Source organism: Lissotriton vulgaris, chromosome 4_1 (genome assembly GCF_964263255.1).
Source record: "Lissotriton vulgaris chromosome 4_1, aLisVul1.2, whole genome shotgun sequence".
Lineage (NCBI taxonomy): Eukaryota > Metazoa > Chordata > Amphibia > Caudata > Salamandridae > Lissotriton > Lissotriton vulgaris.
Window position 1 is genome coordinate 1,695,050,006 of NC_141691.1, and position 288,358 is coordinate 1,695,338,363.

The 288,358-nt window shown below is 44.6% G+C and overlaps 1 protein-coding gene across 1 annotated transcript; it reads right to left on the bottom strand.

The window, feature by feature from the left end:
- Nucleotides 1-23,716: 23,716 nt before the first annotated feature.
- Nucleotides 23,717-184,023, bottom strand: CALB1 (calbindin 1). The gene is made up of 11 exons (XM_086965978.1): nucleotides 183,563-184,023; nucleotides 183,104-183,180; nucleotides 149,365-149,439; nucleotides 83,748-83,828; nucleotides 83,586-83,642; nucleotides 63,883-63,960; nucleotides 41,882-41,937; nucleotides 37,358-37,397; nucleotides 27,674-27,727; nucleotides 25,572-25,643; nucleotides 23,717-25,210 (listed from the first exon to the last, which is right to left on the bottom strand). The coding sequence occupies exons 1-11, from the start codon at nucleotides 183,639-183,641 to the stop codon at nucleotides 25,097-25,099; spliced, it is 783 nt and encodes a 260-aa protein (XP_086822104.1). The 5' UTR covers nucleotides 183,642-184,023; the 3' UTR covers nucleotides 23,717-25,096.
- Between the last annotated feature and the right edge of the window lie 104,335 nt (nucleotides 184,024-288,358).

Below are 288,358 nucleotides of genomic sequence, written 5' to 3' on the forward strand. Positions count from 1 at the left end.
CAATCAGACATGGCTGAGAGGGTGCTGCCATAATTTTAATTATTGCTAGCCCATGGCTAGCTTTGCCCGGTCTTCTGGCACCTGCTCACGCCTTCCAATGACGCTGCAGGCCAGGCCTCAGGTGAGTCTCAGAGGGTGGGTTGGGCTCTGGGCTGGCCAGCATACTGGACATCACATGTTTCATAGGGCAGGCCCTAAATCGTAATGTAGGCCCGCAGCCGCCGTGTTCCAGCCTCTCTGTAATGTGAGGGACCCCATCAGCTCAGTAATTGCACTACGCACAGGCACATGAGGTAATATGCAGGAGAGTTATGAGTTAACTTGTGCAACCAACGCCGGCATCGCTCACCGGCATTGGTTGCACCAGTTACCTCATAACAGTCCTGCCTCATAAATTAAATGGCGTGTGTGGTGGGTGCAGGTGGCCTGAGCTCACAGGCCCAGCAGCAAAGGGGTTGAACTGAGAGCACCTGCCTCGAGGCCCGAGATCTCTACTGAAAGAGGTCACTGAATTTGGCAAATTAAATGTGCACTCCTACTGGGTAACAAGAGGCAGGACTCAAGTCAGCGCAAACGTTTCAATCAGGCGCCATTTTTTTATATACAATAAAAAATTACAGAAATAAAAAAGAAAAATGGTAGCCATGTGTTGTTTAGAGAGCCTGGAAATACCTCCTCTTGACACTAAATAAGGTTATAAGGAGCGTGGCCAAGATGGCGGCGTGAGCGGACGTGTCTTCCCGAGTTCCCGCCTCCGGCATATATCAGCACGGGCTATTGCATTCTGTAGCCCTCCGTTAGCCTTTTCAGCGGTCTGCCTGGTGCCCCCTGTGGCCCCTGGCATTGGTGGGGGCCGGAGAAGAGTGTTTTGGGCTGCCCAGCTGCTGTGGACGGCACGGCCTAATTGCCGGGTCGGCATCGCGGAGGGGAAATGGGGGCTTGGCCGGAGTCAGGCCTGAAGCCTGCCTAGTCTGGTTGCGTTCGCCCCGGAGGAGCATTACGCGAGGTGCGGTGCAGTAGAGGTGGGTCCGGCCCGCGCGAGTGTTGCGCGAGGCTTAGGGGGCAGAATCGCCCGGAAGCTGCTGCGGACCACCGACGGCGGTGAGACCCGGCCAACACGAGTCCTCGCTAGAGGCCTAGCAGACGAGGAGACAGGAGCGGCCGTCGGCTGATCGCCATCTTTTTGGACCCCACTGTTGGCTGCTGAGAGGAGTGGTGCAGGGGTCTCGCGGTTCCTGCGGCAATGCGGGGGGTGGCGGCTAGCGACTGAGGCTCCTGAGGTCGGAGCAGAGGTGAGACGCGGCGCATCGGCCCGGCGGGCGGACTGTGGAGGAGGCAGCTCGAGGCACACGGAGAGCAGTACCGGTTCCGGCCAGCCGCGAGGGAGAGCGGTGCCAGTCCCACCTAGCGCCTGAGACAGTGGCCTGTGGGGCAGCTTGAGCTTATCAGTAGCAGGGAGGGGTCGCCATACACTCGCTTGCCCCCTGAACAGAGTGTGAGGGACCCTCATACTGGCTGGGTGACCGGAGCTGGGACTGGGCCTACGAGGTGTGTGGATTCCATTAGCAGAGAGCCTGGACCTGTGGGGGCTTGAAGTTGGTCGCTCTGGTGGACCTGGCACTTGGGGAACAGAGAGCAGCGGATGGCCCTGGGCTGGTGGTTCTAGGAGCGCAATGTAGGCGGTGTGCTCGGGCCTCTGGTGCCGGGGAGTGCGAGTTGGTGTGGAGAGTCCCATCCCACTGCTGGAAGTTGTATCCTGGGGATAGACGGCGCACACTGGAGACTACCCACTGGTCGCGGGGGGGTCTTGGTGGAGGACGGATGGAGGCGAGAGAGCTCGGGTCGGCCTGGTTGGGGGCGACCATATCGGGTGAGAACTTTCGAGCGGTCACCGAGTCAGGACAGACTGGCCCAGAGCGTGGGTCGGCGAGGGATCTCCTGGACTCATCGGGGAGTTCCGTAGACCACTTGCAGACCAGTATATTGAGTGCCAGCGAGGCGGTCCCGCTCAACGGAGTTACCCCTTGGTAGGGGTGTCTCTTCGGATGGGGACGGGTTGACGGGCTCTGCACGGGAACTACTGCCTCCTTGGCGTTGGGGTGGAGCCCTTGTGCTGCCCGGGACCCGGACGTGGGCTCCCGCAGGCTTTGTCCTCAACCAGGGGCCAGAAGGACAAAACCATCAAAGACCTGTTTTCTAAGGCACCGACGGACAAGCAGTCTGAATCTACGGCAATGGCGGCCGGTCCGCCCGCCCCGGGCCGGTCGGACGGCTCGGAGCCTATCACTAAGTCCTTTCTTGAATCCTTATTCAACACCCTACAGGATGACGTCCATACTTTGAAGCGAGAACTCAAGGAGGAGATCAAGGAGGTCCGGCGGGACACGGACGCTATAGGGGAATGTGTGGCAGACCTGGAGGGCAAGGGCGAGGACCAGGATGCAGAAATGGAGGCGCTACAGCAAGAAATCATTTGTATTCATGATCAGCAGGTGGATCTCCAGACACATGTAGAGGATTTAGAAAACTGTTCTCGACGCCATAACATTAGAATAAGGGGCATGAAAGTGTCCGAGGAGAATAAAGATCTCTTTTCTTTTGCTCAGAATCTGTTCAATCACATAATGTACCGCCCCGCTGATGCAGAATTGTGCATCGACAGGGCACACCAAGTGGGGCCGCCGCACTCGGCTTCCGCCCCACCTCCCGATATATTAGTCTGTTTCCACGACTTTCGTACAAAGGAGGAGATCCTTCAAAAGGCACGTCAGTTGAACGCCCTTGCTTTTGAAGACCACTCACCGCTCCTATTCCAAGACTTATCTGCCCTCACTCTGCCTGAGCGCAGGACCTTCAAGCCAGTTACAACACTGCTGCAGCAATGCAATATCCCATATAGCTGGGGTCACCCGTTCCGGCTGGTGTTCAGATGGGACAATAAGGTTTACCAGCTGAGATCCCTGACAGAGGCCTGTAGGCTTCTGGGCATTGAGGAACCGGCGGAAGACAGTGAGGCTCCTACCCGGGCGATTGCTGGGGATGACTCCAAGCCGCAATCGCATCAGCAGAGGAGGAGGCGACGTGCGAGGCGGCCTCCAGCGGCAGTGATTGAGGAGGGCCAGAGAGCTGCGGTAGAAACAGCGGTGACAGATTTGGCCACGACTAATTGTGGCTGAACTACAGTTTACATAGCCTTTAATGTTTAAATTATTTTTCTGGCAATGGCCGGCGGCGGCAGGGGGCGAGGTGAGATTGTTCGAATTACCCATATTGTTGTATTACCACGCATCTACGGATGATGGACACACTGTTTAGACACAATGTTTTTCCTTTTTTTTAGGGGTGGTTGGTGGATTGGGGTGGGAGGGAGGGGGTCCATTGGTCTTTAGTCCATCGGGAACATAGGCAGGCTGTTGACTACCCGGGCCTGCAGCAAGGATTACTTGTTTTGTTGGGGGGGAGCGGCCTCGCGGCGGTGCGTAAGCTTCACTAGCTACTCAAAACATAGTGATTAGATGCTAGTGACAGAATTAAAAATACTCACTCTTAATGTAAGAGGATTAAATAATCCAGTCAAGCGTAGGGCGTTGCTACTATCCCTGGAGCAGACTCACGCTGACATTTGCCTCCTACAGGAGACACATCTCTTACAACGGGACTGTCATCGACTACGGTCTAAAAGGTTTCCTCTACAGTTTTCTCCTCTAGTCCCACTAAGACCGCAGGGGTAGCCATCCTTGTGTCCCAGAGGTTCAAGGGGCAAGTTTTGGATAAGCTGGCAGAGATTAAGGGGCACCTACTCCTCTACAGATTTTCCTTAGGCTCTACCCTTTTCTATATTGGTTCGGTTTATGCGCCAAATGAGGGACAGGAAAGGTTTTTTCATAGGATCAGGGATCCTATTATCTCTCACATAATAGCAACACAGACACCACACTGGCGACTCAGTGGGCAGCCTTGAAGGTGGTCCTCAGAGGTGAGTTGATAGTTATTTCGGCCGCGGACAATGTAGAGAGACAGCGCAAGCGGGATGACCTCACACAGCAGACCAAGGAGCTGGATAAAATGCACCTAAGGACGGGGTCTCCCAGGATTTGGCGGCAGTTCGGCAGCATTGGACTAGGATAGGGCAGAGTTTGCAGCCCTCCGGTTGCACCATGCCTTCTATACGGGTGGAGATAGATATGGGAGATTTCTGGCCCATAAGTTGAGGGAGACGAGGCAGCGGCAGATGGTGCGTGAGATAGTTGGGAGGGATGGAAGGCTTCTTACTGAGGATCGTGACATAGCCGATGCATTTAGGGATTTTTATGCCAACCTTTACGCTGGTGAGTCTACAGAGGGAATGGATGAGGAGGATTTTTTAGATTCTGTCTCCATTCCCACGCTTTCGAGGGAGCAAGCGGAGCTTCTGGACAGTGCCATCAGGCCTGAAGAGATAATAGCGGCCATCTCCCGCCTGAAAGTGGCAAAAGCCATTTTGCGCACAGCTAGTTCCCCTACTGGTGCCTCTTTTTAATTCCTTCGCAGAGACGGGTGCGATCCCGAGAGACCTCCTGGAGGCCTCAATAGCGCTCATCCCGAAACCAGGAAAGGATAGGACACGTTGTGAGACATACCATCCCATTTTCCTTCTTAACATTGATCTGAAAATGTACACAGGGATATTAGCGGCACGACTCACAACACATATTGGCGGCTTGATTGATCCTGATCAAGCTGGCTTTATCCCTGACCGCCAGACCTCAGATAACACAAAGAAGGCTCTGCATCTCATCGAAAAGGCTGCTCCGACATCGGGAGAATACATGATGCTGGCTTTCGACGCCGAGAAGGCGTTTGATATGGTCCATTGGCCTTATCTGGCGAAGGTCCTGGAGATAGCTGGTTTTGGCCTGAAGTTTCGAACTCATGTATTGAATTGTTACAAAAACCCGACAGCGACAGTCCGAGTTAATGGCTTCACCTCCCCGAGATTCGCCATAGAGCGGGGAACGAGGCAGGGATGCCCATTATCGCCCCTCCTCTTCGCTCTCTATATGGAGCCGCCAGCACAAAAATTAAGGTGCAACCCAGAGGTCACAGGGATTAAATTTGGGGGCTATGTGCATACGATAAGCTTGTATGCTGTCGACATCCTGATATCGTTATTGCAGCCCGCGACAGCTTTACCGGCTTGTATAGCTGATCTGGATGCATTTGGCCGGATCTCCGGTTCCAAGGTCAACCTGGGCAAATCGGTAGCGCTTGATTTGTCTCTGGAGAAGGGCACCCGGGAACTACTTGCTACGGAGTCTCCCATTCAATGGGCGACTGAGGCGGTTCCTTACTTAGGGATCAAGCTTGCCCCCACTTTGAAAGATACGGTAGAAATCAATTATGCTCAACTACGAGCCAAAATTCGGAGAGAACTAAGCAAGTGGAAGCACTACCCTTTGTCATGGCTGGGTAGGGTTACACAATAAAAATGACGGTTGTGCCTCAGGTTTTATATCTATTTCGCACTATCCCCCTGCGTCCACTCAAAGACTGGATAAAGCAGACACAATCTGAACTAGCCCAATGTATTTGGAATGGGAAGAATCCACGCCTTAAACTTCGAATAGCAATGCTTCAGCCGGAAGCTGGGGGGATTGGCCTCCCAGACTTGTCTTTATATTTCCAGGCGGCGCAGCTCCGTCTCTTGGTGGAATGGCCCAGGTGGGAGTCAGAAAAGCACTGGCTTTTCCAAGACCAGGCAGTGGCAGGCAGACCTTTACAGGGAATTCCTTTTTTACGTAATCACCCCAGACCCCTCAAATTATATCATTAGGGTCCCGTTGGAAATATGGGATAGGACAAATGTTTACCACACATTTACTAACTTTCCGTCCCCTCTTACTCCGATTTTAGATAACCCGGACTTCACGCCAGGGTTGGATGCCGTGGCCTTCGGGAGATGGAGAAGGGTGGGATGTCTCTTCCTTTATCATCTTTATGCACCTGATGGGGTGGTTTCCTTCGCTCAATTTCGTCAAGACTATGGACTGACGGAGGGGGAACGATTACGTTACATGCAGGCACGTCACTGGGCCCTTAGTGAGCAAGTGCACTCAGGAGCGGATAGACTACTATGAATATTGGTTAATCACCCGTAAGACTGACAAGAATTTAATTTCTGACTTGTATAAGATGCTTTTGAATAAATACGCGTACGTCTACATTGCTGGTAGGGTGCGCTGGGAGAAGGAACTGGATAGGACCTTTACTCATACAGAATGGGAAGGCATTTATTATAGGGCGTGTCATTCCACTTACCATATGGGGCTGACAGATACTCTTACCAAAATTGTAACATATTGGTATTACACCCCTGAACGGCTTCATGAAATGGATCGCACCAAGGATGCACTTTGCTAGCGGGGTTGTGGACAGGTGGGGACTCTGGTGCATTTGCTCTGGGACTGCCCACATCTTCGGGGCTATTGGACACAGGTGTTGGATGAGGTGGATTCACATTTCGACACGGAGATTCCCCGCCTCCCATCATATGTCCTACTGGGGCTTCCAAACCCTCTAATGTATCCACTGCGCTCCCGCAGAGGTTGCCTGATTGCGATTGCGCTGGGATCCGCATTGCAGAACATTGCGGCTCATTGGCGGACAGCGACTGTGCCCTCGATGCATGGTTGGCTCCACCGCCTTTGGATGGTGGTAGGCATGGAAAAACTTTCTTTGACGACAGCGGGGGAGGGAGCAAAATATGCAGAATTATGGCAGCCCTTTTTGTCCCTGTTGTCTTCAGAGTTTCACAGGGTTACCTGCCCTCGGTATCTCAGACTGTTGCATCTCTCCGACACGGGCGATGGGAAATAGGATAGTACATGAAGGCATGGCTTAAACTCGATGGACTGGGACCGTGGGGAGGGGTGGGTTAGGGAGGGTCGGGTGGGGGGATAGGTTGGGGTTGGGGTTAGGGTGGGCATGCTTCTTTTCTATTCTTTGTTTTTGGTTCCCCCCTACCTTTGCATGGGTTTGCGGAGGGGTTATGCCCCTATACACATTGCATTGCTGTGACTGACGCTTGGATACGATTTATTTGGTGTATTAGGCTTTGGCCAAGCTATTTTCAGTAATGTCACTGATATATTCTTTGTGTATGCTTCTCCTGTACCGCTACTTCTATAAAAATGATTTAATACTAAATAAGGTCATAAATAACAAAATATGTATTCATTTGTAATGTGACTTTTCTGTCTTTGTTCCCTTTAATTATCAGTCATGGATCTTCCAGGCAGCCCTAGAACATAATTAAAATGCCGTTCCATTTATATTTGCAGTTCGAAGTATGCACTGAAAATAAGGCTTTAGGTGACTGCTTCTTTTTGTCCCGTCTGGGACATCAAAATAATGAGCTGGCAACCCTAATCATAAGACTGGAAGTTTGTTGCAGGATCATCACATTATTTCCTAAACCCTCGATCACTGATTATAGCAATAGTTTAACTTGTATCTGAAACCCTATGCCGCCATTAGTAACATGCTCAATTACTTCAATTGTCTGGGAATGCACCCTGCATTCAGAATACTCACTCCTCATACTTTACTTGCCCTTCCCTTTTATGCTCACCCTGCACTCACAGCAATCACAATGCACGCACACTGATCACCATTCACCCGCTCACCCTGGACTCACAGTGATCATTTGGCACTCACAATGCACTTGCACTCTTCACCCTGTACCTCCCCCTGCAGTCATACGAAGCACACTACTCACCCTTCACTCATGTGACACTTCAATCACCTGTCCCCCTCACTGCTCACTGCTCAATCTGCAATCTCACTCAAACAAGCTCATCTATAACCATTCATTCTTACATCCCACTCTGCACTTACAGCGCACCCCCATTCATATGGTCACCTCACACACCCTGAAGTCACTCCTCTTACCCAACTCTCACAATGTCTCATCGCTCACCGTGCACTCACATGGCACTCTTGCCACCCACAAAGCACAGACGGTTAATGTGCCTGCTACAAAGAACATGCAGATCACAACTGAGTGCGAGTAAACTATGAGTAGCGCTATAAAAAAATGAAATGTTTGTCAGAAAGGTGCAATAAAGAGAGGAGGTGCATTGTTGGAGAGTGGTAGTGAGGGAATTTGTGGAGGTGGAAATGGAGGAGGGGTGCCAAAAATAGACTTGCACTGTGTACGACCAGTGCTAGGGCTAGCCCTGGCTGGGAGTGGCAGCCCCCTCCCCCCGAAGTTCAGGTCTAGTTGAGCCCCTGGTTTCAATCCCCAGCCAACTCAGGACTTTCGTTCTCGTTTCTCTGATTTGTTATCTAAGACTTAGGTTGGTGATGGCCACTGGGGAAGCAATGGGCAAGGCCAATCCATTAACGGGGAGAGGTGTGCCACTCCCAGTTCCACACGCATATGATCTCCATAGTATAGATATGTGTCCATCTCTGGACATCATATGGTACTCCCGAGTTTTGAACCTTGAGTGAAAGCTCACAGAGTTGAGTATGAACTTTGATGTTTTTAAGCATACTGCTACGCTAGTACAGAATTGTCAAGCATGTTGAAAATAACAAGTTGCTCGAGTTGAAAATATATATTTTTCGTAGACAACAGTGTGTATATTGAGGGGGCCATAGATCTCTTACTCCTCTCAGTATTCATGTTAATTATTCACCGAATGTGCAATATTCATCTACATTTTGAAGATCAGGGATTCATCTTCACAATGACCTCTCTGTGGAAAAGAGGAAGGATGTGTCCATCACCCTGCCTAACCAACCCCTTAATATAGTTTGCTTTACTCCTTTCTAAAATCCTATTGAATTCATTGGCAAAAGAGAAAGGAAAGTGATCGGAATCTTACTTTTTTCTTTAACAACTAACCACGTTATCAATATCATCTCCAGCTTTACTCTGAACATCCTAAAACACTTCAATATAGACTTGCTCAGACGGAGACCTGTTATATAGAACAGGAGTGTATTGGAAAAAACATGTGTGCACATATTTTAAAAGCAAGCTTATAACTAGCTACTATTTGTAAGAAATCATGTGCCGCTTGAGCAGCTTTGGATGCTTCTTACTAAAATGTACATGCCTTTGGTTTTCTAAGTTGTGATCCAACGCAAGGAGCTGCAAGACATATTTTCAAATTATTTAGGTGCATGGGTTTTGGTGCCACTTTGCCTGCAGGACTGTCTCTGGTTACCCTTTTACTTGCATTTACATGCCCACCATTTCACGATGGGCTGCTATCTTCCCTCACACTTCCTTTCATGCACAGTAAATTCTCAGCTCCTGGTTCATACCAGGGCCAGGCCTGATTTTAAGTGCTCTGCCACGCATCATGTTTATCAACCCACATCCTTGGGCTCGCCTCTTGCAATAGCCTCCTTTACTTTTCCCAGGTCACGATTGCTGCCATTACTGGATGGGAGATTGTTGCATCCATTAAAGGCAGATGCCATCCAGAGACGTTTCCAGGCATGGGCAAAGTGGACTCCGGCCCAGGGCTCCTGACTTTCAGTGGGGCCCTGATAAAACCAGCTCTGTTCTGCAGATTCTTGCCCTGATGGCATTAAATGATTCTTGAACAGATTGTTTAAAAATACCACTTACCTTTGCTTTTTTTCAATAATGGTCATATGTGTGTCTATTACAGACATTTTGCAGAGGAATGTTTCATGCAACATCCACAAAATAATTTCTTTTGGATCAAATCAGGACCTCACACATATGAGACATGGGAGTGTGTCATAGAGATAATTTGCAATAATATTAGTGAGAAGCTGCTGTGTTATAATATTGAAAACACACATCACTATCCCTGAATATTACATGGTTCCATATTTACAATTTGGACTAGTGTGTCTGTGACATTGACTTTGACCCTCGACAGTCGCAAGTGTGTTGCATGCAGATAATTCACCAGTCTATTTCTCTTGAGTTCCGCAGGATACTGAATTATATCTTGTGTACTTCTCATGTATATTGTCAGTCGAGTCTATGGAATTGCAGATTTCGGTTTGTCTTTAAAAGTTTCATGTTATTGTCCAGTAATGCAATTCTAATTCAAACCCTTCATAGTTCTTTGTTCTTCTGCCAGAGGCAGTTCCTGAGACACTAGGACCGCTCCTTCGCATTGTTCTGATTGCTGCCTCAGTTAAATAATCTGCTCTTGACAGTACAGTTACAAATGGCAGAGCTTATATGTTAAGAGTTTTTCCAACCTTTCATTAGAACTTTGAGCAAGACAATATCGAGGCATTTCATTAAATGTTAGAGGGTTCAATTCATAATATACCAGATTTTTTGGCCGTGGGGAAAAGTGGTAGGTGGTGGACTGGGCCGCGGGGAGGCCCTCCATGGGCTTTGCAGGGGGGGCCCCCTCAAGTTTAGTTATGCCACTGTCCTCTTTACACAATGCCCATGGAATCTCTTGCAAATTTACTTTTTGCAATGTGACTGATGAGCACATCAGTTGCATAGTAGAATGCTGGGCAGGTTCAATAATACATTTGCCTGAAGTCTTATCTTTTGTATGATATGTATCTATAATGAAGCTGCTGTAAATTTTCATTTAACAGCAGAATTTTGCACAAAATGTGAGCTGATTTTATATCAAAGTTAGTTTAAGTTGTTGATATCGCAGCAACAGAAGACTTGAATCCAGAAACCTGGAGCACAGAGATCTTCGAAAGAATATAAAGACAGGTACACTGCTCGGTATACTGCTCCATTTCATATCTGATTGTGACTGAAAAGCCTATGCAAACATTCTCAGCAGCCACTTAAAGATGCCTTGTTCCATGAGAACTCCAACAAAAAAATGTGGAAAAAAGGAATGATTGATTTAATCTCTACAATTGGCTATCCCTTGGACCTCAATGTATTGTTTAAATTCCACTATGCCACTCTAGACATAGAACAGCCCTATGCAAATATGATCCTGTTCCAGAAGAAACATGGACCTGAACAATCACAAGTGTCTGAGATTAATTAGAGCATTCCTTCCGTCTCTTTGTTTTTTGTTGCAGTAGATAATCTAAGTGTGACAAGTATGACCAGACGTGGGTCCAGTGCTCAAGCAATACCTCAATGAACAGGCCTTAGTAGGACAAAGTTGGTTTGTGGTTACTTGTGTTCCCATCTGGAGGACGCCAGGTCTGACAGTTCGAGCTGGACTTGATCAGGGCAAAGACTAGTTTGCGCATGTCTGGTCCTTTCTATAGTGTGACATCATTGAAAAAAATCTGGAATTTGGCCCTGATGGATCACCAGTGTCTGGGTAATTCACGTACTCCTGCCGTCACTGTGTTGTTAGACAAAATGAGGAGTCAGGTCCTGGGACGTGCGGTCGGCTGGACCATAAGTTATATTTTGTAAAAAACAGAGTGCCAGCCACACAATTACTTTAAATCCTCTTCTTTTGAGGAAGAAACCAAGTGAAACTCCTGGGTTTATCTGGGTATCGTACTTTTACCCTTTTTCTTTTTATTGTTTTCAAATTTTCTATTTCATGTATGAAAAGGACACTTTTTCGTATTTTTTGTTCACATAAAAAGACAATTATTCACAACACAAAACACTTTGAGACATACAAACACCTAATTGTATATACACACTGATTCACTTTGATATATACACAAAAATATCTTACAAAAGACCAGAGTTGCGATCAATATGGGTTCGAAATTTCAAATAGACTATTATTGGAAGTCAGAAAAAATTAATAGAAACAACTTAATATGATTTGTAATTCATTTTACAACCATAGACCACAAATAAATTCCTTTAGTCTATCAACAAACAACTGTCTAATCTCTTTTACGCCAACGCCTTTCGAATCCGGTATGTCCACTCAACGGATTCTCCTCAGGGCTCTGCCTTTAAAGAACGTATCTGGAAAGTGTATAAAACAAAGCTAGTTTTAACTTCTTTATTTAGAGATCCTTTGCTTCCAACTAGGCAGTTTCAATGTCACTCTTCTTACCTGTTCGCCAGCAGTCGCCGGTCCGCAGGAAGAGTGTAGTTTTAGACTGGGGTCCTTAGCTGTATGTCTAAAAGTAGATAGGGGCATCATCACTTTTCTTGCTTGGCTAATAGGACAACATGGGGCACATATCTTTTGGACATACCTTGAGGGATCGAATCCTTGTCCCCTCCGGTACGTCAATATTCCTTTCCGGTATTGTAGGTTGATTACAGCCTGCAATCAGTAAAGGAATTTATGTAAACCTTTGCTTGCACAGAACAAAAAGAGAGAGCGTTCACTGCTCTTCGAGGCGTACCTGTTTCAATTTGCTTCCTGCTTCGGCTGTTTACTCTTCTCTTTAGCTGTAAGCACATACCATGCGCAATCCAATATCGGCTTGTCAGTCGGCACCCTACAGTGAATATAGGTATTCTGTGCAAACAAAGGTTTACATAAATTCCTTTACTGATTGCAGGCTGTAATCAACCCACAATACCGGAAAGGAATATTGACGTACCGGAGGGGACAAGGATTCGATCCCTCAAGGTATGTCCAAAAGATGTGTGCCCCATGTTGTCCTATTAGCCAAGCAAGAAAAGTGATGATGCCCCTATCTACTTTTAGACATACAGCTAAGGACCCCAGTCTAAAACTACACTCTTCCTGCGGACCGGCGACTGCTGGCGAACAGGTAAGAAGAGTGACATTGAAACTGCCTAGTTGGAAGCAAAGGATCTCTAAATAAAGAAGTTAAAACTAGCTTTGTTTTATACACTTTCCAGATACGTTCTTTAAAGGCAGAGCCCTGAGGAGAATCCGTTGAGTGGACATACCGGATTCGAAACGCGTTGGCGTAAAAGAGATTAGACAGTTGTTTGTTGATAGACTAAAGGAATTTATTTGTGGTCTATGGTTGTAAAATGACTTGCAAATCATATTAAGTTGTTTCTATTAATTTTTTCTGACTTCCAATAATAGTCTATTTGAAATCTCGAACCCATATCGATCGCAACTCTGGTCTTTTGTAAGATATTTTTGTGTATATATCAAAGTGAATCAGTGTGTATATACAATTAGGTGTTTGTATGTCTCAAAATGTTTTGTGTTGTGAATAATTGTCTTTTTATGTGAACAAAAAATACGAAAAAGTGTCCTTTTCATACATGAAATAGAAAATTTGAAAACAATAAAAAGAAAAAGGGTAAAAGTACGATACCCAGATAAACCCAGGAGTTTCACTTGGTTTCTTCCTCAAAAGAAGAGGATTTAAAGTAATTGTGTGGCTGGCACTCTGTTTTTTACAAAATGTCACTGTGTTGTTCAGCATGCCTTTATTCCTTCATAAACGTTCGTAACCACACAAATCGGCTGTAATGGTGATAGATAACACTCAGATTCAGTGCACTACAACAGAAGTCATTCTTATGTATTAGAAAAAACCCTTTGAGGGTGAGTTATCAATGCATCCAGCTCTTGGTATGTTTGATATTGCATCATCTTTCACTATTTGGATTCCAAATCATGAGCTGCTGTCTTTGCCAACTCATTTCCATTGGAGACATTTCCCATCAGTCGTGGGTTATAACAGGGGCCCTTTCACTCAAGTCCTTACTTCAGTCCAAGCCCCAAGGCTTTCCATACTACTGAAGAAAGAAGAGCAAACATATTGGTTTTGTTCCTATTAATGTAGCAGCTATACATCCAGTCCAGCTGAAGGCACTTTGGAGACTACTTACAAAGGTGTTTTGACATGCTCCTGGATATATACGGCATAATGTACCCCAGAGCATACACTGTAAGGATATTTCCAGTACACTAGGCAATTTGGTTACCATGAAGAAAAGCGAGATCTGTAACCAATATCCTTTATAAGGTCATAAAACGTATGGAAGTAGTATTTCATTTTATATAATTCATGGTCACGCACACACATATGCTTCGCCATAATCTTTTTAAAAATTCTTCTGGCCACATGGCAATAGATTGCCCGGCTTTATTACAGCTTTAATCTTTAGCTATATGTAAGGCAGTGCTTAGTGCAAAAAAATGTAATACTGCATTACGAAGGCAGATTTTTGGAGGTGATAATGTATGACAAGAAATATTTTTGCAAATGTAAGCAGACAGATTGCAGCTGATGTACAGCAACACCCTAAGAACACATACCTTATTACAATAAAAACCGACAATAACAGTACTGCAATGCAATGCAACACAGTGCCAACATGATAATGTAACAATAACACAGCAATGAGTATACAACACAATTCACCAACACAAAATAAGAGTGCCAACATAGTGGTAACACGAAAATACAACACAACAGCACAGTGGTCTGCTGTAGTTCTACATTTGTTCTGTTTTGTTGGTGTGTTGTGTTCCCATGGTTTATTTGTTGGTTTACTTTAATCTATTGTCTCACTGTTCTGCTGCTTAGATTTGTTGCAGTGATATTGTTTTGTTGTGGTGTTTTTGTGTTGCACTATGGTGTTATGTTTTAGGTTAAGCTAGTCTGTCGTAGAGCGCGCAACTCGGCAGCAAAGATGGCTGCAACTCCGTGAGCTCCGTAACCTCGGCGGCGCTCAAAGCACAAAGGTACCGCTTTAGGTCAGCGTTTCCTTCCTCAAAAGGCCGATTTGGACGTCGGAAGTCTTCCTGTGCCGAACGATACGCTTGTGGCTCTCAGAGCTCCTTCCTACATGGCACAATGAGGTAAAAACTGACTTTTTCGATAACAGCCGCCATTTTGTTTTTTTTCTTTTCACCTCTGCAATTCTACTGGCATTTTTAATCGAATCATCACAGCTTTAATGGCGTTTTTCTTCAGAAAAGTTTGCCTAAACTGCTGGCCACGTTACTGTGGGACTGTTGCTCTCTAAATTCTCTTTTTCACAGACTTACATGTGAAGGAGTAGATTTCTTCAACAATGGCTGCCATTTTGTCTTTTTGTCTTTATGCTGCTTAAAGCTTTTCCCAACTTATTGTGGTGTTCCTCCTCAATGGACTTGCAGTATAATATTTGAACCTGCTACTTCTACGGCTTTGTATGAGCCCCTGCTTGCTCTGCGCATTTACTGCCCTTTTTGGTTGTTTTTTCTGAACTTCCTCTGGTGGCCTCCTTGTATCTCTTTTTTGCTGGTGCATTCGTGTGAGCTGCCTGCTCACTCCCTTATATTGTGCCCCCTGCTCATACACAATGGAACCCACGCAGAATTTTAAGGCCTCCTCTGCGGCAGCTGCAGCGCGCAAAGACTCTACATCTTCTGGTAAACGCCTAAAAAAAGACCCTCCTTCACCTTCCAAGTCTCCACCTCCTGTGACACTTGAGGACATTATGGAGGAACTTCGTCATATTTGCCCCTTCATGGCGGATACCACCACAACTCTTCAGAGACTTGATGAGAAATGGTCTACTCTAGACAAAAGGGTAACTGATGTCGAACAACAGATAAGTGATGTTCGGGATGTTGCCGCCAAGGTTGTCAGTCTCACCAAAGAAGTTGAAATGCTCAAAAAAACCTCTGAGGATTTGGAAAATCATAATAGGCGCAACAACCTACGTGTTTATGGTGTTCCAGAAAATTCTAAGGGGCCGGATATCATCCACTTTCTGAAGTCTCAAGTACTGCCTATCACTGGTATCCCTAAGCATCTGGATGTTAATATTCAGAGGGCGCATCGTCTTGGCTCTAAAAAATCTTCTGCTTCCTCAAAACCCAGGGGCATTATTGCATACTTTCTCCTCTACTCTGACTTAATGACTATTCTTCATTCGGCCAAGCAGCATAAGCAGCTAGTGTGGTCTGGTCATAAGTTATTCTTCCCTCAGGGTGTATCGAAGTTGACTGCTGCTCGTCGTAAGGAATTTTTGGACTTGAGACCCACGCTTCGTGCCATGAATGCCAGATATGGGCTTATCCATCCGTGCTTCTTCAAGGTCACATACAAAGAAAGGTCTTTTAGCTTCGATGATCCAGCAGATCTGCGGAAGTTCATCCATACTCATAAGGAGGATACCATGGAACACAGTGGCTCTTAATGTTTAATTGTCTCTATCCTTTTGTTTTGTAAATTGTTGCTGCACCTTTTCATGTTCTGATATGTGTTGTTTTCTTCCTTTGTTTTTTAGAAATACATTTCAAGTGTTTGATCCTATTCCTCCTCCATTGTGTTGTCTCATTGTACGATTTTTCTGTCACACCCCACCACGCCGTCTTTCCTCATGGTTCTCTGGTAAGTCTCCTTCATTTGTATTACATTGTCAGGCCTAGTCTCCTTCTATTCGTTTTCTTTTTTCTTTTTCCTCTTATGTACTTTTTTTTATGAGGCTTTGCCTTTGACTTCTCTTTCTGTAGTGGGGCCGTCTTTCCCTGTTGCTCCCGCTCTCACTTCATTGTCTGTTTTGCTCCTGATGTGTAAGGCTAAAACCCTCGGTTTTTTGCCATCCTGTTTTTTTTCATCTTACCTTATGGGAGTTTCTGTCTCCCATTCCTCTTTCCTCTTTCCTTTTTCTCCTCTTTTGCCTTCCTTTTCATCCTCTTTTCTCTTTTGGCCTTTTTTGTACCCTCGCATTGCTCACTTTTCTTACCACTTTTTTGGTGCTTTTCTTCGTTGGAATGTTCTCTCCTTCTCTTTTTTATACTTACTCACTTTGGCTTTTCATGCATCTCTTTTTTATTTTCTGCTCTTTCTATCTTCTTTCTCTATTTTTCATCAGTTTTCTCTCATATTTCTCTCTATTCTTTCTATTTTGGTTGAATGAAAGGTCTCAGAATAATTTCCTGGAATGTTAAAGGACTTCGCAATCCGATTAAAAAACAACATGTCCTCTCTCACCTAGCGAGATTGAAATGTCAGATTGCTCTTTTGCAAGAAACGCATTTAACTTTGCAGGACTTATTTTATTTATTTATTTATTTTATTTTATATGCTTATAGAGCGCCAGACTAGACCCCCGAAGGGGTATCTCCGCGCTATGACTGCAGATGGGATTGAGAGTGAAAAATGTGTCCAGAGATAGAATGACAATTAATAGCTGGGAAACAGATAAGTTTTTAAGTTTTTTCTAAACATCATGTGGTTGGTGATTGACCTCAGTTCGGGCGGCAGTGAGTTCCATAGGGTAGGTCCGGTGTGGGCCAGTGCACGGCCACCTTGTCTGGTTTTCTTAATTCTGGGTATTTTGAGTAATTGCTGGTTGCTGGAGCGCAAAGAGCGTCCAGGGATGTAGGGCTGAAAGATGTCTATGAAATACTTAGGGCCCATCCCCATTCGGCTCTTGTGTATAATACACAGAATCTTGAACTGAACTCGCTTCTTCACAGGAAGCCAATGAAGCTGAGACAGTAGGGGGCAGGATGGTGTCCTAGGAGGAGCATTCATGACGATCCTTGCGGCAGTATTTTGAATGCCCTGCAATTTCTTGAATTGCTCCTCATTGGCTCCGTGGAGCAATCCATTGCAATAGTCGACCCTACTGATAACAAGAGCCTGCACCAGGGTTTTTCTGTGGTGATCCGGGAGATAGGGAAAGACACGTCTTAGCATCCCTATCGCCCGAAAACAGGTGCCGGCTACTTGATTGACGTGGTCCTTGAAAGTAAGTTGTTGGTCAAATAATACTCCCAAGTTCTTGACCTTACTTTTGGGGGTAGGAACAGGACCTAGCTCCAGAGGCCACCAGTCTGATGACCAGTGTGTCATCGCTTGACCGAACAACATAACTTCGGTTTTCCCGACATTGCACTGCAGACAGTTTGATGACATCCAGTCTGCAATGGCTCTCATGCCATCTGCAAAAGATTTTTTTATTGCAGGTGTGAGAGTTTTAAAGGGAAAAAGAAGTAGGGTGTCGTCAGCGTACGATACAGGGGTGAACCCGAAAGATCTTGCTAGGCTGGCAAGGGGGGCCACATATATGTTGAAAAGTGTGGGGCTCAGACAAGAGCCCTGCGGCACCCCCTTATTGAGCTCCCTGTGGGTGGATTTGTGGGAGCCTAGCCTAACCTCTTGGGAGCGCCCGGACAGGAAACTCTCCAACCATGCCAAAGCCTCTCCCTCTATTCCCACCTCCTTTAGGCGATGGAGAAGCACCTTGTGAGACACCGTATCAAAAGCGGCGGAAAGGTCCAACAGCACCAGAATCATAGAGCAACCATCATCCAGTGCCATTTTGATGTTATTGGTCACTGTTTGAAGTGCTGATTCTGTGCTGTGGTTCGGCCTGAACCCAGATTGAGAGTGGTCCAGGCCTTCCGTCGCTTCAAGATGTTGAGAGAGATAGGTGTTCACGTGCTTCTCGGTGATCTTGCCCAGGTAAGGTAGGAGAGAGATGGGACGAAGGTTGGATAGGTCTGTCCAGGGAGATGATGCCTTCTTTCTTATCGGGTTCACCACTGCCTTTTTCCAATCTGCCGGGATCTGGCCTGTTCTAAGGGAGATGTTTATCATTTCGAGTATATGGGGACCTAATAAAGGGATCAAAGGACCAACCATTTTGGCTGGTACAAGGTCATTGGGGGATCCTGTTTTTATATGGTTACAGAGAGTAAGAAGTTCTGTATGAGTGATGGAGGGGAAAGACGTCAAGGAAGGTTTATTGTCTGACACGGTGGTTGTGGTGGGGCAGATTTTAGTTTGATTTTTGCTGGAATTGTTGGCGGCTAATATTTTTTCATAGATGGTGTTGATTTTATCCTCGAAAAACAGCGAGACTTTGTCGCACAGATCCTGTGAGAAGTCATCTGAACTTTCACAAGCCGTAGGTTTTATAAAGTTTTGCAGGATATTAAAGAGTTCTTTAGGGCTGTTACCTGCTTCTGCTATTTGTTGTGTCAATTGTAGTTTCCTCGCTGACTTAATATTTTTGTAGTATTCTGATTGGGCCTTTAGGAAGATCAGTCGATTGTTTTCAGTTTTTGTTTTCCTCCAGGCTTTCTCAATACGTCTACATTTTTGTTTCTCTGCTCTCAACTCTTTTGAATACCATTTTTCTTGTTTTGACCCTGGATGTTGTTTATGTCTTTTTAGAGGAGCAATGGTGTCGATGGTTTTTTTGATAGATTCATTCAGCTTGGCTAAGGCAGTGTCTGCTTATCCTCATTGCGTAAGCAATGGGTTGGAGCAGCTTTCTGTTTCTGTTCCCCAGCGGTTCATCACAAAAATGGTGTTATTCTCTTGTTTCAAAAATCGTTAAATGTTCAAGTATTGCATGAATCTTAGGATTCTGATGGTAGATGATTGTTTTTAGAATGCATGGTTAACAATATTAAACTTTCCTTTTGCAATGTCTATGGTCCGACTGGTGTCGATAATGCATTTTGGAATGATTTCTCCTCCCTTCTTTCCTCGCATACCTCTGAAGACCTCATCTTGGGGGGGGATTGTAATCAGCTCATGACCCCTTTTTAGACAGGAAATCCAAAACTAGGTACATTCCCACTAAAATGCAAAAGTCTTTTTATAAGGCAATCACATCCAGAGGCCTTATTGACTCCTGGAGAATATCTCACCCTGACTCTCTCGAATTCTCCTTTTTCTCCCCAGTTCATGCCTCACACTCCCGTATTGACTACATATTTCTCACTCAACATGCAGTTCAGTTCATGACTAATTCAGAAATTGGTTCTATATATCCTTATCTCCGATCATGCTCCTATTATTCTGGATATGGACTTTCCCTCTCCTACTTCCACTTCCAAACGCTGGCGATTCAATAATTCTCTCCTTTTAGACCCTTTATTTGTAGAGCATCTTACTTCGTTCATGACAGAGTTTTTCCACACTAATCTTCACTCCGTTTCTGACTTTTACTTTGTATGGGACGCTTTTAAAGCCGCTGCTAGAGGTTGCATTATTGATTTTGTGTCTCGTAAGAAGAAGAAAGCCATTACCCAATCTACCCACATTCTTAAACAAATCAAACATTTGGAGCACTTATATTTCACTACTAATTCCCCTGATATGCTGTCTTCTCTTTCAAGCCAAAAAGCAGTTTAATAAACACTCATGGGACTCCGCATCTAATAATCTTCTTAAATTTAATGCAAAAATGTATGGCGGCCGCAATAAGGCGGGGAAAGCGCTTGCCAATTATCTTAAAATTAAAAAGCAGAAGACCAATATTATTTCCATCAAGGATTCTCAAGGTGTCTCTCATTCTTCGGATGCTAAAATTCTTGATTGTTTTGTTGATTATTATTCTAATCTTTATACTCCGGAATCCACTCCGTCTCCAACACAGATTGACTCCTTTTTCCAATCCATACCTAAATCCTCTTCAGATGCTGTAGATTTCTCCTCTTTAGATGCCCCTATATCTGATACGGAAATTCTTAAGGCCATTACTCTTTTACCCAAGGATAAAACGCCTGGTCCAGACGGTTTTACTGTGCGTTTCTATTTGCATTTTAAATCTATTCTCATACCACACCTACTTTCCTTAATTAGTTCCTTTCTTGCTAAAGGCGAATCACAAGGCTCATTTACTCAGGCCATGCTCTGTCTCCTTCCTAAAAAAGACAAAGACCCCACTTTATGTAAAAACTATCGGCCTATCTCCCTTATAAATACTGATTGTAAAATGTATGCAAAAGTCTTAGCCTTGCGAATCAATCAACTCATCCCTGATCTCACTAACATTTATCAGTCTGGCTTTGTTAAAGGACGCTCCATTACGGACAATTCAAGAACTCTTCTTAACATCATTAATCTCGCTTCTAAAATGAAAACCCCTATCGCGGCCATTACATTAGATGCCGAGAAGGCTTTTGATCGTGTTAACTGGGATTTTATGTTCGGAGCTTTAAGATGGCACGGCTTTAGTCCTCAAATCATCCGTTACATTCATTTACTTTATTCTGCCCCCTCTACTTCCATTTGGGTCAATGGCGCTCAATCCAATTACTTTTCTCTTCATAGAGGCACCCGGCAAGGTTGTCCTCTTTCACCCCTTTTATTTGTCCTTGCTTTAGAACCTTTTTTAGAAACAATTCGTCGATCCTCTTCCTACACAGGTTTTCTTTATAAGAATGTTGAGATCAAATATACAGCTTACGCAGACGATATTATGCTATATGTCTCCAATCCATCCACTTCTTTACCTGCTCTTTTTTCCATGTTACAGGCCTATTCCCTAGTCTCAGGTTATAAATTGAATGTCGATAAATCTGAAGTTCTACCTCTTAACAAATTTAATCTTTCTCATCATTTTCATGGCTCTGGTTTTGAATGGACCCCTACTCACATTAAATGTCTTGGTATTCTTTACGCTAACACCATCAGGGAAACCATCAGACTTAATCATAAAGATGTTCTTCATAAACTTACTTCCCTTATTAATGGTTGGTCTCCCCTCTTTTTATCTTGGTGGGGTCGTCTCGCAACAGTTAAAATGATGCTACTTCCTATTGTTAATTTCTGTCGTTCAATGCTCCCTATCTCTCTTCCACTTTATTTCTTTGAATCTATAAACCGTTTGCTAACCAAATTCTTATGGAATAATCGTAAGGCTCGCTTATCTCTCTCTCGCCTACAACAGCCCAAGAGCTTGGGAGGTGTAAATTTCCCCAATATATCCTGTTTTCACTCCGCTTTCACTCTTAAACAGATTTGGTATTTTTTTGATGATTCAATTTCTCTCCCCATAACTGCTTGGAGCTCATTGAAACTTGAGCAAATTGCTCCCTTCTCTTTCCTTAATGCCACTCGTCTCTCTCATCCGCCGACACGTTTTCTTGCCCCTACTCTCAAACATTCTAAGGCACTTTCTTTATCTCTTTTCCGCTCTTTCTTATCGCAAGCTGAATTACACTCCCTTACTCCTATTTGGTATAATAAATCCCTTAGACTCAATAACAAAGCGCTATTCTAGAAGGAATGGATTGATAAAGGTATTATGAATTACAATCACAAATTTAAAGACAATACACTTCTTACTTTCCCTCAGCTCTGTGATACTTTCCATATCTCTAATGCACATTCCCCTCAATATTCCGCTCACTGATTTCATCTCTCAGCAATCCTCATTACCTACATCTCCCCCTACTTATCTTTCTTTACCAAACTTTTCACTTCCCCTCAAAGCAGCTTTCATTTATAAGACACTCTTTTTTTCCAACGTTACGAGAACCAAAAGTAAATTGGAATTACTCTGGGAACGGGACGTAGCTCAGGAATTTTCATTTCAGGTATGGGACGCTATTTGGTCTAAAATACATATTGTATCCCGTTTCGCTAGTACTACACAGACATGTTACTTTTTCTATAATAGAATCTTTTTTACACCTCATGACCTATGCAGATTTAAATTACTTGAGACTCCAATTTGTTGGTCCTGTTCTCATAATATTGCTGACCTTATGCATATGTTTTTTCATTGTCCTCTTGTTCACTCTTTTTGGTTGAAAGTTTGGTCGCAATTGAACAAAATCCTTAATGCTACTTTTCCTTTTGAAATTGTACACATTTTCTTAGGTGGCTCTTCATCTATCTGGGATGTTCATTGTAATTTTCGTAAATGTATAGACCTTGCTTTGGCAATTGCCTTTCAAGTCATCACCACCAATTGGAAAGATGCTTCTAAAATCTCTTACATTGCTTGGTGGAACTTGCTCTGTCACCATCATAGACTTGATTGTGCCTTGGCTACCACGACTACTTTATTAATCAAAAGGGACTTAATATGGATGCCGTTAACTGATTTTGTTTCTAAACCTGTTTGAAGTTTTCTTGCCGTGTGATGCACCTTCTTCTCTTTTATTTATCTTCCTAATGTTTTTTTTATCATATTGTATTTTTATTCAAATGTATGAGCTATTTTGTTAGGCTATTCCCATCTCTTCCTCTCTTCTTCTTTTTCTCTTTCCCCTTCCTTTTCTTCTCTTTCTCTCCTCTTCTCCCTTTATTCTTCTTGTCTCATTCTCTTCCCCCGTAACAAAATCTTTAAAAGCTTTTTCCCTTAGTAATGTTTTTAAGTCCCTTCTGGGACATTTTTTTCATTGGCACCTTTTATTACTCTCATTTTAACCCAATTACTATGTTTTTATATTTTCTGTATTGGTGTTTACATTGCTTATTTACTTCAATAAAGCTTTCTAAACTTAAAAAAGCGAGTCTGTCGTTGAGGTGTGTTGTTGCATTGTACTATTGTGTACCATTTTGTTCTTTTGGTGAAGTTCTGTTATTTTTTGCGCAGTTTACCTTTTGTGTCAGATTACTGCCTGGTGCTGTTACTGTTTAACACCTTAGCAGCTATGGAACGTCCAGCTCCAGTGCTGAACGTTCCATTGCGCAGGTGAGGTTCGAACGTCCAACGGCCGACGGCAGCACTCCCGAGGTAGTGCTGCCGTCGACCGTTGGACTAGGCGCAGCACTTATGAGGTTAATACTGTCATTGTGTTGTGGTGTTGTTGTGATCAGCTATGTTTATTTTGTGTTGTAATATGTTTTGTGTAAAACACAGCACATTCCTTTAAAGTTTCAATGACAGACATCCATTTACTACTCTCTCGGTGAGCCACATACCACTGCCTCTCTCTTCTCTTAAGACACCAGTCAGCCCAAACCTGTGCCAGAAACCCTGCCTTAGAGCAGCTCTGTCAAAGCTCGCTTTAATTGATCCGGCCCCTGGTCTCCTGTTCCTCATTATGCAAGGCTTTATCTGCTGTAAGAATGAAGACGCAGCATGCAGGTTCGAATCTGTTACACCACAAACACGCAAATTTACATATATGAGTCTGTTTTTTGGATAACATGTTTATTGCTTTCATCACAATGAAATATCGGAAGTATATAAACTAGACAGCAGAACTGCTGGCTACATAGCGGATGGTGAGAAAACAGCAGTAACATGGGAAAGGAAGGCATGGGCTGTATAAAGTTGACGCACTCTGTTAGAGCGGTTATCACGATGCATGTATACAGGGTGCTGAATGGTAGCCACCTCATTAGTGTAACTTGCCCACCTGACCTGACCGTCTTTTATCAGTGGGTAAAGTCACAGAATGAGCTTAGGTGTCTGTGTAACTCTGGAAAAAATACTGGCAAAAGGCACTCATCACATCATATGTAGATGCCAGAAAGGTGAAGTCCTCAGTGGTCGCAGATATCACACTGGATGCAGACACCAGGCAGCTGATTTATGCCATTTATGTATGTTTTCTAAAGCTGAAACAGATATTTACTTCTTACACTAGTGCCAAAATGTAACACACCCAAAGAACAGTGATCCCACAAACCTAATGCAAGAAACACCTGCAAGTGTGGAGCAAAGGGTTGTCGTGAGACTCAGAATGCACTTTCCAAAGGGTTAGCCCCACCCCAGGCAGAGTGGCTTTCATTGGTGATACTGGGGCAATCTGTGTCCCGCCTGTCAGTGTTTGACACTGAGGTGGTAAGATGCTTGAATGGTCACAAAATGGAAGCTAGAAGCGACCCGCGTGCAGCCACTCCCTTGTGAAGCATTCCCACATTGCAAGGCTCGAGATTTAAACCTATGGATTTCACAAATCCTCTCTGTGGTATCTTAAGGAGTGTCCTATCCTTTGTAGGTGGAGCCACTACATGGTAATGTAAAACCATTTGGGATGCATAGCTCTTTAAATGCACCAGTGTGAAGTTACCTAACTATGTAACCTAAACGCCAAAAACATAGTTAACTTGTTGAACAATAGGAAGACTAACTCACAGTGTTGTGTTCATGTTCCACTAGTGAACTGTAGGGTAGAGGGTGGCTGTGAACTTCTTGCGTACCTTGACCATTTCAGATACAACCCTGGGAGACCATACCTGGGACTGGTGCAGCTCATGTGACATGTACTAGATTAACAATGTCGCTATTGTGTTTAAGAAAGCAAAAAAAGTAAAGTTTCTTTATTGAATATACAGAGTGGCCTATGTGCAGACATTCTTTTGTTTTCTCCTCATTGTTACAAAAACTGTACATTACAAACAGTATAGAAACAAACCCAAAAGAATTTTCCGCACACCCTGGCTATGTATCTCTATTTGCAATCAAATTTACAGATATAAAAAGAAAGCACAGCCCACTCCTCATAGTGCACAGTTGATGTGTAGCTACGTTGGGTCTTCTGTTGGCGGGCGTGAGTGCGCGTCTCTAGTCTTCCTCGGCGCAGAGGACCAGGGCCAGCTCTGTTCTGTACAGCTTCCCTTCGTCGGACAGGGCCATGATGCTCTTCTTGTATATAGGGATGCTGTTGCTGTCTAAATCCTATTTACAGAACAGATAATCCATTTAAATTATACAAATCAGTGTGTACTTTGCCATATATAAAAGAAGCTAGTTAACAGTAAAAGTCCCCTGAAATTGCAAACATATCACCACTCGTACATATTTGCCATTTTTGTATTATTCTGTGTCACTGTCTTAGTGCTTCCGAGCATCCCTGGTGTTATGTCGCCAATTAATGCAATTAGAGAATTACATCCACATAACTCCTGCTAAGACGTCTTAGTGCACTTCAGGAATTAGTACCGGCTGCTCTATCTTTAGCTCCTTGTATAAAAGGGTTAGGTGCTTTAAATCTCATTTAGGCTCCAAATGCCTCTCCAAAAATACCCTCATGCATTACCTTTTTGTTCTTCTCGCACAGATCTTTCAGCAGGGCGTCCAGCTCGTTTTCATCAATGTATCCACTGCCATCCTGAACAACGGAGAGAGACAGAGAGGGGAGGTTAGAAGCCTACGTAGAGCTTTATGTCTTTTAGTGCTCACATGGTCTTCTGCTGAGTTTCAGTAAAGCTCATATGGAATTTATCAATACAATCATTTGCACTTCTTCAACAGAGAACCTTTACCATGTCCCCCAATGCTGAAGAGACACAGTGGAGTGTGCGTCGGGTGTGTGACGTGCCCTACTTTTTCTACTTACTGCCACATCAACATTGTGTCTCCCCTCGTTTAATGGGGCAGATGTCAACATGCAGCCGCTTTGTGTGCAATATTTCCCTTAACTGTGGTAATACCGCATTACAGAATCCGAAGACCGTGCCCTACTCCTACTACAAACAAAATGTTGTACTTAATTGTGTACACGCAAATGCAGTAACACATGCACCTTATTACACCTTTGTGTGCAGAATTGCCTCAATGCAGCGGCAAAACTACACCTCAAAACTGCAGTAACATAGTCACAGTGAGCTATCCCCACTAGGCGAAGTGCTGACTTCTAAATCAGGGCTGGAGTGATGTTCTATTTAATAGAAATGGAAGTTGTATGGAACAAAACAGGAAATTTGTAAGGATGGAAGCAATAATACTTCTGTGACTAAGGATGGTGTGCAGTAATTGTCAAATCAGGTACTTTAGAACAGGCAGACCTTTCATGTAGGATGCGTGTCCTGAGCATATCACTAAGAACCCGTCTTGGCTTCCAATCCTGTTTGTATGTGATCAATGGCAGATTTTCTTTTCCACCCCTTCTTTTTCACGGCTGGTGGTACCCATCCAGCTTTTTGACACGTGACCTATTATTCAGCTCTAAACTTTTTGCTTGCTTCTCAGAATCTCCTTTAAAATTGAAATCTTCGGCTTTTCTGCGCTCACTGCTCTGCTGCCATCCTCCACTTCTCTTATGCCCACATTATGTTTCCTTTCTTGCAATTTCAGATACCGTCAACTATGGAGATGTCAAAGGAACATGTGCCACGTTTAGTAATTGACTTTGCTGTGGGGTGGGAGGCAATTTCCTGCCCATGCCATTTATGGGGCTGCTTGACAGAATCACTTTTGCAGACAGACAGCCATCTATGGACTTTCCTTCGCATCCCACGATTAAAATGACAAAGGCCATGATGTATAATCTAATCAGAAAAAAATGTGTAAAGGGCTGGTCCGTTGTCATCACTCCCAAAATCGATGTTATTTTTAAAAAGTTCGGAAATTGTGGGTACCAACCGGCAGGGAGAGATTTGTTCTAGTCGTTACTGCATATGTCCTCTGGCAGGAAATGCCTCTTGGTGATATGGCCGTCATTACTGCTGTAACTCCTAAAAATCACCACCAATTTCTGTATTTCTCTGGGGATTAAAAATGTCAGTGAAAACCAAGATTTAGACATGTCCTTATCTCTGGCTCAATGCCAGAAGGTTTAGAGTGGGATCCTTGTTGGCTGTGAGGGCTGATATCAGTCTTATGGAAACAGTTCTCGAGTGCCCTGGTGCATTAACTCTGTCCCCCAAATGAATCAATACTAAGAGAACTACAAACTTCAGAGAGGTTTGGGGTTTACGATGATTGCATGTGAGACCATGAAATTCTATTGAGAATCTTGGAAATAGCAGGGCAAATTAATCCAATTCTCCTGGTAGTTGCTTCTTTTCCCCGGCGTTTCGCCTGGAGAATTTGGCTGCTTCACACAGCCACTCTCCTGGTGAAACACAGCATATCTGCAGTATTTCGGAGGATCTCATAATTATGATGGGATTGATAACTCCTTTTACCGAGTCCATACAAATTAAAGGGCCACTTGTAATATGGCACACAATCGAGGCCCTTGTGATGTTTTCAAGTACATCTGACATTCTCTTTGATAACCATCTAATATTTTCCTGAATTTTATGCATTCATGTTCCTGCCACTTCAGGTTAACCAGTAATTTGTAAGTTTAAAAAGGCTAAATTCCAACTAAGAAACAAGATTCTATAAGACTGAAGAAATTCCAAATGCACTTACCTGGTCATATAGCTCAAAAGCTTTATTAAATTCTTTCCCACACATTTTGACTCCCTGCAGAAAAACACATATAGAAGTGGTGTTAGAAAAGCACTATTACATACTTTCTTGAACTGTCAATCGGTCAAATGTAGTGGCATGACATTTGTTGTTTTGAATTTTTGTTTTTTACAGACTACCAATCAAAAAGATCCTCAAAGAAAGTGCAGGAGAGTTACTAGATGGTGTGTATTCTAAAAGCAAATAAATATTTTGGAGCTCTGGAAAAAAAAAACACCTTGAACTGAAGCTTGTGCCAATGGATTTATGTGAATATGCAGGTAATAGGACAACAGTAAAACAATAAACTCAAAAGCAGCATAGGTCTTATTAACGCCCAATTACTTAATGGTTATCTTCACTACTCTGAGTCCTGGTCTTTGTCATCACAGTCCTAAGTTCCTTTCCACCCATATTAAATTAACAAAAGAGGGTCCTGGAATACTAGAATGCCGGGAGAGGAGGCAGGGAAACAGCAAGAACATGAACACAATACCTCTCCCTGGCAATAATTTAACACATGGGTGTTACCTCATTCATTAAATGAACATCAATATTGTCCCAAACCAGAATTATATAAACATAGTTTCCTTTTATTATATCATAGGTTTCATCACGCTATTTATAACATTTACAAATTTACTCTCTATACATCCTAAATATTTACATAAGGCCCGAGATTATTCATGTCCTAATAATTCCACACATACCCTCACGCATCAATCAAACCATACACAACAAAAGTATGTCAAATTAAAATACATAAAACATCACAATGTTCACAGAAAATACAAATGATACAAACACCAAAGACAATAACAGAAGAAAAAGCGCCAACGCGCGTTTCGGAGTAGGACAAGGGTCCAAATTTCCTTCGTCAGACGTCACGCATTATTTCAGTCGGTCTGCCTGACTCCATTAACCTTAAGGACCTCTACTGTTTCAGCCCACGAACCTCCACGTTAGGAAAACCATTCGTACCCCATTGACTGATATTGAGTTTGAGCCCCGTTTGGTGGTATCTCATATTATATTCAAATTTCTACTGAGGAAAACCGTATCTGGAAAATATTGCATCTACTGCGCCTTGACGAAGGAAATTTGGACCCTTTTGCTACTCCGAAACGCGTGACAGCGCTTTTTCTTCTGTTATTGTCTTTGGTGTTTGTATAATTTGTATTTTCTGTGAACATTGTCATGTTTTATGTATTTTAGTTTGACATACTTTTGTTGTGTATGGTTTGATTGATGCGTGAGGGTATGTATGGAACGATTAGGGCATGAATGATCTCCATGTATATACTTCTGTTTGGGGCCATATGTAAACACAGAGAGTACATTTGTAAATGTTATAAATAACGTGATGAAATCTATGATATAATAAAAGGCAACTATGTTTATATAATTCTGGTTTGGGACAATATTGATGTTCATTTAATTAATGAGGTAACACCCATGCGTTCAATTATTGCCAGGGAGAGGTATTGTGTTCATGTCCTTTCCAGCCATATGCAAGAGAAAACCACTGAATACTCAAAGAAAAGCTTAATACTCAGGCAGTGGTAGGGGTAGAATCCTGGTTTATGTCATACAGGAAGAGGAAGACAAGGTCTAGTGGTTCAGTGGACTAATGCATCAACTCTAGGAACTTATGTTTGACCTCATGGACACAGATTCAGATCCCAGCGGGTTCACTTAATCTTTCATTCTTCTGAGGTTGATAAAATGAGTATCATTCTTGTGGATAACATTAAATCGCTGTTATTCAGGCCAAGATGTCCCAAGGGATGAACGTGACCTACAAGTACATTCTATATGTTTTGAGATAGCTGCACAGAGGTCCTACCTGGTTATTAGAAGCCTAAGGATGCTCTGTTTAAATTTTTAGGTAAAATGAATAAAGTCTGCATATCAAGTAATACTTCATCACGCATGAACTAGAACAACATGATGGATGAGGAGGTACTGCTTATCGGAATACACATCAATAACCCAAAACTCACATGGCTTTTAGCCCATTCATGTGGGAGATGGATGGTGTGTCTGTGAAAGCCCATGTTTCTTTATTGTAATCCCATTTCAAACCCAGAGAGCATTTAGAGCTCTTGCTCTGTAGAAATGTCCTATTTGGTTTGTGCAAATGAAGAGCCTTAAAGCAAAGACCTGACAGGATTCAAGGCCGTTTCATTATTTAAACAAAGTGTTGGACCTGCCCCTTTTTGCAGGGTTAGCCCCAAATGTTATGACTTCCTCCTGTTTTTTTTTTACCCTTCTTATATTGGCTTTCGGACTCTCGGCACTTTACCACTGCTAATTAGTGCTAGAGTGCATGTGCTCTGTCCTTTAACCATGGTATGATTGGTTTACACTTGTTTGGCATATTTAATTTACTTGTAAGTCCCATATACCCAGAGCCTGTAAATGAAATGCTACTAATGGGCCTGCAGTGCTGCTTGTGCTACCCACAGAAATACCCTTTCAAACCTGTCTCAGGCCTGCCACCACAGGACCTGTGTGCACAGTTTACTACCACATTGACTGGGCATTTAAAGTTACTTGTGAAACCTTAAACTCCCCTGTCACTACATATAGATCACCCTTAAGGTAGGCATTAGGTAGCCTTTTGGGCAGGGTGCTGTGTAAGTAGAAGGTAGAACATATGCCTTTATTGTGTGGCATGCCCTGGTAGTGACAAACACCCATTTTTGTTTCTCACTACTGTGAGGCCTACTCCTCTCATAGACTAGCAGTGGTAATTCCCTTATATATGTTTATGTGGTAATTCCTGATCTGAATAGAGTAGGGCTGTCATGTTTGTAATAGTATTTTAGAAAACAAGAGCAACCCATACGTCCGTGTAAGCGGGGTAAGTACGCTAGTACAAAAAACATAGTTCACAAGGAAGTCATTTATCTAAGTCAGTCTAGAATCTGCAACTGAAGTAGTTGCTCCGATTAAATCATAGCTAGAGGTGTTTATATACAATCAGGGCTCCTTAAAAAAAGTGTACGGCCTTTTCAATTAGTTTGTATGAAGACAATATTAATGCAAATGACACTTGGACTCAATAGGGAGTCCTGATTGTATATAAAAACCTCTATTTGATATGATTTAATCTGAGCAACTACTTCAGTTGCAGATTCTAGACTGACTTAGATAAATGAGTTCCTTGTGAACTATGTTTTTTGTACTCATGTTTGGAATTGTGGTGATAATAAATCCTGCTTATTGGTGTAGGTGGTTTTTCATTAGTGTTGTAGAAATGCCATTTTTAGAAAGTGGGAATTTTTCTGTGTTTATGACTCTATGTGCTTTGCAACCTGACTCTTATCCACCTCTGGGCCTTGTTGACAGCTACACTTTGTGCATACTTTCCAGATAGCCATAACACAAGGAGTGTTGGGTGTAACAGGGTTGCATCTGCATTCATCTACATACTGAATGGCCTTCCTGGGCTGGGGGAGAGAGAAGCGGGGCTCACTTACATTTGTAAAGGCTGTATCCTGACCGGACACCAAGGGCTGATTTACCCCCTGCTGTACGTCTGGAGCCAGGGCTGAGTTGAAAGGAGGTGTTGCACACCTCTAAGGTTTCTTTTGAAGTTCTCCAGATAAAAGATATTTTGAGTATAAGTACAGGGGCTCTGACCTCATGTTTTTAGACAATGCGTGGGACGTGTAACCAGACACTGCTGGCTCTACATACTGCACCAGAGGACTGCTGTGCTGCGTGGAAAACTACCACTTGAACTTTGCTTTGTTGTGATGACTTGCTTGCATGCTTGGCTGCTAGAGAGACTGACACTTTGCCGAGGAAACCAGTGAGCTAGCCTACTGCCTGTCTCTCTGCTTTTTTTGCCCCCCAGTACTTCTTTTAGGACCTATGACTGCCCAGAACTGCCTGTGAAACTCTGAGTCTGGCCCCCCAGTCATCTGCAATTTCAGTGTGGAGCTGGCTTCATTGGGATTTGATCTTTGCCCCAAAGAGAAGCGCATGGTGAGAGTTACCTTTCTCTCCCTTCCCCTTGTGCCAGCAAGCAGCATGTGTCAAGCGCTGTTGCCCAGGGAAGCCAGGATCTTTCAAGAAAAAGGGAACTTCACCCAGGCATGCTCACCGCTCGACAGAGAGGTCGCTCCGTACTGGGCACACCAATGATTCTGCCCCGCAGCACTGAGCAGTCTATCTCCTAGATGGGGACACCTTCTGGGTTTCCCTGGAGGCGAAAAGCAGTAGTCTTGTTGCCACCTGGGCCCAGCTGATTGCCAAGGCACATCCTGCAGGTGTTGTGGCCTTCTCGCGTCTGTATACAAACCTCTAGTTATGATTTAATTTGAGCAACTATTTCAGTTGCAGATTCTAGACTGACTTAGATAAATGAGTTCCTTGTGAACTATGTTTTTGTACTCATGTTTATAATAGTGGTGATAATAAATCCTGCTTTTTGGTGTAGGTGGTTTTTCATTAGTATTGTAGAAATGCCACTTTTAGAAAGTGGGAATTTTTCTGTGTTTATGACTCTATGTGCTTTGCACCCTGACTCTTATCCACCTCTGAGCCTTGTTGACAGCTCCACAGCAGCGGTTTGAGAAGTCTAGGAGGGTTCTCAGAGCAGTTCTTCCAGGACAGGGCAAAGCTGCTGGGATTTTGCTTGGTGTGCGAGGGCACCTGCGAGATCTCCCCACTGAACCTTACAGTGTGGTGCCTTCCCTTCTGTTGAACATACTTCGGAGCCTCTGACTCTTGGTGGTAGGTGAGGGTGAGTCTTCAAGGCGGCCCCGATCTAGGTTTTCCCTAAACACAGTTTTGTAAACATTTTTTACTGTGTTACGTGTAATGGGCATGTAGGTGTCTCTGAGCCCTTCAATTGTTGTTGGGTTACCATATCCCTAGTAGTAGTATTGCTGGTGTGCCTGTGAGTTATGTTGGGAATCTACGTTACTGCATAGCCTGTATGAGAAGTGCAGGTGCGCTGTATCTAGGTGTCGACAGCATTTATGGTAAAGTGGTGAGTCACCTGTGGTCTTGAGCTAACCAAAAACTACAGCATTTTTGTGCCATGATGTATTGATGTGTTTTACCTTGAACTGACCGGACAAAGAGTACCATTTCAGGGAGTGAATAATATGCCCAGTAATAATTCTCATAAGGTTTACAACATATCAGTTGTTCTCTTATAACATGCATTGTGATGTTTTGACAATTGCCTAGTTGGCAAAGTAATCACTGATTTATGTCATTTGTTCTATGGTTTACGTATTATATAATTTTATATATATTTTGTGGAGTCTCTTTTGTAGTGAATTTATTGTGTTGGTGGTGTGAGTGGGTTGCGGGAATGCTTTACTCAATGCCTCTGGGATAAGCCTGACTGCTCTTGCCAAGCTACCAAGGGGGTGACCACGGGTTATCTTTTATGTGTAACTTACTTGCCCTGACTAGAGAGGTGGGTTCTGCCTGGCTGAAGTGCTAACCCTAGCCAACCAAATTCTGCACTTAGACCATTACATGTTTTTTTTCCTGATTCTCTCATTGGTCATTTTATTGTTTACTCCTGCCTTATTTTCTTGCACTTGTTGTTTATACCAGTGTTTTTACCCGGCCAAAATGGAATCTAGCTTTGATATGAACAACTTGTTGTCTTACCTGGTGGAGGAGTTGTCGGGGTTCTGTAGGGAGAGGGGTCTAACTGTGAGTGAGGAAGCTGAAATGGGGGACCTTCAGCAAACCCTGTACTAATATGAGTGGGCGCACTGGCAAACATCCCTAACAGGGAACCAGATGGGTAGTAGTTTTGAGGAAAATTACAAGGAGGGTTGTAGTTCTGGGGAGGACTCCAAAGAGGAGGACCCGTTTGGTATTCTTAAGTATCCTAAGCTGTGGAACCTCCTAAAAGGTTCCACAGAACCCCCAGAGGGCAGTGACCCTAAAGAGACTGACCAGGAGGGAGAAAATAACCGGGCAGGGACGCCTGTAGAAGTAGAGAACCTCATAGATAGTGAGTCCTTGCTAGGTCTAGTGCCAGGAGCAGTGTCACCTCCCAATCTCTGTTCCCTGAGGAGCTCACAGCTAGCTGGAAGGTAAGGGATCTGAGGTTGCAACTGGCGCAGCTGGCTATGGAGGAGTGAAAGGCTGAGGTGGAAAGAGCTTTAGTCCAGGAGAGGATGGCGGAGGCCAGAAAGGACCTTCGCCAGAGAGAAACTAGTTCTTGAAGAAAGGTTAGCCCATCAGCGTAGTTTGAGAGTTCTGTACACACCAGTGCTGCCGGTGGGGTCCAGTGGAGGCAGCAATTGTGAATCAAGTGTTAGGAACACCACCCACATACCTACAGATTTGGTGCCTAGCTTCAAGGAGGGGGACGACATATATCAATGGTTTCAGGAATATGAGGAAGCTCTGGTAGTGCGCAGGGTCCTGAGAAGGATTGGGAGTATGGCCTGGGAGTTATATTATGAGAAAGGAGGGATGCCCTACTGGCCCTAGAAGGGAGTGACAGACAGTGGTCCCCCCTCCCATGATAGAAACATTGATAACGAGGTATGGCTTCACTTCTGGAGAGTATAGGTTGAGGTTAAGGGGCAGTAGGAAACTGCCTCACCAACCTTGGTGCAAACCACAAGAGGGATGGGTGAAGGGTAGCACAGCAAACAATTTTTAAGTGCTTTTCAATGGGATTGACAGAGAGCACATGTTCCTTTGCTGTTTTCCAGGTCTATGCCGACACCTGTGTGTAAGTTCTCTGACCCCATGGAACTTGCAAAGGAGGCAGGCCTCTGGGTGAGTGCCAGAGGGTCTGCAAATGCATTTGGGAGTTATTCTAAAGAGAGTTGCTCAGGCTTCCCCCAACCGAAGGAGGAGGGGGAGGTGTGCAGTAGCCCAGATAGGTCTTGGTGTACTGGGATGAGTAGAGAGTCCCATGTCCCTTCTCAGAGTAGGAGGAGAGGTGGGGGTGGGCAGAGGCCCAGGATGCCCAAAACCCAGTCACAGAACCTGGATGGTTCCCAGATGGAGCACCAGGAGAGGGGTCTAGTCTTTTCTGGGAAACCATCTGCTGAGGGGGACCCCATAGTGCAAAGAGAACTTGGGGGCGGCTATCACAAGCGTCCCACCATTTCTGCTGTTTAGCAGTACCAACCCCATTTCAAATACAAAGATTTGCATTTATCTGTGATAATGTCTGAAGAGCAGAAACTAAGATCTGATTATAAATAATAATAAATATGACCCTGTGGTTCACAAAGTCATTTGCTCGTATTCTCTATATATAAGCTTCCAGACTGGAACTGCCTATTCCCAAAATACAGCATGAGCAGTGTGATACTCTGCAGCAATGGTTGGAGCCATCTGCCTGCTGGACCTCTATGCCTTGAAGCATTGAGGATCAGTGCCTAGTGACTGGGCTTGGGAGCCCAACTCCTTCGAAGCTTGAGAAGTAATTTATTGAACACCACTTCTTGTAGAAAAACATGCAAATAGGCACACCGTAATAGTGTGAGTGGACACATCCAAAGACAAATAGATGATTGGTGAACGAAACCTGAACAGTGGCAACAGTAACACAAAGCATATAGTGATATTTTCATATTTATATTAAGCGGATTCCAAGGACAAATGAACTTGGTATCAAGGGAGAGCTCAGTCAGCAATAGGACATTCATTTAAAAATAGGACTTAAAGTTTATAGTGGGAGAGAAGTTGTGGCCTGCAGGAAGGAGACCAGAGTGCTCCAATGAAGTGCGTAGGCAGGCTGGTCAACATCTGGAAAGTTTACAAAATGGTTTTAGAGAAGCATAAGGGTTTAGACTTTGCGAACAAGGTTCTGAATAGCATTGCACATAGTTAGTACATGTGTGAGCTATATAGACTTGAGTTATAGAATACCTTGATTAACAAAATTAGAAGCTAGTTGACGGCTCGATCCTCCATGGAGAAGCAGCCAGGTTCCTGACGATAATGGGTGGTAGATGAAGATGGTAGACGTGGTGGCATTTATGCTCTTGACCAAGAAATATCATTTCTACAAAGGTGGACTCGTAGCACTACTGTTACAGTCATTGATATTTCTCTTTACAAGGCTGTTTTTTGGAAATGGGCTGTGTAGAAAGGAATGTGGAGCATATTTTGCAAATATTCAGTACTTGCATCCTCACTATAGTGGCTGATAGAAGAGAACCAAGCAGCATGCTAGGGAAATTGGAAATTTCAGGGCTGACCTTTAAGGGGCTCAAATCACTAGCAGCAGGAAGTGAGGAACACCAAATGACCAGAGTAAAGGTTTGAGAGGCAGAATAAGAGACGCTCTAGGGCATATTATGTCACCCTGAGGTTAGCATACTTGCTATACTCAAGGAGTGATCAACAGTATCAAACAGTGCACTTACAAGTAAGAAAATGAGACGATACACAAGTGATTAACTGAAAAGCATGAATGACAGCTGACTCAATGTCATGACAAACTCAGCTACCAGAGTGAAGGGTGCTGAGAGCAGAGGTGTGCTACTTTTGGAGAGCACAAGAAGCTATAATAATAGCTGTAAGAGAGTTAGGAGTGATCAGTGGTAGGTTTATTTTAGCAATGGTAGGACTAGAAGCTTTGCAGGTATGATTTAGATAGAGGGTATTGAGTAAGGGGTTAGGCCTGCATGACAGGGGCTTTCTGGGTCAAACTTGTCACTGGAAGGTTTTGTTGTCTGCAGTATGCGTATACGGTCTGTGGCGGGCATGTGGAAGAAAGAGGTGCATTAAGCAACATTTGATCTGTAGGATTTGTAGTAAACAATAGATCGAACAGTCAGAAGGTGTATAATATTAAATAGAATTGTTTTAGAGGAAGGAAGGGCATAAATATAGTCACTGGTGAGGCTGGAGTGGTCAGTGAGTCAGGACTGGGCTGTGTTCAATTGAGGAGGATATATTAATGATAAAGAGGCGAAGACTCAGAGATCTGAATGTTCAGTGCTTACAAATGTAGTGATCTGAAGGCTGTGAAATCAAATCTATGCAAGTAATACTCAGCTTTACATCCTTCCAGCCTCACTCATATTAGCCACAAACAGTGAAACACCAATTGAAACACAATAAATAACAATACATTATACAGAAAATTCAGTGAACTTTTTTAGTATTGAATAGAATTGAGTGTACATGGATTGGTATATGGGAACCAATCCTTCAATCGCAATGTTGTGAATCTTTCTAACTTCAAACTGGAGACCCATTCCTAGATTGCAGCTAGTTTGATGTCATTAGCAATCAGGATATATTCCACCTTTTTTGGGTTTAGATACCCACCAGACACCTCCACTCCTCCAGAAAGTGCTATACAAACCCCTGATTGATTGATTGATTGATTGATTGATTGAATTCTGGATGATTCAAAGGTATGCAGGTGTGTGGTAGCGGAGTAGAGGTTTGACAAAGTCTATTTCCCTCAACTGGTCTCCTGATCCAATAGATGATGGCTGCAGGTGACATAGGCTGCACAACACATGACGGTGCCATCACACACATATCATCGCATTTGATATGTGTACCCACATTACTGATGCTTGGTGTTTCAGTTTGAACAGTCAAGTGCACTAATGTATCATAAACAAAATACTCATTTACTAGACTTAACATTTTCAGTGACAATATAACGACACATACCTGAAATTTAAGAAGGAAGTTTTCTTGCACTGGAAGTAACCTTGAGAGTGAACATTAACAAATAAATATATTAACAGCCATGAATCTTTAAAAAAACAGTGTGCCAAAACAAATGTACAAGCCTGCTTGACCAAGATGATTTTCCCTTTTTGGTCACAGATACAAAACAATGCTTCTTAACTACATTTCCTTATTGGTGGGGGGTTCGCACGTGAATGCCCAGGCATGCCGGTTGATATACAGATAGTAATGTCTTCCCTGCAAATGGTTTTTAATCCACTTTAATTTGAGTGCGTTACTTTGTCTAGTGGGTTTGTTTTAAAATAAAGTAAGCATGTTAGTACCTTTTTATAAAAGGTGGTTCACTTTGTAGTGAATTCAGAAATCTGTACATATCGATCTGCTAATCTAGTGTTGCTTGATTGCAGGAAATAATTCACTTTATCCTTTGTGATGCGCTAAGTATTCACCTAAGCATGTCAGTTTTCTGCTACTCGTCACAAATGTTGGTGTTTTTATCAACTGTAGGAGACTCTGTAGTTTCTGATTCTGCTGACTGGAATCAATGGTACTGCAATGCTGCTTAACATTTTTTTTTTTTAAAGCACCCATACCACTCTTTCGCTTTGCCTGCTGCCATGCACCTTTCTTTAGATGAGCGACGTCTAAAGAAAGGGGTGTGGCCAACATTAAAGTGAATAGATGGCATGGGGCGCTTTTACAGAAAAAACATGTTTGTAAACTTAACAAACAAATGCTTTTTTTTGGTAAAAGCGCCACATACCGCGATTTACAAACAAGCATTTGCAATGCAATAGGTCTCACATTTGCAAGAGATTAAGCTATTGGCATTGTAAATGCCAATGCCTTTTATTTATGTTTTAAAAACCAACACATAAATAAAAGGCATTGTCATTTACAATGCCAATAGGTCAAACTTTTGCAAATGCGAGACCTATTGCATTGCAAATGCTAGTTTTTTTAACTTTAATTTACTGTTTACAGAAATGAACAGCCTGTTAAAAAATTGGAGTTGCTGGGTCCTCTGAAAAAAGCATAATAACTTCAAAAAACAGAAAAAGTTGGGAAGGAGAGAGGAGCAACCAAAGGGGTAAAGAAGGCTAGCACATGAAGTGGGTGGGTAGCAGAGTAGGTGGGATCGAAGAAAAGCGGAAAAAATACACCAGGGCGTTACAGGATGGGGCATGAGAAGCAACAGACAAGCTGGGGTGGACTAACATGAAGAGTGGGCAGGGGAGGGAATAGTCAAGCACAAAAAAGTAAGGGCCTGGAAGAACCCACTTGTAAAAAGAAAAATAAGGAAGGTAACGTGAGTAGTGCTGTTTAGTTACTGTGTGGGAGAAAAAAACAAGGTCACAGAAACAAGAAGAGGTTGCATGGGATTATGGAGGGAACCCCCCTGTAAAGAGAAAATGGATTGTTTAGGGAGGGCCAAAACGAAGAAAGGACTCGAGGTAAGGGTGAGAGGACAAAACTGGGCTTGGACTTGCTGTTGATAAGAGCATTCACCAGGCTGGTTTCAATAATACAAAGAATGCCATTCGTTTGTGGTAAACGGTTCAATGCAAACGTTCTGTCAGACCAGGTTTAACTGTTTGTTCTAATTCAATTAGACCAAGCAGCATACTTGAAAATCACAAAGAAAACATTCTTCAAGTGTGCTGCTTGGTCTAATTGAATATTTATCTTCATATAATAATAAAAACAGTAGATTCAGTTTTACATCACTTCACACCGCATGACTGCTCTTTTTCTAAGTGCTGTAGATAATAACTTTTATCATTATTATAAGGAAGGCGCTCAGTTAACAGATCACAGAAGGGTACATTTTCAGTCGGCTCTGCATGAATTTGATCTTTTGACTTCGAGATCGCTGCTCATGCAAGCATCCAGTGTTATATCAATAAGCCATCTAGCCAGATTTACACATTGGTTAGTTAGTCCAAAACTACTGCACTGCAGAGTAAGATGTCTAGTAATCATCTTCCCCAGAGAAAGCCTACTTCCAGGGCCACCAGTTTTGAGGTCAAGCATTTACCCAGTTCTGGGCAATGGTTGAGCGAGGAGTGCTTTAGTTTGTTTGCTGCCTAAATAGACAGATGTAGGAAGCTTGGCACAAATACCTACGTATTTTATATTGGCTTGAATGATAGGATACCCTAGAAATTAATAGAACTCTATTTGATATGCACCACACTTTGAACTACACTCTGCAATATCTTCATTGCGTAGGTCAATGCACCATTCCCAGCGCATTGACCTACGGTTTGAATGAAGATATTTCAAGAGTAAGCAAGGGTTCAGGAGGTTTATTAGTGAGTTTGGATTATTTAAGAACCATACGAGTGTTGATGATTCAGACACAGTATTAAAAAATAAGGATACCATTCTTTAAAGAGAAATGGTTGAAAAATATTTAACTAAAGGGAAAGAAATAAGAACAGTAGCCAAGTGTCCCAGGAAAAATCACAGTGAAAAAAATTAGAAGAAACAGAAGCAGATGAAAAAAAGGAAGAGAAAATGAGCAATTAAGGAGAAAATGATCAAAGGAGGGAGGATCTGTTAGAGGATGAGAAAATAGAAGCAAAGAAATCAATTTCAAGAGTTCAGGCAGGAGGATTTGCAGGGCAAGGCAAGCCTAAAGTTCAATTTTTCAGCATGCTGTGTAATGTGAACAGGGGAATGCAGGTTGCTGCAAAAGCATTGGCTCCCAGCTTACACAATATTACACATGATTGTTCTGGAGTTTATGAAATGTTAAGTGTGTAAATTAATGGGCAGAGTAACTGAAAGGAGCAGTTTGATCATTGAAAGCTGGAGTACCAGTCTCAAACACGAAGCCCAAAAGCCATTTCAAAAAGAGGCGTTGTCCATGCCACCCGTTTATGCCAGAAGGGTTCATCATCTTGACAAGAACAAACCAATGATCATCATCATCAATGTGGACTAAATAGTTTCAGGGAAATTATTTCAGAATGTAGAAAGTATGTAGAAAGAAATGCTCAGCATTACCTTTGATGCCAGATGGATCTACAAAAGGCCTGTCTGATTAGTAATAGCCAATATGCTGACCCTCCTCCCTATAGAACTGACACCTAGACCCTTTCCGGGAGTCAAAGAAGAAGCTTGTGCAGTCCTGAAATGCTGCAACCTGAAATCCCTGTTTTTTTAGAACACCTCGCATTCATCCCTTCTCGTCCAATGCCGCAGCCTGTGGCACTGCCCTCTGCTCCCACTAGACCTTCACTTGACTCCATCAAACCTGACATTTATAAAGGACTCAAATAGGTACTGATCACCCATCAACTCTCTTGTGATTGTCATTGGCACTGGACCTGCAATGAACATACCTCATGCTCTCTGTGGCTCTTTTGTAAAGTCCCTCCTTTCCCTGGTCTTTCCCTCTCCTCACTCTTTATTGCACTCTCAGTTTCTTCTCTGTTGTGCTCTGTTGCATCAGAGTCTCCATCTTTGTTGCACTTCAATGTTTTTCTCTGAAGATTGATATTTTAGCTCTGGCAGGCCCTTGTTCTGGTCTGCACAGTGTTTATAGCACCTCCTTCATTGCTGATAATTCACCCCTCTGGCCTCGACCCTGTTGCTCTGCGTGCCTGAGCTCTCACTGAAACACGCCCTGTTGTTTAGGGTGTACTATAACACCTATACTTTCTCCCCTCTCTACCTTAAAAGCTCTTAGTAAATCTCTAAATACAAAATATCCATGTCCAGGTTTAGTCAATGAAAATAATCCAAAAACCATGGAGCAGATTTACAATTACTAGCGCATCCCTGCAAATTAGCAGGGATGCACCAGTAATTGTGTGCCGCAGCTCTGCCACCCATGATGCGCCGTATTTACAATGCGGCGCACCATGGGGCAGAAACGGCACAGAAACGCCCTTCCCTGCGCAGGAACGCCTATACGTGGCGCAGGGTTTTACAACATGACGCATCTCCCAGATGCGTCAAGTTGTAAGTACCCCGCACCATGGCGCAGGATTTGCGCCGCCGCTGCGTCACAAAAGTGATGCAACGGCAGCGCAAAATCGGCGCAAGGGGCTTGTAAATCTGCCCCCACGTGCGCAAGGTTAAATAACACAATTAAAGATTGTCACGTCTTAAATGTATTCCATTATACAGCGTTAATAATATATATGATCTCATCTATGGAGGTAGAACGTCATTCTTTCCTGAACTCTAACATTTGGTTTCTTCGCTTGTAATGCACAGGCTTCGAGACACTAACTCCAGGCTTGCCACCTGCTCACTCCTACACAGTTGTATTGGATTACGGTAATAACCCAGCGAGGACGAACCAGGATTTACCGTTTCTTGTGTCAGGGTCAGTTTAGAGCCTTGCGAAATCCTTAAATCTGTAGCAGCAAACATGAAGTCGATATCATATGACCAGGGCCAGACAGCAGCCACAGAGCAAGGGAAAGGAGGGGATTAGAGGGACTTTAAACTGGCCGCAAGCCAGGGTGTCACAAGAGAGACGCCTACCTGGCCAGTTCTGTCAATCCCAGCTTCCCGTCGTTATTGGAATCGAACATTCTGAGCTGGAAGGAAAATAGAATGGATTCAGGTTCATGCATCAGAAAGTTAAATTCCATTTGTATTAAATTGACTATAAAGACAGCTTTGGGCCCTTAAAATATGGAGGTCACAGCACTCCAGACTATGTGTTCTAATGTCATGTTATGTTGTGACAGATCATGGGCCTGAATGTTGGACTTTAGTATAAGTTTATGTTTTATTGTTAGTATTCACAAACAATAAGTTAATAGTAAGTTTAAGACTCCGCAATTCTAGTGGAAAACTCGGCCTTTTAAAAGATAGACATATCCTCTCTTATAATGTGCAGAGTTCTCCGCCTCAGCTGCGGACTCTGCGTAGTCTTCAACTTACTATTAAGTCATAGTTTGTGAATACCAATAAACGTAAACTTACCCAAAACTATAATTTTACATTTATCAATCAGGTCCCATATGTCCAGTCACAAACTATTCACCTACATATCAGGGATTCAGGGTGTGTAAGTTTAATTGGTTGAATGGCAAAAAGACACAACACTCTGAATGCATTAAGCTATCACACAAATGTCCAGCACTGGAAACGGTGCCATTAATGGCCTTAAGTTAGGCGGTCATCCTAACCAATCTGCATAAAATTTGCATTAACACGTCAAACCAAAAAAAGCCCTTCAAAGGCCAAATCCATGCCATATTTTAGAAATATCCATTGACTATGTATATGCCTTCCATTTACATTCACTATATAGAAATGTATCTTTTATGGATTTGCTGCAGATCTGGCATAAATGCAAACCTTGTGGGCCTACGCTGGACACCCCTACATCACTGTACATTTATTGCAAGGAGGAGTTAAAAGCTTAATTTGCACTTGGGGTTGTGCAGTTCTCCAAGAGATATTACAAAGGTTAAACTTTCCCATCTTCACCAGTTGGTGCCACACTTAAGAAATGATGAGTTACACTAATTATTTGTTCCAAAGTATTTATATATCATAGCGGTGCAGGGATTTGCTCCTCGTGTGTGTGTGCATGAGGAAGGGCTGTGATTAAGGAAAATGCTGAGTTTCAATGACAAACTCCTTTCATCAGATGTTTGTGACAAATTCGGTGAGAATGGTTCAGCTATCTTGCATAGAAGCGGTGCAGTATAACGTGTGCACACTTGTATGACACATGTAGCTTCATCAAGTTTCAGATTGAGCCACACTTCTGTTCACGTTACCTTCAGCGTGACAACCTTGAAGGTCTTTGCGGAGGTCCGGCCATTTACAAGATTAGTGTGCAAAATGTGTCAAGATTGGAATGTGTGAAGTGGCCGAAAAGGTGCCCCGGACAAACAATAGCAATGCGTCTCCTGCCACCCACCTACCGTAACTGTGGCGCGGGGGGCCTTACACTCCTGAACCCCGGAACCACTGCACCTGCTGCACTAATTGTAGCTACCCCCCTGAATATTTCCAAAATAAACCATCTCTTTCCCCTCTGTCTACCGTCTGGAAACACTAAAAAAATTTAACAGATTGTTATTAGTTTAACATGTTCATATGTTTTACTTACTTTAATGAGATTTTAGAGGCTGCTTATAGTAGGACAAAATAAAACTATGAAGGTCAACGGACTCCAGTCCAAAAAGGGTGGGAACCATACTGTGGCCAACACATGTCAAATACAGATGGAGGTAATTATCACTTTCCTCTGCTCGCAAGCAGGTCGCGCCCCACGCTGCTGCACGGCTCTGCCTGCATTGTTTTTGCCTAATCTTGTATTTTTCCCCTGTGCCTAACTTGCTTTCTTGCCCAGACTTGTTTTTATTCTCCTGTGCCTGTAGTTGCTTTCTTGCCAAGACTTGTTTTCATTCCCCCTGTGCCTGTACTTGCTTTCTTGCCCAGACTTGTTTCTATTCCCCTGTGCCTAACTTGCTTTCTTGCCCAGACTTGTTTTTATTCCTCTGTGCCTGTACTTGTTTTCTTGCCTAAACTTGTTTTTCCTTCCTGTGCCCAGTTCTCCTACGGCCCGCTCATTTTCCCGCCTCTGCATCCCTGCCGCCTGCCACCCCCTCCAATCCCATTCACCGCCCAGCTCCCACCTCCCAGCTGCTCCTCCCTCCCACATCCCCGGACCAGGACCCCGCGAACGCCACAACGCCCGACACCGCTAGGATGCCAGAACCCTCCACGCAATAACACGAGACGATCACACACCTGCTTCCTGGCTGCCCGAAGCGCACCCACAGAGCTTTCACCTGCCAGAACTGCAGCTTTCCAAGCATCCGCCTCACCATGCTGCCGACCAGGAAAGAACCCAACCACCTCAGATGCATCCTTCTCAACACCCTCTCTGCCCGCAAACATGCCGTTGAACACTGGGACCTACTCGACTCAACCTCCCCAGACGTCGCATTCCTGACGGAGACCTGGCTGAACCCCGCCTCGGCACCCAACATAGCCATAGCCATCCCCGAAGGCTACAAGATCACCCGCAGTGACCGCACCAACCGAGCGGGGGGATGAATCACCATCGTCCACAGGAACACTCTGAGTCTCGACCAACACAGACGACACCCTCAGCACTGCCCAACACCTACACTTCCAGATCCACAACAACCCCAACACCACCCTCAGAGGAACCCTCATCTACAGACCCCCTGGACCCCGACCACAGGTCAGCGACTCCATCGCCGACTTCGTCAGCACACACGACCCTTGCCTCCATGGACTTCCTCCTCCTCTGGGATCTGAACTTCCACCTCCACCACAATGACACCAACTCCACCTCCCTGATCGACAACCTAGCCAACCTCGGACTCAGACAACTCGTCACAACATCCACCCACTCTGCCGGTCACATGATTGACCCCATCATCTCCGCAAGCCTCCACGTCTCCTTCAACCACACCACCGAACTCCACTGGACCGACCATTACTGCATCCACTTCACCTTCAAGAAACCCAACACGCACCACCGCACCCAACAGATGCCTCGCCACTGCTGGAGCAAAGTCACTGAAGACCGGCTAACCACCACCCTGGCCCAGAGCCCACCCGCCGACTCTAACACTGCCGCCCGCAACCTCAGACAGTGGATCAACGACTGCATGAACACCCTCGCCCCGATCAAGAAAGCCTCCAACAGTCACACCAACAAGAAAGCCAGCTGGTTCACTGAAGACCTCCAGGCTTCCAAGCAAACCTGCCAAAAGCTGGAGAAGATCTTGCTCCGTAAACGAACTCCGGACAGCGACACAGCCCACAAGAACGCCACCCGCAGATACCATCACCTCATCAGATCTGCCAAAAGGGCCTCCTTCAAAGACTGCCTAGACAACAACGCGCACAACAGCAAAGAGCTCATCAACATTGTGAAGGAATTCTCCAACCCCAGCTCCAACACCAACAACGTCCCACCCTCGCAAGACCTGTGTGACTCGCTGGCCACCTTCTTCCACTGCAAGATTGCAGACATCCATGACAGCTTCAAAGGCAAACCGCCCAGACAACCACTGAGACCTCCGCCCCATGACCACCATCCGCACCAAATGACTGCTCTCCCGGACCAACGTCAACGACGACGACAACATCAAGATCATGAATACCATCCACTCAGGATCTCCGTCAGACCCATGCCCACACCACATCCTCAACAAAGCCAGCACATCCATCGCACCCCATCTCCGGAAAGTCATCAACACCTCCTTCGAGGCAGCAACCTCTCGCCGAGATCAACGCCTTACTCAAGAAACCCAAGGCGGACCCCAAGGACCTCAAGAACTTCCGGCCCATCTCCCTGCTTCCGTTCCCGGCAAAGGTCATCGAGAAGATTGTCAACGAACAACTGATCCACTACCTCAAGGAGAACAACATCCTGGACCCTACCCAGTCCAGGTTCCGCAGCAACCACAGCATCGAGACTGCCCTCATTGCCACCACCGATAAATTCAAGTCCCTGCTGGATAACGGAGAAACGGCGGCCCTCATCCTTCTGGACCTGTTAGCCGCCTTCGACACGGTCTGCCACCACACTATACAAACACGCCTCCACAACGCCGGGTTCCTAGAGAAGGCCCTGGAATGGACACCATCCTTCCTCTCTGGCAGAACACAGAGTGTCTGCCTTCCCCCCTTCCGCTCGGAAGCCACCGAGATCATCTGCGGCGTACCCCAGGGCTCATGCCTCAGCCCGACTCTGTTTAACATCTACATGGTAGCGCTCGCCGACGTCGCCCACTGGCATGACCTCAACATCATCTCCTATGCCAATGACACCCAGCTGATCCTCTCCATCACTAAGGACCCCCACACAGCTAAAACCAACCTTCACAAAGGAATGAAGGCCGTCGCTGAATGGATGAGGAACAGCCGACTGAAGTTGAACTCGGACAAGACAGAGGTCCTCATCCTCTGATCCACCCCTTTGGCCTGGGATGACTGCTGGTGGCCGACTACACTGGGAACCGCTCCAACACCAACCGACCACGCACGCAACCTAGGGGTCATCCTCGACTCCACCCTCTCCATGACTAAACAAGTCAACGCTGTCTCCTCCTCCTGCTTCAACACCCTCCGCATGCTCCACAGGATCTACAAGTGGATCCCCAATGAAACGAGAAGAACGGTCACCCAGGCCCTCGTCAGCAGCAGGTTGGACTTCAGAAATGCCCTCTACGCAGGAGCCTCGGCCAAACTCCTGCGACTGCTCCAACACATCCAGAACCCCACAGCCATATCACACCCCACCTGAGAGACCTGCGCTGGCTCCCGGTCAACAAGAGGTTAAGCTCCTCACCCACGCACACAAGACACTCCACAACACTGGACCAACGTACCTCAACAGACGACTCAGTTTCTACACCCCTACCCACCAGATCTGCTCCGCTGACCTCTCCCTCGCCACAGTCCCCCGCTTCCGAAGAGCGACCTCCAGCGACAGATCGTTCTCCCACCTCGTCACCAAGACCTGGAACACTGTCCCTATCCACCTATGGCAGACCCAAGACCTGCTGACCTTCAGAAAACTCCTCAAGACTCGGCTTTTCGAGCAGTAATAGCATTCCCTACTCCAGCGCCTTGAGACCCTCACGGGTGAGTAGCGCGCTTTACAAATGATATGATTGATTGATAGATTGACTGATTGATTTCCGAGGAAACATAGGCCCAGTACAATGTGACCTAAAGGACAGTGGTGGATAATGCCACTCCACCTAGCTACAGTCAAAGAATGATAATGGTGATCTGTACCAATGATGTTTGCTATTACCGCTCAGAAAAAGGAATACTTATGTTTTTCTTGTTTCGAAAAAAGTACTAGCAATAAAAGTGATAAAAAAGACAAAAAGAAAACACACTCAGAGCTGTCCTCCAAAAGTCACAATTGTGTAAATCTGATATAACTTCGGCAGAAGTCGGTCTGGGTGGAATTAAACACTCATCACACATCCACAAAGCACACAAACAAGAATACACTAATAACAATCTAGCAGTGAGCTACTAAAATGTACTACCTGTCCCGAGTAGGCATGGGCGGAAAATCCGTTCCGCTCGCGGATTTTGCGGATTTTCGGGAAATCCGCAATCCGCGAGATTTGCGAATTTCCTGCAAAATCCGCAAATCCGCGAGCAGCGGATTTTGCTCGCACTGCTCGCACTGTTCGCGTGAGTTCGCGCCCCGCGAATAAGTGCGAAATTGCAGAAATACGATTTAAGCAAAACTGAAAGTAACTACTTACCAGGTTCAAAAGTTCAGGCACATCATTAGTAGCCATTTCCTGTAGTGCTTCCTGAGGGGCCCCTCCAGAGTTCAGTTGCCAGTTGAAACTATTATGTGACCCTGCTCTGAACCTCAGAATAGTTACACATATGCCACAAAGGTCATGAATTACAGCTAAGGGAGACAAGCAGGAGCCAGGCTGGAAGTTAAAATCCATTAATCAGCCCCTAATTCATTATTGTCAGTTGGGGCAGGGCAGGTGTTGTAACTAATTTTGCAACAATGAAAGCACTTAGCAAGTGCAAAAGATCACTAATCAGGGCGCACTAAGGAAGCAGGTGCCAGCTAAAAAAATATTCTGTGACACATTAATCAGCCCCAAATTAATTCAGGTCACTTGAGGCAGGGAAGGTGTGCTTTGCTTTGCCGAAAATAATGTACACTGGACAACCAGAGGGTGTGGTGATGAAACAGAGGGTGGCATGGGTGGGCCAGAGGGTGGCATGAGTAGTCAGAGAGTGGCAGTGGTGACAGAGAGTGGCAGTGATGAAGAAGAGTGTCCCAAACAGGTTGGACACGTAGAAACAACAAGTTCGCAAAACTTGCGACCCGACAGGTAAGTTCGCAAATTGCGAAATTGTAAAAACCCTCGCGAACTGGCAGAAACACGGGCGAACACAAAAAAAAAAAAAATCCGCAAATTCGCGGGAATTCGCGGATTTTGCGGATTGCGAGTTCGCAAATCCGCAAATTCGCGGATTGCCAATCCGCAAAATCCGCTCATGCTTAGTCCCGAGGAGATAAAACCCTGCAGAAGTACACCCTGGTGCTGGGAACAATTAATCCAGTGAAGTAGGTGTAACTTATGCACCAGGTGTAAATCTGGCAGATCATGTTTGGAAGCTGTGACTAAATGTGTGCATGCATATTAGCTTACTGCAAAGGTGGAGTAAGTTTCCCAACGTGGAAAAACACTTTTTTGGTAGTAAGGTAGTAAAGGTTGATCAAGGGTTAACTTTATACACTGTTTACTGGCATATAATACTAAACATTTTCCCAAGCTGGATAACAGCGTTATCATCCCCAAACATTGGAGCGAGGCCATCCTACCTCTAATAGGATTTACAAACACCCTTCATATATTGGAGCAATTCAGAAACATGAAAACATAGAAACATAGAGATACTGGAAAGATACAGACATGAGATGAAGAAGACACAGAGCTACTCAGAGACAAGAACTTGGGGAAAGACAGAAAAACACTTGGAAGGGAGAGATGTTGAGAGGCAAGAACACAGGGTGATAGAGAAATATATTAAAAAACGCAGACACAAGGGACATTCACACAGGTAGCCATTTACACTGGTTGACACAGAGATTCTGCGAGAAACATGTACAGCAACGCATGATTGATATGGGTGCCATGCATACCTCTGCACACCTCTCCCACAGGATGGTGAATGGTATTCTATATACTGACCATCCTCCAGCCCTATTTGGAAACTGCCATAACAAAGTCAATCACTGTATATAAAAGTTGAGGAAAGATATGGCTGCCTTATCAGATTTTGCTTCCCAGGTTGCAATATGATGAAGGTCTTCTTCTCTAAGAAATATAGACTTTGTTGTTTGAATGTAGGGCACATAACAGAAATGTGCTGGGCGTTGAGGAAAGACAGGAATCAATGCATTTTCCCCTCAAATCTTGTATTCAGGATGAATCAGAGAGGTTAGAATAGTATTCTTTGAAAGCATTGGCTCACTACCAAGTCAAGTCAAGTCAATGATACTTTTATTTGATTTCGTTAAAAAAAAATCATAAAAGGTTGTAAAAACACTTTGTACACAATGATTAAAAGCAAAGACTTGAATGATGCAAACAATAAAAAACACTGGGTTGTTGTTATTCAATCTTCGTTAACAATTAAAATAGGAAATGTTACATTTATAATCAATGTGGTTTTAAAGTGCTAGGATATTTCATTGAAGAAAGATAAAAAAAATAGTATGTATGGGCGAATTATGCGGATTTTCGTTCCGCGAAATCTCGCAAAATGGCAAAACAATCCGCAAGTTCGCTGGAAAATCCGCGAACTTGCGGATTTGCACAAATATATACTAGAGTTCTGTTTCTACTGGCTAATCAGTAAGGGCTAGCTTGTTGGGTAAATCTATAGTGATTTTCCTACACTGCAGCTGCGTAAAGGGCCACGTGTGTCTGTAACTTTGCCACTGCGCCGAAAGGCGCCGAGGTCCCTCGAGTGAGATGTCCATCAGAGTGAGGAAAGGGCGCAAAGACGTTGCATACCCTAGTGTGTGTGGGGCGGGGCCAAACGGGCGGGCTTCTATGTGAGTTCACATGCCTCTTGTTTATAAAGGGTCAGAGACCGATCAGAGCAGCAGATGAGAAGGAAGCAGCCTCCTGGTCACAGGAAGTACACGGTGATTGGGCTCGAGAAACTCTTGGATGCAAAGACCTCCATCAAGGATTACATCTAATTGTAGACGGTAGACATAGGGAGGAAGCACACCTGCCTAGCCTCGACCGTGCTCACTAGTTGTTTGGGTTGATTATAATGTGTTACTGAATTTGAGCTTCAACTCAGGCACCTGCTTTATTTATATCTGTAAGTGCTTCCTGTTGAGGTTTAATTTTTGTGACAGGAGCATCGTGCCAGAATGAATCCTGCCTGCATATTTATCCACGAAGATGCCACCGTTTTGGGCTATACCTCTACTCAACTGGAGTACTTTCTACTGGCTAATCAGTAAGTGCTACCTCGTTTGGTAAATGTATAGTGCTTTTGCTACACTACAGCTGCGTAAAGGGCCTGAAGATTTGTCTCCAGTGACCATGTGTGCCTGTAACTTTGCCACAGCGACAAAAGGCGCCTAGGTCCCCTGAGTGAGCTGTCCATCATAGTTGGGAAAGAGCGAGAAGACGTTAAATCCACCCGTGAGCGACTTTGCGGCAATTTCGCGAGATTCGCGGATTGCGAAATTGCCGAAAATCTGCTATTTCCGCAAGCTGAACGGATTTTGCGCCCATACTTAAAAAATAGTGCATAAAAAGGTGGGGTCAGGAGGCCAGTCTGTATTGTGAGAGCCACTCAAGTTGATTCTTGTGTTTTGTCTAGTTCTTTGGCTGCCATTTCCCAGAACGTAATAGCTTTGCAGGATAGTTGCACTGACAGGCCTCCCAGACATTCTGTGACAGCTGCTCTGCATGTCCTTAATTGTTTTTCCTGAAAATCTCAGGAAGGACCATTTTCCGGGTTTTTAAAAGCGAGGGGCAGATGTATAGAAGGTGTAGTAATGTCTCATCTCCCTGTCCACACAGTCTGCATTCATTCGTCGGCCATGTGCATTTCCATTTCTGGGTCAGGTCCTTTGTGGGGAAGTGCCCCAAACGAAGCATCGTCAGATAAGGGCTTTTTATGATTTGAGAAGTGTTCTGACATGTATTGTTGTGGTTTCAGCGTCTGATAAGATTGAATCACTGCCCATGCATGTTTTTTTGTTGCAAATGAAGTTTTGTCCATTAACAGAGACATCCGTTTGGTTGCCATGTTCGCCACTTTTTTGAACACGGAATAGGAGGTGATTGTATGCCAGGCCTCTTCAAGATGTAGGTCTGCAAGTGATTCTTTTAGTATGCTGACGATGGAATTATTTTGTCTCGCTTGCTGTTCAATTTCTGCTCAGCAAAAATGGGCTAAGGTTTTTTCTTCTGCTTGCCTCACCCGCCAGAAATATTTGACCACCGCTTCTTGTCGGGCTGGTTTCTGGTTTTTGAGCCCATATTCCAATCGAATCTGTGGCTGAGAGATGTATTGTGGAATTGCAAACAGATTCTTAAAGAGACTCGACTGGGCTTGGTTTAAAGCGGCTGCATCCTTTGTATTCATCAGTTCTGACTCGTAAGATATAGTTGGAATGAATTTTGCTGCAATTACCTTTAACAGATTACCCAATGAGCAGCCTATTAACTTCCTCTCTAGAGTTTTAAAGGCGTAGTGGAGTTGTTTTGCTTTCATTTTTCCTTGGTTCAGCTGGTTTTTAAAGTTGAGGTTGTGATCAAGTTGAAACCCAAGGTATTTGTATGAATTCACCTGGGATATTTTACCTTTTGACCCTGCTTTCCGATGTTTAGAAAAGCATGGCACCTTAGTTTTCTTGAGATTTATTGTTAATTGGGCTGTGGTCATGTAAGCTCCTAGTTGGGCCATTGATCGCTGCAGGCCTATCGGTGTTTGAGATAGAAGAACAATGTTGTCTGTATATTGGATGCTAGTGACTGGCGTGTTACCCAATTTAGGGGGGTCAGTTTGAACTTGTTTTAATACGTTTTTTGTTGGAATCTTGCTAGTTATACTGCGCCCGTCTCCTTTCTTTACTTGTACCCACGTGTTGAGTAAAGGTTCATTGTCACCTCCAGAAGTTTGGTTAGTAATCCCCAATTTTGCATTTTGGCCCATAACCTTGCTCTTGGTACTTTATCGAACGCTGCTTTAAGGTCGATAAAGCACGCGTGCCGAACCCTTGATTTTGCATATGCTTGTTTCGCTAGAAGAGTAAACGCTGAGATGTTTGTGAGGGTGCCAATTCCAGCCCGAAATCCGGTTTGCGTATTTGGCAACCGATTCGTACGGTTCACCCATTCTTCTAGATCTGCCAGCAGGTTCGAAGCATAAATCTTAGCCTCAATGTCAATTAGTGCAATCATTCTATAGTTGCCGGGGTCCGAGCGTGAACCTGATTTATATATAGGGTTTAAGATGCTACCTCGCCAGGAGTCAGGGATTGTGCCTGATGTTAGCATGTGTGTGAAGAGCGGAGTAAGAATACCTGAGCAGAATGAGGGATCATGCTGAATAAAGCGTTTGGCAAACCGTTGGGCCCTGGAGCTCCTTCAGGCCTTAGGTTTTTTGATGTTTAGGACCTGCTCTTGTGAGATCTCCAGGGTGAAATCAGGACGTTCTGACTTTGCTATGTCATGGGCTATTCCTGCATTAAAGACTCCGTAATTTGCAATGTCAATAGGTGGAATGGCGTTGTATGTATGTTCAATATGTGCTCTCCAGGCATCCATCCTCCATTTGAAATCTGGTTAACAACATCCCAGAAACGCTTGGAGTCTCTTTGTTTGCTGGCATGATGGAGTTTTGCCCATTGCAGTTCACTATAGTTTTTCTTAGCCACCTTGATGTCCCTTTTTAGATTTTTCCTTAATTTTGATATTAGGGAGACAATGCCCTGTGAAGGTTCTGAACCTCGAGTTCATAGTTGTCTTAAATGTTTATTTAGTTGTTTTTTTGTTTCCTTAAGTTATTATTAAACCACGTTCCCCCCACTGACCTTCCCACTTTGCGGCCATTGCCTTTTCTTGTGAATTCCTTATTTAAATCATGTGTGAAAGATACCCAGGCCGTTATACATGATGGTTCGACTTTAACGCTTTCCAGACGAGCAGTGCATGTGGCCATGATATTACTTATATTATCCTTTTTCCAAGTAAGTCGTTTCAGATTGTAACATTGTGTTTGTTGGGACATTGCTTTATATGGTATTAAGTTTGCCATGCTTATATGCAAGGAGAAGGTTTGAGGATAGTGGTCACTCTCTGTCCTTTCTTTTATTTGGAAATTTGAGATGTGGTGGAGAATGTCATGATCTGTTAGTGTATAATCAATGGTAGTTCCTGTTTTTTGCGTGACCCTGGTGTATGCTGGGAGACACTCCGGCGAGACTTGTCCATTTAATATGCACATTGACTGTTCCTCCAGCAGGATTGCGCATCTTCTACCATGTATATCACCTCGTTTGCTAGGTCGAGTATGACCTGTTGGTCTTTCTTTGCAGCCTTGTAATAGATTCATGTTGAAATCTCCTGACAGTATGATGTCGGCACGAGGGTGAGCGAGTTTGAGGGTAGCCAGTGTTGATGATAAGGTCTCGATACATAATCTCTTTTGTTTCAGTGATGGGTGGATGTAGACATTCAATATTAGCAGGCTAAAAGAGGGTGCGGCCTCTAGTTTGAGACATAACATCCAAGCTGAGTCGAGGTCTACTTCGGAAACTTGCCATGAGATATATGTCGAGACAAAGATGGAAAGACCCCCTTTTTTTCTTCCGTGTTTCGATTCTCTTTTTGCCGGAATTAAATATTCTTTATATTCCACCATTGGTGGAGGGTTTGTCTGCCACATATCTTGAAAAAGAAGAAGGTCAAACTGTTGAATGAATTCCATGAAGTCAGGATCTTCTAGTTTTGTGCTTAGGCCATTGACGTTCCAGGAGCAGATGTTAAGGTTGTTGTCTGGTTTTGTTCTTCTGCCTAAATTTAATCATGGCATTCTGTCGACGGTTCCGGTTATGTTTGTCTGCCTATGACCTATATGCTTGTTTGCTTCAGGGTGAGCAAACGTAATGGGGATTTTCCTTCCATTTTGGACTGTGCTCTTTGTTGTACTGTGTTCATCCGGGCCTTTCGCGCCTCTCAGCATACTCTCTGGCGGGTTTGATTGTTGTAGCGGACTTGGGTAACGGGGGGAGACTACTTTTTTATTTCTATGCTCCATTTTGCAAATGACTCCTGCTGCTGCCAGATCTGCTCAATGGTAGAATTATCAAAGAAAGTTGCTATAGTAATTTCGTGACCGGTTGGGTCGGGATTAAGCTTAAACTCTATACTTTCTAGGTTACTGGTATTGATATGACTCAAGGAAGGGAGTGCTTTAAATAGCTTTAGTAATACGCTTCTGTTGAGAATATCGTGGGTTCCCCTTGAGACGTAGTGGGGGATGAAATCCAACTTTTTGTAGTCAATTGTGAGGTCAGGCGAGACTGGCCTCTTCGATTTCCTCGCTCCTTCCGATTTGTTGCTCCTCCGTTATTTGTCCCAGAGTGATCAGGCCATGATTATGAACATTTTGATCATTAGATGTACTGTTTTGGATGTATGTGTCATACTTTGCAGTTGTTGATGCGCCACTTCTCCTACGGTGATTGTTTGTTATTTTATGGTTGGTCCTGACCTCGTCGTCGCCCTCCTTCTGCTGGATGGTATCCTTTGCGCTGGTTGTGGTGACTTCTGACGTGTTGAGACCCATTGTGGTTGTGGTTTTAGTGGTTTGGGTGGCCTGGGTTGATGGGTACCGTTTCTTTTCTTTTTTAGTGGGCTTGAATATGCTGTATATGTTTGATGACTGTGAGTGTCCTGTTATGGGTTTGATTTGACTTATTAGGGTAGAAATCTTATTAGTGGATGGGGTAGTTTCAGCCTCCGGGCTGACATCCTCATCGTTTGTGGATGTTGTCTCATCTTCACTTTGAGTCGCATCTTGCTCCTTCATGGCGCTGGTTACATTCTGTGCCTGTCTTTGTTTTTTCCCATTTCTGGCCTTTCTAAAGCATTTTCTTTCCCGCTTGGATAGTGGGGCTATTATTTTTGGTGACTTGGTGCTATGATCAGATGATAGAGTGGCAAGGGGGCTTGTGTTGCCTAAGACTTCTGTTGGTGGTGATTTATTACTGTTTCCCGGTGTTTGGGCTAGGTTGACTCCAGTGCTTTTGCATTTTGCTCCTTGAGAGGGCTGGGACAAACAGGATCCTCTTCCCTCAGTGTTTCTTTCGCTTTGTTGACCGGTGGGTTGGTCTTGAATACGGTGTACCAGGAGACCCCCAATAATTAAGACATTAAACCTGGGACTACAGCTAATTGGTCTATTATTTGAGTGCAGTGGCAATGACATATTTGAAAAGTTGTTTATCGGTCTTGCTGCACCCTCGTGATCATGTCGCTAAAGTTTTGCAACTTTTGTTCAACTCCCTGTACGTGGCTAGCTAAGATGTTTAAGAGATCCACTTGGGTGTCTAACTTGTCTGCGTGGTAAATCATAGCTTTACCGATGGTGTCCAGAGACTTTAACAAGTGCGACCACACTGTTGTCGGTGGTGATCTGGCTTTCTCCTCCTGTAGTAATTGGAGATCCGGAGACTGTAAATTCAGTGAGTCCGGAATCTCACTTGTTTTTTCCCTTTTTGTGAATACGGCACAGTGGGAGAATTTTCAACGTTTTTAAAATTGAAGGACTTGTCCTCATCTTGGTTAGAGAATGAGCGATCCTGGCCACTTTGATACACTGTTGCCAATAGGTGGTGTGGTGTAGTGTGTTGGTCTTGCTTCTTGTTGTTTATTTCGACAGGATCCAAGTCGTCTATAGGCGTGGGTATATATTTGTTTCCAAATGGACTGAGGATGTTTAGACTCGTCTCATGTGTTGGAACTGCCTCATTGCTGCAGTGGCGGCTGAGTGCAGATTGTTTTTCCTGCTACAAATGAGATTCTGAAATGGGTGGTTGATCATGCTAGTGTATTAGTGCCTCAGTGGCTTTAGTTTTGTGTCTTTTTCCCCTTTCTAGAGGAGTTTTGGTTGTCTGGGATTGCGAGTCTTGGGCTTCACTGTTTGTCGCATTTTGGTGGACCGATCCCGTTTCCTGAAATTCTTCCATTTCGTAATTTTGGCTCTTACTTTTGCTTCTCTCCCGGAGGGACTTTGTGGCGACTTCACTTTGAGTGTTGGTGGTATCTTTGCTGATTTTGTAATATTCAGGGCGTTCGAGTTCAGTCTGATCCTGTTTAGTCTTGTCGCCACTTTTAAGAAATCGGTGATCAGCACCCGTTTACTGCTATTCGGGCATGAATGATGTCTGGATGATACCAGTGGAGTATTTTTCTTGCTACCTTCAAGAGCCACATGTGGAGCCATGTAGCTTACTAGATCTAGATATCAGGTTGGAGTAGGCGTCTTATGCTGGGATCTAAAGGAAAAGAGCTCAAATAGCACCTCAGCTCCTCCACAAACTCATTTGGCTCTCATTGCCAAATACCACTGTAAACTGAAACCACATGGTCATAACATAGTAACCATCTTTCACAGAGGAAGAAATGCCCACTGAAGGCCAGTATATTCCCTATATGAAACAAAAGGAATCATATTCGGACCTGTGAATAAGGCCCTGCTAATCTTTTTGCAAATCTACTAGTTTTACTCTATGGTCATCCTTCTGTTTTTTGCTGACAAATTATCGAATGGTCTTACTTTGTCCTCATGATGTTGTCTGGTCTGCTTAAGAATCTGGGGCTTATTTACAAAGGCACATTGGAGTACATAAAGTAGTACTCTTTTACATACGCTTACATGCCTTTGTCAATAGGGGGAATTCCATGGAATATACATATACATTTAGTACAAGTAAACTGACTGTGTCCTCTTTGCATATTCATTAATAAGGAGGTGGATGTTTTGATGGAGATTCACGGCGACAGGTAAGAGTAGATAAAAGTGTGCCCTTGAAGTACTACTTCCCGTACTCATAAATCGTTTTGTGGTTCATAACGACTGGGCATTGAAGGTCCAAGGATTCCAGGACTATATCTGTTCTCACAGAGGTTTTTGTGGAGGAAACATACTCAAAAACTCTGGACCTTTTAGAGTTTTAGAAGAGAACAGTTTTGTAAAAGGTAGAGTATGTGTTCCAGGTATTTCTACGTGATGTTTTTAGGTTGAATCCTTTAATCATTGATTCAAATTATCATTCAACGAATAAGGTCGATCCAAGGTTTAGAAAGAGTATCAAATTTTTATTGGTACAAAATTGAACGAAGACAGCCGACACGTGTTTCGCCCTCTTTGGCGAATTGCGCCAGGGCTTTCTCAAGGATAAATTCAGTTTCTCAGTAATAATCAATTGCATTCTCAAGAGTTCATCATGATCGATATATACAAAGGCAAATTTCTTAAAAGTTTCAATTTGGAGTTGAATCTCCCACCAAGTCTCCACGTTGTCTCGATAAGTCGTTTTGTGGATCAGCCCCTCTGTTTTCGTAGGCTATGCTCTTGTCTGGTGGCTTCCATTAACCTTGTTAGTGCTAAGGACTAATGTGAGCTCTAGAAATACAGTTAATATAACCAGAAGAACCCTATGTAGTCAGCAAAGACTCAATGGAGCTCAGCAAGCAAAGAATGAGAGAATACAGACAGATGCCAAGAAAACTGTTGCAAAGAAGCACACCCATGCTTGTATAAAAGGAGTATAAAGTGCAACGTAAAGCACTTGTTAAGATCTAAAGCATCAGCCACAAAGTACCAAGAGTTATCTTAGTGGGGCTGGGAGCAGGGAACCAGGCACACTTTTAGATCAACTCATTTAACAAAGGTTTGGGAAGAAGAATCAGCTTCAGTCACTGCTGTGTTGCAGCTGCTGTTCATGGCTCCTTCATTAGGGATCCTGTATCCAGACTGATGGAAGACAATATATCCCACATGTTTAGAGAACATTTCATGGCTTCCAGGAGCCACCTGTCTCTGACACGTCCCTCATTAGGCTAAGCCTCATCAGAGAGAGCGAGATTGAGGCGTCTGTCAGTAAGGGACCGATTATACCGTTCTGTGTCCTGCTGCTTAGCTGGACATAATGAGACATTTCGCATTTGGCCGTCCAAGTTGATCAGTGAAAGCGTTTTCAGAAGCCCAGAAGCGCTGTGTTGTTTCTTTGTACGCGACGGCTTCAAAAGCACTTAACTAGTTTCTATTTATTTATTTTGGACATTTGGTATCGCGCATGACTCACTCCCAGAGGAGTATCTCGGCGCTGTGCTGCTCAAAAGAACATTCTAAAACAGTCAAATCTTTCTTACACCTCAAAAGCCGCGCCCCAAGCATGGCTCCACTGGGTCACGTTCTTAAGGGAGGCAGACAACATCACAGCGAAACACTCACCAAAAACACATAGGCAAGCGAACATGTGGGGACCCCTAGACCATTATCTAACATCCCACAAACCCCCATAGGCGCAGAATCCAGACACTACAGAAGGGACACACGTTCCTGCGTACCATGCACTCTCTCTATCGACCTCGACCTCTATTCCCCCCTCCTCACTGTTTTTCCACTCATGTATATCCCATGCTCCATGTAAATATATACTTTTTTTACTCAATAAAAAATTACAGAATTAAAAGGAGGTGAAAGTCCATTTTAATTGTAAGATTCCTAATAAAGTAGCAGAACAGAAAGTCTAACTTTACAAATGTATGAATAATGACCTCTTTGTTTCCGTTTACTATAGATAGTAGCGCATTACGAGCATTACTTTAAGAACTACAATGTAAACTATGGATCATCTTTATTGCCTCATTTTCACTTACCTTCTAGCGTCCTATTTCAGCTGCCAAGCACTAAAACCATCTCGGGAACATGAGTGCATTCAGATTCCTTAGACTTCCTTCCTCCAAATAGTTCTCATGCTGGTCTGACAATCGTGACGAACATCGCGCCATCTCTAACATTTCTATAACCTTCCAAGCTCACCTTCAGGGAATGAGGCGCCTCGGAATACCAATCTTCCTTCTTAAGGGTCTATTGGTAACACCACTCTGTGCAATGCTCTACACATTACCCACGTGTTCCAATATGCTTCCAGAGGCATCTGAATGTGCTACTCGAATATTTTCTCCAAACTTTTAATTGAAGATACTAAACAGCCAAGTTGTGTTTTATTTGACAACATCTAATCTCCAAAGATATTTTATTAACGTTAGCTTTTAAAGATTATTTAGCTATTTCCACTATGTTTCACATGTTTATATGTTCCAGAACAGTACAATCCTGCAGCTTTTCATCGTCATGTGGCCTTGTTGTTACGGAGATCTGATTTTGATGGTAACAGAAAATCTCAGACGTATAAGGCCGGGTGCTAAAGCTGGCAAGGGTATCTTGGAATCAGATACACCCTCACTTAAACCTTCTCACTTGAACCTTCAGTGTTGGGGCCAAAAGATCCCATAGGGACAGATTTAGTAGCCGCTGAGGTCACTTTGCAGCTGGGATGAATTCTTCACCTCAGCCTAGTGCCAAGTCCAAGTTATGGACTAAGTTACTTTTCTGGTTCTTGGATCGATTTCTGTCCTCGGGACAAGAAAGGAGGTTGTAGCAGACATAATAAAATAGTTCTTCTCTGTAGTCTCACAGTGCTCTTGATTGGCAGGTTCAAAAGCTCCCAGTAGAACCACGCGTCCTATAGTTGCCTTAAGTCGTGTTTTTCTGGGCAAGTTTTGGACCAGGCCGTAGAAGTTAGAAAATTACTAAGGATCAATATTTCTTGATGGCGGGACAATCCCTCTTGGTGTCTCCTATAGCTTTGAGGAGCTCAGGCCATGATTCTGTGGTTTTGGTATCGCTTCAATCGCTACAATTGTTATGAATGCCTACATATTCCTTCTCTTAAATATCCAATATGTCATTGATGGGTGCAGACTCCTCCACGTAACTTGAACAGTTTAGTAAAAAGCGCCTTATCATTGATGTACGGGTTTAGATCTAAAACGTGTACAGATCGGTGAAATAGTTATCAATATATCCCAATGTGGTGCATATTATGTTATCTATGTGATATTGATTTATGATAAAGGAACTAAAGACCATGGGCCTTATTTATGAAGGCCTTGCGCCACCGGTGCGTCACTTTTTCCCATGTTAAAAGTGACGCACCGGCGGCGCAAGGCCTTCATAAATAAGGCCCCATGTCTGTAGATTGTTTGGATAGGTATATAAACCTCCCACCTGTCACTCTCCCGCTCACTGAACATCAACTATAAAATCACTTAGAAATCTAACACTGAAAACGTGTGCTTTTAGAGATATATATGAAATAATACATAGTTTTATCAAATATGAAAAAGCAGTTATGATTTTTGTTGTTCACTGCCTCACACTAGACTCGCCTTAAGCCCTACAGGAAGGACGCTAGTGTGGCTTAAGTAGAACTATGTGATGTGTTTGTATTGTGTATTAAGGGACGTGATTCAGTATATAATGCCAATGTACATTACAGTCATCCTTGTAAACTTCTCCATTACCCTATGGCGGTTTTATGCAAGAGGCTGGCGTTTTGCCTAATGCGCCTTGTTTGTTTCAATATTGCTACTTCGGATTCTAAAGAGCCACTATCGTACACGTATGTTTGCATTTGCCTCGGGCATGGAAGCTGTGCAGAACGGCTTAGTTACCTTCATGTTGGGGAAATGTGAATACGTTAATAAACCGACGACTGACCTTTGAAACTTTGAAACCAAAATTAATATGTGCCGTCCATCTGTGTCACGGAGAAGGCTGCATTCATCACAAGCTTAAACTGATATAAACATTGTATTTAAGGGTTTTTACTTTGCATCAACTATTTTTCATTTTTTCCCTGTCTAACTTTTGTTTGATTCATTGACTGCTGAATCGATACGCCCTTTACATGGCATAAACTCCAGTTGGAAGCCTGCTCTTGAAGTAGAAAAAGAAACGTATATGTTGGTGGTCGTTTACTGCTTCTCGTGACTCCACCCCTCCTGACCCTACCCTTTTCCGCTGCTTCACCCTGTTCCAAATTTTTGGGATCCAAGAGCAATTTTTTTTCCAATTCGAGCACTGGATATATCACTGTCATTTTTCAACTTTGTGTTTCCCAGTTGCCTTCTTTGAGTGTTTTAGAAACCTAAAATAGGGCTCTGCATGTTCCGAATGTAGCAGTTACCAATCAAATGCCAGTCACGGACACCTCTCCAAGAGCTCGTTTTAGTTTATCACCAGTTGAAAGCTAGAGGCAAAACTGAACAATAACACTTGCAAAAATATATATTTTTTTTAAACGTCAGTTGCACATGTTAGTTCCTTTAGTAACGAAATATTGTGAAACACAGCATAAACGATATTTGTGCTGTGGGCTTATACTGCCCAATTTAGCCAAAACATTAAATGAGTCTATAATTCAGAACTGAGTCACAGATTGGTGATCACAATAACACAAGGTTTCAGATGATGTTTCTTCGCACCCTGTATTTTACGTTTCTCCCTGATATAGATTTCATTCACCCAGTGACTTGTTCACACAAAATTTAGAGGAACATAGCAGGGTTACATTAACAAAACATGTTTGTGGCCAAAATGCTCGGAGTCTGTGTTTGAAGCCTCAAAAATGCTTTTTTGTAATGCAGTAACGCCATCTTAGGAGGACCTAACTCCCCCCCCCCCCCCCAACTTCTAAAATGGGTTTAGAATGGGTTAAGGAATCACTATTTGGAAGGGGTGTTTTGTAGGCCCAACAGGGATTCCTATCCATGGTTTTGAACTGAAATAGCATTTCTAAGTCATTGAAAAGTTGCTGGCTCCAGGGATGGTAACCCCTTTGTAAAAGGGAGGGAGCCCTCTAGGCCTCTTCCTTTTTGTGAATGTTAAAATAAAGTTTGTTGGGAGTAGGCAGTTGTCCACAAGACCACTGGCAACTCTCACACCTTTTAAAAATAGTTAACTTCCTTTTTAAATGCCATCCCATTTCCTTTAAGGAAAATAGGCAAGAAATATAAATGGCACATCATACCTGGAGAGCCAGAACTTGTGCTCTAAAACAACACTGTGTGTTTGAAGATAAAGGAACCAATGGTGCAAGTCCATAGCTCAAAGAGTGGTAAAAAAAGGTGAAAGTGAGAAGACCAATAGGGGTGGGATACACCGGCGTGTGTGTCGGGGACGACTGCGGAACACGCCGGAATCACTAGTTTGTTTTCGAGCACCCCCGTACCTTCACCTGGCAAGATTTGTTACATTACTAGATATGGCTTATCTCGCCTTTCGAGGTTGTCGCCAATCCGTTGACACTGGTTTTGTTCAATTAGGGAAGTTAAATCTCCGATACATCGCTCTCTGAGCGCAACCTTGGCTTCGCTTTCAGCAGCACTGTACCGTTCCCGGCTAGATTCGTAAGCGAATTTCCTTTAACACATATATTTTTTTAGTACAAGTTTGGAGGTCTTGTTTCATGTAGGAAAAGCATGCAGTCTTGTTTTGGATAGACACACCAGCGTCCATCGTTTCACGTACTGCATGGCCTCTTCTTTCCTTCACACACTTGTTTGTATCCCACCCCTATTGGTCTTCTCACTTTCACCTTTTTTTAACACTCTTTGAGCTATGGACTTGCAACGTTGGTTCCTTTATCTTCAAACACACAGTGTTGTTTTAGAGCACAAGTTCTGGCTCTCCAGATATGTTGTGCCATATATATTTCTTGCCTGTAACGTATACTTACACATACATTATCCTTTTGTAGATTCCCCTGACAAAGGGCTGATTGCCAAGCCCGAAATGCATTGGGATACACCAACAAATAATGTTGCGAATTTTTTTTAATTTTGTGATGATACAACAATCTTACTTGAATATGAATTAAATAACCATCGAGCAACATTCCACCAACGGCATTCGTGAAGACTTATTGAATTGTCATTACTTTATGTCTGTATGTTTAATTGGAATCTTTTATGATTAATCTACTAGAATTGCTCATATAGTGACCACTTACACTCCACGGAGTGAACAGCGCAGTGCATTAGGCTCCTGAGAAGTTCTCAGGAAACTCTCTACTCTTTTAGAATAAAGGTTTAGCAGGACCTTCCACCTTTTGCACGCAAAGATAAGTTTTATTACAAGTGATTATTTTAATAGATAAGTTTAACCTTACTGAGTGCACCCGCTGCTGCATAACCCTTCTTGGGTCACTCATTGCAACCACTAAATAGTACATATAGCCCCTCGTTTCAAATTGTAGGCCCCAAAGAGCCCGAGAGCGACTTCTGTGTAGACGTCACAGCCTGCAGGGGGGTATCTTGGCCAGAAAGACCAGGGGAGTGTGAGCTTCAGATGTAAAATACAGTATTATGTAAAATAACCATGTTTAAGGCCTTCAATGCAGGGAAAAGAGAGAGAGAGAGAGAGAGGGAGAGATAAAATAACCATGTTTAAGACCTTCAATGCAGGGAAAAGAAAGAGAGAGAGAGAGAGAGAGAGAGAGAGTTTGTTATTGGCCAGGTGAATATATAAAAATTCCAGGTAAAATCCGACAGACACCTTACCACATCCGACGGCAAGCTCATGTACCCAGCTATTGATTAAATTAAATATATTTTAGGGGGTGAAACACCCCAAACACCCCCCCCTGAAGCTACGCCTATGATCGCAAAAGCTATAGATTTTTAAATTACACAGAGTGAAGCGGATGCTTTACTACCACGCAGCACGCTTAGCACTTGTTTAGGAGACGGGATTCTGGTTTCACAGTGACTGCGCAGTGTGTGTCCTCAAAGAAGAGCTGCTTGTGTTGAGGTGTTTACCTTTCACAGTGCATGTGCCACGCCTCAGATAGGAAAGAGACTTACCATTGTGTGGGTGTATTCTTCAAGCTTTTTGTCATCATACGACTTATTTGCTTTCTGCAGTAGGTCTTTTAAAAAGCTCTGCAAAACAAAAGTGTTTCATAGCTAAGCTTAGCTTGAATAAACATATATTTTAACACAGTCTTCCTTAATGCCAACAGTGGATTGGAATACTTTAGTGCTAATACACATTGAATATTATAAGAAATTACCATAGAGTCTCAAGTATGCAAACAACAAAGTACCCCTGCTCATTGATCGGCTCCACGTTTACAAACAAACATTTAACAGAAGGAAAAATTGCACATTACTTATAACAAGCAAGAACGAATGTTTAGGATTCCTTTAAGTGTAGTTTGATTCAGATCTGTAATTTTTGTATATTTTCCAAAAAATAAAAAAGAGATTTGTGTAATGACATAAATGGAAGTAGGAGTGACAACCTTGTAAGGCAGTCAGCAAGTAGATAAAATGGGAAATGGCACACCACCGTTTTTAGATTTCTGCAACACTCTTATGGAGAAATTGTTATTTTTCTTTTAAATCTGTTCCTGAGCTCTTTTCCTTTCCCAAATCCCCGTTTTAGGTCTGGCAGCAGCCAAAGGCCTCTTTTGCTGAACATGAACATAGAGGGTGTTATGTGAGCCCCCTTTAGTCATTGGTTGCTTCGAGTGGCTTCACTTCAGCCTTTGTTTTGAGACGATGTAATACATCCTAACTCAGGAGAGAAGGTCTATTTCACCATCATGCTATAGGTTACTGGATGCAATCTTCTGTCTCCTAGGGCGTGCGCCGTGCTGGCATTGCAACCATTAAGGTGTATTATTTTCAGGAGTACGAGCACCTGTCCTGAACTCTTAGCCAAACGGATATGCCATCTTGGAAAAAAGGCTTTATTTACATAGTATGCAAATACTCTAAAGGATTTGTCAAGCATTTTTTTTTCAAGAAAATCATTTGTTTTTTGTGTGCATAACGCCACTTCATGAACTATACATAACCACGTTTTTATTCACAAAAAGGCCTAAAAAGTATTTTATGATCTGTATCTTCTTCCCTAAATAATCCTTATGTAAGCTGTTTTTTTTACAGAGCTGTTGCCTGTACTGCTTTTGCCTATATTTACTCCCCTGAAAACCAAAAGCAGGTTTCCTACACTGCCTGTTCTTTCTAATCTTGAACATTTTTGTTTTGATTACTCTTCCTGGTCCCAGCGAGGGGCTGCTCGCTTGAGCCAGGAGCCCTTCCAAGTGAGCTCCTGAAGAGTGCCGCCCCCCAGTAAAAACAGGCTCCTCCCCTGCTAGCTCAGACTCACGTACAGCACTTGTGTCTCCTCTGACCATGCTGTTGGGTCCAGGATTTCTTGCAGCTTATGTTTCTTTTCGCACTCCCAGTGCAGTACCTGCCCATGCATCCCCGGCCTCGCGCCCTCACTTGAAGATGCACATGTTTTTGGTGCCTTCTATTTATTGATTCGAACCCTAAGCAGCTGTTCTGCCTCCTTAACAAACAAGAACATTGTAGATCGTGATGCTCGCAATAAAGGTACTCCCCCAATGTCCCAATAGTTATACCTGTACATATCGGGGTGCCTGTACCTGCTTCTTTCAGAATATACAGGAGATGCCCTCAGAGCCTCAATAACTGCTATTAACATTGAAACCCATGAGTGACATTTAAATTTAGCCAGTAGTAATGGAGGAAACTCATTATAGGAATAAATGGTAATATGGAAATGTAGGTGCTGAAGCACGCCCTCCCTAAGGTCTACGCGCAGCCACGTTTATTGCCATTGTTCTGTTCAGCATTTAACAAAAGGAGAAGTTTAAGTGGTAATGACATCACTTCCTGTACTGCACTTTCTGGCTGCAAGTGGATCCTTCGAACAGGAATTGCACCACTTTCATGTGCAACTAGCCATCACTGGATGAACAAGGATGCGGTAGCGCCAGCTGCAACAAGGCGGTGTTTTGAAGCCGGCACACATTTCACCCACCTGTGTCGTATGGCGCTATACCCTTGTAATTCACCCAAGTGGTTCAGACAGAACTCGACCTAAAACTGATGAATTAGCCAGGTAAGGCCCAATGTTGAATGCTTTACCTCAGGGTGCCTTGCACTCTTAAACAAGTATCTGTTAGTATCCAGCTTCTTTTTAAAATAAGAAGATCGTTGACAGGTGCACCCCAATATTTCACAGCAGGTTTGAAATGCAGGGTTGATAGTGATACATGCACTGTCTTCACAGTAAAGAGTGAACACTTTTTGGAGGAAGAATTATCTTCCTGGATTGAAAAACTCAAATTCATGTATGCTATGATGGTAGTTCAAACCCACACTCGAAGTACCCCATTGGCTGTCAGTGGATTACATTTATATTTTTTTGCAATGTCCATAAATGTTTCTATAGAAAAGGTCTTGGTTACTTGCAGAAACTGGCACCTCACTATGCCCTTACCAAAACCCTTTCCCCTGTACCCTTTCCCTGCCCAGAGGATGAAGCACTGACGCCTAACTGGCGGTGCTTAAAAGTAAATGCAACGCAGTGCAGCAAGCAAACTTGCTGAATAGCGTGAATGGTAGAGAGCTGAACAGCACCATCTCTAAAAGATACGATGCTCTCCAGCTTTCTGCCTGCACTGGCGCACTTGAGACTGCCCAGCGCCAAAGCAGGCACCTTTGCACCATGGTGCAAGGATGCCTGCCTAACAGACAGGACTGCTTCTGTACAGGAAGGGATTCCTCCACAAAAACTATCCTTAGAGGCCTATCCCACTTTCCATGTGTGCTCAAGTCTGCAGCACGTGTGGAAAGAGGAGGCAACAAGTAGAACAAAAGTGATGCAACCCTGACGCAAAATCTTAGTCAATCGGGGCCTAAGCGTTCAAGGACTTAGACTCTGTACTACACTCATCTTGAACTTTAGATCTGAACTAAACTACATTCAGTTCAGGAAAGCTGTCAAAACGATTATTCAGACTTGCCTTTAACTGTACTAATTTCACCGCAGGAGTCGCAATCGACACATTTCAGACAGTTTTGTGCATGTATCCCACTGAACGCTAACCTCCCCTTCCTAACACCTACTGCATTTCCTTTTCTCCAGTCGGTAAAGCACAGTGAAGTTAAAAGGCGAAAAGTAGTTCTTCAGAAAACGTCCTAATAAATACATACACTAAATAGTAGCAAAACATATGGTTATTATCACCATTATTTCTCAAAAAGAAGCATTTTTTAAACTTTTCACTAATTTATTTTCTACATAATAGTAATTTCATACTATGTTTTACATTGTCACGTAATATAATTGAAATTATGTTGATAGCACAGAGGTGAATGATCCCCAAGCTCCTGAAAATATGGCAGTGTAATACGTGTAATATTAGGTGTTCAAGATTGTGACCTTCACCCTTTGCGGAAAGAAGCTGTGGTCTGGCAACATAAGAGGGCAAAATATATCTCATATCAAGTGATGACCTGTTTGATTTGTTTGTCTAGAATCCCATAGATATTCATACACTGCAGGAAGAACAGATTTCAACACAAACACCACAAATGCTTTCATGGATTCCCTAATTTTAGATTATGTTAATTTGATTTAATTTAATTTCTCAAAGCAGATTCTTCATTTCTTTGCTAATTAGGTCATAACGTTTTTTCATTAACTATAAGACTAATTTCCCTGGTGTTCTGTGCCACAAACAGGGGTTGCTTTTCTAGAGAAAATATACAGGAAATCGAAGCCAGACTAGTGACAGGCAGAAACCCTTGAAATCTGGTTCTGATATTCCTGGCAGAGGTTATGAACCTACTCTCAGGAGGTGACCCGAATTCAGTGGGTTTGGCCATGTGCATCCACATTTTGTGTTGCTAGTTAATCATTTATTTTATTTTATTTTCTCTACTCAACTATATTTGCTCCTTGATGTATTTTCGAACAGTATATCAGTATCAGAATATATCTAGCATAAATATTGTGGCCTAATTATTGTCTACACAAACCTTACCCCATTGGAGCTAATGTTAGAAAAGCATTACCCGGTGGACATTGTTTATGTAAATGATATTAGAACATTGGAATTTTGGGAGCTCCATTGAAAACAATGGAGTAGCTCTGGGCTTATAATGGCTGGTATACGCCTGGAGCTCCAACATTCCAATGTTTCTTTCTTCCCAGCTCTGGCTGTGAACAAAGGCTTCAAGGAGCCTGAGGGGATTCCAATCCCCTCACGCTCCCATTTTGCTTTGTTCTTTTTTGTTAGAACATTGTGTCCTCTAGTGGCAGAATGTTCTAATAGCCTTATAGCCCATCGTAGCTGGGCTATACCGGCTATTAAAGTCCCTCTCCCTTGGTAAAGGCCCTCGCCTTTGGCGAGGGCCTTTAACGCTGGAGAGAACCTTTAATAGCCGGTATAGCCCTCCACGCTATATAACGCACACTATGGGGCACATGCATCAACCTATTTAGGAAGTGCAAACGGTGCGAATCGGTAAATTCGGACGTTTGCGCTTCCTAAATACGTTTTTGGGATGCATGAAACAATTTTTCAAAATTCGCTTTTTTTTGCATTGCCTAAAAATGCGAATGCATTTAAGGAATCACATTTGTGCCATTCCTTAAATGAAATGCATCAATTTTTTTAAAAATGCGAATTTTTAAATAAGAAGTGCAAATTAACACAAGGTTGACCCTCGTGTTAATTTGCGAAATTCTTTAAAAAAGCACAAAAATGCATTTTGGAAAGTGTCATGTTACACTAACACATGTCCTTAGGACATGTGTGTGTGAAACATGCACTTTAAAATACATTTCAGGGGTGCAAAGGGGGGGGTCTTTGGACCCCCCTCTGCACCCTTGCAATGCATCAACAAATTGCGAATTCCCAAAAAAAGAAATGCAAAACGGCATTGATTCCTATGGGCCTCTAGGCCCATAGGAATCAATGTAATGCCATTCCTTAATTGCAATTCGCAATTAGGGAATCGCAAATTCTGAAAATTAAGAAATCCTAAAAAAATTTAGGATTTCTTGATGCAAAGGATTTTGCTATTCCTAAATTGCGATTTCTTAATTTTCGCAATTTAGGAAATGCAAATTCCTACAATGATGCATGTGCCCCTATATTTATGCCAGACAATATTTAGATACAGAATCCTCTGACAGAAAATCTATTTGTGAATAAGAGTAGGTTCTCAGGGTCAAATGCCAAGAAAGGAAATGTTCTTCCTAAGAAATTGGGTTGTTGGTTGACTGTGGTGTGAGCCCTGGTCAAGCAGAAACCACACTCCTTGTAGGGGTGAGTCACAAGCCAACCCTAAATTAACCTGTGTTGAACCCCAGAGGGAGAACTTGCACATTGGCGCTCATCATCAATGGCAGAGTTCTCAAAGCATTTAAACAAGGTCCAGCACACAGCAAAAACACAGGAGGCAGAGGCAAAAATGCAGGGGAAACCATGCAAAGGATGCCAGGTCTAACAAATATTTTACTCTTTCCAGATAAACCAAAATAGGACTCTGAACATCCAGAGAATGAAGACTAACAACATCAGGAGACTGAGGCACTGGACAGACAGTGGGCAAAATAACTTGCTGCTGTAAATGCAAAGAGGAATTGACTTTGGAAACTAACCCCGCCCTGGCCTCAGAACCACCCTATCCTCAAAGATCCTTAAGAAAGGGCCTTGCCACCCGGAAACAAATAAAACGTTATTGTGCGTGATGAATAGGTAGGTGCAAGTAAGAGTCCTGCAAATCGATCGGTGCCAGGAAGTCCTGAACAGAAATCAGAGGAAGTATGACCTGCAGTGTTACCATGAGGAAATTAACAGTCTTAATCCATTGATTGAGTCTCTTTAAATCAAGTACAGGATGATGGTCCTCTGAGACTTTCTGCACCAAAAAGAGGATGAATACACCCTCTGACAATGCTCGTCCTGGGGAGCAGGGAGTATTGCCTTTTTGAGAAGCAAGGTTAAATCCCATCCCACAAGGCCCTCCTCTGGACAGGATCTCTGGGGACGGGAGTAGGGATGCACTCCGAGTCTGGAGGCAGAGAGTTGAACTCTTTGCAGTACCTGTTCTAAATGATGTTGAATACCCATTGATCCATGATAGAGATATTACACTTAGGTAAAAAACCTTGAGCCTTCCTCCCACCAAGACCAAGGCCAGAGGACTGGAATGGTCGGAGCCCTGTGTTGAGGAGCCTGCCTTATTGGATCCTTCTTGCAACCTCCCCGCTTTAAGGGGTTGGTATTTATAACGCTTTGCCGAATAAGACTTGGAGTCTTTCTTGGGATAATCCCTGGAATCCCTATCCCAGGGTCTGAAAGGCTTCCCAGCAGATGATTTGTGCGACTAGGAATTTTTTCACTGAAGTGATTCTTGCCCTCAAAAGGTCGTTTCAGAAAAGATGCCTTTTCCGTGAAGTCCGCTTTTTAATCCCGGAGCCACAGATTCCGAGGAGCCATCACCACTGAACTAGAAGCGACTGAAGATATCCGAGGAAATATCAGTTAACGGTATTGACGGCTGCTTCATTTGTACCAGGCTGACTGAAACACCTACACCCTCCTGAGTAGCCTCCACAAGAGTCAAAAGCCTTTACCATGGATTGCAAAGTTAGAGCCATATATGGCGCTGCACACAAGACCAAATAATCCGCCCTCAGTCCTGGAATTGATCTGACTCCTTCCAACCCATGAAAATAGATTCCTTAATCTTAGGGTGAAAAGGAAGAGTCACTGGAGTAGGTTTACTAATATTGAGGGAAGAGTCCTCCAGCAATGAACTTCCCTCCAGAGGTACTGGGTTTATCCAGCAAAGAGTCACTATCTGTATCAGATTGTACATCCAAAGGCTTTCTCTTTTTGGGATGAGAAGGTTTGGTAGCTACGCCCTTGCCACCGCCTCATCAATCATAGCTTGTACTTGTACCTCTGTTAAACCCTCCTGAGCCTCAGGAGGGAGACTGCCATGCTGCACAGATACTTCTTCCTCCTCACTATCAGGAGAGGGAGAAGAAGAGCTTTGTCGCTTCTCACATCGCTTTCCTCCCACTACAAGACGTGGAATACAATATAATCAGCCTTTTAGATGAGATCTTTATACCAGCCTAATTTGAAACCCCTCCAATAGAGCAACAGGACAGATTGGAGGACCAATCCACAAAACCATAGCATTGCTATAAAATAATAAGAATGCCTCTCTCAACTGGAATTTTGCCGTAGTAGCAATAGAAAAGCATCGCTGTGCCCAGCTACCTACCAGCAATCGCTTCCCTGGAGAGGTATCACTCTCTCCCCCAGGAAATCCACCTAAGTGCAGACGTCCTGAAGAAATCATTGTACTTCCTAACCAGGAAGCGCCCCAGAGTGGACAAACCGCTTCAAACTACTTGGGAGATCACTGCTCCCGCTTCGGTGGCTTACTGTAGAATGTTGTTTTCCCCCTTGGCCCCGACCAATGCAGAGTCTCCCTGGTGGGTGATCCTGTGCTGCACTGTGCTGGAGCGAGTGTGCTGCATCCAGCCATGAGAGACTTCAAGAAGAAACAGGCGGTAAGTATGGGCATTTTATACTGGGGAAAGGATGCAGAGGGAGGTGCAGGCCCTCATTATGTAATGGATCCATGCGAGAGAGACAAAAGGGGTAAGGGATAAAAACACTGGCCCAGTGCTTAATTTGAGCAGGTGGTTTCTGGGTTGAGCTCTGGCATTAAATTGTCAGCATCGGCTCTAGTGGCAGTCTGCCACTTGGTAGTGCTGTCTGAGATGTGCGCAACAGCCATGCTTAATAAGTCAAATTAGATTGAAAATGAATAATACCAGCCTCTCATGCCATTAATAAAGCTTTGTGTGGCTTGAAATTGTCTGAATTGTCACACTTGTAGGAGTGCGATGGTTAGGTGTTATGTTAGTACTGTCATACCCGATGATTGTCCTCGGTGTGGCAATGCTGAGGCGGATTGCCTCCATTCACCATGGGGGTGTACTGGGGTAAATCAATTCTGGGCTCAGGTAGTGGAGAGTGTGCAGAGGGGCACGGGCCTTCCTGTGGAGATGCCACCACTCCAGGTTTACTGGGACACATTAAGAAACCCAAAAAGGACAAGATAGCTTACAAACTCTTGCAACTACTTTCAGTGCTGGCAAGGAGTAGGGTTGCAAAAACGTGGATGGGAAGCGCGCCCCTGATGTGGATGCGTGGATCAGGGATGCGATTGAGTGGACACTGGTGGAAGAAGCCCATCTGAAAGCCAGCCGAAGGGATGAGAAACTGGGAGAGGACGCAGGACGTGGAGGGAGCTGGGTGGCGCGTGCTTGAACTCAGTATCAAATGCGAGGGATCAGTATGAGTCAGAGGTCAGTGGGGGCACGGCCGAGGGGGGGACGGAATGATATACTCAATAATATACAGACAGGCTCTTTGACATATGATCATTTGTTTTGCCATAAGTTGGTATGTCCTGCTCGTATCTCTGTACTCTGCTGTAAATTTCAACTGTCTGCTCCGGCCGAAACTGCACCCCTGCTGAGACTTTATTAAATAGATAAATAAAGGTTATAAAAATAGATGTTGGTACTGTCATTGGCAGTGCTGGCAGGAGCAATGCTTGGTGCAGACTGCAGTGGCCTTCCAAGAAAGCCCTGCACTTATTTTTTTTTTTACAAATTAAGCACTGCACTGGACCTGATAGCAGCTGGAAAGACCGAGCAACAAAGAAAGGAAAATGCAAAGGCAGAGAAAGAAACACTATTAGACGATGAATAAGATGCAAACCCTGCCAGGTGCAACTAGAAGTAGACAGACCATTGGATGGTTTCATGGTGACCCCCTGCACCGCGCCTTCCCCCACACACTGGAGAAAGGACAGGGACGCAAACAAGGTTTGGACAAATTGAGCAGCATACGGGAAAGGACGTAGTGTGAGATGCCCTGGGATGTGAAATGGGAGACACAAGAAGCAGTGAAAATTAGGGTCAAACGGCAGCAGGGCAGCAGGGAGTGAGACGAATAATGTCAGCTGGAAAGGAGGACATATTCAGAAAAGAACAGACAGGACAGGATTCCCTGAGCGTAAGTGAAACAGAGGTGTGGAGTGAATGATAGAAGCAGAGTAGGGGGAATAAACAGGGTCAGTGATTCGTGGACGCCCGCGCTCGGTGATTTAAAGATGGACATAACATGGACATCCGCAGAAATGTTTCCACGGGGGGGGGGGCACATTTTTAACTTCATCACTCGCCTTCCAGGGGGGGGGGACATTTTAACTTCCTCACTCGCCTTCAAGGAACGTTTAATGCAGACGGCCCATTGTCATTCTTTATGTGATGATCAGCAGCAGAGAGAATGACAATGGGCCCGTCCACAGTCTGCTCGAGGTCGGGGAGGGGCTGCTGCAGCCTCTAGAGTTCAAAGAGAAGTGCGAGAGGCCCCAAGTGAGAGAACATTTAAACTCCTGGGGCTTCTCGCAGGGGAACAACCTGCTGTAATCTTGAACATTACAGACCAAAAGGAATGGGACTGGCGATCCTGGAGGGGGCAAGCGCCCCCCCTTGCCCTCCCCTGCGGACGCCCATGGACATGACCACTTTTAATCAGACCTGGCTTTCAGTAGAGTCACAGGAGCACAATGTGTATTAAAGTGCTCGCACCACAGTACGGAAATAGCTTCCATTCCCATACCGTGCTCTCTCCTCTGTGCGAGGCCTCATAACATCCTGATTTCATTTCCCAGGTAACACAGAAACGTACTGATAAATATGGAGCAGTTTATAAATAAGTAATGTACCCGTCGCGGCACTAAACATGACTGCATTCCCCAGCGCACCTTAAACCCTACTAGCACGGCAAATTTAATTTAAAAAAAGCCCTTCCTTTGTTTACTAAGTGTCAGAAAAACATATTGAAAGTTGCAAATAAGCCCATAAAAGATTGATGCAGCAGTTAAAATATGCAAGTCACATTAACGCTGCTCTTCACAATGCAATCTGCGTGGAAGTGACACATTTCTGACAAATTGAATCTAAGAGTGCTTGAATAGATTTAGTTCATTAATTGCAATATGATGTAATCAGAAAGAAGCCGGTACTTCCATGTAGATTAAGTAAGTTACTTTATTTAGGTTAAGATTTTAGATAAGAAGATAAAACGATAACCCCATCAGGAGCAGCTGTCCTGCTGCTCAGCCCTCACCCAACTGACATTCCCCAACCTCTAACATTCCATTCACGCAACATTCCACATTACATGCATTCTAACTGAGCAGCAGGAAGACCTAAGATACAACACAATACTGTGTCACTTTCTCAAGTTTCAGTGGGAAGCACTGCTGGGTGTTTCTGTCCATCGCAGAATGAATGAGGCCTAAATAAAGAATTGCCTTTACCTGGTGCCATATGCCAAGGCGGAGTCATACTTTAAAAGGTGAATGCCAACCTACTAGCTGTGCCAATGCTTGTTTGCATTGGTGCTCCCACGTCATAATGCATGGCTGCACATATCGTGACGCATATGTTTGCAATGGTAAGAAAAACATTTCAAAGTAGCTGCTATGTGTGTTTATGTATGCATTGCAGCCCTTGTGAACGCATGTTGTGCCACACTGATGCCATTTTAGCTTTTTGTTTTACTTAAACGTTCCCCATGGCGCAGTAGCCCGCACTGCACACCCCCCAGTCGGTTGGTAACACTCTGCATCTCCCAGGCCCTTGAAAAAAAATCTGAAGGGAGATGGGCGAGAGCACATCGGGGTGGGACGTGGATGGGTGGGGAAGCACTGTGATGTCACAGAGGAGTGTGGGCGGGGCAGCCGTACACCGAGTGTGTGTCAGAATGACAGAGATGTTCACATCCAGCAATACCATTGGCTGCTTCCCAGGCTGATAGACAGCTCTGTGAATTGAAATAAGTTCCAGGACTCCGGGCAACTGACCAGCGTTGCCCAAAGCGCTAGAACAGAACGGAGGAGTGGAACAAGAACAAGAGAAGGCAATCCCTCGTGCTGGGCACAGCACGAGGGAAGGTATATACTACATGAATCCACGCATAAAGCCAGCTGAACGATAGTACCCAATAGCGGAATTGGGCTGCCTGTATTCCCCTTTTGTATATATGTATGTATATGTCTTTAACCATATGTTTTATGATGACAGTAGCTTTCACCACTGTAATCAATCAATCAATCATCGCATTTATATAGCGCGCTACTCACCCAGAGGGTCTCAAGGCGCTGGGGGAGGGGGGTCCGCTACTGCTCGAACAGCCAGGTCTTGAGTTGCTTCCTGAAGGCGAGGTGGTCCTGGGTCAGGCGGAGGTGGGTGGGGAGGGAGTTCCATGTCTTGGCGGCGAAGTAGGAGAAGGACAGTCCCCCTGTGGTGGCTCTTCGGATGCGGGGGACGGCGGCGAGGGCGTGGCCGGTCGATCGAAGCAGGCGTTTGGGAGCGTAGAAGTTGAGGCGGCTGTTGAGGTATCCTGGGCCTTGGTTGTGTAGGGCTTTGTGTGCGTGGGTGAGGAGAAGGAGGGTGATTCTCTTGTTGACCGGGAGCCAGTGCAGGTCTCTCAGGTGTCCGGAGATGTGGCTGCGACGGGGGATGTCCAGGATGAGACGTGCTGAGGCGTTCTGGATCAGCTGGAGTCTCTTCTGGAGTATGGCGGTGGTTCCGGCGTAGAGGGAGTTGCCGTAGTCCAGACGGCTGGTGATGAGGGCCTGGGTGACCGTCTTCCTGGTCTCGGTGGGGATCCACCGGAAGATCTTACGTAGCATGCGCAGGATGTTGAAGCACGACGAGGAGACGGCGTTGACTTGTCTGGTCATGGAGAAGGAGGAGTCCAGGATGAAGCCCAGGTTGCGTGCATGGTCTGTAGGTTCGGGTGCGCTGCCTAGGGCGGGGGGCCACCAGGAGTCGTCCCAGGCGGCGGGTGAGGATCCCAGGATGAGGACTTCCGTCTTGTCTGAGTTCAGTTTCAGGCGGCTGTTCTTCATCCATTCGGCTACCTCTTTCATCCCTTCGTGAAGGTTGGCTCTGGCGGTGGCGGGGTCGTTGGTGAGGGAGAGGATCAGTTGGGTGTCGTCGGCGTAGGAGATGATGTTGAGGTTGTGCTGGCGTGCGATGTCTGCGAGGGGGCTCATGTAGACGTTGAAGAGGGTTGGACTGAGCGAGGAGCCTTGAGGAACGCCGCAGATGACTTCGGTGGCTTCAGATCTGAACGGAGGGAGGCGGACTCTCTGTGTCCTTCCGGCGAGGAAGGAGGTGATCCACTCCAGTGCCTTCTCCTGGACTCCGACGTTGCTGAGGCGTTGTACTAGGGTACGGTGGCAGACAGTGTCGAAGGCCGCGGAGAGGTCGAGGAGGATGAGGGCCGCTGTTTCTCCGTTGTCGAGCAGCGCTCGGATGTCATTGGTGGCTGCAATCAGGGCGGTCTCGGTGCTGTGGTTGGCCCGGAAGCCAGACTGCAAGGGGTCGAGGGATCCGTTCGTCTCGAGGAAGGTGGCCAGCTGCTTGTTGACGGTCTTCTCGATGATCAATCGATGATCAATGTATACTTGTGTGTCATACACCGCGTGATGCTTCACGCGGCGTATGACCGGTCTCAGCTCGTGATTTCCGCGAGCCACTTCTCGTGATTAAAACTGTATAAACATGTTATTGTATGAATGTCCTGTCACCCGTGCATGGACGCCTGGTCTACGGTTTGCCATTGTAACCGTTGGCTTGCCGCTGACCGGACGCTCCGTGATCGGGTGGAGTTTGACTTATGGAATAAACTTCCCAATTTGATACTCAGAAGTCTTCCTGCTTCATTTACCACAACCACTCATCTCAAGCTGTCAGTTTGTGAGAGCTAAAAAGCCTAAGTAAAAAAACAGGAAAAGCCCCGTCCTCAGCCAATTCCAAAACCGGCTAACACCGGCATTTATGCTAAATAAAATATAGATGTAGAGTATACACATTGTGTAGATTGGCACTTCTTTTTTTGTCCTCTTCCTTTCAATGTTAATATTTTTGCATACCTTCAACTATGCAAATCTTTAGAACTTCAGTTCCTAGGTATTTCACCAAAGAGGCAACGACCAAGCATAATACTTGTGTTTTTAATTTAGAAAACACGAGGAAATGTGTTTTAGAAAGATGACTTGGAGGCAACGTTCCGACCTTCTCAGACTCTAATTGAAGTAGAGATCACACTTTCATATCCTGAGCCTCCGTTCAGAATCACCAAAGGCACCATAAAGATGTGCAATCCCCTCCCACCCTGCCCCTCCCCCCACACCCTAAACAGTGGACCCGATAAGCCTGCTGGTTCTTACGCTATTTAAGTCTCTGATTCTGCATGTCATATTCTCAGTACTGAATGATAACAAAGATGACAGTCAACACCTATAACAAGATGTGCTTCCATCTATCATGCACCCATTAAGGAGCTTTTGTTTGCACCTCCATCCACCGAAACACACAAGGAGCAGGTAAACAAAATCCACCACAAGTTAAAAACCCTTTGAGGTTACAATCAGTTCACACGAGCACAACTTGAAAGCGAATGGAAAGCATCAAAAGCACAGAAACAACCCTTAACTGAATGAAATTACATTTACCTATTTATCTATTGGTGGAGGTTACTGTTCCCGCAGAGTCTGTGTCAGATTGGCTCACAGCACACTTCAGCCAATGCATAGTCTATGGCAGATTGGCTCACAGCACACTTCAGCCAATGCATAGTCTATGGCAGATTGGCTCACAGCACACTTCAGCACATTGTGCTCAAAGCACTAAAGATTGGCCCCACAAAGCTCTTCTGTCCCCGCATCCGTGGTGATATATTGCGCCACCTTTGCTAACCGGATATGTATGTGACAGTAGAAGTGCAATCAGTTCCCTTTCAACCTATAAATGATGAGTGATGCTGGTTGCATCATGTAGGCTGCCCAAGTGTATCTGAGATGTTTGTTGGAGGGCACTTCCAATTGAGGTGCTTCTGGAAATGTAGCGCTTGATGTCGCTCATGTTTACCATCTTAGGTGGGTGGCTCCATGCAGGGGAGGTATGCCTCTCCTGGGTATCACTTCATGCCGACATTTATGATGATTGTTAGGAATAACTGAGTCACTGCATACTTGCCCCAACACTCATTTGAAGAGGGAATAAAGGCCAGGAGCAGCTTTGCTGTGAAATTCGAGCTGTTCACCTTTAATAAATTCTATTATGGTTCTCACTTTTACTAAAAAATAGTAGAAACCTAGTCAGGTCCAACTTCTGGGTTAACATTAAACTTCCAGTTTTGGGTTAGAAATGGGGAGTGAACGTGGTTGCATAGTATACGCTGCCGATCCCTCTGTAGCGTGCATGTTGGATCCCACAATGAATTTAGGTAATTATCAGATTTCTCATATTCATAATTACTGCCATTCAAAATGAGTGACTCCAACTAGGGTATTTAATCGTATTGTTATACTTGCCCTAGTGGTGCTTAAAGATGACAAGCGACAATTGTGAATAGTTTTGCGTCTTTGAATCAATATAGGCGTATTTTAAACATGGCGCACCACTTAGCGGAGGGCACAGGATGAAACAGGTTTACGTCATACTGTATGTCATCTGGCAGGGCAGGGAGTTTAAAGCTAACGCAGAGTGTTCGCGTTTCCTGATCACTATGTAACGCAGATTTTTCCAAGATGATTTAAAATATTTCCACACGTCATTGTATGATAACTCATGGCCTGAATATAATTTTTTGTTGGGAATCACACGATATGGAAAGATTATTTATGGCAGTCATTAGTTTTAACATACTTAATATTCGTAGATGTAATTCATTTACAACTTAAGGCAACAGGATACTTTTGAGTGATCCTGGGTGCTCCCTGTAGGTGATAGAGGATTTACATTGGGCCCTGCATGATTGTATGATGCATTGTCTTTTTTATGATTTGTATCTATGATAAAGAGAGATGGTGATTGGTAATCGCTTAACAGTGAGTTGAGACACTTTAATATGGCGCTCACATCCACCATAATAAGATACACACATTGGTCTTGCTAATTTGGATAAGGTGATGGCTTGGATGTATGAAACATATATTTTGTATAGATGCTGGTAAACTGAGAGTTCGTGACAAACCTTGATTACAGCTGAATATTTTATGTATGGGTAGATTTGACAATAAGTAGGGCGATAATACATACACATATGAATTAAAATGATGTAATAAAAGTACTAACGTGTGCCCTTTTATCTAGTGTAGATAATATAAAGCAGGAGCATTTAAAATACAAGGTTCAAGTGGGTGTGCACCTCGAAAGACTTGATTGAAGAAGCCATAAAAGTGATAAGGAACTGTGTCATACGAGATAATACGAGGGAATTAAATATGATCTTCAAAGAAAGCAAACAGGCACTAATTGACATATATAGCAAAAGAGTATGGGTTATTGCTTTAGATTTTTTTTTAAATCTAAAAAATTTGTATGTAGTCATTATATAGAACGAGCTATAGATTATAAAATTCATGATGCTTGTTACATGGTGTGTTAAGTCTCCCTTTATATACTAGGGACAGATCTGGCCTGCTCTTCTTGGTCAGTGTCCCGGCATGTAGGGCTAGGCACTCTCCTTCCATGTGGGAGCAGACAAATGTGTCCTAAGTTTGCAGATAGGCTTTTAGGCTCTTGGCAGATGCTCGGCTTCTCCAGAAGTGATGCAGAAACCAAGGGATGTCCCTTCACCTACAGGAAACTGGCTGAGAGACAGACACCAGCCCTGGTTGTATAGCAGCTCTTCGACTACTCTTTAGAGCACTCAGGGGCATATTATCAAGGGGGTTTATCTCCGCTTTTTTGGATTTAAAAGCCAAGAAAGCGGAGATAAAATTATCTCCCTATTACCTAGCTGTCGCCAACACCAGTTAGCGACAGCTAGTAGGAGATAGCGACCATCTTGGGCCCCGCTTTGCATGTCAGTGATATTTATCACTAGTGACATGGAAAGTGGGCGTGCCAAGATGTTAGCGACTGGAAACAGTCGCTAACATCGCTATCTCCTATTACCAACTTTTGGAGATATTCGCGCTAAGCGTGAATATCTCCAAAAGCTAACACCTGCCCTGAGCAGTTCTTAGCCATGTTATCCAATGGGAGGTGGATAACATGGCTAAGAGCATTAGCTCGGTAATGCATGAATATCGCTGACTTTTCAGCGATATTCATGCATTGCGGCTGATTTTTATCGCATTTGCGATAAACCTTGGTAATACCAAGGTGTATCTGCGATAAAAATCGCTGCAGCTCAGCGGTAAATTTTTGTCTCTAACCAAGCAATAGCGATAATTATCGCTATTGCTTGGTAATATGCCCCTCAATTCCTTGGTCAAGAAGAACTTTGAACTGGAGCAAAGTTTGGTAAATTGATTCCCACTTTTATACTCATTTTTCACAGCCAATATGTAAAATTATGGAACAGGTTTGAGGTGGTTCCCTTTCAAATTTAATTTTCTGGCATTAGTACAAACCGGTCCTCGGAAGCTTGTTTCCGGTCCAGGGAAGGCATGGCTTGGCAGTTCGGGCTGGACTGTTCCCATGAGGCACAGGGTCAGACGGATTTGCATATGGCCATGTCTGAACTGGGGTGGTGTGGAGTGCAAAAAAACGATGGATTTAGGCCCAGATCTCTGTACTGGGGTGAATGTATGATATTGTTCTGCATTCTGTCCATCAACTGTGGATTTTGCAAATTTGCAGCCTTTGTACAAGGGGGTGGCAATCACAACAGGTAGTGATGATGCAGGCTCTAAGCAGGAGTATCCAAAAGAAGAGCACAATGAGTGTAAGTTCTCCTGCACCTGGTTGTTATCAACCTTCCAAAAGTGTTATCAGGGAGTCATGAAAAGGCATAACACCTTTAGCAACAGAACCTGAGGACTTCGCCTCTCCCCAATCACCCACCAAGTGGCAGTGTTCAGGAAGGATTAATAAGCACCCCCTTGCTAAATGGACCTCATGGATTTTCTGAAGGTAGCCCTGTATCCATTCTTCCTCACTACAGTGCTTGAGTCTCCACCTTCCAGTCTCAAGAAATCAGGCAATACACTTCCACCGTCTAGAAGCTGCACCCACTCTCCATTTTGTGCCATGTTGAAACCAATGGACATTCAAAAAATGGATCCTACTGGGCAAATGTTTACATTTACACTACTAATGGGGACCCGCTATGACACATGTGCCATGCATCCACTGTGCACACATGCATTCGACATGACATGACAGTGTAAAGGTCCGATTATCACGTCCTAGTGAAGCTTTACACAAGTGATAAGATGGGCCGCTCTCTTCTCGGTAAGGCAGAAAGAGCTCTGTCCAGAACTGCAAATCCTCAAAAAGTGGTACACTGTCACCACCCCAATGTAACTTTAACCCAACATTGAGAGTAATCCTGTGTAGCTAAGGTGGGTATGCTTAGTCACTGAAAAGAGTATGGGACTTGTGTTTGCCATGGACAGGCCTAGGTCTCAGCCCACACAGTAGATTAGCATGCTGGCTGGGCCAATTAAAATATCAGGATACCAGATTCACGTGCAGTTGGGCGTTCCCGTATACCATGCCATGGTCATTCCTGTTAGAAAGGATTGTCATTTCACAAGCTGGCAAAGAGATACATTGAGAGTGAGATTACTCTCCTAAACTCTACATGTCACAATGATTTTTATTTAACTGACACCTGCGTTTACACCACACTTGACAGTCTTCCAAGAGTGTACTCAGAAAAGCTAGAACCATGTCAACCTCCTGTAAGCTTTGCAAATAAGTAGAGTATGTTTGTCCAAGTATGGAATTACACTAATAATGGCCATGTATATAACAGTCAATACTAACTGCATTTTTTAGTAACTTAATAATAAGTACAACATCCCAACTCTTACAAATCCATTTCAGAAACCTTAGAAGAATAAAATATTCAGTCAAAACCTTCATGGTTTCGAATGTATGTCTTGCAGCTTAGATGGCCCTGTTCGAAACTGGTGCATAGTGCTTGGAGTTGTTTGCCGGCTTTCGTGCGTGGGATTTACTAGTTACAGAAGCACCTCCACAACAAACACATTGTACCTTCTAAGCTTGTTTATCTAGAATACAAACCATAAATCTGTACATTGCCCGTAATGCTCTGCTGTGGTCACACTAACCTATTTTATGATGACTCTTCCCTGTGACCAATGATTGCACAGATCTCTGTCCACCTAGGACACTTTGAGAGTTGTACCCTGGCATCTGCCAGTCCCACATAGATGTCTATGGCAGGTGCCTTACCTTCCTCAGCTACCTTAAAACTTGTCTATTTGTGATAAGTACGGTAAGCCAGAACCACATTTTGCCTGATAATTTCTCTAGGAGTAGTCTGTAAAAATAAGGACTATGCACTGATAGATCATAGGCTGAGAGTAATTGCTTCTGTTCCTCATGATCTTGCTGAGTCAGTCTTCCTTCTGCCCCCAGCACCCCAGTTTTACAAATACCTACAGCACATCCTTTCCATTTCCAGCACTGCAATAGGTTGAGCCTCCAAATTAAAGCAACATTCAAAGGTACAGGGAAATGCACATCACTTCCCTCCTGTGATACTGGCCACTGAGGCGAATGACAGAGTTGTATAGGTTGCACAGATGCATTTTTAGCATAACACTGATGATGTCATGCTACACAGTGAAGATAAGCGATTCAAAGAAAGCAACCACTGGGCAGGTTTTTCATAGTCCAGGCACACTGATTTCACATTAAATTATATTTATTTGAAGACTATAAGTGGGCGTTGTCTAAAGACCTCGAAGTAACATTTTTAAATGAAATCAGTGAAAGAATGACTTTAAGGTGGTTTCATACTATGTTTAAATCTTTTGAGATCTCAAGGCATATGGTTTATTTGCCTTGATCGAAAACTCTATGCAATAAACACTCCTCTGGTCCAGCAGAGCTGAAGAGTCCATGCGTGTCACTAAAAGATTGTGCACTTAATGATCTACTCCATTAAGTGATTGATGACTACCAAAGAAGCCAGTAACTGACCTAAGAACATGATAGAATGGCGATCTCATTCCTATGAGGATGAAGAACTGACCATGTGAGACGCATATTACAAACAAGCATAGAGAACTTCAAAATTAAGGGCGCTATTTAGAGTTTGGTGGACAGGGTGCTCCATCAAAACATGGTTGATACCCCAACTCCATATTAAAAGTGCCAAAGGTTATAGTGCATTTGTAATTCCAAATTTGTGATGGAGTATGCGGTCTGCTAAACTCTAAGTAAGGCCCTATATGTCTTTGCGTAGGTTTCCTCTAAGGCTTTCTCGTCATGTTGTTAGCTTTCAGAGCCATTGGTTCCAGCGGCCACTTAATTATTTACTCCGGTAACCGCTGCTGAACCGTAGTCTGATTGTCTGTCTGTCTATCTATCTATCCATCCATGCTGCCAATTATTATTTGTCATCAGACTGACTGTACGAGTTGGTTAAGCCACCGTCACAGCTCTTTCATCAGACAAAGGCAATACTACTGTGGTGTGCTGCTGCCTCCAGCAGAGGTGACTTTATGCCTCTTCAGTTCTTCTTGTTAAACGCCCTAAAAAAGACTACTGTTTGCAAGCCGATTCCTTCCCAGCGGCCTGAGTGTACTGATTACAGGCTGTGTAATGCAGCGTGCTGTGCAGTGCGCATTACCTTCAGCTCGTCCGTCTCGATGAAGCCGCTGTGGTCGGTGTCATACCTCCGCCATGTCTACAAGAAACAAGTGAGAGAGGCGTCAGGCACACCACACTCCCGCACAGCTCCCCAGCCCCCCTTAGTCCAATGTGCCACATGAAATAAACTCGCAGCCTGTACCTGCATGAATTCTTCACTCGATTTCAGCTGCTGTCGGAAGAACAGCAGAAAGTTCTCTTCTGTGGGCAGGATCTGAGCGAGCTGAAACATAGAAAAGAAGCGACATTTTAGGAACACGCTTGTCATTTCCAAAGGAGGCAGCCTTACTTTCAGACACCAAAGGCAGGGTGGCACAGAGGGGCTTATTCACTAGTTTTTGATGCAGGGCAGCGCAGCAAGTAATGGAGGCATTCCATGGGCATTGTGGTGGGGTTTCCTTGGCAACACCAATGGATTTTAACGTTGCTCCAGATTTACAAGATCATGTAAGCCTGGGGAACCGCCAAATCCTTACACCTCCTGAGGTGAGGTGCAACGAGTAGAAATATCTATAATTCTCCTCGTTTTTCCTCTTTCTATGAGTGCAGCATTCTGACGCACACATAGAAAGAGGAAAATGCCTCTTAAGATTGTTTTTGAGCATGAGGACACCCCTTTCTGCACAAAAACAATCCTGCTGACAACACAGGCACCCTTAGTGCAAGGGTTTCTGGGGTGACGCTAGGCAATCGAAATGACGCCAGCGCAAAAAGAAAGGACAGGAATGCACCGTATTGCATAAAAATGTTGCTTTCCTGCCCTTTCACTTTGCCGTAGGCCTGCGCGGCGAGATGGCTTGCCGTGCTGCCCTATGCTAAATCCCCGTAAATAAGGGCCTTGGATTGCCTGACTGGTGCAAAATGTTAATACAATGTGCAAACATTGGTGCCACATTGTACCTGCACCTATGCAATCGAAGTAATCTGGGGGTGACGGGCAAATTGCATCTGATCGAATGCAATCTATGTAATCCTGCCACTAGATGGATTAGTAAGGAGGAAGCAAATGTCATGCATATACATTTTACACACTTGTATCTGGTTATGAGTATTTGTTTTCCGCAACATTTGACTGAAGGCATTTTTGCTATTTCTACCTATGTAATTACAATAATGGCATGTATTTTATGTTTGCATGTTCTATGGAACAATCTTTCAAAATGAACATATTGATTGATAGGACTGATGATGCGTCTTGTTTTTATGTCGGCTCCTTTTTGAGAGCCGCTGTGCAATCATGTAGCGCAATGCACTTTGAATAATGTTTTATTCTTTTATTCCCGGTATATATGGATATGCATGAGTTTTATCATATTTAGGGTTATTTTTTATGAGATCTGCTGTTATGTTGACTAAAATTGCACCTTGATAATATTCTTATGTTTTTACATTTTTTCTTTTTCATGCTTGGCTCTCTGCACTTTTATGGTTTCTTTTGCATCCGAAAAACTTAATATCATAAATTGAAATCAGTAGCAAAATAAATATAAAAAATACTGCACGAGTGTGGGTGGAATGTGGCAGCAGTATTTTATACAGACTTTACTCCTAATGTATTTTAACTCCAACATTTGAACATCCTGACAACCACAAAACAACATTTGCATCAAGTGACAATTGTAAAAACTATATTTTGCATTAATAAATCAGTTGAAAATTCCGTGCAAAGGTGCACTTTGCCACTGCGATCCATGTGATCTAGTTGAAGGTTTCATTTTTAAATATCTTTATTCCAACTAAAAATGTATTTTTGTAGGTAGAATACCTTTCTGGCCTCTGCTGTCATTCTTTTCTATCTATTTACATGTGCTCGGTTTTAGATTTGTCATTTTTTTTCTTTTAAGGGTCTTTTCTCCGAATGATGGCTGCCAAGGAACATCTACGCGGCTCTCATTTCTTTCGCGTAAACCCCTCGAGGAAGCCATTATAAACACTGTCAGCACAGTAAGTGAGCGAGACATCCACTCTGGCCTCTCTAATAGAATCCTTGATTGTACCTTCCCAGACAGGTCAGCGTACCAGCACTAAAGAGACAAATAACGCACGTCATCAGCTTCATACGATTGGTTCTGCAATAAAATCGGAACACCGAAAATGTGACTTGGTACTTCAGCCGCAGTGCTCGGACACTACAGGACATTCTCTCAGTAGATGTCGCATCTACTGACCCACGCGCCATTATAAAACTGTGGTGTTCATTTTCTAATTCTGCAGTCTTGTCAATCACTCAATCAATCAGCAGATTTGTATAGCGCGCTACTCACCCACGAGGGTCTCAAGGCGCTGGGGGGAGGGGGGAGTCGCTACTGCTCGAACAGCCAGGTCTTGAGTTGTTTCCTGAAGGAGAGATGGTCGTGGGTTAGCCGTAGGTGGGTGGGGAGGGAGTTCCAAGTCTTGGCCGCCAGGTAGGAGAAGGATCTTCCTCCGGCGGTGGTTCTGCGAAGGTACGGTGGCGAGGGCGAGGCTGGCGGATCGGAGCTGGCGGGTGGGTGTGTAGAATGTGAGGTGTCTGGTGAGGTATTTGGGGCCCATGTTGTGGAGAGCCTTGGGTGCGTGGATAAGGAGTCTGAACGTGATTCTCTTGCTGACGGGTAGACAGTGCAGGTCTCTCAGATGGGCAGAGATGTGGCTGTGACGGGGGATGTCCAGGATGAGTTGTGCAGAAGCGTTCTGTATGCGCTGGAGTCTTTTCTGGAGTTTGGCTGTGGTTCCTGCATAGAGGGTGTTCCCGTTGTCCAGTCGGCTGGTGACGAGGGCCTGGGTGACCGTCTTCCTGGTTTCGGTGGGGATCCACCTGAAGAGCTTTCGGAGCATGCGCAGGGTGTTGAAACAGGATGACGAGACGGCGTTGACTTGCTTGGTCATTGTGAGGGAGGAGTACAGGATGAAACCCAGGTTGCGTGCGTGGTCAGTTGGCTTGGGGGCGGTGCCCAGGGCCGAGGGCCACCAAGAGTCACCCCAGGCAGAGGGGGATGGTCCTAGGATGAGGACTTCCGCCTTGTCCGAGTTCAGTTTCAAACAACTGAGCTTCATCCATTCCAGGACGTCTTTCATTTCTTCGAGGAGGCTTGTTCTGGCGGTGGCGGGGTCATTGGAGAGGGAGAGGATTAGCTGGGTGTCGTCGGCAAAGGATTTTCATGTAAAGAACCGAATGATCTCTATGACGCGAATTATATCAGCAAGTTACGGGCTGGCACGCGCGCGTTGCTTTAATCTGTTGTGACTTGCACGTTGAAATGCAGGCCGGGTCAACTCAGCCTTGCATCCTTCTGATGTTACACTGAGGGGCAATAACGGGAGGCATTCGCTTATTTTACATGGTCTGATGTGTTTTATTTGTAGGGACTTAGATTGCTGGTATAGTTTGGGAGGCCTTAAGAACTCCTGGTGTGTGTGCTGTCGTCCCTAAATACGGAAAAAAATGGGTAAACTGGTATATCCGACCTTTCTGCACCACCAGTGTCAACGTGCACAGAAGGTGGAGCTGGGGGTGGTCAGATGCCCCTTGTGGGTTGCAGCGAAGACGTGTTCACCTGTGTGACCTCCACTGCAGTATATGCAGCTGCAGGTCCAAATCTGCAGCAATCACTTTGGACAAACCCATCTGATAGATCTAAAAGCCTGTTTCAAGTAGGAAAACTCATTTCAAACAAATGACTCATGAACGTGCTCAAAACGTCATCTTTTATGACAGTGTACTATACTCTTCATGACCAGGAAGAGATGATGGAAACTCCAGCTTCATTTCACAGAAAAAAGGTGTGCACCAGCCAACAATGTAACTGACTCTTTCCCAGCTCACATTGCCTTTGTGAGGCTGAGCAGCTAGTCAGTCACTTTTTTTCTTCTTTGTTGCATGAATGACCTCTAGGTTATGCTCTGGATACCTTTCATTGAAATACCATTTTTTTAAGTGGACATTTATTTAAAAAAAAAAAATGAAAATCACAACTCCTATTCCTCTGAATAGATTTTTTGTATGTTTGGTCTTTTTTATGTCTTTGATGTTTTCCATTTTTTAATACATTGTTTTAAATTACTTACATGATTGATTTATTGACAAATACAACAAGAACACCCCCCCCAGTTATTCCTATATAGGTCAACAAATCTATATGCCATGTCCTAAAGTTCTTCAGTACAGTTCAAAGGCAGTGCAAAGGTAGCATCTAGTACGAGCAGTTATGCAGTCCAGGCAGCCTAGTCTGCGAGACAACACAGTATAAATACAATTAGGTTACGACCCACACCCTCCGCCCCCCAGCCCCCAAGGAAAACGTCCCTATGAACATTCAACATCTCCAGAGCTGCCAGCTAACTCATGTACTGAAGTCACATCTCAGATGTTCCTCCTGGGGAGTGGGAGACTGGGTTCCCAGCACAGTAGCACTATATGTTATCGTAGCAGGTCCCCTATCTTCGCCCTCATCACCTTCCGCTTTCTCCAGCAGATATGAAATCAAGAACCCCAAATGTCTTTTGGACGTGATTTGATGTGTAACATGTCTGCATATTGATGCAAATGATCTTGCCAAGTAGTCATTGTATGAAGCCAGTCCTTAAACTTAGGAGCTCGACCTCTGCCCCATCGACCTGCCACCCCCCGTTTTGCCAATAACAACCCCATAACCAGGAATTTGTTATGTAGCGTGTTAATGTCTTGACTTAATCCCAAAAGGGCTAATAAAGGGCACGGCGTTAGTTGAACTCCTATCATGGTCGAATGCGCATCAAAGACCCGTGTCCAGAAGTCAACTACCAAAGGGCAGTTCCATGCCAAGTGTATAAAGTCTGCCCCCACCCGTCCACATCTTACACAGATTTATAAAGTTTAGAAGGGGTATGATATAACCGGTGCAAGAACTTAAAATGCACAAGGCGTAGCCTACTGTTACCAGTAACAGCCTGTGTCTGTGTACAGCTGAGTTCCCATTGGTCGTCAGTCAACGGGGCATCAAGATCCCTGTCCCATTCCAGTCTGGCTCGGGCTGGATGGGATAACGGAGCGTTTTGTGTGTACTTATACAGGAGGGATATAGCATGTCAAGGGGGCTCTGCCTGCAGGATGGCATGTAGTGGAGCAAATGTGTCCGGCTTTTTAGGGAATCCCGGAGTCGTGGCCCGCACACTTTGTCGAAGGCGCGGGTATTGGAATGTGTCCATAACGGATGGAGTGCGAGTTCCAAAAAACTGTTCCCTGGAGCGGCATCGCCCCTCTAAGTAACCGTGCTGCAAAAATATTTGAATCAATTTTTCTGTGAGTGAAATCCTGCTCTTTGAGCCCCATCTATAAGGTGTAAACACAGGATTCCTCAATGAAACCGGTTTTCACTTTTTAAGCACTGGAATGATTGGCTTTCTGACAGGTCCACCATAGAAGACTGAGTTGACCTCTCCACAAGTTAGCATTGCAGTTTCTTACACTTACTAATTTCTTATTGTTTTTCAATGTATATGTTTGGTCTGTCTTTATTTAGCTGGTTAAGTGAGAGGAAGAGAGGACTGCAACAATTTTTTTATTAACTTCATACATTTCTCTATCCTATCATATACTTCACGCTGGTAGGGGAGACCTCAACTAGTATGTGCAAATTAACTGAACGTCGTTGGAGGCTCCACCCTCACTTTTAAAGGCTTGGAGACATAACCCTACACCTAGGTGTAAATGATCATTTAGAAATGGTGAACAGCAAAAAAGGAGAGAGTTATACCTAGGTGAAGGAGTATATCTACACGTAAGTAGATCTCCACATGTAATTTTACCTGTGTGAATCAGGCCCAATATTTTCATTAACAATTTGTTAGAAGTACAGAAATGGAAACACTAAAAAAGTAGGAATGAGAGTCAAACGAAAGCTTCAACAGAGTAATTTGGAATAAAAGTAAGTCCAATGTTTCACATGGAATAAAATACCCTCGAATACAGATAACAAGGATACTGCAAGCCAAGCTAGCTTGAAACTTTGTGACCTTATAAAGGCAGTCATTCTAAAGCCTTTTGTGTCTGTATGTTCTTTGAAACCAATGGCATCACAAGGGTGCTACTAATGCAATCAAAGAAAATGGGCCTCCATTCCTTGGTTTGATAGTAAATATCAACTATAAGTGGGATGCAATAGACTTCTCAGACCTTTGCCCAATGGAGCCACTACATTGGCTGCGCTATTGATAACTACATCCCTGCTTAAATCCGCTACAACTTACATAATATTTATGAAAAATAAATTGCATTGTAAGTAGTTCAATGCCCTAAATATGCTTTTGGGGCATTCCAAGTTCCTTCCTTAGATACTAACCAACTGATACTCAAACAAATGAAGTTTATATCATCAGGAGAAGGGAGGGCAGGAGAGAGATGAGCGGTCATGGGCTGTCATACATGAAGAATATCACAATATCACTGACTAAATCAGGACTATTGGGAGACGTTATTGCAGCTATTTAATATGACCTGGTTTTGTCCTAGAATTTTGTTTTTCAGACAGTAGTTTTGATATTGTTAGAACACCTAATTATAACATCACTTTAACCTTTTTTTTCCCCCAGTGAATTTGTACTTTTTTCTAAAGGTAAGATGAAATCATATTACCATACCTAACTATAACATCACTTTAACCTTTGTTTACTTCATTATTATTTTTTTCTGCACAAAGAATTAGTCCTAGTTTTTGTGGAAGATCGCATTAGGCGCGCACCTCTTCTCTTGATTGCGGTTTGGGGTATAAGCATACCGAATTTAATAGGGAGATCATTTCTGAGTGTTTGGCATGTGATTTGGGCCATAAAATCCCTCGGCTAAATTATATTCCGAGCATTGCCAACAGTTTGGGAAAGCCTGAGTTGTTTTATCCCCACATCTGTTCAATAAAATGGAGGCCAGCTGGGCCAAGAAAGGGTTTCTGAGACTTGCATCTGCTTCTATAGAGGTGAAGGAACTTGAGAAACCATCCTTGGAGTTTATATTATGTATAAGAATGTCAGGGTACTGAACTACATCCCTCCCAAGTTAATAATGTTTGGGAAAGATTACTTTTGACCAAGTTCCATCTGGATCTATCAGGTGCAATCGCTTTTTCCCTTTGGGACAGTATGATTCTTAACGTATACTTGTGTGCCCTTGTGATGGTACCTCCCTTCAGACACTGATGCATTTTACACTTTTCTGTAGATACTATGAAACTTTTAAACACAGATTTTTATTACCTATTTTAAAAACTTTGGCCTATCCCCAATGTAGGCCTGCATTTCCTTATATGTGTATGGTAGCCAATACTGCTGTGTGTTTTTCTGTGGGAGCCTTTTTTGAAAATTCATTATGTTGGCATATTATTTTGAACATTAATTATTATGTGCAATTTTCTACTTATTTATCTGATGTTTACTGTGCATTTTACGTGATGATTGTTTTTTATGATTATTTTTAATAATCAAATAAAGAAAGAATTGAAAAAAAAGTATATATATATATATATATATATATATATATATATATATATATATATATATATATATATATATATATATATATATATATATATATATATATATATATATATATATATGCGCAAATGCAGCTCACTCCCCAAACCAGCGCAGCAGCCGCCACAGCAGTGATAGGAAGAAAGCCACGCCACTCCAACGTCCGTTATGGGCTAAAACGATTTATTGTGCGTTCAAGGCCACCAGATCTTACGCGTTTCGGGCATCTGCCCTTGTTCACAGATCATTAGTCAGTAAGTTCTACATGGCTTAAATACAAAAAGTTTTTCCCGGGCATTTTTTTTGCCACAACCACGTGATAAAGTGACATGAAAGACACACTACATAGCTTAGGCTCAGGCAGTCTTTCTTCTAAATCAGTGCCTTGATAAATGAATAAATAAATAGAATAACAGCATAAATGCGCTATTGGAATCACAATCAAAATACAATTCATTTTATAATTAAAAAAATAAATATTTGTGATCTATAAAAATATATATACATTTTTATAAAAAACATTTAAGTTGAGACTTTGTGCAAACATCGCAATTTTCCGTGGTGCTCACAATTAATCGTTGATGATTAGATGGCATAATGTATACAAAAAAGAAAGTAATGATGAATCATTAAACTCTAATGCCAATAATTTACACCAAAGTAGTCCCAAAGTAGTCAGACAATATGTCTGTTTGATATCATATCAGCATGAATGCTTGTTGTGTTGATTGTGATTACTCATTTATATCATGGCTAACAGATTACATCGTACAATACGAAGAGAATAAATGACTGCCTATAATCACGCCCCATAAGTCTGTGTCCAAAATTGGAGGTGCTAAAAAAAGGATTGGGAATGTGTGTGCCCCCCAGAAAGAAGGGATCAATAAGAGGGAAAAATTATATATAATATTATATTTTTTTGTAGTGATGATTTTGTTAGTTTTTTTCATTAAGTCTGCTTAAATATCCATCCGTGTATAGGGGAAAAAACCCCTAATCACTATTCAACATGGAAGCCATGATGAAAGGAAATTAATTCAGTGAATATAAGAATGCATACAGAAACTCAGAAGGAAACAGAAAAGTCAGGCACTGGCATATTGGCTGAAAGATCACTCTACCATAACCAACGAAAGGACGTCACAGGAATACATGCAGGTCTTCCGTGGTGTTAAGACCATTCGGAAAGCGACTATCCAGTTCCAGAATAAACTGTGATTCTAATCTCCTTAGCATGAGGTCCCTATCTCCACCCCTGATAGGTTTGGGTACTGACGCTATGACAAAATATGTCAAGCAGTCAAGGTTATTCTGATGGATGGCCTTAAAGTGGCGGGCAACAGGATATGAGCTGTCGTTGTTCACAATTGCTCGTAAGTGTTGGAGAATTCTGACATGCACCTGCTTGCCTGTACTGCCTACATATCTGAGGCCACAGGTGCATGTCAGAACGTATACTGCAAAATCTGTTTTGCAGTTGTGTTTCCCTTTGATCTCAACAGGATCAGGTCTAAAGGGTGTAGAGTATTTGGTGGTGTTAATTCCAAATTTACAAGCTCTACAACTAGAACAACGTGTGAAACCAGGCCTGGCCAGCCAGTTGTCTTGTTTAATTAATTCAGGAAAATCTCGACTCAGTTGGGTTCTCATGCTTAGTCCTTTCCTATAGGTGATGTTGGGTCTGTCCGTTATTCTGGGGGCCAGTATCAGATCGGTTTTTAATGCTGGCCATCTCTGGTTAATGATGGACCTTATTTTGCGTTCCTGTCTATTGAAAGTCAGAATCAATCTGGGTGGATCATTGGTTGATTCTGTGCTAGTTACAGAACTAGATTCTGAACTGAATAGAAGGGATTCCCTGGGTCTGCAATTAGCTTTCGCAATGGATTGCTTAAGCACTGATTCTTTATAACCCCTTTCCCTGAATCTGTCAAGAGCTTCAGTAGCACAAAGTTGATAATCCTCATCACTACTGCAAATTCGTTTGAGTCTTAACAGTTCTCCAAAGGGGATATTATCGATCACGTGGCGGGGGTGGGAGCTGGTAGCATGGAGAATGCTGTTTCCAGCAGTACTCTTGCGATGCAGTTTGGTACATAACTTCGAATTTCTCACAAAGACCTTCACATCAAGGAATTCCACCTCCAATTTATCAATGTGTGATGTGAAATGTAAATTTTCATTGTTGTTGTTAATCAATTGTATGAAGTTTTCCGCATCAATTCGATCCCCCCTCCAAATTATAAAAACATCATCGATAAAACGCAACCAATGCATAACATGATTGGACATAATATCTCTGAAAGCGACATTAAGTACCCGCTCCTCCCACCAGCCAACGTGCAAGCACGCATAGCTGGGGGAGAAGCAGGCGCCCATAGCCACTCCTCTCTGTTGTAAAAATATGTCTTTGCCAAACATAAAGAAGTTGTGGTGCAGACACCAATCTGTTAATTCTATTAACATCTTGTTATGGTTATAACAATTAATAGATCTGGTTCCTAAAAAATGTTCAAGGGCTCTCAGTCCAGCCTGATGGTTAATGCTGGTATAGAGTGACTCTATATCAAGGGTGATTAGTAGTAAGTCATCACTCCAGGGAACATTTTTGATTTTATTCAGGAAGTGTCCAGTGTCTTTAATGTATGATGGTAATGCTTGCACCAAATCTTGGAGAAAATAGTCAATATATTCACCAATATGTTCAGCTACACTGGAGATTGCAGAGATGATCGGCCTCCCAGGGACCGGGCTCACCATCTTGTGCACTTTAGGCAATAAGTACAGTGTTGGCAGTACAGGGTTGTCAACATTAAGAAAATTAAATTCCTCTTTCGATAGCATATTTTCCCTCCTCCATTTGAATAGCAATTTTTTGAGACTTTCTTTTGATTCAATATATGATTTCATGCTGGACATTTTATAACAGGTTCCATTATTTAATTGTCGCTGAGCTTCAGCTAGGTAGTCTTTCTGTGGCCAAATGACCACGTTGCCGCCTTTATCTGCCATGGTCACTATAATGCTCTGATCTTTACTAAGCGTATTGATTAGTGTGGCATATGCTTGCTCTTGGTTGCTTCTATATCTTCTCTTATGTTTTACCTTGTGATACAGTTCTTTAAGATCCTCAATGACCATATCATGAAACGTGTCTATTGAATCACGAGGCATAATTGGAATGAAGGTAGATTTGGGTTTGAATGGACTTAAATTCATTCCTACCTGAGAAATTTGTGCTGCTTGGAGTTCCTCTTGAGTTGACGTTACTTCAGCAGCCGGTGCGTCATTCCTAGCCAATTGATGCAATGTAAGAAAGGCTCTCGTTTCTTCAGCTGGAACATTGAGAGGATTTGTTGCAGGTCCAGACTGTTTGGAAGGGTTGTTTTTATTGCCATCCTTGATGTCAAAGAATTTCATGAGTTTTAACTTCCGAATGTAAAGAAAAATATCCACACGTGTTTTGGTGTAGCTGAAGTCTGACACCGGACAATAACTCAGTCCCAAACTCAAAAGCTGGTTTTCAGCCTCAGTCAATACAACGCTGGATAAGTTAATAATTGTATTCTTTACTGTTTTTTTTTTTCGCCAGTACTGCTTCTTTTGTTTTTTTGGAGATTTTTTGTTTTTGTTTTTTGCGGCGTTCTCTGCGGCGTTTGTTGCGTCTTGTTTTGTTGCCTTGTTCTGGGGCTGCTGTTTCCGATTCCTGGGCCTCAGTGTTTGTATTCGGTCCGAGCATAAAAAATCAACCTCTTCGCCCAGATTCAGAATAGCCATTTCCGTTGTGTCTGATTGCTCACTTCTGCTCTCCCAAGATGAGCCGCTGGTGAGAGATTCATTGTCGCTGCTTTCCAGCGTTGTGCCCATGCCTGCTGAAGTGGAAGCTGCTGCAGGAGTTTCCGCGGAGGATACAGGTTTCTTGGATGCTTGTTGTGCCAATCTCGTCTTCTTGGCATTTTCATACTTCTTTGTGAATGTAAATATTCGCCCCTGAGCGTAGTCCTCCTTGTCACGGGCAAACTTGTAGATTTTACGGTTTTTAATTTTCTCCTCTTGCTGCTTTAGACGCTCATCAATTTCTTTGCGCAATTTTTCGATTAAATCATTGGGTTCAAAAGTTGCAAGAAATTCATTGATTGATTCGATTTCTTTCATGATGGCATCTCTGTCAATTACGGCATATTTGACAAGTAATTGTATTAACTTGCTAGAAGAATCAAGGTTGATTTGCCCCCACTCCTTTAACATCTCCGGATTGGGATTTTCGTAACTCGGAGCCAAGAGAATACGAAGGCCACGGGGCACCCGCCCCTCCTCCAGATATTTGGAAAGTGATTTGTGTTCCCACCATTTGGTGAGTTCTTGCCGCATACATTTCTCCAAACGTTTCATGGCCGCCCGAATTTTCTCTTCGTCAGTGTTTTCAATATTAGTCGTCGTGGGTTTGTTGGCTCCCTTTTGTTTGTTAGTAATTGCAGGGAGATTAGAGTACAGCATATCTGCCGCCGCTTCTCTGTCCTTCAGAGTTTCCGCTGACATTGTAGCGGTGCCTTGAAATAACGCAGAACACAGTTGATGCAGTTCAGTGTCGAACGAAGTTGGTTACCGAACACTGACTGCCAAAGCCCAAGAACTCCTCCCCTCCGTCCGCTCGCTCGTAAACACTCACCGCCGAGGTCCGTTAGTCATGCGTTGAACGACAACCATGTAGGTCCGTTACCGCAGACGTTGGCGAAGTGAACTTCAGAGCCGGATCGGGGGCTGCAGCTTGAAAATTCCCTTGGAAGAAAACAGCACGTTGAGGTTGAACAGCTGCAGCCAATCTTGCAGGAAGTGAAGCGGCTTCGGAAGCAACCTCCTTCCGATGTAAAATGCGCAAATGCAGCTCACTCCCCAAACCAGCGCAGCAGCCGCCACAGCAGTGATAGGAAGAAAGCCACGCCACTCCAACGTCCGTTATGGGCTAAAACGATTTAATGTGCGTTCAAGGCCACCAGATCTTACGCGTTTCGGGCATCCGCCCTTGTTCACAGATCATTAGTCAGTAAGTTCTACATGGCTTAAATACAAAAAGTTTTTCCCGGGCATTTTTTTTTGCCACAACCACGTGATAAAGTGACATGAAAGACACACTACATAGCTTAGGCTCAGGCAGTCTTTCTTCTAAATCAGTGCCTTGATAAATGAATAAATAAATAGAATAACAGCATAAATGCGCTATTGGAATCACAATCAAAATACAATTCATTTTATAATTAAAAAAATAAATATTTGTGATCTATAAAAATATATATACATTTTTATAAAAAACATTTAAGTTGAGACTTTGTGCAAACATCGCAATTTTCCGTGGTGCTCACAATTAATCGTTGATGATTAGATGGCATAATGTATACAAAAAAGAAAGTAATGATGAATCATTAAACTCTAATGCCAATAATTTACACCAAAGTAGTCCCAAAGTAGTCAGACAATATGTCTGTTTGATATCATATCAGCATGAATGCTTGTTGTGTTGATTGTGATTACTCATTTATATCATGGCTAACAGATTACATCGTACAATACGAAGAGAATAAATGACTGCCTATAATCACGCCCCATAAGTCTGTGTCCAAAATTGGAGGTGCTAAAAAAAGGATTGGGAATGTGTGTGCCCCCCAGAAAGAAGGGATCAATAAGAGGGAAAAATTATATATAATATTATATTTTTTTGTAGTGATGATTTTGTTAGTTTTTTTCATTAAGTCTGCTTAAATATCCATCCGTGTATAGGGGAAAAAACCCCTAATCACTATTCAACATGGAAGCCATGATGAAAGGAAATTAATTCAGTGAATATAAGAATGCATACAGAAACTCAGAAGGAAACAGAAAAGTCAGGCACTGGCATATTGGCTGAAAGATCACTCTACCATAACCAACGAAAGGACGTCACAGGAATACATGCAGGTCTTCCGTGGTGTTAAGACCATTCGGAAAGCGACTATCCAGTTCCAGAATAAACTGTGATTCTAATCTCCTTAGCATGAGGTCCCTATCTCCACCCCTGATAGGTTTGGGTACTGACGCTATGACAAAATATGTCAAGCAGTCAAGGTTATTCTGATGGATGGCCTTAAAGTGGCGGGCAACAGGATATGAGCTGTCGTTGTTCACAATTGCTCGTAAGTGTTGGAGAATTCTGACATGCACCTGCTTGCCTGTACTGCCTACATATCTGAGGCCACAGGTGCATGTCAGAACGTATACTGCAAAATCTGTTTTGCAGTTGTGTTTCCCTTTGATCTCAACAGGATCAGGTCTAAAGGGTGTAGAGTATTTGGTGGTGTTAATTCCAAATTTACAAGCTCTACAACTAGAACAACGTGTGAAACCAGGCCTGGCCAGCCAGTTGTCTTGTTTAATTAATTCAGGAAAATCTCGACTCAGTTGGGTTCTCATGCTTAGTCCTTTCCTATAGGTGATGTTGGGTCTGTCCGTTATTCTGGGGGCCAGTATCAGATCGGTTTTTAATGCTGGCCATCTCTGGTTAATGATGGACCTTATTTTGCGTTCCTGTCTATTGAAAGTCAGAATCAATCTGGGTGGATCATTGGTTGATTCTGTGCTAGTTACAGAACTAGATTCTGAACTGAATAGAAGGGATTCCCTGGGTCTGCAATTAGCTTTCGCAATGGATTGCTTAAGCACTGATTCTTTATAACCCCTTTCCCTGAATCTGTCAAGAGCTTCAGTAGCACAAAGTTGATAATCCTCATCACTACTGCAAATTCGTTTGAGTCTTAACAGTTCTCCAAAGGGGATATTATCGATCACGTGGCGGGGGTGGGAGCTGGTAGCATGGAGAATGCTGTTTCCAGCAGTACTCTTGCGATGCAGTTTGGTACATAACTTCGAATTTCTCACAAAGACCTTCACATCAAGGAATTCCACCTCCAATTTATCAATGTGTGATGTGAAATGTAAATTTTCATTGTTGTTGTTAATCAATTGTATGAAGTTTTCCGCATCAATTCGATCCCCCCTCCAAATTATAAAAACATCATCGATAAAACGCAACCAATGCATAACATGATTGGACATAATATCTCTGAAAGCGACATTAAGTACCCGCTTCTCCCACCAGCCAACGTGCAAGCACGCATAGCTGGGGGAGAAGCAGGCGCCCATAGCCACTCCTCTCTGTTGTAAAAATATGTCTTTGCCAAACATAAAGAAGTTGTGGTGCAGACACCAATCTGTTAATTCTATTAACATCTTGTTATGGTTATAACAATTAATAGATCTGGTTCCTAAAAAATGTTCAAGGGCTCTCAGTCCAGCCTGATGGTTAATGCTGGTATAGAGTGACTCTATATCAAGGGTGATTAGTAGTAAGTCATCACTCCAGGGAACATTTTTGATTTTATTCAGGAAGTGTCCAGTGTCTTTAATGTATGATGGTAATGCTTGCACCAAATCTTGGAGAAAATAGTCAATATATTCACCAATATGTTCAGCTACACTGGAGATTGCAGAGATGATCGGCCTCCCAGGGACCGGGCTCACCATCTTGTGCACTTTAGGCAATAAGTACAGTGTTGGCAGTACAGGGTTGTCAACATTAAGAAAATTAAATTCCTCTTTCGATAGCATATTTTCCCTCCTCCATTTGAATAGCAATTTTTTGAGACTTTCTTTTGATTCAATATATGATTTCATGCTGGACATTTTATAACAGGTTCCATTATTTAATTGTCGCTGAGCTTCAGCTAGGTAGTCTTTCTGTGGCCAAATGACCACGTTGCCGCCTTTATCTGCCATGGTCACTATAATGCTCTGATCTTTACTAAGCTTATTGATTAGTGTGGCATATGCTTGCTCTTGGTTGCTTCTGTATCTTCTCTTATGTTTTACCTTGTGATACAGTTCTTTAAGATCCTCAATGACCATATCATGAAACGTGTCTATTGAATCACGAGGCATAATTGGAATGAAGGTAGATTTGGGTTTGAATGGACTTAAATTCATTCCTACCTGAGAAATTTGTGCTGCTTGGAGTTCCTCTTGAGTTGACGTTACTTCAGCAGCCGGTGCGTCATTCCTAGCCAATTGATGCAATGTAAGAAAGGCTCTCGTTTCTTCAGCTGGAACATTGAGAGGATTTGTTGCAGGTCCAGACTGTTTGGAAGGGTTGTTTTTATTGCCATCCTTGATGTCAAAGAATTTCATGAGTTTTAACTTCCGAATGTAAAGAAAAATATCCACACGTGTTTTGGTGTAGCTGAAGTCTGACACCGGACAATAACTCAGTCCCAAACTCAAAAGCTGGTTTTCAGCCTCAGTCAATACAACGCTGGATAAGTTAATAATTGTATTCTTTACTGTTTGTTTTTTCGCCAGTACTGCTTCTTTTGTTTTTTTGGAGATTTTTTGTTTTTGTTTTTTGCGGCGTTCTCTGCGGCGTTTGTTGCGTCTTGTTTTGTTGCCTTGTTCTGGGGCTGCTGTTTCCGATTCCTGGGCCTCAGTGTTTGTATTCGGTCCGAGCATAAAAAATCAACCTCTTCGCCCAGATTCAGAATAGCCATTTCCGTTGTGTCTGATTGCTCACTTCTGCTCTCCCAAGATGAGCAGCTGGTGAGAGATTCATTGTCGCTGCTTTCCAGCGTTGTGCCCATGCCTGCTGAAGTGGAAGCTGCTGCAGGAGTTTCCGCGGAGGATACAGGTTTCTTGGATGCTTGTTGTGCCAATCTCGTCTTCTTGGCATTTTCATACTTCTTTGTGAATGTAAATATTCGCCCCTGAGCGTAGTCCTCCTTGTCACGGGCAAACTTGTAGATTTTACGGTTTTTAATTTTCTCCTCTTGCTGCTTTAGACGCTCATCAATTTCTTTGCGCAATTTTTCGATTAAATCATTGGGTTCAAAAGTTGCAAGAAATTCATTGATTGATTCGATTTCTTTCATGATGGCATCTCTGTCAATTACGGCATATTTGACAAGTAATTGTATTAACTTGCTAGAAGAATCAAGGTTGATTTGCCCCCACTCCTTTAACATCTCCGGATTGGGATTTTCGTAACTCGGAGCCAAGAGAATACGAAGGCCACGGGGCACCCGCCCCTCCTCCAGATATTTGGAAAGTGATTTGTGTTCCCACCATTTGGTGAGTTCTTGCCGCATACATTTCTCCAAACGTTTCATGGCCGCCCGAATTTTCTCTTCGTCAGTGTTTTCAATATTAGTCGTCGTGGGTTTGTTGGCTCCCTTTTGTTTGTTAGTAATTGCAGGGAGATTAGAGTACAGCATATCTGCCGCCGCTTCTCTGTCCTTCAGAGTTTCCGCTGACATTGTAGCGGTGCCTTGAAATAACGCAGAACACAGTTGATGCAGTTCAGTGTCGAACGAAGTTGGTTACCGAACACTGACTGCCAAAGCCCAAGAACTCCTCCCCTCCGTCCGCTCGCTCGTAAACACTCACCGCCGAGGTCCGTTAGTCATGCGTTGAACGACAACCATGTAGGTCCGTTACCGCAGACGTTGGCGAAGTGAACTTCAGAGCCGGATCGGGGGCTGCAGCTTGAAAATTCCCTTGGAAGAAAACAGCACGTTGAGGTTGAACAGCTGCAGCCAATCTTGTGGGAAGTGAAGCGGCTTCGGAAGCAACCTCCTTCCGATGTAAAATGCGCAAATGCAGCTCACTCCCCAAACCAGCGCAGCAGCCGCCACAGCAGTGATAGGAAGAAAGCCACGCCACTCCAACGTCCGTTATGGGCTAAAACGATTTAATGTGCGTTCAAGGCCACCAGATCTTACGCGTTTCGGGCATCCGCCCTTGTTCACAGATCATTAGTCAGTAAGTTCTACATGGCTTAAATACAAAAAGTTTTTCCCGGGCATTTTTTTTTTGCCACAACCACGTGATAAAGTGACATGAAAGACACACTACATAGCTTAGGCTCAGGCAGTCTTTCTTCTAAATCAGTGCCTTGATAAATGAATAAATAAATAGAATAACAGCATAAATGCGCTATTGGAATCACAATCAAAATACAATTCATTTTATAATTAAAAAAATAAATATTTGTGATCTATAAAAATATATATACATTTTTATAAAAAACATTTAAGTTGAGACTTTGTGCAAACATCGCAATTTTCCGTGGTGCTCACAATTAATCGTTGATGATTAGATGGCATAATGTATACAAAAAAGAAAGTAATGATGAATCATTAAACTCTAATGCCAATAATTTACACCAAAGTAGTCCCAAAGTAGTCAGACAATATGTCTGTTTGATATCATATCAGCATGAATGCTTGTTGTGTTGATTGTGATTACTCATTTATATCATATATATATTTATTTATCGATGTGACATTCAGCTGCCTGTTCAAATAGCAAGGACCAGCGCTCTGGTTTTAAATCTAAATGCGGATGTATTCGTGCACAGAAAATAAATAACAAACCCGTTACAGCCTCAGCCTTCGTCAGTGTCGACGGGCGCCATAGAAACGGAAGTACATATAGATTAAAATTAACAAAACTATTGAAGAACAATTCATTTACAAATGGTCAGCGCCATATTGGAGTGTGCAAAGTGGTATGAGTTAATTTCATTAATAACCGTGTCATTTTTTTCGTTGTGTAGCGTCAAATTACAATTTTAATTCATTGCAATAAAAAAAACTTAAATCAGTATGGTTATTATACCCATAACATCTGTTCTGTTTTTTATGAAAACCAATTATACTTCCAATTCATTGTAGTGTACAAGCATAAATCGATTGGGTTTTTGCACAATATACGAAGGAGATAGTTCTCAACTTCACTCCGCCTCCATTGTTATATAGTGGATAATCAGTTCTACCACTATTCGCACACTGCATATCACGTCATTGAAACATTTTCAATTTGCGTTATTAAGCCCTGAATGGGCATATGCATTCTCCATATTTAAGATGTTCACACATTGCTACAACTCACTACCCCTAGATGGGCTTAAATAGATAAAGTGGGTCATCTCATGCATAATATCCACCTAGACATGAGATATGTGTTAATATTTACACCATTTTTCAGTCCTCCATTGCCAGAACTCTACTTGTGCTGCGCTCGATATTCATATCACAGATGTGTTACCAGCTCCTCCCCTCGATTCAGCCCACTGGGAAACTTCGTCTGGAGCTAGATAATATATCTCGACTCCAGACGTCAAAACCTCTTCTCCCTGTCTCCTCCCCTAATTTCATTAGGGATACAATCTAAACAGAAGAACTGTAGGAGTGCCCTGTTGCTGCTATGGTGGCTTTGGAAGTGACGTGCCAAAGGGTAACTGGCATAGTTGTTTGCAATCACTCGTTGGTTTTCAAACACTCTCATTTTTACAGAGTGTGTGGTGTTGCCCACGTAGCGGAGGCCACATGGGCATTTCAAGCAGTAAACCACATGGGTTGTGGTACAGGTCATAAATTTGGTAATCTTTCTCTTTTTCTGACACACCGGAGTCTGATATGTAGTGACTCTGTTGCTGGTAGTTCAAGCTTTGCATTTCCTGCATGAAAAAGAACCATGAAGCTTCTGAAGACTGGAGCCTGTTTTAAGCGTGGGAAGGTGACTCTCCACTAAATGATCTCTTATAGATCGAGATTTTCTAAACAAAATTTTAGGATAGTCTGGGAGTTCCCTGCCCACCACACTATCTGATTGTAGCGTTTTCCAGTTTCTACATAGGATAGCTCTTATTTTTCCTGCAGCGGTTGAGTAACTCGTACTGAGTCTTAGGCACCCTGGATCTTCTACCACTCTACTGCTCTCGATATGTGTGTGTTTCTTGCAACAATGTGTGCCTCTCTTTATCCCTGACGTATATCGATATATATATACATATATTCCTCAGGAATGCGAGCAGGACATAGGCGAGAAAACCGGATGGTGGGCAGTGCGCAGTGTTCCCTCTCAGAGCGCAGGGGCTCATTTGCTAAGCCACATTAATCTACACGGCTAACCTTGGCCGTGGGGAGGGGAACCACTTCTGCCTAAGACGAACAGAAGCTTGGGTGAGAAGAGCTTTGAAATGGAAACTTGTTCCAGCTTCCCGAGTGCGCACTGCCGTCAAGAATAAATGCACGCAAACCTGAACGTTACCTATTCAAGGATGAAAAAGAGAACAACCCCACAGAGGAATTGAGCCCACTTAGGGTATTACACTGGTTTCTCCGCACTCACGAACTACGAGAATCAGCATGCCTCGGCATGCCACGCCCTCTGGGTGTTTCCTGAAGCAATAAAAGGCAGTCAGGAGAACGTGGCGAATGTATCAGCTTCCTCCGTGTCATTTCCATGATTAAGGGGCGCTATTGCCGTGAAACGCGTCGGAATCACAATGAATTTAAAGAAGCTCAGGAATGCGAGCAGGAGATAGGCAAGAAAACCGGATGGTGGGCAGTGCGCAGTGTTCCCTCTCAGAGCGCAGGGGCTCATTTGCTAAACCATATATATATATATATATATATATATATATACATATATATATATATATATATATATATATATATCCCAAGACACAGTTCCACCAGGCAGCCGAACACAAAAGTGGGTACATCCTAGATGGCAGGTGAGTCCGTCATGTTCCACAACAACTCCAAAAAACGGAGCACACCGGGGTTTAAGAGAAACAGTTTATTATTGCAAATGCATTTCGGTTCAGTAACCTTCTTCAGTGCTAAAACAGTTATAAAAGATCGTTCAGCTTTCAATCCTTACTAATAAGCACTCCATTGTTGGGGCAAGAGCCAATCTGAAACAACCCATTCCGCATCGGCATGAATAACAGGTAATCGGGGCCTCAATGTCCCATAATTCACAATTTTTTGATTTACGTTATTCAAGTCTTGTATGGCCTTTGTCATTTGGTCCAATTCTGGTGTCGTCTCACATGGGTAGCCACTGTTTGTCATTTTGAAAGCTGAGCTACTCCCCTCGCCAGCCGCTGATATCCAAACGCACAGACATCTGTGGGTGTCCCTCATATGGTCGAGGCGCCCCTGACTCCATAGTCGGCAACCTTGCAGGAAGGCAGGTGCTGGCAGCGGCAGTTCAGGAACGCCAAAAAACATTACAAAACACAGTTCCACCAGGCAGCCGAACACAAAAGCGGGTGCATCCGTAGACGGCAGGTGAGTCCGTCATGTTCCACAACAAATTCCGAAAAACGGAACACACCGGGGGTTTAAGAGAAACGGTTTATTATTACAAATACATTTCGGTTCAGTTCCCTTCTTCAGTGCTAAAACCGTTATAAAATATCATTCAGCTTTCAATCCTTACTGATAAGCACTCCATTGGTGGGGCAAGAACCAATCCGAAACAACCCATTTCGCATCAGCATGAATAACAGGTAATCGGGCCTCAATGCCCCATAATTCATTCATATATATATATATATATATATATATATATATATATATATATATATATATATATATATATATATATATATATATATATATATATATATATTCACTGAAAAAACCATAGGTTTCACACCGGTTATAGTTAGGAATTAGCATTTAAAAAACCTATTAAATTCACTGAAAAAACCATAGGTTTCACACCAGTTATAGTTAGCTGGAAATTTTACTGATATAAAACCATTGAAATTCCCACGTTATAGTTAGTCGGACTCACTATAACTTGCGCGTGCAATGCACTGCTGATGACATCACATATTACATCACTCATGACATGGTGAGTGACATCACTCATGACATCACTGATGACACCATCCTTGTGACACAGTGACAGACCTCCTCTCAGTGTAAAGTAACCCTTGAGACACATATTCAAAAATAGAAACTGAAATTTTTAAAAAATGGACATACCTATATCAGTTACAACAAGCAATTCTGTACTTCCACTATCTATATACACATCCACTCATTCACCAACAGTTCTATATAGTCACTCATACATATACTCACTCATCATATGAAGAGATACACCTATACATCCTGTTACACACCGACATTCATCCAAAGGTTATTCACACACATATTCACACGTGCAAATAAACTATTGAACAACCATTTATTTGAATATAGAGTTATACACACACTTCCACCTTACTTCTATTGAAAATTACACATATTTATTCTCTTAAACAATCACTTATAGAAACACATACTTATTTAAACAGGAACTCTTACAATCTCTTACTCTCACATATACTCACTTATATACATCAATATTCATATATACTAGATTAAAACATATGTAGTTACTGATAAAGACACTAGTGAGACAGTCATTCACTCACTAACAAACACATATAGACACTCATCCACCCATACAGTCCTGTACATATGCTGTCTTCAAAACACATACAAACAAAGAGTCAGTCACTCATGCATCTATGTGCTAAGTAATACCCCCACCAAACCATATAGACACTCAAACTGATACTAATAAAAATATCAAATAACCCATATACATACGCATGTAGCTACTTATCAACACATGTAGCCACTTATACACAAAGTGAAACACTAATATATGTATTTAAATATTTAAACATAACTCACTAATATTTATTTTTCAGAAAGACACATATTCACTGGATGGTGTCATCAGTGATGTCATGAGTGATGTCACTCACCATGTCATGAGTGATGTAATATGTGATGTCATCAGCAGTGCATTGCACGCGCAAGTTATAGTGAGTCCGACTAACTATAACGTGGGAATTTCAATGGTTTTATATCAGTAAAATTTCCAGCTAACTATAACTGGTGTGAAACCTATGGTTTTTTCAGTGAATTTAATAGGTTTTTTAAATGCTAATTCCTAACTATAACCGGTGTGAAACCTATGGTTTTTTCAGTGAATTTCATAGGTTTTTTAAATGCTAATTCCTAACTATAACTGGTGTGAAACCTATGGTTTTTTCAGTGAATTTCATAGGTTTTGTTAATGCTAATTCCTAACTATAAGTTTCACTTTATAAATAAGACTGTTAGCACTCTAGTTGTTCTTTTTAACACTCTGGTACATTCTGTCATTGGGCTACAGTTGGGCTACATCTAGTTGAAATTTGGGCTACATTTACAATTTTTGGTCTCTGGTGGCCATCTTTGGGCTACATTGGGCTACTTTGGGCTACATTTGGGCTACATTTTGGCTCTAACATATATTAAGCCCAATGTAGCACAATACATATTTTTATAAAGTTAATTTTTTTACAAACCACTTCAGAATAGGGCTACCTGTCCCTACAATTATCCCATTTTTTTTTTTTTAATTTTTGGGTGGAGCGCTCCCAGAGCGCGCCCCGGAGTGCGCCCCGAAAAGCGTATTTCTGAAAAGCGCCCCCGGGCGCGCTCCGGGGAGCGTCTCGTGAGCGCCAATATCGCAAACGAAAACATGATCGTGACGTATCGCGTAGCCGCGACCGCGTGATACGCACGGCGTAAGCGCACCCGGAAGTACTCGAGCGAATACGATCGCACAACGTAAACTTCCGACGCGCTTACGCTGCGCGCCCCCGTGCGCGTAGCGTAAGCGCGTCGGGTCATGTGAGCAGAAAATAACACTTTTCATTGGTTCATAACAGTTTTAGTTTCATAATGATGAAGCCCCTGGTCTTGTGACCTGAAAATAACACTTCTCATTGGTTCAGGACAGTTTTTTTTTCTAAATGATGAAAGACCCCACCTTTTTTCCTTATTCTGACTTTGTCCTTTGACTGAGGAAGACCTGTTTGTTGCTCTCTCTACTTTTTTGCTCCAAATAATGGCTTCAGTAGTAGCATCAGCTGGTGCATCTGCCCCACCACCACCACCACAACCACCAAGAGGACCAGCTCCAAATTATATTGGTGGTCAAGAACAGGAGGAGGAGGAAGAGGAAGAGGAGGAGGGGAGAAGAAGATGGCTGCCAGAAGAAAATACACCTTACAAACCCAAACCACACATTGTATGGCAGTTTTTTTCAATCCCAGAGGGGCAAAAAAAGGTGAATGCGCCCAAGGTGACTTGCCTCATCTGCAATGATGAACTTTCACGGGGCAACCCAAACAAAAAATATTCTTTTGGTAACTATACCATGATTCGGCACATGACCAGAAAGCACCCAAACAACTACTCTCGAGCAGAGTTCAGGGAACTGGCCAGTAACCTCCCCCAGTCATCAAGGACCCCCTCCCAAAGAAACCAACCCACCTCATCAGAACCAGAAACATCCGAGGTGATGCCTTGCATTCAGCCGAGATTTGATGATTTTAAAATCACTTGTTCTGCATGTGGCAAGCTTATCGCCTATGGCGAAAAAAGCGTTAAGCTCATCGTCCTTGCAGGTGATAATCACAAGTGCCCCAAAAAGAAGTAATTTTTTGGGTTTTTTGTTTTTTTGCTCCAGTTGAGCCAGTTTCAATTCCCTTTTTTTGTTTCTCCCCCTAAAAAAATACAAAAAAAATATAAAACTGTTTTGAAAAGCCAAAAAAAGTTCAAAAAGTTCAAAAAACACAAAAAAATATAAAACAACAAAAAGAAGAAAAAAAAAAGTTCTTTTTAGAACTACCTCCAATTTCTAAATAAAAACGTCATTTTTTTAAAAACTCTGTCATCTTTTTCCCTCATTTTACGCTCCCCGGTGCGCTACCTGGTGCGCGCACCGGGCGCTTCCCCCACGCAAAACGGAAAAAAAAAAATATTTTAAATGCCCCGCGGGGCCCTTTTATAGCCCCCACATCAAACCTAGGGGGTCAAAGGGGTCTATCCCTGACGCCTTATGGTCAGTTCCCCCTTTGTTTTAGCCACCTCTTATGTCTCGATTTTACCGAGACACAAGATGGCGGCCGCTCTGGACTGTTTCGAATGTTTGCAGACACCCGAGAGCCAATCAGCTTTCCATGCGCACCTCGCGTCACGCGCCCGGAGCGCTCCCTGGTGCGCGCACCGCTGCGCTGCTATAGATATATATATTTTTTGTAACCTAAATTACTCAAAATCCACTGCAGCACATATCTTGAGACATAGCAAAGGCACATCAGGCTACCAATCCCTACAATTTTGCCAAATTTGGTGGAAATCCATTCAGCCGTTCGGGTTAAAAGTGAAATCGACCGCCCTATGGAAATTAACATGGGGAAAACGCGTTTTGGGACCCCCCTTTTATCTCGGCCCCCGCTTGACGTATCCCCCCCAAACTTTCAAGGAAGGACCGGAGCTCGACGAGGCCATTTTCAGGAAATTTTCAGGCAGATTCGTCAACCGGTGCCAAAGTTATTCCAAATAGAATTTTGAGATTTAACATTGAAAAAAATCCTAACTATAACTACCTACTGGCGACCGCCAGTAGGTAATATATATATATATATATATATATATATATATTGAGAGAGAAAAAGAGAGATAATGGGAAGTAGTGTAACAGTATAATATTTGCCAGTTTTGCAGTTGAAAACTTCTGGTGACATCATAAACAACAAAGCAGAAGTATAATTGCCAAAAAATGTTTAGGTTTTACATACCTTTCTTGAGTAAATTATTGATAAAACAATGGAAAGTGGCGAGGAACTATTAATTTGTGTGATTAAGTGGTCGCAGCATTTACTGCCTCATTATAGATTTAACATATTTGCAACAACACTTCCCACATATGTAGCATGGTTAGCAGATTTCAACTAACATAAATGTTTGTAACACAAGTGAGTCAAAACCCTGCCAGTGAATATTTGCTGCGTAGTACCGCATAAGTTACCTTTTCTTTCTGCATAATTTAGATAACCGTGTCACATTATGTGGTCCTTCACTGCTTCATAACAGTGGTAGCCCTGCGGATTGCAATGCTCTGCAGAGTGGCTTGGAGGCTCTCATTATGATGATGAAACCAATACCCCATGTGTGTGCATGTGTGTGCAAGAAGTCTGGTTTGATTAACTTAAATATTTTGAAAGATGGAGATGACAACCAGCATGGCGTTTGCCTCCTAGAAATTAATTTCATATCTCAAGTGGCCATCAGCCTATGATGCTACTAATTAGTTCACCTTACGTTATTAACCCGAGAAGGTGTAACATGATTTCCCAACTGTATAATTTTTATTAAGATAGCCTCAATTAGTGTTGCCTATGGCCAGCGACGGAAGAGGAACTATGAAATGAATACTTTTGCTCTATGTAAAATCAACCCAATATATTTAATATTTATTTTATGTACGGTTCTATGATGATTGCTAGCTATTAAAAGAGATAATGTCAACTCAGTAAGTTTAACTTTACAATACAAAGGCCTTTTTCCTTACACCTCAGAAGGAAAACAGTATATAGAAGTTTATTTTTTTGATTTTGCTGCATATCCCCTGTATGCCTGTATTCAATCATGCAGAGAAATGTTTTACTTGGGATCTACGAGGGATTGCGTTAGGGAGCAAAACATAAACATTTAAGCATTTAATCTAATGGTCCTAATGAACATTCACTACAGCACCAACGACCCACAGCACTTGGGCCATGGTCTTTAGGATATTCACTGCAACAAAAAACCTGTTGTAACATTTGGGCTGTTTTCTATGGAATTCACTGGTGTGATAGTGCCTGACATCAAGACGCCTATGGCGAGGTCCTATGTCACACAGTATATTTGTGTCCCTTCATAAAAATCTAGGCATCTGGTTTGATTCTAAAATTTGGGTTCCTTAAATCCCTGAAAAAAATCTGAGCATTCCTACCAGATGAACAGTGGTCCAGTCTCTTATTACGCCTAGACTGGACGACTGCAAAGTGTTACAACTGAGAGTCTCACAGGCACGTATTATGCGACTCCAACGGGTACAGAAGATGGCAGCACCTTTAGTGCTGAATTTGGCCAGTCGCCACCCTCAGCTCCTGCCATAGCCAAAGTGCACTGGCTTCTCTGAAAGAACGAGTCTCTTTCAAGGCATCTGCCACAGAATTCTTAATAGCAAAGGTGCTAGGTACCTCCCCCTTTGACCTCAGCCTACTCCCCCGAAAGATCTCTGAGGGCTGCTAACTCCTGGCTATTACTCATCCCTAGAAGAAAAATAACTCACATAAGAGGACGCTTCTTTAGCTTCCTAACAGCAAAACTGTGGAACTCGCTACCTCTTTTACTCAGACAGGAGAAGGCAGAAATCTCTTTTCAGAAAAAGCAGAAAACCTTTAGAGCCATCTCGCCTGGCCCTCCTGTTTTCATTGTTTGATACAGAGGATTGGGAACCGCAGCGCTGGGACGCGTCTTGTGACGTAACTGCGCGCTTTACAAAACACCTTATTGGGGCATATACCAAGCAATAGCGATAATCGCTATTGCTTGGTTAGAGACAAAAATTTACCGCTGAGCTGCGGCGATTTTTATCGCAGATAAACCTTGGTATTACCAAGGTTTATCGCAAATGCGATAAAAATCGGCCGCAATGCATGAATATCGCTGAAAAGTCCGCGATATTCATGCATTACCGAGCTAATGCTCTTAGCCATGTTATCCACCTCCCATTGGATAACATGGCTAAGAACTGCTCAGGGCAGGTGCTAGCTGTTGGAGTTATTTGCGCTTAGCGCGAATATCTCCATAAGTTGGTAATAGGAGATAGCGATGTTAGCGACTGTTTCTAGTCGCTAACATCTTGGCACGCCCACTTTGCATGTCATTAGTGATAAATATCACTGACATGCAAAGTGGGGCCCAAGATGGTCGCTATCTCCTACCAGCTGTCGCTAACTGGTGTTAGCGACTGCTACGTAATAGGGAGATAATTTTATCTCCGCTTTCTTGGCTTTTAAAGCCAAAAAAGCAGAGATAAACCCCCTTGATAATATGCCCCCTTATTATTATTAATAATGCCAGCGTGGCACCCCAGCCAGCGACAGAGCTCAGGCAGGCCCACGGTCTGGAGAACACAGACAAGAAGGGGGTGAGGTGTGTGGGGTTTTCAGACAATGAGAGTAATTAACATGGTTTACAATGATATGGGTTGTAGGCATTGGGGTAGCACTGGGGAATTTCTTAAGAATGTGATTTGTGCTCTGAAAGTAACCAATGCAATTCATATGCCTTTGGTTTCTTTATATAACTAGATCTAATAGCGGCTTTTAGTAATTTAAAATTACCCAGCATTAGATGCCACAGTGACATATTTGACTGGAGTCTGCTGCAATTCATTGCATTAAATGAGAAAAACGGCTGCCTAACATCTGAGAGTTTAGTAAGGCAGGGTCCAAATGACTAACAGCCATATTCATGAAGTGAAATTGCACCCGCAATCGCTGCGAGACAGCAATTGCGGGCGCAATTGACGTAATCGGCATTCAACATAAAAATAGCGATTTCGCTAACACATAATAGCGAATTCGCTATAAAAATCGCAGAATCCCGGTAGCCGATCATTAGCGAATCGGAAAATGCGACAAACCACGGATTCTGCGAAAAAAATTGCGAAATCGCTAAATATTCGCTATCGGCATTCATAAAAAATCGCTAATTGCGAAAACCCCAAAAATCGCTGTTTGCGCGGCGCAAATTAAGGAGAACTCAAACCAGGTGGTAACCATAAAAGCCAATAAAAAATCACATTTGAAAAACCGTTGGCCAATCTGCAACAGGTTCAGGCCTGACCAATCACACATAAGGACATTCAGCAACAGCATTTGGAGTGCCACAATGCCAGGAATGTACATGGTGGTGAGGCGTCGAAGGCTACAGCGAGCAGCACAGAGGAGACGCAGGATCCAGGACAGAATTTTCCTCCAGCGGATCACCTTGCTGGGCCAAACCAGAGAGCAGATATATGCAAAATATAGGCTGAATGGGGAAATGATAATGCAGCTAATACAGGACCTTGACCCCCTGATGCAGCACCCAACAAGCCGTACCAATGCTGTGCCTACACATGTGCAGGTATTGTGTAGCCTGCACCTCCTGGCCTCCGGGAGTTTCCAGGGGATAGTAGCGGCTGCTGGGGGGATATCCCAGCCCACCATGTCACGCTGCCTCCACACTTTCATTGACGCCATGCTCACCCAGCTACAGCGTCACATCAAATTTCCCACGAGCCAACAGGAATTGGACTTGACAAAGCTACAATTCTACAATGTTGCCCATTTTCCCCATGTACTTGGATGTATAGATTGTACCCACGTCGCCATCTGCCCACCAGCTGCCACAGAGTATATGTACCGCAATAGAAAGTCTTACCATTCCCTGAACATACAGATGGTGTGCAATGCTAAGTCATACATCACTGACATTGTGGCCCAGTACCCAGGGAGTACCCATGACATATTCCGGCACAGCGGCCTCCAATCACGACTGGTCAGGGGAGAGTTCGGTGAAGGACACCTACTTGGTAAGTGCACTTTGTCAACAATGTCACATTGCTATGTAGTAACTGCGCAGCACAGCCACTCACCATCTGCTCCTCTCATTCAGGTGACAGTGGCTACGCCCTCCGTGAATACCTCCTGACCCCTTACTTCAACCCTGCCACACCCCAGCAGCGCCGTTACAACGCTGCACACATACGGACAAGGAATTGCATAGAAAGGACATTTGGCCTGCTCAAGAGTAGGTTCCGCATACTGCACAAGACAGGTGGGGCCATGTATTACAGTCCAGCAGTGTGCTGCCGCATTGTGGCTGTCTGCGCAATACTACATAACATGGCAACCAAGCGCCGGATACCTGTCGACATCTCTGGCAGTGAATCTGAAGGGGACGACCGTCCACCTCAACATGTACGTCATGCCCGCGGAGAAGATCCTGCCGAAGGACACAGGCGCTGCAACCACATCACTACAAACTGTTTCTAGTGCACACATACCACTATCACAACACTGCACCCATGCATGACAGATAAAATAATGACATGAGTGTGTATGAAGTATGACCTTTCATCTTTAATGTTACGTCACATTAAATTGGCCTTCAAGAAAAATAATTGTCTGATGGGGAGTGTATTACTCCATACCTCCCCATGCTGGGGTAGGGGGTTTGCAGGACTTGACTGCATGGCCACCCTCATGTTCTTACAGTCCTCAACGATGTTGGCGACGAGACGCCCCAAGTCGTCTCTCCGCATTGTCAGGGACGTTGTTGGCCCTACTCCCTGATGTTGGGCGGCTGCTTCGGCGAAGTTGGGGCAACGGTGGTAAGGAGGCACTGCTATTTGTCGACGCAGCCTCACTTGCGTCGTCACCACCCTCTGCATCATCCCGGCCAGTGCCCTGTCTGCCAAGCACAGCTGCAGTGAGTAGGTCCAGGGACCTGGCCACATCCTGGCAACACTGCACCATTTGTGCCTGCATAGCGAGAGAGCGGCGTGCCAGCTGTGATGTGGCGTGGCCGACAACATGGTTAGACCTGGTGTAGGCCGATAGGCGGGCCAGTAGTTGTCGGTGGCGTCTACGGGTCATGTCCTGCTGTGAGACAAGCAGCTGGTTATTCTGTCTCACAGCTGCTGTCAACTGGCCAAGATGTTGGCCATTTGCCTGCATCTGCGCAAGCATTGCCGCCATGTGGCGTGCCTGCGTGCGATGCACCGCCAGCATGCGGCGTTCAATGACCAGGCCTGGGTCTGGTGTGTCTAGTGCCCTGCCGCTGCCTGCTGGGCCCTGGCGCTGCTGGCGCCTCTGTGCGATGGTCTGTGCCCTGCCAGCTGGTGTGTGCCTCGTTGGCCTCCCATGCGCTGGTGGTGGAGGCTGTACCACTGCTGTGGCGGCACGGGGTGTTGGTGCTGTCGCTGGTGCTGGCTGCACTGCAGTGGATGCAGGGGTGGCCCTGTCGGCACGGGGTGTTGTTGCTGTGAGTGGTGCTGGCTGCAATGCAGCTTGATTTGATGTTCCAGGTTGTTGGGAGGACTGTCCCTCACCCTCAGTGTGTCCGGGCTCTCTGCAATGTGTAGCGCATCCCTATCGGTGCTGCCTTGATCCCCTGCACCTGTAATGTGAAAGGGTGGATGATTAATGTTATGTGTATTGCACAGGAAAATGTCACACATGCACGCAGCCTTGCTTTCCCTGACGGGGTTTTGTTTAGACTTAGCAATGAGTGCTCTGGCACTGTTGGGCAGACTGCGGGCTCATGATTACACTACAAGTACCACAATGCAATGGGGCTTATTTTGCGTGCAAAGGGCTGCATATTTGGGGATGTCATGGTGCTAGTTCAGGACGTATGGGCATTGTTAGGGGACTGGGTCGCTGTCGCATGGCACTTACCTTGACTTTGTTGTTGGCCGGGTCGTGAGGAGTCCAGCTGAACGACCCCCACGCAGGCTGCTGGCGCTATGGTCTCCTCAATCATGTTCTCCAAGGGGGTGTTAGGTGTGGCTTGTGCTTCCCCTCCACTGGTGCCCAGTTGGTCCCCAAGCCGCAAAGCAATCCGCTCCTTCGAACGTCCTCGCAGGTCATACCAGCGCTTCTTAATGTCGTCGATGGAGCGCTGGGTGACACCGACGGAATTGACCTGGGCGCGGATGCGCTGCCAAATCCTGCGCTTCTCGGGCTCTGGCACCCTCCGAGAATCTTTGCCAAACAGCTTCCCATAGTCATTGCACACCCCCTCAATGACATACTCCAATTCAGCCTCTGAAAATTTCAATTTTCTTTTCCTCTCCTGCCCACTGCTCCCTGCTGCTGCTTCCTGGGACATCTTTCTGCACTTTCCTTCAGGCTGGGGTGCTGCAGGGTCTTGCTTTAGGAGCTCCAAACTTCAATGCTGCCACTCCCTGGCTTTGTGTTCGGTTTGTGGGTGTGGTGAGCCTACTTCCTGGTTGTGATGTCATCAGTGGGCTCGAAATGCGCCTTCCCGTTTTTGCGATCTTGCTGTTAGCGAGATCGCTAATTGCGATATCGCTATTTGCGATGTCGCTATTTCGGCATGGGAAATAGCTGAAACTGCGATTATTTGGCGATTGCGGCTACATCGCATTCGCCAATTGCGATCGAATGAGAATCGCAATTTTTTCGCGCTTTCTATCATGAATGCCATTTTGCGATTCTCAAATAGCGATACGCAATTTTTCGCTATTTGCTAATCGCAAAATGGTAGCTTCATGAATCTGGCAGTAAACGTATATTCCCACAGCAAGTACAACGCAAACAGAAGCTACAAACCACCGTATTACTGAGTAAAATCCAGTAAAGAAGCATTCAATCATGAGTTAACACATGGAAGCACAACGGCAACTATTAAGCAGAACTGATCTGATGTGAAGTGTAGAAGAAAACAGCATATGTAGATTGCAGGATTTCATGAGCTTATCAGCAAAGGCAAATCCATATGTATGTACATCAGGCCTGCAGTTGGTTACAGGAGCAGACAACAGATCATCAAGGAGCACAGGCTAAGCCAGAATGTGAAACCCATATTAAGGACAAATATGGGATATACTTTGTTTTTTAAATACTCAAGAACAGCAGCAGCCGAGGCAATAGGTAGCAATATATGGAAAACAAAGGGGCACATTTATCAAAGGGCTGTGTCTCTTTTGTGCCATGCAACAGGGTGCAAGAGTGACACAACTCTTAAGTTTGATTTATCAAGCCACGCAAGGCCACCTTGCCTGGCCTTGCGTAGCTTGATTACTCTAGACTCGAGTAACGCAACGCAGTGCCAATCCCTGCATCGCGTTACTCTGCCCGGGGAGCTGTTCCATGCATGTCCCACGCATCCACCCATGGGTTTGGTGCATTCTCAGTTTTACCATTACTGGTAAATCTGGGGATGCATTAAAATGCTAAGCCTCCCCAGGTGAGAAGTAACGAGGAGAAATATCCTTATTTCTCCTCATTGCTTCCTCTTTCTGTGGGTGCTGCATTCTGCCACACATGTGGAAAGTGGAATAGGCCTGAGGGGATTCTTTTTGTACAGGAAAAAACAATCCTGTTTACAACGTAGGCCACCTTGCACCATGCAAGGATGCCTGTGTTGGTGCCAGGCAGCACATTGTGCAGCAGCGCTGGGAAATCACAGGAATGCACCGTATACTGTTAAATATGACGCATTCCTGTCCTTTCCCTATCACACAGTGCAGTGCAGCAAGGTGACTTGTGCTGCATGATTATTTGATAAATATGACCCAAAGTGTTTAGTGCTGGTCATTTGCCACGTCAATGTTACCAGCTTAGTGTTGGCTGAGACGGCACAGACTTACCTCGCATTTAGTGTCAGCGCTTCTCTCCGTGCAGCTTAGTGGTTTCCTCTGTTCAATGACGTTGTGGGTGTGTGACCTCATTGAGGCAGTGGAGGCAGGGGCGGCGGGACTTTGGTTCACACTGGTTTTTCTCAGGGCTTGCGCAGTCTGCCAGTGCTCCCTATTGCTGGGGCATTTGGGGGCACTCAAGACGGCTAATGGTGTCCTGATGACCAATATGATCCAGTCCTGCTGTTGCCTACACCCCACGTGACCTGTCCAAAATGATTGCCAAAATATCTTTTGAAGCATTTTATCATACATTATAGCCAATTTCTTGAGACCAGCACCTTGAGACCCTCACAGGTGAGTAGTACGCTCTATAAATCCCTGATTTATTGATTGATAGGCCACCACAGTGTGTGGTGGAGTGTTATCAACATGCCCTGCCATTGGTTTGGCTGTCTGTAACTCTTAAGGGTAGTGAAATGAGCAGTGCTGCCTTCTTTAATATACACAGAATCTCTGAGATTTTCTTCACCTATTAGAGCTCCTTTGAGGGTGCTAGTGAGCTACAAGTAGCTCCCGAGCTACTGGTTGGAGACCCCTGCTCAAGACCATTTCCTGTTTCCTTATGTATTAGCTATATCAACACTCACATTTGTTCATCTATTGATTGGCTACTGGGAGGAGCTGCCTTTTCACTGAGGAATTAAGAAGGAAGCTCAACAGCCCCTCACAGTGTTCTTGACAGTTCTGCATGCAATTGAGGGAGTTGCATTTGCCCTTCCAATTCTTAAGATTTGACTGGGTCAGCTCATACCTCAGGGATACTTAGGGGCATATTTATGAGATTTGTCACTTAGTGTAGCGCAGCAAGTCATCTTACTGCCCTGCGTGACAGGGAAAGGGAAGGAATGTGCTGTGTTCAAAGGAATATGGCACATTCCTGCCTTTTCCTCCTGCACTGGTGCTGTTTTGGCGCCCTAGCACAACGCAGACACTGTTGCACCATAGTGCAAGGATGCTGTGCTGCATACGGGATTGTTTTTGTGCATGAAGGGGCACCTTCCTGCACAAAAACAATCCTGAGAGGCAGATTCCTCTATTTATGTGTGCTGCAGAATGCAGCAGGCATAAAAAAGGATGTAACAAGAATAAAGGTATTTCTCCTTGTTACGCCTCTCCTGGGAATGCTTATCTTTTTGGCGCATTCTCAGGTTTACCAGTTCAGGTAAGTCTGGGTATGAACCGGAAACCATGGAGTTATGTGGGAGCACCCATGCAATGCCCATGGAACACCTCCCTAGTGCAGAGTAAGGAAACACAGTGATTTGTGCTGCGTTGCTCTACTTGAAATTTATGAAGCACACTGATGGCCACGCAAGGTGGCCTTGCGTGGCTTCATAAATCGCATTTTTGAGTTGCTTTGAGCATGTACCATGTAGCATGGTGCAAGTGCAACGCAACTGGGGTCATGAACGTGGTCCTGAATGTTTTACACCCATGTGGCAGCAGAATGCCTTCTAAAATGATGAGGGATGCCAGAGACAGTGAGCACTTCGAGCAAGACAGTGTGCCCCTTGTTTCTGTGCTCACCACATGGTGAGACAACATGTCCCTGGACTCAATACTTAGTGCAAGTGTTAGCATCTGCTCTGCCCAGACAGCATTGGCATTTCCACAGTTACAGTCATCCAGAGGGATATTCCATGGCTTGCAAGGAACACCAACATTGAAGAGCCACATTTTGAGCATGGCAGATTGCAAGGGAATGGGGATGTCCCACTTGTGATTCTTGTTCTCTCACCAAAACAAGACCATACCACAGAAGAGGTAGGCATGACTAGATGTATGTAAGTCCCTTGTCAAGATGGTGACTTTTCTACAGATTGTTGCCTGAGGTTCCCAAACCAAGATGGAGTTAATCTTTTTCCTGTGATATAATTTCCTGTTTAAGCTATATAAAATGAGACGACAGTAAGAGATGCATGCATCCTAATACATTAGTTCATCAATCATTTGCTATTTGTTGTCCCAGATTTGTGTCCATTCTTTTGTAGGAAAATTCAATTTAATTTGAATTTCCTTGAAGACAAAGTTCATGTTGGTTTCTTCGCCCTAATTAAGGGAGGTGTTAGGTGGCTTGCTTATCTACATTCCATTACCACCTTCAATTAAGAACCATCAAGAATGCCAAGGAACTTTGTGACTTTCTTGACACATTTCAAGTGTACATTATGTGTTGCGTAGCACCTTTCAGTCTTTGGGCAAATAAGAAAATGGCCTTCAGAGTGTCCAGTCCATGACAATTCCTTGCGTAGGGCCTGCATTTGTCCTTGTAAAACAGAATAACTCACTGGTGCAGCTGACTCACTAGGGGTGTACTCGGTGTGTGTCACCCATGAGACAGCAACATGCCCTCCTGAAGGCCAATTATGAGTGGGCACAGAGGAGACTTGGAGAAGAAGAGACTTGGAGACCTAATCCTCACATTCTCACAAACTGTTGCGTTCCTGCTTCCAGAGGGTATTGGGGATGCACAAGCAAGCGGGCTTCTTTTAAGCACAGCCCTGCACTCTAAGCTTTAAGGGGAGGGCTGAAGTCTGCAAACATGGTGATTGCTGCCCGAGACTCTGATTATGCTCATTAACGTTTTCTGATTGCCATTAGCACCAGCTTTTTGCTGTACAAACTGTGACCACAAAGCATGTAGAATGGGGAAACGGCTCGTGTAAATTGGGCACTAATTACACTTGTGCATGCTATCCCTCAACATTAGCATGTGTGTAATTTGGGAAGAGTGTTTTAGTTTTCGTTTTTGCACACACACTATCAAGAAAAGTCAAGCTCTTCTAGAGTGTAGCAATTGATTCACTACAAAACAGCTCATTTTAGACCTTTTCATAAAAATGATGAGTTTGCACATTTTGTTGTGCGCGGAATATTGATTTACTTTAACATGCAGTTTACAACAAATTTTAAATTAAAGGTTATTGCTCCTGCCTGTTGATATTGATTGGAGACTTGCTGTGCCTCAAGGCCAGATGTATCTTTCCCATGTGCAAGCCAGGGATCTGCAATTTGCATACCAGCTGGTTTGGGAATGTGAACACAATTTGTGGTATGACCTATGTACTAATAGGTCACATTGCAGATTGTCCATTTGCAGGAGGTTGCAAAACGACCTGTCCAATGGATATTACTCAGGGAGGTCACAATTTGTGAGCCCAAGTAATTGGTTGCAATTATAGTGATGGAGGGCTGCAAGGCACAGCAGACTTCCATCCCTGTATTTTCTTTCTGAAATGGCAAAAATAATTGAAAGCAGCCCGTGTCCAATAGAAGCACAGTTTTTGTTTTAAAAAATGTTTCCCATTTGGGAAGACAATGGGGGAAGCAGGGATTGGTCCTATGGACTATTGGCTGCTTCCACCCAATAGGCTCCTGACATGATTGACAAATAGAAAGGTGCACCCTTTGCCAAGTCAGTTAGCACTCCAACTTGGAAGTCGGTAACTCATCAATGGTTTGCGACCACAGTTGCAGTCACAAGCCATTGATACATGCCTTTCTAAAGCATAAATATTTGCTTCAAATAAATATCTGGTTCTCTTAAAAAAACGAAGTTAAAGGTATGTTATTGATGTGATAGAAAACCTAAATAAACACAGAAGCGTGTCGTTTACGGCAAGCTATGTAGCTGGAATGTCACCAATGCACTGTTCTTGACCTCACACTTGACATCACAGGTGACATCACAAATGACAAAAACAATTGTTTAACTGGTGACATCACATGTGATGAAAGGCACAGTCAGAATACAAATGTCCTTAGAAATATTATAAAGATAATAATGGCTTCAATTCTACTCCAACAGGTGTCCTCTAGGGAATATATGAAGATGAAAGCTAGCAGAATCACTCTCAATAATTGGCCACTGTCCATATGATGATTTATCCACAGCTCCATTGTGTTTTTGACATAGGTATGGACAGCACAGACCGATATTATGAGCTTTTTGAACAATGAAGGTACATGTTCTGCATTTCTCTGCCAACAGTTACTGCATACACTGCAGAGAGAGCTACATAGACACACAAAGAGAGTCAGCTACTCCATGGGTTCTTGAAGGTTTGTCTTCAGATCCTAGTAAGAAGCATATTTTTAATAAAACCGTTGTGGACCAGTGAATTCAGGGAATTTCATACTTCACAAAAAAAATTGTCTCCCGCATTGGGCTAAGGGTGCTGTAATTAACCCCCCCCCATCACTTCACCTGGAAGTCCTGTCCAAATTAAATAACATATCAGGCTGCATAGCTTTGTGTTGACCTACAGTCCTCTGAATAGTGTTGGGGAAACAGAATGTTTCTCTGAGGGCCCCCCATCTCCTACCCAGGAGACATTATCTCCTCTCCCCAATTCCAGATGTTTTTCATTAGTACTTCTGGCAGAGGGAAAGGAGAAGTGCAGTACTGTCAACTAAAAAACGCAAGCAACAGGAAAGCAGCAGGCAGGTTCCCGTTACAGTAATTTTTGTAATTCTTTTTAGTTATATGCTTCACCAGCCTTAATCTAAGATAGCTACAATAGTGTTAGAAATTCCCACTTTTTGCTGGTTTTACAACTCTGCACACTGGGGCTCGCTGTCTAATGTGCTTGGAACCCCCTAAAACAGGTAGAAATTGACTAATTGTTGATAGGCGTATGTAAGGCCATAATATGTGGTGCAGGAAATACACCTATAGCATAGAAAGTTAAATTTCGCCTCTGGACGCCAGCACTTATTGTAATATTTACTAGTATGACAGAGAAAGCATGGCTTCAGTTCTGCCATTATTGCCTGCAGTTTATACATGCAGATCCACCTGTCAAAATAACTATGTATACAGCGGGACCTCCCTTTTAAGTATTAATGAGTCACCCCTATGTTTGCCTTGTAGCAGACAAGGTAGAACGCATAATATTTAAAAGTGGGACATGAAGAAATGTAATGCTAACATGTCCCTGCATTGACAAGTCCCAAAAGCTACTATGCAAGTCCCTGGTTGTCCTATGAGAATGTTGGAGTACAAATCAAAATATGAATTATATGTCTTGGATCTGGGACCAGCTCGAAAAATAATTCAGCCACTCTTTTAATATATATTAAAATCCAAATTCACTGATGAAGTTGAATTGTTAATAATTATTTAGGAAAGTAACTTTTAGAAAGTTACCTTTTTTCTGCCTGAAGCTCGTACAGGCTAACTTACATTACTTGTGATTCAAGTGTTTGGACTTACTGAGGTGTGAAAATTGATCCCAGAGCAGCAGAAATGGCTTGAGAGTGGGTAGGTGTTTTCTACCCATGGCAGGAAGACCAGTAGGGGTGGACCCAGGAACTTAATTAATTAATTAAAAGGATCCTGACCTTTCACAAGTAAATGTCAGTTAGCACCTGTGAAGGCCAAGCCTTTGTCCTGATAGGCCGGCATCAAGCCCAGCGGGAGGAAAAATATCCGCTGAACCAGTTTTGAGTAATCTCAGAGCATTGCAATGACCACACCTCTGGGTGGGCATACGGGCTCTGTACAAGAGGAGAAGGGTTTCCCCTTTTTTGATGATGGAAATAAGGCTCACCGTGGGATTGTTTGCAGTAGGGTAAACAGGAACTGGCGCAAAAAAAGGTAGAGGTGCTCATGGAAACCTTTATACCATTGGTTTGCCAAGAGTCAGGAGTCACCCCCACCCTGTAGCTAGTGTCAGGCATACATGTGACACCCAAGGCAGTATCCTCAGGACACTCTCTGGACCTGTGGAAAAATGGAAGGACTGCACCTGCTATTTGAGACCTGCGAGGAGACCTGAAGGGATAGGCTTGCTCCCACTTGTACCCAGGACAAAGAAGTAGACTAAAAGGATCAGTTGACTGACCTACTGTGTGGCAATTTGAGACATAACAAACTGCATGAGACCTTTTTTCCTGATGTGCCCGGCTAACCAGTTGTAACTGTACCTGGACTGAACCTTGCTGTTGGCCTCTGCCTGACACCATAAAAGCTTCTAAGTATCTTCCCCTGAGGTTCTAGGGGCCTTAGAAGTGTCCTCCTATAGTTATTTTAGCACTAGAAGAAAGTTTGAATGCTTTGGAAAACTTTCACCAGAGCTCTAAAAAGACCCACCAGAAAAAGTATCCGACTTGCAGTTCCTTGACGTTGATTGGATTTTAGCTTTATCCCACTCAGATGTCCATCACCTCTGAAAAAACACATAGGTGCCACTCTGTGTTGGGACTTTGTAATTTTTCTAGTGCAAAATCTACAAAGCTCCAGAGTGCCACAGGGACCAACCTGCTTCAGGAATCAGGCCTTCAGTTCCACAGCAATGGCTACAGTTTCAGTGATTTCCCATACAGGAATGATTTTCTTCTCAAAAAGTGATGATATCCCATTCTGTTTTGATTCTTAGAAGAAACGTCACAGTTTGTCTTCAAAAACTGTGACAAAGTCCATTCCTGCAGTGAAAAGTCAAAACTTTTTCAAATGTTTTAACTTCCAGGCATTCATCAGGACCACCCCCACTTGGTGTATTCGACGAGGGCTCCATCACTCATGGTCTGAAATTGCACATTGGTCCTGGTCTTCTCCAACCATTGACTTACATTGATGATTTCTTTTGGCGCTTTTCTGCTTAAATCTTTACAAATTCATGCTTGCAGTTCCTTTATTGGGTTTCTGTCATTTTTTTGTCCTTTTGCTAATTAATTTTTCTCTATTATCATAAATTGGAGTGTTCTTTTTATTGTGCTGTATCTTTGACTTTAACAGTTTTGGTAGTTCTAATGCGTTACACATTTTCTTTAATTTAAGTATGTCTACTCTGTGCCCTAGCTACCAGGGGCTACATCGTTTAGCACACATGCGATACAACGAATGCCATTGAAACGCGGTCATTACAACGACTGCTTTGTTACATTGCATACCATTACAACGCAAGTTGGAACAACGACTTACTGTAGGGTGCAGAAGGTGTTGGATTTAAAATGCAACCCCTACCCTACTGTTGCACAGACAGGAGTTGGAATAATAAATTATACTATTCCAAAATCCAGGCCCCCCCGCTACAGCAAGTCGTTGTTCGTAATGCAAAGTAACAACGCGGTTGTTGAAATGACCACGTTGTAATGGCATGCGTTGTAAACGCATGTGATGCAATGTGGCCTATTCAATTTAAATTACTGAAATATTTAAATGAGCATTACAGGTTAGTGAGAGAATTACTTGTGGTGCACTACCACCCTCCCCAATTAATAGTTTATTTTCTTACACCTAGTTAGCAAGACAGTTCAGGAACTGCAGAGAGTGTGATTCAATTCTAATAGGTGTACAAACCCATTTAGTGGCATTTCAACTGACAAAGACTGACATTTGAGCTCATTCTGACAAGGCCCTGTGTGTTTATTTAGACAACAATAAAATCCTGTGTGTTTGTCCTTTCATAAGCAAACGTCCTTCATAATCCCTCTTCACTACTATGCATGATAACATCGTTAGTTACTGTTACTTAGTGAATAATTCCGTTGAGCCTCCATGCTACACTGGTACATCATTTCCATGAAAAATCAGTATGCTCGTAATCACTCATATTTTCCATTGATTTATTGAGGATTAAACAATCCAGCATTTTGATAAGGCGTTCAGTCTCACTGATAAAAATGGGATGGAAAAGTTCGAAAAAAGACTTGTGAGTTTGGTAAATGAACTGCCAAAGTTACTTCCCGTCCAAAGGGAGGGTGGGGGCTGAGTATATTCTTCAACAAATACATTATGTGACTGCATATTAAAAAGTTTGTCCTGTCCTGATTATACAATCACCCTATGTATGTATATATTTATGGAGAGACGAAGATAATGCACTGCACATCTCATACAGATAAGGGAGTCCAGTGGCAGATATGTTGATGTCAGACGAGAAGAAAATGAAGGTAGTATATAAAAACGGTGTCCCTTTGCTAGGCTATTGGCAAGTCTGGTGTCAGACTAAGGTGGTCTTGGGGCCACTGATCGTCATGGGTAATGCTTTTGATTTAGTAAACACCACTACTATTAGGAATACATATATCAGTGATGGTTGTGGCCCACTTTGGAGGTGTCCATAAGCATCATCTTTCAGCATCACAACTACAACTGTGATGCCTGGGCAATGATCGACATATATTTACAGTTATATTTCTGTGTACCATTATAATTGCATTTTAATGCACTTACTACCGATGAGGAAGAATTTAATCAATGTAGGCTCTGGGGCCTAAAGTAGATGGTTAATCCAGTGACTAAAGGTTATTGTTAGTTTGCGGGATTAGGCTTGCGCTCTCAAGGAATCCTTTCCATGCATTTATTCCAGTTTCTTTGTGGTAGAATAAATCAGTAAGAGTTAGGTGTGGTTAATAATGGGAATATGCGAGTCCGTGCCACTGGTTAGTGGAATTAATAGATGAGTTTGAGGAGATTAGGTATAGTTTGGTTGCAGAGCATGTCTTTCAAAGCAGAAGAAGTCGTGATCTTCGAAACGGGGTGTGGGTAATTTACAAAAATGAGAAATGAAAGAAAACATGCATATGACTCAGATGGCTGTTCTCAGAGAGAGGGGTATTCCCCGTAAAAGGAGAGTTTTAAGTCAACGTCAGTTTTTCATGCAGTATTTTAGAAATAGAAAGGAAGCTGGTTGAGATAACATGCAATCTCATGATGCAAAACTGTGGAACAAAACAACATTATCTGCACGTGAGATTGTGCAGGGTACTGTATTAGGGGTTGGACAGATAGGTCTGATTACTAAATGTTTTGCACTCTTGAAATATTTTGCATACCCAAGTGTAGCTTAGATGTGCAAAATGTGGAAGTTGTAACCAATTATTCGCAACTCCTGATTCGTAGAATAAGGATTTGCACATTTTGATTTTTCTGACCTCAAATTCCAATTGCAACTAGGGAAAATCTGAATCTACAGGTCTTGCAGATTTCCAACATTGGTATCTTTAGTGGCAGATGTAGGAGCATTGGCGTTTCCTGATGAGAGACAGGAGTTAGGAAGGTAGTGAACGCCCCAGTGTTTGTTTTCCATTCCATTTTGTTTTCACATATCAATTTATTCCAAATGCTTCTGGATTGAGTGTGCAAAAGGGTTAGAAAAGTTCTCAACAATTCACCAATATTTCATAGTGGTATGGGGCACCTTGCTATGTGGGAAATGCGTGAAAAAAGAAAACAAAAAATTGAAGTTTGAATGTACTAATACGCATTCCTGAGTAAGCCCTGCCATGTGCAAATGAGTGCAGGGGAGGACATGCATGGAAATCCACAATTTGCATGGATTTTCATACACTTGACTTTACTCCAAGCTAGAAATGTACACAACTCATAATATGAAGCAAACAGTTCAAGGAAGTCTGACTTTCACAACCTTTCTCCAGGAAGTACATCCGCAATGAGCAGCTGTGCAGAAAAGTCCGTATAACCCCAGTTGCATCTTGGAATAGGGCACCGGTGCCAAGCGTTGTTTACTGTTCCATTTGATATTTTGGAAATATTTATTTAGTACCGTGATTTTTTCTTCACGGTACATAGACTCCAAAGATTCACAATTATTTAATCGGCTTCAGTCTCCAAAACATGTGATGCTGCGAGAAACTTTCTGAAGGAAGAAGTGTTCTGCCCTGGCCTAGAGTAGAGAATGTACCCTAATGGCGAGCCCACTCTCCATCACTTGTCGAATGACAAAAAAACACACGTGGACTTGCTTTCACCTGCTCATGTTATCTTCTGCCATGCTTTTGTTCTCGATTTCATGTGTGTGCATATATATTTTGTACTGATTATCAATTCTACCGGCGATTTAGATAAAGGCGCGATACAATATAGGGTAATAATGATCAATAACCGAAACCAATGTGTAGGTGAAAAACAGGCTTTTCAACCTGGACCTGGCTAATGCATTTTATTTTACGGTGAAGACATTTTGGCATCTGTAGGTGAGGCAAAGGACTAAAAACATCAACTGTTATTGACTAGAAGCCAATGCACTGTCCCCGTGGCCACAGAGGTAGAATCCCAAATCCCTTCCAAGATGCCAGCCTTGCTTCTGTACTTGAGCCAGTTGGATATAAACTATTTGGATCACTTCCCTTCTCTAGAATTAATTACATAGAATTGCGAGCCACTGAACAATTTAGTAATCAAATTAGAAACGTATTTTAAAGAACATGATGCAAATAAATTATAAAGGGGCACATACATCAAGGTAGGCAATTGCGATTCCCTAATTGCGATTATTAAGAAATTGCAATTATGGAATCGCAATTGCCTATGCATGTAGGTTTCGCTAAACTATTAGCGATTCCTACATATTCCTTAATTGCGAATTGCAAATTGCAATACGCAATTAAGGAATAGCTTCCCATTCTTTCGTGGGCCTCGAGTCCCATAGGATTAAATGGGAATTGTATGCGAAGTTTGCGAGTAACAAATAGGTACTCGCAAATTGCACATGCAATTTCAAGGGTGCAAGGGGGTCAAAAGGCCACCTTGATGCACCCCCGAAATTGGCATGTGTGCAAAAATGCGAAAATGCACATACAAGTTTTCCTCTTATAAGCACATCTCCTGGCAGCTAGCAGTTTGTAAAAAGAATTTGACGCATTGGTTATTAGGGGATAATTTTGTGTTGTGGGGGGGCGAAATTTCTACTGTTAGGGGCCTCTACAGGGTTTATCCGGCACTGTTGATAGCCTTCACTAATCATGAGATGGGTCACACCTTGATTGTCATTTAGTATATAATAAGAATACAAGTAGAGTGTTCTCAATCCACCAAGGCAGGAGAGAATTGTGGCTATAAAATATGACATGATGTTGGGTTGTAGGTGACCTATGAAAAACATAATGGAATGGAAACCTGAAGCATCCTTCCCCCTGGATCTTAGAATGGCCCACTGCTGTTGTTAAACAGACCAGCACTTCATTGATGGACATTGGTGATGAAATCCCACCTGCCAAGGCATGGAAGATCAGACCTGGCTAACTCTTTCATAGATGATATTCTTCTTAATGGAAGGTACTGAAAGCTAGATTGCAGAAGAAACAACACGCCTGTTAGAAGAAGCCCCCGAAATGCTCTATGTCCGAAGTGCGGAGACGGTAAGTGATGCAAACCTGTAATTCTTAAAGTAAAAAAAGAAAGACTGGTGCAGCCAAAGGAATGAGTCTGCCAAATTCTCACATCTCTTCCATATTTGGTCAACCCTGTTATCACAGTGGTCAACAATCACTCTTGGGAGGGTTGATGCGTTTGTAGTCAAGACACCTTGTCAACAAGGTCAGGTTGAATTGGGTAAACACATCTAGAGCTAATCTGCCAGTCAGGACACTGCGCTCAATCAGGAAAGCTACCCCAATAAGCAGCTCGGGGTCAAGGTCCTTATTTGACCTTCAGGAAGTATCTATACAAAATGTGCGTCTTGATAGCTGACTTGATCTTGACCCATTGTGCCGATGATCCTTGAACCTCTAACGTGTTTAAAGTGTGTTCGATCGACAATACTGCGTCGAGTAATAAGTGAACACACTCTGCTGACTTCCATCTCCACCGATTAAAGACATTGAAACACAGCAGCCTGCGCTCTCCTCATATTTAGGGTTTAGGCATTGCCATTTTAGCGGACTTCCCGGTTCGACACTGTCCAGTTTCAATGCTATTTTCCACTCCACAGCATGCGTCTGTGCAAAGAAAACAAGCATTAGCAATGCAATTGGTCTCTTATTTGTGAAAGTTAAAGCTATTGGCGCTGTAAATGACGTCTTTTTTCACAATGGGGGATGTGCATTAATTACTAGGGGCTAGATGTAGGTAATTCCCATTTACAGACTTTTAAATACCGAATTTTACCGAATCGGTATTTAAGAGTCTGTAAATGGGAAGGCGGCAGATTTAGGTAATTCCGAATTTAGGAATACCGAATCTGTAAGATTCGGTATTTACCGATTCGGTAAATACCGAATCGGTATTGCCCATTGATTCCTATGGGTCTTGAAGCCCATAGGAATCAATGGGAAATACAGATTCGGTATTTACCGAATCGGTAAATACTGAATCCTGCAAGGGTGCAGGGAGTGTCACTTTGACACCCTCTAGCACCCCAAGTACAGGCGTGTGTGACATGTGGCACACATACATGCCCTAAGGGCATGTCTGTGTGTCACATGGCATAGGTGTGCATGCACAGATGTGCATGCACACCTGAATTCGGTATTTTACCACTCAATAGGATTGTGTGGTAAAATACCGACTCTTAAGGTCCTGTGGCACTCTTAGGAGTGTCACCTACATATGGATTGACCGATTCGGTAAATATACCGATTCGGTATTTTACTGAATCGGTATATTTACCGAATCGGTAAAATTACTGATTCGGTAGGCCCCCTACATCTGAAAAGCCTAATACCGATCGGAAACGGACGAAATCTGCCGTTTCCGACCGGTATTAGGGCTCCTAATACTTGCACATGCACTCAAACTCTTTTTTAGAAAATATGAGTTGTTTCTGAATTGGCAGAACTAAAAATGCAAGGACATGCTGTTGGGGGAGCAAAGTGCATTTTTAAACTGAGCTCTGCATATCTCCAAGCAACAGTAACATGTCATCCTCGGACGTTTATGGAAAGCAGAAGGCTCAATACCCAGCTATTGGTGAACCAGTACAAGGCACCGTAGTAAAAAAAAATTACTACACAGCTATGGCAGTCCCTAAAAGGTCCTAAGGTAGCCAGTACCCCTCTCCGACTACAAGGCAGTGGGTGGGTACCCGCTGGCACCCGTGGAGAGTGCAGCGAGCACTTTGGACAGACAATGCCTACCAGAAATTGAGAACAAAAGCATGTGCCCCAAGTTGTATGGCCTTCTGCTGGATCTGCCACAGCGGGCAGTGAGAGCAGAATCTCAGTTAGCTGACAGGGTCCTCAAGAGTCGATGGCAGGGGTCACAAGGAATGCCAGTCAGCACTGGAGGTATTTGTATTTGTATTTGTATTTATTTTATTTGTAAAGCGCTAACATTCATCCTAAAAGGACATCACGGCGCTAAAGAAGAATTACAAGTGATTTAACGGCAGGAGGTGTGTGGTGCCTGCAGTGGAGCAGTACAACTTATCACTTGATGCTATGGAGATTCAAGTGGTTTGGACACAGATGACTACGTCACCAGAACGGTGTAGCCAAGCTGACTGGTGAGGCTTGGTAGAGGCAGTGCAATGCGAGGAATGAGGCTTCCTGGGGAGTCAACAAATTTTGGCAGCCACGGGCACAAGAATTCTCTGGCCACTACTGTGCAACTCTGCGTGAGCGCACAGGCCATCAGTGCACAAGCAAAACGATGGGGTTTTATAGCCAGTGCTCCCAGTCTGGCAGACTATGCCGACTACAGAGGGGGGAGGAGAGAAGGACATTTTTATAGAGATGGACAGCAGTCTTTATCCGTCCCTCGCATCAGAAGGCTGCGTTTGTTCTTGGAGAGTGGGGGTGGGGGGCTCATAATGCGAAGCGGGAGGGGAAAAAAAAATAACTCCGCTAATCCCACCCAAACACACTGACCAATGGCCAGCAATATTTGCAGCAAGGATGTGGCGTAACATCTAGAGCTGCTGACTTTGCCACTCTGGAATACGGTTCGAGTCTTGGCGTTGGTTCTCCCTGTGTCTAGTAAAAAAATATAATAAATACATATTTATTATTTGTTAACAAAATGAAACAATGGCTAAAGGGAAGACAAGTATAGAATGTGGAACAGCACCTGTTTGTGAGTCGCACACACAGAACGTGATCGGTTCGGCTTCTAAGATTCAGGGGGTTAGCTGTGGCAGCGTCGGCAGCCTTAAACACAGGGCAGCGTTAAAAATAGAAATGCAAGTAGTCCCACTGCTGTGCGGTGAATGGATGCCATGCATAATTTAAAAAAGGCACACACATAAAAGATGATCACATAGGTGAAGAGGTGTTCAGACTGCATAAAAAATAAGTTCCTGAACACATCAAAAAAGCAGAAGACGACATGTCCTGGGGCAGTAGTCTAGGGGAGTCAACAATTTGCAGAAAGGAGGGACAAGCAAGAGCCATTATCAAATTAGAAGCAACATTTTTTAAAGGACACTGACAAAAACCAAAAATTAAATGCTGGATGCGTGGTCTAAACCCACAGAGTGAATACAGCATGTCTTCCAGACAGATCATGCGCTGTCCAGGCTCCACCTAAAAAGATTCAACCACATTTCTCAATCTTGAGGAAGCTTCCTTGGCTGCCACTAGAGTCATGTATCAATTTAAACTTTGCTGTCTCACTTTCAAAGATGTACACTATGGCAGACCCAGCTACCTAGCATTTCTCCGAACCATATCAGGTGGATTGAAAAAATCCAGAAGTAAGAGGTCTCTTATCCTGGAAACACCGAAATTCACCAGTTTTCTAGCCTTGACAGTCCTTTACCGGTGCTGCTTCAACTTCTGGGAACTACCTTCCTCACCGCTTGAGAATAGTGCCTAACATCTTGTTGTTCCGTAAGGGCCTAAAAATTCTCTTTTCCAGGAACTACCTTGGAGGACTGGGTCCTTCTGACATATCTATCGAATTGGGACCTGGAATATTGGAACAGTCATTAATATAGGAAATGAGTCTTGATAAGGGCTCGGTATTAGTGTTTTGCCATCTGATGTAGTTCCATTTTATTCACTTTCCCTTTCCGTCTCCCCACCTATTTCCTGTCCTCTTCCCCCTTTCCCCACCTCATCCCAATGCCTCTTTCCATCCTCCTGAGGAATCCTTGGGTAACTCTTAATATTCATGTGTCCATTTGTGTTTCTATGTAAAGTGCTCTAAATCCTTTCTGGTGACACAGTGCTACATAAAACCTTTACATAAAATAAATACATGTGGCACCCGCTAATTACAACTCGCTAAAACCGTGGTAATTAGAAGATGCACAATTTGCATGGAAGAATTGTAATCATGACTTTGATGTCCTCTATATGTGAACAGTTCATTTGTTCAACTGCAGGCCTATGGGCCATTCATTTAATGTTATCTTAGGAAACTTCATAGCAATATAAAGCTATAAATCCAAACACAAAAGCAATGTTCCACATATGTGAACACATGAAAATATTATGCAAAAGGAAAATGTAAAATGCCTCTTATAATATGTGCGTCAAATGTACAAATGACTATGCTGTTGAGACAGTTTCTATTTCTGGATCAGCACCCTGTGTTTGCAGTTCTATTTGGAGTTTAGGGCTCTTTCGGTTCTCAGAAACGTTTGTCAAAGATGAAGATGTGCCCAGTTAAGCTCATTAAGTCTCTGCTGGCCTCTCACTTCAGCATCATATATTATAACCAAGCCAGCCTGTCTAGGACATCCACAGAAGTGCAGATATACTGCACTTGGGCATTCAGGATAAAAAACATTTATGAGCGACTTACAATTAAAGAGAACAAGCATTGGTAAAGTCAATTGGTCTCGCCCATGCAGGAGCTATTGGCCTTGCCAATGTGTTATAGCCATATTATACATCAGCATGGATAGTGTTCATAATAAAAAACAAGATAGGACATTCAGCGGAACACTGCGCCAGTATTATGTTGCCATTTTACCACATAAACAGCAGAGTCTGCAAAAGACACTCCGTATTTGTACCAGATTAGCACCCAAATACAGTGGGGGAGGGGGATGAGGAGCTCACGCACAAAAGCAACGAGGGGGGGAGGGAGAGGAGCTCACGCACACAAGCAATGAGGGGGGGGAGGGTGAGGAGCTCACGCACACAAGCCATTAGGGGGGGAGGGTGAGGAGCTCACGCACACAAGCCATTAGGGGGGGAGGGTGAGGAGCTCACGCACAAAAGCAACAAGGTGGGGGAGGGTGAGGAGCTCACACACACAAGCAACGAGGGGGGGAGGCAGCGTCTGGTTCTCGCGCTGCCCTCGGGCCACGAGTGTTTATCTCGGCCGTAGGCACAAACGTCAGCTCGCATACGGCCCAACCATCCTACACTCTGGGTGGTTGGCAGAAAAATCTTTCTAAGCCAGACACTATAGCTCATTCACCCAGAACAATTTACTGTAAGGCGAAGAAGCTGGCAAACAGTCTTATTCAAAAGAATAGACACAAGAAAAACAAATATAAAGGCCTGGTGCAGACATCCGACTGGCGCGTTCGTTCACGCTGGGCAGACTTGTTTTTCTGAGGAAAAGTCCATTCCTCCGGGACAGGGGTGTGATGCAGTGTTCTCCAGGCCGCCTCTCATTGGTTCCCTCAATCCCCCTCTCTCCTTTTTCTCAACACCCGTTCACCTCCCCCATCGCTCGCAGAAGCGACAGGACCAGTGGATTCCATCTCACTTATGCAGAATGCAGAATCAGGTTGAAAGTCAAACACAATAACAGCAAACTGAATTTTTCAACTTTTTTTTCCCTACAAGATAGTTTGATCACAGGCGCAAGCCACCATCGAGAAACGAACCCTACGCCAGCCGAGGGTGTCAGGCCCCTTAAGTCTTCGATCGAGCCAGGCCCCAGAGGTCGACTGCAGAGAAGGGCGCCTAAGGGATACACTTCTCACCTAATCTCTAGAAAACAACTCGCCTGTTTTTTCAACACCACAACAGATAAAGGGACGCTCGTTAGTACTTGCAAAAACACTGTTTAAAGAGCATGCAGTCAGAACACTTTACGAGGTAGGCGACTCCACGGCCACGTAGTGAAAGGGACGTTTTTCCGTGGCATCTCGAAAGACTAGGCGGCCTACAAGCTGCACTGTAAACTGGCAGCAGCAAGTGGAGCCTACAGAATGCTTCACAATGGGCACAGTACATGGCGTAGGGTTTGCACACTACAAGGGCACTGCCCGGTAGTAGTGGTACTTGTGAAAAAAAGTAAGAGTTCGTGCCAGGTAAAACTACGAAAAAAAGAGCTGAGTGACAGGGCGCCGCATGCCTTCGGGTAATATTCCCGCACAGACGCCGGCATAAAAGACCTTCCACCGTCTGCCGGTAGTGAGGCTGGCCCAGGGTTTGGGCTGCACTCTTGGCATCCAAGTTCACTTGCCGGCAGGAGGGGGCCCACCGAAAGAGAAAGTGAAACGCTGGCTCTGTCCGAGAGTCGAGACTGGGATGTTTGATTGCGTTGCCGACCTCGAGTGTACAACCAATGAGTCTCCCCCCAAGCGACTGAATTCGGCAGATTGCAAAGGAAGCCAGTGCCGGGAATTTTAACAGTTTGTCTTACCAGCTATGAGGTGACGCGCTGGTCTCAGACCCCTCAATTCATCCTGCGCCATCTGTTACGAAAGCGAAGAGTTACGCAAACGTGAGAAAAGAAACGTGGGGAAAGTGAAAGGGTGTACTCGGAATCGCCGAGGTTAGTGGTGGGGAAAGGAGAAATGCTTACCGGTCGTATGAAATCCTGGCAACAAAAAACGCCCAGAAAGGCATGAAGACGAAAGGGGCGGGATTTAAAAAAAGACCCAGAAATGCCCCCAAATCGCTTCTTGGCGGGGGAAAGAGTGATTGACAACCATGTCTTCCAATGGCTAGCCTCCATTTATGGAGCTAGCCAATGGAAGAAGGGGCGGGTTCAAGTCCCCAATACTGAGATAACATTAAATTTTGCCTGCGCGAGCACTGCTGTGCAGTGCTACGGCCAGGCGAAACCTAAATATTAGTGGCATAAAGGAGACTGAAGTGGAGTGGTGTGTAGTGGCATAGAATAGCGTAGAGTAGAGTGGATTGCCATGGAGGGTATAGATTGTCATAGAGTGGAAGGGAATAGAGTGAAGTAGAGTATCGTAGAGTTAAGTAGAATGTCAGAGTGGCATAGAGTGTCATAATGTGATGAGGCATAGAGTGGAGTAAAGTAACTTGGAGTGGAGGAGAGGGAGTTCTGTAGAGTGCAGTAGAGTGTTCTAGAGTAGTGTGGTGTAGAGTGAAGAAGATTTTTGTAGAGTGGATTGGCATAGAGTGGGGAAATGTAGTAGAGTAGAATGGCATGGAGTGTTGTATAGTGGAGTGGCATAGAGTTTGTGGAGTGGCATAGAGTGTTGTACAGTAGAATGGGATAGAGCAGAGTGGAGTGGCATAGAGTGGAGTAAAGTAATGTGGAGTGGCATAGAGGGAGTTGCATAGAGTGGAGTTGAGGGTCATAGAGTAGAGCATCGTAGAGCGGAGTAGATTGAGTGGTGTGGCATAAAGTGGTGTAGTGTTGTAGAGAGGAATGGCATAGAGTATCATAGAGTGGAGTGGTATAGAGTGCCATGGAGTGATGTTGAGTGGAGTAGAGTAGAGTAGCATAGAGTGGCATAGAGGGAGTTGAATAGAGCATTGCAGAGTGTTATAGAGTGGAAGGGCATATAGTGGCGTAAATTGGAGTGGTGCAGAATAGACTGTAATGGCGTAAAGTTCAGAGCATAGTGTAGAGTGGAGTGGCATAGACTGCAGTGGTGTAGAATGGAGTTGTGTAGAGTAGAGTGGCATAGTGTAGATTGTATCAGAGTAGAGTGAAATGGCATGGAGTGGTGTAGAGTTGAGTGGAGTGGTGCAGGATAGAGTGCAGTGGTGCAGAGTAGATTGAGTGGCATAGAGTGGATAGTGCAGTGGTGTAGAGTGTAGTGGCGAAGAGTGCATGGTGAAAAATGCAGGAGAGTGGCGTAGAGTATTGCAGAGTAGAGTATGGTGGCATAGATTGCAGTGGTGCCGAGTAGATTGGCATAGAGCACAGTAGCTCAGAGTGCATTGGTTTTGAGTAAAGTGGCATAGAGTGCATTGACGTAGAGTGCATTGATGTAGAGTGCAGTGGAGTAAAGTGCAGTGGTGCAGAGTAGAGTTGCAGAGAGTGGAGTGTAGTAGTGTAGCATAGATTTCAGAGGCACAGAGTAGAGTTGTGTAGAGTGGAGTAGGCAGAGTCCAGTAGCTTAGAGTAGAGTGGTGTAGAGGGCATGGCATAAAGTAGAGTGGTGTGGAGTAAAGTAGAGTAGAGTGGCATAGAGTGGAATGACACAGCGTAGATTGAGTGACGCAGGGTGTAGTGGTGTAAAGTGCAGTGGCGCAGAGTGGAGTAGCGTGGGATAGAGTGCAGTGTTGTAAAGTTTCAGAGTGCAGTGAAGTGGCATAGAGTGGAGTGGTGCAGGGTAGGATGGATGGGTGCAGGGTAGAGTGGAGTGGTGCAGGGTAGAGAACAGTGGTGTAGAGTTGAGGGGCATGGAGTGCAATGGCACAGAGTAGAGTGTCATAGGAAACAGTGGTGCAGAGTAAATTAGAGAGGCTTCAGAGTAGATTGGCCTAGAGTGCGGTGGTGTAGAAAGCTGTGGCGTAGAGTGCATTGGCATAGAGTGCAATAAAGTGGCATAGAGTAGACTGGTGCAGAGTAGAGTGCAATGGCATAGAAGTTCAGTGTTGTAGAGTGGAGTGCCGTAAAGTAGAGTAGCATAGAGTGCTTTGGCATAGAGTAGAGTAAAGAGCAGTGGCACAGAGAACAGTGGTGCTGAGTAGAATAGAGTGGTGTAGAGTGGAATGGTGTAGAGTAGAATGGTGTAAGGTGCATTGTCATAGAGTGTAGTGGCATAGAGTAGAGTGGTGCAGAGTAGAGTGGTGCAGAGTAGAGTAGAGTAGAGAGCAGTGGCGTAGAGTACAGTGGTGCAGAGGAGAATAGAGTGCCGTAGAGTGCAATGACATAGCGTGCAAAGATGTAGAGTGGCATTGAGTACAGTGAAGTAGAATAGAGTGTTGCCTTGTACAGTATAGTGGCGTAGAGTGCTGTGGTGCAGATTAGATTAGCGTAGAGTGCAGTGGCCTAGAGTGGTGCAGAGTAGAGTGGTATGGTGCACTGTAGTTTGGAGTGGCGGAGAGTGCAGAGGTGTAGATTAAGGTGCGGTAGAGTGGCGTAGAGTGCAGTGGCATAGAGTGCAGTGGCATAGAGTAGAATGTGACAGGGTAAAGGGCATTGGCATAGAGTGGAGTGGCGCAGAGTAGAGTGGAGTGTGACAGGGTAAAGGGCATTGGCGTACAGTGTCAGAGTGCAGTGGCATACAGCAGAATGTCGTAGTGTGCATTAGTACAGAGTAGGCAGACTGGCAGAGAGTGGATTAGCATAGAGTGTCTTGGTATAGAGAGGAGTGGTACAGAGTACAGAGGCATACAGTGGAGTGGTGTAGAGGAGAGAGGTGCAGAGTATAGTGCAGTGGCCTACACTGGAGTAGTGTAGAGTGCATTGGTAGATAGTAGAGTAGAGTGGCATAGAGTACAGTGGTGTAGATAGAGAGGCATAGAGTGCAGTGGCGTAGAGTGGAGTGATGCAAAGTAGAGTGCAGTGACGCAGAGTGGAGTGGCGTCAAGTGAAGTAGAGTAATTGGCCAGACCCTATATGCCTTATGTCTGGACTAGGGGTTGAGGAATGCAAAATGTTGATTATACCAGAAGAACTGACCCTAATTCATTATTATGAACTTCATGAAAATGCAAAATTATCATTTGTTTGCCCAGTTATATCTCTTGCAAAATCCCTCCTCAAAATAATTTATTCTTGAAAAGTTATGGGGCAGAAATTAAATATGCACAACACTTTTTTGCTCAAAATACACTCAAAGATTTGAAAGAAAGTTTTATTTACTGGGCTCAAAAGGAATGTACTAATAATCAATGTGCCTGTATACCCATTTTTGCAAGAGCAGCAGAGGATTACTAAATGGAATAGTAATTTTTAGTTCTCGGCTACGCAGCGTGCATGCGCTGCTAGGAGACCTTTAGCAGTCGTGCAGCTCTTTTACAAAACACATGCTCGTGCTTGTGGTGGCATACCCCCACACGCCACAAGCACGAGTATGTGCTTTGAAAAAGAGCAGACTGCTCTCCTCAGCGTGCGCACACCACTCGCGGGTTCACCCCTCCGCCTTTCTATCCCGCTGCAGCCTGCGCATTCAAGGCTTGTTAGTTTGATGCTCTATTGATGTATTCTATATACTTTACACTATACATCCGTTTTTAAATATATATATATATTATCTTACGCTACACCGAACTCAATAAACGCTTTTTTCTCTCTTCAAACAAAAGAATGCAACATCGCATAGTCCGTCAAAAGGAAAGTGGCTCTTAAAAAATGCTTTACAAGTTTTAACACATTAATGTACCATCCGTTGTCTACTTGTGAATGGAGTACAAAAAAATCTATTAACGTATCTCGAACTAGTGTGTCTCATCGTCGGTTATTTTTTCCTTCAAGGGGTCAGAAATTATATAGATAGATGAGCGTTGCATACAGCTAAAGAATATAAGGCTTGTGATGTGCTTTAACAGAGTTTTTTTTTAAACATGTGAGCTTGCTTAAGCACAGCCTATGAATTTGGGCAGTTAATCTGTGCCAACAATTCCATCTTGCGGCATCAGCTGTTGTTTTCCCTGAAACTTGTAAAAGGGAATGGAGTGCTTCCATATTAGCACATCGGTCCCTAGAGAGAAAGACAGCTGTTCTATTTTGCTCTCACTTCCGGTGAGGCCTCCTGCAGAAAGCCTCTCTGTAAGCAGTGTGTCAAATTGGTGGCGACGTAACACCCAGCATGCGAACTGTGACCAAACTGGATGCCTAACGGAAAATAAATGCAACTTTGGTTTTATGAGCAAAGTTCTCTACGGATGACACCCATACCACCAGTGCTTCATTTTTAAGCATAAACCAAGTGCCCGGGGTGAAAAGTGTTGTTCAGACGCCCCCAGGCAGTCGGGATGCCCAATACCAACACTACTGCATTGGTCGGAATCCACAACATGCCAATTTCAGCCACCAAAGTATACATGGGTTGGGCTATCCACATAGGAGCAGGGTTTGGCTGATTTGATTTGTATTTGACAATGCCTTTCTCAATTGGGGTGTTCTTGGATGGAAATATACCGTTTTTTTGGTCTGTGTTTAGTTTAGCTTCTTACAGCCTTCCAGTTCCAATGCATGCTCCTTTTCACCGAACAAGCCAGAAAGGTAAAATGTACGTACAGTTGAACACACACCTATAAACCATTGTTGGCTGTGCACATTGCATCGTGATTTGCGAAAAAAGTTGCTCCCACAACACAAGCAATGGAATGATAAGAGTACTTTGCCATTGCTTCAGGAGAGGGTCAAACACAAGAAGAGGGCGCAAGCTTGTACATGTCAGCAACAAATTAGAAGCAAGCACACAGGGTGACAATTAAGCCAACCAGTGATAGGCAATGGGCGGGCTCTGGCCCACTCTAAGCTAACCTGTGTTGAGCGACCACGCATGCGCGATCTCTGGCGACTTTTCAGAATAAGCTGGCATGTGGGGGCATTGATAAAACAAGCATTGGCATATCCAATAGGTCTCGCCTTTGGGACCTTATAAGTATTTAGTTATGCAGCACAATATCCTTGGTGCAACAACATCAACTGTTGCATGGCTAAACACTTAATAAGTTTCCAAAGGCGAGACCTATTAGCTATGCCAATGCTTGTTTATGTCTGTTTCAGCAGTCCGTTAAACACCCCTAGCACATTTTGGAAGGGCACCTACTGACTTCTAAAGAATCATAGAGTTGCAGCATTTGATACGTGTAGGAAACGAAGTTGTTAAGCCATGACAGAGAAAGAGATTGAGAGAGAGAAAGAGAGAGAGAGAGAGAGAGCGAGAGAGAGAGAGAGAGAGAGAGAGAGGGAGAGAGCAGTATTGATGTGAGTTGCCACTGAGCACCCAAAGCAAAAACTACCTACTAGGTCAACAGGTTTGTGAGAGGAATTCCTTACTCGCCCACAGTGACTTTACACAACAGCAAGACCTCTTGCGGGAATGTATGCGCATGTGTGCATGTAGCAGCGTAGCCCTGCACCTGCTTGCATCTCTGTGCATGCATGACCATGTGTGCCTGTAGTGTATCTGTGGAGCTCGAAGGCTCAGTGGGGTAATCACACGTGCATCGAGGTTAAAATTGCAGCCTTTGAGCCGATGCTTCATAGCAGCACTTGAGGGGGATTCGTGTGCAGCCCCTTCGCCCTTTACAAAGCAACTGAAAAAGGAATAAACATCACAAACGGCCCTGCTTTGCAGTCTGCTGCATGGTGTATGGCCTTTCCTTCTCCATCTCTGTGACTGCCTAATAATAATCACTAAAGCAAATTGACAAAAGGGAAGGCCTGGTAAAAAATAAACACACACACACACAAAAAGTACTGTAAGTCTTTTGAAGTGAAACACTGATGAATGGGCGCAGCTAATGGAAGAATTTCAGGCCCCCTGAAGCAAATAGCAAAACCTACAGCACACACCAAAAATATCCATATTTCTAAAGCTAATGTGCTTTTGCTGCAGTCCTAATGTGAACGAATTGAAAAGGGCATATTTAGCATGAAAAGGCCTCACATCCACTGCGGCGGTGAGGCATTACAAAGCCATTTGAATGCAGAGCAGCCGGGCCTCAGATTAAAATAGCTGAGATTTCAAGATCTCTGTGTCAGTGGAAGCAGTGACCTGAAAGGATATCAAATGAAAGTGTATTACATCGAGAGTAAGTGGCAACTCAAGCTCGCAGTGTAGAGCCACGGGCGACTCACTGAAACCCAAAGAGCCCTGCGCCTTGACGCGCCACTTAAAACCAGGGCGCTCCCTCAGTGCAAACCTCACCAGTGCCAGCGGTTACAAGGCTGCCTGTTTACACAGCTGTGCGAGAGTCTTCTCGGGATTACAGTTAACTCTTAAGGCGCGGGAGTGTCAACAGGGATGCTATGATACAGGCTCAGCCTGTCAGAGGGTCCTCGAGCCGTCTCAGCATCACTCTTCTCTTGCGTCTGCTCACAAAGACAGGCTTCGGATTAAACCTGTGAGATTTACAACAGAGGACGCCGACGCCGCAATAACTCAAAGTGAGATCATATAACGTTTGTAAAGACAAAACCTATATGAGTGCCAACAACAAGACCTGGGTCATCGGCGGAGGCAGTTAAAAAAAAAAGACTCAAGCTACAGAAAGACGATTTAAGTTAGTTGATTTAAGGAATACTACTTTAAATACCTCTCCAGCACAGGTCTCCTGTGTACCCTTCGGAGGTTTTCATGTTTGCCAGCAAGCTCAAGTCGGGCAGACACAAACAACATTTGCTAGCTGAAGCGGCATTAAGGGATTTGCGGTAAACTCACCCCTTAGGTTTGTCACAGGACGCTTTTCACCTGCTAAAAGCAGGCAGAAGATGCCTAAAAGTGCCCCGAATGAGGGGAAAACCTGCACAAATCGGTACACAAACTCCGATTGCTGCCTTTATTCTGTATGATAATGCTCGATACATATAATGGTGCCGCCAAACCAAACCTGGCAATGACCTCACTTCGTGGAGGTATCAGTAACTCTGCTGGCGGTATTACCACATTGGTATATGCACCAGATTCGTGATCAGCCCGTAAGTAGGAAATATCGATACATACAAGAATCATGTTAGCCATGTGCTGAGATGACCACTTCATGTCTAATGGATGTAGGAACTAGTAACATACCTTCGCCATGTATGTGTGCATATGCTTAGCACTGGAGTTGCATCAACAGCACCCTCTAATAATCCTAAACGCTTTTAAGGGTACTTCACACTGGAGTCTCACGATGGAAAGCCCCAGGGGCGGATGGTCATAGGTTCTTTCAGCTACATTCTCTTTAGGTTTTTGACAGGGTTACATTGGAACAGTTGCACCAAGCTATCCTCTCGTGTATGCATGTCCACCTGCTGTACTTCATAAGATCATAGACATTGTCAGGCCAGTAATTAACTACATAATAAATTCATTATTGGCCACAGCGACGGTCGCCGCAGAATGGAATCTGGCAGTTGTCAAACCACTCCAGATAAAAACAGGTTATGGATCCCTCTGCACTCTCTAAATATTGCCCCATCTCACTAAAACCCACTCTTGGTAAAATTGTAGAAAGACTGGTCAATAAGCAGCTTACAATCTTCATGGAAGAGGTAGGATACTACAACCCCGCCAATCAGGTTTCCATCCTAAGCACTCAACCGGATCTGCACTACTGGAAATGGTGGACACATTGAAACTAACTTTAGATAAAGGAAATAATGCGGTGCTGATCTTATTGGATCTGTCTGCCGAGTTCAATACCATTTCTCATGACATTCTTCTTTCTCGAATGAAAAGCTGCAGCATATCTCGAACCGGTTTAGCCTGGATAAAATCCTTTCTTAACAACCGCAGACAAGCAGTTGCCCTAGGATCATTTCTCTCAACTGAACACCCCATCACCTCGGGCATACCACAGGGCTCTTCTCTTAGCCCTCTTTTGTTCAACATCTACAGGGCCTGCTTATCTCGTTAATATCCTCATTTGACATCGAAACAACCTCCCATGCGGATGACACGCAACTGATCTTAGTCTTAGACAAAGACTCTAATGAATCAGAGCTCAACCTTAAGCAATGCTTAACAGAGGGCATCCGATGGATGCGACTTAATCATCTTAAATGCACTACAGATATGACTGAGATAATGTTAATAGGCACTGATAATCCCTTTAATCTGGTCCTATGGTGGCCAGAAGACGCTTCTTCCCCGCCGAATACAGTAGAAGCATATAAGGATCAATGGGTAAAATTTGATGCCTCTCTCTCGTTTCGGCCACAGGCCCTTGCGGAGGCAGGAATGTGCTTCAATTTAATCAAATCACATAAAACGTTTTTTGATCTCTCCCCTTACTCTGAAAGGAAGGCAGTAGCATTTGTTCTGTCCAGATTACACTACTGCAATAGCCTGTTTGCTGGGGTAAACAAACAAGTGCTAAAAACGTTACAGGTGGTGCAATATGCAGCTGCCTGTCTGATGTTGAAATTGCCCCACCGCTCCTCGCCCTCAGCAGCTCTTAAAACCCTTCATTGGCTGCCTGTTCAAAAAAGAATTATATTCAAACTTCTTTTTATCACTTTTTGAGCCTTTAGAGAATCAGGGTATAAATACTTAGCTGCTGGGTTCACACCGTATGTCACTGCCAGGACAATTAGATCCTCCTTAGCAAAATTACTAAAGTCCCCTACATTTAGATATAAAACCAAAGGAGGAAAATGCTTGGCAACCCTTAGAACCAGAACGTGGAACCTAATGCCTATACAGCTAAGACCGATGGAATCAGAAACTCAATTCAGGAAATCCTTGAAGACTTGGATTTTCGCATCCACCGACGCACTCTGTTCCTCACTTGTTTAAATTGCGATATAATCCATGCCTGTTTTGATTTCTCTTTTCACTTCCGCACAGTGCCAGGATGCTCCCTTCAGAGTGTCAGTTACGCTTCATAAATATATAAATCAAATCAAATCAAAATCAACCATTCACCTCTTTGGATCTCTCTTGATGGATCTCAATTAGGCGTCAGAGCAGTAATTAGCAAACAAGTGGCTAGTGCAATGCCTCTCATGTCAAAGCACCCAACACAGTTTTGGTTCAGTTACAAAAAGTACACATTGCAATTTCCAGCGTTGGGTAGAGCCACATGAGCAATGAAGGTCCTATTCACAACACAAACTTGTGATAATGCTTAATTTACACATTGAAGGTTTCATCTTTCCAGCTGCATAACTTCTGAAGTTCAGAGGAGTAGATCTGCTCAGATCATTAGTTCCCATGCCCACTCCTGCTACTCTATCATTTCTCCAATCAATTGGTTGGTCGATAGACAATCCGCAGGAGTGCACATGTGATTTAAATAGTGATTGGTTTCTTCCTCTGGAAAATACCATTCGAGACAGAGAAATCCTTTTCTCCAAGACACCCAGAATATTGGAGTGGTGTATTTTCCACACCAGATGAGAAACACGAATTTTTCCTGTAATAATTGTATTTAGCAGATAGTAAAATCTAAACAATGCGCATAAAATCCAACTTTTTGCCAACTTTGTGCAAAAGTGTTTTGAGAATCGTACCTCCATATGCTACAGTCACATGCACGTGCTGCATGTGGAGACTGAGATTCAGTTCAAACCTTAGATGCTGCTTCATAAAACGTACAACGGTGTCACTATCATCCCCTTAGACAATGATGTGATTGCCATTCAGCAATAGACCTGAGAACACTTCCAGACTACTAGCTCCTAAGTTAAACAGAGAAAATCATACCTGTTCTAACGCCCTCTCCTGATATCTGTGACTCGCCTCTATCGACAGCACTGCCATGCCTAGCTGTTTTAGTGATTCTTAAACATTCTAGACATGCATATACGTATCCAGATCACGCAATCGTATGCAAAAATAACCTAAACAAGCTTTGGAGGCTCTCATGTGAGGAAGCACTGAAAGTGCCACAGATGATGTAAAGATAGGCAGTGGACCGGGTGAAATAACCAATGGCAGGCTATATAGTACAGTTCTTGTGGTCCACAGTACAGATCAGTACGAGCCTGCTAACAATTAGAATTCGACCTTTGCCTTACTCCGAAACTAAAGGAAAAATCTGGTATTATAAGTAGAACGAAACTACGCAATAGAACTCTACTCACCGTTGGACTCAGCCACCTGGATCCTTATTCTGAATTGCCAAACTTCAGAGGATAACAGGAGTTACCGGCTGAGAGCCTCATTACCATAAGTACAGAGATCTTGATTTTATGGTAAATACGTGTGTAGGGTAGGCCTGGGTGACATTTTATTTGTGGTGGTACACTATTAGCAGTTCCGGAATTTGAATAATTTTGCAAAATTTGTCAAAATTTTGCCTTAGGAATTTATGGAATTTCACATATTTTGCATGCAGAAGAAAATGACTAAGGGCCCAAAGACAATGCCGGTCGAACGAGTGTCCGACCGGCATACTCGTCCGACCGGCATCATATCAGAAACAGGGCCGCCCCACAAGGAGTCAGATGTCCTGCATTACGAATTATGATGCGACTGCGTTCACTACTGTATGTAGTGGAGGCCACAGAGTAATGGGGGCCCAAAAAGTCAATTTCCATCTGCCTTTCTGTGGCGGTGGGACCACCATAGAAAGCCAGACCGAAAGGGACATTGTAATCCCTACGGCTGTGCCTGAGCTGTCACCACCCTTATTGTAGGGAATACATTCTGACCACTGTGCCAACAGGCTCCTAGAGCCCGTCGGAATAGCAGCGGTTGGTCCTTGCTCCTGCTGCCTCTGACTGCTGCATCATAATGCGGTGGTCGGACCGCAGAGGCAGATGTCGGTTGGACTGCAATCGGCAGCCGGTCAGTTGCAGTCCGACCAACATCGTAATGAGGCCCTAAGACATTTTGTGCTCAGACCAGTCTCCAGGCTATATCTTCTGAGATGGTTTTACTCAAAGTTTATGAAAACAAATCATGCAAGACACTGGCAAACCACATTTTGCAGTAAAAGTGTTATTTTGTGAAAGTTTTATGGAATTTTGTGAAATATCATGAAAACAGTTACACATTTTCACACACCCTTAAACTCTGCTCTGTGGTGGAAACCTGTGTTTCAAATTTCATGGAGAGTCCTAGTGAAATGCTTACTGAATTGGTAGAGCTGAGTGAGTGATTACTGAAGCTTGCTCGCGCCACTAGTAATGAGTGTCTGAATTCGGTGTTCTCAGTGCTGAATCTGTACCAGAATCAGTGCCATGCCAACAGATTTTTTGTTCAGAATCCCTCTGCTGGTGCTATTGCAGTTCTGGGCACCAAAATACTAACGGCCAGATTCATCAAGCCAAAAACGGCTCGCAAAGGGCCAGATTCTGAGAATCTGGCCCTATGCGAGCGTTTTTTTTGCTTTTGGGATTCATCATCCCAAATGCAAAAATCGCATTTTTAGAAATCGCATATTTGCGATTAATTGCATTTAAGGAATCTCAATTAGAGATTCCTTAAATGTAATTCAAGAAGCATTTAAAAATTTCGAAATCGCAATTTTTGGCCGCTATTTACCGCGAGGTCAAACCTCGTGGTAAATAGCGAAAACTTAGAAAAATGCATTTAAATGCATTTTTCTAAGTTGCATGTTACACACACACACATGTCCTTTGGACATGTGTGTGCGCAACACCAATGCAGATTACATTTCAATGGTGCTACAGGGTGTCCTTTCGACACCCCTGGCACCCTTGAAATCGCATCCTTATTTGCGATTAGCAAAGTGCTAATCGCAAATAAGGAATGTGTAGGAATCGCAATTTATTTAGCGATTCCTACAGGAATCCTGTTTTGCAAGTCCTTAATAGCGATTCCTTAATAATCTCTATTAAGGACTCGCAAAACGGCACTATGATGAATCTAGCTGTAAGACTGCTGTAGCTTGATTCCACTTTCACCAGACACTCCTGGTCTCTTTATTTCACTCTTAGATGTTTTTTTGAATCACTGCTTTCTTTGTGACTGTTTTTCCATCTTTCTCTTCCTTCTCCTTACCCTCTTTTTGCGTTTTTCTCCTTTTTGCTGTGGATCAAAGTTTGCTGAGGAAAAATACGTGCTGGTCTCTAAAACTGAGTGGTTGGTGGACCCCAACTACAACCAATTGTTTAAATTAAGCACTGGGAATTCCGAGATTTGCTTTAATTCTGTATGTGTTATTATCTCACCGTCAAGGTTTTCCTAGGACATATTTTCCAGGTAAAACCTAGCTGAGTATGTCTCTGGAAAACGACCCAGATTATGAGATTGCTCATTCCATAGTGAAACATATGTACAACTGATTTCAAGGTGACATGCATTAGATGTGGGTAGATCATTTGATCCTGTTTTTTCCTTTCCATTACGATGCATGTGACTTTGGATTTTGCTGGAAATGGCCCTTTTTTTATGGTCACCCCAAACTATTTGCCTTTACCCTCTACATTTTCTCAATTTGTTTTTGCTGGCCATAGGACTCTGAGCACGTTACCACTGCTAATCAGTGCTACAGTGTATGTACCCTCACCTCTAAACATGGTTATATTGACGTATACCCTGGGCCACTGGAATTAAGCGGCTCTGCAGCCACAGTGATTTTCACATAATTATAGATTTGCCACATTTGCTACATAATCCATCATCCACTGCAGAATCTGCAGATTTTAGCAACCCCAAAAAATTATTTCTATCTGAAATGGTTCAAAAGTTACCAAAAGCGCAGCAACATGTGTAGCCACGCTTTGGAAGGCCCTTTGCATAGGTGGAATGGCCACCTTTCCATTGCTTATTGCTTATATGCGGGTGCTAAACTGGTACTAAGGAGGTTCAACTAATGCCCAGGCAGTATTAACAAGTTTAAAATTGGCAAAATAATGAGTTAATACTATCACAAAATGTGCTGTATAATCCTGCATTATTTGCCTTTCATTGTTGCATAATTTACTTAACCCTGCTGCATAATTTGGCGCTCCGCTGCTGCATAATTCCAGTGGTCCTGTTTATACCTAATTGGCATATTTAATTTACTTACAAGTCCCTGGTACAGTGGTACTACATGTACCCATGGCCTGCAAATTAGATGCTACTAGTGGGTCTTCAGCTCTGGCTGTGCCACCCACTTAAGTTGCTCTTTGATGTCTCAGGCATGCCACTGCAGAGCCTATGTGTGTAGTATAAACTGTCATTACGACCTGGCAAGATAGCCTTTGGCCCAAACCTTCCTTTTTAGTACATATAATTCACCCCTAGGGTAGGCCCGGGACTGCCCAGAGAGCAGAGTGCCATGTATTTAAAAAGCATGACGTACTTTTATTTATTTATTTATTTGGCATACTTATATAGCGCTAATCTGTCACCCAAAGGGCATCCTGGCGCTTTGACTAGATAAGCCACAACTATCGATGCGGATTTAGGCTGCTCTAAAAACAGATGCAAAGTTAGGCTATTCTAGGAAACAGATGGGTTGCATTTTCAGATGGGCTTTTAAATGTTATATGTTCCTGTAGTGGAAAACTCTTAAATTACAAGTCTGAAAATGCCACTTTTAAAAAGTTGTCATTTTCTAGCCTTAGCCATTTGGTGCCTGCAGCCAGGCTCTGGTCACATGACTGGGTGTAGTTAGCAGTTGGACTTTGTGTATTACCCCTAGAGAGCCAAACAAAATGGGAGCTTAGGTGTGACTTGAACAGGCCATCACTGGCAGAATGGGAGCTAGGAGCTGGACCCAGCCCCACTTACACCCGCCCTGTCCCCACACAAAGGGCTGCATACCCCCTACAGTTAGTCTGGAGCCAGGGCAGGGAAGGCAGGACAACTGTGCACTTCAAAAGCATGCCTTTTGAAGTCTCCCCCATTTTAAAGGAACTATTAGGTATGAATCCCGGACATCAGGCACCACAACCTGAGTACACTTCTGGTCCTGTGGATACTCTGCCAGGAGGAAGGACTGCTGTGCTGCTGCAAGTGTGCCACTCTGCTGGACTGCTGCTCTGAAGGAGGGCTGCCTGCTCTGCTGACCTCCTGTCCATCTTGAACCTAAGACTCCAGAGTGACTCAAAGGGTACTCTGTTGGCCTACTGATCTGAGCCTCAGGGACATAACATGCTCTGACAGCTCCTGGACCCATCTTCAAAGAGTTCCTGACCCCAAGAGACACCGCTTAGGTCCTGGGCCCTTGGTGAGGATCTTGAGATCTTTATTTCAAACTTCTGAGCTCTTAGTGACTGAAAACATGCACTTTCACACCAGAACTGCACTGCTCTCACAGAAAATCAGCACGAACAACCACAAGTCTGTCTCTTCACACAGCAAGCGTTGTTAGCCTCCGTGGACCACCAACATGATGCCCAGCCTACCCATCTGCGACTGCCCCTCCTGCTCCTTGTGCAATGCCTACCACCGACAGTGTCACACTCCTTGCTCCTGGCGATCGTCTTCCACCCAAACGGGACATGTGACACAAAAATTGAGAAGTTAAATCTTCAGTGGGACTAAACTGGGGCTATATTCCACCCGTGCTCCATCTCGTCGGCATAAACTTTTCGATTTGACCCGTTCCAGCGTACCCAGATAGCCGTGGTTGGAGCTTTATGCTTATAGGTGCTGTATTGCAGTTCATTCTTTAAAAAAATCATAACGCCTGTTCTATTGATGATATTTTTGTTGTCTTGGTCTTGTTTTATTTACTAAATTCAGATCTATTTTTCTAACCTGGTGTGGAATTGTTTTTGTGAGGTGCTTTCTCTTTTTTAATGTTTGAAGTTTTGCACAAATACTTTAAACATTTCCTCTAAGTTAAGCCTGACTGCTCTGTGCTGCTAGGGAGTTGAGCACAGGCTAATTTGGGGTTTACTTGTGACTTAGCCTGACTAGGATTGTGGTTGCTGCTTGACCAGGGCTCACACCCTGGTCAACCAGTAACCCAATGTTTAACACATATGTTTGGTAAACGCATAAGTACAAAGACAAAAGCATGCATTACTGAGATGCTTGCACATGAAACGGGGTAAATTGAAGTATTTCTATGAATTTCTAACCAAAATGGCGTGGAGACGGGTCACTTTCGACCGTTTAATTGCCTCTGTGCTCCAGCACTCATTGGGAAGAAAAACAACCTATGCCTCCAGCTCAGAAACTATGCTTTCGGCTATCTTTGAAATGGTCTGGAAACAGCAAGTTGCCATCTTAGAACAGTTAATTACATAAACCCTTTGGAGCAATGAATTCTCTGTGCAACCATGCGGTGTACTGTTTATGGCGACCTCAGCTGCAATAGCCATTATAGCAGAAAGTTGGAAGGCGCTGGGCCTCCGGACCAATGGCCTAGATGAACATTAGTTCAGAGCACGGGGGAATGTACTGTAGTTGCCTGAAATATGGCCGTCAACGCGCCCAATTAATGTCTGACTTGAAGCTGCAATGCTCAGCGTGTGCGGGGAATGCCTCAAAGGAGCAGAGAGCAGAGAAAGCCTTTCTGTACAGTTCCATGCAGCACAGAGAGGCTGTGAGCAGCACAGACTGCCCGTCGCTCCACAGGATCTGGGAGTTAAAAAAAGGCCTTGTATTTTCGGATGCACGGACAGACAAGAAGAAATAGCGGCCCATGCTCTCCTCCCACGAGTAGCCAAGTGTCTTTCTGCTGATTAATACCGGTCTTAACAGGGACATTTGTTACAAACAGGCAAGTTTAACAACCCAATGTGCACAGCAGTAGCTTACCTCCACGATTCCAATTTTGGCATCGGTGTTGTCGCCGTACTGGTCCACGAAAGCCTTCATTTTGTCGGACAGGTCCTAAAATTTACAATCACACCTTAATTAGTTTTCCGACAGAGCGGCACGCTGTCTCATCAAATGTGATTGATAAACACTCAAGGGGGTGAACCACCCGCCCTCCACCCCTAGGCCGGGAGGAGGCTCGAGGGCGCTGCATTGTGAGGGGGTCCACTGGGTTTATTGGCACTTTTGAAGATGCTCAGGGGGTGAGAGGGACGAAGGCACACATTCAGAAGCATTTTTCGTATCACCACCATGAGATCCAACCCCAAAAAACTTACAGGAAGCATATTTCATAAGCACGCCATCATGTGATAATTCTAAGATATGGAATTCTAACAAAAATCTACCATAGCAGCTATTTAACAGATACAGGGCAATTGTGATATGTTTAAGCAATACAAATAGATTGAATTATCGCCTTGGTAGGTGAGTTCCAGCATTAGGTTTCCTGTTAACTTCCTCCATCTCACCTAGTGTCATCCAACTTTCAGCCACTGAATTTATGAACTTTTGTGTAGTGCTGATGCTAGACATTTTGGGTGCAGCATCTAAAAACTACAAGACAAGAACACTGAACTAACGTGGTGCTTAATGAATGCACTACCTAAATGTAAATAAATACTTCGGTAACGTGTGTGGTACAGTGGCAAGAATAGTGTAATAAATATCTTTACAGACTCAACAACTTTTTACTAGCCTGAGAAGCCGGGGAGGATACTGGTGGATTTAAATGTCCCTTTGAGTGAACTTCATGTCTGGGCCCAGCACTGAGTTACTCCTTCTTCTAGCGCGCTACATAACAGCAGGGGCACTTTTAGTCTCCTGTTTACAATCAGATTTCGAATAAAGCATGAAGTCAGAGGCACTCTTAAGCGTGCCATTCCTAAGCTTCCTGAGAGCTGTACAGTTCATTTTAAATGCCCACGGATTTCTCCTTCAACACCTCCCATCACACTGACAAAGTGTGCTCTGATGTGCTCTCATCTCTAGTTTCTGATACCGATGACAGCAATGGCTGCAGTTGTAGATGGTAAGAGCCTCTGCCACTAAATATTCTCTCTAAGATGCTGAGAAAAATTATATCGCACAGCAGCAATTTTTCTCTTCAATCCTCCACACTCCCTGTAAGGTAGTCATTCCCTTCTATAGCATGGTCACATCATTAGGTGGTGCCAGAGACATTGGGGAGCATGTGGTGCTGGTCAAATCACCTCTGCCAGGGTTGAGCTCTTTGGTTTCTATACTTGGAGGCACCTTTGTTGATAACGCTTATTCTTCTTAGAACCTTTCAGTTCTGTTTCAACCCTTGATGGGCTCTGTTCCTGTGAAACTGGCATCTGCACTTTGCATCAACCACAACTTTGTCAAGCTTTAGGTGGATTTTTCACTTCTTAACACTACTTCTCTCTCTCTTAAGAGAAGGTGCAGTCGTTGGCTCATGTTGTTTAGTGGTTGACCATGGGATTTAAATTGCTTTTCTGCAGTGGTGACACATACTATGACACTTTATTTACTTTTTAGGACTATACCATGAGAGACATTTTACTTAGATTGCTTTGTATACCTTTCTTCAAACGGCTCTCCATGGAGCTGACACTGAAGCTGGATATTTCATCCATAGGCATCGATGGTTTGCGTGAGCGATAGGAAGAATACGAGTAATGACTGTGGGAAAATTCCCTGGCTCCTTTTCCTTCCTGAGCTATATTCCACTGTGCTGACTCTCCTGTGATGTTAAAAGTCCTCGGCAAGATCTCAGAAGGAGATCACCCCTGCATACTGAAATTCCAAAATGAACTGGATCCAGGATATATGCTATACCATGGAGATTGGTGCGGCTCAGATAGTAACAGAGCCAAGAAGGAGAAACTAGTACTTGAAGGTGACCCTTCGTACAACTTAGCACTGGATAAGCTCTAAAAAGGCAAGTCAGAGAATCAGCCCATGATCATCCCTTTTAGGGATGCAGCATATTTTGATTGTAAAATCTACTCCACATTGACTTTATCAAGTTGCTCTGAGAGATCAGGCTGGGAGGATCTCCTAAATCATATAGACTAAGGACCTTATTATGAGTGTATGTGTGCAATGGCGGGCCCGCCCCGCTGCAGCACTGCCAAACCTGTGGTCGGCCACCCGTCAGATTACGAGAATTTCTCGTGTGTGGTGGGATTTTTTTTAATGTTCCCATGGCAATGCCCTGAAAATGGGCACAGCAATGGGAACGCCAAAGTCAGTTCTTGTGCTGCATGGACTGTAAAGTGCAGGAACTGGGGTACATACTCAGTGGGCACATGTTGTGCCCTCCTGCATGCACCCCATCGCACAGAAGCACAAGGGATATCTGTAGGGCTCCCTTTCTTTCCTCTCCACCACTGTTTTCATGGCGGAGGAACCAGCATGAAAACCATGGCAGATAGGAAACTCCTAATATAGTTTGAGGGACTGCGGCAGTCCCACCAAGCATATTGCAGCGGCCTGGCTGTTGCAACACCACCAGAGAACAGTGGTTCCCTAGTGGCTATGGCGGTGCAATGGTGATCCGACCACCCTAATTTTAATAAAGCAGTCGGAAGACCGCCATCGCCACACTCGAGGGTCTGGGCTCTGTGGACTGCCAGACTCGTAATTAGACGCTAAGCATTTGCGATAGTATAGTCAAGCTCTTCCCCTTACCAGGTGTCATGTGATGCCTCAAAGCCATGCACGTTTTTTAATATTGAATTAATTAATTCATAATACGAAGAGCAAACATTTTGATCCTAAAAATAGGAGCCAAGAACTGCTGTGTTTATATAGTGGGAAATCCACATTTGCCAAGTAATCTTCAATGTTCAGCCAAAGTAATCTTCCTAAATGCAGTTTGTGCCAAATAGTTTTGCAAATCTAGATATTGAAGATCTACAGGGAGCTTTGTTTATATGTGCCATTTGGAGCATTAACTCCTTGCTTGAACGAAAGACAGTATCATATTACAATCTAAATCAACATTTGACTTCACCCTAAATCGTTTTATGCAAAAGACCTAGGCCTAAGACCGTTCAGAAAGGTTGTTGGTGCTTCATTATTATAGTCAGTTTCCTGTCTCTTCTCCCACTCTGACGTGGTACTATCACAAAACAGTGGATACATTCCTCTGCTCTTTAATTTCTACAAGCCTGGCTCCATATATTTTATTTTATTGTTGTATACCTTTATTGGTTTTCCACCTCATCAATTAAGACAAGCCCTGTGCTTAGACTTACCATAAAACAAGGTGCTTAGTAACTTTTAAATAGCTACTGACTGATATGCTTAGATGAGCCTGACTTCATTTTGGGGTCTGACTGAAAAAGACTCATGTACTTCCAAGTACTCACCAACTGAGGAAGGGGAGCTGCTTACGATTTGTGGCACTTTATTCCCCCGGGAATAATTAGGAATTCTGCTGTCACTAAGTAGTGGCCTTTAAAGGATTTTTCTATTTTTAAAATTTAGTTCTAAGTACAGCACGATGGCAAGTGTAACAACCCTGCTTATATGTGTTTGTTCACACTCTGTAGCTTTGCTGGCTCATCCGGTATATTTTGTTGTCCTCCAGTCTGCCTTGCGCATTGCTACCTGGCCAATGAGAGACCTCGTTCCGGCCCCTCAGCTATTTCTCTGACCAAGCCAAGAAAGGTCCTGTGTGAAAATATACAGATACGCCTCATTTAGTTCTTAATTACCCTGACAATTTTTATATTAGTAAAAGGAATGCTTTTTAGGATGCCTTCTCTAAGCGCCTTACATCGCCAAGTGCTTTCTATTCCTTTTTCAACACCAACATGTGCCCTGTGAGCATGCGCTAATCAGATCGGAATGATAATGGCAACATGCAATGATCGAAAATCAGAAACACGTGGATTAGATCCTTCCAATCATGGCCACACCTTTTCAGCACTTATACATTCGAACATTTCAGAGCTTAACCTTGTCCTGAAGTCCTTTACAGGGACTCCTTTCGAACTACCAGGGAACAGCTACACATACCTGAGGTAAATTATAAAGCTCAAGCTAACAGGCAGGCAACATATTGTGTCACTGAAGGAGGGTGAGTCTGCAGGAGTCAACTTTGAAGTTAATTCCTTCATGTGGTGTAAATTGACAAGATACATCCTGTTGGTAGCCCAGACAGCCAGTCATTCATTGAGGCTTTGACGTGTGGGCTGATCATGTCTCTGAGACTAGGCATCAAACCATGCTTCTAGGATGGATAGTCTGAATTTCAATCAAATTGACAACCTCCCGCCCCCACCACATACCTCACTAATACCCAAAGGCACAAGATTCATCCGAAATCCATTCTTGTCCTATTTTCCTACAGAAGTATGGCTAGTGTCTCCCTCATATGCAGTTGTCTGAAGACTCAGCAAATCACTTAGGCCCCGATTATGAGTCTGTCTGTCCACAGACCAACAGACTCACGAGGACGCTGCGGTGGCGGTCTCCCGACGACCATATTAGGAGCCGGACTGCCATAACCCTGCCGCAGTTGCCAGGGAACCGCTGTTCCCGGTTGATGTTGTGGCAATGTAGAGGCATCCATATGCTTGGCAGGAACGCCGCGGTCCCACCAAGCATAGTAGGAGTTTCCTCTCTAGCAGGGTTTTCATGGAGGTTCATCCTCCTTGAAAACCCTGGTGGAGAGGAAACAAAGGGGGCCCTACATGGCCCCGCGGTACCTCTGCACCCCGTGGATGCACACATGTGCCCCCCTGTGTACATTGACACCAGTTCTTGCATAGCATGGGCTTTTTAGTCCATGCTGTGCATGAACTGTTTTTGGCAGTCCAATTGCGGTGCTCGTTTTTAGAGGCTCTGCTGTGGGAACCCCCCAAAAAAGCCCGCAAGACAGGAGACACTCCAAATCTGGTGGGCGGCCAGGCCACGGCTTTGGCGGTGCGGCAGTGGGTTGACCTGGCGCCACTCCAGCCAAAGTCATGATCAGTCCCTTCGTGGCATTCTGAGTCTTCACATGAAGAGCCGAGGTTAAACATCTGCAATCTTCATATTGTCGTAGGTATTCTAGCTAATTCTTTGTTTTATTTAGTTTTGTGCTTATTCTGGAACAAGGGATGTTTCACCCCACTGCTGTCAGTTTCCTAAGAGTTTGTAATATTAATATTGAACATTGTTATACCATTTTGTGGCTGACTGCATTGAGCATGGTTCTTATTTGGCCTACAACAATTGAAACACGCCAGCTTAGGTCCTGAAACATGTAAAACATTATACAAAGATGATGGCATTGCGTATCAGCATCTTATGTTTCGATATGTCGGTTGGTCAGCATAAATTATTGTCCTTGTAAACATACTACAAGTTGCCTTTTTTGCTCCCACAGCTAATACCTTTTCATCTAAACTTTGTGTAACATGTATGATTGGTTCACCATGTATTTCTTACTGACATTTCAGATTTTTTCTTTCTATTCTCTCAGTTATACTTTATTGCAGGTCAGGAATTTCGGGTCACAGAAACAAGAGGGGCCATGCACAAACTGCATTTTTTATAGTACATGAAGTAGTACTACAGAAATACTCCTCACCTAACTACAAAACGTTTTTCACTAACCTATGGGCGGAAGCCCCCACCACTGCTATCTTTTCTGTGCAGAGAACTCAAATGGACAGTGGAGATCTCAGTACTGGTGAGCCTACTTATTAATGGTAAATGTGAAAAGGACAAAGGCAGTGAGTAGAAATAGGGAAATATCTATTGCAAATTGATAGGGGGTAGTAAGTAAGGAGGCAATTAGTGAGGGCTATCACAAACACCCACCCACAAAAGAGTAAGTGCATTGTTATTTACCAACTACACTTCTAAAGTTACTACAGCTTAAAATGTGACAAAGCAGTAATAAAGGTACTCCAGTCAAGCCTAGGACTAAGTCAAGCACTACACATGGTCACTCACATGTACTGCAACACACTCCCATAGAAAATAATGGAGGCAGGGACTTAAAATAACACTCCATTAACTTTAAGTACTGTTAAATAATTAAAACAATTTAGACATTATATATATATCAATATATATATATATATATATATATATATATATATATATATATATATATATATATCAATATATCAATATATCAATATATATATATATATATATATATATATATATATATATGTATATATATATATATATATATATATATATATATATATATATATATATATATATATATATATATATATATATATATATATATATATATATATATATAGAGAGAGAGAGAGGGAGAGAGAGAAAAATATAGTCCCCAAACTTTAGTGCAGAAAAGGATGCCAGCACTCATAGACTTCAGATAAGACACTGTATTGAAGTTGCTACTCATTGAACAAAACAACACGCTTCGCTCTCTCCGGCCCTGAACACATCCAGGGGCTACCGTTTCTAAAACGTAATTTACGTGCTCACACAGTGACACAGTTGCATAGAAATGGTAAAAATACTCTTCCAAATTGAAAGTGAAATTCATTATGAATTCCTTTCGCAGGCAATCAAATTAAACATGTACCGTTTCTGGGCTACACAAAGTTATTTTTAAAATACAAAAAAATCATCATTTGTATTTGTTACATTTCTGAAGCACATTAGACCAGAAGGCATCAAAGCGCTGAAAATGGAATAGAACAGTGTGAACATTGGCAGCCCAAAGCAGAAAAACCCTCTAAAGACCACCTCTAACAAAAGATTAATTTCCAAAAAGCCTCAATTTAACTAGCTCATGGAACATCAGGTACAAGCTAACGCTCCAGCTATGTTCAGGAAAGGAGTTCCACAGATTGGCAGCCGCCACTGTGAAAGCATTTTACTCCCACCTAGCTTTCTTACAATGGACATTTCCAGCTAACCTCAGAGGCCTCCTGGGAACGTACCAATTCAGGGATGTCCTAAGATAACTCAACCACTGAGAATGGAGTGCCTTGTGTGTCAAGCAAAGAACTTAAAAGGAGATCAGGCTCATTACTGGTATCCAGCGAAGTGATCTCGATCCTTCCCTGACCGAGGAGTATTTGGGTACTCCCAGGACCAAGCGTGCAGCTGCATTCTGAATGATTCAGAGCTCATTTAAAAAGATTTGCTTAACGGTTAGCTACAAGGCATTACAGTAGACTAAGCGGGATGTGGTGAGTACCCGGACCACTGACACCCTGAGGTCTTTCGGAAGAAGAGGCAGTATTTTCTCACTGTTATATTAACCTGGGTGTCGAATGTTAGGGTGTTGTTGAAAATCATAGGTTTTTGGTTGCCGCAGCTGCAACAGATAAGGTGCCAAATGTTTCTGGCCACCAGTGGGTAGTCTCGATAGAGCTGTCCATTCCGAATACTGCAATCATGTTTTTCTCCCCATTCATTGGAAGCCAGTTCTCCCTCATGCACCTGCTAAACTCCCACATACAAGCCCTGAAACATGTCCGCCACCACTTCCCAATCATTGGAGAGGAAAACAATGTTCTGGGTGTCAACAACGGAGGATTATACCTGGAAACCAAAAGCGAGCACCAATTTTTCCAGAGAGGCGACATACAGGTTAAATAGGGTAGGGCTAAGGAAAGCTACTTGGGAAACCCCACAGGGGAGCTGAAAGGTTGCTTCCCTGATAAGTCTTCGCAACTAACAGTGATCGTTCTATCACACAGGAAAGACTCCATGGGCCGCGTTCTTCAGCCTAGCCTGCCACAGCCTATGCACCAGCAGCGATGGAGATATGGTGTCAAAGACTGCTGACAGGTCTAGTAACACCAGGATAGCCATGCCTCCCTGATCTACTTGCCTGCAAATAGAATCCATAGTCGCAATAGGCCCTGATTCAGTGCTATGATTCCTCCTGAACCCGTTCTGCGAAGGGTTCAAGGGTACTTAATCAAGGAGATAGTTGGCTAACTCCTGATTTATCTGCTACTCCAGGATCTTTGTAGGTGCAGGAAACAAAGATCGGGCACAATTTTTCAAAACGCTGGAGTCTACATCAGGCTTCTTCTTCAGAGGGATGACAACTGCTTCCTTCCAACCTTGTGAGTACACCCCGGACTCAGGACCTCAGAATAGATCTTCTTCTTAGCCTTAGGCATCTGGTCCGGAACTAACTGCAGGACCTCAAACGGTATGGGGTCTTCTAGAGAGCCCAGGATGGTAACACCTAACAGGGCTTGATCTTAGATGCAGGCAGCAGGTAGACCCTGGCTAAACAACTAGGGTTGAGTCATTCTGAAGCCATGCCTGAATCCCAGATTTGACGGGACCATTGGCAGGAGCTGGGAAGTCTGAAAGGAACTTCATGATTTTATCTTTAAAGAACTCTGCCACTTTATTGCAAATAAAATGCACGTTTTGCAGCTCATGGTACGTAGGAGGTGACATAAAAGTGCGCACTGTATTGAAAAGTTATTTCAAGACATTGATGGCCAACCTTATCCTCTGGGAGAAGTATGCTGATTTTGCTTCTTGAATTGAGCTTTTGTATTTGAGAATGGGCTCTGTTAGAAATGGGGGTCTCTAGTTGGCAGAGGTGGGTACCTTTGTCCATATAGGAGCTCTTGCTTCTAGTCAGGGTAAGGGGGATACACTCCTAAAATAACTCCAGCTCACCCCCTTGGTAGCTTGGCACGAGAAGACAGGCTCATCTCAGAGGCAGTGTGTAAAGCATTTGTTAATACATACAGTAATACAGTGGAAACACTACAAACGGACACCACACCAATTTAGAAAAACAAAGAATCTTTATCTAAACCAATGCAGTATCAAAAATATCCTTAAAAATATGTTATTCACTCAAATAAGGCTTCTAGCAACAAATAACTCCACCTGGAGTTATTGCGATGTCGTGACAGATGAAAATCCGAAAGAAGGGCGTCGAGTCCGGAGTCAAGCAGACTCACAAAGAACAGTACCTTGGAATTGATGAAAGCAAAGACGGTGCAGGGCGTCGGGGAGGTGAAGCTTTGTTGGCGCCTGCTGCGTGGGTTCCTTATAGCCCCAGGGGAGGTGATGCATCTGTTCCTTACTGCAGCGCAGGTGAGGTGAGACATCAGTTCCTTACTGTGTCGGGGAGGTGACATCACGGATGGCGGCGAGGAAGTACCGGCATGGATGAAGTCAGGGCAGCGGTGCGAGTAGGGACGGTGCGTCGTGGACGTCACAAGCGGTGTCCTCAGCTCTGGTCCAGACAGTGGCCTCGATGACAGCTTCGGACTCGATGCGGCACGGCATCAGCAGGCGTCGGGCCTACGGTACAAGTCGCGTCGTGCGTCATGCTCTTCTCGAGCGGTGCCCACGGCTTTGGTGCAGGATACGTCGTTGCTCGCTGGAGTCAGTGTTGCAATTTCCTTCTGTAGCATCTGAAACAGCAGTTCCAGATGCAGAGAGACAGAAGGGATGAAGTCTTTGTGTCCCTGAGACTTCAAAACAGGAGGCAAGCTCAGTTTCAAGCCCGTGGAGAACTTCCTCAAGATGACAAAGCAGACAGCAAAGTCCTTTTCTCCTTTCCTTGGCAGCAAGCAGCCACTGCAGGCTAACCCCAGACAGCAAACAGTACAGGGGCAGTATTCCTCCTCAACTTCTCCGGCTCTTCTGTTTTGCAAAGGTTTTTCTTGATTCCCAGAAGTGATCTAAACATCTGGGGTCTGGGCTCCACACTTTATACACACAAATCCTTTGTTGTCTGAAGGCAGAGAGTGTCTGTACCTAGCTAAAACCAGTTCTGTTCTCACTGGGGGCAGCTTCCTGGCAGGAGGTGGAGACAGCATTGTTGAAAGCAGGCCAAGCCCATACAGGTGAAAAGGAAATCTCCACCCCTACTCTAAATGCAAACCAGGTCCATTTAGCCCAGCCCTGACTCATCAGACTTTTTGATCCAGAGTCCATATCCAGCCCATGTCATTCAAAGGCCAGACATGCAATACACAAACCTAGCATAGGCACACTGGATGGTTAGGCAAGAAAATACCTACTTTCTAAAAGTGGTATTTTCAAACACAGAACGTAAAAATCACGCTCACTAAAAGTTGCATTTTAACATTCTGAGCTCAGGCATACTAAACTTTCTTTTTCTACCTTGTTCCTTGGGCCAGTTATGTTTATAAGAGGCTATAAACAAACTCCCTATTCTGTCCTCTGGGAACAGGCAACCTTGCAATAATGAAAAACGAAATTAGCAGTAGTTCACTATCAGGATATGCCACACACACCAGGGCATGTCCAACCTTTTACATACATTTTACCCTGCCCACATGGGTACCTTGGGCCCACATGTAGAAAAGGAAAGGTTTATGGACTGGCAATCGCATGCACTTGCCAAGTCGACATGGCAATCCCAGACTGCACACGGGCTCTGCAGTGGCAGGCCAGAGTTACATTTTACAGGCTGCTTCTGTGGGTGGCACAATCAGTGCTGCACCCCACTAGCAGCATTTGATTTACAGGCCGTGGGCACACACAGTGCACTATACTAGGGTCTGACAAGTAAATAATATATGCCAATCGTGAAATCACTAATCCATAACAACAATTTACAAAGGGAGCACTTCCGCTTTGGCACTGAACAGCAGTGGTAAAGTGCCCAAAGCATCTAGACCAGCAAAACGGAGTCTAACACACAGCAAAAACAAAGGAGGCATCAGCAAGAAATGGCAGGGATACCCATGCCAATGGTGCTAGGCTCCCTAAGTTTGATTTTCTCTACCAGCTCAGAAGCCATTTTCCATCTCTGCTCCTGCCTCCTACACTGCCTTTGGAGCTCCTTTAGCTTTTCTGAGAACCTCGGGCAGAGGGGTGCTTCCTATCCTTTGATCCAGCTCTCGTCTGGGAGACAACCACTTCTACCACCGACCTGACCCATTTGTTAAAATTCTCTGCAGACGAGTCTGGACCCAAAAGGTCCTTCTTTTAAATCTTTCCAGGGTGTGAGTGAACTCCCCCACATATATTTATTTTTGGTGCATAGTAACACATGTGAGCCCTGGATCTCCCACAGAGGACCTCGGAGGTTGTATGTGAAGGGTGTTGGCTTCCGCCGCTGACCGCACAGCCATCATTGGGTATGTCTGCTGTCGAAAAGGGAATTAATTGGGCAAATCAAGCAGTATTTAAAACAACAATAAGTCTGGAAACAACACCGCCCACTGCAGGGCTTTAAATATTGAAGCAGGAAAATGCGACCTCTTGAAAAGGTTAATGAGTGTTTCAATTTTGAGGTGTATGCTACAATTAAAAATGAAATTTGGAAGAATCACCAACCGAAGAGCTGATTCAAGGAAATTGGCCTCCAAGTACCAGCATACCTTGCAATTGTAGATCCCAGGAGGAATGAAGTAACGAATAAAGGACAATAAAATGTGGGCACTATTAGCGTAAGAAAACTTTCTGCATTCACGTGTGATCAAGGTCCAATGCAGACTGAAACGCGTTGGATAATTGCTGGTGTTGTGTGTAACAATAAATACTGAATGCCAATCAATTCGGGACTGCGACTCAATCTGTTGCCAGAGGAGCAGCGGTATATATTAATAGCGGCTTTGTCCTGCCTCATGACTCGCATCACCAGGGAACACAGAGCACTGGATAACCTATAGAGGACCTCAGAATACATATATATAGCGCAAGGAGATTCCAAAATAACCGGGCCACTGTGGGGTGGAGCACAATAGGCTAAGACCAGCCCATACCTGATTCCACAGGCAAAATTTTAATTGAATTATATAAATTAAGTTAGATTTTTAACCTTGAACACATTTTAACACATACTAACTAAAAATATGAAATTCTTCTGTAGGTACTTTACTGTTACTAATTAAAAATCAATATATTACTGTAGGTTACTGTAGGAGTTTTTTTAGTCAATATTTAAGAAATATTATTTATGAAATAAATATATATGAATGATTTATTACACAATTGATTTAGTGAGTTAAGTTGTCCCTAACATATTTTTGGAATAATTCTATGTGTATAATTAATATTGTAAATTATTTTACATTTATAATATTATATTTATAATACATTTTAAACAATAATATATTTAAAAATTGTTCCCTATATTTTCCCATTAGGAGGTCTCCACCATGGTCGTGGACACCGCTATCTACATGTGAAAATTTACAATTAGTAACCTTAAATTTGTAATCCTTTTGTAGGAGGCTAGACTAGGGGTTGTAGACATGTAAGTCTACTCGAATTTGTAAATCTACACTCGCAGTTAGCTAAATAGCAAAAAGTAGTAGATTTACACGTTAAGTGCACTGGGGTAAATTTACCTTTGTGAATCAAGCCCGGTGGGTTTGGGATAGCATAAAAAAGCTAGAGAAAGACAAAATCTGAAGCATAGGACAAGAAGCAGTGTTGTAAAAAATTCACAATAATGAAACACAACAAGTGCTCACATGAGGAACTGCATTGCCCATTGATTTCTGGATTGCCTGTGAAGGAATGAGCAGACCAACATTTAACCACCTTACCACTGAAGCGTTTCTCAGTCTACAGAAACTAAACATCTCCTCCTCACAAAAGATGTAACATCAAATTGCTCAAATTCACCCTTGACACAGACATCTACTTCAAAACAAACATTACAAAGAAAGAGGAGCAAGGCAGCATGGCACAGACTCCCATTGCTGGAGAAAATGAAAACCCCATCTCTGGGAATGAAATTTCAATAAACGCGTCTAAGCAGTGATCATCTCCCATCTGAATGGAAACAACAACCTGTTCTCCAGTGCCAATGCCACTGGACGGTCCAATTATGTGACCTCTTACACCATACCCTTGATCTCATCACTGAGTAATAGCTGTCCCATTTGGCAAACTTTGAACACAAATCACTGGCTACGATTCGGCCATGTATCATCTTTAAAGCCTGCTGCATTTCCTACAAAGAATCTGTGCATCAACCCTCTTGGCTGAAACACTTGCCATTTCAGGTGGCCAACAAAACATAAAGAGTGCCATTACCACCAGACTAAGATCATGAAGTGCAGAATAGAAAAAGAAGTCAAACCATTGGCTTATATGTACCGCAAGACTCATGCTATCTACTCTATACATCAAGCTGAAACCACCACTGCAATTCATAAAGAATCTCATAACGAGCTAACTTTGCTTCTTTTTCTAAAAAACAATAATCCTAACCTTTCAAATGGCAATATTATATTTACAATGCTTTCTGTGAGGAATGAGTCATTTGTTTACACTTGGCACTTTGACTTTCCAATCCTCTTCCCTTCACTGTGGAGGTGTACAGAGGTCCTTCTCATTCACAGTCATTTAGTGATCTCCATGGTATGCTATTAGAATCATGAATTCAAAAGTTAACCTCTGCAGACAACACACAGAATCATCTACAGAATGGGAGCAACTCTTCACATCAGTCCATTCATTTTCCACATGCAGTGGCCACTTTTGGTTCCTAATAAATTGGAATATTTTTCAATAGGTAAACCACCTCTTATTTTTATAAAGACTCTTAGAATGTAGAGTGAGGATATTTGTGTCTCTGAGTAAATCAGCCAAAGTAAATGAATTCGGCAGACGTCCGAACTTTGGAACATTCTATCTTAGACCTTAAAGGCTAGATAAGGTGACCGTCAAATACTTACAGTTCAGTTAGTTTGCATACAATAATAACAATAAAAATGAAGCTTGGAGGAGAATGTAATAGGTCAGGAGAGATAGCTTAATAACTGGAAAAACCTGGATATAGAATAAGGAAGGAAATAACATGTCAAATAAAAAGAAAAGGTCAGTTAAATGAAACAGGATTGTGTGTTATTTTTAAAGAAGAAGGTAAAAATTATTTTCTACAAAGAGATGCACCCAGAGTTCACAGAGTAGCTAAGAAGGCTAGGTGGGTTTTGAATGGTGGCTTCTAGAAATCCACCCTGTAGCTACTTAGACAACGTCTCTCTAGAACAATGGGGAACTGAGTCATTCTACATCAGATCCATACATTTGGAAACAGCAAGAGCCACAAGGATGAATAGGCTAAGGGCCAAAATGATCCAGCATAGAAGAGGAAGTCAATGTAACTGAAGAAAGAAGAATGCAACAAGATCAAATTTGTATGACCAACATTCAGCTGTTCCACAGTGTGAACAATGAAGATGAAAGTGAAAAGCCAGAGCAGAAAGCGAAATACCAAAAGATACTACACTTCCACAATCCAGTTTTGACACACACAAAGTAGAGACAGAAGAAAGAAGCAATAGTTGTACTGCCTACCAAAGGGCTAACTGAAAACATCAGGTTTGAATCTAATTACCAAATTGGGTCTAAAATAGCAGGGATGAAAGACTGAAGGTGAACACACAGGGAGAGTGTGCTAGAGAAAGAGTAGAAGAGAGGGACCAAGCATGAAAAGTCAGAATCCCAGACTGCAGCACTGGTGAGAGAGGGGACGGAAGAGAACAGATGAGCTTCAGCCTTAGAAGGACTTAATTTCATAAAGTGATGTCATCATATCCCCAGTGATGCTGAGGGAGTATCTCAGATGATGCTTGTTCTCCGATGATGAAACCCTGAAAAGTAACGGGTTATAATTTGCTCGCTGGTGAATGAAGGAGTCAAATATTAAATCCCCCAAAGCATTCATGTAAATAGTGAGTGACTTAGGAGCTAGACTCGACGACTTCTTATGCACAAAACAAGATATTGTAATGTGGCAGGATCCCGAGGCCACATTAAGTGATCATTAATGAAAAAATCTGCAACCCATTCCAGATTCCCATGTGGATGCCCATATTAGAGAACAATGTATAAAGAGAATTTGCCCAAACAGCAGAGAGACTCAGTAACAGAAGAAAACAGGTTCGCTCAGCATCCACAAAACACATGATGTGATCCACCACTAGAATGGTGGTCATCTCAGAGCTAGGTTAAGGACAGTGGCCAGACTAGATTGGTCTACAGCAATGATGTGATAAAGGCGGGTTAAAAGTTGCATGGCTGCACACTTTTTAGGACACTTGCTTGGAAAAGACAGATGTTTGATTATAAATATACCACTGCATAGGAATTCAGAGATTTATTTAAAGATACATAATTGCATAACATGGCCATTTATTAATATAGAACAGAACACAGCATTGGCAGAATAAATGGTGAACAAGGGTCCGTAGATAAGGATGATTGTGAGCAACTTGTGTTTAATTTGAGGAGAAGAAAATGAGTCTTCACAATGTGATGTGGATTTCATGTGAAAGGAAAAGACACAGAGTCATAATCAATGACTATCTTAAAATCAGACCAGAGAGAGTCAAAAAGACACATAGTCAAATTCAATGAGTATCTTAAAATCAGACCAGAGAGAGTCGAAAGTATTTACAATTGCACAACTGAAATTGAAATAGCTTAAGGGTTCAATTGACATGCTGGTGTATAATTGTTTTTGTTTAAAGGCATTTGGGTTTTCATTAAAAGAACAATTTAATAAAATCGTAAAGTAATATTGTGAAATAAAATGAATCGCCTAGAGGGATAGCCTGAAACTGAACTCGGACAAGACGGAGGTCCTCATCCTGGGCTCTTCACCCTCCGCCTGGGACGACTCCTGGTGGCCTCCCGCCCTGGGCACCGCACCCAAACCGACAGACCATGCACGAAACCTGGGCTTCATCCTGGACTCCTCCCTCTCCATGACCAGGCAAGTCAACAGCGTCTCCTCGGCGTGCTTCAACATCCTACGCATGCTACGGAAGATCTTCTGGTGGATCCCCTCAGAGACCAGGAAGACCGTCACCCAGGCCCTCGTCACCAGCCGACTGGACTACGGCAACGCCCTCTACGCCGGGACCACCGCCAAGCTCCAGAAGAGACTCCAGCGGATCCAAAACGCCTCAGCCAGACTCATCCTCGACATCCCACGATCCAGCCACATCTCCGGACATCTGAGAGACCTTCACTGGCTTCCCATCATCAAGAGAATCACCTTCCGCCTCCTCACCCACGCACACAAAGCCCTACACGACCAAGGCCCGAGCTACCTCAACAGCCGAGTCAACTTCTACGCTCCCAAACGCCACCTCCGATCAGCCAACCACGCCCTCGCCGCCGTCCCCCGCATCCGAAGAGCGACTACAGGAGGAAGGTCCTTCTCCTACCTGGCCGCCAAGACCTGGAACTCCCTCCCGTCCGACCTGCGCCTGACCCAAGACCACCTCTCCTTCAGGAAGAAGCTGAAGACCTGGCTGTTCGAGCAGTAGCGGCACCCCCCCTCCCCAGCGCCTTGAGACCCTACGGGTATGTAGCGCGCTTTATAAGTGTCACTGATTGATTGATTGATAGTAAGACTATCCCTCTCATGGTAGAGTTTCAGATTAAATAATTTATGAAGCACAATTCAATTATTGAAGTCTAGTAAGGATAGGATTTATTTAATTGAAATACCATCATACCTTTTGCCATAACTGATAAACATAGTCCCTTGTATATCTCATGGGAACAACTGAACTAGATCAGTGAGACGTTCACTGTATCTTAAAAAAGCATGTTTGGTTGGGGTTAACAATATGATAAGGAATAAAGTGTGTGCTACCTAACTGAATTGGAGGTTTTTAATAATATTTTCCTCTATTTTGTTCCAGCAGTTAATAGACTGACAGATTTGTGTAATCAACTCTTTGTATTTCTGCCTTATATCTCTTTCTTTAATTAATTCTGTTTTCTGTGTGATACATAAATTAAAGGAGCTCCAGCGGTCTTCTTTGGTGTTACCCAAATCACTGCCAAATCACTGCCAAAGTTCTTATATAAGTTGCAAATGCCTCCAATAACTGATGTAAGTGAAAGGCAATAACTAATAGTTTTAAGGTAATGGTTAGTGGTGTCTGACCGAACAAATTCTTTAAGGACTTACATAACCTAAAAGCATTGACTTATATCTTACACTATCTTCTTAATAATTTAGGGAACCATTTAGATGTGCTATGCTTCTTTAATACAAAGTCTTTCTTTTTACATTCTTGTTATTTGCCAAATGAATGTCTTAAGCATTGTTGGAAATTACCATTTTTGTGTGGTGTACTCCAAGTTTTTTTCTTGACTGGTTTTGCTGGCTGTAGAACTCTATCCACTTCACCTGTGCTAGCCAGCGGTAAAGTGCCTGTGCTCGTCCTTTTAACATGATGGAATTAACATTCTCTTGATTGGCACATTTCACTTATCTGTACGTCTCTTGTATATGATAAATAAATATGTCCCTGGGGCCTGTAAGTTAAATATCATAAGTGGACGTGGCACCCATTGTGTCACCCACTAGTTACCAAGTGTAAAGATGACCCTGTAGCCTGCCTGTGTAGTTTTAGAACTTCAAATTTAACATGTCTAAATATCCCCTTTAGATAGGTCTAAATCTTCCTTTTAAATATTCATAGGTCATCTCCAAGTATGCCTTACTGCCTACAGGGCAGGGTTCATGATATTTTAAAGTAAGGCATGTGAATGTTTAATGTTACACATGTCCTAAAGTGAAAGGGACACAAAGCTATTTTCACTGTGGCAAGGCTAAAGCAAGGAAAACAGTGGGATGAAATATTCAATATTATTACTGTCTTTCTGGAATGGCATTAACTAGAAAAATAATTAAACAATTATTTTTGATAGGTGTTGAGAATTCAATTAAATAGTGAAGTTGGATTTTTACTAAATATTAAACAAAAACAACTTTTAGATTGTTCAATTTTCCCTAACTGAAGTTCATGTATGCTAATCTGCATTTTGCTCACCCACTTCTGCCAGGCAGTAATTGCCATTTGAATAGCCTTCTTGATGAGATGTAAACTTACTCTTAGAGTTGAGACAAACGCTTTGGGTGTGGGGAGGTGTTGCTGTGCCCTGACAGGATGGCCTTTTGGGTGGGCTGAGGAACTTGATTAACTTCAAAGAGGTGTAACCTATCAGAAGCAGATGTAGTTAACATCCAGGATGGTCCCTTCATTTGTTCCCACAGCCATGCATGCTTCTTTCACAGTGGGCCTCTTTTTGACTTTACAGTGTCAAATTCTGGTGGAGTGTCAAACTTGCTTGACAGATTTGATTGAGTTTTTCATATAACACTTAGGGTCCACATCAAAGGAGGGAAACAGGATCTTAGGACAACTCTTGTATATACACTGTGTGGTTGCTAAACCCCCTATATTTTGTTCTATCAGACCTCTGTCTCTGGGATTATTGGGGGTGCGTTGACTGCTTCAAATTGGATTATAGTGTAAGATGTGGGGACTCTAGGATTGCCATAGTACAATCCCCAAACACAATCCCAGTCTTCAGAGCCCAGGTTTAGTATGGCTGAAGAATTTGTCATCTTGTGGGTGGGATTAGCCCCGGGAACTTGGTTGTGATAGGTGTGAATGTCATGCTCTTGGCTTAACCAATGGGCAGTGTGATATCCAATCAGGTCAGTGCGAATGTTAGCCTGCCATTAATGACCGTCGTTGTGAGCGATGTGAAGTTAATCACTTTGAATTTGGACCTTATGGATGCAAATGTAAGTGGAAGCAGCCACTAGCACAGTATAGAAACTAATGCTCTTGCTAACACTACCACATGCGGCCCATTTTAAACATTATTTTTCAGCCACTGTGTTAGCCACATTCATAATCCAGTGGTGAAAACATCCCTCCCTTTACTATCTGTCTAATCTGTTAAACAGGTAGTGAGCTGGTGAAGGACTGTATATCATTCATTGTAAGCTGTACATAATGCTACAATGCATATTGATGCGGTACTATTGCTCTAATCATGATGTATTGCTTTGCTGCTGCCTTATGCTAGCCTAAAAGTTCAGAAAAGGGTTAGTGCCAGGGTGTTCGCATTCGAGCATACCTTCTTAGTTATTGTCTACAGAGGAAAGAAGAGAAGAATAACTTTCTGCAGAGTGACCTCTTCACCTTGCAGACTGCTGGTGGGCTGAGCAATTGCCTCCTTCCTCACTTAGTGTGATGGTCCCACTTCAGAATGTAGAATATGAGAGTGCATCCTTAGCAGCTTTGGCCTACATGCACCCATTGAAACTGCGACAGCGATCTGTCATTCTGAAGGCGTTCAAGAAAGCTTGCTTTTTGTCCTTTGCCTTACTGTGTCACAGACCACAATTGTGCAAGATGAAGCACCACGTCAGGATGGATCTGGTTCCCTTCTAAATAATGACTCAAGAAGGGAGGGTGAAGGTTACATGCCAAGATTTTAAAAGTGCATTTCTGTGTATGAAACAACATATTGCATTCTAGTACAGAATACAGTATCTTAGAGGTCTTTTTGAAAAGCTTCTTTCATGAGATCTATGGCTCCTTGCAGCAGCTTTGTATTGTGATTGGTCACAACGCCAACTCATCCCGCCTACCCATGAACCTTTCCTGAAGTGCATCAATCTGGCGATGGAACCGGTGAGAGCAGCTGGCATATGCGTGTTCTAATTGGAGTGTAAGTAAACGTTGCGCCCCGCAGGGACCAGTGCTAATACCTCCACCCCATAGGCCCAGGGATTTTAACCCCCGAGAAGCTCAACCATGGGACAGGAGAGGCTAGAACCAAAGCACAATTAAACGATGCACGGTGCATGGACCCACGCTGACACCTGTGTTTTGCAATGACCAGCGCTGACACCTCCACTCCACAGGCCCCGGGAGTTTATTTATATATTTATTTTATGCAATTTTACTATAGCGAGAACTTTACCCAAAGGTGTCAGAGCACCTTACTTTGCACCATTTCTTTTGCTTCAAGTTGCCTGACCTTGTAGTGGTCGAGTCCACAGCAGTCAAGCGATGTGGAAGCACTCTTTATCTCTTTGCAGAAAAGCACTGCAAACTCATCTATTGCAGACTTTTAGAAAACCACCAGCCCGGCAGCTGGGGGTCTGGGCTAAAGGTGCTACAGGAACAGCATGTACCAGGGCTTCCATTTGGCTTAATCGGACCCCACACCTGTCATGGTCAGTATGCTGCAGATATTTTACCAGGCTTCTACTTCAGAAGCAGGAGTCGATGGATTGTCAGACCAAAGGCAGCCTTTAGAACTCCTGATGAAGGAAAGCCAGAGAGTGATGAAACAGGTACAGCATAAGTACAGTGTCAACGTGAGGGGTAAAGACTTGCAAGCAGTAGTCAAAACTAGTTGGAAGTAACGGCCTTACCATATGCCTGCAGATTACACATGGCCCTACTGGGAAATTGATAGACTTATCCACACTCAAATTTACTGCCATCTGTCATTGTTGAATCATATTACGCTGCACACAGAGTTCTGTTATTCACCTTTCATGCCTTGCGTATCAGACGAACTCCTGGGTTTATCTACGCCTAACATGGTCGCCCTATAGTCTCATTTTGTGGCCTCTTTGACACACGCGTTCTTGTTCAGGAAATCGGTTTGGTTATGTATAACATCGGGTGGGTATCCTATGGAATTTCCTCATCAAGCTCATTAGCATAGTTGTGTTGTTTATTTGTTAATCTTTGTGTCATATAATAATAGAGGTTTCCCTTTTACATAGCTGCCAAGTTTTCAGATTGTTTATATGTGGCATGTCCATTGTACTGAATGCAGAAGGGGAACGGTGGACTCCAAGTGCCGACAACCCCTGATTGTTTCCCAAAGTATCTTGCAAAAATTATGTTCGTATGGTGTGCATACACTGCTCCTGTACCCACTGTTGAGGGGTACAACCCAAAGCCGGGAAACAAAGTTGCACAGACAATGGAGAGGTGCACTACCCAGATATCCAAGGATAAATAAGAAAGCTCAATCAGTTCCTTCGTATGTGGCATGTCCATGTTTACCGTGTATTATATGTGACCTCAGCTCTCTTCTCCCCAGCTGTTTTCTCACCCTATACCTCTTTCAATATATCTTCTACCTCAACTCTCAGACTCATCTCAAAACTCTTTCTACTACGCTTTCCAATGCACTACCCTATTTCTCACCCTATACCTCTATCAATATATCCTCTACCTCCGCTCTCTCATTCATCCCAAACCCCATACCACTACTATGATCCCCAAAATGACCCTTTCCAGACTCTTCCCTACTCTACCCCTACTTGCATCATCTCATACCTCTTTTACTATTCCGATCCCCCAAAACAAGCCTTTCTAAAGCCTTCCCTCTGACCAGATCCCTTTTACTCATCCCAAGCCTCCTCCTACTGCTATATCCTCCAAAACAAACAACCACAACAAAAAGAATTGTCTAAATCCTTCCCTCTTCTATCCCTCCACTATCCTTTTCAATCAAAATAACAGACTAACATGTCCACCTCTCAAATTAATTTCACAATACTAATTCACCACTAATCCTTTATTGGTTCCGGAGTAGCGTGCTACTCACTGACAAGCGCTTCAACACCTCATCCGGGGTAGCAAGCACTATATGAATGCAAACCTTTTTCCCTCTTCTGTCCCTCCGCTATCCTTCTCACTGCAAATAACTAACATATCCGCCATTCAAATTACTTTCATATTTCACTATACCAATTCACCAATAATCCTTTATGGGTTTCGGAGTAGCGTGCTACTTGCCTAAAAAACACTTCAACACCCCATATGGGGTAGCAAGTGTTATATAAATACATACCTTTTTCCCTCTTCTATCCCTCCACAATCCTTCTGAATCCAAATAACTGACTAACATATGCACCAATCGAATTACTTTCATATTTCACTATACTAATTCACCACTAATCCTTTATGGGTCCCAGAATAGTGTGCTACTTGCCGAAAAAACACATTGACGCCTCGTCAGGGGTAGTAAGCACTATATAAATGCAATTACAATACTACATTCACCCCATTAGTTAGGGTGTTCCCAGGCGTCATTGCCACCTACTAGCTAATGCCAGGCATAAATGTGGCATCTCCAGACAACCACTTTTCAGAACATTCCTAGTCCTATGGAAGATCAGAAGAGGACTGAACCTGCTGTCTGAGGCCTGAGAAGAGTACAAAAGGGCAGTATGTGCTCGCCCTCTTGTACCCAGAGGTCATAAGGCACCCTTATGACCCAAGGGTCATAAGGCAGACTTCCTGTTCAAGCTACAGGGAAGCAACAAGCTACAAGAGGCCTTTCCTGCAAGAGCCCAGCTGACCAGTGGTAACTGGACCTGAACTGTACCGCACTGTTGGCGTCTTCCTGACACCTAGTGCCTCTCTAAGCACCTCCCCTGGGGTCATGGTGGGCTTTAGAAGTGTACTCCTGTGGTGCACAAGGACTTAAAGTACTAAGTCAGAAGGTAAAATCTTTTGCCCAGGAGAAACCTTGGTGGTGTATTTGATCCGCACTTCATTGATGTCAGCTTCAAATTTCATCTAGGTTCTGTTCTACTGTGACTATTGACTATCATTAGCATTTTCTGCTTATTGCCTCTGTTGGACTTGGCCCTTATGGCAGGTTCACCCCTAATCTTTTTGCTTTTAATATGTGATCTGTGTTGATGATTTTTGGTCTCTGGGCACTTTTTCCCTGTGTCCCAGAGTAAAGTGCGTGCGTGTAGTAAGGCTGGCCTGCCCTCCCATAGGAATGCATGGGGAATGTGTGTGTCCATGTTAATTCCTGATGCTTGGGGAGTGCAGGCTCGAGTTTGGTATGTGCGGACTCGTGTGATTGAATGCTTCGCAATGATGTATGTGGCATGATTGTGTCTTGTGTGCAAGTGCCACTTCTAGGAGTTGGCATATTAGTGTAAAATGTGCCTGGCGTGTGATTGGCTGGAGCTGGCTGGTGAGCCTGGCTCCGGGAGTCTGGATGGGTCTGCCCGGTGGTGAGTGTGGAGATTAGCATGCTGATGGCTGGGGTGGAGTACACCTGGGTCCTGTATTGCACTTTCCTTTCCCCGCTAGCGCTGAGGAGTGCTTTACTTTTCCTCTAGCGCTGGGAGCGCTTTGCTAGCTGTGCAGGTGCCCACCCTGCTTGTGGTTGCCTTGGCGAGTGCCCACCTCGCTTATTTTCTATTATGTTGTCCCCTGGCAGGTGCCCACCCCTCCAGGGGCCTGGCCGCTATTTTTATATTTTTAATTTATCACGAGGGAGCCTACCCCTCGGATAGTGATACCCCGCCTGCAGGTGCCTGTAACGGGCCGCCGCACTGCCCGTGACGACCCGGAAGACCGTGCCCGGCCAGCCAATCCCTGAGTGGCCCGACCGGGAGAAGGACCGGAAGTCCCGCCCTCGGCGCCGCAGCGCGAGGAGAGGAGAAAGGCTGCCGGTGCTCGCGGGGCTCCCGTGGGGAGAGGAGAGCCCCGCACCGAAAGAGGGACCGGCCACAGCAGAGACGGAGCAGCTGAAGCTCCGGAGAAGGAGAGAGCCCCGCTAGTAGAAGCCCAGCAGGAGAGTCGACGCCGCCAGGAGACGCCACCTCCCCAGGTAGCCGGTGAGTGCGGGCGGGCTCCGGGGTCGCTCCATTGCCGAGGGCTTCAGGGGTCATTGTTATTCCGAGTCCACGAGGGACTCCAAGGAGCAGGCCTAATTGTTGTAGGGCCAAAAGAGGCCCTTGGGGGCATATTGTTTTTCCAGAGTACCCCGAGCGGGACTCTGACGTCTGGGCCACATTGTTCCACGAGCTCTGAGAGGCTCAGGAGGACCGTTTTGGTTGTTAGAGCCCGCGAGGCTCCCACTTGCCCCACAGTTCGTTACCGAGCCCTGGAGGCTCAAGGGGGGCACATCTGTTATTCAGAGCCACAAGAGGCTCAGGCGCATCCTTGTTCTTCGAGCCATGAGAGGCTCACGGCGCCATCGTTGTGTAGAGAGCCTGAGAGGCTCACAGCCCACCCTTGTTCTAGAGCCCTGAGAGAGGCTTGAGGTGCCATTGCTTTGCAGAGCCCATCGAGGCTCTTGAGGGACAGTCAGTTGGTTAGAGCCCCGTGGCTCCCACGCTGTGTGTTGCATCCCCATTGTTGTTCTTGAGCCCACGAGGCTCCAACGTTGGCATCATCATTGTTTACAACTGCCCAGCACTTTGTGGGCAGTTGCCACGTTTAGGTTTGTTCTTTGCTGCCTGCGCAGCCTGACCTGACATTTTGGACTAAGGGTATTTCAGCCCTTGCGAGGCCAGTTGGCCTGGGGGACAGTTCTAGTGTTGTGCCATGTGCACCTTGCGCATTTATGGTTTATCTGCTAATATGATTCTTGCGCATTTATGATTTAGTTGCTAATGTGACTGCCTGCGCAATTGTTATTACCTTTGCTAAATATGACCTGCTTAGGTGATTATTTTATGCTTCTTTACCTTTGCTAAATGTGACCTGCTTAGGTGATTGTTTTATGCTTCTTTACCTTTGCTAAATGTGACCTGCTTAGGTGATTGTTTTATGCTTCTTTCCCTTTGCTAAATGTGACCTGCTTAGGTGATTGTTTTGCCTTTTATAGGTCCTGATAATAAGGTCCTAGTTCCCTGCGTGATTTTCCTAAGGTGGTTAGGGTTGCGTAGGAGGTATTTACCTTTACCAGTGATTACTGGTTGTGTGCTACATGTACTATTTTGGTGCTACAGTCATTATATGTCTATGTGCCAAGTGTTATACCTAAAAATATTATTATTCCTACAAAGTGCTAATTACAACAAGTGCTAATTCTAAAAAGTGCATACCCCTGACAGTGGTCCATGTGGCCCTGTCCTGTACATAATCCCCTGTAAATTCTGCCCGTGCCTGTTGGCACATTGTAAAGTGTGTGTTTATCTAATGTGTTTTTGCTATAATACAAAGGCTATTTTTTGTATAACCTTGTGTGGAGTTTCCTTTGTGGTGGGCCTTGGGTGTTGTTGCTGGGTGCGCGCGCAAACGCTTTACACATCGCCCTTGCCCTGACTTGGGAATAGTGATCCCTGACTGACTTTGGTGCGAGCCTTAGCCAGCCAGGGGTCCCGTTTCTAACAGCCTCTATTTCCACTTACAACTTTTAAAATTCATATCTCTGGTTCCCCTTGTTGTTGTTTTTGTCATTTTGGTGTCATTTTGTTTCTTACACTGTACTCTGTTTTTAAAACTCGTTTTGGGAGTTTAATTGTTTTGTATTTTGACTATATTGCTGTTTTAGTACTGCATAAATACTTTACACATTGACTCTAAGTTAGATGATGGTCCCGTATAATTGAGCATAAGGGATCGAAATGTCGACTATGTACAGTGCCTTCACAACCTAACTATTATGTTGAATCCTGTTGTGTCTGGCACTTATTTGGCATAACTTTAATTTAACACTTTTTGAAAAGTGGCCAATATATGCTCATTCTTTGCCTGTAAAACTATTCTGAATTTTTATATTGAATTTTTGTTTGTTTCTTCTTATTTGGCGCAGGATTGTGCCTTGTTATTACTTTGCCACTACTTTTTTGACACTGTTGAAAATAAACATCCTGTCCGGCTGGGTAGTGATTGAATATAGTCTCCTATTATGGCCTATATTTTATTCTTTTGTTTGATTCTGGAAAGCTAAGGACCTTTGTCTTCAATAGCATTTTATAATGGTAGGCACCATTTTGTTGGTGACACGGTGGCCGTCAAACCAGCAAGTGCTTCTTCCCCTCACATCCGGTGCCAGTTCCTATGGTTCTTTCTTTTTGTCACAGCTTGGGAGGTGCGTGGGGCGGGTTGTATTTGTTTGTCGCTTGGAGCAGGTTTAGGTGGTGGGGCAGTTTTAATTACTGTGCTTACACATTAAGGTGATGGTTGTGAACATAGGGGGATCAGGATATTGGGGGCGGTAATAAAGTTAAACAAGGAAGCAACAAATTACAAGTTAAGAATTAGGATAGTAAGATGTTATTAGATGGAGGTTAAAATGTTAATGGATATAAAGGTTAACAGTTCAATGCCAGGGTAGGAGTTACAGTTGCAAGATAAAAATGTCAGTGGGGGCAGGAGTGTTAGAGGTTGTTGGTAGGTGGAAGTAGGTGAAGTATTGTATAGTGAGGTGTGGTTTTGTAAAGCGAAGGCCTGCAGCTTGGTTATGTGATGGGCACCTGACTTCAATAAAGCAGTCTTTTTCACACAATAAGCGAGTATGTGGTCTGTTCTGCCTCTTTTTGGCCTTAAATAAATGTACTAGCAAGTGGTCACCTTTAATGCAAAAATGCAAGCAGGCCTCTTTGAATACTGTCAACAAAACTAAATATTTTGTGATTGCACACTCATTTAAGTATTTTGAAAAACAATGATTTTATTTAATTTTCATTTGATTTGCCTGTTTAAAGGAAGCTATAGCGTAATTTTAAATGGTATTTCAAAATTTCAATAATAATGTTATCAGCATACTTCTTGAAAATTCACTGCGTATTCTGCTGTTTTAGTTTTACACTGGTTTCCTTTATTTCCACTGTTTTCGTCACCTCTGGTTTACTAAGTATACGAATCCAGTGTTATAGTTGTAAAACAGCAGCTTCAAAATTACATCTTATCTTTGCAACTCCTATGTTTTCCAGGGTTGCCTCCCTTCAAATTTTGGCTATTTAAGTGGTTGAGAATCACAAATTTGGCTCGTGCACACATATCCGTGTTTTCCTTCCTCAAAGGCGTACTACCTTCAAATGTTGCTGTCACTTTCGTAAAAATAGCATTTTTTTTAAGTGCTGATTTCGCAATTTTATTCCAAGTCACGAAATCCTGGAGGGTCTGCTTAGAGTTGCCCAAAGAGATACCATAGGCAAGAAACACCATAATGCTTTTTTGAGTTTTTGAAAGATTTCTAGAAAAAAAAAACATTTTCCACACACTTAAGATTCATTGAACTATTTAAGTAAGGGGGACCACCTTCTAGAGCCAGTACGCAAGTATTTCAAGGTCCGGACAAATTGAGGCTTCGGAATCCAGAGGATGGGGTGGTGCTCCCCCCACTTAGCGCTGCGGCAGAATAGCCGCCGCAGCGAAGGGGTTAAGAATTGTTTTGTGTGGTTCTCTTCCAGAAATAACTTACTCATTTTTTAGGGCAGTCATCATAACTACTGGATCCCACCAGCCCATGAGGGAACGTCCGCCAGCTCTATGTTCTATTGCACCCATTCCCTTCCTCCTGCACATAGATGCCAATAGCAAAAATGCCTGCTCCCTCTGCTACTGCTACCGCCTCAGGCAGCGCTAGCACTAGAGGTGGGGATAACATATGCAGCAGGTTTATTGCACGCCATACACACTGGGCTCCCGGAATAGAGAATCATGAATCTCCAAGAAGTTCAAATCCATGCTTTCTGACCTATCTTTGGAATGGGCGGAACAGGCCCCATCACTCCAGCTATGAAAGAGATGAAATGGATCTGGGCCACTCAGACTTGTAAATCTTATGCCTATAGCACAAAGAGATACTTGGACACAAACCTCAGTATCTCATCAGACACTGCCAACGCTACGAACACCTGATGTCTATGGTTAACTTATAACGGGACAGGAATGTCTCATGCATGTTAAAGAGCAAGTGCCCCTACTCTGAGTGCCAGAGTGTTTATGAAACTGGTATGCGACTTATATTTTGGCTCTGATGTAACCCTAATCTAATGTAAGTGAAGAGGCCTCAGCTTACCCTTGACAATGCGAGGCCCAGCATCTGTCCTGTGACTTGGAGGAGCTGATCTACAGGGATGTACAAAGTGTTGACTGATACTAGGCAGTGGACTACTGGTGTTGCCCTCCATTCATCAGAAATAAGGGTGGTGACTGCATACCATGTTTTGTGAATTTCTAGTGTGACCAGACCTTTTATCTCAGTGTTATTGAGAGTGTGGTCTACTGGCTTCTGTTGTGTAGAGATCGGAGTTTGGAGGATAAGGACGAACAGCTTCAACAGACAATGTGTGTGCATTGACTTCCTTCCAGTGGCTGAAGGGTGGAGGCCCAGACACTGAAGCGAGGAGGGGGAGACAGAGCTGACTTAAGAAACTCCATGTGGTCTTTGTTAGCAAAGAGCTGCTCATTAGTTCTCCATGAGTACTGCATTTTGTAGATGTCTCAGTGGTGGGTTGGGACTACAGTTTCTGTTGTTCAAGGTGAGGAGGTTTCTAGGTAGGGCCTCCCCTTCCATATGTCTTATCACTGCTTCAGGAAGGTGATAGCAGCCGGACGCAGAAAACTCACACTTTATTGTACCCATGTTTCAGATACTCCTGCTCAGACCCAGCCATAATGCTTCCAGCTGAACGAACCATCACTTTGCTGAGTGGCTATGTTTAGACACCAGTCGGAAAACAACATTTGGAAGAGAACCAAGCCAAACCCTTTCTGACACCGTAGGCAGTGGATCCACATCTCCTATCTGGAAGATGTGTATAAATGTGGGACACAAACAACCCCACTTTGTTCCACTTCCAAGTTCTTCGTGACCAGGGAAGGGAGACATCCAAAGAGTACTTGAAGGACTGCATGACAGCCAGTCTCCCAGAGGTGGGGGCACTTGGCCTGAGATCTGCAGTTTGCGCTGGAGGAGCTGAGGGCCTGCTAGGGACATAGAAGCCTGCCTTCTTGCAGACAGAGGAATGATGTGTGCCTGTCCCTGGAGGAAGAGTGGCTATCCAGTAGGAGAGGCTTGGCATTTTTCCAGTGTGGGGAATGACCAAAGAGAGAGACTGCCAGGGAGTGAAATCAGGAGTGACCTGTGAGTGGAACGCGTTCCCTGGTCTCTCTAAACACTTCTCATTGTGAACCACATAAGGTATTTTACTGAAATTAAGCTCAAGTGAGATGAACAGTCTGACACCACTGAAAGACTAGGGCTACCACTGCCAACTTTGAAGCCTGTGTGCTGCATCAACACTGAGGCAACTGCCTTTGTTATTTGTGAGGTCAAGAGTGGCCCACAGGTCACACCGACCAAGCCCACGTCCCTTCTGCACCTGGACTAAGCAGGGGACAATTGTTAAAGACAAGAAAACGTGATCCTCGCAGTCTTCACATTCCTAGTGAGGCTGCCACTATGCCCCAACACCTTTGAACCCCCACGACTGCTACATGCATCATTCCTACACCCAACGGGACTCCGACTGCCAACAGTAGATAAATACTGGGCATAAGAACTGTGTATGAAAGGAAGACTTAGAATTGGGCTGAGGCCTGATGCATCGCCTAAGGCTTTTTCCAATCCAATATTCCATGAAGAGAAGAGTGAAGTGAACTGCTGGGTGCGTGTGTGCCCTGGGGATGACTGGGTGACTGCCCCTGAGCCTAGCCAGCACAATGTTCTCCGTTAGATGCCAGGGGCCATGGCCACTGAGGAACTCAGTGTGGGTGGACACTGAAGGGTGTAGCACCTAGGATCACAAACAGATGTGTAAACCTTTATTGCATCCCCTGATTGTGCAGTGTAGTATTGAGAAATGCAGCGAGATTAAAGAACTTTTACTCAAAATACTAGCAGTGAGTAGGGCAATCCTTTATTGTGTCTGTGGCTGATTGTCGAGTTCTGAGCTCTTGCCTCCCTGTACCTGCTCTTGCTCGCTACCCTCTGAGCCAAGAGTGGACATTGCTGTACTTTGCCAACTTTGGACACCAGTAGCAAAAGACCTCAACCACCATGGCTGGGGGGCATTAGCCCCTATCTGCCCTGTAGCCCCCATACCCGAAAGGGGTCTGACAGCTTCTCAGCAACAACTGCCCCCTGTGACGTAGAAGCGTTTTGCGGGCGGATCACCCACACACGAGGCTCCAACCTCCTGAACTCTCCCTCCCTTCCTCTGCAGGGCCCTAGACCTTAAAAGGCACTGGCGAGGTCTGAGGCGCACACGTTTCATTCTCTGCTTGCATCCTTTCGGTCCTAGCGCTTTGAAGCAGACATGGCAGTTGCGTGCTGGTTTATATAGTCAATAAATAAAACCTGATAATATTGTACCATCAAAAACCAAGCAGTGCACAGGAGACAAGCTTTGTTGTTTCAATCCTATACTATTTGGAACGCCTGTCTCTGGATGCCAATCAAATACGGGAAATGCATGAGGGGAGGGGGCGTAGAGTCAGTGGTCGGAAATATGCTCTCATCTCGAACAAGCCTGAATCAGTGACACTGTGATGCTCACAAGGCGGGGCTCAAAATCAAGACACGCAGAAGAAACAATGAATAATTAAAAGGTTCAGCTAGGAATCACAGCTGGGGCAGCGAGGCACCACAGGGAACTAAATAACAGGACGGAGGCCCCTGAAATCGGAGCAAAGAACACACCACAACCGCTGACGTGTGCAGTCATGAGCCCCCAGGCCTCCAGCCCACGGTAAGGCGTCTCAGAGGCCCAAAGCAGCCCAAAGAGGTGTCGGGGGACACTGAGTCTGTGAGATCAGATGTCAGGCACTCGAGAGATCGCGCCCACTATCCAAACGCCTAGGTTATGTCCAGCGAATAATATCGCGAGACTTGTGGGAATGCAGGAGGCAGAGCTCGCAGGACCGAATAGCCGCAGTCGAGGGTATGCGAGGAAGAGAAGCTTTCGCGCCAACCATGCGTGTGCTGTACATGTGCCTGGGGTCCACTGGTCAGTGACTGTCAGCACAGAGCTCATGCTGGCAGGCAAGAGTAGATTGTAGGTGTGAGAAGAGTGTAAACCTGCTGCGCTCCCGTGCAATGCGGCGTGTTCGTCCACTGCCCTCTGTGTGCATCTGCTGCCGGATAACAGGTCGGGTCCATCTCTGGTGTAGTGGTATGTACATCCAAGCCCCTCGGGTCAAGTGGCATCCAGTGGTGCATGTGTGTGGAGCGCATACACCACCTATGCGTGGAACCACCACAAGGGTGCACTACCAACTTCTAGGCCCTAGGTATATTGGAGTCCAGACATACTCATCAACACCCTCCAGTGTGCAGTCACCTTAGGGTCGTGGCGTCACCCCCTGGTGTATGCGTGCACATGCTTGCCTTCCACCCCACAAACATACACAGATCATCTGGTGCTTATGTGTGAAGAGCCCTCCCCCCACCCTCGCGGCCCTGTGCGCAGCCCCCTTAAAGATGCTCCTTCACAAACTGGTGCCTGTGAGATAAGAGCCCTTACTTTGACGCCCCGACACGCAACCCCATGTGTAACCGCCTCCCAAATGCAGGGTCAAGCTTTGCTGCTTCAAACTTGTGAAGACACAGCCCCCCCCCCCCGCGGGCACCCCCTCACGTGCGACCTTGGTGTTACACCTGTTTGCCATGCTAGTTATCCATGCGTCTCAGTGATGTGGTGCCTCAGGTGAGAAGTGAACGCGTCGGAAAGACGTGGGAACTCAACAGGTAAAAACTCATTGGTGAGTAAAAGTGTCCCCTGCGGGGGGGGGGGGGGGGGGGGGGGGGGGGCAGGACGATGAGTCCATGGCGCACATCCGTGGTGGGGCTCCAGCACTGCACGGCCTCGCACTACCACTGAACACAAACTGGCATCTACTACCCTGTTTAAAGATATCTGCGCGTGACCTACATCCAACCCCCCGCAGAGCCGCGCTCAATTAGCCGCATGCTCACACACCCCGCATTTTCGGTGGTATTTTCGAGAGTGTTTGTACTGACAGCCAATTAATCCTGCTCCCCCCGGCAACAAGTTGTGTTCTGCGGTGTGTGGGACATGAAACGGCCCAGCCTGCGGCGCCCGCCATCAATATTTCAGGCTGTGGGGAGCGCACCTCGCCCCACAGAGGGGGGGTGCCTGGGGCCCGATGCGTCGACTTCTCGCAGGCGCCATCCGCCAGAGCCGGCCTCTCCCGAAGCCCGTCTTCAGGGGGCAGTAGTAGGGGTCGGGTGGCGCGGTCCATATCTGGTCACTGGCGTACTGATCGCTGCGTGCCAGGGAGGGAGCACACCTCCACGCGACTGACGGCGCCTCGGAAATCTGATTAACAGCTCTCAGAAGTACAGTCAGAGAGAGCTGTGTGCCACCTGCTGGGATCCTCGCCGCTCATTGCATCTTTACACTACTACTTACTGTACAATCACTGGCTGCGCTGCTCGCGCTGCAGCCCACAGACATTCTACTTGCCCAAAGGAAGTTGTTTAGATGCCATAACACACGTGCTGTGTGTTCCCACTTGCATTATAGCACGCAGTCTGTGCTACTGCAGCGCCTCTGTTTACACTACAGCTCACCAGCCTCTTGGCTTAAGCTGCAGCCAGATCGTTGCACTACTTACTCAGCCTCCAGGTTGCAGTACTTGCAATACAACCCCCATGTTGCACTAGTCACTTTATGGCACACCGGTCAGGCTGATCTGTTAACAATGCAATCTGCAAAGTCGCCGTGCTACACTGACCGTCCAAAGGGTCTGCCTACACCACACCCCATCCATTGCACGACTTGTACTTCAGGCCACACGCTGTTTCTATTTCCAGTACAACGCCTGGCACTGCTGGCCCCGTCACGGAAGGTCCTTGCGTCTCATGTGTGGGCTGGACAGTGGCGTGGAAAGAGGAACCCGACGCAGTCACGAGAAACGCGTGCGTACTTCTGTCTGTACGTCTGTCACAGCGGCGGAGCTCTAAGGGATCGCCGTGCATAGTGTAATGATGTCCTGTGTTCATTCCACGAGGGACACTACACATCGTGTCGATAGGGGCTCCTTGGAGCTCGCCCTCAACAGCAATCCCGACCCCCCCCCCCCCCCCACACACACAAAACCGGATCCCCGGGGTTATTGGTACGCCACTGATCTGGTCCGACAGTCTGTCTGAATTCTATCCGTTGGTCTAGAGTGGGATGCACTCTCGCCTCTCCCTCCCTCCCATCTGCCTCTGACTGCTCTTTCTGCCTCATCCCCGGTTTCTCTATGAACTTATAGTGTACAAGCGTCATACTTCTAATATTCTTCAGAGGGTTTCAGGAATCAGTATACCCCTCCAAGGAGTACTGTCGTCACGTGACCGGCGGGCCATAAACCGCAAGTCAGCCCTGTAGAGTGTACCATGACCCGTCACGTGCGGTGTAGAGAGCCCGGCATACTCTCACAAAGTTTCTCCTGTTTACAACCCACGAAACACTTGTCGCGCAGGGGCGCGGACAGTAAACACAACAGCACAGCCCGGAATGGAAACGCGACTGCTATCATACTCAAGTGGATGTTCCCTGTGGGCTTGTAAGAAAATGTAGCGACTCGACAGTGCGACAAGCCAAGGTCTTTCTGGACTGTCAAGGAAAGAACGCCCCCGAGGCCCCGCCCTCCCCACCTCCAAGAAGGCTTCTCCGTGGGATGCAGGTCCAGACAGACCTCTCTAAATCCAAGACCGCTCTTTTCAGTGCGCATAACGTGTTTCCGTGCTCCCTGGTGGGGTACGGTGTCCGATGGTGGACTCGGAGCTTGGCGCTCATTTACACACCTGAAACGATTCTATTGCCGTACAGGTCATTCCGTTCGTGCAATGCTATGAATTTGGCAGTATTTGAATACGGTGTAGTATAGTCAAGTTTATGCTAGAGTAAAAATAAAAGAATTTGCAAGCAAGATGCGCGGTCTCGAGATGTCAGTGCAACGATCGGGTCAATGAGACCCGGCTGTCAGTCCCGACCACCCATTTGACCGAAGTGCGTAATCGGGTGAACACGAATTAATCTCCGTGTACTTCACTTTCTATACCCCCAGCATAAAGTGTAGCTTCCAGAAGCGATGTAATTCTGAATGTGCGCCACTCACAACCCCCATTCGTTCACCCAGTGCAATAAAGTGATTAGCATTAGAGGAGACAACGCACCTCGCTTGTTAGGATTATGAAAACTGTGAGCACCTACCAAGCCCGCCTTCTTCCGCGCCTGCTGCAGCTCCTGGATAAAATTCTGCAGTTCTTTTCCTTCAATGTAGCCATTTCCTAGAACATAAAATGAACTGGATGTCAGAGCCCAGCAAGACTTTACATAGATCGATGCACACTCGCACTGCTCTGCAGCGGCACAGCTACCCTCTGACCCAGCGCAACTGGCTCGTTGCTTTTTGTCCAATACTTCTAATAAATGATTTAATTCCAAGACCACATCTATTAAAACGGTACAAATTATTTCCTCTCCAAGAACTTTGTTATACACGACCCGCCTGGTAAACATCATAGCCTTAAGAGTCGACACCTTATAATAAATAAAATGCACAACTGATTTGGTTTGAGGCAAAATTAAAGTTAGCAGTGACTGGGCAGACAAACTGGCGCGTGCACCTGCTGTTCCACCTGTGTGGGTAAGAGAGAGGTCTATAATCACCGTCCGTGTCGTAATGTCTCCAGATGTCCAGGAACTGAGACGCCGAGATCTCGACTCCCTGCAGGTGAGTCTCTGCCATGCTGCTGTCGGGTTGAGAGGGTGTGAGGGGCCGGTGTTTGGAGTGCGAGGTGAGAGGGTACAGGCGCTGTCTGCGAGGGGCCGTGGGCTTCTGTGCCTATCTGTCAGGTGAGGGAGTTCTGAGTGACTGTGGCGTCTGAGAGACGAAGCAGCTCAGGATGCGATCTGGGGCAACCCTCAGTGCGGTTGGTGTCTGTGAGGGAGCGTGAGTGGCTGGGGTGTCTGTGAGGGAGCGTGAGTGGCTGGGGAGCGTGGGTGGCTGGTGGAGTCTGTGAGGAGAGGGAGCTCCGGCTGCCGGTGTCTGCGCGGCGGCGGGGAGTCCGGGTGCGCTGGGAGCTGTCCGCAGTGCTGACCGAGGATCCACAGTGTCGCCGCTGCTGTCAGCCGCCTCCACCTGCGCTCTATATAAGGGAGCGTGCCGTGCGTCCCCGCCCACACCGCGGCCACGACCCCGCCCCGCGCGCACCTCCTGGTGGCTGCATCCTGCAGCAGGTGTGTACACCCCCCCCCCCCTGCTCCATCCACACACCTCGTGCGGTGCAACAGGTGCACACACCCTTCTGGCTCTATCCACACCACCCCACCCCAAAGAGGCCTGCACGCAGCAGCTGGTGCACACACCCCTCCTGGATCCCCCCAAACACCCCATGTGGGCTGCACATTGCAGCTGGCACGCACACCCTTTCTGGCTCCATCGACACACCTCACCTGGCTCGCTCACAGCAGCAGGTGCCCACACCCCCTCCGACTCCACCCACCCACCTCCTGTGGGTAGATGCAGAAGCAGTTTTGCACACACTGTTCTAGATCCATCCACACACCCTGTGGGCTGCAAAAGATGCGTGCACAGTTTGCCCCCATCCACGTACCCTTGTGGGCTCCACGCTAAAGCAGGTCCACACACCCTTTGTGGCTCCATCCACAACCCCCCCCCCCCCCCCCCCCCCCCGCCAGTGGGCTACACGCTGCAGCCGGTGCCCACTCTAGCCCCATCCACACACCCATGTGGGCTGCAGCAGGTGTAGGCACCCTTTCTGGCGCCATGCACACACCCATGTGTGCCGCACACTGCAACACGTGTACACATACCCTTCAGGTTCCATCCGCTCACCACATGGTGGCTGCACTCTGTGGCGGGTGCACACACCCGTTCAGGCGCCATCCACGCACCCTCGTGGGCTCCACGCTGCAACAGGTGCACAACCCTTTCTGGTCCCATTTACATACCCCCTGTGGGCTGAACGCTGCGCACACCCCGCCTGGCTCCATCCACACGCTCACTGTCTCCGAGCCCCTCCTGCGCGGGCGCAGCTGTAGGACGCGCCAGCTCTCCCACCTTTACCTGGCCCCGTGTGCACTCCTCGCCCACCCTCACCCCGAATCCTGTAGCGCGGCTCGATGTGGACGTATGCTAGTGGACGAAAGAGGCGTATGCACGTCAGAGTAAGTCTGGAGACCACTCTCACTCATTTCAGCCACAGGACCCCTTCCCTCCCCCACCCCCACCTCCTCGCGATACTCTGCTGCTACCAAGGCACTGTACTCACTCAGGACCAGATTTCAGTGGAGTTCAGAACTAAAATCTGCTGAATATTCCACTGTCAACTGGTTTGTGGAGGTGAGCGCGGGGGCCCAGCTTATGACTAAACGCATCTCGAGCTGTACAAGTACCAGGTCCGTGACGCCAGGCTCTTGTTCTGTAGCCGCTTGCATCCCGCAGAGGCGGGAGCCTGACGTGTGCGCAGTTTATGTATTCACAAAACTGAGGTCAATCCTGCAGACCTTTTCTGTTGTTTGTATAAAGTCCGTCTCTGGGATATCACGGAATGGATCGCGACGCATTAGCAGCTCAGCCCAAGTCATTCTCGAGCGGAGGCAGATGAACAGAAGCACATTTGACAAATAACAGGTGTTAAGGTGTTTTCTGAAGGGATTTTCTAAACTGCTTCCATTTATCTACTAGGGGATTCTCTACACAGAATCCTAGCACTGGGACGCTCTGGTAATAGCAGCCATGAGCCTGTGCTGTATACGGCCCATTACATTATAAATTAATTACCAGCTTCGCTCACACCGCGCATCAGTGATGACTAACAGAGCACGTTTACTCTGACCCATGGGCAGAAACAAATGTTTACTAGTGCCCGGTGCCATGGAGTACAACTTGCTGACCGCAAAAGGCTAAAAGGCTGACTAGAGCGAGGTTAAAAGGCTGACTTCCACAAGGTTAAAAGGCTGACTAGAATGTAACTCCCGCCCTTCAAATGGAAATATAGAAGCACAGGTCCTAAGTGTCCCAGAGTACCAGTTTGCGAGCCAGAAGTGCATGTACTCTCCTCTTTACTTCTTCCCCAGGAGTACTGACACTCTCTATTTCAAATTAAAGCAGCGTGGAAACCCAGCACCTGACAGGGCATGCACATTTTACCCCTGTGAACATAGTAGGGGTTTCAATCATCATCTGGGGCTACTTTATGTTAGGTGCTGATCCTGAGAATGTTCCACTGTTAGGTCTTTTTACCTGCACATTCAAGCACTGCTCGTGACCAAATCACAGCAGATGTCAGTGGTGAGCGTTAACTCGGGGCGGTATGGAGCAGACTGTCACGTCGAAAGCCACTGCTCGTAAAAGACGCACACGTGGAGAGAAACTGAAGCAATCTTAATCTCGAATCTGCTCATTGTGGATAACATCTAGAGGAGCAAAGCACACTGGGAAGCAGTGACTGTAAATCACAGACGCCGGACAAGTCTTGGGAGGCAACGGCCGCTTTATTGCATTAGCCTCCTCTATTGGCACCACCCTTTTAGGGCTGTCCCCTCCAACTTCCGGCCCAGGGGGAAGGTGACGCGAACATAAGCGGTGTATTTCCTAGGGAGGTTGCGGAGTGCACTGTTGGTGTTCAGTCCACACCTGTGCCGCGCCGGATGTGACCATTGGCGGGCACGCGCCATGGCATGTTTAATGGATTCCTCCTGGCAGAGTGCGTGACATTCTACCTGCTATCGACAGAACGATATCTGAGGTCATAAGGTCCTGGCTCGATGACAGGCGCCATGCGCTTTCATTCATGCAAATCGAGTTCCATTGATGAACGCGGTCTGCCGAGGCCAGGGCCCGCGGCCTGCTTGGTGATGCATACAGGGAGGCAGATTACAATACAAAACACGCCGGGGATTCTCCCAGAAACCCCAGGCAGGGAAGAACAAATAATGCAGTGTACAAGTGTAGAGCTCCACCAGGGATACATATACATGATTCAAAGGGACCCCAAAGAGAAACCAGAGCAATCCTAGAGGCAGCCATGAATCCCCTATGTCATACAGGGTTACTTTTCCCTTATGAGGTATAAAAATAAATTGGAATAGTCCCACATACAATAATACACACTCATTTCTTTATTAAATGACTATACTCTAGTTTACTTTTGTATATTTTATAAATACAACCTGAGGAAATTGCTTGGACTGTATTACTTTGCATGTAATTGTAGTGGTCTAGTTCTTGCTGCTCAGCCATAAGTAGTATGAATGTTAGTGGAATGTTGGTGCGCGTGTGAGTGGAGTGTTGGAATGCTTGTGTGTGAGCGTGAGGCTTCAGTTAGAGTCGGGCTGAGCAGCAAGTGAGCTGCTCCTGGTGGGGTCCCCGACCCCCCATGATACTTACTATATGATGAATAAAGCATCCTACTAATGCTACACCTCGTCTATTCTTCATTATTCATCTTATTACAGTGATATTTCACGAAAACAATGAGCATAACACACACATATATGATAATTGATCACAATACTCTATACAATATACAAAAATACATACAATTAGTGGATATATACACAGCCCCAGTGAAGAGATATGATTTGACGAAGACCAATGTGTTGAGTTCCTTCTGATCATCAATAAAAACGAAGCCTGTGTATAACTCAAGGGGACTCTTTCAATCTGTCCGTTATTCATAAATACCCATAGCTAAATTATCGTGCCCATTGCTATATGGAAGGCGGGCTTCAAGCTCACAAGGGCGACGCGTTTCGGCCACCAAGACTCCTTCCTATGGGCCTCATGAGGCCAAAACAAGGACCTATGGTAGGTATACACATCCATTAATGGAACCCACCTCTATTTATAATGTATGGGGAAAGTGTAGAGCATGGGCAGCAAAAAGCATCAGTGATTCATCTCCACATAATGCTCGGGCCTTGGGGATATACTCATGATATGGAAAGAGCGAGCCGCGGTTAGAAGATAAATAAGAAATCAGAAAAAGTGCGTAAAAAATCCATTCCCCATCCTGGTCACAAGGATCGATAGTGATCCCTCAATCCATGTAACCATCAGAGGGCATGCCCACTCAAAGTGTATGACATAGTGAAACAAACAGATTTTGATTTAAAGGATTGCTTTTAATAGAACAATATAACACTTTATTCTGAAAAACGGATGAATTATGTATACCTGAACTTTTATGATCTGTATGAATACAGATCAAATAAAGTGATTTCTGAGTCTGAAGTTACAGTTCCACCCTTCGACAGGCTGAACAAAGTTCATTATTAGGTGTGAAGTGGCCCTGGCTGAAAAAAAGAGAGACTATCTGGTGGGAGGGTCTCTTTTCTGCAGAAGCCAGGTCAAGAAGGGGAATTGGGCAGCTAAAGTTATCTTCAAAGGGAGAAGGGCAGATAGTACAGGAGCTGATCCGTCACCTCACTACGTTGCAGGCATGTAACTAGTTTTGTTGACTTAAAATAAAATTTCTTTTTCTCCATAGGTTTTTTCTGCTTTTAATGCAACCACTTCTGGGTTGTTTTTTTCTTTGCCCTATAACAACCTCCTTGTTATTTGGGAACAAAGGGTTGCAGGTATGGCAGGGTGTTAGTGTACCCTGACCACCCAACACCTTTATTTTGGTCCTGAAGAAAAACCGGTAATTTCCCAACGGTTTGAAACATGTAGACCTCACACATATTTCACAGATACATTTGGTCAGAATAAAACCTTCACTGTATCGACACGCACTGTTTTTATTATTGTCCAGTAGTCTTAGAATAAAATATTGTATAAGCCATACCAGGACAATTTTTAACTCACTGATTTCTTTTTTCTACATTCATCACTCACATACCCGCTCCACTGTATCCCAGGTGTTGCAGCACACCTTGACGGCACTCGGCTGCCAAGGTGGCCCCGATGATGAAGCATGTCACCGACCATGTCGGTGAGTGAGGGGTTTATTAAAAACAAAGAAGGACTTCTTCTTTTTTCTCATTAGAATTCCATCCCACCGATATCGCTCTCCAGCCTTATCTATGGTGGTACTCCTCCTTTTTGTTATACAGATAGTACAGGAACCAGGCCCACCCCCACTTCTGCACCCCCAGTCAGATGGTAGCCTGTGTCATTAAATTAGGAGACGGGCTAGAAGGGGATTATGGGGAAAAGTTAGCCACATCTGTGGTTTGGGTTAGCCAGACCTTTTCCTCCAGGAGAGATTTTTTCCATTTTGATTTTTAGTAAATAGTCCATTCTGGGACAAAAATATGACACACTTCTAAGGAAGAGGTCATCACAAAGGGTGGTAACTTGAAACCCATTGGTCAGGGGTGACCCCCTTCTTACCAGCCCAGAAACTGTAATACATATGGGAGAGCTGCACAGCACCTCATATCACGGCCTGGAAACATCAAGAGTAGAAGGACTTCCCTGCTGAGGCCCTGGTCTGCACCAAGAGAGGACTGCACTCACAAGAACTGCACCTAATGCACACTCTGAGCTTCATAAAAGAGGTCTTTGCCTTGATTTAAAAGATTAGGGGATGGGCTCCCTGAAAGCCACAGGCATAAAAGAGCTTCACAAAGTCACCTGCAACAACTCCACAAAAACAAGCCCAGCTGACCAGATATACCTGGACTTTAAAGGGTTTGACAAGAAACATTGTGGGAATTGTAGTCTCAAACCCCCAAGAGACAACTCAGAGCTTCTGGACCCTTGGCTGGTGTTGTGGACCCCTAAAAACTCACAGAAAACTGTATGAAAGAATATTTAGAAGTTTAAGAACAAAAGCACCATAATTTCACCATTGGAACCAGCATTGTTTGGTTGGCTAACGGGGTGCCCCACCCAGGAAGAACGCATCGCTCCCTTCTGATGGCGCGCGGAGTTACCTGCTCAATTATCATACTCACCTGGGCCCATAAGCATACACACTTTGAACAGGTAATCCGCCTTTTACCATTTGCCAATCAGGATTTTATTTTACTTTAGGACTTGTACCTATACACATTTGACTTACCAATCCTTGCCACATGTATTTACGTCCGAAGGGAGCAAGATTGTTAGAATAATAGGTAGAAAAATAACATATACCTTCATAAAATAACCACAGTCTCTGGAACACTTTATCTATGTAAATTCTTATTTGCAAGAGTCCATAAAAGCTTAATAAGAGTGTTTTCAAGCAAGAATATAATAAGCAAAGTAAGGAACTGTAGAAATATTACGAGATTTCTATTAGACATTGATACCTGGGAAGGGTGAGAAAGGGAAGCAATACAATGACATACCCACACAGATTTATATTTACCTCGAATGGTGTGAAGACCAACCCTGGACACGGGCTGGGATAAAGGACAGGACTCCCGATAGTTTAGGTGCCAACAGGACAGGGCAGGTGCAGATCAGGACAAGACAGGTGCGGACCAATGCGGACCAGGACAGGACAGATGCAGGTCAGGACAGGTACCCTCAGCTAAGTGACACGCCAGTGTCACACCCCTCTCTGCGACTAACAGTCGGCCCGCAATTGGGTTATCAATTCTTCTCCCTCAGCAATTCCTGATTCTTCTGACAAAGTACTCTGCCAGCACCTCTGCGCTCGATTTCCTATAGCATGCGTTGGGTCAGGGACAGGTCAGCTATTCGGACAAGTCGTAAAATCTAACTAGCTAAACTTACCTTAGTTATACCATTTTCCAGGGCATTATACCACCCCCCAGTGTTGCAAATTTGTGTATTCCCTTGGTTTGATTGGTCAAAAGGCGAGGAGAGGTCATCACACCATACCGGTATGAGATCATTTTCATTCATTAAAAATGATCTTGTTCTCACCCATACTTTACTTTCCCATGAATTTTATTCCACCCAGCATTACTGTAGCAAAAGATATACAATTTATAACATTTTTTATTGTCTTCTTCCTCTGGAGAGTTCATAATGTTAATTCCCAGGCGCATCACAGGCAAGACTGTCACTGGCATGGGTTCAATGCCATTGTTTGAGGACAAACTTCTGGAACATGCGCGGTGTGGGTTTTCAATATGGCGTTACAATTCATTCTCCAGGCAGAAATACGAGCTAGCAGCAAAGTCAAAGAAAAACAATTTTAGAACAGAGAAATAAATGATGCACTGTATACCACTTATCTCTACTCTATTCCTATTACTTTATTTTAACTATAGCATTAATAGTTAAGCAGAAAGAACACAGTTTAGTTAAAGCAGCAGCAGGTGCATTAGTATGTAAAATATGAAGCAGCCATCTTAATTCTAGTGCACAGCTGCAAAGAAATTCCCCCCAAGAAAAGATACGTCACACCACGCGAGTGTGGGAGACGCATGCTTAGAAAGTTTCCTGCGTTTTGAGCGGCCCTTTTAATGCATTTGAGTTACTTGTTAGTAAAAGCACATAGGCAAGCTTCCCCTAGATACTAGAAATGTTGTGTAATGCAATTGTTAGTAAGACGAAAAATGTTGATTAATAAATTACTTATTATTTAGAGAGGATTGAATCTGAGCAAGTCTCTTTACGTATGAAATCTTGCTCCATCACTTCAAGGGCAGGTGATTACACACACTGTACAACCCGTGCTCTCCCTTGGGTAGCTTGGCACTGAGCAGTCAGGCATCCTTCAGAAGCAATGTGTAAAATAGGAACACAGCATGCAAACACAATAAATACTGCGCACAACACAAATGAGAGACTTCACACAATGTCGAGAAATTTTGTTTATATTCAACACTCACATTGGATGTATGACGTTACAACGCATACTTTTAAAACGCAGACCGTTACAACGCATTTTTTACAACGCAACATCCATTACAATGCATTCTATTACAACGCATGCCATTACAGCAAATTTTTAAAAACGACCTTCCTTTACAACGCATTCCATTACAACTCATACTACCTTTACAACGCATACCATTACAATGCATACCATTACATTGCATGTATGGTAAGTATTGGATAGTGTAGGGGTAAAAATTAGTATTCTAACTCCAGGGGTTGCAACAGTAGGGTAAGTGTTGGATAGTGTAGGGGTAAAAATTACTATTCTAACTCCAGGGGGTGCAACAGTAGGGTAAGTGTTGGATAGTGTAAGGGTAACATTTACTATTCTAACACCAGGGGGTGCAACAGTAGGGTAAGTGTTGGATAGTGTAAGGGTACTATGCGTTGTGATGGTTTGCGTTGTAATGGTATGTGTTGTAATGACTGCGTTGTAGTGACATGCGTTGTAGTGGTATGCATTGTAGTGTCATGCGTTGTAATGGTTGCGTTGTAATGGCATGCGTTGTAATGGATTTTGCGTTGTTAAAGTTTCGTTCTAATGGTAGTGCGTTGTAAAAGTTGCATTGTAAAGGTTGTTTCCCCTCACATTAAACAATGTTACATGATTATCATTGAGTTCTGGGAATAAATCACAATTGGTAAAATTACAAGCAGTACTTGACCCAATTCGTGTTGATCAGATCTCGATAACATGCACACTTGAGAAAAGTCATTTTCTGAACCCCACACAGCACCCTCATGCAGTGAAATGCATTGTCAGCACCCTGGAGAACCCTCACAATCTTCACATGGCTATAGGGTGCACCCTGGATTACAACAATATCAGTAATATGTGCATACTCAGAATTATAAATTTTTTTGCAGCGCCGCAGGACGAGGCCATGTGGAAAAACCCACTGTTGAGAAGTAAAGCGCTTTTGTAAGAGAACAACATATAAACCAACACCGCTGACCACTGTCATGAAGCACGGGCAGTCAACAGATGGTCGCTCCCCCACACTCACACTCCCTTTGCACCACAACATAATGTTACTGGTACCAACCCGGTCTGTATGTGCACTATTACACTCATATGCACCGACACCCTAATGCAGTGCCACTGTTGCAAAGCAGGTCAATAGATGACATGCTCAAACCCCGTGGCTCCAAGTCTCCTTCCACCCTCCAATTCATCCCCACTATCCCGGACACCCTGGGTTGAAGTTCACCACCCCTTCTCTACGGACACAAGGCCGCTCATGGCTGAGATCACACCTCGGCCATGAGTGGTGGGGATAGAGAGTAAGCATAAACAAGAGGTAGACATAAACAAGGGGGGTCTTGGTGCCACTCAGGAAGTTCACCAACAAGTTGCGAAGCAGAAACAGGTCAAGTGAAACAATTTGTTACAAGCAGTGGTCCACCAGAGCCTTTTTGCAGCAGTCCAGTTCTGCGAAGCACATGGGGGTCCCAGTGTTTCTTGATCTGCTCCTGAACGTTCTTGGAAGCGCGCATGTCAAGTCCTCTTACTCCTACCTGGCACCACAAAGTCTTCAGAAGGGCTAGATGGGGAAAGGGCAGCTGGTCTACCGTAATGGGACCAGTGAGGGAACAAGCAGTATACGAGGAACAACACACAGGGGAGCCTCTTTGCATAAGGAGGCACCCTGTCTGGTACACATTGATCCAAGTGGTACCCCAGCAATCGAGGCACAGGGTGTGAGAAGGTGGCCTGGTATATACTGTCCACTAATTAAAGTGGGCACCTTGCACCAGTCCAAACAACCCTTATGGTGATTTAAGAGGTCAAAGATAACCTTAGCAAGCTCTCCCAGTGGTAGCTGTGGAAAGCAGCCTTCAGGTTTAGTCGTGAAGGAATGTTAACCAGCTTGTTTTACCAGAATGCAACCTTATTGTCTTGGTTAAATGAAAGGAGAACCAACAGTAGTTATAAAAATATATATTTATTATTATAACACACTCTATATACCTCACAGTATCCGCTACATGCAGATAAACACAAAGCACACAATACTGTAGCATAGAAACGTAAGTAGCACTAATACACAGTGGGCTCCAGGGGAAGACCAAACCATATACTAAAATAGTGGTTTAAGAACCACGACTCGAGTCAAGACAGTGTCTAGAGCATGGGTACTCACAAACTTTCTCTCGGGGCCAAATATACAGTTTGGTTTGCGTCCGAGGGCCGCATTGGTGGGGGGCGGGGTCAGTGGGGGAGGGGCGGGGCTAGAGCAACAACATAAAACTGACCATGAGGTTAATCACAGGTCCCTACAGCGGACGCCTTCGTCCACTGAGCCGTCCCGGCATACACACATCTCTCTCTTTCTCTCTCGGTCTCCCTCCCTCTCTATAGCTCTCTCTCCCTCTCTCTAGCTCTCTTCCTCTCTCTCTCCTGTCTTCCTCTGTCTCACTCTGACTGTCTCTCTCCCTCTCTCTTACTCCCCCTCTCTCTCCCTCTCTCTCTCCCTCCCTCTCTCACTCTCCCTCTCACTCCCTTTCACTCCCTATCCCTCCCTCTCCCTCCATTTCCCTTCCTTTCCTTTCCTCCCTCTCCCTCCCTCTCATTCCCTCTCCATCTCCCTTTCCCTCCCTCTCCCTCCCTCCCTCTCACTCCCTCCCTCTCCCTCCCTCTCCCTCCCTTTCACTCCCTCTCCCTCCATTTCACTCCCTCTCCCTCCATTTCCCTCCCTCTCCCTCCATTTCCCTCCCTCTCTCTCCATTTTCCTCCCTTTCCCTCCAACTCAGTCCCCATCAGTCTCCCTCCCTTTCCCTCCATCTCATTCCCCATCAGTCTCTCTCCCGTTCCCTCCATGTCATTCCCCATCAGTCTCCCTCCCTTTCCCTCCCTATCAGTCTCCCTCCCTTTCCCTTCCTCTCACTCCCTCTCCGTCTCCCTCCCTTTCCGTCTCCTTCCCTTTCCCTCCCTCTCCCTCCCTTTCCCACCCTCTCTATCTCCACTTCACTCCCTTTCCCTCCCTGTCCGTCTCCCTCCCTGTCCCTCTCTCTCACTCCCTCTCTCTCACTCCCTCTCTCTCACTCCCTCCCTCTCACTCCCTCCCTCTCACTCCCTCCCTCTCACTCACTCCCTCCCTCTCACTCACTCCCTCCCTCTCACTCACTCACTCACCCACTCACTCACTCACTCACTCACTCACTCACTCACTCACTCACTCACTCACTCACTCACTCACTCACTCACTCACTCACTCCCTCTCACTCACTCCCACTCCCTCCCACTCCCCCCTCTCACTCCCTCCCTCCCTCCTTCCCACTCACTCACTCCCTCTCAATCACTCCCTCTCACTCACTCCCTCTCACTCCCTCTCACTCTCACTCACTCTCACTCACTCCATCCCTCTCACTCACTCCATCCCTCTCACTCACTCCATCCCTCTCACTCACTCCCTCACTCCCTCTCACTCACTCCATCCCTCTCACTTCCTTCCACCCCTCTCACTCCCTTCCACTCCTTCCCTCTCACTCACTCCCTCTCACTCACTCCCTCCCTTCACTCCCTCCCGCTCACTCACTCACTCACTCACTCACTCACTCACTCACTCACTCACTCACTCACTCACTCACTCACTCACTCACTCACTCACTCACTCCTCCCTCCCTCTCACTCACTCCCTCTCACTCACTCCCTCTCACTCTCACTCCCTCTCACTCTCACTCCCTCTCACTCTCACTCCCTCTCCGTCCCCCTGCTCCTCCCTTTCCCTCCCACTCCCTCTGTCTCCCTCTGTCATCTCACCCTGCCTGTGTGCCAGCCGGGGCGCACACACACTCACAGCCGCACCCGAGCACTTAATAGGTCTTTAAAAGACCATTTGCATGTTAATGTGGCCTTTGTATTTCACCTCTTCTTAGGCCCCTGCAGCTTTACTCTGGCCATTGCTAGGATCGCCCGGCCTGCAGCTCCCAAAGAGCAGCAGAGTCTCTTGCGCTGCTGCAGACACTTAAAAAAAAACGTAAAACACAGGTATGATGTCTCGGGGCCATACTATGAGTACCCCTGGTCTAGAGGATGTAGAATCACTGGGACCTCAAGGAACCATCTAAGGTGAGTAAGTAGGGACCCCACGGAGGATGTGTGCAGTGTGGGGACACGACCGCGTGCGCAGTACAATTCTATAGGAGAGTTGAGTTTGCAGTTTTAAAGTTTAAGGATCCTTCCCAGTGGATTACGATGAAGCCCTTTGGATCATAGGAGGTTGAAGAGCCACCCCACCCATGGCTATCGTAGTACCAGAGTTACCTATCCCACGGAAGCCAGGTGCATAGGGCTTAACTGGGTTTTAGAAACCGCCTTCGATCTAAATGTAGGACTTCAAGGAAATACAACTGTGGGAAAGAAGAAAAGTGTTCATTGAAATCCAAAGGTGTATTCTTGATTAAGGGTACCTGAAAGCAAAGGGGACAGAGCCTGGGTCACTCAGGAGTGACCAGGGGCTCAGTAGACAAATGCCCACCGAAGTTGGGTGCTTCAGGTGCGTTGAGGGGTTTCTTGACTCTGCAGCTACCAGGACCAGGAGACGTCGAGGCCTACTAGGAGCCATTTACAAGATGTCCCACAAAGGATGTCGAGTGCTAAGGGGGTCGATGTCTGGCTGGAGCACCAACAAGCCTTGGCAGTGGCAACCCTCGAGATGGTCAAGAAAGGTTACTGTTGGACCAGTGAGGTCCAGGAGACTCACCAAACACAGGGGAGTCAGGGCAAGCCTGGAGCAACCAGGTTAGCCCAAGAAAATCAGTGTTGACCCTCAAGAAGACCCACAGGCCGGAAGCACAGGAGTCACAAGGGGACCTTGAGCAGAATTACAAAGCAACAGCTCACGGAGCACTCAGTATGAGGAGGCCAAAGTTCTTTGGTGGAAATGGTGCCAGAGGTCAGGGCTACTCAGAACCTAGTGCACTTCTTTTGAGAATACCAACAAGCATATGCACTTGCAAAAGTACAATGTGCACAGGGGTACAGGTATTGCAGCCCCCACAAGGGATTCTGACCTCAAACTTGGTGAGAGGGTAGTTTGGACCACAAGGGACTTGGAATACCAGTGTTGTGTTGCGGGTGCCTTCAGAGTCCATAGGAGCTCAGGAGCAGCAAACTGGTCAATTGTGATGTGGTGCCTGCGGTTGCAGGGGAGTGACTCCTTCACTCCAAGGGAGATGTCTTTGGTTGTCCTTGATGCTCCACAGGTCCTACACAGAGCTTGTATGGTGCACAGGCGCAGACAATGCTTCAGACTGAGAGGGAGCAGAAGTTGTGCCCAAACGAAGTCCGACGAAGTCCAGAGTGTCCAGACGGTCGATGTTCAGTGGTTTCTGGTTCAGAATCTTGTGCACGTCAAATCCAGGGTCCTAAAGCCAGGTACGCCTTTTTGTACCCACTGGAGAGGGTTGTACAGAGTATGGGGACCCTCCCAGGGGAAGGTCAGGACAGTGGGGAGGTTACTCCCATGTCCTTTGTCTAGTTTCTTGCCAGAGCAGGAGCCAACGGCTCCCAGGACTGGTTTGAACTGGACTATGCACAGGGACACCAAATGTGCCCCTCATGGAGACTTTCAGTCGCTGGCAATCTCACCCACCCAGGCCAAAAACACTAAATCCTGTCTGGGAGGTGGTCACCCTTGTGCCTATTGTTCTCCTTCCCCACCTCGAGCTTGGCTCAGCAGCAAGAGGGCAGAAAGGTGTCTCTGGTCGGCAGCAACCATTGTGGACTGCCCGGGACTAGGAGGCTGGTACCGGGAACACCAGGGACCTCACAAAGCTCATTTCTGAGAGGTGGAATCATACCTCCCACACCAGTTACCAGTGTGGGGGTATGATTCCACAATGTCTGACACCAAAGACAATAGGGTTTCTTTCCACGATTTTACAGTTGGTCATCATGCAGTCGCCTAATGCCACTCTATATGTCGTAAATGGCTGCAGCACTAACAACCCGGGAGAATGGACTCTGTTGCTGCAAGGGTGTCCTGCTCATGCAGTGGCACCCTCTCACTTAGAACCAGGCACCCTGCATTCAGGATTGTCAAGGCCTGCTATAAGGGTGACTTATAGGTTTTAAGTGTAGTGACCCTTAGATATAGTAAATCTATATCTTAAGTAATTTTACATGGCCTTTCATGGGTGGCATAATACATGCTTCAGCCCATGGGAGGCCTCTGGGGTACCTATGCCCTGGGTACATGGGTACCATATACTAGGGACTGACAAGGGTATCCCAGTATCCAATCTGCAGTGTACCTAATTACATGACATAACATTCCAGGGAGAGAGGAGATAGACTGGGGTCCTGATTAGCAGGATCCCAGTCAGACTAGTCAAAAACAGTGTAACAAGAAGCAAAAAGTGGGGGTAACCATAAGAAGCAGATCCTATTTTCCTACACAGGGTCTGGTGCACGATGTGATGGGTCGCACCAGAAGCTTCAGGTTACATAAAGTAAAGTTGCACTTCCGTACCGCAAGTGCAGCAGGGCCTTATGAGGTAGAATGAGACTCTGTAATGGGTATGTCCTCCACCTATGAGGGTCGCAACCTGTGAATCGGGCACCTCACACAATGACAATGCAGTTGGTGTGGCGCATGAGAGGAATGTGGCACAGTCGACAAATTGGGCCACTTTGGATCCCAAAACGTATGATTTCACTCATCACCAATAAGACGCTTATGTGTGCTGGGGTCCTTGCAGTACAGAAACCACTTTACTGCAGATGTGGGCAACGTCTTGAGCTATCCACTAGGCACTCCGGTTTCCAGGCATGATTCTCTAGTTCCGTGCTCACACCACGCTGTCTAGATTTCAGCAGGCATTGTAGGCACTTAAAGGGCACCACTCTCCAGATGTCACCATTAGATGGTAAGAGCCAGTTGTAGGATATATTTGCTGTCCTTGACCCCTCCAAGAGAACAATAGACCAGGCAACTGGTCCTTAGGTTCCCAGTTCAGGGTACCACACGTCAGCAGGTAGTTGTTCCAGGACAGCCACTATTGAGAAAGGCACGCGGTCCTTTCCTTTGGCAGTTATCCTCTATGTGCACAACAGAGTCCACTGGCAACTTGCCCCACACAGTCCAGGTTCTCTGGTCCTGCATCCTTACAAGCGGTTCTCCCTGCTCAGTGGGGGGCATTGGGTAGTTGCACCCATTGGGCCTTTGAAGTTGGGTGAAGGTTCAAGAGTATTCCTTTGAACCATAGATATGTTTATAAAATTTTCCGTCCTGTCCTCCATGAGGCAGCGGATTTCAGATCTCTATCTTTATTGTGGCCTTGCTCTGGCCCAGAGTCCAGATGTCACAATCTCTGTCTCCCATATATTCCGCCACGCCCCCAAATGGCAGAGATTGGCTATCTCAAATGCATGCCCAATGGTTTAGGGCTGTCGCTGCTCAGATGTGCTCCTCCAGCTTCTGGTGTTGAGCGGCACCAAACACCATGGCACACAAAGAGTTTGATGCCTAAAAATGTCCCATTTCCATACATTGCATTTTCAAGCAAGATATTCCAAGCCCACTGTTACCTCTGGAACAGGTGTGGGATAGTGAATCAATTGATAGGAAACATCACAAGGTTGCACCACTGCAATCCATTATTGCAGCTTGAAATACTGGCCACCCCTCCCCATGCTAACTTAAGTGAAAAGCGAGCCTCCTTGGTAGGGGAACCCTTGTGGGTCTGCCGAACTACCTGGGATGCGAACAACCATGGGTGCCTGTTCTTTTCATTATCCATCCAAGTGGAGGTGATTGGTCCCTCTCCGGCTAGATCGTATTTGTAACAGGCCAGAAGTAGTACACACGCAAGGGCGCTCCAACTGACCTGTTGTGGCAGGTCGGACACATGTTTAGACTCACAGTCCATGCAAGTGTGCACACTGGGGTGCAATAGTAAGTTAGGCACATAGGTAACCCACACCAGTGGTGCAAGTGCACACCCAGGTTGGAAGAGCAGGCCTGACCTACGTTTACAAACATCATGTCCTCACCACTTCCTAGCATGTGTCGGAAGGGTGCACGCACTTTCACAGTGCAGTATAGTAGGAAAGGGCCCAGAGCCTTGAGGATCCACGCAAGAACAAGCACGCACACCGGCTTGCAGTGGCAGGCCGGCGGTCTAGGTCTCTGGGACACCTGTGATGTCCTTGCGCTATCTGGCCACCAATGGCAGACTGGATTCAATCTAAGCACTCCTTGGTGCCAATGTGCACACTAGCCCATCTTGGCAGGCTGGTAGCGAATACCTAGAAGCATCACAAGCACATGGGGTAAGGCCGACCAGCAACATACAACTGGACCCAGGCCCATCACAACCTTGGTGCTAGTGCACCCACTGCTTGTCATGGCAGGTGGACAGTCCATTTCATTCCCTCAAGCTCCACTTCCTATGAGAGGTAGGAGGGGTGGGCGCACTTCCAGACTGCACCACACTATGGCTGCATAGGGGCCTCAGCAACCTGGGAGTGTCCCATGGAGGGGAACTGACATCCAAGGAAGGGGGACCCCACCTTGGGGCTCTCCCTGTTTGGGCCGTGGTCACACTCTGGTCCCCACCTGTGAATGCACCTACCCCGACCTTCAACCCTCAGGACATAGCCTAGGGTCACTCTGGCTGTAGGGAGGCCCCTTCTGGGTTGGCTCACCAGTGGAGACACCAACCTGAGTAGGAGACATACTGGGCAGGTGAGTTTTGCGCTGCTTGATCAGTGCCATGTCCCCCTACTCGCCAATGTCATACCCGCCCTGGGTATATTGTGTACCTTTTGATAGTGCGCTCCCGGATATGACACCTAACCCAATCGCGCAAGCACCCCACTCCTAACCGGTGTAGGGAGGGTGCTTGTACCTTCCTACTGCAGTACATTGGGAGAATGCCTGAGTTCTAGGGTCACCAACAGGGAGTAGGTGAAGAATAGTAGGACAAAAAAAACGGAAAGTTTCGGAGATGCCCCACTAAGAAAGCCATGTCTAACATTCACTGACCCCGACGATGAGAGCCAAGCCAGCAACTTTGAACCGTTACTCGGCCTGAGACTCAGGTTTCCCATCAGAAACTGCAACCCGTTGAGGGAAAAAGAAACGAAAAAGGGACTAAGTGAGAAGGTAATACCTTTCCCCGCCCCAACCACCCAATGTGTTTGATCCGCGATCCATCATGGTCGGCCTGGAACTGTGACTTAGTCCCGGTCAAACATGACTAGATAGCCTCAGTTGGCGCTTTTCACTTTTTGGCACAAACATTTTTACATTTAGTCTATTGAAAATCATATCTGCGGTTCCCTGCATTGGATTTTTGTTATTTTGGTGTCATAATAATGATAAAAATGTGTCCTATTTTTATAAATTGATGTTGGACTTTTATTGTGTTTTGTGTCTTACTTATTTACTGTTTTAGGTGATATTAAGTGTTTTACAGAGCTGTCTCCTAAGTTAAGCCTCACTGCTTGCAGTCAAGTTACCAAGGGTTCAGCAAGGATTAATTTATTGATTTTTGACTGGACTTTACTTGTGCTTGTGTTGTTATTACTAAATGCAGGTACTTACCTGCACCTACTGATAAGCCACCTTCCAACATTTAATGCACAGTTGTGGGATCTAGTGCACGTGTTTAGTATCACCATTCAGCATTTAGGTCAAGAACTTTAAAACAACAATTGTTTATTTATTTTTTTAATTTGGACTCTTTTTTTATTTTTTATTTTTGCTTTTTTTTTATTATTCATCATCAGAGAGTACAATTCCACATGATTACAATCAATTATTTCATTCCAAATATACATTTCTTTTAGCAGATATGCATCATTATGAACGAGAGACAAAGAATAATTTCACAGGTCATATAAGTCTTTACACAAACGAACTAAAGTTCATGAAAACAAGAAACAAATAGTAAGAATTATTATAATGTTATAAACTAATATTGTAGAATAGATTACCCCTCTATTCTTGATTTCCAATGCTCTACCGGTGCCCAGATCCATTTGCCTAATTGCATCGCTTTACGACCTTTTTTTTCATACAATGATTTATCCAATGTATACATTGATAGCATTCTAATAAGCCATTGGTTAAATGACGGGGGATTGGGATCCTTCCATAGGGTACCTATACAAAGTCGGGATATAGCCATTGCAATATATATAAATTCTTGATGGGGGATATCCTGCCCATCTCTCCCTACACCCAAAATCATAATCTTGTTTGTTAGACTAATTGATATCCTTAATTCATCCCTAAAAAATATTTCCATCGCCTTTTTGAAAGGATTTAATTTTGGACATGCCAAAAACATGTGGATAGTATCAGCTTGTGTGCTTTGACATCTGGGACAAGATATTCCACTAATTCCCCCATTGTGCTATTTTATACGACGTATAATATAATTCATGGAAGGTTTTATAGCATTGTGCTTGTAAATTAGCAACTTTAACAATAGAGTTAGCAAACTGCAGCATTTAGGTCAAGATCTTTAAAACAACAATTGTTTATTTATTTTTTAAATTTGGACTCATTTTTAATGAAGTAATTCATATTCTTTTTCTAAATTGTTCAATACAATTTTTGCCAAGTTTTTGTGTTTTTGTGTCACCCGGAACTAGGAATACCATGGAGCATTATCTTGCTAGCCTACCCACACTCACTGTAACTGAGCTTAGGGCAGAGGTCTTCAAAAGTTTTGAATCTGAGACCCCGTCAATTTATTTTAGGCATAATGACCTCTTCCTGACAAAAATTTCTAAAACCTGGTACTTCTCATCATCGACAACTATTGACAACCATAAAAGCCCCCAATTCCGACTGCAAATCATTTTTACTGTGGGGAAATATTATTAAATAATGTTTATCAAACCAAAAGTTTGTGGGTGACTGTGGTTCGGTGTCAGAGACTTACCAAACAGTTAAAAAAAAAGTCTCCAAAAAGAATGACCTAAAAATGTGCAATGGTACTTTATTTCTCACAAACAAAACATAATTCGACAAAACGTATTCAGATGATAACATCTTTCTGAACTAATGTGATGGGTGTGCCTGGTCAGTCCAGCTGTGCAAAGGACCTTTTACTGTGTGGCAACACGTCACTAGTTTTTCGTAACTTTTGAACTGTTGGAGTAATAAAAATTTTTTTTGTTAAAATCAGCACATTATACGGCAGATGATGGGTTATGTTTCAAATGCAGCAAATCTATACTTATGCTAAAATCACAGCGGCCACCCGATTGTATATTTCCAGTGGCACTGTGTATAATGGCTGAAATGCATGGGCTGCAACATTAGTGCTAGGTATCCAAGGAGAACCATACTGTATTTAATGGGATGCTGACAGATTAGCTTTTACAGCTGCATGGAGCTGGAGGTTACTGAACATCATTCATAATAATTAAAAAAGACCATTTAAAATTATTAATGATGAACTGTAAGGTCCACGTAGGATGTTTTTTAATTCCAGGTGAGGAAGTGTTCCATTTATTCTCTATAATACCGGTTTTCTAAAAAAGGTTTTAGTTTAAACATAACGAAAACAGACACTTCTGTTTTAGAGAAAACTGACTTCTGGTTATATTAGTTTGCTGCTACTTTTAACTTCAGTCATGTTTGGGGGGCTGGAGGGCCTTGATAGTCTGAACATCGGGCGGGGTCAAAGATGTGGCTAACAACAAACTATTCTGTACATTATTTTAGTTCTTACACTGTCCGGCAGCTACATACAAAATAACGGGCAGCTTAAATATAAAATACATATAAAAAGTTGTTAGTAGGAAATGCACTATTTCTAGTACATTGTGAAACCTGTATTGGCTACTGAACTGCAGAGGTCTGTGTGCACCAGAGAGCCACAGAATCAAATCTTGGTTGGTGCAGTGGTTACTAATAATGTGTGCTTTTTTAGTGCTACGAGGTAACAGCCTGTGACATAAGGCACTGTGAATATGTGAGGCACTATTTTATAATTGCATTACATGCAGTATAGGATAGACTGCTACCAAATGCGTAAAACGTTTCATGATAAAATGGTGCTTCCACAACATAGATTTTAGTAATACCCAGACCCTACATAATGCTTTTTCTTTTTTACATAACTGTTCTCAACACCTCCTCAGGGATAGTAAGGGCTATCTAAATACAAGGACGATTAAAAGCACCACTTCACAGCTCAGTTACTAACTCTCTGCACACCCACTCAAAAAAAAGATTCAGGTGATTCCATCAATTAAACCTGTACCGGCTTCCAAGCATCATTTATATTTGCAGATTTCCCCTCACAGTTGCAGAATAAGTCTTTGTGCACATTTGCATTTCTTTCAGGCAAGCAGCACACTGACAGAAAGGCATTTTTAGCTGTCTGCCAGGCTTCTGTTTTACAGCAAAGGAGAGTCCCTGAATGACACTTCAGATGAAGAAGCGGAGGTATGCGCAACCTCCTTCCCATGGCTCCACAGCCCCCCTGGGGGTCACTCCCCCAAGATTGAGGCTTCTGGCTTAGGGGGCCGTTTCGGGCTAGGAGGTTACCAGCTTCTACGAACAGTAGGAAAGGGGAGCTGGTAAAATACTTTGAAGCCTGGGCAGATGCCCAGCTAGAAGAAACAGAGGAAGCTCAAGGGATGGAAGGGGAAGGAGGAGATTCACCCCTCCAACCTCTAGGAGAAGGATGATGAATGCCTGTCCATGACTTCACTAATCTGGGCCCGGCCTACTTCTAGTGGGAAGAGAGGATCTGTGGAATCCACCAAAGAAGGAGCAGAACTGTCTTTCAGAGTTAGAGAGCTCCAGGCCCAGTTAGCCTACATAGCTGTGGAGGAGAAAAAGGTGGTCCTGGCCAAAATGAAGTGGGCAGGGGAGGAAGAGAGAAGACATGGTGGCAGCAAAGAAAAGTTTGATATGTCAAGAGGCGGGTTTGAGCCAAGGCTGCCCAGGGGGATTGTCACTAAGTAAACAGTAGAGTGATAACTTTGATAAATGGCTGACAGCATTTGAGAAGGCCCTTAGAATGAGGAGCGCTCACTCCGAATACTGGGGCCACTCCTGTGGGAGTTGATCCAAGTGGCTGGGAGGGATAGGCTCGTGACCCTAGAGGGGGAGGAAGCATAATCTTACTTCCACTTGAAAAAGTTTCTGATCAGAAAGTTTGTTCCCACCTCAGAGCAGTACCAGACAAAGTTCAAGGACACCCACGTCAGCATCCAATCTTGGGTACACATTGTTGACATCTAGAGGGCTGGATAGAGGGTACCCAGGTAAGTACCTAGGAGGAGCTCTACAATTTGTTCATGAAGGAGCACATATAGGCCAGTTATCCCTCAGACAAGTTGCACCAGAGTCTGGTAGATTCAACGCTTTCTAGTCCCAGAGAGCTGGCTACAAAAGCTTATGATTAGGTAAGCACAGGAGTACCCAAGAAGTCCAGGGGGTTGGTGGGGGGGTTAACTCCAAAAATGGGGGTTAGGCCCAGAAAAAAACAAAAGATGGAGGTGGTAAGGCCACAAAAGAGACCCCCACAATACCCCAGAACCCTAACTAGGAGAAGAGGAAATCCTAACCCAACTCCGGCAAGCAGAGACAGAGGGACCCAGGGCATAACATTTTCTTTGAGAACAGGGTGTGTTTCGATTGTCAGTAGCCCGGTCACTACAGAGGCGACCCAGAAAAAGGTGTTTAGCACTGTGCTGTCCAGTGTAGCCATAGAGGAGGACACCTCCGATGGAGAGGTCGTCTTAGCATTTTGCTGGCAGAATGGTCCAGATGGTAAGCTGTTGATCCCTGAGAGTAGGAGTAGGCACCTCCACCCCATCAACATTAATGCGACCCCTGCTTCTGGCCTGAGAGACACAAGTGCCAGTCACCCTATAGTGGTTGACATGTTGGTGCCCCCAGATCAGTATGTGACAGGAGAGACAAAAATAGTAAGCGTAGTCTCAGGTGAGGTCACAACCAAACCTGTAGCTGCTACCTGCTGTTTTGCACATCGAGGGCTCCGTGCAGCGGATCCATCGCTCACGTGACGCCCTCCTGCCGGCTGGCCACGCCCACCTCCAGGCCACGCCCCCTTCCCGCCTTTACGGCCGCCTCTATTAATGTGTCAATACAGAACGCGCAGCGGACGAGCGCAGCGGGAGCGCCGACTACGCGCCGAAGTCGCGCATAAGTCAAGCCCGTCTGCGCCCGTCCGCGGCCGAACGGGGCAAGGGGCACGACGCCATGCTCAAATTATATCATACTCCTCCAAAGACCTTATCGCCCTTCAAGGCACCTGGCCACTCCCGGACCCTGTCCGTAGACTCGTCTATTTACTGGGCCTTGCCCCCACCCTCCCTGCACCGCCGCACTTCCCGCCGCGATCTCCCCTGCCACCCTGCCTCCCCTGCCCCGACCCACCCCCCTCCACCCCAGCTCTGTCCGCTATTCTACTCAATACCAGGTCGGCGGTCAAGCATCACCACGAGCTGTTCGTCCTACTCGATACCGAGAAACCTGACCTACTGCTCTTGACCGAAACCTGGTATTGCGATTCCTCCCTTCCCGCTCTCCTGGCCACCCTTCCACCGTCTTATGTGGCCCTACGTGCCGATCGACCGGCCGGCAGGGCGGGCGGTGGGGTCGCGCTAATTACTAGGTCAGATCTGCACTTCCAGTCACTTCCCTCTCCCCCTATGGCCCCTGTCGACTTCCTGGTGGTCCGTTCCCTCCAGACCGCCCCCCCCATCACTTGTCTCCTCATGTACCGCCCCCCTCAGCCCTCGCCTTCATTTCTACCTGCCTTCCAAGACCTGCTGGCAAATCTGGCGGTCAACTTTGCCTCGGTCTTGGTGCTGGGGGATTTTAATTACTGGCCCTCAGACCCACACGAGTGCTCCGCCTCAAAAGAATTTACCGAATCTCTGTCTTCCCTCAACTTTGTCCCACACATTTCTGTCCCCACTCACTCTCACGGGCACACACTTGATCAGGTCTGGGCTCTTAACCTCTCACTGGCTTCGGTGGCGGTCTCTCCTTGCCCCTGGTCCGATCATGCCCTCATCTCTTTCTCCATCCCCCACAACTCATCCCCCAAAACCCCGCTTGCCAAAAACACCTGGGCGCGGAACTGGAACAGGCTGGATCTCCCCTCCCTGACCTCCCTGCTTCACAATTCCATCCCCCCCCTCTCCGGCTTACCATCGGCCTCACAGGCCAAGGCCATTAACACCTGGCTGGCTGGAGCTTGCGACTCAGAGGCCCCCTTACGACGCATCTCCATCCGCCGGCTTAAGGACTCTAACCGATGGTTCAACGACCACCTAAAAGAACTTAAACTGAGCGTCCGGAGGGCGGAGAGGCAGTGGAGGAAGGACTACAGCCCGTTATTAAAAACCCACTTTCTGACACTGTTGGCTGATTACAAATCAGCAATTCTAGCTGCAAAGACCGACTATTTCTCCACGAAAATAACGTCGGCCGCCAACAAACCCAGGGCTATCTTTGACATCGTAAACGACCTGGCGTTCTCAGATCGAGCCTCGCCCCAAATCCCTCCCTCCCAGCTTCTCTGCGACCAACTAAACAACTACTTCGTGGACAAGATCATTAATATCAAGGCCAATATCCCTTTACCCTCGCCTACCTTCGTCGATCCTTCCCCCCCCCCAGTACAAAATCATTTCACTGTTATCCCTCCCCTCACTCAGGAATCCTTTCTGTCGATCCTCCCCAAAGTTAAATCAGGGTCCCCGGCGGATGTCTGCCCCGCACGCATCCTACAGCAAATCTATTCTAGCTGCCCTGATCCCCCGATTGCCTTCCTCAACAGCGCCTTGGCACAGGGTGTGGTGACCCCGGTACTAAAAGCAGCCACCATAGTACCCCTGCTGAAGAAACCCGGCTCGGACCCTTCTATCTCGTCCAACTTTCGCCCCATCTCCCTGCTGCCCTTTCTGGGCAAGGTGATGGAACGCCATGTTACCGCGGCTCTGAGCACTCACATCGAGGCTAATGGGGGGCTGGCTTCTCGTCAGGCAGGATTCCGCCCCAGGCACTCAACAGAATCGGTCGTAGTCGCCGTCCTAGACAACCTCAGAAAGGGCATGGATGACAACAACCACCAGGCACTGGTCCTCCTCGATCTCTCCGCCGCCTTTGACACGGTGGACCATACCATCCTACTCACCCGTGTCAAGGCGGCCGGCATCGGGGGATCAGCCCTTGTCTGGCTCTCCTGTTTCTGAGGGACCGTACCCAGGCGGTCCGTCTAGGCGACTTCACCTCCACCCCCCTCCCTGTCACCTGCGGTGTTCCCCAGGGTTCCTCTCTCTCCCCCCTTCTCTTCAACCTCTATATCTTTCCTCTCATCTTTGCTCTCCAGCAGCTGGAGGTCACCGTCTTCAACTACGCGGATGACCTCCAGCTCATCTTTGATCTGTCCCCCTCTTCTCTCTCGGTCTCCAATTTCCAGTCTACTATGACATTCATCAGGGACTGGATGAATCACAACCATCTTAAACTGAACCCTGATAAAACTGAGTTGGTTCTCACTGGTGGTTCGTCCAGCCCCTGGAACTCTTCTTTCTGGCCCCCCTCCCTTGGCCCTGCACCCTCCCCCTCCACCACTGTCAAAACACTGGGTGTCAAAATGAACAATCAGCTCACTCTTCACTCACACATCAGCTCCGTGGTCTCTTCCTGTTTCCTCACTCTTCGAACCATCCGCTCTGTCTCCCGCTTCTTCACCCCTCAGGCTCTCAAGACCATTATGGCCGCTCTGGTAATCTCGCGTTTGGACTACGCCAACGCTCTTTTCCATGGCATCCCTGCCTACAGTTTGCGTAGACTCCAAACCATCCAGAACCAGGCGGCCAGACTGATATATGGCCTCCCACGTTATCACCACTCCACCCCCCTCCTAAAGAAACTCCACTGGCTCCCTGTGAAACAACGTTCCCTCTTTAAAATCGGGTGCATGGTCTTCCAGGCCCGTCAGGGCACTGCCCCTGCTTTCATCACTTCACTTATCAAACCCTACGTCCCCGCAAGAAATCTCCGGTCCTCTTCCAAGTCCCTTCTCCTGATCCCCCGTTTCTCGCGCAAAAAGTGGGGTGGATCCAATTTCTCTACTCTGGCCCCCTCCTTCTGGAACTCTCTCCCTGATAACCTCCGCTCCGCAACTCAGTACCTCTCCTTCCGTGGAGACTTGAAAACCTTCCTATTTAGCCAGGCTTTCCCCGCCTAAATTTCCTCCCCGGTCTTCCTTCCCCTCAGCCACTGAACCTTCAGCGCCAAGAAACCGCAAGGTGTATGCTGCGCTCTATAAGTATTTTAAATTAGAAATTAAATTAGCTACAGTTCCACTGGAAAGAGAGTGTAACCTAAGCTGTTGTAAGGTGGTAGTCAGTTTCTAACTCCCCTTATATTGTATTCTAGGCAATGACCTCACAGAGGTTGATCTGATCCCAGATAGGCAGTGGCCCCCAACCCAAAGATTCTGCAGAGCCAGCCCCTAAAGTTAGGAGACTGGGGTCCCAAAAGAAAGAGAAAAAGGAAAGGAAAGAGAAGTCACTCTCAAATAGAGACCCAGTGAGCCAAGGGCCTTTTTAGAAACGGGGGTCTCTGGATGGCAGGTTTATACCCTGTCCAAGTAGGGGCACTTCCTTCTAGTCTGGGTAAGGGGATTTACCCCTTTAGAATAACCCCTGCTCAACCCCTTGGTAGCTTGGCACGAGCAGTCGGGCGGACCTCAGAGGCATTGTGTAATGTATTTGCAAATAACACACAGTAATACAGTGACAACACTAACAAAAGGACACCACACTAGTTTTAGAAAAATAGGCAATATTTATCTGTGTAAAACAAGACCAAAACAATAAAAATCCAACATACAGTAATCAAAATATGAATATGGAACAAATAGGCTTACAATTCAGTTCCTTAGAATCAACAGCTCCGTCTGGGGCTATTATGGTGTTGTGAACTAACAAATCCAGCAGTTCAGCCTGACCGCTAGGTCACAGGCCAGCTACCGGGTCGGGGAGACCAGCATACAGTACCTTGGAAATGCTGGGCATTGTGGACCCTGCAATGAGCTCCAAATCGGTGGTATTGCTGGCGTAAGCAGACATTGGTTCCGGGCTTCGATGCATGAGTTGGTGGGCCCTTGAAGTCACACATGTTGCAGATCGAACTCCGTGAGTTTGAAGTCAGGAATGCCAGTGTCGGAGGCGTCAGGGCTATGGTGAAGCGGAGCGGCACTCTCAGGTCACGGTGCAGGCAGCGGCTTGGTGGCGGCATCCACGAGCTGCCCCCGAGCCGGAAGTGAGATCAGGCAGTGGGATAATGCCCATCTTGGTGTTCATTGGGCCACAGGGCTGGAAGCGCCATTGTCGTGGCTGAGGTGCTGTTGTCGGTAGACCCAAGGCTGCAGTGCTAAACAGGACAATGCAGTGTGCGGGCCCACAGATGCAAGCAGCGGTATCGGTAGATGATCTGGAGTCAACGGCACCGGCAGGCCAAGGCTACGTTGTAGGACGGAGCGGTGAGTCAAGAGATTTATGAGTGGTGCCTCCAGGCCGCAGTGCAGGCAGTGGCTTCAATGTTAGCGTGGAGCATCATCTTCAGTGAGACCATAGCTCCAGTGCAAAGCAGGACGGTGCTCTGTGTTCTCCACGAGCAGTGTCTACTGGTCATGGTGCAGGCAGTGACGTCGGTGACAAAGTTGCAGCTTCGCCGGTGATAACAGGGCAGCTGTGTCAAGCAAGGAGGTGCGGTGTGCGGTGCTCACTGGTCAAGGTGCAAGCAGCGGGTTGTGATGGGAAGTGCAGCAGTGCTTGTTGCAGTGTCAACAAGTCGCAGAGCTGGCAGCTGCATCATTAACGGGAGCTGAAACATGCTGTCCCAGGTGCAGGTACCCAGAGGATGTGTTTGGAGTACCTGAGACTTTCAACAGGATTCAAGAAAGTTCTGTCCAGTCCTTTCTCTCCCCAAGACAGAAGATACAACTGTAGGCCAACCCAAAAAAGAAACACACAGCAACGGGCAGTACGCCTCCTGGCAGCTCTTCTCCTTGACAGGTTCCTTGTTCCAAAGTAATCTAAAATTCTGGGGTCTTAGGTCTAATACTTATATGCCTTTTTCACTTTGAAGCCTTTTTCACAGAGTCTCTTGTTTAGCAAAACCAGTTCTGTCCTCCCTGGTCCAGCCACACTACAGTGGCTGGAGATAGCATTGTGCAGGGCAGCCACACCTTATTCAAGGGCAAGTGACAACTCCTCTCTCCAGTCTAGCCCAGTATGGCCTATCAGCATATGCAGGACACACTTCAACTCCCTTTGTGTGAGTGTCTGGAGTGAATGCACAAACAGATCCTGTTAGTCTAAGACCAGAAAGTGAATCCCAGAAAGAGAATACACAAGCGGGAAGAGGCGTACAGGATGGTTAAGCAAGGAAAGGCCCACTTTCTAAAAGTGGCATTTTCAAACCCACAATTTAAAAATTGCCTTTACTAAATGATGCGTTATTAAATTCTGAGCTCAGGGAACCTAAAATCCATTTCTCTATCTTTCCTAAATGTTACAAGGCAGCTCCAATGATCACCTATGAGAAAGGCAGCCTTTCAATAATGAAAGATTAAATGCATAGTGTTCCACTATCAGGACATGTAAAATACACCAGCGCATATCCTACATTTCACATACACTGCACCCTGACCATGGAGCTACCTTGGGCCTACCTTAGGGGTGACATATATGTGATAAAAGGGAAGGGTTAGTGCCTGGTAATTTGGGCGCACTGGCAAGTTTGACATGGCAGTTTAAAAACTGCGCATGCAGACACTGCAATCGCAGGTGTGAGACACCTTTGAAAGACTACTTGTGTGGGTGAAACAATTAGTGCTGCATGCCCACTAGTAGCATTTGAGTTACAGGACCATATCACACTGTGTACTCTACTAGGGACTTATTAGCAAACCAGATATGCCAACCATGGATACACCAATCCATAAAACAACGTACATGTAGAGCATATGCACTGTCACACTGATTAGCAGTGGTAAAGTTCCCAGAGTCCTGAAACCAACAGGTCAAAACCAAGGGGCCAAGAAACAAAAAGTCTGGGGATAAACCCGCCCAAAATGTCAGGTCTAACAGGCCTTCTGGCCCAGTAAGGGGGAAACCAAAGATGGCTCTGGAAAGGCTTCACCTGATCCCAAAGAAGTCCTCAGCAGTCAGGAAACTATTTAGAAGTATGGTGTAACCCCCCCCCCCCCCTTGTCAGAAGGGAAAGTGGAAGAAGGGTGTCTATCGCAGGATGTGGTAGCCCCCCCCCCACTCTAAACAGCAGAAGAGATCCCAAGAACATACAGTTGGCACTAAAGCAGATTAGCCACTTGTCAGTGCAGAGTGTAGGGAGTGGTTTTCAATTCTGACAGCTGTCAATAGCCTCTGCTGGCCTTCATGGCAGCACTGTACTTGGCCTGGAAAGCAGTTAGCCAAAATCAAGCTAGGCCCCCTGACCCTGCTGGTCATTGTGGGGTTACTCAAGTGTTGGCTAACCTCTGTGGGCAAGCTAGGTGTTGCCCTAGCAAGGTTAGGAATAGAAGAGGCTGGCACTTGACTACCTAAAATAAAAGGGGGGAAGAAAACGGCACAGCTGTAGTGCAGGTTCAGTTTAAAATGGATCATGTCACTGTCGAGCTAGATCAACTGCCAAGAGGGAGTGACCTTAACAGGAGGATGTAAGGCAAAGTAGTCCCTTCAATACTATAGCCAGTTTTCTTTCTCTTTCAATGTTGGGCTGAGTCTCCTAGGTGTGTTGGCCAGGGAGTGGGGACTGTGTAAGGAAACAGGGCATTTTACAGATGCCGCACCACTTATTGCTCCCATCTGGACTACTGAATGCTGGTTTTCTGATTCTGATTGTGTCCTGGGGTCTGCTAACCAGTCCCAGGGCCAATAATATGTTGAAAAGGAATATGATAATTAGGTGTAATTACAATTGTTACTGACCATCTACCTGTAAGTTCCTAGTACACGGTAGGGCATGTAGATTAAGAGACCCCAGTTGATTTAACACATGTAAGTGTGCACTGCTGTGGTCTATGCTGTCATTGTAAAGCAGTCCTGCTTTGCAGCTGCTTTTAAAATAAAACGATGCCCAAATCCGACTTTAGAATAAAAAGTACTTCCAAAGTCTAAAACAACCCTATTATTACTTACAAGTCACCCCTAAGTTCTGCCCTAGGTCCCCAAGAGTAAGGCGCATTGTTATAATAAGGAGGGACATTATCATTTTTTTTATATGCCCTGGTGTGGGAAAAACTGCCAATTTCGTTTCCCCAAATTGTAGTGTGATAGCTCTATAGGCTAACATGGGAGAGATTGATTAAACTTTAATCAAGCTTAACCTTTGAAAAGAGTAATCTAGAACAATAATTCAAAGTATCAAAATAAAAGCTACAATAAATTCAACAACTTGGCAAAGTTAGACTTATTATAACTATTGCAAGAAAGAAGTAACAGAACCTGTTTTCCTGAAGGTACCCAAAACTGCCCTGTAGCAGCTTCTTCTGATTGGCCAGCCATTGACAGGCTGAACCAAGCTTCTGATTAGGTGTGAAGTGGCCATGGCAGAAACAAAGAGACCATCTGATGGGAGGAGATCTGCTGCTGCAGATGCCAGGAAAGGAAGGGGGCTGGGTAGCCAAAGTGGTCCTCAAGTTGCGATAGCGACACACAGATATTATAGAAGCCAGGCCCACCCCCACTTTCTGCACCCCCAGCCAGATGACAGCCACTGTAATTCAGTTAGGAGGGGGCTGGAAGGGAAGTGTAGGCCAATTTAGCCACACCTGAACCTCACGAGAGAGATTTTCTCAATTTTGATGTTTAGTAAATAGTGCACTCTGAGACCGAAATATGCCACACTTTTAAGGAAGTGGTCATCAATGAGGGTGGCAAATTGAACCCCATTGGTCAGGGGCTCCCCCTTCTTGCTAGCCCAGAAACTGCAATAAATATAGAAGGGCTGCACAGCACCTCAGATCCATTCCTTGAAACATCAAGAGAAGAAGGACTACCCTGCTGAGCCCCTGGTCTGCCCCAAGAGAGGACTCCTCTCAGAATGACTGTGCCTTCTTCACATTCTGGGCTTCACAAAAAAGGACTTTGCTTTGCTTCAACAGATTAAGTAGTGGATGCCCTGAAAGCAACATGTACAAAAGATCTTCGAGAACAAGAAGTCACCTGCAGCAACTCCAGCAAGACAGGCAACACCTGGATTTTAGAGGACTTGGCCAAATGCATTATGGGAATTGTAGTACCAAACCTCCAAGAGGCAACTTGGAGCTTCTGGCCCCTTGGCTGGTGTTGTGGACCCTCAAAGACCCAAAAGATGCCTTCTGAAAGAAGATCCAGAAGTTTGACAACCTTTGGACAACTTTTGTCAAAAAGCTCCATAAGTTCACTGACCCCGATGAAGAGAGTTAAGCCGGCGACATGGAACCACGACTTAACCTGAGATCCAGGTTTGCCCCGCAGAACGCTCCAGAGCTCTTAGCTGATGATGACAAAGACCTCCAAGAATCACAGAGACATTGCACTGAGGCAGCCAACTGTGATCAAACAGCAACCTGGATTGCCGGGGAGGATCGTTCGACATTGAGGGAAAAATAACCAAAAAAATGACTTAGTCAGAAGGTAAAAACTTGACTGGCCCCAACCACTCAGCGTACCCGACCCACACTCCATTGCGGCTGGCCTGAAACTTTGACTTGGTCCCTGTCAAGAGGGACCAGATAGCCATGCTTGGTGCATTTCACTTTTTGGCACTAGAAAGCACATTTCTACATTTAATCTTTTGAAATTCATATCTCCAGTTCTCCACATTGAATGTTTGACATTTTGATGTCATTTTAATCACAAAAATAGTTTCTATGTTTATATACTGATGTTCGATTTTTATTGTGTGTTGGGTCTCACTCATTTACTGTTTTGTGTGATATTATATGCTTTGTACAACTGTCTTTTAAGTCAAACCTGACTGCTCACAGGCCCAGCTACCAAGGGTTGAGCAAGGATTAATTTATTGAAACTTGATTGGATTTTATGTGTGATTGTGGTGTTGCTACTAAGTGTGAGTACCTACCTACACCTAACAATAAACCACCTACTAACACACCCTCATCTTAGATTGGCGTGCCACTAAATGTGACCCTTTTACCTTTTTCTATGCCTCCTTGTATGTATTTCAGATCCTGATACTGCCATCTTGAAATGGTAAAAAATGAAGAGATAAAAAAAGAAAAAAAAACATAAAACATGCTGCCGGTTATACTTGTCTAAGTATGTACATAATATCCAATTAGTCCACATGTTCAGGAGAAAATATCTATATATATGTCTACAAAGAACCAGCATTCTTTCTGGAATAACTGGCCTAATGGGCCCCCCCAAAGAAATTACATAAACTAGGAATACAACTTACCAAGGTACTACATGATTGTGTGCTTTAATAGGGATCCTCCATCTTGAAATGGTTTGAGAGTAGTATAATGTACATCAGTTTCTATACCTAGTGTGTTGTGAACGTATCTAGGACCCTAATGAAATATTCCCGATTCATGCCCTTATGTGGTTATAACAAATCATATCCTTATAAAGGCATAAGAATCATGTCCATATTTAGTCATAGCCAATGCAGTCCAAATACAGCAATGCTACTTCCCTAGACTCCTAGAAAGTACAACGTGTTCTTTAAACAAACCAAGCCTCCAGCAGCCTGGGAATTCCCCCTGCTTCTGTTTTGATTTGTCCTAGAACCGCTGAGAGTCCTGAAAGAACTGCCAGTTCTTAGTGACGTCTTACGTCCAACCTTACGTCAACTCGGCACCTTCAAGGTATAAATATACCAACATCTGCCTTAAGCAACACACGGTGGTTTGGAGCAGAGCGGCTATCTACTTACGCAAAGCCCGGCTGATGCGAGTGCCGAAGGAAGCCAACCCTCCCATTTGACGCACTAAGAGAGATGCTGTCTTTTCTCCTGCCGAGAAATCCAGCTCTAGTGTTTCCAGTCACCCTTGCGGGATGCTGGGAGATCGAGTCCTGAGAAAGAGATACAAGACCTCCTTCATTCTAAAACCAAGGTACAGAGCTGATTAAATCCTTAGAGAATTCTTGATTCAGATTCTTGGCAAAACTAACTTAACTTAAACTACAGCTCACTTACTCCTTCCCACGTACTAGGCTTAGGTTAGGTACACCGGGGTAGGCGTATTTCAGAAGCACCAGTTGAGTACGTTTAGTCAACTTTTATCATTGTATGTATTGTATATATTTTATCCGTTTTAAGTATCATATGGCTCAGAAACCATATAAATGCTTTTACAGTATTATTTCATAATACTCCTTTTACTGTACGCACTTTACTGTATGACACTTATTGCAATTGTGGCAATTCACTTCTCTTGCATGAGAAAGAAGACTGCTCAATAAATAACAACTTTTATTGAAAACGCCCGTCTCTCAATTTCTCTGCACTCTGGTGAAACTAAGCATGCACGATTGACTGAGTGAAATAGCTATCTATTGTTTTCACACAACTCTGGCGATATACTGCTTATTCTGGAGGGAGCAAAGTTGTCATGTTTATGCGGTTGTCAGAAACTAATCCCTTCTTGTCTATTCAGGAAAGTTAACTCCTTCCTGTTCACTCGAGAAAGTTTCTAGTGACCTCTGAGCTAGCTGGCATTCATAATTAAGTCTAACATATTCTATAGAGACCTAGTCGACCTCAGTCCTACGCCTAAACTATTGTTTAAGTTATTCCAATGCGTAGAACCTATTGGGAATATAGGAACTACACTACAAGTGCATCAATCTTAAATGGGATAGGGGATCTCCTGTGATCCAACTATGTTTCACGCATTACATACATACAAACACACACACACACACACATGCACACACACACACACACAGACACACACACGCACACACACACACGCACACACACACACAACACACACACACATATATATATATATATATATATATATATATATATATATATATATATATATATATATATATATATATATATATATATATATATATATATATATATCTTCCTCCTTTTGGTGCACCTTTGCTGACTCTCCTGGCACTCTCTGGCGGTGCGGAACCCCACAGCCGAGACCAGCCTTTAAATATTAACCACTCCTCTCCACCAGGACAAAAATTGGGTCACACTCCATGGAAGGTTTAATAATTCCTTTTATTTATAATTCAGCCAAAATTAGTTCATGGAAAAGACAGAAACCAACGCGTTTTGGTCTCGCTGAGACCGTGATCACGGTAACGCCCGCATATGCCTTACAACCAATATCTGCATTCTAATGCAAAACATCATTTCCTGTTGGACAAGTCTAGGCATTATGGGAGACATAGTTTCAACAAAAAAGAGTTAATAGTATGTGCTAATGAAATTACAATTGTGCCCAAGGGAAAAATTTATTTAATTAAAACCTCATCTTTAATCAAGCTCATATTCTTGACAATCCTGAACATATTAGAAGTGATTTCATGACAATTCATCACTATAAATCATTGGTCCTAACTTCGGCATATTTATACTCATGCAAGGTGGCCAGTCAAACCAGTGCTTAGTTTGTAAAGAAAAGAGGTGCCAGTGCAGAAACTTTTGCCATGGAGGCCACAGCCCACTTCTACCTCCGGTGAGCCCCACTTCCAGCACTCACACTGCCTATGTCTCTCTCTTTTAACCTTGCTTTGTTGTCTGTCCCCTAAGTCTTTGCTCTAAGAATCTATCCTCCCACCTCTCTAATCGTTTTCTATCGTCTTTGTCACACCTTATTCCCCGTATTTCAGATTTGCCCTCTAAGTGTCTACCCCTGCTCTTTTTCCTCTTCACTTTTATCCATGTTCTTCTCTCTCTCTCCCCTCGATCTTGGCTCTTTACTATTACTCTTCTAGCAGTGTTTAGCTGTATCTCCGTTTTATCATTTCTCTGCTATTTTATCTCTGTCCTGTCCTCTACATCCTTTCATTCTATCTTTTTTCTTTGTATTTCTCTCTTTCTCACATCATGTCTGCTTTCTCTTTGTCTCTGATTTCCTCTCCTCCTTTTCTTCTACTTTGCTCCGTTTTATCTTTCTCCTCTCTTGTAGTTTCTTTCTCCTCTTTACTCTTGGTATCTATCATCTAGAACACTGCTGTTGTCACCCCTGTCTCCAACCTGTACATGTTCCTGCTACTGTGAACTCCGCGTTTTCTTGTTGTCATTTCTAAAGATGAGGAAGATGACATGGATTTTACTTTCCTACCTATACCGAGTGCAAAAACAAAATGTGCACCAAATAAAAATGCTTTTTTCGCATATAATAAGCAGTACGGTACAACTGGGTTTATTGCAGAACAGGCGGCTGCTCAAGAACAGCATGTCATGTCACTGCTAGTGCTGCCTGTAATTAGTCGGTCCAGGGATGACAACAACATCGGTATCTACTTTTCAGCTTGCTGTGACCCTGCCTGCTACTGTGCTACAACACAAGCATTGTCTCCGGCCGTAATGCTGCCAATGCAGGTGACTATTGGCTGGGGCGCCTAAGACTCATGCACGCTCATTAATGAGCATGTTGGAAGGCAGCAGCACCGATACTACAGGTGACTCCATGGCGCAAAAAAGTTGTAGCGGGCCGCATCGAGAATGTTGAAGATTTAGCAGCAATGCAGGACTGCAGGTTATGCTACTCTGCCTGCGCAGCAAGAAGAAAGTCTGCACTTACTTTCATTTATTCTTCCTCATAATGAGTCCTCACTCTCGAGTTCCAAATGCGCTTTCGCAGCCTCCTTGCCTCAACTCCGTCATGAGCCAGCCCCCAGCTACAATTATCCAATGGGAGGCTTAGGCTCAGGCAGTGGCTGGGTGCAGCAGACTCGGGGAATAGAAAGCAAGCTATTGTTTGAAGATGCCTCCTTGGGTACGTGACTGCCAACGTGATGCCATCATCACTAACATAGTGATATACAATCATGTCTGCCTGGACAGGCATACACCGGCCTGCCTATGAACACATAGCAGCCAGTCACCATGCAAGGTATGTTACTTTTTGGTTTTATAATTGAACAATTAATATTGATACCACGACCTGCAGGCTCACAAAATTGTAGCCCCGGCCCTGTGAAAAAGTGCAGGTGCTGAGCACCGGAAAGCACCGGCTCAAATTAATCGCTGAGTCAAACCCTCCAGTGGGTTGGGGCCTGGTTTGTTACACCATTGTTTATAAAATTAATGTCTTTTCGTATTCTCCTCCCGTGAAAATTTCCATTCTGAGTAGCCCAATTTAGCAGCCATGTGCTTGTAATCATTAAACCAAATTGTATTGGACTCCCATTTTTAATGGACTATTATGATCTATTAAAATTTTTGTTTTCTGAGCTTCGTATATTCAAAATTATCTAGGTGAAAAAGTGAAAGGCCCGGAAAAAAGTGAATAACTGAACCATTATAAACTAGATTAAAATGTTGATATCAGGAGGCGAAACTTGCCACCAACCATTACAAGTCATTATCTTGCAACTTCATAAATGTACATAAAGTTCTTCACTTTGAGTCAACCCAGGTGGTGTGAAAGTCCTTAACTCAAGAATGTGGCAAGATTCTTTCTGTCTTAATCTCCTTTCTCAATTGCTACCTCTTTCTAGGCGGTTGACGGTTTCAATGGTGAAGAATTGTAATTGCTTCCAGTCTCCGCCGTGATGTGATTCCATATGTTTGGCTACCGCATTACTGCGGTCTTTAACAGTTGCTCGAACGTGTTCCAAAAGGCGTTTTTCCAGTTTGCATATTGTGCTCCCAACATATTTCAACGGGCACGGGTATTCAATTACATATATAAAATACTGGCTCTTGCACATGATTGATTCCTGAATTTTCAAAATCCTTTCATTTGCCAGTTTTACTTATTGAGTGTTTTTAGCAATTTGACACACTTTGCAACTGTAAAATTTCACAAATCCCTTTGTGCTCAGGCATTGAGTTGGTTTATTATTATTTTTGCGGAAATGGCTGTGAATTAATTGATATTTCAGATTAGTTGCTCTTCTGAATGCTATAGTGGGATGTGTACCCATGATTTTAGCAACAGTTGGATCAAGTTGGCCTTTGCTATTCGGGATGTATTGGGCTGTGTTGGACTTGGTCCTTTTTGCAGGGTCATCCCTGAACCTTTTGCCTTCCTCCTGGTATTTTTTCTGACCTGGTGTTGGTGGTTTTAGGACTCTGGGCACTTTGTCACTCCTGTCCAGTGTAAAGTGCAGGTGCTCTCTATGTCAAATGTGGTAAGATTTGTCTACACCTGTTTAGCTAATTTAATTTACCTATCAGTTCCTTGTAAAGTGGTATATCAGATACCCAGGGCCAGTAAATTAAAAGCTACTGGTGGGCTTGCAGTGCTGCTTGCGCCATCCACCAAAGTAGCCTTTCAAACCTGTCTCAGGACTCTGCCATTGCAGGGCCTGCGCGTGCAGTTTACTGCTGCTGTGACGTGGCACATAAAGTGGATGCAGCGTCTTTGACTTCCCTTTTACTACATACCAGTCACCCCTAAGGTAGGCCCTATCTAGCCCGATGGGCAGGGTGCGCTGTAGGTAAAAGGTAGGATATGTGCCTTAACTGTGTGTTATGTCCTGGTAGTGAAAAACAGCCCCTTTGGTTTCTCACTACTGTGAGGCTGCCTTAATCATAGGAATGTATTTGGGATTTCCTGATATATGTTTCAGTGGTAATTCCTGACATGAAAGAAGTAGCATGGTCAAGTTTGGTATGTTTGGAATAGTGGTAAATAATGCTGCCTAGTTCACAGACATATTATCACTATTTTAGAAATGACACTTTTAGAAGTGGGCATTTCTGTGTGCTATGTGTCTTTGTGCTGCCTGTTGTGTATTGCCTGTCTGGCTCTGGAGTGACAGTGGCTGTGGAGGTGCAGTGGCTCCAGAGGGGCTGGGTGAGTCAGCGCTAGGCTGAACAGGCCAATCTTCATTTGGAGTAGTGGGAGGAGTAGACCTGGGCCTGAATAGGACTGTATTTGCCTTCCACATTGCTGGCTCCACCCCCATGTGGTGTGTCTGGGGCCAGAACCTACACTGACAATGGAGGTATTTCTACACTGTAAATAAAATATTAAGTGCCCCAGAACTGGTTTGGACCGTGGACAAAGCCCTGTGCAAGAGGGAGAACAAAGACAGTGTGTGGTATATGTATTAGGGTTGAGACCCAATGTTGGTGTGCTGGGGGAACTTTGGGTTACCTGCTGGAAGCTGAAGGACTGCTGGGCAAGGAGGAACACTGTGGGACCCAGCTTCTGTCTCTTAAGGGGTCCCTATGTGCTGGCGTCCCTGTGCGCAGCTCTGAGCCTCTGGACGTTGGGGATCACTCAGCGCAGAGCGAGAGGAGGGCTTGCTGGCCTTGCGCTGCCCTTTCCTCCGTGGCTAAAAGGTTGGTCCTGCAGCTGGGGCTCTGCTACGTGTCCCCGGGCTGTGAGAAGGGCGCAAGTAGCAAGGAATTCCGGCCCGGGATTACCCCCACGATGTGAGAAGAGAGAGAGTGGGAGGTGAGGCTGATCATCAGTGAGCTCATGGGAAGCCACTGTGCCGTTGCTAGGCAACTCCAAAGATGCATGGATGTGGACGTGGCTCCTGGAAGGAAGGGGAGAGCCACGCATGCCGCCTAAGCCGGGTGGTAGGAGGAATGGGCCACAGCCATAAGGAAGTTATTTACAAAAAGGGGTGGTGAGGGACAGAGTCTCTGAATTAAACAGAAAGCTCTCACCCAGTCAAAAGATCTGGGCTAGATCCAACACCGTTTTTTAGCTCACTGCACCATCCCAGTTTCAGAACCTGACTGTATGCAAATTAGTCTGTTCCTGTCCCAGTGCATGATGGGAACAGGACAAACCAAACTACAGAAGCCAATTCTTACACTGGGAAGGAAACAAGCTCCCGGGGACCGGTTTCTGGCATTACAGCCGTCTTCGGCCCGGTTTGCTTGAATCCTGATGGTGCAATGAGCAAGGGTCTCACATCTGAGAATACCCTTCCACGCTTAGGGTGGACAAAAATATTTACAAAAAGGGGTGGTGAGGGACAGAGTCTCTGAATTAAACAGAAAGCTCTCACCCAGTCAAAAGATCTGGGCTAGATCCAACACCGTTTTTTAGCTCACTGCACCATCCCAGTTTCAGAACCTGACTGTATGCAAATTAGTCTGTTCCTGTCCCAGTGCATGATGGGAACAGGACAAACCAAACTACAGAAGCCAATTCTTACACTGGGAAGGAAACAAGCTCCCGGGGACCGGTTTCTGGCATTACAGCCGTCTTCGGCCCGGTTTGCTTGAATCCTGATGGTGCAATGAGCAAGGGTCTCACATCTGAGAATACCCTTCCACGCTTAGGGTGGACAAAAATATTTACAAAAAGGGGTGGTGAGGGACAGAGTCTCTGAATTAAACAGAAAGCTCTCACCCAGTCAAAAGATCTGGGCTAGATCCAACACCGTTTTTTAGCTCACTGCACCATCCCAGTTTCAGAACCTGACTGTATGCAAATTAGTCTGTTCCTGTCCCAGTGCATGATGGGAACAGGACAAACCAAACTACAGAAGCCAATTCTTACACTGGGAAGGAAACAAGCTCCCGGGGACCGGTTTCTGGCATTACAGCCGTCTTCGGCCCGGTTTGCTTGAATCCTGATGGTGCAATGAGCAAGGGTCTCACATCTGAGAATACCCTTCCACGCTTAGGGTGGACAAAAATATTTACAAAAAGGGGTGGTGAGGGACAGAGTCTCTGAATTAAACAGAAAGCTCTCACCCAGTCAAAAGATCTGGGCTAGATCCAACACCGTTTTTTAGCTCACTGCACCATCCCAGTTTCAGAACCTGACTGTATGCAAATTAGTCTGTTCCTGTCCCAGTGCATGATGGGAACAGGACAAACCAAACTACAGAAGCCAATTCTTACACTGGGAAGGAAACAAGCTCCCGGGGACCGGTTTCTGGCATTACAGCCGTCTTCGGCCCGGTTTGCTTGAATCCTGATGGTGCAATGAGCAAGGGTCTCACATCTGAGAATACCCTTCCACGCTTAGGGTGGACAAAAATATTTACAAAAAGGGGTGGTGAGGGACAGAGTCTCTGAATTAAACAGAAAGCTCTCACCCAGTCAAAAGATCTGGGCTAGATCCAACACCGTTTTTTAGCTCACTGCACCATCCCAGTTTCAGAACCTGACTGTATGCAAATTAGTCTGTTCCTGTCCCAGTGCATGATGGGAACAGGACAAACCAAACTACAGAAGCCAATTCTTACACTGGGAAGGAAACAAGCTCCCGGGGACCGGTTTCTGGCATTACAGCCGTCTTCGGCCCGGTTTGCTTGAATCCTGATGGTGCAATGAGCAAGGGTCTCACATCTGAGAATACCCTTCCACGCTTAGGGTGGACAAAAATATTTACAAAAAGGGGTGGTGAGGGACAGAGTCTCTGAATTAAACAGAAAGCTCTCACCCAGTCAAAAGATCTGGGCTAGATCCAACACCGTTTTTTAGCTCACTGCACCATCCCAGTTTCAGAACCTGACTGTATGCAAATTAGTCTGTTCCTGTCCCAGTGCATGATGGGAACAGGACAAACCAAACTACAGAAGCCAATTCTTACACTGGGAAGGAAACAAGCTCCCGGGGACCGGTTTCTGGCATTACAGCCGTCTTCGGCCCGGTTTGCTTGAATCCTGATGGTGCAATGAGCAAGGGTCTCACATCTGAGAATACCCTTCCACGCTTAGGGTGGACAAAAATATTTACAAAAAGGGGTGGTGAGGGACAGAGTCTCTGAATTAAACAGAAAGCTCTCACCCAGTCAAAAGATCTGGGCTAGATCCAACACCGTTTTTTAGCTCACTGCACCATCCCAGTTTCAGAACCTGACTGTATGCAAATTAGTCTGTTCCTGTCCCAGTGCATGATGGGAACAGGACAAACCAAACTACAGAAGCCAATTCTTACACTGGGAAGGAAACAAGCTCCCGGGGACCGGTTTCTGGCATTACAGCCGTCTTCGGCCCGGTTTGCTTGAATCCTGATGGTGCAATGAGCAAGGGTCTCACATCTGAGAATACCCTTCCACGCTTAGGGTGGACAAAAATATTTACAAAAAGGGGTGGTGAGGGACAGAGTCTCTGAATTAAACAGAAAGCTCTCACCCAGTCAAAAGATCTGGGCTAGATCCAACACCGTTTTTTAGCTCACTGCACCATCCCAGTTTCAGAACCTGACTGTATGCAAATTAGTCTGTTCCTGTCCCAGTGCATGATGGGAACAGGACAAACCAAACTACAGAAGCCAATTCTTACACTGGGAAGGAAACAAGCTCCCGGGGACCGGTTTCTGGCATTACAGCCGTCTTCGGCCCGGTTTGCTTGAATCCTGATGGTGCAATGAGCAAGGGTCTCACATCTGAGAATACCCTTCCACGCTTAGGGTGGACAAAAATATTTACAAAAAGGGGTGGTGAGGGACAGAGTCTCTGAATTAAACAGAAAGCTCTCACCCAGTCAAAAGATCTGGGCTAGATCCAACACCGTTTTTTAGCTCACTGCACCATCCCAGTTTCAGAACCTGACTGTATGCAAATTAGTCTGTTCCTGTCCCAGTGCATGATGGGAACAGGACAAACCAAACTACAGAAGCCAATTCTTACACTGGGAAGGAAACAAGCTCCCGGGGACCGGTTTCTGGCATTACAGCCGTCTTCGGCCCGGTTTGCTTGAATCCTGCTCCATCAGGATTCAAGCAAGCCGGGCCGAAGAAGGCTGAAATGCCAGAAACCGGTCCCCGGTAGCTTGTCTCCTTTCTGGTGAAGAATTGGCTTGGTAGTTTAGTCTGCCCTGTTCCCATGATGCACTGGGCCAGGGACAGACTGATTTGCATATAGCCAGGTTCTGAGCTGGGATGGGGCAGTGAGATAAATAACGGTGATGGATCAAGCCCTGATCTTTGGACTGGGTAAGAGTGGTCTGTTTAACTCAGACACTCTGTTCATCACCACCCCCCATTTTGTAAATCGTTTTTGGCCACTATAGGTGTGGCAGGGTATACTCAGACATGAGTCCCTTTCTCACTGCTCCATCAGGATTCAAGCAAGCCGGGCCGAAGAAGGCTGAAATGCCAGAAACCGGTCCCCGGTAGCTTGTCTCCTTTCTGGTGAAGAATTGGCTTGGTAGTTTAGTCTGCCCTGTTCCCATGATGCACTGGGCCAGGGACAGACTGATTTGCATATAGCCAGGTTCTGAGCTGGGATGGGGCAGTGAGATAAATAACGGTGATGGATCAAGCCCTGATCTTTGGACTGGGTAAGAGTGGTCTGTTTAACTCAGACACTCTGTTCATCACCACCCCCCATTTTGTAAATCGTTTTTGGCCACTATAGGTGTGGCAGGGTATACTCAGACATGAGTCCCTTTCTCACTGCTCCATCAGGATTCAAGCAAGCCGGGCCGAAGAAGGCTGAAATGCCAGAAACCGGTCCCCGGTAGCTTGTCTCCTTTCTGGTGAAGAATTGGCTTGGTAGTTTAGTCTGCCCTGTTCCCATGATGCACTGGGCCAGGGACAGACTGATTTGCATATAGCCAGGTTCTGAGCTGGGATGGGGCAGTGAGATAAATAACGGTGATGGATCAAGCCCTGATCTTTGGACTGGGTAAGAGTGGTCTGTTTAACTCAGACACTCTGTTCATCACCACCCCCCATTTTGTAAATCGTTTTTGGCCACTATAGGTGTGGCAGGGTATACTCAGACATGAGTCCCTTTCTCACTGCTCCATCAGGATTCAAGCAAGCCGGGCCGAAGAAGGCTGAAATGCCAGAAACCGGTCCCCGGTAGCTTGTCTCCTTTCTGGTGAAGAATTGGCTTGGTAGTTTAGTCTGCCCTGTTCCCATGATGCACTGGGCCAGGGACAGACTGATTTGCATATAGCCAGGTTCTGAGCTGGGATGGGGCAGTAAGATAAATAACGGTGATGGATCAAGCCCTGATCTTTGGACTGGGTAAGAGTGGTCTGTTTAACTCAGACACTCTGTTCATCACCACCCCCCATTTTGTAAATCGTTTTTGGCCACTATAGGTGTGGCAGGGTATACTCAGACATGAGTCCCTTTCTCACTGCTCCATCAGGATTCAAGCAAGCCGGGCTGAAGAAGGCTGAAATGCCAGAAACCGGTCCCCGGTAGCTTGTCTCCTTTCTGGTGAAGAATTGGCTTGGTAGTTTAGTCTGCCCTGTTCCCATGATGCACTGGGCCAGGGACAGACTGATTTGCATATAGCCAGGTTCTGAGCTGGGATGGGGCAGTGAGATAAATAACGGTGATGGATCAAGCCCTGATCTTTGGACTGGGTAAGAGTGGTCTGTTTAACTCAGACACTCTGTTCATCACCACCCCCCATTTTGTAAATCGTTTTTGGCCACTATAGGTGTGGCAGGGTATACTCAGACATGAGTCCCTTTCTCACTGCTCCATCAGGATTCAAGCAAGCCGGGCCGAAGAAGGCTGAAATGCCAGAAACCGGTCCCCGGTAGCTTGTCTCCTTTCTGGTGAAGAATTGGCTTGGTAGTTTAGTCTGCCCTGTTCCCATGATGCACTGGGCCAGGGACAGACTGATTTGCATATAGCCAGGTTCTGAGCTGGGATGGGGCAGTGAGATAAATAACGGTGATGGATCAAGCCCTGATCTTTGGACTGGGTAAGAGTGGTCTGTTTAACTCAGACACTCTGTTCATCACCACCCCCCATTTTGTAAATCGTTTTTGGCCACTATAGGTGTGGCAGGGTATACTCAGACATGAGTCCCTTTCTCACTGCTCCATCAGGATTCAAGCAAGCCGGGCCGAAGAAGGCTGAAATGCCAGAAACCGGTCCCCGGTAGCTTGTCTCCTTTCTGGTGAAGAATTGGCTTGGTAGTTTAGTCTGCCCTGTTCCCATGATGCACTGGGCCAGGGACAGACTGATTTGCATATAGCCAGGTTCTGAGCTGGGATGGGGCAGTGAGATAAATAACGGTGATGGATCAAGCCCTGATCTTTGGACTGGGTAAGAGTGGTCTGTTTAACTCAGACACTCTGTTCATCACCACCCCCCATTTTGTAAATCGTTTTTGGCCACTATAGGTGTGGCAGGGTATACTCAGACATGAGTCCCTTTCTCACTGCTCCATCAGGATTCAAGCAAGCCGGGCCGAAGAAGGCTGAAATGCCAGAAACCGGTCCCCGGTAGCTTGTCTCCTTTCTGGTGAAGAATTGGCTTGGTAGTTTAGTCTGCCCTGTTCCCATGATGCACTGGGCCAGGGACAGACTGATTTGCATATAGCCAGGTTCTGAGCTGGGATGGGGCAGTGAGATAAATAACGGTGATGGATCAAGCCCTGATCTTTGGACTGGGTAAGAGTGGTCTGTTTAACTCAGACACTCTGTTCATCACCACCCCCCATTTTGTAAATCGTTTTTGGCCACTATAGGTGTGGCAGGGTATACTCAGACATGAGTCCCTTTCTCACTGCTCCATCAGGATTCAAGCAAGCCGGGCCGAAGAAGGCTGAAATGCCAGAAACCGGTCCCCGGTAGCTTGTCTCCTTTCTGGTGAAGAATTGGCTTGGTAGTTTAGTCTGCCCTGTTCCCATGATGCACTGGGCCAGGGACAGACTGATTTGCATATAGCCAGGTTCTGAGCTGGGATGGGGCAGTGAGATAAATAACGGTGATGGATCAAGCCCTGATCTTTGGACTGGGTAAGAGTGGTCTGTTTAACTCAGACACTCTGTTCATCACCACCCCCCATTTTGTAAATCGTTTTTGGCCACTATAGGTGTGGCAGGGTATACTCAGACATGAGTCCCTTTCTCACTGCTCCATCAGGATTCAAGCAAGCCGGGCCGAAGAAGGCTGAAATGCCAGAAACCGGTCCCTGGTAGCTTGTCTCCTTTCTGGTGAAGAATTGGCTTGGTAGTTTAGTCTGCCCTGTTCCCATGATGCACTGGGCCAGGGACAGACTGATTTGCATATAGCCAGGTTCTGAGCTGGGATGGGGCAGTGAGATAAATAACGGTGATGGATCAAGCCCTGATCTTTGGACTGGGTAAGAGTGGTCTGTTTAACTCAGACACTCTGTTCATCACCACCCCCCATTTTGTAAATCGTTTTTGGCCACTATAGGTGTGGCAGGGTATACTCAGACATGAGTCCCTTTCTCACTGCTCCATCAGGATTCAAGCAAGCCGGGCCGAAGAAGGCTGAAATGCCAGAAACCGGTCCCCGGTAGCTTGTCTCCTTTCTGGTGAAGAATTGGCTTGGTAGTTTAGTCTGCCCTGTTCCCATGATGCACTGGGCCAGGGACAGACTGATTTGCATATAGCCAGGTTCTGAGCTGGGATGGGGCAGTGAGATAAATAACGGTGATGGATCAAGCCCTGATCTTTGGACTGGGTAAGAGTGGTCTGTTTAACTCAGACACTCTGTTCATCACCACCCCCCATTTTGTAAATCGTTTTTGGCCACTATAGGTGTGGCAGGGTATACTCAGACATGAGTCCCTTTCTCACTGCTCCATCAGGATTCAAGCAAGCCGGGCCGAAGAAGGCTGAAATGCCAGAAACCGGTCCCCGGTAGCTTGTCTCCTTTCTGGTGAAGAATTGGCTTGGTAGTTTAGTCTGCCCTGTTCCCATGATGCACTGGGCCAGGGACAGACTGATTTGCATATAGCCAGGTTCTGAGCTGGGATGGGGCAGTGAGATAAATAACGGTGATGGATCAAGCCCTGATCTTTGGACTGGGTAAGAGTGGTCTGTTTTACTCAGACACTCTGTTCATCACCACCCCCCATTTTGTAAATCGTTTTTGGCCACTATAGGTGTGGCAGGGTATACTCAGACATGAGTCCCTTTCTCACTGCTCCATCAGGATTCAAGCAAGCCGGGCCGAAGAAGGCTGAAATGCCAGAAACCGGTCCCCGGTAGCTTGTCTCCTTTCTGGTGAAGAATTGGCTTGGTAGTTTAGTCTGCCCTGTTCCCATGATGCACTGGGCCAGGGACAGACTGATTTGCATATAGCCAGGTTCTGAGCTGGGATGGGGCAGTGAGATAAATAACGGTGATGGATCAAGCCCTGATCTTTGGACTGGGTAAGAGTGGTCTGTTTAACTCAGACACTCTGTTCATCACCACCCCCCATTTTGTAAATCGTTTTTGGCCACTATAGGTGTGGCAGGGTATACTCAGACATGAGTCCCTTTCTCACTGCTCCATCAGGATTCAAGCAAGCCGGGCCGAAGAAGGCTGAAATGCCAGAAACCGGTCCCCGGTAGCTTGTCTCCTTTCTGGTGAAGAATTGGCTTGGTAGTTTAGTCTGCCCTGTTCCCATGATGCACTGGGCCAGGGACAGACTGATTTGCATATAGCCAGGTTCTGAGCTGGGATGGGGCAGTGAGATAAATAACGGTGATGGATCAAGCCCTGATCTTTGGACTGGGTAAGAGTGGTCTGTTTAACTTAGACACTCTGTTCATCACCACCCCCCATTTTGTATAAGGAAGTTAGGCGGCAGCTGCCTGGTTGGGGCAGAGCTGACTTCCGCAGATGACGACGTCGGAGAGTCTGCGCCGGGTCCTGTCTTGTTGGGCAGGAAGCAGCAGCCGAAGGATCCTCCTTTGAGGCATGGTGCCTCCACCAGAACCATTCTCAGGAGCCCTGTGAAGACGCCCTAGAGTAAGCGACAGGGGCGGTTTTCTTACTAGGGCGGCAGGGCTCTGCCCCGCTTAAATTTCTGCTTCAATTAGTGTTTCCTTTTTATTTCGAAGAATTCCGAATCTATTACACCTGCGACCCTCACTCTGCGCAAGGATCAGGCAAAAACAGGCACATGTGGTGTTAGAGCGCATGTGCCGGGCGTCGCAGGATTTTAAGAGCTGGCCTTATTTCAGCCCCGTCCCCCGGTGGCTTCCAACAATCAAAGTCTCTGCCCTCTGATGACGTAATGCAGCCTCGCTGATTGCAAGGAGCCTGGGCGCTTTAAGCAGAAGCCCTGGGTTTCCAAGTCTGCTTGTCAATCGGCGAGGGTGCACTACGTACGTCACTGCACCCTACCCATTTTCTACCACGTCAGCATGGGGTGGGAGCAAGACTCCATGGCCCCAACCCCTGGGAAGAGCTGGGAAATGCCTGTGGTGCTCACGACACGAGGCTGTCTGAGGCGACCTGATCTGCAGCACTCGTGCTCTTCTTAAAAGCAAGCAGCAAAGTTGCTCGGACCAGAGAGGCTGGCAGTTAGTATCCCAGGCAAGTGCGGGTGGGGGCTTAGGCCCAAATGTAGGTAAATCGAATTTACCGACTCATAAATACCAAATTTTACCGATTCGGTATTTATGAATTGGTAAATTAGAAGGAGGCAGATGTAGGTAATTTTTAAAACACAATTACCGAATCTGTAAGATTCTGTATTTTATACCGATTCGGTATTTACCGAATCGGTAAATACCGAATCCTGGCAGGGGGAACTGGGTGTCACTTTGACACCCTGTAGCACCCCAAGTGCAGGCTTGTGTGCCATGTGGCACACACACATGCCCTAAGGGCATGTCTGTGTGTCACATGGCATAGATGTACACGCACAGATGTGCATGTAGACCTGAAATCGGTATTTTACCACCCAATAGGATTGGGTGGTAAATACCGACTCCTAAAGGGCCTGTGGCACTCTGTGAAGTGCCACCTACATATTGATTTACAGAATCGGTAAATTTACCGATTCGCTATTTTACCGATTCTGTATATTTAACGAATCGGTAAATTTACCGATTCTGTAAATCAGATGCCCCCTACATCTCAAAAGTCAAATACCGGTCGGTAACGGCCGAAATCGGTATTAGGGCTCCTACATCTGGCCCTGAGAGAGGGTTTTAATGGGCTGTATGATTTAGGTTCTAAGAACAGAAGGAAAAAGCGGGACTTGAAATGTGTCCTTACCAGGCCAATATTTATAATATCCAAAGGGGACCAACCAATTATATCACGCCAGGTTTTGTTGCTCTGCAGGCAGTGTGTGAATCATCAGTTCTTTGACTGAAAGTTATTTCTTGAAGTCTGTTAATTGGAAAACGTCACATTGAGCTTATTTGGGTAATAACAGGTCATGGGCTACTCATCATGGGGAATATGGAAATGTAACATAAAAGTAAAACTGACAGTATTCAGTAAATAATTGTGCATCATTCATTAAAAGGCCTAAGCATCTGATGGTTTATTAAACTTTTGCAGTGAGTACCTTGCTTCTAGATGAGCAAAGACAGAAGTCCGTCATAAATCAGCAGCTGGCGGGTCTAGATTGAGGGGTGTAGTTAGAAGATAGAAACATTTCATTGTTTAGTGGTGGTGACTGACCTGCATTTCCTGCGATTTCACTTTAGATGATGTTTTTTCTGTAAAGATAAGATACATTCTAGCACGTAAAAAAAGGACTTAATACAGCTTTCGGAATTCAACACACTTGGTAACTGCATCCCTGTGAAAAATGTATTTAGTGTCATTCAACTACAGCAAATGTATGAGTATACATTTAAGTTGGGGGAAGAATTGCCTTTATCTTAAGTGAATCCCACCAATTCATTAACGTGCAGTGGTTTCGCTGCAGTCTTCAACAGTTCATCAATTTACAAACTGATGAAGACTGCAGCAAAACCACTACAGATGATGCCATCAAGCTGTTGTTTCAGCTTTCCACTGTGCTCTTCATAGATCACTGAGCTGAATGTCTGAGCTCTAGATTTTAGTAATACAAATAAATCTGCAAGTCCTTTTTCTAAGAATAGACCTTTGGTTGCTATCATTTTAAATGAATCGCTGTTCACTGGTTTCTTCTCTTTGCTAAACATCATCTTGACTTGGGGTTCACTGTTTCTCCCAACTTAACTACAATGTACATTTCAAAGAATCAAAACTAAAGGTTTCATCTTCCTAGTGTGAGGTAAACGCAAGCCTAATGCCAGCAGGGCTGTACAGAAGGGCCTTGCTACTCACTTTTAGGCATGCTTTGTAGCTTGAGATCACATACTAGTTTGCACACTTTATGGAAAATATTGACAGACCTCATTCACTTACTTATTAATAGTACTTAATTTAAGCCAGTGGTTGTAGGTGGGGCCCGCCGTTCAGTAGCACCAATCGCTAGGTTCTGAGCAAAACATTATACTTGCCACTTATTCTTTTACAAATCACTGCTAGTCAGCCAAAAGTTTAGCACAAGACATTCATAGAGTAGGTGTGTTGATACAAAAAAATCCTCATTCTGAGGTGCTGTGTGTTTGACCATTTTGTGTTCACACCCTGAACATAGTCTCTTTGCCAGAAACCATTTTAAAGGTGGTTAATAGGATCTTTTTTAATTGAAGCAAACCCTTGGATGATATTCTAATAGTATATCTGCTAAGCTTTGATGACACAAGAATTACTCTTTGTCATCAGTGAACAATGGAGGTTGGTAGATGATATTGCTTCTGTTTGTGCAGGGCAGATGCTGTAGACCATATGAACCCCAACGAGGAGGATGTTGGATCATATTAATTATATGAGCTCTATCCATGAGATACATTTCTTCCTTTAACGTTTGATTTCACTTTTTGCTGATCTTATCCACCAATATCTGGCTTGGTGTGTGCTGCCTTGGGATGGCATGAAAAGTGACAGATGTCTGCAATGACTTGTTAAGTCTTCTTCTGTGGTACTGGGTAGTGACTTGCTACAACCAAAAAAGTGCTGCAAAACCCCATCACGGGTAAGAAGCGCTATATAAATGTAAACCTTTTTCCCTCTTCTATCCCTTTGCTATCCTTCTCATTCCAAATAACTGACTAACCTATCCACCACTCAAATTACTTTCATATTGCACTATACTAATTCAACACTAATCCTTTATGGATTCCAGAGTAGCATGCTACTCGCCGAAAAAGTGCTTCAACGCTTCATCATGGGTAGTAAGCGCTATATAAATGCAATTACAATACAAAACATGCGCATAAAGGAATCATTTCCTTAGTTATGTTGCCGAACTTACAAGCTCCTCTGCTTTTGTCTATCAAGGGTTGATGGGCATTGATGTGGTCAGAATGTATAATTATAATAAGAATCTAGTTCCAGGTCTAGGACCTCTCCTCTCAAGTCTAGTGAAAACAGATGCCAAAATAACTAGGTTTACTGTGCTGATCCTATTGTGTCACTCTCTAGCAACCCATCTGTTTATCAGAAAAAAGCCTGTTCCAGTTTGTGAAAATGAGGGGCGGACGGTGGATGGAGGTGCCCACTGGACCGATGTTGACATGTACAGTACCAGTTTCTCTGACTTACTTCCATCTCCTTGCTTAGCAGCTTGGCTTGGTAGTGTGGAGCAGAGTCAAATGGAATCCAGCCTAATCCCAAGTCTGGTGCCAATGGGATTGGTCATTCGTTAATGCTCGAGCCAGCAAATCCATCGCTATCCATCAGCTGCAGCTTTATTGAAGAGAGCAGATGAACATACCAGAGGGCAGGGTGGTGTTGTCTGTAGACTGGTATTTGGTGTTTACTTCTTTCAGCCTTGTAAATTGGGTGGGAAGACAAATAATCCCTCCCTTGAAGTTGGCACTTCAATGGGCACACATGCTACCATACCCCTGAATTCCGTGCACCCGGACAGTGTAAATTATGGGCTTTGGAGGCTCCAACGGTCAGCAGGTACGCTGAAGAAAATGAAGCTTTTAAATTGCATGCACAAGTTTATTTTGAATAAAGTACATTTTATGGTATTGTTTTCTTGTACTGAATAAGATGTATTTCTTTGTGCGCTTTAGGTGGAAGACATATTGAGATTTTTTCATATGTTGTAATATTTGAGGCTGCTAAAGACCGAGCCACAACCGTATTTGTATTCATTCTCAAAAGGCATATTTCTTAGTGTGCTTTAAGTGTGCGTTAGTGCAATGGCACTTTCAATGCTTAATTTTAAAAATATTACATCCCGCTCCGCTTCTCCTAACAGTTCCCATTCTAAAATTAAACAGGCATAACATAATATGTACTCAAGCCTAAATTATTTATTATGTCACTATTGTTTCCAGGATGATCCACTTAGAAATGGGAAGCAGGTTACTAAACTTTCCTACATGCTTGGACACTATATCTGTTTAAGGATCATTTGTGAAGTCTTTCTTATGCATTAACATTACTGCTTTGATCTATTCAAAGTAAGGTGTCACTCAAAGTGTTGCACCAAAAAGTTGACATGTTACACGTAAACATACCAGAAATGTCACACATATGCAAATTGAAAACTTGGCAGCTATGGAAGTAATAGGATCTCTGGGAAATATCTGTGCCCAGAGGTACGATTTTAACACAGTGTGCAGTGCACTGCAAAGTGTTGTTTTAAATCACCTGAATATGGATTAAACTAACATCCAGTGAAGATCTGCTTTGAGTACTAATCTTAGAGAGAGAGAGAGAAACAAAACACATGCTGAGAAACACAAGCTCTTCAGTAGTGCCGCTCAGTTCCCCGCCTGCTGCTGCAAGTATCATGCAAATGCTGCACTCTCTCCTTCCAGATTCCAGATGTTTCCGAGATTGTCATGCAGATGGCGCTGGCAGATTCCTGCTAGAAGCCTGCTGCAGATGGTGATGACGGTCTCTTCTATCTTGTTTCCTGCGGAGAGTCTCAGTCAGATGCTGCAGCTGCTATCAGTCTAGCAGTCTCTTGTATATGGTGGATGTGGCTGAGTGTCCCGTACTCTGCTGACAGTCCCAGCTTGCACTACTGTGAGTCCAATTAAGATTTTGCTGCCAGCCTATTATGTCCAGCCGAAAGTGACTCAGTTGCTTGTACTCAGCTGGGAGCCTTGGCAGACACTTCTATATATCTCGGGAAGACTCTGCCGACAGCCTCTTACCTTTTGGTGGGCCTGAGACACTTGCTGTGTACTGAGACCGAAACGCCTATGCAGTGTGTCCCTCGCATGGACCTGTCAATGAACCCTGCCGTCTGCACACACACCCTGGTGCGATCCCCTCCTCTGCCAGGGCTAGGCATATATCTCCTAGCACAGTTCTTCACAATGCAGGGCCTGACATGGAACTGACACTACCCCAGCACTGCTGACTATTGAAAGGCACCTGCCTGACGTGACTGACACCACCTCAGTCCAGCTGCTCATTATGGCACAAGACAAACATGTGACTGAAATTGTCACACCCTTCTAACCTTTCAGATGATCAACCTGACAAGTGATGAACAGTGAGCCAGCCCTGCTGACCTTTCAGAGGCACCAGCATGACAAGCTACTAAGCGACTGACACAAACCCAGTCCAGCTGGTCTGTTGGAAGTACCGGTCAGGCATGTGACTGACACACACTGTCACCCCCTGCCCAGCCTTTCAGGGTCAATCAAACTGACAAGTGACTGCCACTGTCACAGCCATGCTGGCTATTCAGAGACCCAGACCTGACATGTGATTGACTTTTCTCCAGCCCTACTATCCTTCAGATGTTGTAGAATAGCATTTGCCTCTGTGCCATAGCCCTGCCTTCCTCAATGTACAGGTACCAACAAGAACATGGGGCCTTTGGAATGGACGTCCAGAGCACCCCAGCTTGCCACAGTTTCTGCTGTTCAAGTAATGCTACCCAGAGGCTCTTTATTGATGTCATAGCTACACTTTCACAATTGCTTTCTCATATTTTCTTAACAATGCACCATTTTCTCACTCTTTTTTCAAAAAATTCTCAGGGGGAGAACCCCCCCCCAAGCTCCCCTTATAGAAGCTGTGTTTGCTCGCTACGCTCGCTTGCCGTACATTCCGTTGGCCCACACTGTTACACCCTGCCAATTTCAGATGTCACCAGCCAGCACTGGTAAGCTGGTGAGACCCTTGGGGGACGGAGTGTCCCTTGTCCGTGGCCGCACTGTGGAGGTCCCTCCCAAGAAGAGAAGAGAACCCCGGGCGAGTGGGGCTTGCTAGGCACACTGCCGGTGCCTGGTGTGCTTACAGCTAAACTGCCAGATCGCGGGTAGCTGCAACCAGAAAGGAGAAGCCCCTGTGAGTGGGGCGTGGAAGGCACCCTGTTGGTGCCTATTTTGTTTGCACTGCTGCGCCGCCAGATTGCGGGCAGCAGCAACATGGGGGCACTCCAGTTTTGGAGGAGACAAGGATGAGTTGTACCCCATCCCCCCCAATTGGTTTGCAGATCTTTTTGTTGCATTGTCTCGTCTGTATCTGTGGCCAGGGGGCTAGTGGATGCCCCATTTCTGGAAGGTAGGGACACACAGCGCTAGGAGAGCCCTGACTTTGTGGGACAGACGGCATTGCGGGGAAGCTCAAGACGGGCCCCTAGGAAGGCCAGTTGGCCTGGTGTTCACCTCATGTTTTGGTTGGGCCTAAGGCCCTGAGGTAATATATGCTCCTTATTAGTGTTACTGTGGTACACTAGTAAATTGGGATGTATGCCTAATATGATCTAGGCATAATATGCTTATGCCAAGTACAGTGTACCAGTGGTTACTGATTGTTTTTGCTAACTGGGAATTGTGATGGTTATGACAGTGGCCCGATTGGCCCTGTAAGTGTTTATACTCCCCTGTAAAGTAGTACTTAGTGCCAGGTGGCACAATGTATCTATGTGATTGCGTTCTAATGTGTTTTATGCATAATACAAAGGACATTTTTATATAACCTTGTGTGGAGTTTCTTCTTGTGGTGTTTCTAGTGCATCACTTGTGTGGGTGTTTTTTTGCACACACGCTTTACACATTGCCTCTGGGATTAGCCTGACTGCTCTGCCAAGCTACCAAGGGGGTGCCCAGGGGTTCTCTTTGGTGTGTAACTCCCTTGCCCTGACTAAAGCTGTGGTTTCTGCTTGGCTTAGGCGCCTGCCCTAGCCAACCAGAAATCCCATTTGTCTTAGGGCCACCGCCTCAGGGTACTTTGCGACGTAATCTACCATAGCGAGGACATAGCGACACTCAATGCGGTAGAGGAGGCAGGGGTCTGATAATGTCTATTCCTACCCTAGAGAAAGGGTTTTCAATCACTGGAAAGGAAAGTAACAGAGCCCTCATTGGGGATAGCGGCTACGTTTTTGGCAAACCGGACATTCTCTGCAATATTTCTGTTATACCTTGATTTCCTTTCCCTGCTATTCCGCCAGTATAAATGTGATGTGTATGTGGAATGTTAGACTGTTGATGAGACAGTGGAATGTTGGAGTGCCTGGTTGTGTGGACAGAGAGACAGTTGGAGAATGTGGGCTGAGCATTAAGGATGCTGCTCCTGGTGGGGCCGTGGGGCCTGAACTACTTAACTGAGGAACTATTATATTGTAACTACCATCCTCCATCTATGCTAATAAACCTCTTACTTATGTTATATTTCATGACTACGTCTGGAGTTCCCTACATATCACATAAAATGTTCATTATTAGTCAGATTTAGACAAGACAGGCAAAGTGTTTTCAAAAATACATATGTGCGTTTATTCAAAAGAGAAATATTCTTACAGTAATGCTAAAAAAAATGTATACAATTGATTAAAAAACATATGTTTTGATTCTATATGTTTTTTAATCAATTGTATACATTTTTTTTAGCATAAATCTGACTAATAATGAACATTTTATGTTATATGTATTTGTATTAGTTGCTTTACAGTGTTGGCATATATTGAGTTTGATGTCTCCGCAATTTGTGAGGTTTTGATCCACTGTGAGATTGGTATTCTCAAAAATAGGTTTGGGGCACTACCAGATTAACAATACCCATCTTTATGGTTAGTCAGTGGGACTCTCTTTGTTCCTTACCATTACTCCCCTGTCCCAGATTAAGAAGATAAGGGGGCCTCCTTTACTTTATATGGGCCAAAAACAACACTTTGTATCTAAATGATGTGGGTTTACAATAGTTGCTGAGGACGGGGTTCCTCCCATTTCCTACATAACAACCCCTGTTGGGTTAGGAACTGGAGACCTACTTTCTGTGGGTACTCTGTAGCTGTACTCCATGCCTCATTGAACAGGGGTTCATCTCTTTGGGCTGCTTGGAAGCTGTGATCTGAACTCCAGACAAAATCTTCTGTATAAGCAGACAGGTCCTTATGCAATTCTATGCAAGTTTTCTGCCTTCTGCTTTTGCGTATTTTTGGTATGGACCATTCACATGTTTCCGCCTGAGAAAAAGATGTGTTTTCTCACCAGGAATTTTCATCCATCCATGTCTCTTTGACTAGGGTTTTTAGATCAGGATATTCTGTACCCACAACAAGGGGTTATGACAGCTGGTGAATAAGACCTACCCGAAAGGGATACAATGGGGTCTTCCTTATGTTGGAGGTGCATTCCAGTCATGGGGTACAGATCCTTTTCCCATGAACACACTGGATGTTTATTGTTCCAATGGTCTTGGTAGCTTCCCCTGGGATCAGTTGCGGTATTTATGACACTTTGGGATATCCAGTATCCAACAATGTCAGGATAGGTTCTCCATTCACTTTTCTTTGACAACAATAAGTAGGGAGTTTCCGAAAGAGGTATGGTGCAGGAATCTGCCCAGCTCATGTCCATTGGCTCCATCTTTTAGGGATAATGACGGGAAATATGACCCATACCCCCCACAGTGGAAACACTGTGGACCGTAAACTAAGGGCTGGGGAGCGGGTCTCGAAATGAGTGTTATAGCCTTAGGTTTTCAGGTTGTTATGGGTTTGTGTGGTCTCAATGGAACCTGGGATGAGGCTGCCAGCCCCCTCGTACCTTCTGTAGCTCCTGTGCTTGGTTATAGGCACTGCAATTATCTACAGTGCTTTCCAAGGTCACCTGGCAATGTTGTTGCACCCATTTCTGAATGGGTCGATGTAAAGACGCTAAGTATTTTTCCAGATTAATGTTCTCGAAGATTTCCTCCTTGGTAGCTGTTTTCAGTTTGAGTCATCTGTTCATCATATCCTTTACTCTGTATTAGAGGGCCTTAGGGGTCTCCTGCGTCCCCTCCTTGAATGTCATAAGCGGGCTCAGTAGGTCTCATTGTTAACCCTGAATTTTTCTGGAACACTTCTTTTTATGTCAGCATAGGGGGTTGCTCCCTGGGGATTAGCTGCCTAGTACGCCATTTGTAAGTCACTGATGAATAGGGGTCCAAAGTATTGGGCCCATTGGTCTATGTACCATGCAGCTGCCTGGGCCGTTCCATCGAAATTATTAAAGAAGATTTCAGGATCTTCTCCTCCTATGTACTTTTGCAGTATCACTGATGGCAGTTTCCATATGACTGTGCACGCAGGCAGCATCCACCACTCCTCGGACCATGTCTCTTGGACCTCCTCAGCATTGTCAGCATCACTCATTTGGGTGCCTGATTCTCCTTCAATGGCTTCCAGGTGCTCCTGAAAATCCGGGTTCTCTCCTGGTCCAGCACTTCTTCCCGATGCTCCACTTGCATTCTTCGAACCCAATGGTGGCTGTCAGGATTTTATTCTGTGCCACCTCCTGCTTGCTGCCGGGCTTTTGGAGCCATAGCTCCGGCCCTGCACCAAAACAGAGAAGCTGTTTCTCAGTCTTGGTGTTGTTTGATTCAGTCCCTGCCCCTCCTTACAGTTTGTTTTTGGTTTCCCTTTTCAGGATTTTTGCAGGTTCCGGCTGCTGGAGGATGGGCTCAATATATGTGTGCCATAGGTAAGTGATAGGGGTGAGGTAGGGTTCTCCACAATTCCTCTGAATCAACGTTAGGTATCTCCCATGGAGTTCTATGCTTCTATATTACATTCTAGGCAGGGCATGCGGGCATGAGTGAAGTACTTGAAAACCAGGCATCATTTTCCTAATGTAAAAGTTATCTACCCCCTATTTCATGTGAAACCATGCACACCAACTGATCCCTCAAATGCTGCTCTGGAGGAAGGGACACACATTGTGGACGCCAAAGACTTGTCACGGAAAGGGATGGAGCATGTAGAGAAAAGTCTATTTAGAGGGATCAACGTGGCGGAGATCAGGCCAAATAGGTGAAGCAGCAGCATTATGCCCCTGACAAATGTGTGACTACAGGGAAGTGCCCCCCCCCACACCAATGAAATAGGAACAAACCCTAATAGACGTTAATTATATTTGTTGAATAAACAAGTATGATAGCCTTATGCCTCTACCTTAATTGCATGATACTTTCAACTATTTAGGTAGGGTCCATTGCAGGGTTGATGAAAGCCAATGACCTAATCAGGCAGATCAAAGTGGCTGAAAAATGTAGTCAAACATTCTAATGGATGTCTTAAAATTTAATGTCAGTACGCATCCATATAAAATCCATTTCAACCATGCCCAGGGTACCCAAAGAAAAAAAGAGATAATCTTATGAATATGCCTTGATACATTTATACAAAAAAAATGCATTTACACAAAAATAAATGTATACCTGCCTCTATCTAGTTAAGAATTTATCTTGAGCTCCTAACAGTGGTTGAGTCTTTCTTTTTAAAACAGTGGTTGAGTCCACCGAGTAGTATTTGCCTACCCAAATGAGGAGAAGACACCGATGATGAGGCATGCCACTACAAACTGTGGATGAGGTGTCTTTTCCTATATATTTTATATATATATATGTGACATGTTAGGACTCTAAATAATAGGTCAGTCCCTGCAAAGGACCCAATTACCTTTCTGTGAAAAAGTTTGATAATTAGGTAATTAGGGAAGATGTAGGTAGGCTTTTCCCTCTCTCTCTCTCTCTCTCGCTCTCTCTCTCTCTCTCTCTCTCTCATGAGAAGGCGAAGGGCATTTATTCACAGATCCCTGAGATTGAGCAATTACTCCTGACCACTTACACCAGCCCCTTATGACCTAGATAGAGGCAAGCCAGGAAGTGACCATTCTGGGAAAGACATATACTTCCACTCTTCGGTCCTGGCTCCTTGCGCTCCTGACCCACAGAAATTAAGAAAATTCATAACTTTCAGCAAATGAAAAGTATGCATGGCTGTCATAATCTCACAGAATTCCACTTCCTCTTTCAGAGTCAAGCTGTGTCCTAGTATACTTGTAGAAGTAAAATGAAGAGGATTAATATAGCACACTATACTCAGAGGTGTTAAAGTGTTCTAGGGAGGCACACTGAAGCAGCCTAAAATGACCCTGGAAATGGCTAAGGGATATGGGAGCGAAAAAGCCATGTTTTCAAGTGAGCCAGCTTCCGAGATGTGGGCAGGCAGAGTATCCACTGTTTAGCAGCAACCACAGAGATAGGGCAGCTTCTGCATCTGGCCTTCTGGATCCTGAGAACCAACACCTTTTTATGATAGGAGGATCTGAGAATCCTTTTAGGGGTGCACTAGTGAAAGAGCGAATTAAGTTGGCTGGAACCTTTCTGATGCAGGGCTAGTAAAACCATACAGAGAGCCTTGTATCCTCTTTCAGACTATAAGCCAATGAAGGGAACGAATCCTGTCTCTGACAGTGAGGCCCCTAGGGATATTAAGGATAAGATGGGTAGGCACGTTCTGAGCGACTTGAAGTTGGTTGAGGTAGGAAGCATTAATGTTGAGGTACAGTAGATTGAAATAATCCAGTCATGAGGTGACAAGAGTGATGATGACTCACTGGCGCCGTTCAGCAGGAGTATATGGGAAGATCGTTCCCAGGGTCCTGTGATGAGGAAATAGGTGCCAGTAGTACTGCTGACCTGAGCATCAAAGGTATTGCCGAATAAGACACCCAGGTTTGTGGCTGACTTGATAGGAGTGGAAAGAGATCCACAATCCCCCGTCACCAGACATTGGACCAAATGGATTCCTGAGTGCCAAACTCTAATACCTCCGCTTTCTCAACATTTAGTTTTAGGGAATTATCTTTTATCCACCTACTAATGCTGGACAAACAATGAATGAACTTCTCAGCTATAGATATTAGGTCCTTAGAGAAAGACACAATGATCTGGGTGTCATCTGCATATGACTGCACCAGGAACCCAAAAGAGCACACCAATGCAGCCAGCGGGGCAACATACACATTAAAAAGAGTCGGACTCAAGGACGAGCCTTGGGGCATCCCACAGGGAAGGCTAAAGGCTTTTGCCTTGAAACCTCAACAGCTTACAAGGTGTACTCTGTTGGTAAGTAAAGGTCAGAGGAGCTTTAGTGCAGACAAACCAACACCGACTTGCTGCAGACACTCGATCATCTGTACCCACAAGACAATGTCGAATGCGGTAGACATGTCAAGCATCACCAGAATGGCTGCCTATTTAGGAATTGATGTAGAGTTTAATGGGTGGCCCAGCAGGATGCTGAGTTGACAGAGCCCTTTATCTCTGCCCCCTTCAAAAAGTCACCGGCCCTAATAACAGATTATCACCTGGAAGGGATCTCTAGATCAATAGTTCATCTGCTGGTGTGACAGATGTGCTATTGACACTGCAGTATGCTAAATAAGTGCCATATTTTATTCTACCAACATGGAATACATTTTTCTCAAACAAACTACCAATGCAATATGCCTAAGACGTTGCTATGAAATAGGCATTTGAGCATGCAGTTTAGAGTTTCACTTAGGGATTATTGATTTGCTACCATAATTCCAAAAGTTCCTTTCTTTGTTTTGCTGAATTCATTTGGGGCCCAGAGCTTGTGAACAAAACAATGGGAAGCAGTAAAGGTATATGTGAACCTCTTGCTCATAGATGAGTTAGCATCTCCAATTTTACCCGAAACCACCTACTGGTCTGCGGAGTCAGATGCAACCAGCAATTCCATACTTAACGTGTTACTCCCCATAACTATCTTGTTCTCAGGCACATTATGACATGCAAAGTCCAGCCACTCAATATTTCATTCTTCTATAGCAAATCACTGCCCTAACAGAACCAATAAATGCAAGAATGCTCACAACTTTTCTCACTCTCATCCATCTAAATCTCAATTTATCAAAGCCACACTATAGCCATTCCCTATTTCATTTTCCCTTTCCCATTCACCCAGAGACACTCTCATCCCAACTGGCCACCAGTCACTCATGCCTCCAATCAGCCACACCCAACTAGAATTCCACCTATTCAGAACTGCAAGAAATTGGAGTAGTATTTGGGGGCATGAATCCACCTCAAATATTATTACAGTCCTTGTCATGGTGAACCACTAAAGTCACTGAATAAACCTGTGCCTAACTGTGTGGTAGCTTTGCACAAAGCAGTCAGGCTCAACTTAGAGACAGTGTTGCACCACACCAAGTCAAAGTCAAAAGTTAAAGCCGACCATGATGAGCTTGGGTCGGATAAAAGGATCAGGTTCATCCCAGTGAAAGGTTTTCCTTCGGACACAGAAACTTTTTTGGAGTTAGAGTGGTCATCGACAACTCTTTGGCTGGGCAAGCTGGATCCGAGTCAGGGGCTCATCGACGGTGGATTTCTAAAGCACTGGGTTTTGGTGTGGTTGTTGATGGTAGCAGGAAAGCTCCGAAGCCCAAATTCTGTGTCCAGGAAGACCTTAATGTCGACAGGTTGTTGCTCTGCATTGGTCCTGATCAAGGCATCTATGTTTGTACTTAGAAACTTTTCTGCACATCAGATCTTCTTTAACAGGGCAAATCAGCAAGCTGAGGCCGATCGGTGATCTAACATTGATGGCTGTAGCTTCGAGTATGATCCTGGTCTCTGTTCGCTGTGGCAAACAATGTCTAAGTCCCAGCTTTTGCAGTGTGGACAGCTGTAGTACGGTGAACGACCAAACTGTGGAATTTAAAATAGAGACAGGACAGAATGCCAAAATAAAGTAAGTCAGAATATCAAATTTGGGGTGGGAAATATCGATTTCCATAATATCGAATTTAAAATATCGATTTCCATAATATCATTTTTTTTTAGTGTTATGTATGGTAGTATATGTGTTAAAATTATGTATTAATTTTGTAATGTATGTTTAATTTTTTTTAAGTAATGAATGTTATGTAATTTAATTTCTGCGTAATTTACTTCCTTAGCGGCTTGTGGGTTTATAGGGGAATAGGGTGGGAAGTAATTTAATTATAGTAAATTAAATATTAATTTTTATTGATATGTATTGATAATTAATTGATTGATAATTAATTATTAATTGGTAATTATTCATTATTCATTGGTAATTAATTTGTATGAATTGGTAATTCATTTTTATTAACTGATTAATTGATAATTATGTTAATTGTATTATTTATTATTTGGAGCGGGTTGTGGGTTTATAGGGGAATAGGGTGGGAAGTAATTTAATTGTAATAAAGTTAATATTTATTTCTATTTCTATGTATTGATAATTAATTGCTTGATAATTAATTATTATTTGGTAATTCATTTTTATTAATTGGTAATTAATTTGTATTATTCGGTAATGAATTTTTATTACTTGGTAATTAATTTTTTTAACTGAATATTTGATAATTATATTAATTGTATTAGTTATTAGGAGTGGGTTGTGGGTTTATAGGGGAATAGGGTGGGAAGTAATTTATTTGTAATAAAGTTAATATTTATTTTTATTTATATGTATTGATAATTAATTGCTTGATATTTAATTATTATTTGGTAATTCATTTTTATTAATTGGTAATTCATTTTTATTACTTGGTAATTCATTTTTATTAACTGATTAATTGATAATTATGTTAATTGTATTATTTATTTTTTGGAGCCGGTTGTGGATTTATAAGGGAATAGGGTGGGAAGTAATTTAATTGTAATAAAGTAAATATTTATTTTTATTGATATGTATTGATAATTAATTGCTTGATGATTAATTATTAATTGGTAATTAATCTTGTAATTGGTAATTAATGTTTAATAATTGGTAAATATTTTAAATTAATTTTTTATTGGTATTGTTAATTAATTTATTCTTGTTTTAATATTAAATCATTACTTTCCCTACTGTTGCGCACTCTGGAGTGGGAATAGTATTTTTTACCCCTACACTATCCATCGCTTTCCCTACAGTTGCACTCACTGGAGTGGGAATAGTAATTTTTACCCCTACGCTATCCAACGCTTTCCATACTGTTGCACTCGCTGGAGTGGGAATAGTAATTTTTACCCTCACGTTATCCAACGCTTTTACTACTGTTGCACTCGCTGGAGTGGGAATAGTAATTTTTACCCCTATGCTATCCAACGCTTTCCCTACTGTTGCACTCGCTGGAGTGGGAATAGTAATTTTTATCCTCTGACTATCCAACAAATTCTCTACTGTACATTACATTTATTATTTTTACATTTTAAGCTTTTTTACATTATTTTAAGTATGTTTTATTTAATTGTTTTTAATATTTAATTACTTTTGTAATATTTTTAATACGTATAAAAAGTTAACTATATTTTAACATTCTATAGTTTGGATTCAATATTTTAGTACTTACCTGTTTGTAGATAGGGATTCTATATTCTGTTTCTCGATATTTTGGAGTCGATATTTTGGGCATTCTATATTATGTCCCTCGATATTAAGTCACTGAACCCAGTAGTACACTTTAACACCAGTCACGGATTCTCGATCTAAGGGCAGCACTTGCGGGTTAGGACGCAGTCCAAAAGAGTCCAGCAGCAGTGCCCAGGTCAGATCCAGTTGTTACTAGTCAGCTGCCTAGGTGCAGACAAAGGGCCTCTGGGAGCTTGCTGTGTCCCTGAGGCTCAAATGGGAGGTCAGTCAACTGACCCTTAGAGTCACTTCTGGGGTCCTGGGTTTAGGGTAATCAAGTTCAGTCTTCCTTCAGGTTTCAGACAACATAACAGTCCTTCTTTTGAACTTCACAGGTCTAGGAGCCTTTTGATGAGAGGTCTGTAGGGTTCACTTTTATGCTTAGTGCCAACCTGTAGGTGGAGGGAAATCCTTTGTCCATCTACTAAATTAGTTTTGGTCAGTTCCTCATCTCCCACAGTGTCAGCTTGATTAGAGAGACAAAAGGGAAGCAGGACTAGTTGTGAGCCGTATCTTGCATTGACAAGGTATGCATAATTTGAAGTTTAGGAAGAGGCTGGGCCCATCCACCCCCCAGGCCATCCCTTCAAGGGAGGAGACCCGATCGTCACACTCAGAGTACTTTCTCCACCGTCTTAGAGCAACACACATCTCAATCCAGGGGAGCCACCAGAAGTCAGGGTACAGCTGGACCCTGGCAGGAAAGCTTTTTGGCTTTAGGCTGGAAACTGACAACTTTCTAAAATGGTGATTTCCAAAATATTAATGTGTAATGTGACTTGACCATTAATCTGGATTTTAAATTGCTATTGAAACGAGTAATTGAATCATATTTCTAGCTACTCCCAAACCTGCAGTAGCACTTCTTAAAGGTAATAGTGTAAACCAGTTTTATCCTATGAGAGACAGCGTTGACGCAGTGAAAAACATTTTTGGAGGATTTTCACTGAAAGGACATGTAAAAGATTAAATATACATGACCTACTTTCTTGAATACTATGTACCCTACCCAATGGGCATTTAGAGCATATTTTAGGGTTCACTTCAAAGTACAAAATGGAAGGTTTATGCCTGGCAAAAGGTTTCCTTTGCCATGCTAAAATGTCAGTTTACAATTGCACAGCACAGCTGTAATGACAGGCATGGTGAAATGTTTTACAGTGTTGGTTTACTGAGTGGCACAATGAGTGCTGCAGCCCACCAGTAGCATTTATTTTAAAGGGCCTAGGTGCAGGTGACACCCTATACTAGGGACTTACAAGTAAATTAACTGTGGCAATTTGGCACATACACATTTTAACATGTTTGAAAGGTAGAGCACAGATACTTACCACTGGTCAGCAGGGGTAAAATGCCCCGAATCTTATGGCCAACATAAAAACGCAGGTTCAGCAACAGAAGACAAAAATCTGGTGTGACCATACATGTTCAACAAGAACCATTCACTACAACACTTTCTCACAACCACATACAACTATCTCCTTAGTTCCTTGGCTCCTCACTACTTAATCTATTAAATCCGTTCTTTCATAGGGGATAATAACAACATGTGAGACATCAGAGTTGTTTGAAGGTGAGACAAGATCGGTAATAGGGCAGGAGGTAGGTCTTCCAGTGAGAGTGAGTTAAGGATCACTAGAACGGGTCTGGTTTGAGTGAAATGTGAACACTGATGATAAGACAAGCTACTGGATGGAATACTGTTTAGAAGTGAGCCAGTATTGAGTTCGGGAGGTTTTTAATGTAGACCACTAGAAACAAAAGCCCTATTCAAAAAGGTAAATATACACATATATACTTATTATTACACCAGGGGCTCGATTCTGATCCGGGAAAAAAATCCACCGTACGATTCGTATTCGTAGCCGAATCCGTACGAATGGGAAACTACCGTCCGAACTGCGTAGTACGATCCGCATTCCGTGAATCCGTCCGAATCGTCGCGATCCGTACGTATTGCAAGGCTGAAACCGTGAACCGTACGACTCGTACACACGCCGTACGACCCAACGAGTACGATTCGGACCCGGGAATCAGGACGCGATTCATACGGTCCACGTCAAGTAAGGGCGATTCGTACGGAAAAGCGCACAATCACATACACCCCGTACGGCGCCTACCCCCCATGATCGCAGGGGTACGCGCCATACCCCTGCGATCATGGGGAGTACGTGCCATACCCCGCGATCGCAGGGTGTACACACCGTACACCCAGCGAACATGGGGTACGGTGCGTACACCCCGAGATCGCGGGGTATGGTGCGTACCCCCCATGATCGCAGAGGTATGGGGGCCGTTCCGTACCTGTTTCGGGGCAAACTCAGCTTTTACGGCAGTTTCCAACTCCCGTAGAAAAAGGGTCACACGCAGCATACCCAACACAGATCGTACTTGCCGGAGTCCTTATTCAGACTGATTGTTAGCCCTGCTGGAAATGTGTTTGCGAGCCTTTTAGATTGAATAGTGATAACTTCACAAGCAGGCATGAAACAAAATGTAGATTTCCTTCTTTTGGGTAGGAAAACATTATTTTTAGAACAACATAGAGCCGAATATTATCCCTCCCCTGTGTACAATGCTTCTGGTGCTGGACTTTAGGTTGTACGTCTTTGTGACAACAATCCAGCATTGAGGTCTCTCTTACCTGCTTCTCTGACCTTGTCTTCTGAGCAGGAGTCCTCCATCTCTTCACCTAGCAAGCTCCTGGTGGCCTCAGCCACACCCTCTAAGAGTACTGACCAACCTACCAAGGGTGAACCAATGTTCTCCCAAACCCACCTGTTTGAGGATCATTAGACATAATAGTAAACTCATTTTTTCATACATTTTATGATTTCCTTTCCAAATGTGGAAAATCCAAATTTGTAGGGTGTATGAACACTGGAGGCACTAGCTTCACGAAGGAATTAGAAAATACCAGGCCTCACTTGGTACTGAGCCTGGAGCATTTCAGGTGGCACACCTTGTAGGTTTTACAGGGAGTTTTTCCAACTGCATCTTACCATTGGGAGCAATTTTAACAAGGAAAAATGGTAAGTTTTCCAACAATTTGAAACAAGCCTGCCTGCAGTGTGTTGGATAGTCTGTAATTCCAGAGATAAGAGCGTTGCCGTTGTCAAGATGAGAATGGATGACGGTGAGGGCAAGACCATGGCCTCCACCTTGGTGGATGTAGACGAAGAGCTGGCATCCCACAATGAGGCCTAAGTGGCGGCCCTGTTGGAATGTGAGAGGCCCAAGGAAGGTGAGTGTCGGGGTCATGCATGCTGGAGGCAAACACTGAACAGAGGAATGTGATGGAGAGGTGAGGGGAAAAGTATGATGGTGAGTGAAGAGATGAGTGTGGAAGATAGATGAGGACAGGGGTGGAGTAAAGTGAAAATATGATTGTAGAGAGGTCCATACATGAATGTAGAAGAAAGATGAGTGGCGAAGAGGATAGGGAAGAAGTTTGGAGGACACGTTATAACAGTAAGTTACTCTCTGTTCGCCATCAAAGTGACCCATGACTATGCTACATTATTATATTTGCACGTTCCCATTTTTTGTTTTGGGGAATAGCTTGGAGTCCTTTTGAGTTATTTAAAAGTATTACAGCACGAGGACGCTGCAAATATGCAGCCACATAAAACTACATAAAACACACAATGTAGCTATTGTGAGGATATTGTTTTTTTCCTACTTTGTTGTGGGTGTGTCCGTTTGTTCTGACATGCATAAATGAATACATTAACTGTGTTGTGTAGCTGCTAGGGCCCATTGCTTATTGGCTCTATCATCTAATGTTTCAACAGCCTGTGCACCAGAAGCATTTCATCACAGGATGTATGTATAATATTTTGATTTTGAGCAGAAGGGTAAAGGACACAGTGCGTGTCTTGATAAGGAAACACTGGGGGGCTACAAGCCCCTTGCTCCACTGGTGCATCACTTTTAAAAAGAAAAAAAATTACGTACCAGCGACGCAAGGTTCTTGTGATTAAGCCCATAGGTTTTCTACAGAACGTAGCCACATGTGGCTGTAGTAACAGTTATAATCAGCTCCCCAGAGAGTGGAAGTGTATTGCCTTCATTCCTATGGCTTGAGGGTTCAGATGAGACAATGAATGGAGACAGGACCCCCTCCCCTCCACACACCTTTAGAAATTCAATGTTGGCCTTCTTAGGATGAGGCTGCTGAATACTTATTTTTCCTGAGTGCTGCAGGTTGGTAGATGGTAAGGGTGGGTGGGACTGTAGTGTCTGTTGCTCAGGTGGGGTTTTTAGGCAGGGACTTTGCTTCTGTGTGTTTGTTTACAGCTGTAGGTAGGCAAAATGACAGGAAGGTGCAAGATCTAGCACTTCATTGTGCCCATGTCCTGGGTGCTTCAGATTGGAGACAGCTACAATGCTACATGCTATGAGAAGCATTCTTTTACATGATCCCCAGAGCAACAGGAAAGGAGCATCTCTAGCACCAACATTTAAAATGCAACATTCTTGTTTTGCGTTTTCCTTTCATTGAATATAAAGTTCAACTTAAACTATATTAATTTGAATTCTATTTACTTGTAGGTGATAGTAGGGTGTGTGTTCGCTGGTGTTCCCATGGCCAACAGGGATAGTGCAACACATGCAAATAATGTTGTTTCTTTCTACAGTTTTGCATTCAGTCTTGAAAAGCCTCAACAATATTCCCTGCATGAAATAATTACTTTGATTTTAAAATCACAATTGTCAACTCTCTCCTTCCTTTCCGTCCTCTGCATGCCTCCTCTCTCTGAGCACAGCATACTCCAAGTTGCATGCATGTTTGCCTTAATCATTATTATTATATCTCTTCAAATTGCCCACACCTCCATTCAAATATCACAACCTCTTCATCTGCAATCTAGGGATACCTAATCTCGTGTAGCTAATCTATTAATACTGCCACCAATGCATGAATTGACATATCCCCCTCGCCCACTAAACATCACACCTAACTTAATCTACCACATAGAACTATAGCAAATGCATAGTAAGGTTTTCTTAAGAGCAGAAGACTAACCCCAAAACCAACCATAATGCAAAAAAATGCCACCATAACATCAAGCCTCACCTGGGATTCGGAGAAGACCTAGAAGAAACCACTTTACGCTGGCCTAATCGCTAAGAATTGCCAGCAGTTTATATACTGGGGAGCATAGCGGAATTCATTCAATTAAAGAACAGATGCTGTTCCAACTAAGGGGCCGATTAGGATTGCTGTGAATCCGCATCATCCGGGCCGGCGGAAGCCACCGCCGGCCCAGAGGATGCGGATTCACCGCTGCGGTGATTGTAAAGACCCCCCGCAAGATTAGGATGGCTGGGGGGTCATCGGCGGATGGGAAGACCGTCCGCCGCTTTTTTGCCGCAGTCGCCTTCCGACCCCGGCAGAAAAGCTCTAATATGGTGGCGGTGTCTATCAGACACCGCCAGCCATATTAGGATTTGCATTGAGACATGCCTTTCTGCGGCGACAATGCCGCCACGAAAAGGCATACGGTCTTTTCTTTGGGGGCCCGTTGCGGGCCCCCAGGGTGAAGGGGGGGTGGGTGGTGCACATGGGGGGTACCTATGGTACCCCCCCGCCTTTGCATGCACAAAGCGGCAGGCACTGCGCGGTGCCTGCCGCTTTGTGCATCGAAATGCAATACATGCATTTTTAACCTTGTGGCGGGTGCTGCTTCAAGCAGCACCCGCCGCAAGGTTAAAGATACGGGATGTGACCGCCAGGGTGGCGGTCACATCCTAATTGCAATGGAGGGACCGCCGCTGCCCCTGCGGACGGTCCCTCTACCTCGGGGGTGGCGGACGGATGCAGGTCCTTCAGCCATCCTAATGACTCCCCAAATTAGAGCAGGGAAGCCCTCATTGAGATTAGCAGCTTAGATACACCATAAATAAGGTTCTCTCTTTTTCCTTTTTACTGATATTTACAGATAAATACAGAAAGAAAACTTTTTTCCCTTGTCTGTATTTATTTTTAAAGGTGGATAAAAACGGAAATTGGGTTGCTTTTTTAGTGATTCTAAATACTCTCCATCATGACTGCCAGGCAAATTGCTGAGTGGATTGAGAGGAAAGGGGGATACAAAAAGAAATTATGTTTAGTAAAGAGGCTTAAACAGCAGGAGATATGCACATGGTTGATAATGACATTTGCATAGTCTCATATAAGGCCAGATCTTCCTATTACTGAAACCCGGCAGGCATTCGAGCATGATTTGTTCAATAAATGTGGAAATATACCAGTTTAAACTTCATTTTTTTAACAAAACCCAAAATAAATATGGATAAATACAGATGGAAATGTCAAAAAAGAAATACCATAAAACCAGTAGCCCTAACCACAAAGCATCTTTCCGTACTGATTGCATTGTCTGATTCGGCAACAAACTCTGCACTGACTGCATTGTTTACACCGGCAGCAATTCACACTAGTACCAAAGTGCCTTTTAACGATCAGTAATCCAACTTTTTTAAAGTTTTTAATGCTTATGGAAATTACAAATGCGTACCTTACATTTTATCATGATTCAATGGTTTTAATTGATGTTTTTGTATTGCAATGTTTTTAGTAACTATGCAAATGAAAATAAAATTCTAAAATTGAAATTCAACTATAATCAAAACTAACAACCCTTAGTTCTGAAGCAGTGCTCTGACCAGCGTAAAGTGCTAAAACACCTTGTCTGGAGTGGTAAGTAGGGGTGGGCATATCTGGCATAATCCTGTGTAGTGTAATTACTCATAATTACTAAGCATGGGCGAATTTTGCCAATTCGCGATTCTCGAATTTGCGTATTCACGAATTCGCTATCCGCAAAATCCGCGAACTTTTGAGGGTTTGCGGATTTTTTCTTTTTTTGAGTTCGCAAGGGTTTCTGCCAGTTCGCGAGGGTTTTTTACCAGTTCGCAAACGCAAACTTACTTATCGGGTCGCAACGATCGCGACCAAGTTATTTCTACGTCTGGTTCATCACAGCACCCTCTGTTTCACCACTGCCACCCTCTGTCTCACCCATGTCACCCTCTGGTACATCACTGCCACCCTCTGGTTCAATCACTGTAGAATATGGGGGAAAAAGCACACCTGCCCTGCCTCAACTGACATGAATGAATTAGGGGTTGATTAATATGTCACTGAATTTGAACTTCCAGTCTGGCACCTGCTTCCTTATCTGTAATTGCTTTCTGTTGCAGTGTAATTTTTTCTAACAGGACCTTTGTGGCATACTTGTAGCTATTCTCTGAGCCTGCTGTGAGGGTCAGAGCAGGGTAATAGAATAGTTGCAAGTAGGCAACTGAACTCTGGAGGGGCCCCTCAGGAAGCACTACAGAGAATGGTTACTAATGATGAGCTTGAACTTTTGCACCTGCTGAGTGCTTTCAGTTTCGCAAAAATCGTTTTTCTGCAATTTCGCCGGATTCGCTGGGCGCAAATTTGCACGAGATCGAATTTGGAAGCCGCGAATTTGTGCGAATATGCGATTTGTTTTTTTGCGGCGTGTTAGTTCGCGTGGTTTATTGCGTTTTCGCAAGCCGCTGGTAGCGCAATGAACCTAGCGGTCGTACATGGGCATGGCCATCTTGTTTGCGTGACGTATTTCCGTTTCCGGGCGCTATGTGTAATCTCGCAAAGTGCGCGGCTCGCTAGTACAAGTTCGCGTGTGATCGCGGGGGAAATCTCGCGCGAACTTACCCACGCGGTCGTGAACGGGAGCGGCCATCTTGTTTTTCATTCAATGCTATGGTTCTGGGCATGCTTTCTGTATCCTCTCTGAATCTCTGCCATCCTTTGCTTGTTTGAAGTTTTTTTTGATCTATTTTATTTATTATCTATCCCTCTATTTTTCTAGCTCTATATTTTTGTGTTTTCTGCTACTTTTTGTTAATTTTAAACTACTTTTTTAAACTCTTTTCTTTTCTTCTTCCCTATTCTATTTCTTATTTCTTATTTACCTTCCTTTCTGCCCAGACCATGGTAAAGGGAGCCCGAGAAGGGGAAGGGTCCTGCACCCCGTGCCCGGCTCCCGTGCGGGCATTTGAGGGGGGAGCTAGTGATGCCACGGGAGATCTTTAGCACGGAGGAGGTGGCAGCACTAGTGTATTATGTACAGCGCCTCCTCCCCAGGACCATCGCGGCAGGCGGCAAGATCGCAAGCGGCTACGGGCTCCGGGAGCGCCGGAAGCAGTGGGAGAAGGTGTGCCGGGCCATGTATTCTCACTCTCGGGTCCGGCGCACCTACAACCAGGCCACCCACCGTTGGACGGATCTCCTGGACCGGGAACGCGACTTGCTCGACCTGCTCGGCATCGAGATCCCCGGGCTTGGTGAGTAGTAGTAGCTATTTCATCACTACTCTGTTTTTTCTCCTACTCTGTCTGTTATTATATTGAAAATTCTTGTTTTTTACCAAGAGCAATAATGCTGCCAATTACATTGCAGGTAAATTATATTTCAAAATCTTCTGTGCATTTCAGGTGCACTGCTCTCCTTCTCAGTAGCGTTGCTACTATGCTTATTTGTTTTTGATTTTGTGTTCATTTCATTGGTCTGAGAAATTATGTATGAGTGTAGTTTACAAAACTGCGTAATGCTAGACACTAAGGGGCAGATTTTCAATTACCGGCGCATCCCTGCAAAGTAGCAGGGATGCGCCAGTAATTGTGCGCCACGCCACCACCACCCATGGTGTGCCGTATTTACAATGCGGCGCACCATGGGCCCAAAACGTCACTGAAGCGTTACGCATCTGTGCCGCAAAGGTGGCGCATTGCTGGAGTTGCGTCGCAACGATGGCGCAGCTCCAGCAATGCTCTGGGGTGCCCTATCTCCCCAATGCTGCGTCAAGCCGTACGTCTGCTTCAAGCTGGTGCAGGGTTTGAGTGACGCATAATTGTCCTAAAAGTGACTGATTGAAATCTTGTAGATTTCCCTCAGCCACTTTTAGGATGCGTTCCTGCGCAGGAACGCCCTCCCTTGCGCCGGAACGCCCCCTGATGGCGCAGGGCTTTACAATGTGATGCATCTCCCACATGCGTCGCGTTGTTAATATACGCCGCACCATGGCGCCTCTTTTGTTCTGCCGCTGCATCACAAAAGTCACGCAACAACGGAGCAAAATAGCCGCAAGGGTCTTGTAAATCTGCCCCCACAGACTCAAGTCCATTCCTTCCTTTGTACACCTGGCAATAAGAAGAAATAGTGGTGGTAATTTGATAGTTTGAGTATTTTAATGACTGGTTAATGTAGTAGGAAACTTTTTAGTGTTGTCACTGATCTGCAATCACGATGGAGTTTGTCTGTCACTTCGCGTGCTGCGGACTGCTGCCTGCCAGTCCTAGGCGAGCCTTTTTAGTAGTTTGTTTAGTGAGTTACATAACTTTCCAAGTCGACGGTCCGCAAATCAAGCAATTCTAATATCATAGTAGACTACATGAGATAGGTCAATATATCCCGTGGAATAGTTGTCTATTTGCTATTTCGTCAAAATATTTTGTTATTGCTCTTTTGAAATGTTTCATTTGGTTGACAACAATCATCCATGTTTTCGGGTCTTTCTTTCTTTCATGTTGTACATCAGCTCCCCCCAGGGGCAAGAGGACAGAGGAGGAGGGGGTATCGGCTGCTGCTGCTCTACAAGGCCAGGATCGGTCAGGCGAGGGCTCCTTTGCTGGCCCCGGTAAGTTTTAATTTTAATATAGAGTACCTATTTTTTCCTAGCGTTTCCCATTCGACTTTTTCTAAATCGTCTTTGATCTTCTTGTAGACTGTATCTAAATTCTTATCCTGCCTCTACTATGACTCCCTGTGGTATTACTAGATTATTCTTATTAGTCTGTCTGTGTAGCTAACTAAGATTGCACATTTGGCAAAAGGTGTTAAACGAAACTCCCATTCTAGTCAGCAATAGCTCTATGCACTGAGTGCAGTCCTCTGGGATTGTCCATAATGTCTTTTCAAGTCTTCTTAATGTTTATGCTTTGACAATTCCCAACAATAAAATGTGAATGACCACCAAGAAAGAATAAGATACTACTTTACTTTTGGTTTGGATAGGAGGACAATCCATACTACTACTGTTGCAGGGACAGATCTGCACAAACAGAACTATGGACACTAAATAGTGCATTGTTTATCAATTATAATAGGCGCAGGTAGACTTTCCACATACCTCGGTGATATCAGACTTTGAAGAACCCCCAATCTCCTTACTGACTAGATAGTGTGGCAGAGTCATTTAGCTCCCGAATTCATCGATGATTGATCCCCAATGATGATTATCCAATGCAGGACAAGAGTACGGAGTCAGAGTCCAGAAGTGTCAGAGGCACGGACTCATGCTTGCAAATTGCAAAACCTTTTGCTCAGTCACTCTTGACCAAAAAGCACAGAGTCTATTTAAGTTTTAAAGCTTTATTCAAAGTAAAAACATTTATTAAAATCAAGCTTGTCATAATACATAAATGGTTGATTAGAAATGGAAAAGTGCCTAGTGATTTATTTCACACATTTATTGTGGGTGAGCCGAGCCCTCACCTGGTTTGAACTTTAATCTTTCTTTTTTGTGCTGAATCGTTGGTCACTCCGTCCTAGTGATGATGATCTGATCCTGCTCTTGTTCTTAGAAGTGAAGCTTCTGTCTGTTATGAGAAAAATGGTGCGTGTTAAAAAGCAAGCATTCATCAGTTGGGCCAAAAAGTGCAGCAAGATAACACCCTTCCCTGGAAAAAGGGACATTTTTTACTTTAGAGTAGACAGTCACAAATTATTAGATTGGTTTCTGTATTCACATTTCTTCATTGCTAGACAAAATACTAGTGAGTGGTGTATGTCTATGACATCTAACATTCTTAAATGTACTTTGTAGGTGAAACATCTGGTGCCAGGCCCAGCGCGGAGGTGGAAGAGGACAGTTCTGGGGAGGAGGCGGTGCAAGTGCCAGAGGAAACTGCTGTGCGGGTTGCCACAGTAGTGGCGGGCAGTGGTAAGCTCTTATATTCCTTACTTATTGAGATTTCAGACTGCAGAGTGTGCTCTCTGCACGGGTGTAGTATATATGTTCAACAGTTAAGTTACTATACTGTTAAGCAGACTTTCAAATTTAGAACAAAGTTTTTATCAACCAGGTAGTAGCCTCCTCTAAATTAACTTGAACTCAGCGGTGATTTTTTTTTCGAGAATCCAAATCAGATCTGAGATGAACTTGATGGATGGGATGAACGAAAAGCGAAAGAAGGGTGTAAGTAAGTGTAGAAGGACGAGCAAGTTAAAAGTAATGATGACTGATAAAGAAGAATGAATCGTGTTTCATTGGTGCCCGAGGTGGCTGGGAAGGAATATGATGCATGGCTGGGTGTAGGATGAAGCAAGGATGGGTGGAAGGAGAACAGCCTGGGTGGGTGAAACAGAAAATGCATGTGTGCGCAATATATCCTTTGGTTGAAATTCAAATGCAAGTCAAGCACGGATGTATGGCTTGCGGTTTCCCTAATAAAATGAAAAGGTTATTTTCCCGTGAGAAAACATATGGTTTGTCCAGATGAGAGACATGGAGAAGAATGATTGACATATAGTTTGAATGGATGGATGCCTGGATCATGGTACTATCTGACTCTTAGATAGCATATGTGTATCTTGACAGAGTAGACGGTCACTGGATGAACTAAGTGTTACTTTGAAGAGCATGTAACACCGCACCCGCAGGTCCGTCCAAGTGTAGGAAAGGCAAGGAAAAGAAGTTTTAAATTTATTTTGTCCGAATACTACTATGAATAGTAGCAGTAGTTTGTATTGCAAGCACAGCATATGTCCATCTATTACGATGGCCACTCACTACCTCTGTTTATAAGTTTAGTAGAACTTGGTCATTCATGTGTGGATGTATCACTGTTCACTCAATAAAAAGCAAAGCACCTAAAGTCATCCCATATGTAAGCAAATACATACCATTTGCAGTGATAGATAATCAGATTATTTATCTTCTTCATTTCCCTTTTCTAGTATTCATTGGCACTGTAGGGTGAAAGTTAAATTAATTAAGCAGTAGCCCTTGTAACAGAGTATTCTCAGTGCCAACCGTAATAGAAAAGTAAGAGCATCACCACCTGCATGTACTGGACTGGTACAGTAACACAAGTCTGTCTCACTCATCATGGCGGGCGTCTGTTTTCCTCGTGGCAAGTTGACTGCGCTGGCATTATGCCGGTTTGCAGAAGTTAACATACCAATTTTGCTAAACAAGAGAGAAGAAGAGAATAAGACTGGTTTACTGTCATAGTTGACTCTAATGGAATGAGTCCATAGTGCTTGCAGAATTGATTCCTTAAACTCCCACTAATGTTAGAGCAAGGATGAAGAAGTGGGAGGTTAGATAGATACTGGCCACAATAGTTATGTACTGCGCTTGCAAGTTGCTAGTTCTACTGTGACACAACTTTCTGCTGAATCATTTTGTTTTATTCTTAAAGTGCATTGGTTACAGACTATGTTTTTCTTTCTTTATATAGATGCTCCTTCCAAACCAACACGGAAGGAGCTGGCTAAAAGGGCCCGGCAACGGAGGCTGGTGGCGACTGTCGCCGAATATCGGCGGCTGGTGGCCCAGGAGGAGGAGGACACGCAGAGTACGTCAACAACATCCACGGCGGCACGTGCATCCTCCTCCGCGCTCCCTGGGTCAGCCAGTCAGCGCAGCAGGTCTCCAGTGGTATGGAGCCGGGGTACCAAAGCCACCCGCCACCGCCGAGCAGCAAAAAAATCAGCTGCCCTTGCCCCTTTTTTAAAGACTTCTGGGGGTGGGAATTGGGAGTTGGGTTTTTTGGTCTTTTCACGGACATTCGTTGGGGTTAGAGAGTGGGGGTATGTTGGGTCTTGCGGGAGATTATTTTTGTTAGGGATATAAATATACTTTAAACTTTATCTTAGCATACGTGTTTTTTTACTGCTTTTGAGGCTGGTGGGTGGGGGTTTAACAGTAAGTTTGTTTTCCAGAAACTTAAGTGGCATCTTGATTCAAGTTGTGTAATTAATTGCCCAAATGTTTTCAAAACTAAGTGCCTCTCACAGAGTAAGTGAATTCAATAGTCCTAGGACTTTACTAGTACTAGCATCAGTCTCTCATCTCTCCTAATACTCCATTATACTACCTCTCCCCAAACGCTTAGCTTACCTGTAATTTGTGTTTGGAAATAGGGATAGGCACAGGGCTGGCTGCAAAGGCAAATGGCGAGTAAGGTTGGCAATCCTGGGCGGGTGAAATGTCATCATTGCGGTGGTACTAGTGGTGTTACATAGTGGCAGTTGCAGCATCTAAAAAAAAAGAAAATGAAACCTTGTTTGTCCTTACCATAGCATTAGAACGGTACGATAGAGAATATAGCAGGTGACAGTACACTAGAACAGTGCCACAATGTAGCCTAACAAATGGTAAAGTATTGAAAGTTTAACTACTACCTGCGTTGAATTTCTCTGACATTGGCGACTACTACAAGAAATAGTACTGAAGGTGAAGGACACAGCAGTGTAATAATTTGCCACGTCTAGGAGGAGGATGTTCTTGATGATCAATCAAGTTGATGGCGCACATGAAAATCGGCTTTCATTTGCCAATAGTCATGGGTCTGTGTCAAGCTGAGTAAGAATATATCCTCGGATTCCTTCACCAGCCTGTTGCTATGACCTTATCCTCCCCAGCAAGTGTGTGGAATTATTGCTGTCATTTAGTCACACATCAATCAAAACCACACAGCCCGGGGGAAGAGGGTAAGGGTTTGGAAAATGGATGAGAATGGGGGATTTTGGGAAAGTTTTGTAGAGAGAAGAAAAAAAAAGCACAGCATGGACAAACAATAATTGAAGATAAACAAATCTTTGAGTACAAAGCTATCCATAAATCTTTTAAGTGACATAAAGGAAGTGCATGCACTACTGCATGCATGGTTACTGAAAAGTATGTAGTACTTTCGACAACTGTGAATGAAAGAATGCAACAGTACAGGGCTGCAGTAATAATTATGCGTTTTCACTTGCCTATCTCTGCACTCAGAGAAACACTTCGTACATTGAATTAGGTTTGAAAAATAGCAGAAATAAAACCTATACAATGACTGTAGGGATGAATTTAGAAGCAGAGATCAAAGAAATGCAGTCACACATAGAAGTTCACAGCAATAACATTACTTAAAAGATAATTAGAAAAGAACGGATACTGTATCTGTATGTTGTTGTAGTTGTCCTGTTGAATTTGGTAAGTTGCATGCATCCAACCATTCCTCTTATTAGCGGGACTCCTCCATTCCATCTGACGCTCCGTCCATCAATGTTGGTGACCAGAAGACACCCTGTCCACTGCCTGCCTGGCGGATGCTGAATTGCGGCTCGCTAATGTGAAGCCTGACTTCATCCTTTTTTTCCCATTGCACAGGCTGAAACCCGGCCTGTAATTATTGATGGAAAAACAGGAAGTGATATTAGAACACCACTGACAAATAAATATAAGGTATGTACGCTGTGTAGTGCAAAAAGTCACACTTTGACTTTCCTAATAGACAGTACAATATTTTTGAAAGTGCGTACTTTGTCTGAGACTCCTTTTGAAGGATAAATAAGTGTGGGCGAATTAATTTAGCGGATCTTTCCCCTCAAGCTAGGTGTACTGTAAACTGTGTTTTAGAACAAAATTAGACCATCCCAGCAGTGCTCCCAGGCCCTTACTAAACCCAGTCGCAAAAATGTAGAAGACCCCCAATCAGATCTCCAAAAACGAGGCCTAGTAGAAATTGGTGACAAAACGTTCTTTGAAAGTAAAGTAGGCCCAAATCCCCCCTTACCCACCATGGATTGTATTCAAACCACTTGGCAAGCAAGCAAAAGTATCCATACCCAGCATTGCTCCAAGACTCGCAAAACCCCCCACAAACACCAGGAACCGACACAAACAGCCCCCCGAAAACGGTAGAGTGAGCGAAATCTCAGAAAATGCAAAAACCTTTTCCCCAGGGATTGTCTCCAAAACACTTTCTTTCGGGTATTTGACCTTCCCAGCAATGGCCCCAGAACTGTCAACCCGGGAGAAAACAAGTTTAACCCCCCCAATAAGCCAAAAGGCAAAACCCGGGAAAAGCCACACTTCGAAAACTTTGGGCCTACCTGGAATTCAGTCCAAATGCGCTGTGCAGCTAGGCCCCAACTCCCCTTAATGAAAAACAAATGCAATCACCATTAGACTGTTTAGAAAAAAGGGGACCCCTATATACTACTGTTGCACCTGCTATACATAGGGAACAAACTGAGTTAAGGAAGGTCTATAGCCAAGTGACAAAATCTAAATATGTTTATGTGGAGATCATGGTTGATATAGCTTACATATGAGATTGAGAATGGAAAGTCCAACTATATATAGATAATCTCAAACAATGAAATATTCTCATTTGATTTTATTGGTATATATTATATATATTTATCAATTCTTTTAAGATTTACATATTTTATGTTCTTTTTGTGTTTTTATCTTCTGTTTTCTTTTCTTTTCTTATAGTTGTTTTTCAATATAACAAAAGTCAGTCAAAAGCATACTAGAAAAAATATACATAACCAATAGACATGAGACTGAACAAAATGTTGAAGGCAAAGCGGTAGATGTCACAACGCGCGTTTCGGCTCTTGAGCCTTCTTCAGGTTACCGTCTATTGCTCTATAAATTGTGAAAAAACATATATCAATAAATTTACATGACAAACATATTATATACAGTGGACTTAAATACATACACATAATATATACACTTATTCAGCTTTGTGTCTTCATATGAGCAGCAAGGTAAGAGCATTATTTAACGAGTATGTCTTTCAAATATAGATCTATTGCATAAACATTGAATTTTAGCACCATTTTGAATATTGTCCTTCTATTTACATATCCACATAATTACATGATCTATATATCAAAAAATGAATAAACATTTATCATTATGACAATTGCAGTAAGTCTATTGCATCAACATTGAATTTTAGCGCCATTTTGAATATTGTCTTTCTATTTACATATTCACATGATTACATAATCTGTATATCAAAAATGAATAGACATTTATCAGATATGACAATTGCAGGACCCCGCACTCGATTCAGCGAAGACATCACTGACTTCATCAGCCCACACGCCCTCCCCTCTGAAGACTACATTCTACTGGGAGACCTCAACTTTCACCTGGAAAAGAAAAATGACAGCAACACCACCACCCTCCTGGGCAACTTGGCCAATCTCGGACTAAAACAACTTGTTGATACCCCCACTATGACGGGCACACGCTCGACCCAATCTTCACCTCCAGCAAGCACATCTCCTTCAACCACACCACAGCTCTCCACTGGACGGACCACAGCTGCGTTCACTTCAACTACAAAAAGACCACGACCCACAACCTCCCTCAGCCAATCCCCCGAAGAAACTGGAACAAAATCACCACCAACCAGCTCTTTACTTCGCTTCACAAAAACCCTCCTGCCAAAACATCGGACCCAAACCAAGCTGCCACCAACCTCACTCAATGGATCACCCACAGCGCCGACGAACTAGCACCCTTGAAAAACCATCAAATCAAGGAAAGTAACATATTCTGTATAATGACCGTAGAAAATAACATTCTTTAATCGTGGCAAAGCTATAAGACAAAAGCAAGCTGCTTATCACTTAAGCTAAGACGCATATGTTGGGAAACTCCACGGACATCACATGTCAAGATCTTAAAATGATAATATGACTAAAAGCTAAATAGTACCAAGCCTAGATAAGCAGGAACCTGTAGGATTTTTGCAACAACACATATCGTGATTATAGAGTAATAATGTGGCTAAGTGCCTAGCAGCAGCATTTGAAGATAAAGAGATCCATAATATACCAGCTCTCTAGTGATCATATGAGATTGCTCTACTATACTTGGTACTATTTAGCTTTTAGTCATATTATCATTTTAAGATCTTGACATGTGATGTCCGTGGAGTTTCCCAACATATGCGTCTCAGCTTAAGTGAGAAGCAGCTTGCTTTTGTCTTATAGCTTTGCCACGATTAAAGAATGTTATTTTCTACGGTCATTATACAGAATATGTTTGGGAAATTGATCAAGCTATGGATGTTCTCAGAATTGACCAACATGTTTCTCTCATTTCTTCTTGCATAAATCATTTCGGGGTTTATCAAAATTGTTATGTATATTAGATAACGTCATTCGCCAATGTCACTATATAGAATATGCTTGTGAAAGTGATCAAGTCAAGTGATGTTCTCCTAATTTACTGATATGTTTCTCTTATGAATTGAGAAAGTATTTGTCTGGTACAAGTATGTTATAATTAGAGAATGTCATCTAATACTCAATTTTGAGAATATGAGTTCAGGTCCTACTGCAATTGTCATATCTGATAAATGTCTATTCATTTTTTGATATACAGATTATGTAATCATGTGAATATGTAAATAGAAAGACAATATTCAAAATGGCGCTAAAATTCAATGTTGATGCAATAGACCTACTGCAATTGTCATAATGATAAATGTTTATTCATTTTTTGATATATAGATCATGTAATTATGTGAATATGTAAATAGAAGGACAATATTCAAAATGGTGCTAAAATTCAATGTTGATGCAATAGATCTATATTTGAAAGACATACTCGTTAAATAATGCTCTTACCTTGCTGCTCATATGAAGACACAAAGCTGAATAAGTGTATATATTATGTGTATGTATTTAAGTCCACTGTATATAATATGTTTGTCATGTAAATTTATTGATATATGTTTTTTCACAATTTATAGAGCAATAGACGGTAACCTGAAGAGGGCTCAAGAGCCGAAACGCGCGTTGTGACATCTACCGCTTTGCCTTCAACATTTTGTTCAGTCTCATGTCTATTGGTTATGTATATTTTTCTAGTATGCTTTTAACTGACTTTTGTTATATTGAAAAACAACTGTAAGAAAAGAAAAGAAAACAGAAGATAAAAACACAAAAAGAATGAAAAATATGTAAATCTTAAAAGAATTGATAAATATATATAATATATACCAATAAAATCAAATGTGAATATTTCATTGTTTGAGATTATCTATATATAGTTGGACTTTCCATTCTCAATCTCATATGTAAACTATATCAACCATGATCTCCACATAAACATATTTTGATTTTGTCACTTGGCTATAGACCTTCCTTAACTCATCAACATTAGACTGTGCGAAGAGTGCTCCCAGACCCCAAAACCCACCCACAAACACCCGGAACCCCCCCAAACAGCACCTCAAAGACAAGCAAGTCAGCAAAAACGCAAAATAATTTTCGCCTCCGATTTTCTCCAAACCACTTTTATCCGGTGTTAGACATTCCCAGCAATGGCCCCAGACCCGTCAACCCAGGCGGAAAGAAGTAGAAGACCCCCAAACAGCCAAAAAGCAAAACTACAAAAATGGGGACTTAAAAATTTCCAGGCAAATTTCCAAAATCACTCCACGCGCGTTCTGCAGCTAGGCCCTATCTCCCCTTTGCCACCATGGATTTGCTTCAAACCTCTTGCAATCAAAAGTATCCATACCCAGCAGTGCTCCCAGACCCCAAAACCCACCCAAAACACCCATAACCCCCCAAACACCACCTCAAAGACAAGCAAGTCAGCAAAAACGCAAAAGAATTATCACCTCCGATTTTGTCCAAACCACTTTTATCCGGTATTAGTCATTCCCGCAATGGCCCCAGGCCCGTAAACCCAGGCGGAAAGAAGTAGAAGACCCCCAAACAGCCAAAAAGCCAAACTACAAAAATGGGGACTTTGAAATTTTCAGGCAAATTTCCAAAATCCCTCCACGCGTGCTCTGCAGCTAGGCCCTAACTCCACTTTGCCACCATGGATTTGCTTCAAACCTCTTGCAATCAAAAGTATCCATACCCAGCAGTGCTCCCAGACCCCAAAACCCACCCACAAACACCCAGAACCCCCCCAAACAGCACCTCAAAGACAAGTAAGTCAGCAAAAACTCAAAAAAAAAATTGTCTTCGATTTTGTCCAAACCACTTTTATCCGGTATTAGACACTCCCAGCAATGGCCCCAGACCCCTGCAGCCACCCGCAAAAGAGCAGAACACCCCCAAACTGGCAAAAAGCAAAAATGGGCCTACTACCTGGAATTCAGTCCAAATACGCTGTGCAGCTAGGCCCTAACTCCCCTTTTCCACCATGGATTTCCTGAAAAACAAATGCAATCAACATTAGACTGTGCCAGCAGTGCTCCCAGACCCCAAAACCCACCCACAAACACCTGGAACCCCCCCACCAAACAGCACCTCAAAGACAAGCAAGTCAGCAAAAACGCAAAAAAATGTTCACCTCTGATTTTGTCCAAACCACTTTTATCCGGTATTAGACATTCCCAGCAATGGCCCCAGACCCGTCAACCCAGGCGGAAAGAAGTAGAAGACCCCCAAACAGCCAAAAAGCCAAACTACAAAAATGGGGACTTAGAAATTTTCAGGCAAATTTCCAAAATCCCTCCACGCGTGCTCTGCAGCTAGGCCCTAACTCCCCTTTGCCACCATGGATTTGCTTCAAACCTCTTGCAATCAAAAGTATCCATACCCAGCAGTGCTCCCAGACCCCAAAACCCACCCACAAACACCCAGAACCCCCCCAAACAGCACCTCAAAGACAAGTAAGTCAGCAAAAATGCAAAAAAAAAATTGTCTTCGATTTTGTCCAAACCACTTTTATCCGGTATTAGACACTCCCAGCAATGGCCCCAGACCCCTGCAGCCACCCGCAAAAGAGCAGAACACCCCCAAACTGGCAAAAAGCAAAAATGGGCCTACTACCTGGAATTCAGTCCAAATACGCTGTGCAGCTAGGCCCTAACTCCCCTTTTCCACCATGGATTTCCTGAAAAACAAATGCAATCAACATTAGACTGTGCCAGCAGTGCTCCCAGACCCCAAAACCCACCCACAAACACCTGGAACCCCCCCACCAAACAGCACCTCAAAGACAAGCAAGTCAGCAAAAACGCAAAAAAATGTTCACCTCTGATTTTGTCCAAACCACTTTTATCCGGTATTAGACATTCCCAGCAATGGCCCCAGACCCGTCAACCCAGGCGGAAAGAAGTAGAAGACCCCCAAACAGCCAAAAAGCCAAACTACAAAAATGAGGACTTAGAAATTTTCAGGCAAATTTCCAAAATCCCTCCACGCGTGCTCTGCAGCTAGGCCCTAACTCCCCTTTGCCACCATGGATTTGCTTCAAACCTCTTGCAATCAAAAGTATCCATACCCAGCAGTGCTCCCAGACCCCAAAACCCACCCACAAACACCCGGAACCCCCCAAACAGCACCTCAAAGACAAGTAAGTCAGCAAAAATGCAAAAAAAATGTGCCTCCGATTTTGTCCAAACCACTTTTATCCGGTATTAGACATTCCCAGCAATGGCCCCAGACCCCTGCAGCCACCCGCAAAAAAGCAGAACACCCCCAAACTGGCATAAAGCAAAAATGGGCCTACTACCTGGAATTCAGTCCAAATACGCTGTGCAGCTAGGCCCTAACTCCCCTTTTCCACCATGGATTTCATGAAAAACAAATGCAATCAACATTAGACTGTGCCAGCAGTGCTCCCAGACCCCAAAACCCACCCACAAACACCTGGAACCCCCCCACCAAACAGCACCTCAAAGACAAGCAAGTCAGCAAAAACGCAAAAAAATGTTCACCTCTGATTTTGTCCAAACCACTTTTATCCGGTATTAGGCATTCCCAGCAATGGCCCCAGACCCGTCAACCCAGGCGGAAAGAAGTAGAAGACCCCCAAACAGCCAAAAAGCCAAACTACAAAAATGGGGTCTTAGAAATTTTCAGGCATATTTCCAAAATCACTCCATGCGTGCTCTGCAGCTGGGCCCTAACTCCCCTTTGCCACCATGGATTTGCTTCAAACCTCTTGCAATCAAAAGTATCCATACCAAGCAGTGCTCCCAGACCCCAAAACCCACCCACAAACACCCAGAACCCACCCAAACAGCACCTTAAAGACAAGCAAGTCAACAAAAACGCAAAAAAATGTTCACCTCAGATTTTGTCCAAACCACTTTTATCCGGTATTAGACATTCCCAGCAATGGCCCCAGACCCGTCAACTCACCCGCAAAGAAGTAGAACACCCCCACAAGTGCAGAGTCTTTCTTCATTGGGCGTAATCCAGCCATCTGCTTTGAGGGAAATAGGAGTCTGGAGGAGGAGGATAGAGGAGCATGTTCTTGTGAACTTGTGAACCTGAGTAATGCAGACTGCGGCACCTTCAAATCAATAAGCAAATAAGTGAAGACAGTTCTGCTGATGGGCTTGTTTTTGTGATTAAGTGATTAAAGTTTTTTTTATATAGATTTTGCAAAACAAAGAAAGACAGAAACACAGGAATAAAAGTGTATAAGGACGAAAAAGAAAGTTAGTGATTCATTGACTCATTTTTTAGGGCTCGGTGTCAGGGAAGAAGAGCTCGCCCTCATACTCTGCGAATTCAGGTGGGAGTAGGTCACCTAACAGAGAAGAACTTCCCTCATCTAAGTTGGTGTCCTCTTTGTCTTCTTCCTGCGTGCATTCTCGTATTTTGTAATCTGGTGGTATGAGGTGCTGATTCATCTTGATCATTGTTAACCTCTCCACATTTTTGGGCGAGAGGCGGGTCCTTTTGCAAGTTTTAATGCCACCAGCAGCACTGAAAATACGTTCAGAAGACACGCTTGCGAGTGGGCAAGACAAGTAATTTATAGCCAGGTTGGTGATCCCTGGCCACAATTCTCTTTTTCCATGCCAATACGCCAATGGGTCATCATGAACATAGACCTCTGTTGAGTCATTCAGATAGTCCGGCACCATCGACTCAAGGTTCTCCAGGGTTCCTCCACTGTGCTTACTTTTTGCTGGGACCTTATGAGAAGCAAACACAAGCTGAGTTAGCCAATCCTCTTCTTCACACAATGTTACTGGTGTGTCTGGTGCAGATGATACGGTTGCTGGTGTCTTTAACGGCTGAGAGGGAAAATCACTCACTTCTGCCACAGCCACAGATGCAGAAGTGGATTTTTTTGACTCCGGATGGCCTGCTGATGCTGATGTACTGCCTTTTCCTTCAGTTTCCTGCCGTTCTCTTTCAAACCGACTGGCTGCCACAGCTAGCCAATGTTTGTACTTTGTAACATCTGCGTCATCAAAAGGAAAGAATACTCTGCCTGCCAGTGCCTTTTTGTACCGTGGATCCAGAATAGTAGCACACATGTAATACTGTTCTGTGTGGATCTTTTGAAAATGTTCATCGCAAAGTAGGCGCTGTAATAACTTCTCCACCAACTCAAATGCTTGTTCCTTTTTTTCCTCTTTTTGAAATGTAGAAGACACCGTCTTCAGTTGGTGCTCTAGCATGCGCAACAATGGGAGAGCTTTTCCCAAATTACAGTCCTCCCTGCTGACTGCACGCGTGAAGACCTCAAAAGGACGAAGCATGTCTGTCAGGCTTTTAACTAGCTTCCATTGCTCCACCTGTATCCTCAGGTCCTTCATAGCTGTACCCTGTGTAAAGAAATACTGATCGACTACTGCATACTGCTCAAACAGACGCTCAAGCATGTAGAAGGTTGAGTTCCAACGTGTTACCACCTCCTGGATGAGTGCTTTCACTGGCAGTTTACGTTCATGTTGCAGGCACCTCAGCTGCTTCCGGGCCTTAAAAGAATGGTTGAAATGTGTGCACATTCTTCGGCAGGTGGTCAGTAACTCGCACACTGGACTTTCCTTACTCAAGAATTTTTTAACAACCAGGTTTATACAGTGCGCCAAACACGGCAGTCTGAAATAGTTACCCTTATCCATGGCCTTAACTACATTGGCGCCATTATCCGTGGAAACATAACCAATCTGGTGTTTTCTTGGGGACAGCCATTGAAAGACCTTTGTGTTAAACTCATGCAAAATTTTTCTCCTGTATGACTTTTCTCCATGGCAAACATGCCTAGTGTTGCATGTTTCCGAGCAGCTTTAAAAACGTTGTCCGGGTCAACACCTGCGGTTAGCTTTGCATTAACCCCTGAAAAAGAGACCCAGTGTGCAGTGATGCACATGTAATCAACGGCTTGGCAACTGGTCCACATGTCTGTTGTCAGATGTATAGTGTGAACAGCACTCTTCTGCAAAGCTGCCCCAATCACCTCCAGCACATCTTCATGTAGTGCTGGAACCGCAACACTGGCAAAATAGAACTGGCTAGGAACCTTCCATTTAGGGCAGAGTGTTGCCACTAATTCAAGAAAACCAACCCCTTCCACAAAACAAAAAGGGAGAAGGTCCAGCGCTAACATTTTAGCCAGCTTAGTGTTATACAGACGCGTCATTGGGTGGTTGCGTTCAAATGGCGCATCTGAAAACAACATGCTTCTAATGGTGGGCTGGACCATTTTATGGGATGATGATGACGTCTTCGACCCAGTTACGCTCGGTGATGATGAACTTTTTCGCATTGGTGTCTCACTCTCTCCCACACTCTTAGTGTGGCTCATATATCTTGCACGGGGTGTGCTGCTGACAGGGGTACTGGGTGTAAGTAAAGAAATGTTTGACACTTCTTCCGCCTCGTCATCATCAGATGAAACATCAACGGATACAGTTTGTTGACTTGCAATTCGGGCTTCCTTGATCTCCTTTAGGTGCGCATGCCATTTGACAGTGTGCTGTCTCTCAAGATGACCTCTCTGGCCTCCGGTACCATAGTTGGTACCAAGCTTACCACGACTAGCTCGAAGCTTACAAATGGCTATGTTTTCCCTTGTTGGGCTAACACTAAAGAAGTCCCAAACTGCGGACTTCAAATGTCTGTGGGGGGCGGAGGAGGCGATACTGGGAATGCTAATGCGAGATGAAGTGGAGGATGTGTGTTGCCGAACTTTACTACGTTGTGCACTTGCAGCACCACTAATTGAGGAAATGGAGGTCGAGGTGGATGGAGGTCCCTTCTGGTGTGAAAATATGGAAGCGGTAGGTGGTGGTGTACTAGTTAACTGTATTGTTGGTGGTCCCATTCCCAGGTCACCAACATCACGCTCAGCAGCATTTCGGGCTAGGGTAAAAATGTCTGTTTGCTGCATGCCCGCTGAGCCTGGAGTGACGTTTATGATGACTGCGTTGTCGTCGTGAGAGTCTTCATCAGCAGGAGTATACGCCACTTCTTGTTCAGCATGATCATCACACTCCATAACTATGAGACTTTCTGGGACCTTCCTTTTACGCTTAGCTACCTTTGTCAGATCATGGTGTGCCTCACTCTCAGACGGCTGTGCTGGTTCCCAATTTTCATCCATATCATCAGAAGGAAGGGTGCTTGAAGAAGATGTAGACACCATCCTTGATCTTTTCCTTGCTAGGGATCTGGAAGACAATGAATGAGCAGGAGGAGTGGCTTCCTCAAATGATACCTCGGCTTGAATGTCGATTTCCTGATGTGCCCCTACTTCGGGAGGAACAACTATTGTGGGCACTTTTGCCGCTCCATGCACCTCTGCTTGCGCATCTCCTTGCGCTGCCTCTCCTTCCACATGTACTTGGGTTTGTACTTGCGCATGTGGTTGTTGTTGCGGCTGTGGTTGTTGAACACTCGTCAGATGAGTTACAACAACCTGTGTTGATCGAGGGATGCGGCTACTTTCTTGGGATGAGCCAACATCACTGGTCGATGGTGATTGAACAACGATACTGGCTGCCTCTGCAGCACTGAAGGGCTTGGACTTAAGTTGGCGTGGTGGTGGTGGCACTGAGCCCAATGGAGCGGGGGTGCTGCTCCCAGCTTGGTCCCCAGCAGACCCCGCTGCTGCTGCAGGCGTACTTTTTTTCCCAAAAAAATGCGGCAGTCGGCACACCTGTCTCCTTTGTAAGTGGCGCCACTTGCTTCTTCTGCTCCTTACTGGCAACTTTCTTGCTAGAGTAGCTACGGGCAACTTTTTTTGGGGCCATCTTCTTCAGATGTCAGAACAGCAGGCCGCAGTTGCACAAGTTGCAGAGTTGTCTGTGGCCACACGTGACGTTGTGCTGCACACACCGCAGCAGGACTTGTTCCTGGCACTGATGAGGAACGATGAGGCTGATGATTCGTCTTTCTGAACCTAAAAGCAAACGAAGCCAGAGGAACATCAATTAAATAAATGTTGCATATGTAGCGTTTCAATTAATAGTTTGCAAGTAAGTATTTTTATTATACCCACCCCCCAAAATGGAAAGACCAATAAAATGCACCACTGACAGAGTACCCCTGGGCATAATGGATGAAAGCATGGCAGACTGGGTCCAGGCCTATGGCACAACAAAGCACACTGCCTGGGTTCAAAATGGCCCCTAGACCCCCACCACATGGCCAGGCCCTGCCTGTACCAGTCCTCAAAATGGCCCCCACCCACATGGACAGGCCCCATCAACACCCCAAAAAATCGAAAAACACACAAAAATCACCACAATCCAATGCCATCCATGCCCTCTATAATGTTTACATTAAAGAGACCCCACAGAAAGACTCAGTCCATGCACCACTGAGTACCCCTAGGCAAAAGGCCCCATCACCACCCCCAAAAATCGAAAACACACAAAAATCACCACAATCCAATGCCATCCATGCCCTCAATCATGTTCAAATTCAAGACACCCCACAGAAAGACTAGGCCCATGCACCACTGAGTACCCCTGGGCATAATGGATGAAAGCATGCAGACTGGCTGCAGGCCTATGGCACAACAAAGCACACTGCCTGGCTTCAAAATGTCCCCTATACCCCCACCACATAGCCAGGCCCTGCCTGTACCAGTCCTCAAAATGCCACCCACCCACATGGATAGGCCCCATCATCACTCCCAAAAATCGAAAAACACACAAAAATCACCACAATCCAATGTCATCCATGCCCTCAAGCATGTTCAAATTCAAGACACCCCACAGAAAGACTAGGCCCATGCACCACTGAGTACCCCTGGGCATAATGGATGAAAGCATGGCAGACTGGGTGCAGGCCTATGGCACAACAAAGTACACTGCCTGGCTTCAAAATGGCCCCTAGACCCCCACCACATGGCCAGGCCCTGCCTGTACCAGTACTCAGAATGGCCCCCACCCACATGGACAGGCCCCATCAACACCCCAAAAAATCGAAAAACACACAAAAATCACCACAATCCAATGCCATCCATGCCCTCCATGATGTTTACATTAGAGAGACCCCACAGAAAGACTCAGTCCATGCACCACTGAGTACCCCTGGGCAAAAGGCCCCAACAACAGCCCAAAAATCGAAAAACACACAAAAATCACCACAATCCAATGCCATCCATGCCCTCCGTGATGTTTACATTAAAGAGACCCCACAGAAAGACTCAGTCCATGCACCACTGAGTACCCCTGGGCAAAAGGCCCCAACACCACCCCCAAAAATCGAAAAACACACAAATATCACCACAATCCAATGCCATCCATGCCCACAATCATGTTCAAATTCAAGACACCCCACAGAAAGACTAGGCCCATGCACCACAGAGTACCCCTGGGCAAAAAGCCCCAACAACAGCCCAAAAATCGAAAAACACAAAAATCACCACAATCCAATGCCATCCTTGCCCTCCGTGATGTTTACATTAAGAGACCCCACAGATAGACTCAGTCCATGCACCACTGAGTACCCCTGGGCAAAAGGCCCCAACAACAGCCCAAAAATCGAAAACACACAAAAATCACCACAATCCAATGCCATCCATGCCCTCCATGATGTTTACATTAAAGAGACCCCACAGAAAGACTCAGTCCATGCACCGCTGAGTACCCCTGGGCAAAAGGCCCCAACAACAGCCCAAAAATCGAAAATTCCAAAATTGTAGTTGCAGCAACTGTAATGCCCCAAACAAACTTACTTGTAAAATTTCTAATCCAAAAGTGATCCAAAGAAAGTCAAAAAGGCCTCCAATCCAAATATCCAGCAGCATCCACAAAAAGTAATCCTTCCAGGTCAAGATCCAAATCAAAGTGACCAGGACATGAACAAAGCACTGGGAGGAGCCTGCTGGACAGGAAGAGGAAGTTGGAGACTGTGGGGCACTTCCTTCCTCCCACCCCCCCCAAATTGGACTCCTTGCAAAAAAAAGTGCAGGCAAATGTCAACCTGAGGAGTTATTCTGATAAAAATCATCATTTTCAGAAGGTTTATGCTGCTTGCTGGTGGATTTCTTGTGCAGAATTGCAAATTTTGCAATTTCGTGAGTGCGAGATTGTTGCTGCCCGCCGCATCTACGTGTTCGCAATTGTTTACTCCTGCGAGGCGTGATCACGGGCCTTTATGACGTACTCGCGTTGACAAACTCTCGCTGTGCAAGGTGGCAAGCCGCGATGACGTAATCGCGGTCGACAAACTCCCGCGGGATCCTGCAGCAAGATCCAAAATGGTGCAGCACACGCAAAACATGGAGAAAAACAACCCTGCAAATGCTGAATGACGGTAAGTGAACACCGCGCGCCGCAATAGTGTATCACCAAGCAAAAAAATCCGCTGCATGCGAATTTGCAAATTTTCGGGAAATTCGTGAGAATTCGCGGATTGCGGATTTGCCAAAAATCGGCAAATTCGCCGAGCGGAACGGATTTTTAGCCCATGCTTAATAATTACCACAAAAGTAGCTGTAATTATGTGAGGAGCATAATCTAGCATTTAGCGCGATTTCCTTATTGCAAAATGCACCCTTGCATCCAAAATGGGCCTCAGCATGCATTATGTGCTAAGAAAATTGCACTAAATGCTATAGGCCATGAACAGCAGTAGCCAGCAGCCACGGTCTCGCTCTTCGTTTGCTGTTCCTGCACTCCTGCAGTAAGATTTTTGCTTTAAATTACTCTTAATTACTCAAGATGCCGTAATCTTGTAATTTTGGTAATTTTGCATCACAAGAGTAGTGCATAATTACTGAAACTACTCCAATTACTCCAGCGTAATTCAAGCCTAGAGGTGCTATATAATTGCATTTACACTGCAATTCAATATATAACCCATAATAATACTTATAACCTAACACTCAGCAGGTTTGAAGTTAATTGTAGTTCATGCAAACTGCATAATAATTCCCCTTTACTGCTTGACGCTTTTCCACTTACTTAAGACTAAACTGCTATGGTTCATGTCCATCCCCCAAACCTGTACCAGTCCAAAGCAAGGAACCCACCGATCACCAACTGCACAGACATGGAATAAATAAGCAATCTGCCACATGCTGCTGACTAATGTCAGATTTTAACTTGCTCCTGCATGGCAGGTCCCAACAAGTTACATACTACAATTGCTCCTTGACATCTCACAATGAACATCAGATATGGGATAATATTAACAAAGCCCATCCCAGCAAATCTCTCCATAATTTCTCCCTTTAACCTATGCCTGCTCAGGACCACAAACTTTAAACAAAATATCACAGAATACTCAACCCAGTGCAGTAACCAGCTAAGTGAACTATGATCATAAGAAATACCATGAGCAGCCCTGCAGAGCTATTCAAAACTGCCAGCTTACTAAAAACTATAAACTGCATCCCTGCCTCTCAAACATTTTCATCCATCACACTGTGAAGTGCTGCGTCTCATAACACGTTACCCGTGCCTCGATGGTCATCACACATGACATAAGAATACTTCCCACACAGGATCAAAACAAAGCCAACACACCCAAAATACACATTCTACCAGCTGTAGCAGGCTACCCATGTAGGAAAGTGCATAAGTGCCAAATAGGACACTTTACTCCCCACGCGCTTACAATGCTTGCCTTTACCCCGCATTTTTTACTCTGCAAAATCTCTTACAACGCAGGGCTTTACAATGCAATCCATTACAACACATTCCCCATTACAACGCAATTAACTATTCTAACTCCACTGTGGCATTGATTTGGGCAATGCTTTGTAAGGGTTTGCGGTGTAAAGCCCTGTGTTGCAAAAGATTTTGCAGAGTAAACCATGTGAGGTAATGGCATGCGTTGTAACACATTCGTCTAAAGATATGTGCCATCAGCGCCCATCATACAGGTAGTAAGCACTACATAAATGTTTCAATATAATGCAATACATTTCCTAAAAAATGGATCACATTCATTTTGCTCTACCTTGTTGCTTTTGTAATATCCAATAGAAACTAATGATTTTGCAACAACCTTATTGCTATCTTTTATATTTGAGAAGTGAAAGTAGTTTTACTTTACGTATTTGGTCCACACCACCACATTAGTGCAGAACTTGTGACTCCCTTGTTTGACCCGATGCAACCATTTGTCTAATAAGGGTTCAGAAACAATTGAGACGGGCTCACAGATTAAAACGTCAGACTCCTGAGTGACTCATCTGCTTACTTCAAGACCACTGCATCACCACAGGCAGCCTTAATACCTACTGCTGTAAAATGTAAACTCTTTGCCCATATGGCTGTTCTTTACTTGTATGTCTCACTAGATGGAAGTGCTCTTTGACACATATCTGTGTTCGTCAATTCCAGATCTGCATATGGTGCAATTATACAACTCGCAACTTAACACTTTGAAACAATGTCAACGACTTTACCCATTGTTCTACATTCAACTAGTGTTTCTCATGTTTTCTGTTTGGAATATTAATAGTGTGAATTAAATGAACGAATAAATAAATAAATAAATACATACATTAAATGGCCTCTCATGGAGCCATGCCCCTGGAAGCGCTGTCAAAGAGGGTGGTGCTACCACCCTACAAACGTTGCCATACAGAAACCGAGAACAAGGTAGGTATCTTTTAATAATGCTTTATTTGCATACTGAGAAATGTTTAAAATAATCCACCTTTCTTATGTGTAATGGAACAAATATTAAGAAATGCAGAGACAGCTCTAAGGAACTCGGCACTCTTAGGATGTTATTATTTATATTTCCAAAACTCATCAAGTAGGGATGACATGCAGGCAAAGGCAATTATTTGTAATGCATTCAAATATGCGTGGTTCACACACACAATTGTGATGTTATTAATTTTTGATTAGTGCTCTAAGGTGGCCTCCTAACTGCAGGAAAGCTGCAAAAGACTACAATAAATATCGTCACACATAACAATTATGCAAAAAACATTTCCGATTGGTTTTCATTAGTTTTTTTGTAAACTAGGTGTACAGTTACTACATAAAACGGAGCAACTGAGCTTAGAAATGATAGAGAGTGACCAAGGTTAGGAATTTTGACGGCCCGGACGAAAAGGGAACATGTGAGGCTCCTCTAATTTGAAAATGACTAAACATCACAGCAGCTTTTCATGAAACAACTTTCCTGGTGCAGATATCGATAAAATATAATAAGACTAGTAAAACGAGTACATGTATTTTAAAACTCTGTATTGCCATTTGTAATGTCTATGTAAGTGAAGCAGCTGGTTTTCAAGATGGTGCAAGGCAGCAAGGAAAGGCAGTGAGGGCAATGCTATCATATCTCTTCTGCCCTGGACAAGGCATGCTGAAGCATGTAGAAAGCCCTTAAGGAGAGGCAGCATGGAATACAATTTCAACATTTTCCCATAGACAAAATGAAATATAAGGTATGCAGCACAAACAAATTTTGAGCTAAAAATAATAAAGCAAATAGTTGAAACTAAGTAACAGGGTCTAGATATATGAATGGGGATTCTGATATATTTTTTATTTGAGAGTATAGTAAAGCAGATGCCAACCTAGGTAAGGTGCTGCAGAAGCTGAACTGTACAGGGAAATCATTATTTTTAGGGGGTTTGTGTGGCAATGATAAGAATTATGCGATTTTTCAGCTCAAAAGTACATTGTTAAATGTGAAGGTAACAGAATGTAATCATAGGTAGCCTAAAAGGGTTAAATGGGATGTGCTCTGAGACATGGCTGCAAGGCCCCTGTAGCCCCTACTCCATGCTTTTACTGTTCTAACTCTGATAACAGGTATAAATCTAGTAGGTTAAAAATTGCCTTTGTGAGCTAGCACGATGCAGATTGAATTTTGGAACACAGCTTTATAGCAAACATCCAGATGCAATTAAATCATGCTGCGAGCCTGGCTTACTAAGTGGTCCCCTACTCTTGACTACACAGTGCTATATCATGGCGGCGCGGGGTGGCATGTGGGCAGAAATTTACCAGCATGGCCTGTAATTTCATAGATTCAGCCAAGGTGCGAAAGCTGGTATTTCTCTAAATTGTCTACAGGAGGACCAAGGTTGAATTGCATAATGCTGGTAATCTGTAGCTCACCGACCAAAACATCAATATTTATGCGCGGCTGCATCTATTCAAGTGTTCCAACCCTCACCTTTTTCTTCTTCTTCGTGAAACTCTCTAGTGCAACAAGTATGCCCAGATGCAACCCCTTTTCACTCACTGGAGCATAGGAAGAGATATGTACCTCACTGAAGAAGCCTAATAGGGGGAGACCCAGGGCCGGACTGGGAACAGCAACCAGCCCTGGGAGATTGCTGCTCGACCTGCCCTGACGGGGTGGGGGAGAGCTAGTAAGAGGCACCACTCCCGCATTTCTTACAGGGGTTGATATTCCAGCACTGCTGCAAAACCGGCCTCCAATGACAAAACCAGCCTCCAATGCCAAAGAACTGTCCCCACCACTCTGGCCACCAGCGAAATGCCTGGTGCCTGCTATGGCCAGTCTGGCCCGGGTGAGACCAGTTTGGGGTGGCTTGTGTTTCCGTTGAGAGGAAACATTACAGAATATGACTGTACTGTTCCTATCTGAGCAGGACCATGATTGAGCTCATAAAGTTGGTTGGTCCCTGTCAGTAGTGACAATGTGAATAAAAACATAGACTGAATTCTACTTAAGTAACGACCTGTATCCAATATTCAACACCCGCCTCAATCATTTTCAGTTTTTTCTCAGTAGAGAAAAAAATCTTAAAAGAATATTGTGGAATATAACTTTTATCTGTTTTATCTTCAGCCATATATGTTTTTTAAAACCCTTGAAGACTGGATGGCTCCATTGCTCAATGAATGCCATCAACTCAACCCTGGTCACATGCTTTATACAATAAGATACATATTGCGCAATTTCAATAAGTAATTTCAAGTAAAATATGTGTATTGTCTTTCAGCATAACACAAATAATTAAATACTTCCTTATACATAAAAATCAGAAATTTACTAAACGGACTTGGCCATGTGCATCCTGAGAAGTCACTAAATGACTTTTATTCCATTTATTTGTCCATATTTTTATTTTTTTTAAAGTTTGGGTTGCCTTGCCTACTTTCCCCATTTGTCATTTTGCTTTGTTTGTTGCCACACACACACAGCTTTGGGCTTCTTTTAAAAATATGGTTTGCTTTTATTATTTGTTTTAGTTCCTTTTTTGTTCCCAATAGCTGCTTGTAGCAGGATACTGGACTCCCTTTATTCCTGTTAAAGCACATTAATCACAGTCCTCTTTTCTGCTCCACTGCGCTCTCTGGCTGCACTCTGGGCTCTCTACCTGCAGCTATCTTTACCGTTGGTAAATATATTGCCCTCTGCAGCAGGGCTGGATTGGGATCGAAAATCGGCCTTTCCGCAAAAACACTGCTTCAGCGAAGTTTTATGAAAAGAAAGGGGGTGGGAGAGCATATTTTATTAACTTCACTTAGATAAAAAAAAATATGCACAGATTAGTTCACACTGCTGAGCTACACATGAATGCAAGTGAGACAACTTCTGCTCAGGCCCCCTGCTCTGCTCGAGCAGCATAAATTATTGGGCTGGCTCAACGAGAGAAAGAGAGTGATACCTCCGCCGATCTGCCTCTAGAAAGGCCATTCAGGCACCCACTGGGCCGATGGCGGCATTCTAACAGCGCAGACCGCCCCCAGGCTGCCCAAAAAAGCAGCCCACAGCTGGAACTCGGTTACAGGCCTTTCGCCCATTTCCCGAGTGCCGGCCTTACAAATCCGACCCTGCTCTGCAGTAAAGATACGCAGAACTTTATGGCCGCAGAATTGTTATTTTTTTTGGTTTATCTCCAACTTGCACCATTCATTATTTTTTTTTTGTTTGGAGCATCACTTTGGAATTCTTTTATTGCTTTTAGTCTCTGTTTTAGTTCAGCTTTTGTTCCATGTACCTGCTAGTAGCAGCTCTGCTATACCATCAACTCAACCCAGTCAAATATTTTTACACAATAAGTTATATATTACACAATTTCAATCATTTCTAGTAAAAGAATGTTGATTGTCTTTTAGCATAGCACAAATGTTTTGACACTTTTTTACACACACAAACCATACCTCTGTTGAATGGACATGACCATGTGCAATATGAAAAGTCAATACATGATGCGTGGTTTGGACATTTATTCTCTTTATTTGTCCACAATATACTTTTTTTTGTAAGTTTGGGTTTCCTCAACCACTAGCCCTCTTCATTATTGAAATGTGTTCATTTAGTGGGCATGCCACTTTGAGGTTCTTTTAAGTTTTTTTATTCTTTAATTAGTTCAGTTTTAGGTCTTGCCTAGGCAGTGATTGCGCTGTTACTTCGAAACATGCTGTATCCAGGTATGGCCTTAAAGCTCCGCCCATTTTCCGCCTTGTTTTTAATTGGCTCACCTTACTAGCCACTGTAAATAGTGGCTTTTGATTTGTGAATAGGCTTAGTAGTTCCTCCTTAGTAACTAATTTTCTCCTTTTGTAACGTCCCATGAGGACTGCCCCAGTAACATGTGTTGTTACTAGGTAAGTGTTATTTACAGTCTGTGAGCACTATTTTCTTAAATGACTTTCTCCTATTGCACATAAGACATGCTCTCCTGCAACTGCTTATCTCTTTTGAACAGTACTGCACGCCACACTTAATCTTATCTTATATTTTTGCTTCAGCAATGGCCGTCACGCCGTTAATTCTGCACATGCCCTAATATATTTTTGGGAAAATAATGTGGCACTTTACTTTAGGTCTTTATTTAGCCGCGCTTTGTTGTATTTTTTTCATCAGCACTGCATGCTTCAGATTCAACAATGGTGGCAGTGCATTTCTTTTGTTATGTGCCGCTCACCCAAATCATTCTTCACACTGCACACAGTGAGGTATGCTGCAGCCGTGCTTTACCGGCACGTCATGCTTCAGCTTCAACCAGGGAAATCTTAGGGATTTTGAGGGCCCAGGGCCAAACATATTTTGGGGGCCCTCGTGCAGAACAGCTTTGGATGTATCATCCAATTTTACCTCTTTCAGGCCCTCTTTGGACAGGTCACTGACAGTGCACAGGCACATTGTTCCAAATTCTAAACGTGTTTACATCTAATATTTAGGGATAGTGACGTTTTCAATAATGTAACACAGCAGCAGCTCACTAATGTTATTATAAATTACATCAGAAACACCCTCTCATTTCTCTTTTGAAAGGTCCTGTTTTGTTCTAAAATAAACTTTAAATGGATGTTGCTGGAAACATCAACAAAGCATTTCTCTGCAAAATATCTGGAATTGAATCCCACAGATAACACACATTGAAAATAAATTAAAGAAAAATTGTACTGAAAAGAATTTGTTGAAGAATTATTCAAGGTCATTAGTGTAAGAATCTTTGCAGAACAGAGCTAGCCAGAGCCCACTGTGCCCATGCCTTAAAAAGTCTCTGGCTTGAACAATGGAGGTCGCACAGCTCGATCTTATTCCTCCTCTCCCATGTCACAGCCCCTCATTCCCGTCCTGCACCCCTTCCCTAACTTAAATATGCATGGGCGCGTGATTTAGCTTTCAGCGCGGCGCCCGCTTTCATATTCACAACACGGGCGTTGCGCGTTATGTTGCAGTATGGTGCCCTCTTTTATAATTACAAATACAATATTTCAAAGTCTCGCAAATGCAAGACCTATTGCATTGCAAATGCTTGTTTTGAAATGTCTTACGGAGACATAAGTTCTTATCCCAGCTGCCCCTCATGATCCAAGTATGTTATCTTGGCTAAATCACATGAGCTTACTGATCTTTAGTGCCCCTCATTTGTCAAAACAACTTAAATAGTTATTCGTGCAACATTATTCATTATGTTACTAAGCATTTAGTTTCAATGAAAAGTCACCTCCTTTTCCAGATTTAAAGGAACTATCCCTACTTGTGAACAAAGTTTGTCTGTATTTCTATTTTAAAAAGAAACATGACATGGAGCTCGGGGCTCTGTTCTGCGGTGGTGACTCAGTTGAAGGAAATGGGGCATACAAATGTTTCATGGTTTGCATTAAAAAAACACTGTTTATCTGCGCTCTAGCAGCACGCCGTGCTTCAGCTTAAACAAAGGGGGCTTGGGGGGAGCGGCCGACCGCAGGGAGGTCCCCGCCCGGGCAGTTTGGGAGGGGCGGGAGGAGAGTGAGTTGGCAGACTTTGGACCGGGCCATGTTAAAATTTGGACTCCACGATTTTGTAGCCCAAAGAGAGCCCAATGGAGCCCAACCATAAAAGGATTGGGCTCCTGCTCCCAGCCACCATTTTAGGTTTGGTGACCTGGTGACTGGGAGATTAGGTGTGATTGTTTTTTAGATAGTGTGAGGAGGGTCAGCTTGGTTAGTTTAAAGTAGTATTTTGGCGGTTGGTGCACGAGCTTGCGTTCTGAAGATCTGGGTATAATGTTGCGGGAGGATTACCGCGTTTTGGAGGCCCTCCGGCTCCTGAGTGAGGCGGGCCGGATGAACCTAGTGGCCGGAGAGGTGGCCGGGCCGGTGCGCCCCACGCGACAGGCCTCGGCAGGTGTAGCGGCGGCAGGTGTAGCGGCGGCAGTGCCTGCCTGCAAGTCCCCAAAGCGATCCTGGTCTTCGCCGGTAAGTTAACGGGCCGCCCTCGATCCAAAAATGCGGCCCTGGCATCCATGCGGCAAGCGGTAGAGGGAGAAGGGTCTGGGCAGGCGGGCGGGTCTGGGTGAGGGATGAAGGGTGCCGCGGGGACGGGGGCGGGGAGCCGCGCAGATTGGAGCTATGGAGCCGCACAGGGCTACGGAGCCTAGAGATTGGGTGAAAGGAAAGCGGGGGCGGCCGAGCTTCAAGCAGCGTTTCCGATCACTCACATTCGTGGCGGTTGGGCAGGTGGCGGGGGAGGCCGAGCGGGCCAAGAGCCTGGGGTTTTCCTTCTCACCACCAGTATTGGACCCCAGCAGCTGGGAGGCGGTGGTGGGTCCTTTCCTCCTTGCGCGGGCACCTCTATAAGCAGACATCCCTGGCGGTGTGGAGGGAGGGTCCGTATTTCGGGCAGTCTGCCAGGCTCTGGAGGCGAGGGATTTGGGCATTGTGCAACCCGCGGGACAGGCAGGCCGAGCGGCCCCTGTTGCAGTGGGAGGGAGCATATCTGTTGGGGGGCATATTTCCAGCCCCCTGCTTTTTTCACCACAGGGTTCCTTGAGGAGCGAGGTTTTGTCAAGGGGGCGTTCCATGGGGGTGGGAGAGTGGGCACAGGTGGGGTGTTGGGGGAGCACGCCCAGTTTGTTCCCAGGCAGGGTTTTCGGGGATGGCAATTTGGGCCCTCAATTAAGCCAAGTAGGGCCAGGGGCTATTATTTGGGCAGTGGGGACCAGGTTTGGGGGTCGGAAAACAGAGGCAGTGTTTCTGGGGGGGAGGTGGACCCGCAGTCTGACCTGGAGCCAGCTGGTGGGCCCGGCATGGGAGGGCCTAGATATTTTTCCTGCCTTGGCGGAGGGGGTGCGGGGCATCGGAGGGGGTGGGCTATTAATGGGTCAACCCCCCGGGGGCACGGGGCAGGTTTACGGGGATCCAGCAGGCCATTTATGGGGTTCGGGGGTGCAGTGGGGGGGCAGGGCTGGCAGGGGCTTGGGCCCCGCTTTGGCGGTGGTGCAGGCAATGTTGGAGTGGAGTGGGGAGGAGGATTCTCCCCCTCATAAGTATGGTTAGGTTAGGGCAGGTCAAGGGCAGGCGGGCATGGGAGTGTTTGCCGGTCTCGCGTGGGGAGGGGGCTACAGGCAGAAGTGAGTGGCCAAGTACATCAGTCCAACCTTTTGCTTTACAGGCCAGGGAGCGTTGAGGTGTGGCAGACTCGGTAGGGCGGGGTGCGGCCCATGTACACCAAGGAGAAGGGAGGGTAGACCCCTGCACGGCGCAACCTGTACCGGCGGGGGATCCCATCGCGGTCAGCGCAAGAAGGTCCAGCATGACCTCGATGGCCCCAACCACACGCACCACGAGATGGGCAGCCTTATCAGAAGAGACATATTTTCAGAGGCGTCAACACATGGGGAAGTATCGGCGTGTACAGTCGGCTCCCCTGCATGGAGGACATGAATGGGCTGTTAAGGGTGGCATAGGGCAGGTGGGGCTCGGTAAGGCCCGGGGTGTGAATTTTGGTAACAAGGTGTTTCAAGCGGAAGAGCCTATTGTTCTGGATTACGATGAGGACAGCCCGAGGAAGGGGAAGTGAGGGAGACAGAGAGGGGGGGTCCTCCTGTACATGGATGTCATTAGGAAGGCACAGATCACAGGGGGTGGATAAGCTTGGTCTCAGTATGATGAGGAGTTTTGGGCCCGTATGGCATGGGATCCAGAGGCAAAGTGGGGGGAACTGGACACAGATTTGTGGCAACACACAATGGGTTCTGCCACAGGCGGTAACACAGTGTTAACTGCTAGCAGTTTACCACTGGTGTATCGGTCCTTTTAAAGAAAGCCCACCCGGGGAGGGGTGGGAAGCGCAGCGACAACACAAACTGGGAAGGGAGCGTGCTGGGACTTTAACAAGGGCCTATGTCCAAGGGAATACTGCAAGTTTCGGCAGAAGTGCTCTAAGTGTGGAAAGCGGCACCCCCTTGTTAACTGTTGGGGCGTCAAGCCACAGGGAAATCAGCAATGGCCTCAGGGAGGTAGCAACACCCCTAGTCCCTCACAGCAATTCCAGAGCAATAGTGGAGGCAAGGGGCTGCAGGGGGCTGGGCCCAAAGGCTCCTACGCCAGTTAGACTGGCGAAGTTGGTGGGGGGCTTGCAGGGGTATGGGGACTTGGGGGCAAAGCAGGTTCTGATTGAAGGGTTTCAGTGTGGGTTTCATTTGTGTTACAGGGGACCAAGACAGAAACGATTGGCAGATAATTTGAAATCAGCGTCAGAACATAAGGTGGTGGTGCAAGAAAAACTGGACAAAGAGGTGCGCGAAGGGAGGATGGCAGGTCCTTTTAATGATTGGCCAACAGAGAACCTGCTCATACCACCAATCGGGGTTGTGCCTAAAAAAGAAGGACAATACAGGTTGATCCAGCACCTTTCATGGCCTGAGGGGTCTTCAGTTAACGATTTCATTGACGATGAGGCGGCCTCAGTTTCATATTCCTCAGTTGACGTAGCCATGTCACTAGTTGTGACCCCTGGTGCAACTGCAGAGATGGCAAAGTGTGACATTAAATCTGCTTTTCGGCTGCTCGCTTGCCGGATGACAAGAAAGTTAGAATGTTGCAGTTGTTGGAAGGAATGCTGTACAAACAGAAGGTGACAGTGAAGGACATTTAAGTGCTCCTCTGTCATCTTAATTTTGCATGCAGGGTGGTCAGAGCAGGGAGAACCTTTTGCAGGTGGTTAGGGAGGGCATTGGCCAGAATGCATTTACCTCACCACACGTTCGATTATCAGCATGGGTGAAGGAGGATTTGCGCATGTGGTCAGTTTTTCTGCAGTCTTTTAATGGAGTGCCTTTGGAGAGTGATGAGGACGTACAGTGGGATGTGCAAATTTTTTCGGATGCGGCAAAGGATTTGGCTTTTATTGGCAGGGCAGGTGGTACGCTGAGCAGTGGCCACAGTAGTGGGAAGATGGGGAGGAGTGTAGCTTTCCTAGAGCTTTTCCCATTGCTGGTAGCATTGACACTGTGGGGCGAGGAGCTGGCACACAGGAAAGTGACAGTCCGCACGAGATGAGCAAATTCTTAAGTTGCTGTGGGTTTTTGTGCTAGGCTGATTCAGGCACAGCATTGCTTTCAGGGCATAGCGTATACCAGGCGTGGACAATGACATAGTGGATGATTTGTCTCGTTCACAGTGGGTGAGATTCCATGGGCTGGCCAGGAAGGCGGACAGGACACTGACCCAATGCCGGAACTCCTTTGGTATGTAGGCAACGCAGGGTGCTACAACTGGTGGTAGGCTCTCTGTCAGCTTCTACATGGACAGCATATAAAATAGCCTGGTGGGACTTTTTGGTGTCTGGGGCACGGAAACGTGCAGAGGTCTGGCGTCGATCAGAGGATGTTATGTAGTTCATTTTGGCACTCATTGATAAAGGCCTCCTGAAAGTCACCATTGCTGGAAAGTTGGCAGGCATTGAGTTCATCGAGGAAACTGCTGTGGGGATACACTCCGATGGCGGGAGAAGTGTGTAGGAGGATGTTGGAAAGTTAGGCTAGGGAGAGTGTGGCACGTCGCCCCCTTACCTGGCAGAAGCTGGCGCATATAGTAGAAACGCTACCGGCAGTGTGTAGGAATGATTTTGAGGCCTGTTTATTTTCAACCCTTATGGTACGGGTGTTTTTTGGGGCCTTCAGGGTGTCAGAGTTTCTGGGCAACAAGGTCAAGAACGGCGTGCGGTGGGAGGATGTGTCCATCGGAGAGGAAGGAATACATATTTGGCTGGCCAGTTCAAAAATGGGGTTTGGGTAAAGGGGTTCGGTTGGAAGCAGCAGTGCCAGCTGCAACATGCCCCCTTAAGTGGGCCGGACGTTTGTGGACTGTGTCGAGAGGCTCAGGGCCAGAGGCGGTGTTTCGGCACGCTAATGGGAAGAAGGTAACAGATTACCAGCTGCGCATGGTTTTTTGGAAAGCTTTGGCTAGCATTGGGATGGATGGGGCAGAATATGGGACACATTCCTTCAGGATTGGCATGGCAACGGAAGCACATAACAGAGGCTGGACGCGAGGGGACATAATGAGGCTGGGGCGGTGGTCTTGTCACTGTTATCATCGTTATGTACGGCAGAATGCAGAGGGGGCGCATGAGTCATTCTCTTTTGTGTGAATCTTATTCCTTTTTCTTGTTACAGGTTCGGTGGCTGGGCCCCAGGCGAAGGAACTGACCATTTGGATTGTTGGGCATTCTTTTATCAAATGGGCACAGGTCCAGGCATGTCAGTGCTATTTTGGTGCAATGTTGGGCTTTAATGATTGTTTGTTCAACATTGTTTGGAAAGGAAAAGGAGGGATGCGGTGGAAAGAATTGTTACCGTGCCTTAATAGATGGATGGTGCAGGGGCGGTGCCCAGACGTTTTGCTGATTCATCTGGGGGAGTACGACTTGTGCGAGGTGAAGGGTGTGATATTGATGAGGGCCATGAAAATGGACTTGTCGAGGTTAAAGGAGCAATGGGCTGGATGCCACGTGTTGTGGACAGAGTTGGTCCCCCGCAGAGTGTGGACGGGTGCTTTGAACACAAGGGCCATTGACAGGGCTCGGAGGAAAGTGAACGCGGAAATTTCTAGGTTCTGTCATCATCTTTGTTTTGAAAGAGTTACACATAGGGAACTGCGTTTTGAGGCTGTGGTATTTTTCTGAGGTGACTGGGTACATATATCAAGGATTGGCATGGACCTCTACTTAGATTAGGGAGGTGTTAGCAAGATGTTTGAAAGTGCAGGCACATTCTGATTAAACAAGCATTTGGCCTAGTTGGGGGAACAGAAAGGGTGGGTAGTTTCTCTTCCCCCCCTGTTTTCTTGTTGGAAGTTTTGTCAAGGTTGACAGAGATTTTTGGGTTGTTGTTGGATTTGGGTTATTGTCATGGAAAGGGTAGGCAAGTTAAGTTAAAGTTAGGTTACGCATGTTTTGGGTTTGACGGTGATAAAGAAGCAGGCAGGGGAAGTTGTTTAACAGATGGGTAGAATTTACAGTGTTTATGCTGTGAAGCATTGATGTATATGGTTGTAATGTTGTAATGTATGGGTGGGGGTGGGTTCAAGGAAATTTTAGGGGCAGGGGCGGGGCTGGTGGTCAGTACATGGTTGTTTAGTGAGGTTTAGTTTTGTAAGGCGTTTGTCGAGGAATTTTTAATGTGATGCGCACCTGTTTCAATAAAGCGGCCTTTTACACACAGCACCAACTTTGTGGTCTGCTCCCTCCCCCCCACCCCTCCCTCCCAAGGGGGGGTTGGGAGGAGCGGCCGAACACAGGGAGGTCCCCCCCAGGCAGTTTGGGAGGAGCGGGGGAGGGGGTTGGCAGGCCTCGTGCCGGCCATGTTAAAATTTGGGCTCCACAATTTTGTAGCCCAAAGAGAGCTCAATGGGAGCCCAATCATAAAAGGATTTGGCTCCTGCTCCCAGCCACCATTTTAGGTTTGGTGACCTGGTGGCTGGGAGCTTAGGTGTGTTTTTTTTTTCCTCCCTCCCTCCCGTTTTTTTGGGAGGTCTTGGGATTTTTAGTTTTTCTCCTGAAGCGTTAGGCGGCATTTGTTTGGACAGGTGTTCAAGGGTATGGCTATGTATTGTCGCTAGAAACAGGTGCAGTGCGGGGGTTGTTGGAAGTTTTGTCAAGGTTGACAGAGGTTTTTGGGTTATTGTTGGATTTGGGTTATCGTCATGGAAAGGGTAGGCAAGTTAAGTTATAGTTAGGTTACGCATGTTCAGGGTTTGACCGGGGGAAAAGAAGCAGGCAGGGGAAGTTGTTTAACGGATGGGTTGAATTTAAAGTGTTTATGTTTTGATGTATTGATGTACGTGGTTGTAATGTATGGGTGGGGGCGGGTTCAAGGAAATGTTAGGGGCAGGGCTCGTGGTCAGAACATGGTTGTTTAGTGAGGTGTTTTGTAAGGCGTATGCCGAGGAATTTTTAATGTGATGCGCACCTGTTTCAATAAAGCGGCCTTTTGCACACAGCACCTAGTTTGTGGTCTGCTCCCTGCCCCCATACCTTCCTCCCAATGGCTGACGCGTGGCACAATCTTATTCCTCCTCTCCCATTTTACAGCCCCCTCATCGTTGTCCCCCCCCACACTAACTTAAATATTCACAGACGCCACGCTTTAGGCTTCAGGACGTTGCCCGCTTTCACATTAACAATACGGGTTCCGAGCGTTATGTTGCAGCATGGCGCTAACTTTTATATTTACAAACACAATAGTGTATAGTCTCGCAAATGCAAGACCTATTGCATTGCATACCATAATTTACTCCCCCATTCTAACTCCTCCAAGCAGTGCTGCACCATTATAGTTTATTTTTTATTCTTTCTAACATACAACTAAATAGAAAATAATGGTGCATTTCTCTAAAACACGAACAAACAAAAAACTCAATCCCAATTAAAAAAATACAAACGTATGCTTAGCAGCAATCTCCCTCTACATAATTGCATTAAGGGTGCAGTACCTTATATATCTAATACAGGTCCCTTCACTGCTTCACAAGGACGGCTAGTAACAGGGGAAGATACTGCACTCTTTCCTTGCTTCATACATTTTATTTATTTGCGAAGTTTTATTTAGCGCTGGCTAGACCTGGATTTTCTTTTATTACGTATGCTACTGCTAGAATATTTTTACAAACAAATAAATCTTACAAACATTCTCATTTGCAACGCCAAAAGCTCTAAATGTAACTAATGTTAAACGTACTGCATTGTAAATGCTTGTTGTTGCCTGCAGTTGCTCATAGCAGCATCAGAGGACACTGGACTCCATATTTTTCTGTTTGAGCACAGTGGAGTGCAATCCTCTTTCTTGCTATACCTCACTATCTGGGTGCTACACGTGCTCCACTTCCATGGTCATCGTCAGCTTTGGCTATTTAATGCAGTCAGCAGTGTAGACCTGTAGAGGGCATGTTGGCGGTGTAACCAAGGTGGGCGAAAGGTAAGTCTGTCTGCACCCATCTGTGCACCCATCAAACAAATGGGTAGGAACACTGCCAGTATCACTACTCAGATAAGTAGGGATCATCTCCTAGCTTTAAGTACCTCTATCCTCAGCAACTTATGCCTCCCTGTGTTTCTTCTGCTCCCCCCTTTGTTGACTAATTCTTATGCCCTCCAATTCCACATTCACTATTCATAAATGTCCACTGTTGGTTTCTCTTTAAACACCAG

What these genes read in the sequence shown, in the direction of transcription:
- CALB1 (XM_086965978.1), bottom strand. Translation starts at nt 183,641, where the DNA reads ATGGCAGAGACTCACCTGCAGGGAGTCGAGATCTCGGCGTCTCAGTTC. An exon ending in CCAAAATTGGAATCGTGGAG is followed by an intron (nt 83,829 to 149,364) that starts GTAAGCTACTGC and finishes TCTATGTTTCAG; the next exon opens with CTCGCTCAGATCCTGCCCAC. An exon ending in TCGAGACGGACGAGCTGAAG is followed by an intron (nt 63,961 to 83,585) that starts GTAATGCGCACT and finishes TTTGTTTTGCAG; the next exon opens with AGCTTTTTAAAAGACCTACT.